This window comes from Ambystoma mexicanum, chromosome 3p, assembly GCF_040938575.1.
Source record: "Ambystoma mexicanum isolate Mex_15411 chromosome 3p, UKY_AmexF1_1, whole genome shotgun sequence".
In the NCBI taxonomy this organism is placed as follows: domain Eukaryota; kingdom Metazoa; phylum Chordata; class Amphibia; order Caudata; family Ambystomatidae; genus Ambystoma; species Ambystoma mexicanum.
In genome coordinates, this window is record NC_090925.1 from 14,628,585 (window position 1) to 14,896,352 (window position 267,768).

General features: G+C 47.0%; 1 protein-coding gene across 2 annotated transcripts; it reads right to left on the reverse strand.

Annotated features, from left to right (window-relative positions):
• Positions 1–64,804: 64,804 nt before the first annotated feature.
• Positions 64,805–226,122, reverse strand: LOC138580075 (zinc finger protein 583-like). 2 transcript variants are annotated; one of them, XM_069650328.1, is made up of 8 exons: positions 225,967–226,122; positions 184,492–184,612; positions 141,971–142,081; positions 86,986–87,099; positions 85,491–85,565; positions 84,866–84,961; positions 67,705–67,785; positions 64,805–65,950 (listed from the first exon to the last, which is right to left on the reverse strand). In XM_069650328.1, exons 1-8 carry the CDS (start codon positions 225,988–225,990, stop codon positions 65,373–65,375), a joined length of 1,200 nt encoding a protein of 399 aa, XP_069506429.1. In that variant the 5' UTR covers positions 225,991–226,122; the 3' UTR covers positions 64,805–65,372. The 2 variants fall into 2 exon arrangements, with proteins under 2 accessions (XP_069506429.1, XP_069506430.1); XM_069650329.1 differs by having other exon boundaries at positions 65,230–65,950; positions 141,971–142,060.
• Between the last annotated feature and the right edge of the window lie 41,646 nt (positions 226,123–267,768).

Sequence of the window (267,768 nt, forward strand, 5' to 3'; positions counted from 1 at the left end):
AGGTAGCCCAAATAAGCTACCTCCTTTCGATTATATTGAAATTTCTTCAAACTAGCTTTATGGCCATGTACCGCTAGGTGTGATAGTAGTAATACAGTGCTTTCTTTACAAATCTCCTCTGTGTCAGCAGCTAACAATAGATTGTCTATGTATTGCAAGAGTACGCAACCCACTGGTAATTCTAGCATGTCTAGCTGCTCTTTCAATGCTCTACTGTAAATACTCAGACTTTCCGTGTAACCTTGCAGAATCCGCGTGAATGTAAATGATGGTCCTCCTAATGTGAACGCGAACAAATATCTGCTGTCCTTGTCCACTGGAATGCTAAAGAACGCATTTTTTTAGATCAACTACACTAAAGTATTCTGCTGAGACAGTGTCATGATCTCTGCTTCCAAAAGGTCAGGGTTTTCCCAACTCCCTTGGAAGCAGATCCATAACCCAGGTTCTGAGTGCCAACCAGTCCCAATTGGGACCTTTTGGACCCAGTCCTGGCGCCAGTGGCACCAGGCTCATAAATATGCCCAGTCCCAGCGCTGGAAGCGCCGGGCTCATAATGCTTGGGTGGACTTACCTTCAGCAGACCATGCTGCTTACTTGCCTGCCAGTTGAGCCTCTGATCCTCTTCTGTTTGGAACTACTTTTCCTGTTGGGTGGGGCTGGAGCCACTCCCTAGATTCAGAACACTGGAACTCTTCTGGAAGGCAGGAACTCTTTTCTTACCAGGAACTCTTTTCTTACTTAGGCGTGGCTGTGGAAGGAGACACCTAAGCACTACAGGAGGCTATTTAAACCACACCCGGTGGATGAATCTTGCTTTGCGTTATTCTGCAACCTCTGCAGCAGAACGCTCATCGTGTCTTCTGCATCCGGTCCTGGGCCTAAGGAAAAAGGCTTACCATCCTGAATCCAGTCTTCAGCAACACCTATAAAGACAAGAAAGAACAGGTTAGCATTCCAGCATCTGAAAGGCAAAGGCTTACCATCCTGAATCCAGTCTTCAGCAACACCTATAAAGACAAGAAAGAACAGGTTAGCATTCCGGCATCTGAAAGGCAAAGGCTTACCTACTCTTCGGCGCTGCATCCCGCATCTGAAAGACAAAACAAGGTGCGTTTAAAGACATTGGGGAACTTTAATACTCACGTGCCATGACTCCTTTCCACATCTAATCCAGTGGGTATTCTGGCACCCTGCAGCCGCTCCGAACTCGTACCTGCAAAATAAAAAGACAGTTAGAGCGCATAGTGAAGCAGGCAACAAGCGCTTACTTACGTGCTTCCAGACGCTTCTATTCATCACACGGGCTCCATCTTCAACTCACTTCAGCCCGTCATCCGCCATTGCCGGCACCCTGCAAAACAAGAGACATCATTACTAAAGACTTTAAAGACATTTGAATGACTCGAAACTTACCGTTCGTGCAGTAAACGACGGACAGCAGTCCTCTGAAGTCAAGAAGCCTGCGCTACCTATCCAGTGAAGAAACTGGTTACAGCACCCTGCCCCGAGGCAGATGGAGAGCTCGGCATTCACTTACCTAAGGTGAGAGCGTTAACCTTTGGGGGTCTACAGGAGAGGAGAAGAGGAAAGAGATAGGGACACCCCAATAACCCCAGTTCATTAACCCCATATTTTCTATCTGCAGACATCTTACTCTACACGTCAGGCATACAGTGCACAGAGGTCCAGCCCAAAGAGCCAACCGGGTGCTACACATCACCTTTGAAGATACGGTAGTCGCCCAGTCAAGACCGGCGCCTCTGCGAGAATCAGGTGAGCGTTACAGACAGGTATCATTGTCAATATTGTCGTGACATCTGGCACTAAAGGAAATTGTGGATCTACTACTTTGTTTAGCGCACGCAAATTAATTATGAAACGGTATGGTACTTCATTGCCTCCCTTTTTATAAACTGAAAGAATCGGGCTGTTGCATGTACTGCCTGTAATTTCTTCAATCACCCCTAATTTCACCAAATCTGTAGCAATACTCTTCAATCCTTTCTCACCTTCAGTCGAAATTCTGTATTAGGGAATTTGCGGTCGTTTAACACCCTCTTTCAAAATGATCTTTACTGTCTCTATTTTCAAGCATCCTACATCATTATCATGCATTGCCCATATACAGGTTGGCACTTTACTTAGTTCTCCGGGTAAAGTTTCAGACATGAATTCTGACACAGGGGCATCTTGTGGCCAAATCGTTATGCAATGTATAACAGAACCTAACTTTTTTAATTCCAACAGGTTCTCCCCACAATTTTTTGTTAAAAGGAAAGGACAATGTTCAGTGAATGGTCCTATCGTAACTGGGACTGGTTGGGACACTGGGTTTATGACTGGTGTACCTGCGAACCCTACGGAAACATTCTTTTGCCATGACAGTGGTATATCCGGAACCAAGTGATGGTCTATTGAACACTTTTGCGCTCCTGTATCTACAAGGAAGCGGTGCTCCTCATTCCCGACTCTCATTTCTACGTAGGGTCCTCTCTGATTCACGGGAATAGACACTGGTTCCGACCCCTGTCCTGGGCTGTCCTATTGGGGAAATAACACATCGTCCGATGTGTAATCATTACTATTACTATAATACTATTACTATTACTGTAATACGTGTTTGGCTGTGTATCGAAAACGTTCCCACTCTTCCCTCTATTTCCCCCACTCTGGTTCCCATACTGTTGGTTTTGCTGTCCCTGACTCTTGTTAGGGGCACTTTGGTTTTGGACTTGGTTTTGATTACCTCTGTTATTGTGGTGCTGCTGCATGCTATTCCTATTTGGTCCTTTCGCTCCTTGGTGTCCTCTATGCGGTCTCCTCTGGCCAGACCCATTTCTATTCTGCAGATGTGGACATTGCGCTCGCCAGTGTCCTTCCTCCTTACAGTACGCACACTGATTTGGTCCCACTGCTCCCCCATGCATATTCGAATTGCTCCTTCCTTGTGCATTCCCTCTCCCTCTATTATGTCCTGCTACTTGCTGCAGTAGCACCCGTGTCTTCAGATTTACCCTATCCTTCTCCTCTTTCTCTTTCTCCGCAGTCACTCTGTTCTCATAATATTGGGCCATGTGTAGTACTTCGCCCAGCGTTTTTGCTTGCCATGCACTCTCTGATGTCATTATTAGGTTCTGGATTGGAAGTTTTAACCCCCTTACATATTTGTCAACAAATAACCTCTTCCCCGCTTCCGAGTTCACATCCTGCCCACTGAAGTCTGTAAAAACTTCTTCAAACCTGTTAAAATAATCTGTAGCTAACTCATCCTTGCCTTGTACACATGCAGTCAATTTGTCCCATTGAATTCTTTTCTCTGGGACAATTTATTTTAATTTCTGTACTATGCGTGCTGGTAATGCTACCAGGTTCGGTCCCGGTGTTCCTCCAACCGCTTTATTCCTGTCTTCTATTACCAAGTCCGCCCATGTGGCGCCAAAGGCAGTTGTGTCATCTACCTTCCTTATTTGTTTCCATATGTCTGCTGGCAGGATCACTGGGAATATCAGGTCTATATCACCCATGGTAAGCACGAATGATTGTAGGCAGGACTCTACTTCCTTGTAAAACCCTGCAGGATTCTTTCTTATATCGGGAATCGTCTGCTTTATGTTGTTCACCTCCTGTCTGGAAAAGGGGACATGTACATATTGGGCGGTATAATGGGCTGGTGTTACCTGTGCCACTACGTTGCCCGTTGCGGAAACCTCTACTTTGGGCACAAAGGTAGGTGGGACCTCTCTCAAAGGAAATGCCCCACTTACTGCCCCCCCCCCTTCTCTCATGTGGAACAATATTCCCAGATCAAGTGATAGGGCTGTTTCTCCTGTCCCTCGCTCTAGTGCTCTCTTATATACTGCCATTATTTCGGGTGGGCTGGCCTTGTCGTTTTTTATATCTTTGTCTAGTAAATGTTCAGCCATCGACTGCAGTGCTTTTCTTTTCATGGGCATGGAATATTCATCAAATATCTCATGTATCTCTATTGTGGGGATACTGGGATCCGACATCCATCTAAACGCTTCTCGTATACATACTTTCAACTTGTCGCCCCTCTGCACTGACGACATTGAATGTCATCGTTGTATATACGGCTCTACAGCTTCCTTCCTATGTCTCCCGATATCCTTACCCCTGTACCCAGGTGCAGTAAACATTTCGGCATAATCAATATCTAATTCATTTTTAAGTTCAAAAAGTCCATATACATGTTCTCTCACTTCTTCATCCCTCTCCCTACAGCGTGCTAATGCATTCAAATCCAACAATCGCTGCAGTGGTAATTTTCCAATTAACTGTTTCCATCTCTCCACCAACTATTCACCCATGCATTCCAACACTACCTGTCTTTCGTTGCTTCTTCGGAAGTCATACATCGAAGCCAATGCTGCCATCCCATCATTCCCGTCTATATACATTTCTGCCTGTTGCTGCAATTCCACCTTCCTTTCTTTGCTGATCGCACTGCGAGTTACCCTCGTGCATCTACTTTGTTCAGTCCCGCCTCTCGCCCCCGTGGTTTCAATTTCACCCCCGGGAGTGACGGACGGTACCCAGTCTGTATCTAAGGCGGGAGGTGCGGATGGGACAACAGAAACGGGGAGTGTCTGCTGTGGGCCTGGTTGGCTAATAGGAAGTGTTACGTGCGCGGTCTGTGGCTGTGGGAGGGCTTGAGCTACAGGAGGGAGAGTTTGAGCTCCGGGCGGGGTTTGGGCACTAGTTACTGACGTGTTTGGCCTCACTTCTGATCTTGGGCCTTGTTTTATATGGATCAATATGTTTTCTATCAATTCATCTGCTATGTGCAATTCTCATTGTGGGTATATTTTTTCTATATTCAACTGGTCACGTCTACCTGACCTCCTTAGACTCTCAGTCCACTCCTCCTCTTCCTTTTCTTCCGCTACTTCACCTTTAGATTTATGCCTGCGCGTATGCTTCGCTCTACTTCTAAATCGGAGCATTGCCTCCCTTCTCCAGTCCTTAACGATATCAAATGCTGCAGGACGCGCTTTCTTTCTTATCAACACCCTTTCCAACATATCTATACTCGCTATCTCAAAACTACCATTAATAGGCCACTGATGGTCTTGTTGCTTTCTGGTTTGCCTATGCCAAGTCTCACAGAATATTATTGCACCCACTCCATACTTCGCATACATCTCATATGCCGGCGTTCCCCCAGGTGGTGCAATTTGGCCGTCTTCCAAAGATTGTCTACCACAGCGAAAAAACCCTGCTAGGGTGGACAATACCCCAGGCATGTTTCAACCTTCTCCCTGGTTAATCAACCTTACCTAGGGTGTTTGATTTTGCAAAGACAACTCTCAACCAATATCAGGATTACTTTGAATCGGGAATGATTCACCTGATAAATCAATTTGTACTTCCGGACACAAGTCATCAGTATACTGACGCAACCAATGACGTCGTGTCTGCGTTTCTTGGCTTCCGCCTCGTTTCGGGACCCTCGCCTCCTTGTTCTCTAGCCGGGTACGTCGATCAGGGATCAGATGTGTGCAGATCTGCAAAGGAATCTCTCATCACTTCTACAGGGCACCCCGAACACCTCTTGATCCCGGCTCGATCGTCCCGTCCTTGCCATTCTCCGCCTTGACTCAATTACAACGTATGCGATGGAACAAGTGGGGGAGGGTCCCTATTCGGGCGCCATCTTGAAAGGGGCCCCTAGGGGTCCCTTACGTCTATGGAAACAAGGCAAGTCACCACACACGATAGATACGCCAGACACGAGGTTGTATTCCCAAAGCTAGGGTTTATTGCAAAGCAAATAGTCTCAGTTGGCCAACTCGGTCTCAAGCCCCGCGACGTGCATCTCTAGACCTCGAGGGACGCAAGAGAGGGAATTACATACATCAGTTACATATATACAAAATGCATATCATACAATCAGCTATGACATGTTTAACACCCCCCTTTATTGGGTTTCTTTGAACTCGGTGTGATGATGGACACTTTCGACAATTATGACACCTTCAAATATCTATTCTAGTAACAATATGCAATTTGCAAGTGCAGAGGCATCTTTTAGTTGTTGAACAGAACACAGTGCTTCTGTTCTTGCAAGCGAGCTACATACGGGGAAGAGTCACATTCCAGACCTTGCTATCTATGAGGTGCTATTCGTGTCCTGGGAGCCGACACGCTCTACAGGGCTCAGTAAAAGGGGGGCTGTAAGAAGAGCATAATTCAAGCTTTTAGCTGCTTTATTCTAGCATATTCTACCATATAACGAGACTGGCTGGCAGCTGTGAAATGATTAAATGCCCTGCAACTCTGCTTCAAGGCTACATTCGGGAGGGAACCGGGCATTCCTTCCTGGCGCTGCCTACGTTGTGTTTCAAAGAACTCTTGTTAGCCTCGCGGCCCTGCGGCCTTGTCCTTTCACGTTCAGACAACAATTTTTAACAGTCGAGCAGTGTAAGCAGAAAATGTGCTGTGAAGCAATAAGAACAGAAAGCAATGAGCAATTGTTAGAAAACAAAATGGCGATCCTTGTTACATCAAAATGTTTGTTCATTGGTAAACTAGGAAACCTATATGTCTATCATATCGTGCATGAGACGGTTGGCCCACGGCCAACAAAAAGGTTTGCCGTCAGATATGAGAGGTATCCATTTTTCTAGATTGACAAACCCTCCTTTGGCCGTATGCCAAACGTCTCATTCATTCATGGTATCCTCCTCTGATGACGAGAAGTCTGAAGTATTTATTTCTGAATTTTGCATGCTATTGTAAGCATCATCATCTTCATTAATATCTATAGCCATTAATTCTTTCACTGTTTTCATCTCATTTGTGTCTCGGTCAGCCCGACAATAAGTTTGTTTTCTTCTTGTCATCATATGCATACATCCCTTCGTACATCCCTCAGTTACCTCAGTGCAAACTAACGTTAGGCAGTGTATGCAACAACAGCACGTTATGAATATTCCAAACACCACTACTAATATAGAGATCAACTTCCATCCCCAAGAACGCAATATTCCCCAAAACCAGGACTCTATTCTCCAGCCTCCTTCTCTAGTAGGGAGTTCGGAGCTTAGGACATGCATTTTCTTTATCGCTTCAAAAATCGTAGGGGAATAGTCATCTACAAATACACAACACACTGATCCCACTATCTTGCAAATTCCCCCACGATCAACCAGGATCACATCGAGAGCCATTCCATTTTGCAGCGTCATTAACCTGATTCCTTTTTCTTCCAACGTCATGTGTCCTCGTGTTTATGGTATTTTTTTGTATTCTGGACAGCTGCCTTATGTTATAGGAGTTCACTATTTGGGACAAAAATGGAATGAATGTTTTTGCTACGTCATTCGCTATCAGAACGCCTTCGCTACTCCTTTTGGCTCTAGATCTGGATAGTCTGGCCATGTCTGCTGTTTCTAGGAGGAACACTCCTGGGAACAGTAGACCTAGGTAACATGTACCTCCCCAGTTTCTGGGCAACCAAGGATATGCTTTCTCTCCACATATAAAATAAACTAGATCTCCCACATATACTGGTTCTATTTCCCATTTTAATACCACTGTATTCATGCATCCAGTAAATGGTCCGACTGAATAGTAGCCTTTCTTTTTTAAACAAAAAGGGACAGTTCTTGGGTTATAATTCACTGTGTAAGAAGGGGGAACTGCATCTTTGTTCCCGTCTGTTCTTACACGAAACGTCATCACAGATGTTTTAACTGGTGGGGACAATCTATCTTGTCTATTTTGTTGTGTTATTTTTCGCATACTTTTCCTCGTAGGCTCTGGGGTCATCACTTGTGCTTTATGGAATATGGAACAACCCAGAGGCTTCATAATTATTTACTCAAACTCATTCATGTTTATTCTGTCTAATTGACCCGTACTACTCTTATTCCATTTCCCATAGAACATTGCACTTAAACATGCACTACATGCAGAACTTAATGGTAATGGCTGTACATACCAACCTATTCCTTTCCCAGCATGCTGCGGTAAATGGGCACATACCCAGCAATTTGTTTTCTTTAGAATTGCATGTGTCATATTCATAATCAATAACAACGTATTGTTCCCATACCCGTCCCTGTGTCTTTCTTCCATTGGGGACAAGGTATAAGTAATCACCTGAACCGGGCTTTCAGTAGTGGATATATTAACTATTGGAAAAAACATTCCCAATGGGTGTATCGATTCCACATACCATAATACTAGGGCTGTCGTTATTGGTGCTACCACACTCATAAAGCACATAATTATTGTCAGTGCCAGCATACAATTCTTTTTACCATGCGTTTTTCTTCAGCTTACAGTCTTTACAATTAACTCATTCTCAGCAGCGGTGCAGGAGGAGGCTGAAACCGGTCCCGACAAGTTTCTCATCATCCTTTTTCTTTCTTATTAGAGTTCGTCGTGGATATCTCTCTTCGTTGCACTTGCTCTGATGTCAATAAGTTCAACTGAATTGTCATAGTTCAGTTCTGCCAGTCCTTTATAGCCTGGATTTGCTTACTTGTTTTTAGGCAAGATCACTTGTCCTTTCTCATACTGCTCAGAGGACTTTTGATCAGTTATCTATTGCCTTAGTACTATGTGCGCCCAGCTTGTCCGCTCTGGTTCAGGACACATGTACTTTTTATGATCGCACCGAGGAGCTGCGAGTCTTGAATTGTCCGACTTGCACAATTCTCACGCTTCTCTCCTCTACACCTCTAGTTCCTTCTCCGTCCATGAGCGGAACCAGAGGTTAACATAAACACCAAAGAACTGTGGATCACTTTGTCTTTCGAGGCCGTAAATCATATCGCCTCACTCCTGGTATTGTGTGATCCGTGAACAGTGCCGGTGCACTTCCAGATCCAGGCTCAAAGTCAGCCTGTGGCGCTATTACAGGTGCTGGTGTGCGCCGCGCCAGTGATGCATATTCGGTCTTTGGCGTGCTGGCAAGTGCTGTTGGGCGCCAAAGGGGTACACGTTTAATGTCTGCCGGTATTTGCAATGCAGATTTTGTGTCAGCCGACAGTGATGTAGATTCTGCTGGGCAACGTTGGGGCACTCTTTGACCTTCCCCCTTTTTGGCCATCTCAGGCTTTGTTTCGAGTTTCACTTCTCGCTCGGGCAGATTTGGTGGCGGCTTACTGGCAACAGTTTCTTTCATTTCTGGGACTGCTGTCTCTTTCCAATCGTCTGGGTCAGGCAAGTCTTTCAGTGAAGTTGGAATCTTTTTAGCATGGGTGGCATGGATCCACGACTTCCGTCCATCCACCCGTATCGCCCTCTTCGTTGCCAAGAGTACTTGATAGGGGCCGCGCCACTTGGGTGCTAACGATGACTTTCTTTCAAAAAATTTTAGCAGCACCTAGTCGCCTGGCTCTAGTGCGTGCCCCGGACCGGTGTATCTCACTGGTAAAGCCTACTGCACCAGCTGATGAATCAAATGCAATTTCTGCATTAAAAGGCCACAATAAGTACTAAGCACAGGATGTTCTACCTATCTAAGTCGTTTTGGCCGGCCTCCCCATTACGATTTCGTATGGGGAGAGCCCAGTTCTAGCCTGTACAGACGTACGCATGCATAATAACGCTATTGGTAATGCATCCACCCAACTCAACTTGCTTCCTGCACATATCTTGCTTATTTTTGACTTGAGGATCCCGTTGTGCCTCTCCACAAGACCGGCCGAACTCGGATGTCTTGAACTATGTAATCTCTTATCAATCTGAAGACCCGCACATATCTGTAACACCACTGCGCCCACAAAATGTGGACCATTATCATAGGACGCGGGGAAGGCCAAAACGGGAAAAGTATTCTTTAAGCATTACTTTTGCCGTGCTCATTGCTGTTCAGTCTTTTAAGGGATATGCCTCCACCCACTTGCTGAATGCACAGATCACCACTAAGACATATTTCAAGTTTTGGCATCTCTCCATCTCTATAAAGTCAAAATGGATTACCTCAAAAGGCATAGAGGGCGGGCCAAAACTGCCTATTGGAGTCAATGTTCCCTTTCCTACATTGTGTTGTAAACACGTGATACAGTTCTGCACCAACCTCTGTGCATTCTTCTTTATGTTTACATTCTGCCATACTGTGGATAGGTGCTGTATTATCTTTTTCGCACAGATGTGAGTAGGGCTGTGGGCCATTGTGACCATTGCAGTCACATAAGAATTTGGCAACATCCAGTTTCTAGTTCCCTTGTCCACCCAACAACCCTGCAGATCTAACTCAGCAGAGCCCTCTGCCCACCCTTGTATTTCATCGGCCGTGGCTTCGGCCTGCATTTCTTTGACAGTGGCAATTCCATTTCCTATTATACAGGGTACTTCCTTAGTCTGGACTGTCATCATTTTAGTATTCAAATCAGTGGCAGTTTGTTTCGCAATTCTGTCTGCAAACGCGTTTCCCTCTCCTACTTTGCATGTTACCTTTTTGTGTGCCTCGCATTTCACTATTGCTAGGCGTTTTGGAAACGTGAGTGCAGACAGCAATCGTACAATCTAAGGGCCATGTGGAATTCTGGCACCATGTGGTGTCAAAAACCCTCTCTCAGCCTAGAGTCGACCAAAGTTATGAAGCACTCCAAAAGCATACTGACTATCAGTATATATATTCACATTCAAATTTTCTGAAATCTCGCAGGCTCTGGTCAATGCTATTATCTCTGCGGCTTGTGCCGAGTTGTAGGGGATTCTTTTGCTTTCTACAACGCTCTCTGGGGTAGTGATAGCGTAGGCGGCAGTTGTCGTGCCATCAGGTAATTTAAAACAAGAGCCGTCACAAAACAACTCTCCATCTGGCTCTTTCTGTGGGGTGTCACTTAAATCAACTCTCCCCTTCGTTTCTTGCTCAGTGACCATTAAGCAATCATGGGGGGGTGATTCGTTGTCACCAATTTCTTTTATGGGTAGTGGCATTAATTCTGCAGGATTCAAAACGCTACACCTCATAATTTGGATATGGGGCGCGAACAAGATAATCTCATATCTTGTCAATCTAGCAGAGGTGAGGTGTTGCGTCTGTGTTCTATTCAGATCAGAATTAAAGTATGCCCCAATACCATTCCTTCCGTTAGGTTTCACTGACGCAGCAGCCGCCGCGACAGATCGCAAACATCGTGGTAGTGCGCGCACTACAGGGTCCTGCGCAGAAGAAAAATAACTGCACGGCCTATTTCTTCCACCTTGTTCCTGTGTCAAAACCGCCAATGCACATCCTTCACTTTCACACATAAACAGTCTAAAAACCTTGTCATAATTTGGTGTGCCCAAAACTGGAGCAGAACATAATGCAGTTTTCAATTGATCAAACGCTCTCTGACATTCCTCATCCCACTGTAGAGGCATAACCGCATTCTTTCTAGTCAAATTCACCATCGGTTTCACAATTAACGCAAAATTACCGATCCATTGTCGGCAATATGAAGCCATGCCTATTATGGCTCGGACTCCTTTCTGTGTCTTTGGAATAGGCATACAAGAAATACTTTCTATGCGTTCTGGCGTTAGTCTTCTCCCCTCTTTCGAAAGTAGGTAGCCCAAATAAGCTACCTCCTTTCAATTATATTGAAATTTCTTCAAACTAGCTTTATGGCCATGTACCGCTAGGTGTGATAGTAGTAATACAGTGCTTTCTTTACAAATCTCCTCTGTGTCAGCAGCTAACAATAGATTGTCTATGTATTGCAAGAGTACGCAACCCACTGGTAATTCTAGCATGTCTAGCTGCTCTTTCAATGCTCTACTGTAAATACTCAGACTTTCCGTGTAACCTTGCAGAATCCGCGTGAATGTAAATGATGGTCCTCCTAATGTGAACGCGAACAAATATCTGCTGTCCTTGTCCACTGGAATGCTAAAGAACGCATTTTTTTAGATCAACTACACTAAAGTATTCTGCTGAGACAGGTATCATTGTCAATATTGTTGTGACATCTGGCACTAAAGGAAATTGTGGATCTACTACTTTGTTTAGCGCACGCAAATTAATTATGAAACGGTATGATACTTCATTGCCTCCCTTTTTATAAACTGAAAGAATCGGGCTGTTGCATGTACTGCCTGTAATTTCTTCAATCACCCCTAATTTCACCAAATCTGTAGCAATACTCTTCAATCCTTTCTCACCTTCAGTCGAAATTCTGTATTGGGGAATTTGTGGTAGTGTTACACCCTCTTTCAAAATGATCTTTACTGTTTCTATTTTCAAGCATCCTACATCATTATCATGCATTGCCCATATACAGGTTGGCACTTTACTTAGTTCTCCGGGTAAAGTTTCAGACATGAATTCTGACACAGGGGCATCTTGTGGCCAAATCGTTATGCAATGTATAACAGAACCTAACTTTTTTAATTCCAACAGGTTCTCCCCACAATTTTTTGTTAAAAGGAAAGGACAATGTTCAGTGAAGGGTCCTATCGTAACTGGGACTGGTTGGGACACTGGGTTTATGACTGGTGTACCTGAGAACCCTACGGAAACATTCTTTTGCCATGACAGTGGTATATCCGGAACCAAGTGATGGTCTATTGAACACTTTGCGCTCCTGTATCTACAAGGAAGCGGTGCTCCTCATTCCCGACTCTCATTTCTACGTAGGATCCTCTCTGATTCACGGGAATAGACACTGGTTCCGACCCCTGTCCTGGGCTGTCCTATTGGGGAAATAACACATCGTCCGATGTGTAATCATTACTATTACTATAATACTATCACTATTACTGTAATACGTGTTTGGCTGTGTATCGAAAACGTTCCCACTCTTCCCTCTATTTCCCCCACTCTGGTTCCCATACTGTTGGTTTTGCTGTCCCTGACTCTTGTTAGGGGCACTTTGGTTTTGATTACCATCATTATTGTGGTGCTGCTGCATACTATTCCTATTTGGTCCATTCGCTCCTTGGTGTCCTCTATGCTGTCTCCTCTGACCAGACCCATTTCTATTCTGCAGATGTGGACATTGCGCTCGCCAGTGTCCTTCCTCCTTATAATACGCACACTGATTTGGTCCCACTGCTCCCCCATGCATATTCGAATTGCTCCTTCCTTGTGCATTCCCTCTCCCTCTATTATGTCCTGCTACTTGCTGCAGTAGCACCCGTGTCTTCAGATTTACCCTATCCTTCTCCTCTTTCTCTTTCTCCGCAGTCACTCTGTTCTCATAATATTGGGCCATGTGTAGTACTTCGCCCAGCGTTTTTGCTTGCCATGCACTCTCTGATGTCATTATTAGGTTCTGGATTGGAAGTTTTAACCCCCTTACATATTTGTCAACAAATAACCTCTTTCCCGCTTCCGAGTTCACATCCTGCCCACTGAAGTCTGTAAAAACTTCTTCAAACCTGTTAAAATAATCTGTAGCTAACTCATCCTTGCCTTGTACACATGCAGTCAATTTGTCCCATTGAATTCTTTTCTCTGGGACAATTTATTTTAATTTCTGTACTATGCGTGCTGGTAATGCTACCAGGTTCGCTCCCGGTGTGCCTCCAACCGCTTTATTCCTGTCCTCTATTATCAAGTCCGCCCATGTGGCGCCAAAGGTCGTTATGTCATCCACCTTTCTTATTTGCTTCCATATGTCTGTTGGCAGGATCACTGGGAATATCAGGTCTATGTCACCCATGGTAAGCACGGATGATTGCAGGCAGGACTCTACTTCCTTGTAGAACCCTGCAGGATTCTTTCTTATATCGGGAATCGTCTGCTTTATGTTTTTCACCTCCTGTCTGGAAAAGGGGACATGTACATATTGGGCGGTATAATGGGCTGGTGTTACCTGTGCCACTACGTTGCCCGTTGCGGGAACCTCTACTTTGGGCACAAAGGTAGGTGGGACCTCTCTCAAAGGAAATGCCCCACTTACTGTCCCCCCCTTCTCTCATGTGGAACAATATTCCCAGATCAAGTGATAGGGCTGTTTCTCCTGTCCCTCGCTCTAGTGCTCTCTTATATACTGCCATTATTTCGGGTGGGCTGGCCTTGTCGTTTTTTATATCTTTGTCTAGTAAATGTTCAGCCATCGACTGCAGTGCTTTTCTTTTCATGGGCATGGAATATTCATCAAATATCTCATGTATCTCCATTGTGGGGATACTGGGATCCGACATCCATCTAAACGCTTCTCGTATACATACTTTCAACTTGTCGCCCCTCTGCACTGACGACATTGAATGTCGTCGTTGTATATACGGCTCTACAGCTTCCTTCCTATGTCTCCCGATATCCTTACCCCTGTACCCAGGTGCAGTAAACATTTCGGCATAATCAATATCTAATTCATTTTTAAGTTCAAAAAGTCCATATACATGTTCTCTCACTTCTTCATCCATCTCCCTATAGCGTGCTAATGCATTCAAATCCAACAATCGCTGCAGTGGTAATTTCCCAATTAACTGTTTCCATCTCTCCACCAAATATTCACCCATGCATTCCAACACTACCTGTCTTTCGTTGCTTCTTCGAAAGTCATACATCGAAGCCAATGCTGCCGTCCCATCATTCCCGTCTATATACATTTCTGCCTGTTGCTGCAATTCCACCTTCCTTTCTTTGCTGATCGCACTGCGAGTTACCCTCGTGCATCTACTTTGTTCAGTCCCGCCTCTCGCCCCCGTGGTTTCAATTTCACCCCCGGGAGTGACGGACGGTACCCAGTCTGTATCTAAGGCGGGAGGTGCGGATGGGACAACAGAAACGGGGAGTGTCTGCTGTGGGCCTGGTTGGCTAATAGGAAGTGTTACGTGCGCGGTTGGTGGCTGTGGGAGGGCTTGAGCTACAGGAGGGAGAGTTTGAGCTCCGGGCGGGGTTTGGGCACTAGTTACTGACGTGTTTGGCCTCACTTCTGATCTTGGGCCTTGTTTTATATGGATCAATATGTTTTCTATCAATTCATCTGCTATGTGCAATTCTCATTGTGGGTATATTTTTTCTATATTCAACTGGTCACGTCTACCTGACCTCCTTAGACTCTCAGTTCACTCCTCCTCTTCCTTTTCTTCCGCTACTTCACCTTTAGATTTATGCCTGCGCGTATGCTTCGCTCTACTTCTAAATCGGAGCATTGCCTCCCTTCTCCAGTCCTTAACGATATCAAATGCTGCAGGATGCGCTTTCTTTCTTATCAACACCCTTTCCAACATATCTATACTCGCTATCTCAAAACTACCATTAATAGGCCACTGATGGTCTTGTTGCTTTCTGGTTTGCCTATGCCAAGTCTCACAGAATATTATTGCACCCACTCCATACTTCGCATACATCTCATATGCCGGCGTTCCCCCAGGTGGTGCAATTTGGCCGTCTTCCAAAGATTGTCTACCACAGCGAAAAAACCCTGCTAGGGTGGACAATACCCCAGGCATGTTTCAACCTTCTCCCTGGTTAATCAACCTTACCTAGGGTGTTTGATTTTGCAAAGACAACTCTCAACCAATATCAGGATTACTTTGAATCGGGAATGATTCACCTGATAAATCAATTTGTCCTTCCGGACACAAGTCATCAGTATACTGACGCAACCAATGACGCCGTGTCTGCGTTTCTTGGCTTCTGCCTCGTTTCGGGACCCTCGCCTCCTTGTTCTCTAGCTGGGTACATCGATCAGGGATCAGATGTGAGCAGATCTGCAAAGGAATCTCTCATCACTTCTACAGGGCACCCCGAACACCTCTTGATCCCGGCTCGATCGTCCTGTCCTTGCCATTCTCCGCCTTGACTCAATTACAACGTATGCGATGGAACAAGTGGGGGAGGGTCCCTATTCGGGCGCCATCTTGAAAGGGGCCCCTAGGGGTCCCTTACGTCTATGGAAACAAGGCAAGTCACCACACACGATAGATACGCCAGACACGAGGTTGTATTCCCAAAGCTAGGGTTTATTGCAAAGCAAATAGTCTCAGTTGGCCAACTCGGTCTCACGTCCCGCGACGTGCATCTCTAGACCTCGAGGGACGCAAGAGAGCGAATTACGTACATCAGTTACATATATACAAAATGCATATGATACAATCAGCTATGACATGTTTAACACCCCCCTTTATTGGGTTTCTTTGAACTCGTTGTGATGATGGACACTTTGGACAATGATGACACCTTCAAATATCTATTCTAGTAACAATATGCAATTTGCAAGTGCGGAGGCATCTTTTAGTTGTTGAACAGAACACAGTGCTTCTGTTCTTGGAAGCGAGCTACATACGGGGGAAGAGTCACATTCCAGACCTTGCTATCTATGAGGTGCTATTCGTGTCCTGGGAGCCGACACGCTCTACAGGGCTCAGTAAAAGGGGGACCGTAAGAAGAGCATAATTCAAGCTTTTAGCTGCTTTATTCTAGCATATTCTACCATATAACGAGACTGGCTGGCAGCTGTGAAATGATTAAATGCCCTGCAGCTCTGCTTCAAGGCTACATTCGTGAGGGAGCCGGGCATTCCTTCCTGGCACTGCATACGTTGTGTTTCAAAGAACTCTTGTTAGCTTTGCGGCCCTGCGGCCTTGCCCTTTCACGTTCAGACAACAATGTTTAACAGTCGAGCAGTGTAAGCAGAACATGTGCTGCGAAGCAATAAGAACAGAAAGCAAGGAGCAATTGTTAGAAATCAAAATGGCGATCCTTGTTACATCAAAATGGTCGTTCATTGGTAAACTCGGAAACCTATATGTCTATCATATCGTGCATGAGACGGTTGGCCCACGGCCACCAAAATACGTTTGCCGTCAGATATGAGAGGTATCCATTTTTCTAGACTGACAGGTCAGCCATTTCTAACTACTAAAATATTCAATATGATTTTAGATTATGATTTGAGCCTCGGTTCGTTTACCGAGATATGGTTCTCCAATGATAGCGAACCTCTGTTTCACAACGGAGTCCCTCCCACTATAATACCAAATGGAGTAATCTGTCTGTCTCCCGAGTGGTGGGATTGCATTAATCTATGAACAGCTGTTCAAGGTTAGCTCATGCCCTTTGGTTCCGAGGGATGATAGATCTGATTGACCTTTTGAAAGTTCTGCTCAGACTGCAGGCTCTGCAGGCCCCTTTTTGGACCGCTTGGTGGCCTTTTTAGAAAGTGATGCTATAAATTCAAGTGATCTTAGCTTTCTCGGCTACATTCACCTTTGGTTAAATTGCCCAGAAAATAGATGCGCTTCTCGGCTGAAGGATACATTTAGCTCTCAGCTTCTTACAACACAGTGACACATCTACCCCTATCAAAGGGCACTGCCTCAACTAGTGTTTTGCAGGAGACCTCAACTTGGGCGAAGTTGACTTTTTTCACATTTATTAGATTATTTAGCCTTATTCACCTTCTAGCAGATGCACCCAACTCTAGCAGGGTTCCTCCCCCTTCACCAGGAACAAGAGGAAACAAGTAGAACTGTCCATAATCTCTAACGATAGTAACACTTTCTCCCTTAAATTCCCGCATTCCTTAATCAATTCACTGAGATACGAGATTATCCAGTTTCGTGATCTATAGTCTGATCACTTTAAAAGAAACGTTGTCCTACTATTTCCCAGGAGGTTACTTTGCCAACCTTTCCATATGGTTATTTTGCTTATATTATAGCTGCCTCTGTTACTGTCTTTGTCAATAAATCTTTAAGGGAAGACAAAGTTTCTGATCCCCTGAAACTCTTGCATCTCCCTCTTAAAGAAGACATCCCTCGCCCCATCTCTATTGAGAAACTATTTCCCTGTCTCCAATCTTCTGTGGTTGTCCTCGAACATGTTGGAACAAGAAGTCACCAGTCGATGGCAACAGTTTCCAAAGCACAATTCTATGCTCCATGAAAATGAATCAGGATTTAACCCCAATCATGGCATGGAGACAGCTTTGCATGGTATGGGATGACATACTTGCTGCCGCTGGTGGAGGTCATCCCACTTTGATGAATTTTGTTGGATGTATCAGTGGTCTTCAATACAGCAAACTTTTTTATTTAAAAATATTTTTTATTTTCAAAATAAAACATTACAAACCAAACTTGCAGTATTATACATTACACACTGTAAACATCAATTAATGCCATGTTACTGCACTTCAAACCCTCCCCTCTCCCCCCAAGAGCTTATCAACCTTACAGTTCTGTGTACACTTGGTGGGGCCGGGTGTCGCCCCTCTCGGAAGCAGCAGGGTCCATCTCCGTGCCAAACAGTCCCGTAATTAACATCCTCCAAGCCGCCAGGTTGCCCACTTCTTCCTCCCCACAATTACCACACGCTTCCTGCCATACCACCGTTTCAGCCTCCGCCCACTTCTGCAGGTCCCGCCACCATATCTCTATTCTTGGCCCATGGCGTTGCTTCCAACTCATAGCTATCCTTCTCTTAGCAAGTACATACGCCAGGTCTCTCAGTTTCCCGAGATGTTTGGTGTTCCGTGGTCTAGGGAACCCTCCCAGGAGGCAGGCCCAGGCCGTGTCAATGCGTAGCAGAACACCCTTATCTGCTAATTTCTGTGCCACTTCCCCCCAAAAGCCTTCAATCACTGGGCAGGACCAGAACATATGTGTCATACCTGCGTCTTCTTCATCGCATTTCGGGCATGCTTGTCTACCTGCGCTCGCAAACTTGGCTATTTTCTTTGGGGTCATATATGCTCTGTGCGTGATGTACAGCTGTATTTGCTGCAATCTAGCATTCCTAGACACTTTCTTATGGTATTCCATGGCCCGTTCCCACATCCCATCATTCATCTGTGCCCCCACTTCCGCTTCCCAATCAAGCCTCAAATCCATCAAGTCCTTCCCCACCCGGGTCATCACCACCTCATATAATCTGGAGATCTCATGCCCGCCCTCTGATATATCATATATCGTTCCGATCAGTGCGTCCGGATCTTCCGCTAGCACCGTCTCCGGCCAAGTCTTGCGGATGATCTGTACCAGCCTTAGATATGTAACATATTGGCCCCCGTGCAGCCCTGTTTCTTCACCCAGGTCTACAAATTCTCTAATGGCCCCATCCTGCCATATGTCTCCCAATGTGGCCAGCCCAACCGTTTCCCAATATGTCCTGATAATTTTCCTGAGCTGGCTGTCCCCCATAGTTAGGGCGGCCAGTGGCACATGCGGGGAACACGGGCACGGGTTCTCAATCAACTGACACATTCTGCGCCAAATTCTCCACCCCAACAGCAACATACATGGGCGTCCTTGCAAGTCCGACCTAGGGACCCAGACGACCTCCTTTAGATAAAACGGGACGCAGTCCCTCCCAACCAGCCTAGACTCAGGAGTTTCCTCATCAGAGAGCCATTTGGTCACGTATTGCAGCTGGCTGGCCACATAATAGGCCTCAAAGTTCGGCAGCTTGATGCCTCCCCTATCGTGGAAATTTTGCAGTTTCCACAAGGCCATCCTGTTACGGATGCCGTGCCACAGGAAGTCCCTACATACACTATCAAGTTTGACAAAGAACTTCCTGGGTATCAAGTATGGTATATTGCTGAAAAAGTGCAAAAGCCTGGGCAGGACCACCATTTTGAGCATCGCCCCCCGGCCCACCATTGCCAGCGGCAGCTTCTCCCAAAACCGCATACTATCACGGATTTTCTTTACCGCCGCCTCGGTATTGTGCAAGTGTTCTTCCTTCACAGCATGATATACATCAATTCCGAGGTAACGGAAAGACTCAGTTGCCCAGGGCACGGGCAACACCGGCAACCGTTCCAGAGGGACCCCAATGAAGCTCCCCAGCGGGAACATGCTCGATTTACTGGGATTAACCGCTATGCCGGACAGCTCCGCATACTTTTCCATGACCTCTAAAATGTACTGGAGGTTTTCCTCCGGATACTTCAGGTACAACAACAGGTCGTCAGCATATAGGGATATCAAATGGTTCTCTCCTCCCACCTCGATGCCAACCAAGTCATATTGTTGTCTGAGGTACACCGCCAGGGGCTCCAGGGCCAATATGTACAGCATCGGGGACCAGGGGCATCCCTGTCTGGTGCCTCTGCTAAGTCGCCACCTTTTGGATATCACAGATCCCGTGCGCACCCTGGCCAGTGGCTCGCTGTACAGTAGTTTCGCCCACCTCACGTAGCCAGGCCCAAACCCGTACCCCTCTAAGGCCGCCAGCAACCACGGCCACCTCACTGAATCAAATGCCTTAACTGCATCTAGGGACACCACCACCATCTCTTCATCACTTCTGTTCCCCTCTTCAATCACCCGGTGAAGTCGCCTGTGATTGTGAGTTATGTTTCTGTTGGGGACATAGCCCGTCTGATCCGGGTGTATCAGTTTACTGATGACCCTTCGTAGCCTGTTGGCCAGGACCGCCGTCAGGATCTTGCTGTCCTGGTTCAACATCGACAGCGGCCTATACGATCCACAGCTTTGTCGGGGTTTATTAGGCTTGGGGAGCGGCACTATCAGCGCTTCTCTGAGCGTTTCCGGTAACCGACCCTTCTCGAAAGATTCATTGAACATTTCTAGCATCGGGGGGAGTATCTCTGCCCCATACACTTTATAAAACTCACTCGGGAGTCCGTCCGTGCCCGGAGTCTTACAAGTGGGCAATCCCTTCACTACCTCCTCCAGTTCCTCTAGTGTAATAGGTGCGTCCAGCTCCTCTCTTTCTTCATCACTAATCTTGGGCAGCTCTATGTCTTCCAATGTAGTTCTGATCTCTGCCTGATATTCTCCCCCTTTGTCCTCATACAGTGCTCTATAATAATCAAGGAAGGCTGCATTAACTCCTTCCTGGGTGTCTACCTCCTCTCCGTCCTCTCTAACTATCATTCTGATCGGGGGCCTAGGGGTTTCTCTCTTATATAGCCATGCCAGTAGGCGGCCAGTTTTGTCTCCACCCGCATGCTGCCTCTCAACATATTTCCTATAGTTAAGGTTACAGAGCCTTTCCCAAAGCTCCGAACACCGCTGCTGCAGCTCAAGTACTAGGTCTGCGTCCCCTCCTGCCTCGCTACATTCGCGCTCCAATTGTCTCTCCGCCTTCTCTAGCTCCATCAGAACCCCACCCTGCAGGCCCTTCGACTTGGAAATAGCGTTACCTCGCAACACAACCTTGAATGCCTCCCAAAGTGTACCAGCCGAATCTACACTGCCCGTGTTAACCTCAAAGTACCGCTGGATCGCCTCCCTGATATCCTCCCTAAAAACCGTGTCCCTAAGCGCCTCCGCACGGAGGCGCCATGTAGGTATCCGTGCACGAGGGCGGCCATACTGCCAGATCAACACTAAGGGCGAGTGGTCCGACAGGACCCTCGCTTTATATTCAATTTGAGTGGTCGCCATCACCACTTCTGACGTGGCAAAGAAGTAATCCAATCTCGTGTGTAGGCGCTGTGGAGCAGAGTAGTGAGAATACTGCGAGGTATCAGGGTATTTCAGTCGCCAGACATCCGCCAGCCCAAAGTCGCCCAGCAACGTCTGTAATACTCTGGCCGCTGGGGTGGGCCGATCAATCCTATCATCGGACCTATCTGCCCTTGGGTCGAGAACACAGTTAAAGTCCCCTCCCCAAATGATCGCTCCCCCCACGCATGTGCCCAGACGGGTGCATAGGGTCCTGAAGTATGCAGCAGCATTTTGATTGGGGGCGTATGTGTTAATAATGCAAACCTCTCTATCCTCAACCAGGGCTCTGAGCATAACCAGCCTGCCCTCCGTGTCCACCTCCTGCCACGTGACTCTGAACGGAACATGCGGTGCTACCCAGATTAGCACTCCCCTGGCATAGGCAGAGTACGGGGAGCCCACCACCATGCCACTCCACTTTTTCTCAACTAGTTCTAACTTGTGCCGGTTCAGGTGTGTTTCTTGCAATAGTGCAATGTCAATCCTCTGCCTTTTGAGGTACAACATAACTTTATTCCTTTTTAAATAACTATTAAGTCCCCTGACATTCCAGGTGACAATCTTAAGGTCTCCCATGGCAAGTACGTTCCTCCCTGCCTCCCATGTAGCGACCCCCAACCGCCCACATGACACAGAAATACAGCAAACTTTGACATACGCTTGTCCAGATTCCTCTGTTTAGTAGGTACTTCAGAAACACAAATAGATGGTTCCTTCCTTCCCAAGATTGATGTTTTGGCTTGTGAAATTGGCCCCTTTTCACTCGGCGATGGCTGTGATTATTTGTGGCACCCTAAACGGCTCACTGCTTTCCCCACCGCGTTTTAATATTTACAACCCTACTATTCAATATCTTTGCAAAATGTGGCCTGAAGTTCCAGTCTTATGTGGATTATACTCAACTGTATCCTAACATTGATTGTCCCAGTTGACATTTTCTATGCTTTCAAGCTGCCTCCATGAGGTGGAACACTGGATGATCGCCAATCATTTGCAGGTGAATCCCAGAAAAATTGAGCTTATTTTCTCCTGGCATCAATAAACAAAATCACCACAGTGATGGCCAAATGTCCTCCTCATCCTCTGTTTCGTCTGCCATCAAATATTGTTGCTAAAATCCAAATGTATATGTTTTCTGGTAACCTAACTAAGTATTAATACCTAGGTTAGTTAGACCATAAAATCTGCTTTTCTGTAAATTGCTGCTCCCAGTGCTCCAGATAGGATTTGGAAGTGGGAGTATTTTACTCCCTGTTTTTTCAAGTTGGGAGTAAAAACGTAGGTCCAATTCCCAAAGAGAGCATTTTATAAGCAAGTAAAAATATGTTTTAACTAAAAACTGAAATGTTTTTGTAATATTTATTTCTTTGCACTTAGTTATTCATGCACATTAAAAGATACATGTTTACTTCTTCCAATCAGGCAGTAATAATAGTAGTGTCTTCCTGTGGCACCACATGCACTGCTGGTCCAAACATATCCATGGAGCTGCGAGGGTGAACCCAGAGGCATAAGATCTTTATCCTATTTTTTGTTGGGAGTATTTTGACTCCCTATTTTTTGGGCGGGGGGTATTTGGCAATTTGTAGGGAGTAAGAGTGGCTGATGCACCCCCTTATCTGTAGGGCTGGCTGCTCCTAATGAAGCTCTTGAACTATATGGACAAGACTCATTGCCCTAGTCTGTTGAGGACCTTCATAAATTGTAAGTTAGATTACCGCAATTCACCATACCTTCGGATTGCTATGTTTCAGCTTGCTAGGTTGCAGAAGATTCAAACTGCCACAGCAACCCAGGGTCCTCCACATTCTTAATGCAATGTTAATGGGGGTACGTGGAAACCCTGAAATGTCGACAGAGGCTGCACAGATCATCTACAATACCAGGAAGAGAGGTCCCAGTGAAACTCCCCATATTTAATTTATCTTACACACAGCTACGATGGTTGAAATGAGTCTCCTTTCCAAAGGCCTCAGTGTTGTCCTGACTAAGGATATTCATCATAACCATAACCTTCGTACATTTTTTCGGACTGTGTGGCTCATAGCCTTTTTTTTTGACCCACAAGAATGTGATGTGGAAGAGGCCTATGCAGACTTTAGACCCAAATCCGCCTTCACCACCAAATGATGGTGAGATTTCCAGCCGGGATTATCACCTTTGAAAGAATTGTGTTAAAATATTTGCCCTCTATCTTTGAATTATGTCTAGAATTAGATCTGTGCACCATCTGCTTTGCCCGTTTAGTTTTACATCTGAGTAACATTGTATTGTTTTTGTTGCCTCTGTTTTCAAAATCGAATGTAGGTGTGTTTATTTCATACATTTCTGTACCACTTATCTGATGTAATTCTATTGCTTCTGGTTTGCACTTATTCATTTCCTACTTCATCTACTAGCCTCCCGTTGAGTAGTTTAGCTAGAACTGTGCTGTGCAGCCACTCCTCCTTCATTCCTTGTCTAAACCTCGGCTAGCCTATGGCTCTCTCCTATATTCTCCCCTACACTATCACCTATCACCCCCCCTCTCAAAGTCTGATTGAAAAAATACAAAATGATATCCTGAGTGCAACCCCTGGACTTCCTATTGCAGACACCTATGTCAGCACTTCCTTCAGAGAGGTTTTCACCAATATCCTTTTCTCTGTCCCCTCTCCAGATTGACCCCATCTCATCTCTACTCTTGCTCCTTCCACATGCTCTTCCATTAACAGTGGCACCAAGTGGGAAGTCTTCTTGGCCAGTTTCTCATCCGCGCGTTGCTTCGTTAATGTCTATCACACTGGCACCATCCTGGTTCTGGGTCCACAACCCAATCTCCTTCTCTTTGACCGGATTCTGCCTTCTCTCATTAACTTCCTTCCTTCTCCTGCATCTCCCCCATTTACACTCTCTCTCCCTCCTCTGACTAGTGTACCACACCCCTGTACTCCACCTAAGAAAACCTTCAAATGCACAGATCTCCTCCACATGGCAACTCTTAACGCCCACTCAGCCAACAAACACTTGGCTGACATCTGGCTCTTTCTTGAAGACCTTGACATTCTCGCTCTTACCAAGACTTGGTTCAATGCCAGCTCAGTCACTGATTTTGACTCCCTCCTCCATGACGGCTTCAAGATCATCTCCAACCCTCCACCTCACCGCACTGGTGGTGGGGGGGTTGCCTCAATCTTCCCAGAGTGGGTCCTGTTTCCATCTTACCTACCTAGTCCTAGTCTTCCTTTGAAAGCCTGGTTTGCAAGTTGGTATCTCTACCATCTCCACCCTGACCATTGCTACCATTTACTGCCTCCAGGCGCCACCACTATGCTCCTCTCTGAATGGGCCGACTTCTGCTCTTCCTTACTTTCATCTACCTCTAACCGCCTCCACCTGGGTGACTTCAACATTCAACGGGACTCCCCTGGCTCTGCATCCATTATTTTCACTGACCTCTGCACCTCACTTTCCCTCTCCATTCTCCCTTCTGGGCCAACCCACTCAGCTGGACACATTCTGGATGCGATCCTACACTCTGTCTGCTCTCTCCCCCCCACCCTCCCACTAGTCAACCCTCTCTCCTAGACAGACCATTCTCTCCTCTCCACCCACCTGGGTCCCTTTGGCCCCCTGACCGCTCCCCCCTAAAGTCCCACCAACCTCGCTCACTAACATCTACCCGATGAAACTAGTGACTGTGGCTGCCTCCACCTTCACCCCACCTCGCCCCCCACCTCTGACTCTACCCTCAGCAACCTCCACCTGCCAATCACCAACACTCTTGACATTCTTGCCCCAGTAATGAGGATCCGCCTGAAACCTGCCTCTAAGCGCGTAACACCTGGTACGACACCAAACTTGCAGCCCTGAAACAAAGGTGGAGGGCGGCAGAACGGAAGTGGCTAACCTCAAGCTCATTCTGTGACAAACCGGCCAGCTGCCTGCTCCAAAGGCAATACAGATTCGCCATCCGTGCAAATAAAAGAGCCCACACACAGGCACAGGTCTCCGGCGCATCTAACATGGCTGAACATTTCAAGATCTGCAGGGAACTAGCCAACCCTTCCACAGTTTCCTCCTTCACTTCTCCTTCCCAGGCCCACTGCAATGCACTGGCCTCACACTTTGCCACCAAAACTCAGGACAACCTGACCATCCTTTTTACTCTTACTCACAACCCATCCCACACCCCCTCTCCTCCATCCCCCTCCACTATCCCTGACTGCCTATCTGCCATCCAGTCCTCGAGCACCTCCAACGATCTCTGCCTCAACACCTGTAAAACTGAGATCCTTCCCATTGGGACCCCTGCTCCCTCCTTCTTCTCTGGCCTTCCTGCTTGCCCCCTTTCTCTTTCTCTCTTTCTCTCCCTTCCTCCCTCCCTCCCCCCTCACTCACACTCAGGACATTGCCAAGAAGTCCCATTTTCAGCTCTTCCTTCTCAAAGGAATTTTACCTTTTCTCATTTTACCTTAGATGCTCAATGTGACCCAAGGCCTGGTTCTCTCTAGGCTCGACTACTGCAATAGCCTCCACCTGAATCTTTCATCTTCCACTCTGAGACCCCCTCCAGCTAATCCAGACTGGGGCAGCGAGATTTATCCTTAGCCTTAAGCCCAGGGACTACATCTCTCCTGCACTAAAATGTCTTCACTCGCTCCCAGTTGCTGCACAGATTAAATTCAAATCCCTCTGCATCATCCACAAGGCCGTCTGGACCCGGGGACCACACCATCTTCAAATTTATCCTACTAAATACTCTACCTCTAGACGACTAAGATTCTGGAAGCTCCTTAAGACTTTCCTATTTTCCTCCTCCTTCCCTTCTTCTCTCCTCTGCTAATCCCAAAGTTGCTGCGATCGGTGTCCTGGGCCCTTATGTATCTTCGGGGCCCGACCTCCCACACCAATTCTGCCCAGCTCCTGTCTATCCACAGCACTTGCAGCTGCACACACTCTGCCCTGCAGATTCGCACATACACCTCCCGCGGCCTCAGTCTGTGTAGCACTCAACATTTCTAGCATTTCATCTGTAGCTCACCAATGAGCTCGTCTCCGCAGCACTTACCCCCTCTTCCCTCTTCCTTGCTGCACTTGCACGTTCTGAATACTCACAAGGCATAGTAGGTTCATACCTCTGCTCTTATATATTGTGTTTCTAATGCATTTCCCACCATTGCGGGCGCTTTGAAACAGTATTTTCTTATTGTATAAGCACCTAACAAGCAAACAATAAATAAACACATGTAATGATCGTGGTCAATTTAACAATCTGGACAATGTGGAATAACGCACATTAAAGGTCTGTGCCGCAAATGCTCAAATTGTGGTAAAACCTGCCAACAAAGGCAGTGGCATTGTGGTAATGGACAAACAGAAATGCATAAGGATGGCCCCATCAGTACTAGAAAACTCAAAACACTGAAAAAAAATCCAGATGGATCCTAGAGACTGCCTAATGAGGTAGCTTCTGGTGTTGTGTACGAGTGCCATTGAAATTGGTTTAATTAATAAGAACAATGTAATTTTGCTTACACCACGGGAAAGTTGGGTGCTTGTAATTTTTGCACTACCCAAGGTGCACAAAGATTGCAATGACCCGCCAGGTTGGCCAATTGCATCACTCTGTGGATCATGCCTTGAATTGAGTGGCCAATACATTAACTAATTTCTGCAGCCATTGGCTTCAGCAACTCACTCATATCAAAGATACAACGGCTGTGATTAATATGGTCAAAGGTTTGCCCAATAATTCTGAGACTAACCTATTGGTGACATTATACATCGCCCTCACTTTACATGAATATCCCTCAAAGGGAGGCAATGGGAAATTTGGAAGTGACCTTCTGTAACCACTTCTTTGAATTCTAAAATTATTTGTTTTTACAGACAAAAAGGGACTGCCATTGGGCCATCCTTTGCCCCTAGTCTGGCTAACATTTATAGGTCACATTTTGAAGATGGTAACATCTATCAAAATAACCCTTAATGCATTAGAATAAATCAGTGGGTCCAGTACATAGATATTTTTTTCATTTGGACAGGGTCCCATGATTGAATTGGTTGAACCTTCGGAATTGCAACCTTAACTTTGCATCTCATGTGGAACAAAAATCAATTCCATTTTTGGATCTGACCATTGCCGAGCGCGAGGGTCACCTCGACATGTATTCAAGACAACATCCCAAAGCGCTCTGAGACAACCTCCAGTACGGTCAATTTCTATGTTTAGGCAGGAACTGTACTTATAAAAAGAACATTTTGAGAGCCAGGTATCCATCTTGGCCGACAGATTGGAGTTGTACCCCGGTAAAATGGTAAAACATGCCGCAAAACGAGCAAGGTTCCCCTATAGGGATGTCCTCCTAACTGAAGGTACACAGGAATCGAATACAGATAGGCTGGTTTGTGGGACCACTTTTGGGAAACACACGAACAAAATAAAGTAACTAGTAAAGAAGTATTGGGGTTTAGTAACAGCAACAGACTGTACCAACTGACCACCACCTTTTGCACTAAGAAAGGGTAAAAACATCAAAGACCGATTGGTCCACTCAAGGCTTAAATCGGAAACAGGTGACACGAGCTCAGAATACGATACAGGCTTCTTGCGACGCAGCACGAGACCCTGTCTGGGGACACCACCCTTGTGGAAAATGCAACAATTGGTGTCTGACCACCAGGACCACAGAATTTTGTCATGGAGAATTCCGAATTTCACCAACTGTAACTCCACAAATGTAATTTACACAATCAAGTGCAACTGCGAGTTGCTCTATATTGGAATGGCGACAAGAAAGGTTTTGGTTAGAAGAAATGAACATCGGAGTAGGATTCAGAACAGTACTCTCTCAGCCCCTCTGGTACAACATTTCCAAATGAGAAACCATGGGCCAGATGACTTTACCTGGATATTTCTGGACCAAGTTAAACCTAATAGTTTTAACTACTCCAGAACTGCACAGCTCTATAAACTGGAGCAAGATTGGATCTTCAGATTGAGAACACACAAAAATGGGTTAAATGAAAATCTGCCTTGGGCAACTGTTATGGGTTGATAGAGGACGACAATTTAACAGTCCTTGGTAATGGTCCACCTGACGGATGTCACTCAATATCATTCTGACTTAACTCCTTCCTAGGCTGCATACCTCCCGGAGAGTGGTCTTACAAATTCCAGCTTGGTCAAATCCATGACTTAGATTCATCAAGTTAGGTATAACACCCAGGAGGGCAGACTTTAATCAGACAAAAAAAAGAAACAAAATGTTTGGAATATTCGTATACACACAGGAGCAACCTGGTGCCCTACGGATGGATAATATAAAGCCCTCTATACATCATAAGTGGCTAAAACTTTAGACAGAGTCATGCAAGCACCTTCGGAAGGCATACACCGATCAATAAGTGAATGTACAAGCAGGCTATGTTTTTTAACCTCAGATCGTATAGCCTATCCTACATATATATAAAAAGATGTTGCTGCAAAGTGACTGCAGTTTTCAGCCCACAGCTACCTAGAAACGTGGGTGGATGTGTCCTTCTGTCCGTCCAGCTGCTATAGCTACACGGGGGAAAAATTTAATTGGGATCACTATGGTTCTAATTTAAATGCATTGGAAAAATGGACCCAATATTCCACTAAACATTAACAAAAGTGGCCACCTCCAATACAAATAATTGGTTCTGTTGACAAGTAAAGCATTTTTCCTCCACATAGAAAAAGTGGAGCAACCATTCAAAGATGGCGCCACCTTTTCCGTAATAATACCAATGAGTCAAATGCATAACGCTGTCCACACTGTAGACGCCGCTGATGACATGGGCTAGAGTACAAAAAAGGACAGTAGCTGCCAGAAAAGGTAGGATGAAGCCAGCGAGTCACGACGTTGGTGTTTCACATGCCATAAACCGGATGAGGCGTGTGTTTCTAAATCAGATAAGCCACCCGCATGCCATCTACGCTGACCATTTCAGGGTGAGCGCTTGACTAGCTGACTCCCATGTGTGCCTCTAACCTACTACACTAAGGTCCTCCATACCATATCGCCCCTCTAAATAGGTACCAGTCTGAGAATCACGCATTATGCGTGACACTTGTACCGACTGTAATAGAAAGAGAAGTGTTTCTTTCACTCAGCATGAACCGCTGAGCGGCGAGTTATCCCAGTCTCATGCACAGTCTATATAGACCAATATTGGTATGCACCCAAGTAGAGTTTTTCTCTTCTTTTGAATTCAGACTTGTTTTAGCCCCCAAATAAATGGAAATTGGATGGTGGACTAGCTTACACTGGAGGGAAGAATAAACGTGCGAGTCCAAAGTGTGAGGTGAGTTTCTCGCCCTCTTTTTGGCCCAAAGGACTGAGAAAAGATATGGATATGACAGCAACAAGTAAGGCCCTCGCTTATATCATCCCTACAGGTTCCTCCTCAACCTTCCACCTGCGTTGGTTGATCCAGTTCTGTGGCACGTCTGTGCGAATTCTGATATGATGATCTTTTGAGTTTTGCTCACAAACATTTGAACAGGTTAGAGACTACCGTGCCAATTTTTCAATCATTGGTACATTTATCTATGAAAGGGTTTTTAATGTTAGCTTCTCTTGGTTGTAGGTTGTGCTCACCACTTGAACCCTGATGCTAAAACTAAAGTTACAATACTTAATTGACTGGAAGGGATATGAACCCGAAGAAAGATCCTGGGTTGCCAAGCGGGATGTTCTTTCTCCACAGTTGATTAAGAAATTTCATACATGTTATCCTATGAAACCAGGCTCTGGGGCAGGGCACTGAGGAGGGGGTTACTGTCAGGTTCCTGAGTACCGAGGCTCAATTTCTGTAGTTTTATGTGGAGTGTAGGTTATTTTCACAATAATTTCCTTGACCTTCATGTTTGCCAGCTGTCGTTCTCCCAGTTCAAGATGGAGAACTTCCTGATCAACAATGATAGGCTAAAGACTATTATGATGCAGTTTGGAACAATTGGAGAGGTTCTAAACTGCCTTTCACTCTAGACCACATTTGGAGCGGTTGCAGTGCTAAGGAGCTCCTTAGAAGACTGAAGTTAACACGTAGAAAATTATTCAAACAAGAAGATAATCTAACTGGAGATGTCAGAGAATGAAATCCAGATAAGTAACCTTTTAAAAGAAATTGTAATTCAATTTGCCTAAAGAAATTTTCATGGAAATCAGTAATGGGAGATCGTTAAATAGAAAATCTGAAGAAGAGAGTCAGTAATTTAATGGACTGTGAAACTAATTTGGAAAAAACAAATTATGACCAAGTTGTAAAAGTTAAGCTTCAAAGTGTGTGGCGTTTGCAGGTGCGCGAGTTGAGAAAGAAAGTTGTCGGCGCACGTGCACGGAAATAATACGCATCGCGATGCTAAAAGCCTAGCATCGTGAATAGACACAGGCACGATAGAAAAAGGAACCTAGCGGCGTGAATCAGAGCGTCGGTAACGTACGGTCGCGCTTTGCAAACGAAACCAGCTGAGTGTCGCAGGAAGAATTACAGTCAGCTGAGGAATACAAACATCAGATGAGCGCAGTTCGTAAACTGAATCAAGTTTCCTTGTCTACGCGGGCGCAGCTTGTCTGGTGCTCGCGAATATGCGTTTGACAAGGATTTCAACAGTTCGTGTCCAGTCTGTGAAAGCAGAAGTCTCAGGTATGTCACTTTCAGGAACTTCGTATAAAATTGAGAAGCAGGATGAAACAGAGTGAGAAGCAGTACACTGCAGAGGCAAGGAAGTTATACAAAACAGTCATGCAGCTATTAAAAGTAAATCAGTAATCCAAGGTGCAAGCAGCAGACAGACTTAAAGACAGAGAACATTTACTAGAACAGCAATGCCAAGATTGAATAGTTATTGTTTTTAAAGTTACAGTAGCTGATCAGAAGAGCTGAGAAGTTATTGCTTAGCAGAGTAAGGAACAAAGCGAGTGAGTCTTCCGCAAGCAAGGCTGAAGCATAGTTTGCAAAGTTTACCAGCCTCAAAATTAGTCTCTCAGCAGGATGCAGAGGCAGACAGGTAAAGGGGCGGTTGGACAAAATAATTGTTGAAAACAGAGCTAGAGAAAGTACAAGGGTAATATTAAATTAATGCAAATGTTTTAAGGATTCCAATGTTCCGAGTCGTTGGAGACAGAAGGGAGCGGGAAGGACCTTGTCCGTTTGTTATTTTCCCCCCTTCCCCTTTTCCCCAGGTCTGGTCAATTCAGCAGTTGTTGGGTGAACCGGTTTGGGGGATCTGGTGGGCTATTCATCTGCTCCTGCAGGATTTCGGCATTGGGACCTCACAGCTCACCACCTAGGTACCGAATTGAATATCGTCCTGAAGACAGCTGGGTTTGCTGTAACCTCTTGAACACCAATGCCAAAACTAGATTATGCCAAAAAAATAAAATGTGAACTGTAAGAAACCTGAGTGTATTCTCCCAACTAGATCCTGGGAATTCCTTATTCAGGTGGACAGGGAAGATCTGGCCCTCCTTATGGGAAGACGAGTGGGGAAGGATCACCTGGGTAGGAGAATCTGGGGTTGTGCTCGGGGGAATGCTCCAGGTGAGACACAGTATTATACCGAAGAAAGGGATGAAGAAGATGAGGTCCTTGAGACTTTGATAGCTTATACCAACTCAACCTAACTTCCACCTAAAGAATCTTTCTTATCCAAATCCCCTTCAAACCCAAACTCCTTTCCACTCGAGAACCACAACTCCCAGAATCCCTGTTTCCCAGTGGTTTTCTACCCGAATATTCCCAGTAATTCTCCTTCCCGTCCCTTTGATTGTTATTTCCCACACTCTCAATCTGCTCAGACAACACACTGCCATTCCCCCAACCCCCCCCTTTCAGGTCACGATAAAAACTCTGGTAATTTTCGTTTGTTTTACGAACCCTACGAATCTCACCCTTCTGAGTTTACCAAAACCCGTAGGATGGAAAATATCATTCCTCATGTCACCCCTACCTTTTCTGACCCGAACCCTTTCTACTGGCACGAAAGACAACAGACTAACACTAAAGCCGTTCACCTGACATGTCCAAACCCCAGGGTCAGGCAAAGTCATGCAATTGATCAAAACTACAAACACCTGACAGCTCTTTCCTTTCCCTACAGGGATAAAATGTGGCACACAAGAGCGCAATACGAGCAAGGCAAGCCGCACGACGTGAGAGCTAACTCGGCACGGCAGTTCAAGAGGAGGAGAAAGACAGCACAAACCGAGAAGGTGACAAGGAGAGAAACAAACTTTCCCTTTCCGTCCGAGGCCCGTGAAACCTGTGCAGAAGGAATCGTAAGACCACAAACAATAGCCAACGTGTGTTGCAGCAGATGTCAACGGTACGCAAGACCCTCCTCTGCTGATAATCAAGCCAGACAGAGACGCTTGTCTCCATGGTACCAACCTTGACTCCAAAGAGAAAGAAAGCTAAGCGGTTCATCATAGCTGGTGAGTCGAGGGGAGAGGTGGTAGCAACCTTGACTCCAAAGAGAAAGAAAGCTAAGCGGTTCATCATAGCTGGTGAGTCGAGGGAAGAGGTTGATAAGAAACTAAACTGCGTTGAACTAAAAGTAGCAAATAGCTAATTGAATTGTGAAAGTTACAAAGAACTGTTATTATCAAAAAGGGGAGGGGGGAAATCAGCAAAAGAAGAGTCCGGCACCACGTGGGTGCTCACTAAGGAAACTCTGGGTGATTACCTGATTGTTGATACTACCGTAACCAGAAGGCCTTGGGAAAGGCGAGAAGGGGTCAAAGGGTTCATAGAGGGGTCTTGTAAAATAGGCTGTACAGTGAAAAGTCTTGACTACAGATGATTCAAAACTAAGAGAAGTGAATCCCACATCGTAAGAGTTGAAAGGAAAAGACGCGATTGACAAGAGTGAACCCGGCAGAGGGAAGTCCACAGTGAACTGTATAAAAAGACATTAAGATTTGTGGAGTCACCAAATAAATTGCAGTGAAAGCCATAGTGAACCCGATCGAGGGAGGCGAACAGTCGAGTCAGATCAAAGCACGGAAGAGTGGGATCCAAGGGTGAGAAGCCAACACCCATCGACCCGTGAATGCAACAAAGCAAAATACCAGCGAGAAAGCCTTTGAATATTTGTTGTACTTTTGTTTTGATATTTTGAACCTGAGAGGCCCTCGAGAGCAATAGAACATAGCCATCGGAGGTCCTGGTATCATTAAGGAACTTCAAGGGATCTATGCACGGAAGAGGGGAATCCAGGGGTGAAAAGCATCATCCAATGTATATGTGAAAGGGAACTCTGTTTGTTGATTGAATACATCAGGACCATGGCAGCAAGAGTCTTTTTGGTAGACAAGAGACTTACACGGAAACCCCGATTGCTTTAACCGGAACTATTAGCTCGTGCTGGGAAAGCTCGAGCATGTGCTGTCTCCAAAGTCCTACCTGATCACGTGCTGAAAACGTGGGCAAGGGAGACCCCAAGTACCGTATCCGGACTTGATTATTTGTGAACACTTCCTTCTTTCTTAAGAACATTATCCCACACTTCTTTTTGCATTTAGCGTAAGGATTGGCAATAGTTTTTTTTTAGTATAGCCCCTTTTAATTGACAACGCCACTAGGACTGCCTTATTATTGTTTGATGGTCAAAGCTTGCTCCCATCTTAGATTTAGGCATAGATTAGGCGTTTATCTCACCCACTTTTGCAGTAAACACCCTTGACCGTGATCACTTGTTTCTGTCTTTACTGTTGCCACCATGAGTTTCTTACAGAAGCCATTATAAGAAGATCTACCATCCATTGAGCCATAGCTGCATAGATTGGTTCTGCGATACTGGCTAATGGAATCATTAGGCACATTGCACGTTTTCATGTCATTAGACTGGAATGTTACAGTAGTTTGTTTACATACATTTGTACTTTATTGCATAGTTTGCCCATACAACTGTTCTTGCAAATGTGTTCTATTTGTGACATGGTATGTATATGAGGTGCTGTCATTAGGCTTTAGGTATGATTGTGAGAGAATGTGTTAAAATCATGTAGAGTTGCGATTGAGATGTATGAAATGTGAAGGAAGTTACATATTGTTGTCACATTATACAATATACTGGTTCACTACATTACTAAAAATAAATATTAATACAATAATTGAATTGTCTTCTGACATTGTAGCAAATCAAAGCTCATTTGGAGCGGAAGATTCAAACTGCGGCAGTCAGACTGATTTTTAATCTTTCTTCTTTGATCATGTTACAGCTCTTCAACACTCTCTTCATTTGTTACTAATACATTGCAAGGTGGTCTACCTGTCTACCTTGTTTTCAAGAATGTAAATGTTGCGGCTCCCATTTATCTAGAACAAGAAATGTATTTATTTTATTTATGTGTATTTGTAGAGCGCACTACAACCCACAGGCATCAAGGCGCTTTGCATGAAAATGTAAGGAAGCTTAATTGTTAAACTATTTCGAAATTTGTAAGGAATACAGCAGGGTATTCATTGGAGGGAATCATTGCCTTGTAAAAACAAACTTTTAGCCCAACAATACTCTATGGATTGGAAGCCCTGGCCACGGCTGACTTATCACGGTTAGACATCTTAGAAGGCAGTTTCTGGAAGCAAATGTTGAGACTCAGGCCATCTGCAACAACTCAGTATATAAGACTCGAATTTGGTTTGACTTCTCTTAAAGGAGAATTGTTGAGAAGACGTGGGCTGTTATCCATCAAAATCCATACAAATCCTCGATGTCAACTGCTCAGTCTCCTGGCTGCCCCGGTACATGGTAGAGACAGTGTTGGTCTGGTGGTCCATGACCTGTTCAAAGACATTGGATGGTTCCCTGATTTTACCAGGGGCACACCCTAGGCTACACTGAAGAGGGTTTTTTCAGAAAAGTTAAGACAGTGGGATTGGGTGGCACATTATAGGCCTGTAGAGTCGCTACAGAGTTACGCATGTATGTCAAATATTGTGCAGTTATCTGCAGCCTCAAGCCTACCTTAGACAATGCCCAAATAGGGGCATGCGGGCATTTAGGCTAAGGCTGAGGATAAATCAGCTACAGATACTAGCAGTAATGGGTCCACAGACGGGCCTTCTTAAAAAAGACAGATACTGTCGTTTGTGTCAAAGTGCACTTAGCCCAGAGACTGCCAAACATATTTTCACTGAATGTAGGACATTGGGCCCAGAATATATGAAGTGGCTGGGACCATTTGTTCACAATTTGGAATACATAAAGGGTGATCATTTTTGGGCTTATTGTCTCAACACGGACAGCCAAAAAGTCCATATCGCTATGTATTATTTGTGGTTAAGTATTAAAAAACGTTTAGATTGTGTAAAGTGCACTAATGGGTTGTCTGAACGAAATGGTTGGTAATTGCTGGTAAATGCTCGGTTTTATTATTGTATGATAGATTGTACTTGTTTTAGTCTTTTACTGTTTTATTGTCATAATGGATTTGATCTGACTTGATTTGATTTACAGTGTTTGTTATACTGTGTTTTTGATATACTGTGTTTTTTATTGTATTGTGATTTTAGTGTAATTTTGTAAAGTTTCTTCGAAAATAAATAATAATAATTGTTCTTACAGTGATACAGTCTTGGTTACAGGCATGTTACAGAGAACAAATGATCACATGGAACATACGATTAACAATTCAGACAAACAGCCTACTTTTGATGGCTTTGCGGAATGGCAAATGGGAGTCAATTATCCTAAGGCGCGCAGGAAGGGCATTCCAGAATGAGGCAGCAATGGAGGGGAAGCTAGTGCCACCTGCCTGTACTTTCCTACTTTTGGGAGTGGGAATCAGGTTGGTATAGGCCACCCTTATAGGCCTTAGAGAGGAGAGTTTCTGAATTTGGATGGCGAGGTAGGGGGGTGCTAGATCATGGAGGCATTTATGAGCAAGTGAGAGAGTTGTATGGGAGGAATTGGTCCGAAAGACCCCCCTCCCCTGCATCCTCTCCCCTGGTGAAGTCCATGGCTCGTCAGGGGTTCCCCCTGCCACCAGAGCCCAGGTGGTGGGTGGGCCACTGGCTGAAGACATCGACCAAACCTGTTGAATTTAGCTAGGCCCTGGAGACCATTTTGTGAAATAAAGATGGTTTGAACCCTGTGCACCGCAGCACGGCCCCCACCCTTGGAGAGTTTCAATTATCCCTGTGGCCGCAGCTCTCTGGCAGATCCGCTGAGAGCCCGTTCCCACGAACAAACGGACATGAGCTAGTGTTAGATACCAACACTGTAACATTTCACCTTCCGCAGTGTATCGCTGTTTCCAGTATGACCCGGCCAGCAGGGCCTGAGTGGAAAAGAACTGTAAAATGATCCCCTGACAAAAGCGGAGTCCCCAAATACTAATGAGCAAACCACATGTGATGAAACTGTTCTCTCCACGACCTCTCAGACTAAAAACCTGTAACCTCCATAAAAATGGCAGAATGTGTGCTTATATGACATTAGGGATGAAGCACCCACATCCCTGTAGCTATGCGCAAACAGTAAAAGTGTCCCAGGTTTTTTTTCATGTTTTGTGGTTTACCAAGAAGCCTGCACCCCAAGGTCCCATGCCATAACTGAACTAATGCTGCTAGAGTGTAAGGGAAGACAAATGCAACCCTATTGGGAGCTCACGTAAGGGGTGCACGACAATGCACCATATGTATGTCCAAGCTCACCATGTGCCACTGCCGTCAGTGTTATTGGTGGGTTGTTCCTGCGCGCTCCACCAACATTACTACTACCTCACTTACCGCGCATGTATAGACATGTAACAACATGTCGGGGTTGTTAAATACTTAGCCTATAAGTAATGTGTTCGAATTGGCCATATGAAAGGCACTAACAATGTCAAAAACGTGAGCTTTGAAAAGACTCAATGAGTATTGTATATTATGTGAATGTTTGTCTCTTCCACCTAAATCTGCAACACACGAGGAAAATACCTTTGTGAGCACATGCAAGGCCATTCCCCCTTCCCCCCAGTGAAGCCTGCCAGATGAAAAAGCAGAGGCCTGTGCTGCCAGGCTCCACCTCCCCCAATTCGGCTGGAGCCGCTTCAAACATTCACATTCCCCCCGCAGCACCCAAGGCCACGGCCTGCCACCTGAATTATTTACAACCCAGCAGTAAACCCCGGCCTAAAAACACAGATCCAAAGGCGCCCTTCCTTAGGCTCCACGACCCACCGGCTCACCTTAGGTTAATAGCCCCTGTAAAATTAGGACACCCAATATTATGGCAACACTACAGGAACACATCCATAATGACTTCTAACAAGACATGATAATGTGGACCGCCTGTCCCATGCCCTGAAACCCAACCTCGCGACCTATGACACCCGGTCAACAGGACGATGGTAACCATGTATTGATGTATCGCCAACAGACCCCACTCTACGTGCATTCCTCCTGTGTTGCATTAACCTGTAGAATAACCTATTGGAAGATTTACCAGGGAAGATAATATTGCAATGTTGAATGACTGCGGTGTGCGTGGCCCTAGGGCAGAAAGTCAGGGAAGACATTCATCACTGACACTGGTCACGGCTGGCACAACAACACCGTCCGGATGAGCCCAGCTGACCTGCCAGGCCCAGCCCAACCCACGAGGGTAACCAGTGACGTCCTCCAGCCACGGCAAACCACATCACAGCAACACCTATAGTTAGTCGTCGCCACCCAATCCCCACAAACTTGTGCCCCCTATAGCATGTAGGTTCTTATGACGCTTTTGATAAATATATACGCCTGTCTTTGCTATTGTCAGACAGAGCACTCTCGGAGTTTGCAGAGTTCTTTGCATGCCCTATTCTGTTTGATAAACTCCCATTTAAGCTCACCCGCACTTTGTCCTGGCCTTATTCCCATCCTGGGAGAGTCCATTATTGTCTCTCATTGTGGGGAGGATCGTGCTATCTGGGGGACGCTCGCCTTCAGTGGTGACCCCGAAAGCGTGATTGTTATTTTTCTTCTAACATATATATCCCTACCGTCCCCTTTGGCACGAAAATCTCTGGTCGAAAAGGGATACGCACAGTGCGCCGGCTCCGGAAGGCTGCCCGCCAACGGCGACCGGTACGCTCAGAAGTGCGCACTCAACAGAGAGAGGGTACGGGATCCCGGTTGAAAAATCCCCTTTGAGTACCGCTCGCCGGAGCCGGGGCTGACCGTTGAGCGTACGGCAACACTGCCTGGCCGTACCCAGTTTCGGAGACTCTCGGTACAAGACGGGCACGTGAGTATTGAGTGCGAGCAACCATAAAGGGAGAAGGGGAGGAAATATAGGACAAGGAACGAGACTGGTTGAAAGGGGACACTTTGGGTCTACTAAGGACCACTCTAAACTTTCTTTGCTTTTTCTTCGCATATGGCCATTAGGACTAAGAGGTGAACAGAGATAAAGAGACGGGAACCTAGCTCCGCGAGGGGTTGGAAGGCGGCGCCGCATAGTGCTATCTTGACTAGTACTGGGAATATATGAAGAAGTGGAAAATGAGATAAAGGTGTCTGGTAAAGGAAGACACGGAGAATACATTAGTGACTGCTATTTTTTCTATTCTTCTCTCTGGGTTTACGAAGAAATAAACGGGGTTAGTACGAACAAAGATATAATCTAAGTAGAAAGACAAGTTTACATCAAAACTAGGAGACGAATACATATCAGAGCAAGACGGAAAGGGACAGCTGGAAAGGGAGGACAAACTGGGCTATGAATAGAGTGTTGCCTATGGGTGTGTAAGCATCGTATGTGTCAGAACATATTTGTTATGATGAGTGTGTAAAGGTGGTCAGAAATGCATAATTATGGTATGGTTATGGTAAGTGTGACCAGAAGAAATATCACAAAGAAGAGTGTAATGTGGTAAAGTGAGTGTTTATTTCCTTGATTTGTTGGGTAAAATTGTTGAAGTTATTGATGGTTTGCTCTTGTATGTGCCCCCTAAAGTGTATAGAATAGAAGCTGTGCACAGCCATTCTCACACTGTACAGGTGGCGGGAAAACACGTAGGTCCCCACGCTCAGTAAGTCATAAATACGTGGACTCATATGGTGATACATCTATATTAAGATATAGACATATATAGAGATACATCAGTATCGAGCCACTACGAAGTATGGGGGCAGAAACACCCTTATCACATATTTGTAAGAGTCTACCTGGGTACGCTGAACGGATTAAGAAATATCATGATCAGTGGATCACAGAGTTGAAGGGAGAAGGATTACCTCAGATATGGGCCGTGGGGGTATCGTTTGACAAGAGTGTCCTAGATATGGTAGCTACATGCATTCGTTTGAAATACAAGGGGAAGCAGCTACATAATAGGAGAGAAATATTAGACCTATGGAGGTTGTTTGAAGAAATACCCCCGCTGAAGTAAAGGGAATTAGATACTGATCTGCCATCTACCACTGACAATCCATTACTGATACCAAAAGATGACAAGGGGTTGCCAGAAGGGGAGCCACTGATAGAGGTAACTAGGTTGTACCCAATACTAAATAAGCCAGTGCCCGCAGAAGTATACAGTGACCCAACATATGTACCCCCAACGACAACCACTACCATTCAAGGGCCAAAAGCACCCCCACCATATGAGAGTCATAGAGAGCGAGACCAGGTAAGTACACCAATGGTGAACATAGAGAAATTAACAGGAGACCTAGAGTCCAGGCTCTCTATAGCCAAAGACGAGCTCTCGAGAATAAAAAGCATATGTGAACGGACTGCAATCAATACTGCTAGATCAGAGCCTGCATCAAGAGCGCAGAGTGAGAATAAAACAATTGAAGAAGGGTGGAAAAAAGGAGAGATATTGTTTAGGATACAAGAAGAACCGACACGAATAATTGAACTAGAGGGAAGAGAAGGGTGCACTGACGATGAGATAAGGACTACAGGAGGTAGAGAGGAGCTACTGTGTGATATAGGAGAAGATTTAGAAGAAAGTGAAAGGCTAAGTATGGCAATGGGGGGGAAGCGAGGGGTTGGATGGCGCATGTTCAGGGAGAACCATGGATGAAGAGTGGACAGGACGACTAAGGAACAGGTTGGGGAAAATGGCACTATTAGGAAAAACAGGAACGAAGGTGAATGCAGATACAACGACAAAGGGGAGGTTACAACTCCCACTAATACACAGGGGAGGAGGGAGGCCGAATTACATACCCTGGGCTCAGATGGAGAAGGCCAATTTGTTAAAGTTATTGCCCCTGCTATCAGGAGGGGCAAGCAAATGCATATATGCCTTCGAGAAACACACAGCCGGGGTACCTCTAGCAATAGGCGATGTGAAGAGTTTGCTAGTATCAGCAGTTGGGGATCAAGGTGACAGAGTATGGGTAAAGGCTGGCTTCCCGGGAGTAACAGACTGCAACCGCCATGATGGCGCCTCTTTCAACAAAGTACCTGCCAGGGTATGGGACGCCTTACGGAAGACGTTTTCAAATACCCCAGATTTGCAGTCAGTAATGCAATGTACAATGAATGACGGGGAAGATGCTATGGATTACATTTTTCGGATCCAAGAGATGTGGAGAGCAGAAACGGGCACGCCCTGGTATCAATCAACATTATTATTCTACTTCATAATAAAGAGGGGGCTCCCAAAAGAGGTGCAAAAAGCACTTGACAAAATAGCAGATATTGAAGCAAAAGGATGGCCCGAAATACAGAGCATAATAGTTCACCACTGTAAACGAATAAAGGAGAGGGAAAAGGAGATAGCGCAGAAAAGATTGGCAGACGAGGCAAAATTAGTACAAACGAAGCTGGTGAAAGTCGCTGCAGCAGTAGCCGCGCTCCCACAAAGCAGGGAGGGAGAAGAGGCGGAGGAGGGGCTGATAGCAATACAGGGGAGGATGGCAACGAGTTGGGCAGGAGCAGGGCAACGGCAGTGGAACGAGCAGGAGCAGAGTGGCGGTCCGCAGTGGCAAGAGTGGGCCCCTCGAGGGGGACGAGGTGGGTACAGGGGTCGAAGGGGGGGTGGACAAGGGTACGGGGGAATGGGAGGAAACGGATGGCAAGGTCCCAGAGGTGAGCAAGGAAGTTGTTGGAACTGCGGGAGGTGGGGGCACTTTTCCAGAGAGTGCAGGAGTAGAACAAACAACGGGTTTCCAGAGGTAGAACACTATGGCCACCCTCACCCGGGGAGCCCATATGGTCTCCCAATGGGGCAACAACAAAGGGAACCAGAGCAGGGGTACCCTGAGCAAAGGCAGGGACACCACTACAGAACACAGAATCACCCACAGAACGACAACACTATGCACTACACTTCAGGCAACCCTTTCGCAACGACAGCAAATGAAGCCCCAGCACCAGCCCCCTATAGCGGTGTATCAGTAGTGTCAGGGAGTGTGTTCAACCGGGGGGGGGGGGGGGCAATGAGACACCCAGCATAGGACAGCCCACAGAGAACACTTGCGTGTCCTGTTCTATCTACAACCTACGATGCAGCAGAGGAACCATTGGGAGGGGCGCAGATAGGAGACAAGCAGTTCATATTCATGGTGGATTCAGGAGCGGAGAAATCATGTATTAGGGAGGGCCGGTTTCCGTTATCTAACCGGAAGTTAGAGACGCAGGGGTTCTCTGGGGCTGTAATTGAAGTTCCTTACACAGAAGCTTTGGATGTGACAGTGGGGGGTAAAATGGTAAAAACTCCCTTACTGTATTATGAACAATCGCCAATAAACTTGCTCGGAAGGGACCTTCTTAGCAAGCTTAACATGACAATATCATTCACAGAAAGAGGAATAGTGTGTTCGACACCAGGAATATGCCCATTACGTGTAATGCTGGTAGTGCAGGCTCAAACAACTGCTCCGGAAATACGTGGCCTGCCAGTGGATGAAAGAATGTTCATTGAAGGTTTAAAAACACTGGCCCAAGTAGTTCCTGAGCTAAAAAAGCTAGAGTGGAGAATACCCGCAGAATTAATCTTCCGCCCAATAGTGCGCCCAGACATAGCACCAGGGTCAGTGGTATCCTTAGACCTGCATGCTGTACAGGTATCAGCAAAAAGGATTACAGTGATTGGGATGGACATAGATGGATGTGAATGGCGCATTGTACTGTGCATCAACGCCAATATTGCCCTACGGGACTTATCTGATGAGGATCTCTTTTCTGATTCAGAAAATGATGGCGAAATAACAATGGAAATAGCAATACCCTGTGACATTTTGATTCAGGCTAGACAAATTCCCGTCCAGTTGATGGCAGTGTTGGGCACGCCACCGTCCTTTTTTGACGATGACATGCGACTGGTGCCAAATAATTTGTGGACAACAGGCCCCCATGATGTGGGGTTGTTGCATGGAGTGACACCAGTGGTGATAAAGCTCAAACAAGGGGCAATTTTGCCCCGAGTGAAACAATATCCATTGCCCCGTGAAGCTGAGGAAGGGATAAAAGAGACAATAAATGCATTATTAGCACAGGGGATAATAGTGCCTTCAAACTCCCCATGTAACACGTGTATCTACCCGATCAAAAAAGCAAAGGGAGGGGCATGGAGGATGATCCAGGATTTACGCCCCCTAAATGACGTCATACAGAAAGAGTTCCCTTTGGTCCCGAACCCTGCTTCAATATTATGCAGTATCCCAAAAACGGCATCACATTTCACAGTGGTCTATTTGAAAAACGCATTCTTCTCCATCCCCTTGGCAGAAGAAAGCAGGTACCTAACAGCATTCACATTAGGGGGAAAGAGATACGAACATTGCAGATTACCACAGGGATACTGTGAAAGCCCAAGCATATTCAACCGCATACTACACGAAGACCTGGGTAATTTATCAGTTGAAAGCACAATCATTCAGTACGTAGACGATTTGCTCGTCTGCGCGCAGAACGAAGAAACATGCAGAAAAGACTCAGTAACACTCCTGATGCTGCTGGCAAATAAAGGGTACAAAGTGGACAAGGAAAAGCTACAATACTGTCAGAAAGAGGTACTGTACCTGGGGCAGCTGATATCAAGAGATGGAAAAAGAATAATCCCTGACAGGGTAGAAGCAATAAGGTCAGTGAGAGAACCCACAACAGTGAAGGAGATGCAGAAATTCTTGGGAATGTGTAACTACTGTAGAGCATGGATATTAGACTATGCAGCCTACACCAGACCATTATTGCAAGCACTCAAGGAGGCCCAACAAGAGAACAGGAAAATAGAATGGTCAGAAGAGATGGCCGACTCATTTAAGTCACTAAAAGAGTTGATTTCGAGTGCTCCAGTACTCTCCAATCCCGATTATGAACGCAAATTTTACCTGTTCTCACACTGTAAGGGAACCCTTATGACAGCTGTACTGACACAAAAGACTTCCCTAGGACACAAACCATTGGCTTACTATAGTGGCACCTTGGATGCGGTGATGCAAGGACATTTCGCGTGCGAGCAATCTCTCGCCGCCGCCGCGTTCGCCATGGAGAAAAGTGCCACAATAGTAATGGGGTGCCCTGTCACGTTGTTCGTGGAACACTCATTATTTGCGATACTTGAAAGGTCAAAAAGTACACTGACCACACAGCGAGCAACTGCCTATGAAATAATATTGTCCAGCGCCAATATGACATGTGGTACGATGCAGGACAGTAAATCCGGCAACATTCATCACAGAACCATGCACACTGGAGGACATGCAGGAACACAATTGTGCGACTTACACAGGGGAGGACACGGTGTGCGAGAATGCCCTGAGCGAGGGGGAGGTGTACTTTGTGGATGGGTCAGCATCGATTGACATGGACACAGGAGACAAACATGTGGGGTTGGCAGTGGTGAGGTTAGAAGGTGAGTATGAGACACTAGTACAGTATCGCCTGCCATCACATTTCTCAGCACAAACAGCAGAACTTATTGCCCTAATAGAAGCATTACATGCAGCTAAAGGTTGTGCAGTAACAATATATACAGATTCAGCTTACATGACGACAACAGTACATGGAGGTCTAGCAAGATGGGGGCGGAGAGGGTTTCGAAGAGAAGATGGGACCCCAGTGCAACATGCAGAACTACTGAAGGAATTGATTGAGGCCCTGAAAGATCCAACAGTTGTAGCAATAGTGAAGTGGCAAGCACATACGTCCAACACAGACGTTGTGTCTTTGGGGAACGCAGCAGCGGACGCTGCTGCCAAGGAAGCCTCGTACTTTGAAAAACATGAAACAGGTGAGTACATGTTACAGCACAAGACAAGCGAAGAGCTCCCAGAAGGATACAATGCCATGCCCATATCACAAATACTAGAGCTGCAGGAAGGAGCAAGTGGTGATGAAAAGATGGTGTGGGAAAAACGAGGGTGCAGCCAATCGGCAACAGACTTACTATGGTGACAAAATAACTCAGGGAAAGTAGTAATGCCGGTCAAACTATTAGAGATAGCATTTCAGCAATTACACTTTCCAGCACACAACACCAAACAACACATTGCAGCAGAGATACAAGAAGACTGGTTCATGCCCTGTCTCCAGGAGCACATATCGAGATTGACCATGGAGTGCACAACATGCCAGATATACAACTCTGGAATGACGTTACGTACACTCAGGGGGAACAATTCCAAAACCGATAGGGCCCTTCAGAGAACTGCACATAGACTACGCGGATATGGGGGAAAGGTGTAATGGGGCACGCTACATGATTGTGGTTGTATGCCCATTTTCGAGGTGGGTGGAAGCAGGCCCATGTGCACGACCTGACGCTAAAAGCGCTGCAAAGTTCCTAGTAAGGGAAGTGTTCCCGCGTTGGGGAATTTGCGACGTAATTTGCTCAGACAACGGCACTCACTTTGTGAACGAGCTCTTCAAAGAAGTGACCACATTATTGGGAATAAAACATAAATTGTGCTCGATTTATCATCCTCAAAGTAATGGCGTGGTAGAAAAGATGAAGGGACTGTTAAAAGGGAGACTGTCCAAATTGTGTTTTTCATTAAAGAAAAACTGGATCTACTGTCTGCCCCTTGCGCTGTTTGAGCTGAGGAATCAGCCGAGCAAGGACCACCATTTGTCCCCGCACGAAATCGTGACAGGGAGACGGATGCACACTGCACATTCCCCACTTCGACAACAATCAGACGCACACAGAAACGCTGCGATATTGGGAGATGAGTTCACAGAATACCTGAAGAAGCTAACTAGGGCAGCGCGGGCAATCTCAAAGCAGCTCTCTCCACCATTCACAAGGGAAGAAGGAAACACAACAGGATCCCATGAAGAACATGAAGTACAGGGACAATTAATGCCATGAGAGTTCATTTATGTCAGGAGCTTTGTGCGCCGGTGGAATGCCCCACGGTTCCACGGACCATATGAAGTGGTATTTTGTACCCCTACTGCTGTAAAAGTTAAGGGGCTCAAATACTGGATACATTTGACGGATGTGCGAAAGGCATATAATAGTGTGCAGGAAGAGGTGGATGAGGAGGCACAGACAACAGCAAACAATACTAATGAAAATGATGAGTGAACGTGAACATATGAGTGGAAGAAGTGTACCTGACAGATAAAATTGTTAACGAGAAACGTTGTATTATAGGTTATCGATAAAGATAAAAGATTGAAAAGGAAAAAAAACGATTTATGTCTAAATATTAATGTGAAGAATATGTATATTGTCTGCTCCCTTCTCGGTACATCCCAATACCCCTCCCCTACCCGAACCCATCTCCCTTCCATGATCTCTTGGCACTGGTAGTGCCAACAAAAATGTTTACATGCATGCACTTAATGCACTTTTATATCTCAAACAGGACCTACCATGGCAACTAACGGGCAGCCTGCAACGGATAGATTTATTAGATATAGAGAATTTTTAGCTGAGAGATGTAGATATTCGTATGAGTGTGGATTGTCTTATGCATCCCATTATTTTTTACAATACTGTTTGGCCTGGTCACGTATTGGTTTATAGCGTTCATCTCTATTGAGATGAAAGAGGGGGGGGGGGTTATAACGGGATTAATGTGACAAATGAAACAGCAATTGTAAATACTAAAGAAGGTGATTTTTTGGTATGCGATGGAACTAAACTGGTATGGGGGTATTACACGACACCATCTAATGTTGCTATCTCGCAAAATGAAGGTTTGCAGGAAAAAATGCAAAACAGCACAGCTTCCCCGCCAAAAGTATCTAATTACAATGCCCGTAGTCTAAATGATCGTAACCACTCTGTTATATCATGGTTATATAACACCCCCACCAGTGTACCCGCTCCCGTAACAGAAAACACACTGCTAGATAGCATGAAGAAAGAGAATGAAAAAATGACAGCGAGATATGAAGTATTATATGATGATTGGGCAAAGGGGGGCGAGAGGGAGAAAGGGGGGCCCACACTGTCCATCGCCCATGAAGCTGGGAAATACCTTAGAAAAAGAAATAACAGACGGAAAAGGGAGGCGGGGAGGAGGAAATATGATGAATATTATGGGTTGGGATTGGACAAAATGGAAGACCCACGACACCCCCACCAGACAAATCAATGGTATGCGGACATGAGTACAACGGCTAAGCAAACCACAAATGAGAGCTGTTATGTCTGCTCCCTCATTCCCCATGCTTCAGGTACACCCAAAGTATTGTTACCCAAAGAGTTGCCTATTGTCGATGCCCAATGTCTCCTTCATCTCACGTTGTGCAGGATTAAGAACACCTTCCAGGCACATGAGGTGACTTTTAAAATGCTGCAGAATGAGAAGCCCTGTTATCCCAAGGCGGTAGGAGTGGTATGTTTGGAGGAGCCATTTTTTATAATACAAGGGACACTTTTTTTAGAAAATAAGTGGAAAGATGAAGAGATAATGTGCAAGGCTAAAGCACTGCGAGGTGTGGCACCAGAGAAACTGCAATGGATAGAAGAGACCTGCACACCAGTATGGAAGGAACACATCTCAAAATTGACTTGGGTAACGGCCATTGAAAAACCCTTCAAGCTGCAGAAATAAATAAATTATGAACTGTGTTTCAAGGGAGACGGGGGAACCATCATGGGGGTAAACAAAAACTGCAACAAGACCCTCACCATCCCAGATATGAGAAAGGGGACAGCGGCCCTAATGGACACTTATTGGGTATGTGGCTGTTAGGGAGAATTCTCTGTTTAGGCTGAATTTCCCTACCTAGTGAGTCCCCCAGCAGCTTTGCTGGATTTCTGGGGTTTCTTTTTTTCTCCTGCCAAGAGTGGGACTCTTTTACCCTCACTCTTGGACATGTTAAAGTGTGTTTTCTTGGTTAAACCTTGTGTTGAATGGGCTATGGGGTCTTTTACTCCATAGGGCCTCATGTACTTTTTGTGATGTGGGTTACACAGCACCCTCTGTGCCGTGACCCAGGGGTGTCCTAGGGACTCCCCAACATAGACTCCATACCCTGGGACTGACTACTGTCTCCCAGGGCATGTAAAGTCACCAAAGACTTTGCTAGTCTTGAATCCTGAACAGAACCAGTACAAACCATCATATTGTGGACGTACTGGCTGGGGTAATTCGATTGCCCCAGGGTCTGTTAGTCGAGGGGGCACGTCTCCGTCCCCCCTGATCGAGTTTTGGCTGGTGGCAGTGGAAACTACTTTTTATATTCGACCGCGAATATTTCCCTATGGGATTTCCCATTGTTTTAGGCTAACACATTTAATTATTTATTTACGGTAGCCTTAAACATACCGCCGGTTTATATATTTATTATTATGACTCCGGTTGGGACCTTTTGCCAAAACTTGATGCTAAAATGGCGTTGGCGTTCGCCTCTGTAACTCTGACCCAAAGTGGAGCCCTTTGTCCCACTTTTGGCGGGCTTCTCCACAGAAGCCCTCCAAAGTGGTGCCACTCTGTCTGGGGTACTTAGGAGGGGTGGAGGGGGATTTAGGCACCCTGGACTGAGTTACCTTGGTAACTCAAGTCGCACTCCGTCCTGATTGGCCCAAGTGGTGAGCCGGCCGGCTCACCACTTAGCAAGTTTGAGTGACAGCTAGGCTGGGTGAATGGGGGTTTGCTGCATAAAAGCAGGGCTTTGGGGACTGGAACTTTAGAAGTCGCCACAGGACCAAGAATCCGACGAGGGAAGAGCTGAGCCGACCTGCTTCGACGACACCACCCGGTGGAGCCCTGCTGAACCGTCTCACCACTTTTCCCGACGACCGAGGAGAACTCTTAACGGAGTGGCTCCTTCCCTTGACTGGTGGGGACAACCAGTTTTCGCCTTCTTTTCGCTTCTCGAGGTATCTCGTGGCCGCCTTGCCAGTGCCAAGCACCCCGGCAACCGGAACCCCACCACTTTTTACCCCAACCACGAAAGTCGGTACAACCCTTTGACCGGAGGACTCCGCGGCTGGTTTCTTCCCGGGCAGTGCAACGACCTCCTTCTTCTGCTCTTCTGCGAGAACTTCTTCTCCCCTGACCGACGTCGAGCCTTGCTGCCACTGCCTGGAACAACTGCCACCGCTGGAGGATCCTTTCCGCTTAAGGTACCGTGTTCCGCCTGGCCTCCCTTGCCACCGACTGTACGGGGTAGATTTAGCCCCCGGCTTTCGAACCTGGGAGTGCCTGGAATACCCTGGCTAAACTTCTAAAGCCACTCTAAACTCTTTCTAACTCTTTGCAAGACTTTGAATCCCTAATAACAGTGTGATCTTGGGCACATTTTCGCTCCGGCTACTCTAAGAGTGGGCCCTGCCTAGTGACTTTTGCTCACCTGTGACTTTGTGCTTCTTTGAGCCTATTGCAAGTGTTCTGAACCTTAGAGTGGTGTGTTTAACCCATTTCTGTTTCTTTTTACCCCTTCCTTAAACCTACTAGAGTGTCATCTAACGTTAAGCGCTCACCTCTGTTTTAATTATGTGGAGTTAACTTAGAGTTGTCTAGATAGGAGTAAGGGTTGAAACTGCTTTCATTATAACTGTGTTTTAAGTGTTTTTACTATACTTTGCTAGAGTGTTTTCAACTTATGTGTTCTTAAAAAAATAAATAACTATATACTTTTGAAACCAAGCTCTGGTCAGTGTTTGCTTGTGCTATTGTGTCTGAGTACATACTGTGTATACTTTGCATACTGCCTAACTCTTCTTGAGGGAAGTCTGACTGCTCAGCCACAGCTACCAGGTAAATCTGGGTGGTGCAGACTGCTACCAAGTGGGTTTACTGCTATACCTGTAGTCTTAAATCTTTTGCAGTGTTCCCCAAGGGAACTGCACAGGTTTCTGCCTAACAGTGGCAACCAGGCATACCTACACCTCCCACAATCCTGGGGTGGCAGCTGCTCATTGGCCACCCTACACTCCGCACTATTGGTAATCCCGGAAAGCCACATTGATGGGAGCAAGAAAACGCGAGAAAGACTTCAGCAGAATGAGGCCCAGCCAACTGCAGAATCACAAGTATATGTCCTGTCTTCCGGGACAAGGAGGAGGTGCTGTCCCGAAACAAACGATCATCGAACTACATATCAAAAGCATCATCAGAACTGCTGGCACAGATCCCGGATAGATATCGATTATTCAGCTCTGCAGAAACTTTCTTTGCCTCACTCATCCCAAGCATCCAGGCGCGAGCAAATGCAAAGTGGCTCCAAATCACACGCTGGGAGCTGATCCAGCTGGCAAACAACACTGAAGAAGGGTTTAATGTCATAAAAGTGGAACTGCGAGCACTGCAGCTAATGACCATGCAAAATAGGTATGTCTTGGACCTGTTGACAGCAATGGACGGAGGTGTTTGCCGAAAAATTGGAAGCGCCTGCTGCACTTTCGTACCTTCCGAAGACGCAGATAACGGTTCCCTGTCCCATGTGATCGAAGCAGTACATAACCTAGGAGAAAGAATGAAAATGGAAGGTGGAGCAGAAGAAAGCACATGGTTAGACAACATCTTCTCTTGGGTCCCATCGTGGCTGGGAATGACTGTTAAATTTTTGATGCCGGCTGTAGTGTTCCTCCTTTTTATTTTTTGCTTGTGCCAAGTGGGTCTTCGATGTTGTGCCAACGCAGTACCGAATGGTGCAATGATGATGGTGACAATGGGCAACGCCCGCAGTACAATACAAACTATGCAGGAAGTACAGGTACAAACAGGAACAGATGACACGTCAAGATTCCAGATGGTTCCCAGGTACCACGACAAGGATATAGTAGATAAATTATGGCACACTACAATTAAAGAGCCCCGTATACTTGAATCGTACGAGGAGGTGTGGGTGGACTTAGAAGGGGAGAGCGGTTGTATATACCTGACCTGCACCCCAGATGAATATGCTAGGAGAGGAGAGAGCCTGCGAGGGGTGTGCAGGGCATGGATGCCCATAAAAGGCACCCCTGCATGGGATGTAGCTATAGTTGACGAGGAAGAGAGCAGGAGATTGGAGGATTTAAAGTATTCGTTACTTAAGTAACGAAAGGGGGGAAATGTATGGGAGGAATTGGTCCGAGAGACCCCCCTCCCCTGCATCCTCTCCCCCAGTGAAGTCCATGGCTCGACAGGGGTTCCCCCTGCCACCAGGGCCCAGGTGGTGGGTGGGCCACTGGCTGAAGACATCGACCAAACCTGTTGAATGTAGCTAGGCCCTGGAAACCATTTTGTGAAATAAAGATGTTTTGAACCCTGTGCACCGCAGCACGGCCCCCACCCTTGGAGAGTTTCAATTATCCCTGTGGCCGCAGCTCTCTGGCAGATCCGCTGAGAGCCCGTTCCCACGAACAGAGGGACATGAGCTAGTGTTAGATACCAACACTGTAACATTTCACCTTCCGCAGTGTATCGCTGTTTCCAGTATGACCCGGCCAGCAGGGCCTGAGTGGAAAAGAACTGTAAAATGATCCCCTGACAAAAGCGGAGTTCCCAAATACTAATGAGCAAACCACATGTGATGAAACTGTTCTCTCCACGACCTCTCTGACTAAAAACCTGTAACCTCCATAAAAATGGCAGAATGTGTGCTTATATGACATTAGGGATGAAGCACCCACATCCCTGTAGCTATGCGCAAACAGTAAAAGTGTCCCAGGTTTTTTTCATGTTTTGTGGTTTACCAAGAAGCCTGCACCCCAAAGTCCCATGCCACAACTGAACTAATGCTGCTAGAGTGTAAGGGAAGACAAATGCAACCCTATTGGGACCTCACGTAAGGGGTGCACGACAATGCACCATATGTATGTCCAAGCTCGCCATGTGCCATTGCCGTCAGTGTTATTGGCGGGTTGTTCCTGCGTGCTCCACCAACCTTACTACTACCTCACTTACCGCACATGTATAGACATGTAACATGTTGGGGTTGTTAAATACTTAGCGTATAAGTAATGTGTTTGAATTGGTCATATGAAAGGCACTAACAATGTCAAAAACGTGAGCTTTGAAAAGACTCAATGAGTATTGTATATTATGTGAATGTTTGTGTCTCTTCCACCTAAATCTGCAACACACGAGGAAAATACCTTTGTGAGCACATGCAAGGCCATTCCCCCGTTCCCCCCAGTGAAGCCTGCCAGACGAAAAAGCAGAGGCCTGTGCTGCCCTGCTCCACCTCCCCCAATTCGGCTGGAGCCGCTTCAAACATTCACATTCCCCCGCAGCACCCAAGGCCACGGCCTGCCACCTGAATTATTTACAACCCAGCAGTAAACCCCGGCCTAAAAACACAGATCCAAAGGCGCCCTTTCTTAGGCTCCACGACCCACCGGCTCACCTTAGGTTAATGGCCCCTGTAAAATTAGGACACACATTATTATGGCAACACTACAGGAACACATCCATAATGACTTCTAACAAGACATGATAATGCGGACCGCCTGTCCCATGCCCTGAAACCCAACCTCGCAACCTATGATACCCGGTCAACAGGACGATGGTAACCATGTATTGATGTATCGCCAACAGACCCCACTCTAGGTGCATTCCTCCTGTGTTGCATTAACCTGTAGAATAACCTATTGGAAGATTTACCAGGGAAGATAATATTGCAATGTTGAATGACTGCGGTGTGCGTGGCCCTAGGGCAGAAAGCCAGGCAAGACATTCATCACTGACACTGGTCACGGCTGGCACAACACCACCGTCCGGATGAGCCCAGCTGACCTGCCAGGCCTATCCCAACCCACGAGGGTAACCAGTAGATCCTCCAGCCACGGCAAACCACATCACAGCAACACTTATAGTTAGTCATCGCCACCCAATCCCCACGAACGTGTGCCCCCTATACATGTAGGTTCTTATGACGCTTTTTGTAAATATATACGCCTGTCTTCGCTATTGTCAGACAGAGCGCTCTCGGAGTTTGCAGAGTTCTTTGCATGCCCTATTCTGATTGATAAACTCCCATTTAAGCTCACCCGCACTTTGTCCTGGCCTTATTCCCATCCTGGGAGAGTCCATTATTGTCTCTCATTGTGGGGAGGATCGTGCTATCTGGGGGACGCTCGCCTTCAGAGTTTTGAAGATTATCCTTCCTTTAACTGGCAGCCAGTGCACCTGCCTCCTTGTTGCGGAGATATGATCCTTCCTGGAAATCCCAGTAGCAGCCCTGAGGGCCATTGCAATAGTCCAATCTTGATCCGATGATTGCCCTGGTAATGGTGAGGCAATTGGGCAAGGAGAGGAAGGGTCTCACTGCATTAAGTAGCTTGGAGAAGTAGGCAGACGAGGAGACAATGGCGCTGATTTGTCTATCCATGGTCAGGTCTGAGTCAAGGTAGACGCAGAGTGTTTTGATCGTTTGGGAGACCGCGATGGGGATGTTATCGACAGCGAAGGAGCAATATTGATTGTCCAGTTTGTCGAGGATGGAGGGGGACCCAATCAACAGAAGTTCAGTTTTTTCACTGTTGTGGCATAACCAGTTTTGTGCCATCCATGACTGGATCTTGGAGTAAATTGAGTGAGGGTGATGCTGTCGGCCTGGTAGTCACCCGACAGGGGGATAAGTACATGGGTGTCATCTGCATAATTAGTATATGTGATGCCCAGGGCGTCCAGTAATTTGAACAGGGGCCTGGTGAACAGGTTGTACAGGGTGGGTGCAATGCAGGACCCCTGTGGGACTCCGCATTTGATATGACTCGGGGGGGCACAGGCTGAGTCGGAGAACACTTTCATGGCCCTTTCTTGTAGGAACGATGTGATCCAGTCACACGCCTTAGGGGAGAATTGGCTGTTTTGGCAAGGTGGTGACAGAGTGTGTTGTGGTCAACCAAGTCAAATGCTGCCGATAGATCAAGGAGAAGGAGGAGTGCTGGTTTGCCTGCGTCTCTAAGGTCGTCCATTTGATTTTTCAAGTCAAGGAGAGCCGTTCCAGTGTCCTGGCGAGGGCGGAATCCAGACTGCCGAAGGTCCAGAAGGCAGTTGTCCTCAAAGTATTTCTGAACTTGCAGATAGGCTGCTTTGTCCAGAATTTTCAGGAGGCAGAGGACCGTGGCGATGGGCCTAGTGTGTCGAGGGATGGTTTCTTAAGGAGCACGCAGACCCAGGCTTCCTTAAGTCCAGTTGGGACATGGCTGGACTGGAAAGAGGTGTTAATGAATGCTGTGAGGAAAGGGGCCAGGGTGGAGGCACAGTCTTTAATGAGCTGTGCTGGACACGCATCACCTTTGCAATTAGAGGGTTTAATGGTTTTGGGGAGGACAGCGACTTCAGTTTCACTAATTTCCTTAAACTCAAAAGGGTTCGGTGACTTGGTTTGCGTGGTGTTGTGTGGGTCGCTATGAAGGTCAGAGAGAAGGTGAGTGAGGGCCTTTTGATGGGCTAGAATTTTGGATTGTAAGGCATTCAGTTTGTCGAGCATGGCCGATAGGATGTTGTTGCACCATTTTTCATCCTTCAAGAAAGTGGGAGGTGGGCAGGACGGCTTTTCCAGCTCTCTAAAGATGGTGAAGATTTCTTTAGTACCCGATTTAGTGTTATCCTTGTATTGAAGGACGCTGTTTTGGCCTTGATGATCCTGGATTTGTATTCTATAGATATGACATTAAAAGCCCTTTTTGAGACCTCATTGGGGTTTGTTTTCCAAACTGAAAGCGCACGTCTCTTCTTGGAACGTAGTTCTAGCAGCTCTTGAGAGAACCAGGTGTTGGAATGTTTAGCTTTCCTCATAGTTAGAGGAGCGCTGGCGTCTACGGCCTGGGTAATTGCTGTGGAGAGGGTGTCAGGGTCCTTGGGGAAGGGGGGCTGCAGGGTAGGCACTTCAAGGAGGGGGGATATCTTTTCTGCAGTTAGTTGACGCGAGCTTCTGGGGAGTGGGGTCACAGGAGTTGGATATAGCGGTATAACCCAGCCCAGCTCAACGGCCATCCCCGTTTTCCCTTACATCTAACTCTTATTTGGGGACCAAAGGTTTGTGGTCACATGCCCTGCCTTTGGAACTCACTTCTTTCATTGCACCAGGAGAATGACTACCTTACGTTTGGCAAAGCTCTGAGAACTTAACTTCTGCTAATCTGTGGTTACTCGTTGGCTTAATTGACTTGATGCAGTTCAGTTTCTCTGCTGTTTTTCAACATTGAACTCTTTTTTTATTTATTGTGTTTGTTGTACGCCCAAACCCAAGGGTATCACGGCGTGGAGGTAAGGCCTGCAAGTAAGCCAGCCACCATCTTGAATTGCTTTCCAGAACATTCTCCCCCCGATGCAGGTGCTGCTCTCTTGGCTCTCGCTGTTGCAGTAAGCACCCCTACCACTTTGGAGTTCATTTTGGCACTTACCTGTGTCCAGCTGGTCCATCTGTGTGCAGGTGCGCAGAGAGTCCAGAAAACAGTTTGCCTTGCATGTGGTCTGGTGTCAGTATGAGGTGAGGGGCTGCAAGGGATACACTCTCCATTGCGCCTGAGCCTTCCCCTTTCCAGGTGTCCCCAAAGGATGGCAGGTAGCTGCATGGATGAGGGATATATGTCCTTCTGTCGTTCTATTAAATGGGCGAGAGTTCTCCAGGACTGTCCACTTTGGGGTATTAAAAGCATCTATAGGGTGCTCAGGTTCTCGCCAGAGTCTTTCTGTCCCAAAATGTGTAAGTGGTTGTACTTAGTATGATCCCCCCTGTAGAAGAGTAAGAATGGGATATAAAGTCATTCACAATGTCTTGGGTCATGTTCTTCAGCGTCCTTCCTGGCCTTATGGACCGGAATAGGGTTTCTCCTTAGCCGTCCTCCTCCTGGATCTGTAGTTGCCTCTATGGATCCGTTTCAGGTTTTCCCTCCGACATTGGGGGGGAAGGGGGGGATTCTGGGAGGTGTAGTCCCTGAATGATCTGTTTCTCAAAATAAGCAGTGTCCTGGCCTGGAAATTGAACTCTCCTAGTCACAGCTGGCTTTGAGGACCTGGGAATGTCATTCTTATGTCAATGTGACGGTTAATGACGAGGACCACGAGGACTTCTTCACATATACCCCTCTCCTTTCCACAAAGTTCCCCCCCCCCCCCGTTTCCTTCTCACCCTGAAGCGATCCCTGCAGGTCTTCTTTTTTGATCTTCAGCAGCCTGATGCTTTCATCATTTGCTTTTTATGAGGGCAAGATCAAGAGGATATACTTCTTAGAAGCGTTGGATGCGGACTTGGAGGCCCAGATAGGCGTGTGAAGTTCCATGCACGCAAGAAATTATCTTTCTCTTGTCCTTAGATCTTCTAAGAGAAAGAGGAACAAGGTTGGCTTGAATGGGGCTCTGATGACACCCAGAATCCATTAGGGATGGTACCTCCCACTGAAAGATGGATCATTTCATGTGTGATTGGAATATTAGTATACAGACATGCTCACTATCTAGTAGTGTCTTGGTCGATATAGAATAGGCGTTTGCTTTACAGTCTGGATTTTGTCTATGCCTTTCTTCTGCGGTTCGACTCAGTAACTCAGCTAATTCTTGGTTGGTTCCACTAGTGAAGATATTAAAAAGAATATTCATATTCTCCAATGGTGTCCTCCAATAGGTGTGTCTGTCTTCCTTGGTGTCTGCATTCTTTAGGGATGTTTATCTCTGGGTTTCCAACAGGTCATGTCGCCATCTCGTCTGCAACCTGTTGGAAATCTTTGGTGATTCCCCTTGGTGGACAGGTTCAAGTTATTGATGTCCAAACAGGAGACCTTGCCCATGGAACCCTCTGCCACTGTTGCATGTAGGTTCTCGATTAGCTCTTATTCTCCGCAGTAGGTAGGGCTTCAATGTGGTTTTTCCCAAAGAGCGGAACCGTCTTGGATTTGTAATGCTTGGTAGGTTTTTGAGAGAACATTCATATCCTACATTGGCATTGCCTCATCTTCTCTACGCTCTAGAGTAGACCTATTGGAACGAATTGAGAAATTCTACAAGACTTTAAATTGCCTCATCTTCTCTACGCTCTAGAGTAGTCCTATTGGAACAAATTGAGAAATGCTACAAGACTTTAAAGCTACATTCTCATACCAACCTCAAACAAAGTTATAAAACATGAACTTGACTGAGTACTGCCACACAGATTTATAGACACATCAGCACCCCTTCAAATGGTCAATTAACAGTAAAACAGGGAGCAGAAAAGTTAGGATTAAAGGACGGAAGCACTGTGATTCAACAGGAAGAACAGCACATTCACAGATGAATGTTTGGTGTAGATTGAAATAGGGACGGACTTGCATAGCCAAAATCATAAACACTGTTTTTATTGAACATTGGTAATTCCTGGGCCATCTTGGAATTTTGCTGATGGAACAAAATAGAACAACTGCTAACACTTCTTTGTTTAAAAAGCAGCACAAGCAAGAGAAGATTGCTTGGCAACAAATGATGGCAGCTTGTCTTCATTGCCGGCATTCCAGGTCTGTAAGTTGCATCCCTTTGATGCTGTAGTATGTGTTCAAGTTTTGATCTTTGGCTCCATTTCCCACCTGAATCCTGTTTCCCCCTGTAGGGTTCTCTTACTCTGTGTACCCACCGTCCACACTCCCTCCAGCCCAGATGCTTCTGTCCCAGCCCCGGTATGTGCCTTCCCATTACTGGCAGTGTTCTCAATTCCACACTCTGCAGTCCTTGCACATCCCAGAGGATGAGCAACCTCAATTATTGTCCTTTCCTATCCTTGACCCCATCATTTGAAAGCCTTCACTTGAAGGACAGGTTTTTCCATCAAGGTCCAGTCTTTGATCAAGTCACCTAACATACTGGCCACTACAAGGTTAAGGGGGGGGCTGATGGGTGTCAGTGGGGCAATACAGCCTCAAACCCTCTCCTGGTAAGTAAATCTGCATGCAGGAACAAGGCAGGAAAGACTGCTGATGTTAATCTTAGTTTTGTTTTACTGTTACTAGAGAGTCCTGTGAAGAATCAGTTCCTCCCCTAACCTTGTTTTCTTTCCCAGTCTTCCACTGGGTAGTGGGACCCTAGGATATTACATTCGACTCTGGGTGGTTGGGCCCAGGGGAAGGACGGGGTTGGCACCTACGACTCTGAGTCTAGGCCTTAAACCTAGCACTTGCAAATTGCTGGATGCACTAACACTGTGTGTTGCCTTTATTATTTAATTTATTGTTATTTATCTGTTTCTCCTCTGCTTTGCACTTTCCACTTCTCCCTCCTTCCATGCACTTTTCCCCTCCCCCTCCCCCATGCACTTGCGCGTTCTCAATGTCACTGGGCCTAGTAAGATCGCTGTTTTGTTCTCCCCTGTTCCCCTCCCTTGCGTTGTCAGGCTCTGAAACACTTGTGTACGAGCGCGATATAAATAAAATGTCAATCAATATGAACACAGTTTCAACGTGACAGATTTCCAAGATCAAAAAAATGAATGCAGACACAATAATACAGAACCGAGCAAGGGATGCTGCTAGATAGAATTGCATTGATAAAAGCAAGATTTCCCAACAGGGCACACAGACGCATCCGTAGTAACATAACCCAACCTACTCTTCAAGCACACCTGGGATTGAAGCCGACTAATCCAGAAACATTTTCAGGACATCCTTGAACAATTTATAGTGGTTTGGGTCAGTGACAGTTACATTTAATAGCAACGCCTCAAACATTTCATTCAGTCTGAGTGTGTACAAAGGTCCTTGGGTCACAAGGCTTACCTCGACCAATTCATGGCAATCTGAACAAAAAGGAGTTATCCAGACTGCACACAAGGAGAGCATTTAACGTTAAAACAGGGGGCCATGGAACTGGTTACCTACATTGCTCAGTTTCAACAATTTCAAACAGCAGCTCAATGGATGAACACTTTGAGCCATGGCATTCGACACAAGGTTAAAGGGAAAATTCAAAGACCATTGATCCTAGACAATCTTTCTACAACAGTCACAGAATTAATTGGTCTAAACTTACAGATTGACCAGCAGGCACAAACAACAAGTATGGAAGGAAACACTGAACAGAGAAGGCCACAGGTTTGGGAGAAAGCCATAGGAAACACCAACATAGCATAAAGATTATGAATCTGTGCAAGGCACTAACTTCTGCAGATAAAGAGACACAGGGAAGAAAGTGTACATCATTACTGCGGAAAACCTGCATGTTACGTTTGAAAATGCCCCAGTTTGGCAGGAAACTTCAGACTCTGGCCATGAGGAACAGTAATAGGTCGATGTTAAAAGCAAGGGCATCATTTAAGGGCACCTTTTTCCTGTTGCGCACGTTCGGCATGAAACTAGCAATGCCTACTTTGTCCAACCTCACTTTCATCTATTTTATACTCTGGTGTTCTTCCTCCGTCTCACCCCTGTTTTTTGTTGCTGCCTGCCCTGCACTGACCCTCTCCTCCGGCTTGGCACACTAACCACCACCCCCCGCCCCCAAACTCTTTCCGGTGCCTGGGTATACATTCACCGTCATTGCTCCTCTCCTTCAATCCCTGTCCACTTCTACTATAGACGCTCTCCTTCAGGTCTGTCCCGCACTCATAACCCATCTAACCTTTCGTTAGGGAGAATTCTCAGAAATGTGCTAATTTCCACCACCTTAGAAACCCCCAGCAACTTTGCTGGATTTTGAGGACTTGATTTTTTTTAACTTGGAGAGACAGACCCTTTTTCCCACTCTCTCATGTATTTTAATGTGATTATGAACTCAGTTTCTTTTGGTTGTGGCGTCTGACAAACCCCTTAGGCATCATCTTTTACATTGTGTCACACAGCATCTTCAGTGCAGTGGCACAGGGAAGGCTTTCAGATTTCCCAAAGGTTTAAATACCTTCTCTTGGATAAACTACTGTTTCCCAGAGCAGTAAAGTGAAATTGACTTTACTTACATTTGTAACTTTCTAGTCCCAGCACACACAATCTTACAATAGGGTGCTGGAGGAGTTTCCTAGTATCCCCTTTGTCTAGCTTCTCATGTAAAACATTTTATGTTACCCTTTTCTCACTAAATGGCTGGTGGCAGTGGTTTCTTTTTAACTACTGTGGTGTGCATTTACCGCGGGCTGCGTTCACAGCTGCAGTAAAGCATCCAAGGGTGCCATTTTTGTCAAAATGGCCCAGTCTTCTTTTTTCACCATTTCTTTATGGAAAGATTCTTCTTGAGATTTACTCTGCGCGCAATATTTTGGTCCCATTTTTCGCTTAGCCTTTGGCAGGATTCACGAGTGAAGCCCGCCTCTGGCTCCAGGGTATCTGGGGTAGGTAGGAAGTGGGGGAGATTCCCATACCTCCCTGTGCTTAGTCTCCTAGGAGACCCAAATGCACTCTGTAGTGATTGGCAGGCTGACTGACAGCTAGGCTGGAATGAATGGGAGAGAACTGAATAAAAGGTAAGGTTTTTGGCTTGGAAGGCAGAATCGACCACTGGACAAAGTAGACTAAGAAGAACTTGAAGAGGACACCTTCTGCAACTCCAGGAACGTTGGTTTGCCTGGTGAAGCCCTGCTGCTGTGCTGAAACTCCAAATTCGTATCGACAGAGAAGCCCCTGCAAGGACAACTTCTCCCCTTGAATTGGTGGGACCAATCGACTCCAAAGTAAACTGCAGTGTTGTTATTTGCGGTAGTGCCGAGGAGCTGAAACACTGAAGTGTCACTTGTTGGAAAGATTGCCGGTTGTGAGCGGTGACCGGCCTATTGCAGAGCGGGAGTCCCCAGAAGTCCTCCCTCTTGTTCCCATGACTGAGGCCCAGGAACAGTGAGATCTGCAGAGCTGCACAGGAACACAAGTCATGTGCTGCACTTTTTCTTTAATACAAAGGTACTGTAAAGTCTGAGAGAACTGACCTCTCATTGTAGAGTTGCCTGCATCTTCTACTGCTCACAAGTCTAATCAGCTTATGGCCCTACATTTGATTCTTCTTTTCTTCAAAGACTCCTAAGACATTGTGCAAAGACTCTTCTACTTACCTACCAGAAGTGCTTCATCCTATATAAGACTTTTACCCATTGACCTTGGCCTAGTCTGTTCTACTGAATGACTCTTCGTAGGGGGTCCAAAAGTATTTGCCTGCTTAAGAATATTGTGGCCTCTTGTTGTTCTAATAACCTTTTCCTTTTACCAACTTCTAAGAGTATTCTAAATACCAACAGTAAGATATTAATGTCCCCAGCTCCCTAGCTATTGAAGTCCCCTGAGTTTGTAGGTTGTGTCTGTGGGCCATCCCAAAAGGGTCTTTACTGATTTAAGAATATTAAGAGTGTACAGTATTGAAGTGTATTTGTGTGTTACTTTTATATTGCTCCCTTCTGAAGAAGGCTTATTCTAACTGACTGATACAAGGTTTCTTGAATAAACAATTATTAATGTAAGAGTTTATTTGAATACTTGCCACTGTGAATCTCTGTGCAACTCCCCTACAGATCACATTGACCCCTCTTGAGATAAGCCTAGCTGCCCAACATGCTACCAAAACTGTGTAGTACAAGCGTATACCAAAGGTTGGGTTTCCTATACCTGTAGTCAGATTTGTTTGTAGTGTTCCCAGAGGGTACTGCATACAAACTTTGCCTAACACCTTTCCTTTCTCCTTGTTTCTGTTTCACATCCACCGGTCTCTATCGGACTGTAAAATGCCCACTTTGTTTGTAATAAATCTCATTCTAGTCACATGTTGCTTGGATTTCATCTTCAGTTCCTCTTTCTTACTTACACCTGGCTCACCCCCATACTAGTACTATTTATTTAATTGTTTTTTTTTTAAAATGCACCCAATACGTACACAAGTTTGGTTTCTAAGCGCAGATCCCAACCTCTGTTGCTCTGTGTGGTCTTGCTTCCAGCGTGTTGCCCCTCTGCTATCCTCCATTCACAACTATGCCGCCTTCTTCTCTTGCTCCTCTACTCATTTCTCTGACACTCTCTGCCTTATTGGAAAAAGCATTGGAGTTGGCATTTGTTGCGCTGTGCTTTCTGCTTTCCTTCTCATACCTGCTTGCATGGTGATGTCATGAGAGTTATGAGTGGCTGGCTCATTGAAAGGGTGTGCGGGTGGAGGTCTCCTTTACCTGTACAGTGGCAGCTTTTCTAATTTTTTTTTAGAAGGATCAGTTGGTCCAGTACAGGTTTTGAAACATTACAAAAATATAGGGCTTCTCAGAACCAAGAAGTATTCCAACCATCATCATACTTGGTGGATGTTATTTTTTGAAGGTTCCAGTTTGTACTATTCGGTTGTCTAGGGTAAAGAAGCCTTCCAGACTGGAGGGCTGGGAGAACAGGATCAGTGATCCAGACCCTACGATACTGTCTGGGGCCAACATTGCAGTACTAGGAGGAGATAAACGATGACTGATGAAATAATCTTGAGAAAAGAAATAGACTGTCAGTACTGAACTCCGGATAGCCCAAGAACTGGACAAGAGGAGAATGAGGGGTGGCGCTTTTGGAGAAACCAAGTTATGTGTTTACCCAGTTTGTCCTCTAGAGGCCTAGCACTCAGATTGTGCTATTAGCAGGGCACCCATCCATCATGCAATATGAAGAAATGGTACGTTTTTTATTCCAGCCACGCAACTTATTTACAGTCATATAGTATATCTGCCAGGGTAAAGACATCAATTTCAGTACCTGTAGGGTTGTTCAGTCCATTAACTAAAACGAGCAAACCATACTTGGACTTCATAATAGAGTTGCCAAAGACTAAAGGGTGTATGACACCGACAGCATTGGTGGTGGTTGAGAATGACCAAGATGGCACATTTTATTGCATTAGAAAAACTGCCAATATTTTTGTGAAAGCAATTGTGAGATTGTATGGGTTACCAAGATCTTCTTTTCTGACAGGAGGCCCCAATTTAGATCTAGGTTTTTGTCTGGTAACAGGTTAATCAGGTAGAGCAATCCTTGAGAAGCTTCATGATGCAATGATAGAATGATTGGGTCTCCCGGGTACCAAGACCAGAATTTGCTCCTAACAATCTGACATTGTTCCATTAACTTTACGCCATCTTTGGTCATGTTTGGGTTTCACCTTTAGATGTTTCCCAACAAGGTTCCATCAATACTGGTCCCACAAGCACATGCACTAGTAAACCTTTACAAGACACAATCATACATGGTCGGAAAGCAAAAGAATAGGAAAGGTGAGGCTGCAGGAAGTATGTTAGCCCCAGACATTTGAAAATCACATGGTCTTTTGCGGAATGTGCACCAAGATTCCGTGGGCCATTTAAAATCATTCAAAAAGTGAACCATGTGTTAGTAATGTTGAGTCTACCGGTCATGTGGCATATTGAACCAGCGTTTCCCATTTGATTGGTGCCATCATACCAAGGGGGAAAGCGGCCTGGACCCATCACTACTCAGGATTATGGAGGTGAAAGTATTTTGGATTCACAGTTATGTAGGGGGTAAATTACAGTATTTAGTTCACCCGAAAGGGAATGGTCGAGAGATAGGGAATGGTCCAGAAATAGGACATGGGAACCAGACAGATTCATTCAAGCACCTCCATTAGAAAGTTTTATAATAGATTGCACATGAAACCCAAAGAAAGGAAGGTGAGAATTCAGAGGAGGTGGTACTGTGAAGCTCCAAGGAAGGGAGGGAGGGTGGAAAGGCACTGAGACAGTGCATGGACATGGGGAAGGACTTACTTAGCCAAAAGAATCAGCAGTTAATTAGGGTTTTTATTAAACATATCACCATTCCAAGGAATGACCAGCTGGAAAAACAGAAATAGGACTACTAACAATTCCAGGTTACAATAGCCTTTTAATAAGGCAGTACAAGCAAGTGAAGATTGCTTGCTAACAAGCTATGGTAGCTTATCTTCATTTTCAGTGTCCCCAGCACGTGAGCTCCACCCTTTCCTTGATGCTGGTGTGTCCTTGACAGAGGACTTAAAGATTGTTGCTGAATCGCATTTACCGGCTGGTCTCTGTCTTGCTCTGTCCTCCATATTCACAGTTTCCCGTCTGCTTCTGACCCAGCCTCTGTAGGCACAGCTCTCGCAACATGCTTTCCCGTACCCAGCATCACTCCGGCTTTCAACCTGCGCATTTCTGATCATCTACCCCCCACCCCCTCCTCACCCCCTCCCCACCCCCCCACAAGCTCACCAACCTAACCCCAAGGATTCTTATGGACATTACTTTTCGAATCAAGTTGCTTTGCACTGAATACCCCGGGGAATACCTAATGGAACTCACTAAGGAACCAACCCTGTCCATTTATTTTCCTGTTAGGTGTGCGAAATACTGAACAGGCGACTCTTTCACTCTGCAAAAGGCAGACAGGTGTTCTTTTAGGGTTCCCAAGAACGTCAAAGAAGCTCTGAAGGACAATACCCAACCATTTCAGATAGCATTTAAGACCCATTTGTTTAAATGCTTCTTTTCCCTGGAGATTAGTATAGTGCTTGGAAACCCTTGTAGAGGTTTTAGTGCTGGAAAGGAAACAGAAATAGTGGGGCTCTGGGGCAAAGTTTGCAGATCCTTCTCCCTCGGTGCTCCCTTCGTGTTCTGGCGACAATGGTTCACTGCTTTCTACACACTGCTGAATCTGCAACCAGAACTTGGCAAAAATAAATCTGGTTCAGCATCATTTGGCATTTTTAAAGAGGACTTCACTAGTTCATTTATCATTAGCCATAACACACTAATGTAATGCACTTTTGTATTAAATGTTAAAGGTTGATTTACTTATCAACCATATACAAATAATAAAAAAAAAGAAAACGAAAATGGTCAAACACACCAGAAGTGACTGTTCTACCGAGCTGACATCAATGGAATTCTAGGTTTTGGGGCTGATGTGAGGGGGGCCTTCAGAGAGGGATCTGCAACCTGCTGCCCCCCTCCACCCTCCGGTGTTTTGGACTGTGACTTGTATGGTCAATCAACTATGCAGGTTAAGGTTGATGGAGCGTGATTGGTTGCAGACCCTGACTTAAGTGTACGACGTTCATCCATCACTAGTTTTTCCTGGCACTTTTTGCCGAAAATATTTTGCTGAAAATAAATATCGAAAAATAAGGAAGGGGGGAGGGGGGTGGGTTAACGACATATAAGGGGTGGGGTAGTGGGGTATAAGGAATAAATATTAAGGGAGGTGGGGTTTCGGGGAACACCCCCAAATAAAAAAAATTAAAATGGGATGCATTTTATTTTGGCAAAAAAAGAAAAAACGGGATGAATGGACATAGAACTGACTTAAGATGCCTCCCCGGTCTCATGTCCTTAAGGGCGCAGGAATAATCTCAGTGCATATCGGCCTTGATTTGCATTCATTGGCCCTCATTATGAGTCTGCCGCTAACCCGCTGGGTTACGGGCAGACTCGCATTACTGTCTCCGCCACCTGTTATCCCGGTAATACCTTGTCCGGAAAAGGTGCTAGTAACCGTTGTTACTGGCACATTTTTCCAGACCGGCAAATTTGTAATGAGAGCCCTTGTCTCTAAACGTAGCGTCAAGTCTTCCTTTCAGTGTCCGGTGCCTTCTTCGGAACAACCATGTCAACTTTTCAAATGCTTCCAGTTAGGTAACATTTCTTCTTATGTGAACAAAAGGTAATTAATCGCTTTCTTGAGGCAGGGCTTCTTGCTTTGTCTCCCAGTGTGAAGTAAAACATATTGAAATCATGTTTGCATCAAGTACAGCGACAAGGCAGGTTTGTTAGTTTGTGTCCAAGCTGCGCGCACCCAACGGAGAGCGCCTCAATGTTTGTTCGCTTCATACGTCACCATGTGAGTTCTCAAGTGCATATTGAGATTGCCTTTTAGAGTGAACCTTTTCTTGCATTCAGTGCATTGATATGGTTTCTCCCCCGTATGAGTCCTCTGGTGCTGGATAAGGTGATGTCTTAGCCTAAAGCTGCTTCCACAGATGGTACACTGATAAGGCCTCTCTCCTGTATGACTCTTCTGGTGTCCAGCAAGTTCCTGCTTCGTTTTGAATAAAGCGTTGCATTCAGTACATGCAAAGGGCCGTATATTGATCTGTGCATTTGGTGGATGTGCAACGAGATTTGCATGCCATGCATTCCTCTCCAAGTCTTTGTACTTCTCAGACGACTGCACCTGGGCGGGTCCTTTCTTCAATGTCAACTGATCGAGTCGTGTGCAGTCACTTTTAAATTGAGCCACTGTCTCTCCCCGCACTTCTTGGCCACTCCCGGTCCACAAGTGATTTCTAGAATGTGTTCCCTTTTCAGTTGTTTTCAGCTCCTCTACGTTCGCTTTCCCCGGCAAACCTTTGCATTCGGGTGTTTTCTGGATGCCTCCCACAGAATGACCTGTTGGATTAAAACATGAAAGGCATTAGGTTTGTAGATTCAGAGGAGAGCACAGAGAGCAGTGCAGGAGAGAGGAGCGAAGGAGGCTACATAGGCAGTGGCAGAAAAAGGGCATTTTGTTCTTGCGTTAGCATTCACAGGCCAAGCACAGAGAGCAGTGCAGGAGAGAGGAGCGAAGGAGGCTACATAGGCAGTGGCAGAAAAAGGGCATTTTGTTCTTGCGTTAGCATTCACAGGCCAAGCACAGAGAGCAGTGCAGGAGAGAGGAGCGAAGGAGGCTACATAGGCAGTGGCAGAAAAAGGGCATTTTGTTCTTGCGTTAGCATTCACAGGCCAAGCACAGAGAGCAGTGCAGGAGAGAGGAGCGAAGGAGGCTACATAGGCAGTGGCAGAAAAAGGGCATTTTGTTCTTGCGTTAGCATTCACAGGCCAAGCACAGAGAGCAGTGCAGGAGAGAGGAGCGAAGGAGGCTACATAGGCAGTGGCAGAAAAAGGGCATTTTGTTCTTGCGTTAGCATTCACAGGCCAAGCACAGAGAGCAGTGCAGGAGAGAGGAGCGAAGGAGGCTACATAGGCAGTGGCAGAAAAAGGGCATTTTGTTCTTGCGTTAGCATTCACAGGCCAAGCACAGAGAGCAGTGCAGGGGAGAGGAGCGAAGGAGGCTACATAGGCAGTGGCAGAAAAAGGGCATTTTGTTCTTGCGTTAGCATTCACAGGCCAAGCACAGAGAGCAGTGCAGGAGAGAGGAGCGAAGGAGGCTACATAGGCAGTGGCAGAAAAAGGGCATTTTGTTCTTGCGTTAGCATTCACAGGCCAAGCACAGAGAGCAGTGCAGGAGAGAGGAGCGAAGGAGGCTACATAGGCAGTGGCAGAAAAAGGGCATTTTGTTCTTGCGTTAGCATTCACAGGCCAAGCACAGAGAGCAGTGCAGGAGAGAGGAGCGAAGGAGGCTACATAGGCAGTGGCAGAAAAAGGGCATTTTGTTCTTGCGTTAGCATTCACAGGCCAAGCACAGAGAGCAGTGCAGGAGAGAGGAGCGAAGGAGGCTACATAGGCAGTGGCAGAAAAAGGGCATTTTGTTCTTGCGTTAGCATTCACAGGCCAAGCACAGAGAGCAGTGCAGGAGAGAGGAGCGAAGGAGGCTACATAGGCAGTGGCAGAAAAAGGGCATTTTGTTCTTGCGTTAGCATTCACAGGTCAAGGTGCGCATTAAAGCTGGCACTTGTTTGATGGAATAGTTCTGTACTTTTAGGCGGACGCTATGTAACATTAACAGAGCCTCTCCCTTCTGTAAAAAAAAGCAGATATCAAAACATAGCTGTCTCTGATATCAAATCCATTCGGCATGATTTAGTAGGGCTTAAGCTTGTGAGGGGAATGGACACTGCCCCTTTATTTATGCAACCACTGCATGGAGATTCATGTCCTTCCCAATCCCTTGCATCATCCCAATGAAGCGAGAATGGAGATTAGCAGACGTCCTGCCTCTGCTGCCAAACAGGAGGTGCAGAAACTCATGCTCAGGGAAGTGGAGAGAAGGATAAATAACTAAATGAAAGACCAAATGTGTAACATGTTATTTCAACTAATCCCTCCCATGATGTTAAAGTCTACCTAGGATAGCAGCAACACATTCTTGGCGGAACATTCCAAATGTGCCACTCTAGCCTTTCATTCGCAGAGTCGCTCTATGCTTGGGGCCCTTCACTGCCTGCATTCCCTCCATTATGCAATAACCCATGACTTTCACTTACCTACTGTGATTTGCTCCGACTCAATCGCTTTAGGGAAATGAGTTTCAGCTTCAAGCTTGACAGACTTAACGAGAGGATCCCCTGAACCAAAGAGAAAACCCAAGTTATGCTTTGAAAACGAATCTGCTACTAGAACATGTCCACAACACAGACTCTAGTTAATATATTCAATTTCCGCACTTCAGTGGGGGGCGAATCACACGAGTATGTTTAAATCTGCCGACACCTGGACTTGTGGCGTCCATGAAAGGGACACTCGAGTATGAAGCGTGTTTGCATGAGCTGCGTCATTCAATGATGTTGTACAGTGGTCGGTCACTCGTTCAAAGGTATACTGCCCACTGCACTCTGTAAAGGTGTACTAGATGATTTATAGCAGAAGGTGTGTGGGGGGGGGGGACATTAAGCTGTACTTCAAGACAAAACAAAGGGCCACCTCACGAGTTGGGCGGTAGCCCTTAAATGCAGCAGTAATGCTATTACCGCTGCATTTCGGGTCCCCCAAACATGAGTCTAGCAGCATTTACCCCCAGCTCCAAGCGTCAAAAAACTGTTTCCTAATGTATATTGCTATCCGCTCCAGGCCCAATATATAGAGCATGCGTGACAGCGGACAGCCTTGTCTAGTCCCTCTCTGGATATCCCACGGGGCCGAAACTGTTCTCCCCGTTTTTACCCTGGCCACTGGCACTGCATAGAGCAGCTCCACCCATCTGATGAAATGTTTGCCCAGCCCAAACTCTCAACACCGCAATTAACCACTCCCAGTATATAGAGTCAAATGCCTTAATGGCGTCCAGTGAGACTACTGCAAGGTGTTCCCGCCTACTAGATGTTTTTTCCACAATGTGTTATAGGCGCCGCAGATTTACTGCCGTGTTGCGACTTGGGACGAATCCGCTCTGGGCCTCATGTATTACGGTACTTATCACCCTGGAAAGGTGATTGGCCAGTATAGTTGTCAGGATTTTTACATCATAATTTAGCATTGCCGAGGGCCTATAAGAGTCGCATTCGTCTGTGGGTTTTAATTTTGAGCTGTTAAGCAGTCATTCCACTCTGACAGCTAAAGTCTTTGAAGGCCAAACTTGTATATATGCTTGATATTTACAAAAGCTGTATTGTTAGGGGGGGACTTTTTTTTTTAATCAAAAATGAGCTATTGCCCTGAAACCAGGAGCGAAGACAGCAGAAGGGCAGGAATACCGGGACAGCCACATTCATATAGTAGCTGTCGGAAGGCATAAGCAGACTGAATATCGGATGGCTGCTGGACCGGATTGCTGAGTTATCTAAGAAATATCAACGGCCCGAGCAGTGAGGAGGAGGATCTAACATGGCGGCTGCACAGCAGTAAAGGAGAAGGAGGAGTGGTGTGGCGATGCAAAGACCGGCCTGGGTCCAACCGCCTGAAGAGGTGAGCGGACCCCCGGGGGTGACACGAGAACAGTGCCAGTGACAGAGGAGGAGGGAAGAGGAGGCAGTCACAGACCCGCCCCGGGCCGGGACCGGAGGAGTGCAGAGGAGGCAATCACAGACCCGCCCCGGCCCGTTTCGGAACCGGAGCGGTAAGAAAGAGGGAGAATGGCAAAAAACAAAATAAAGAACATAGAATTCCTGAACCACATGAGCGAGGAAGGGAGGGCAGCGGCACCATAGCATTATCTCGAAGGCTGACTGTGTGGAGGAGGATCCGGAACGTCGGGTGCGCTTCGGTGAAGAGGCAAGAGAAGCAGTGTGGCAGGACAGGGAGGACCAGGGTACAACAGTGAGCGGACCCCCAGGGAAACAAATAATGATAGGGAGGAGGGACAACAACAATCCTATCCCAGCATTCCAACGGGGCTGGTGAGCAGTGGAGAGGGTAGACTGGCTCCCTCCCCACCCCCAGGGGGTCGGGGGGGGAGGGGGACACAGGAAATAGGAAAAGAAAATTGGAAGAAAAGAACAAAACCTTCGCAAATACACGAGCGTGGAAGGGAGGGCAGTAGCACCACAGCCCCCAACCTGGAAGCTGGCAGCGAGCCACAGTGGAATCCACCCAGTAACTGACTTGACATAACATGGAAAATGCCAGCACAGTTAGAAGCAGCAAAACTTGGAGTGAAAGAGGAAGGAAGCCTGCGAGTGGTAGGACAAAAATACAGAGGCAAAGTCATGGAGCCATAACACAGAGACACTAAGGAAAAGCGGACAGGGGCGAGCTCGCCCTGGAGGCACAGAGAGCACGAACAGGCAGAATCTGAGAAGCGAGAAGCGAGAAGCGAGAAGCGAGAAGCGAGAAGCGAGAAGCGAGAAGCGAGAAGCGAGAAGCGAGAGAGAGAGAGAGAGAGAGAGAGAGAGAGAGAGAGAGAGAGAGAGAGAGAGAGAGAGAGAGAGAGAGAGAGAGAGAGAGAGAGAGAGAGAGAGAGAGAGAGAGAGAGAGAGAGAGAGAGAGAGAGAGAGAGAGAGAGAGAGAGAGAGAGAGAGAGAGAGAGAGAGAGAGAGAGAGAGAGAGAGAGAGAGAGAGAGAGAGAGAGAGAGAGAGAGAGAGAGAGAGAGAGAGAGAGAGAGAGAGAGAGAGAGAGAGAGAGAGAGAGGGAGAGAGGGAGAGAGGGAGAGAGGGAGAGAGAGAGGGAGAGAGAGAGAGGGGAGAGGGAGAGAGAGAGAGACAAATCCAAGCGAACAGGACACCAGCCGAAGATGAATGTGTATACAACGGGAGGAACCGCCGGACACCCAGACCCGGAGAATGAAACAAGTAATAAAGAAGGTACTATGACAACAACACAAGAAATCCTACTGGCAATCAAAGAATCAAAAATGCAGTTGGAACGGACAATGGACTCAGTGGGGTTGGACGTTGGACTTCTAAAACAGGACCTAAAAACATGTCCACCAGAATCCAGGAAGCCAAAGTTCGAATATCAGAAATGGAGGACGCCTTAACACCGCAACGGCAAGACACCCAGCTGCTGCTCAAGAGAACGGAGGTGCTAGAGAGCAGGACGGAGGAAGCGGAGGGGCGCTCATGCTGGAACAATATAAGACTGAGTGGACTACCGGAAAAGGCAGAGGGCCCCTCCATGGAATTGTTCCTCAAACAGCTACTGCAAGAATGGATGGGCCCCTAAGGATTGTCCAACTTCTTCTCGATGGAGCGCCCACAGGGTGCCCAGGAGAGAACCACCACCCGGAAGCCCGCAAAGGCAAGTGATCACCAGGCTATTAAACTATAGTGGCAGGGATGCAGTCCTCCAAACGGCAAGGAGAAAGGGGTCTCCAACACACAACGGAAAAATTATAGCAATTTACCTGGACTTTACCACAGTTGTACAGAATGCCAGATAAACATTTGAAGCCACCAAAACAAACCCAACGAAGTATGTGAACTGGCCGTAAGGCAGCCGAGCCAAGCAACGGACAGGCCACAACTCCAGACTCCAGCCAAAAGCGGACAAGGTCCAACTGGGCAGCCATTGGGCTAAAGAGACTCTGAAGGGAAACAACGGGAAGATGTGCGCAGAGACACAGATATCGGTGGGATAAGGCAGGTAGGGAGAGGATCCCCTAAATGTCCGCAACTGAACTCGGATTTAACAAACTGAATAGACTAGAAGTGGTCAAACGATGGGAGTAATGGCAGAGCAACCATTTCGCAGGGCCGGTTAGAAGGGTGGTTTAGTCGTTACGGACTGACAGATTCTTCCAAGTTGGGAGAAGTATGGGGTGGGACTGGGGAAGGGGCAGTTAGAGGGGGTGAAGGGAGTTGGGCCGGGGAGTTATGGTTGGGAATGTACAATGGGGGTAGGGGGGCATCTAGCAGTGGACATATGGGAAAGAACAATGGAACCCAGACATCAGGGGAACAAATAATCAAGAGTAAGAGGGAATGGGACGTAAAACTGAAATGCCTTACATGGAATGTAAACGGCATGTTGGGGAGGAAAAAAAAAAAAACCCTTTTTTTAAAAAAGGGGGTTGTCATGTGACATCTTAAGGAGAACAAAGCAAAGATAATCGTCTTGCAGGAGACCCACCTCCTGGGCTCGGTCTGCTGTTTCCTGGGGAGAGGGCAATACATGCGGGCTACCATCGGGGATTAAGAGGAGTGGCAACATGACTACATAAATCATTACCCCTTGAGGTTGCAAAGGTTACAAGGGACGAGAGGGGGAGATATCGGGGGGGGGGGGGGAATTTGCTGGGGAACTGTGGGGGAATGAACCTGTTAGCCAGCATATATGCACCTCCACCTTACAGGCAGAACTTTTAGCGGACTTACAAACCTTGCTAGCAACACAGGGACCCCAAACTATGATAGTGGTACTGGAGAGGAAAAGGAGGGCTAATATGAGGAGGAAGTAGAAGAAGCGGAGAAGCTTCACGCCCAGGTCCCGACAGATGACAACAGGAGAGCACTGGCTAGGGTGATCCAGGACCTGAAACAAATCGTGAAAGATGAAGCCTGAGCAGCACATCTGGCGAAAAGGGCAAGGATCTATGACCTGGGAGACAAAGGAGGGAGGATGTTAGCATGGCTACAAAGGAGGGAGGGAGGGAGGGAGGAAGGAAGGAAGGAAGGAAGGGAGGAAGGAAGGAAGGAAGGAAGGAGATGGGTGCAGGCAGTGATAGATGGGACAGGGGAAGAACTAAGAGGGGAAGGTCATAGCCTGAGCCTTTGCTAAATACTACCAGGCCTTGTATGTTAAAGCCCCAGGTGCAACCCTGAGAGAAATCAAACAATACCTGAATGGCATTTCCCTACCACAGATCAGGGAAAGGGAACACCTGGATCTAGAGGTCAAAATTACAAGGGAAGAATTATCAACGGCCATACAAGAGTTACAGACCGGGAAGACACCCGGACCAAGCGGTTTTCCGGTGGAATACTGTAAAGCTATGTGGAAGGAGGTAGGAGAACACTTGCTGGGGATGCTGCAAGAAAGCCGCACCAGGAAGGAACTCGCAGTAGTCCTAAGAACAGCTAATATAGTAGACCTACACAACAATTATTTTTTTTACTAGCAATAGAACCACTAGCACAAGTAGTCCGCACAGACCCTACTATTAGAGGGTTAAAGTGGCCAGGAGGGAGGGAAGACAGAATATCCCTATAGGCAGGCAATGTCTTCGTATACTTGGGGGAACCGGATGGGTTCAGGCCCAAGAGTTCTCCAATTACTAAAAGAACATCTGAACTACTGCATGCTCAAGATTAACTGGGAGAAGTGAAACGGGGAGAGGGGGCAGTAGCAGCGGGATGTCCACTCGAGTAGAAATGGAGAGGTTCAAGTACTTGGGGATCAAAGTGCAAAGGGACGCAAGGTCTTTCACTGCAAAGAACTTAGACCCGATCATAGCCAGACTAAGAGACAACGCAAAACACTGGGCCACCCTACCGGTGATTCTGCTGGGGCAGGTCAATCTACTAACAATGTTGGCGCTCCCTAGATTATTATATAAACACCACAAAATGCCCCGGTGCGCATCACAAATAAGAAATTCAAGCAAATAAATGCCCTTATGAGAGGTGATATGGGGGGGGGGGGGTATGGGCCCCCATGCATTGTTCTAACAGTATTGAGTAGGTCGGTATGGGAAGGGGTTCTGGGTCTCCTTGACGTAAGTAAGTACTATTGGGCGGCACATCTAGTGGTAGCCAATGAGTGGGTATATGGAGGAAGGGATCTTCCCCATACAGGACTGGAGCTAGAGGTCACAGGAAACAGACCCACTTCAGGTGTTCTACAGATGAGGGATGGAGGTCGCTTCCACCGGCAGGGCGGGAACTAGTCCTGATAAGGGAAGAAACCAACCGTAGGATGGGGTGGGGAGGGAAATTTATATGAGCGCAGCCGTTATGGAACACAACACAACTGGGGTAAATCCATAAACTAGGCAAGCAGACTAGGTCGACAAGGGTGGGGATTACGAGGGTGGGCGAGGTGATGGGGGGGTGGGGGCTGATACCCTTCCCCGACCCATGGAATAAATACGGACTTGGCAAAGGGGAAGAATATACAGACCAGCGCTTGCAACATGCGCCGTCAGCCCCGTTTAAGGAAACTTGACTTGCCAGAACATAGTCCACTAGAAGTTAACCACCTGTTTACGGAACGCCTCCCAAAGAAAGGAATATCGACCCTGTATCAGGTAATAAATAACTTTTCAAAATGCCCCCCACCCCCAAACTCCCACCACCCCAGTAGAACTGCTTAAAAGGAAGTGGGAAAGAGATCTCCGGAATTTGGAAAGCGAAGAGTGGGAGGAGGCGATGGCGGCAGCAAGAGAGGTTAACCTGTCCTCCAGAATGAGGCTGATCCAATATAAAATACTGCACAGAATATACCTATCAAGGGACAGGGTTTACAAAATGGAGAGGACTTGTGCCTCAAGTGTGGGGGGAGGTGGGTACCTGCTATGGGAACGCGTGTTGGTGGCGGGGCTGTGGGACTGAGTCCTGGGGACAATGAGGGGGTTGCTGGGTATTCCAATCCCTAAAGACCCGAAAGTGCTGTTATTACATACTAACAGGGAAATGGAAGGAACAAGATACGACAGCCGGCTCCTGAATATTGCGACAATTGTGGTCAAGAGTAGGGGTGTACCGAACATCGGCTTCGAGTAAGTATTCAGCCGAATTCCGGCTGAAAAAAAGCAATTCGGCTCTTGCCGAATACTTTGACATTCTCAATCAAATACAATGCAACATGAACTCAGAAAGGCAAATATAGAATTCAGTTTGCAAAACTGAATAGAATTAGACCAGACAAATTGCTATCACACAGCTGAAAAATATCTTATGTTGGAATCTGCTGTTTAGGGCATGCTTTGTTACAGATTCTTAGACAAAAAAGGTGCTCATCTTTTATACTTATCCTGCAACAATACAGGAACATCTTTTCTTTTGGCAAATGTTTATATGCAATGTGCACTTTTTTCAGTAGGAAAAAACTAAGAAATGTGCATAGATACTTTCAGTTCCTGTCATGTCACTTCCCATTGCGTACATCATAGTCCCCCCCCCTTTCTTTTTTTAAGGACTTAAGTCCTGAGTTTAACATTATCTGATATTTTATCAGGAATTTTAATTTGCATATGTTTGTGTATTGGCGAGACAGAGTGGCTATGATAAGTGAAAAGTGAGCAGCATTTGTTTGGGTGCGGTGAATAGTTGTGAGATGGAGTTCACGCCATTTCAGATTTCCTCTTGACTTGTGTCCTGCATGAGCCGACATGAACCATTTTATACATGTCTATGTGAGCTTCAAAGTTTCAAAACTTGACCGCATCGACTGTGCAACTGGATAAAGAATGCAATTCATCTAATTCAGAAAGGCAGTCCTTTTGCATTTGTGAAGCCTACTACTTTAACTGGCATTGAATATACACCAATCTTCTGTACATTTTGCCCCTTCATTTTGGTTAAATCTGCTTTATTTCTGGATTTTTTATACTTTAAATAAAGATGCTACATTAATTACAATGAAGAGAAATAAAAGTATAGAATGCATTTAAAAATGGTACTTGTTTTGTTTTTTAATACATGTGTTTATTGAAGTTTGGAACATGATTTATTAAATAAAGCAACTATTCGGCTTCGGCCAAATATTAAATATACTATTCGGTACAGCCCTAGTCAAGAGGGACTTGGCAACTAAATGGGGCTCCAAAGACATGTCGACACTGAGGAATTGGGAGACGGACATGGATCACTACCGCAGCATGGAGAAAATCGTTTATCGAACTAGCAGGATGTTGGGGAAAGATCACAAAATCTGGGGGAAATGGGGAGGGTGATGAATGAGGGGAGGAGTAGATGGAAAGGGGTGGTGATCACATAGTGCAGAGTTCAATGTTGTGCAAGTTTTACAATGTAAAAATAAAGTTTTTTAAAAAAAGAAAAAAACAAAGTGTACCAAAACCAGTGTGCTTTCGGGATTTAGTTATTCCGTCATACAACTCTCACAGACATATGACGGATATAAAGCTTTTTGGTCATTCTCATCTTCCCAAAATTCTCTTTAATATGCAAAACAGCCAACACCCCATTGGCTTTATTGGTGCCACTTCACATTGCTTTCTGATCAATACACATACATTGTATTAAGCAGTCATGTTTATATTGAAATGCACAACATGCATTTTTTAAATGTTGCAAAAATAAGGGTTTTCCCTTCAGAAAATATTTTTTTTAAATGGTGCATCATTTTACAATAGTAAATGCATGCCTATGCTTAAGTCAAGCACAGAGTTCCCACAGGTGGCACTAAAACGATGTTCAGAAGCAAGCACTCATTTCCTTCCCCACCCCACATTTCAGAGGTCTGTGGCTGCCCAAAAGGTGCAAGCATGAACTAGATCAAAGGGAAGTTAAAATGGTGAAGAATGAATCTAAATGCGCAAGTGCATCAAGAAACCTGTGAAAGGAAACCCAAAACCACAGAAGGGCGAGAACACAAACTGTGTGCCAAATGTACACACTGTTTCACAGCTGTAAAGGTGTCCGTAAAGATATCCCTTCAGCCATCTTTACAGAAGCTAATCAGTGCTGAGCAGGAAAATGGCATTCCTGCTGGGTTTATCATGGATCTTTCAAGACATTCTGCTGCACGTTCAGTACTACCAGGAGAACCAACTAGAAAGTATGCCACACAATGCATAACTGTGATATTTACAAGTAATCTTTACATTCATTATATTTTAAATCCAAGGTAGGACTTTTACTGTGAAACTACTTCAGACGACAGCAGGTCAACTATATCTATACCCACAAATCTCAATGTACCTATGTATTGTACAGTCCAACCAACTCTACGGAGTTAACACACATTTTAACTTACCTAAAACGCAAGCTGGCAAGACCGGTAGCCTAAACCACACCCACAAAAGTAAAATTGTGTTCCAACGCCTATTCCATTGCTCAATTTTACTCTTGGAGTGTTGGTTATTTTGAGCAATTGCACAAACAGCAGTGATGTAAACAGTATGTACCATTTCATTTGTTATAAAAGGTGCCGGCATTGTGCAGCTACGAGGAATGCTGTTGCTTCCCACACATGAATGTCAGGGTCGCCCTTATCCATTACTCCACCGTGAGAATGCACAGCAAAAGATTCCAAGAACCTTCCTCAACAGTCTTTACTCTACTGATGTGTTTATGCCCAGGCAGAGTTTACAAACTTCACTTGTGATTTTGCCATATTTTAATGGCGTTCCAGCCCAAGCGATTGGAGGTACATCGGCTGCAGCAGGTAACTTGTCTTATTTCTATTTTCCCCCCTGTTAACACCAGAGCTGTAACCATGAGAAACTATGAGAAGGGGGTAGAGTTTTTTTATTCGACATTTGTATAAGATGTGCCTGTATCACTTGTATAGATTTCATATGTTAACTTTACCATTTGACAAGACGGATGTAGAAGAACAAGTTACTTACCCCTGGTAACCTTCTTCCGGCTTGATGTTCCTCCCACGTATTCCTGATCTTATGATATTTCCAATATCCAGATTAGCTGCTTTGGATTTCTTTTCCAGCAGGGCGCGCTGCGCGTCGACTTGATGTCCCCGCGGGTGGCTTCAGTTCCGTTTTTGTGCCTGTTGGCTTTAGATCAGTTCTTACGAATGAAGGATTTATGCCATACTGACAGTTACTCCTCCTGAGAGAGCGCAGACTGCAATAGCAAAGGAAATTCGGCTGCAGTGTAGGTTGGGTGGGGCGATGAGGAATATGTGGGAGGAACATACAGTTGAAAGAACGTTACCAGGGGGTAAGTAACTTGTTCTTCGAATGGATTGTGTCCTCCCACATATTCCTCATCTTATGATGGACTCCCAAAGCAGTTTCTAGAATCTCTGGAGGAAGGGGTTCGAATTTGTATGACGATTTAGTAGTTCTCATGGGTCTGTGTGCACAGAATGCAACACTGCTCTACCAAATAAGTTTTCCCGGCCTGAAGAAGAGTCAAAACTGTAATGTTTGGTGAAAGTATGTACAGATGACCATGTGGTAGCCGCAGAATTTATTTTATTGGTACTCCCATCTGTAATGCAGAGGATGTTGCCATGCCTCTGGCCGAATGAGCCCGAAGGCCTTCTGGAGGATCTTTTCCCGCCCATCTGTAGCATTCAGATATTGCCAGTATTATCCATCTGGATAATGTCGGTTTGGTGATACCCATACCCAATTTGTGGCCCGAGTAGCCAACAAACAGTTGGTCATCTTGTCTTAGTCTTGCCATTCTGGTGATATAGACACTTAGGGCACGCTTAGGATCAAGCCTGTGTAGCCTCCCCTATTCCTTCCCAGGGAGCGCAGGAGAGTAAAATGATGGTAATGTTATTTTCTGGGTCAGATGGAATTCAAATACAATCTTGGGTAAAAAGGTCGGCTTCACCTTAAGGAGCAAAATAGTGTATGGAGGCTTACAGGATAAAGCCTGAAGCTCACTCACCCTTCGGGTAGATTTAATGGCTACTAAGAAGGTGGTTTTTAGGGTTAGCAGCCTCAAAGGACACAAGTGTATAGGCTCGAAAGGAGCACACATCAACATCAAGTTGAGATCCCAAACTGGGACTTGAAAAGGGATTGGAGGGAAAACATTTGTCAATCCTTTTAGGAACTGTATTATTAGAGGGATTTTGAAGTAAGAAATTTACTCTGAAGTGCACTTAAATATAAAAAGCGCCACAAGATATCCTTTAATAGTACCAATATGGAGCCCAAGATTAGCTAGGTGTAACAAAAAGGATAACTCCATAGGTGTGTTACATGTAAATGGATCAACATTCTTATCCCTGCACCAGCTGCAGAATTTGTTCCAACGGCAGCGGTACAAAAATTTAGTTGCTGGCCTTCTGACCAAAAGCAAAATCTCCATTGCATCATCCGGGAGGTCCCAATCCTTGCATCTCAGTCTCTCAAACCATGAGTGAAAGCTGAGCTTCTTGATCTCTGGATGGAGACCCCAGCCCGCTTCTCGCGAGAGAAGGTTGTCTCTTTGTGGAAGACGTATTGGAAGGCAGATGGACATGTCCATATGGTCCGGGTACCATGTCCTCCTGGCCCAATCCGGAGCAATTAGGATCATGGATTTCCCGAACTTCCTCAACCTCCTGATCACATGAGAAATGACGGGGACTGGACGTGTACAGGAGTGGAAATTCCCAGTACACCACAAACACGTATCTTAGAGCTCCTCTTGGGGGAAAATCCCTGGAGCAGAACAGTTTGCACTTCCGGTTGACACTGGTTGTGAACAAATCCACTTGAGGGGTTCCCCAAAGGGCAAAGATCTCCTGAAGGACTTCCTGAGCTTGTTCCCACTAGTGGGAGACTGCGCTCTGCCTGCTCAGAGCGTCTGCCGCCGAGTTCTCCTCTCCAGGTAGGTGAACTGCTGATAGGGAGATCCCTTCTTGGATTGGCCAGAACCAGAGCTGCATTGCCTCTCTGCACAGTGGTAGTGACCCTACATCCCTTCTTTTTTTGAGGTAGTACATGGCAACTGTATTGTCTGTCATTATTAGGACATTCTTTCCCCATACAGAGGGCAGAAAGGTCTTCAGCATTAATCTGATTGCCCTCAGCTCCAAGAGGTTGATGTGTAGTTTGGACTCCGATGGAGCCCAACGACTGCCGATTGTCAGATTGTTGGCGTGAGCTCCCCACCTGAGGATGAGGCATCCGTCACTACTGTTATCTCTGGCCATGGTTGCCAAAAAAGGTTCTCCTTTCAGAATGATCTCCTGGCAGGCCCACCACCAAAGGTCCTGTGAGACTGCTCGGAATCTGTAGGAGGTCGGACATCCTTCCTGATAATTGGGACCGAGTCCTGAGAGCCCATTGGAGAGATCCAATTGTCAGGTGAGCTTCTGGCACCAGGAAAATGCAGGACGCAATGAGGCCGAGCAACCCATAGAAAGTCAAAGCCTTGGTCACCAAATTCCAGAGTGCCCAGCATCTCCATCTGCAGATGTCTTGAACCCTCACCTCTGGTAGCAAGGCTTTTCCCAGGGATGCATCCAGTACTGCTCCAATGAATTGGTGTCTTTGAGCTGGTACCATGTGAGACTTCTTGAAGTTGAGGGAGTTAAGCCCAGTCTGTGAAGGGAGTGACCAGTGGAGCTGAGATGTTCCAGGGCCTGCTCGGGGGAACGGGCCTTGATCAGTCAATTGTCCAGATAGGGGTAAACGTGAATCCCCTCTCTCCTGAGACTCGCTGCCACCGCCACCATTAACTTGCTGAAAACCCTTGGGGCGGAGGTCAGTTCAAATGGCAGAACTCAAAACTGATAATGAGAACCACCAACAGCGATCCTCAAGTACATTCCGTGCTTGGGATGGATTGGCACATGAAAGTAAGCATCCTGAAGGTCAATGATACCATCCAGTCCTGAAGCTGGAGGGCCTGAAGGATATGAGAAAGAGTCACCATCTTGAACCTGTCCTTCCCGAGTAATTTGTTCAAGTATCTTAAGTCCAAGATGGGTCTCAATCCCCAGTCCTTTTTTAGAATTAGAAAGTACGTGCAGTACCAACCCTTGTTCCTCTCCGCTACAGGTACTGGTTCTATAGCACCTTTCTCTAGCAGGGTTAACATTGCCTGCATAAGGAGCGGATCTGGAACATTGAAACAGCTGTTCTCTGGTGGATGAGACTGAGGCTTTTTTAGAAAGGGAAGGCAGTAACCCTGGGCAACTGTTTTGTATACATCTGAAGTAATAGCCTGCCATTCCTTCAGATGATGTGAGAGTCTTCCTCCCACCCAGTGGCTGATGGCAAAGTAGCCACTGCTGAAGCAGTCTTAGTACCACTTCCCCGCCCACCACGGGAGAATCTTCTTTGGTCTCTTTGAACTGACTGTCCTCTGCCTCTTCCCAATGTGGAGTATTTACGAAAGAACCTACCCCCCTGTTCGGGAGAATTCTCAGAAATTTGCTAATTCCTCTCCACCTTAGAGACCCCCAGCAACCTTTCTGGATTTTGAGGACTTGATTTTTCTACCTGGAGAGAGTGAGGCCATTTTTCCCCACACACTCATGTGTTTTAATGTGATTTTGAACTCTTGTTTCTTTTGGTTGTGGAGTCTGACAAACTCCATAGGCATCATTTTTTACATTGTGTCACACAGCACCTTCAGTGCAGTGGCACAGGGAAGTCTTCCAGATTTCCCAAAGATTTAAATACCTTCTCTTGGATAAACTACTGTTCCCAAGAGCAGTAAAGTGAAATTGACTTTATTTACATTTGTAACTTTCTAGACCCAGCACAGACTATCTTACATAGGGTGTTGGAGGGGTTACTTGGTATCCATTTTGTCTAGCTTGTCATGTAACAATTTTATGTTACCTTTTCCTTGATGAATGGTTGGTGGCAGTGGTTTACTTTTAACTACCGTGGTGTGCTTTTACCGCGGGCTGCCATTGCAGCAGCAGCAAAGCACCCAAAGGTGCCATTTTTGTCTTTTCTTTTTTTCGCCACTCCTTCTTAGAAAGGTCCTTCTTCAGATTTACTCTGCGCGCCAAACCAGGTTTGGTCCCTTTGTTCGCTTTGCCTTTGGCAGGATTCACGAGTGAAGCCCGCCTCTGTCTCCAGGGTGACTGGCGGGGGCAAGAAGCCAGGGAGGAGCCCGAAACTCCCTGTGCTTAGTCTCCTAGGAGACAAGAATGCACTTGTAGGTAATTGGCCGGCTGGATGTCCAGCAAGGACAGCCACCCTGATGGGTGACGGACAGCTAGGCTGGAATGATTGGGAGAACCTGCATAAAAGGCGATGATTTTTTTGCTTGGCAGGCAGAGTCGTCCACTGGACGAAGGAACCGAAGAAGAACTTGAAGAGGACACCTGCTGCAACTCCTGGACCGTTGGTTTGCCCGGTGAAGCCCTGCTGCTGTGCTGAAACTCAAAATTCATATCGACAGAGAAGCCCCTTCAAGGACGACTTCTCCCTTGACTTGGTGGGACCAATCAACTCCAAAGTAAGGCACCTGGACATCCTCTCGGAGCTGGTTGAATTTCCACTGCAGTTGCTGCTGGAACCGAATAGCCAGGGAGAGGAACACCAGATCATGTCCATTGCTTTTAAGCTGGCCACGAGCTCCAGGTAGATCCTCCGAACTCCCAGGAAGCAGGACTGGCCGAGCCTGAGACACCTCAGAGTGCTGGACCCCAGATGCAAGGAAAGTCCATCCCGACAGCCAGGAACTGCGGTGGTGCGGTTTGCAGTGAGGAGCTGAAACACTGAAGTGCCACTTGTTTGAAGTTTGCCGGTTGCTGTCGGTAACCGTCCCATTACAGTACAGCAGTCCCCATATGTCCTCCCTCTTGTCCCCACGACTGGGGCCCAGGAACCCCAGTATCTGCAGAGCTGCACACGAACAGAAGTCACCTGCTGCACTTTTCTTCCACCTAAAGGTACTGTACAGTGTAAGAGAATTTACCTCTTGTCGTGTAACTGCACTTTTTCTATGTTGATGAGATTTGTTGTGGTTACTCTGTAGAGTAATATTTAGAAATATTAAGAGTGTGTGTATTTATGGAGTGTATTTGTGTGTTACTATTATATTGCCCCTTTTGAAGAAGGCTTACTCTGACTGATAAATTAATAATTGTTTAATCAAGAAACCTTGTGTGTAAGAGTTTATTTGAATACTTGACTGTGAATCTCTGTGCAACTCCCATACAGCTCACATTGACCCCTCTTGAGATACGCCCGGCTGCTCAACACACTACCAACCTGTGTAGTACAGACTTATACCAAAGGTTGGGTTCCCATTGCCAGGAGGTCAGGGTTGTTGTAGTGCACCCAAAGGATACTGCATACAATATTGTCTAACACCCTCCAAGGAGTACCAGTGGGGCGAATTGGAGGTTGTCTAATCGCAGCAGCAAGGGATTTGGCTGCTGCCTTTGAAGTTTGCAGTTTCTCCAGACTCATCAGCTTTGCTACCAAACAAATGTGTGCCGTCAAAGGGCATGTTAAGCAGTCTGGATTGTACATCTTGAGAAAATCCCAACTTCCTTAACCAGGCAAACCTGTGCATAACTGTACTAGTCCCCATTGCTCTGCTGATACTGTCAGCGGAGTCGAGACCACTCTGGAGGGATTCACACATTGATATTGATATTTTATTTATAATCGCGCTCGTACACAAGTGGTTCATAGCGTCCTTTCCATCCTTGACTATTTTCAAAAACCGGTCTTGTTCATCCCCCTTCGGCGATATGGTCAGCCGCCATGGATATACACTCCCAAAGGTGGCATGAGTGAACCTAGCCAACGTGCACGTGGCATTTGCTGACTTCAAGGCCCTACTTGCAGCTGAAAAAGCCTTCTTGGATAGAGGGTCATAACACTTATCATCCCTATCAAGAGGGATGATTGGGTAGGCATTTTGTCTTGTGATTGAGGTGGCAGCTTGTACCATCAGACTATCCAGAATCGGGTGCTTTGACAAATAAGGATCACCGCTTGACACCCTGTATTTAGGCATGTCAGTTTCTTGCTGACCGCCAGATTAAATTCAGGAGCCTCCCAATTGGTAGTTACGTGCTTTTGTAAAGCTGCATGAAAAGGCACAATTGGGTCTTCCAGAGGTCCCCTGTCCAGAATATCGGTCAGGTCATCCTATTTGAAAACTGGGCATGGTCTAGTGCATCCCATATACTCAACTACCCTCAACATCAACTGCATACATGTTACTTCTGCATGATCAGATGGATCTGATCTGCCAAACTCTTACCTCTGGTGAGGTGTCGAAATCACTGGCATCATGTAGGCACTCTTGAAGATCCTTAGTTCTGCATTCTTCAGAAATTAGAGACTCAGGGAATGATGGCGTACCATACTGGAGGCCAAAAGGTTATGATTCTTCTGATGTTGGCTCTGCCTCCTCATAAATCGAGGAAATAGACTTGAAAGTCAGCCCTATGTAAAGGGGTATATATAATTTTTTGTGATACCCGACGGTGTCATGATATTCGGCAACAAAGGTGCTGAAATTGTTGATGACGTCGAGGGCTTCAATGACTTCAACGCCTGTAGCATCGAGGAGCTCAAAGCCCGATGTGTTGATGACTTTTGATGGGCTGTTGGCACCAATGACGTTGATGACTCAGTCCTCGAAGTGAATTTTTCTTGACTCGAGGGATCCTTCGAGCGCTCGTATGGAGTTTTGCCTGCTGGGCGCAAAGGCGCACAGGTTTTATGCTTATCTGGTCTTTCGACCTCAGCATGGCTTCTAATAGTACTCAAAAGGGTGGGGGGGAGGGAGGGGCAGGGGGGGGGGGGTCAAAGCCGCATTCTCAAATACTTTCATCATTTTGAGTCTAAACTATTCCCACTCTGCTGGGGGGCTGTTTTTGTTGGACAAAGATGGCGACCTATGGCATTGTTTCTTCGAGTGTCTGGACGATGACGAATGGTGGGAAGCACTTCGCGATGGCGATGGTTTACTTTTTTACGGCGAGGAGAAATAGTTCGACTCATCCGATGTTTGTCTTTTCGACGGAGTCGATTGGGAACTTACGGGTCCTACCTGCCACAAGCTTTCCTCTGCGCTCCCTCTGGTTTTTCGACGTCATGGACAGGCAGTCCTCACACTTGGATGAAGGATGAGCGGAGCCAGATACCCCAGGCATATTCTGTGGGGGGTCCGTAACGGACATCGTCGACCCGCAGTCTGAGTAGAAGACGCCGATGACAAAGCCATTTTCGAAGATATCTCTCGAAGATTTATTCACAAAGGAACGAAGCATACCATATCTGAAGCGTTAGCGCAGAAAAATGGAACTGAAGCCAAAGAACGCTGCACGTGCTATATATGCCTTCGGTGATGTCGACATCGAAATGGAGGCCTCCGAGGGACATTGTGTCGACAGGCATCGACATGCAGTGTCCTCTGCTTTAAAAAACAATTCCGAAGCAGCTAAGCTTGATATTGGAAATATCATTAGATAACGAATACATGGGAGGACACAATCCATTCGAATCACAGATTCCTAGCATATGGTCTCAAGCTTGGTGAGGCCATCCAGTGCCTTGTGCTTCAGGAAATAAACATGGATTTAAATGCATAGAAAATGATGCTGGTGGATGACATGAGGGTGTAGCTGGAAGAGAGGAAGAACATTCACTTGAAGTGCCCATCCTCTGGTTTATGCAGCAGCTGCCACTTACTCACCTTTAGGGAAACTGGGGATTTCGATTCGCTTGTCCTTATGGTCAATCCGATAGGGCTCTTCCTCGTCTTTTATGTGGCATGCAGTATTCCCATTTCCTGTTATAGAAGCAAACACATCTAATAAGAATTTTAGCATACAGACATACACTTTACTGCCATGGAGGATTTGGCGAAAGTAGCGTGTGTGATGGGGGAAGAGTGCCACAGATTACATTAGTGCTTAGAATTAACTAACACAGACCGAAGAGAGATCTGTAAACATATACAATTTTAGGACATATTTGCAGCTCTACGTGGAGTTGGTATCCCCTTTGCATGTCTATCACCAGGGCCCTTCGTGGGTTGGTCGAAGGCTGTACAGGGAGAGGTTTGCTTTCCAAGTGCAAACAAATGTTGTCAGTTTAACTCGAGCAGATGTGTAACCTCTCTGAGCTGAAGAAAGAGCACCGACTACCAACCCCCTAGAAATGAAACAGCTTTGGAACCTCCAACAGGCGCAGAAGATATCGCACACAATGTCCTGCCAAACATTGAGGGATTCAGGAGCAGATGACACTCCCAAAGAGCAGGAACCTTGTCATCCAACATCAAAATTCAAAAAGCTTGTTAGGAATTTTAAACTTGCCTGAGTTGGGAACGATGCTGCTTATCCCGACTTCCTTGCCAAGGTGATCAATGAAAATTACTGAAGGGTCGTCTTCTTCGTTAACCAAAGAAATGTCAGCATTGTGAAAAGTAAAACCAAAAACAACCGGTTACAACACTTGTGTTTCAGTAAATATACAAGCTGAGGTTTAACCAACAGAAATTCCATTTTAAAGAAATATGATTTTTCCCAAATATCAATCCACCAGCAATGTGGCTGGAGGACTATTCACGCAGCCTCTGGATGAGTGGATCCAGTGATGATTTATTAAGAACCATATACCTTTTAATACAAGCTCTACAAGCGTACCCTTTTTTCTACAAAGACATCTTCACCTCAAGAAGAGCCCCGTTTGCCCACCCTAAATATGTTCAGTGCCCTCCAAAAATGAGAAGAAAAATAACCTGCCCAATGAAAATCCTCAGCAGATCACTGAACCAAATATTAGAATATGTTGCGCTGAGCGATGCCCGATTGATGGTAACTGAGACGGTTGCCGGTTTAATCTGAATATATAACCAACACAGTACAGAACTTTAGCCACAATTCAGAATCTCAACTGATTGCTGACGTGCTGTTTTTATGGCTATGAGGTGCTCCACTGCAACCACACATCTGTCTCTGGTATATTTAGGGTCTTATCGCACAGCCAACAGTGTGTAGTATGCTTGGATAACAATCAAGATGGGTGCTCCTTTCTGTGAAATCAGTTATCTGCCAATTCCAAGATGATTGGTGACCACTGCTTCAGTAACTTGACTCCAGAATTCCTTCAAACAAGTGTTACACACGTTTTTGCTAGCTTGGGATGGTGGTATGTACTTTATTAACCTTTCGAGAAGGACGTGTGCATACTTTCTTGTTGTTTAAAGGATGACACTGTTGCTGTACAAGCTCTTAACTGCACTGTACTCTACATGTGCTCACAGGCTTGGAGGATATATTATTATGTGGTGCTTTCTCTGACATATTAACAGAGATTGCTGCCCTGGGGCACTGAGTGCTGGCACATGGATTGGTGCTGGATGCAGCCACTTATGCTGGAGCAGAAAACAGACACCTTCTGCCCAAGTGACACAGCACACGCCACACAGGTGAAGGAACTGGTAACTGAGCAGCTAAAATAGTGGCTAATGTTATCCATGAAAAGGGATCCTCCCCCACCCCATGCCTTCACCCAAGGAAATGTGTGCCATGTACTAATACAATCCAAACTAATGTAATTGTTTCCTGTAATGTACAATTATTTGACCTTTTGACATTTGTCTGTTTTCTAAACCACAGTTCATCATGCCTTCTAGAGGACCAATATCGAAAATACAAACGTGAGCACGAGGTTAGAGCACAACCATCTCGGAGGACAACACAACAAATAGATTCTTTGTGAAATGGTATGATTTGTCCCAGGTTACTCTTGTTGGCTAGTGGTACAAGGCTTGTTCCCATCCCAGATATCGCAACCCTTGTTACTCACCTGTGCTACGACACTGTTTTCTTGCTCTTTCCTCCCTTTCCCACGGATCGTTTGGAGGTTGGTTTTGCGCTCTCTTTTTGCTGAGTGCCTCATTAGGAGTGGCAATCGCGTCACCTGTTGAGTAAATCGTATAGAAGTGACTTTTATTGCAACAATAACACTTTCCCACTGATGCGCAGGACACTTACACTCTAGGCATTGACATTCCTTACACATGGATATCACTGGATGGACCCATGAATGTTGGAGGATGATCTACGCAACTGTACCAGCAACCTACTGCTCTCCACATTGGATATTACTTTCCCTGCAACTCTAATCAGAGATTCTGTACAAACCTTAACTCAAAGGTTTACTCGTCGTGCAGCACCCAGGGTGACGGCACAGAACCCAGCCATTAGGGGACCAAGGTCCCACCCAGCTACACACACAGTCTGACCCCCAGACTTATTTCCTGCCCTATCACTACCTGACCTACTGGACTGCTACTTCCAGACACACAGGCCTATGCCTATGTTTACCGGGTGTGTAATCACACATTCACGGTTATTGTGGCACTTTTGCACAGGTCTCTGAAGTGGCTAGAAAGTGGTATGCTAGGGCTTTATAAACCACCATAAATTAATAGATCTAACGGATCGTGTGATTCCCTGCCACTCTACAGAGCTCTGAAAATAATGCGCTTTTTTTTAGCCCGTCTCCACTTTACTCTGCTTCATATCATTTACTGCATTTAGATTTATTGTGAAGGCATCATGGAGACAGACACAGAAAACAGGTTTAAGTTTGTTCACAAAGGTTTTATTAACTTAAAAGGCAGGACTGAGTAAGGCCTAATTTGCCCTATGCTAAGGTGGGATTTCCCTACCTGAACAAAACTAAGGATAGTCTGCGTCAGAAAGTCCAAATATAATGTCGGTCTGTGCCCAAAACCTAAACGTGCCCTCATAACCAACTGTATACAATGTGTAGGGATGTCGGCATCAAAATGATTAGTGTTCATGATACAATTCAGAGCTTAAAGCTCTTGGCTTGCATTCAGCTTCCCGACCCCAAGTTTAAAACAGTTCCAAGAGTTCAAATCTTCCAGCTTTTCAAAAGAAAGGTAGTAATTAAAAAAACACCACCATTTCTTGGGACACTTCCAGGGTCTTTGGAAATTGGCACTTTTTACTACTTCACATAAACAGTTCTGTTTCTTGACTTCAAAATCACAGAAGAGGTTGTTGTAAAACACAAGCTTCGTTGCAGATACTTTCAGTGACTTTCCATACAGAAGTCAGTCAGTCAGTCTAGGCGCAGTTGTTGGACCACACGGTCCACCCATTACAGGTCACGCAACCAATACCCCTTCTTGGCAGCTTCCCCATCAACAACATTCCACTGCTTCATTTGACAGTGATGCTTGGTTGATTCACCAGTGTCACACTCTTCTGACACTATACCCTGGTTTGATTGGCCACCAAGCACCCAAGCAGTTGCAACACTTTTGTATTCGTCTGGCTCTTCCCAATGCAGGTTTCCTCATAACATGCAGTTCCTTGAACTCTTTTGGCTGTTGCCAATGCTCTGTTGTTCATAGAGTGCAATACCTTGAATACTACTGGTTTTGTATTGCATTGTTTATTTATATAGCGCCTATACACAGGAAAGTGTTTCAAAGCGCCCAAGGAGGGTGGGAACATGGGGAAAACACAACAGTCGCTCAGAGCCCTTGAAATTCTGAGCCGATAATAGTTTGCACAGGCAGAGTAAGTGCGTAAAATACATTTAACAGTTAAGACACAGCAAATAGGCCGACAGCGATTCTGCAGTGTTACCAGTGTGATTAAGGGGAGGAGACAAGGGAGAACAGACAGATGATCTTCAGGCGCGGTGTGTACGGATCGTGCAAGTGCATAGACGGTCACAGGGAGGGGGAAGTCCAAGTGCACCAAGTTGGCGGAGACTGGGGGAGGTCCAGAGAGAGCCACTCTCGGCTTATTTCTAAGTGCAGTGAAGGTGGGTGGGTGGGTGGGTGTAGGGCCCTCAGGCAAGTGCGAAAGAAGACTGGCGTGGGTGCCCGGGAACCAGTGAGACTATGAGGTACACCAGGCGACCAGTCAGCAAGCTGTAAGGAAGAGGATGGAGAAAGCAGAGCGCTAGGTTAGCAGGGTAGAGGGTGAGCGAAGGAAGAGGAGAAGAGGAAGGTCTTGAGGAGTTTCTGCTGAGGATAAGGATCTCCAAATCTCAGCTTGGGGAACCGACTCACTCGCAGAAGGTTGGAGGTAGATGAGCCGAGGGCTTGTGAGGAACAGTATTTAGGTTTGCAGCATTAAAGGTAGGTGGGTCCCAGGCCCCAGAAAGCCTTGTGGACAATTCAGAGGGTCTTGAACTTGATCCTTGCATCACAGGGAGCCAGTGGAGGGATTTCAGCGCTGGAGAGATACGATCCCTGGGCTTGAGGCCAAGGATAAGTCCTGCGGTTCTGTTCTGGGTGAGTTGCAGAGGGCGCGGGGCAGAAGCAGGGAGGTTGAGGAAGAGGCTGTTGCAATAGTCCACCCTAGAGAGAACCAAGGCTCTGGAGACGGTAAGCCGCTGGGGGAAAGTAAGAAAAGGTAGAGTACCTCTGAGGAGGTGTAGCTGATAGTTAGACTTTTTAGAGCAGTCAGAGATGTGAGGAGAAGCAGAGAGTGGAGTCGAAGATGACCCAGAGATTTTTTTGCCTTGCAGGTGGGTGCGGGTTCAGGGCCAAGGGAGGCCCGGCCAGAGTGAAAGTGGGAAAGCGGGAGCAGGGGGTCCCAATGCGAACAATGTCAGTTTTACTGGCGTTGAGGCAGAGGTCGTTTGCAGCACAACATGACTGAATAGCAGACAGTCAGATATGAGCGAGGAGGAGGCGGCTGAGGGTAGCATGAAAGATAGTTGCGTGTCATCAACATAACACTGGCAGTTAGAGGTGAAAGTGACAATCACATATGCCAAGACAGCCATATAGATGTTGAAGAACCAGGGGGAGAGGTTAGACCAGGTACTGGGGGAACGCCACGGCGCTCCAGCAGTACGGAGCACAAAGCCAATAGAAGGTCTTGCAGCAGTGCGCTTGTGGTCGCTGTGCCAGGTGGCCCCAGCGAGTGTGACTCGGAGCTGCATCGGGGCGGCACGCAGATAATGAATATAAGGGAGCCCAACCTGCCTTTGGGAACAGGCGAACGTATCTCAGCTGGCGAGGATGGCAGAGCTGCATTGAGCGCGGGGGAGCGGGGCACGGTGAACTGAAGGTCCCGTGAACCCACAGAGACTATATGCCTGGAAGATTGTTGTGGAGCCACGTATAGCTGGAAGGCGCTTCCCTGCGCAAAGGCGGCGAACGATTGAATTTATTACGGCGGGCACCTCAGGAAATTCGGAACAGAATTAACAGAGGACGTTTGCGATACAAATAACTTTCCCGCAAGCTGATACAGATTGAAGGTGTATATGATAGCCACAGCCTCAGAAAGAATGCAATTGAGGTGGAAGGTCATCATTGCTGCACCGTGAGACACAGATGCTTGCTTACACTACAATACAAGTAAGGAACTTGCTGTATAGAAAGTAAAGTGAGGACTGCCTGCTACAGAAGGGCCCTCGCTTAAAAGGAAGGAGCACAATTGTGGGCGAGCGAGGTGCCGCTGATGGGTGCATAGTTCCACTCAGACCCAAAATGGCGGTGTAAATGTAACAATAGCCAGGGTGGTTGCAGAAACAATGGAGCTGGGCGCTACTCTGAGCGAGGTGGGCGACTGCAGTGACCTGGCAAAAAACCTGCATATGATCCAGACACAAGACAGGAGCGCCCCTCTGAACAAGAAGCACACAGATCAAGCACCAACAGACATGCAGCTGCACATTAAGAAGAGGGCTGAAGTAAGGGGCAGGCATGGAGAAACATTGGATAAAGCACGGATATTAACATAAGAGAAGATAAGGCCAGCCAAAAGACAAGAGACCGCTGCGGCGACCAAAAGGTAGCCTGATTGAACGCAAAGTTCAAGGTTCCACGAGGGTGAACATATACTCGCATGGCTGATTGAAATACTTGTGGGGCAAAACACTGGAGCACGTAACCTGAAACTGCGACACTGCAGGAGACTTACGCATGATTCGTTCACCCTCAACCAGCATACAAAGACCCCAAAGGGGAATAAGGAACCGAGACAGAGGCAGGCACCCACGTGGGTGCGGTAGAACACACTGTTAACTGCCAGTCTGCGCAGGGCAGATATATCAACCACAAAGAAGCTCCTGGACAATCAACGGACGAGATCCTGAAACGCATGGGAATAACATAGCACTGTGAGGGCCAGCGGTACGACGAGAGAGATGACGTCCAAAAACAATAAGGTTAAGGGGAAGCAACCTACGATGGACATTTTCACCAAACCACCACAATCACCAGATGTGCCCGCACATGCAAAGGGAGACACACGAGGGACAACCACCCCACTGCGTGATGATCACCAGATCCTAAAGGCCATAGCAGAGCTGAAATCCTCATGGGGGAGCAAGCTTGATGCGGCTATGGCGGAAATAAAATCTGCACTGGAATTCAAAATTGATGCGGTCAGTGTGGACGTCAACCTCTTAAGACAGAATGTAAGAACACTGGCAGAGTGCACAAGTGGCCTGGAAAGTAAAGCGAAAACCAACACAGACGTCAGCATGGCCTAATGCCAAGTCGGTTCATATATTGCAGCAACAGGTGTGCAATCTGGAAAGCCGAGCAGAGGATGCAGAAGGGCGAGCACGACGTAACAACATACGGGTGGTGGGGCTGCCAGAGGGAAAGGAAGGCACGGACCCGAAAAATTACATGGAAAACATGCTGATACAAGAGATTGGAGCAGGCGTGCTCACCCAAGGGTTCACAGTCGAGAGGGCGCACAGAGCTCTACTTAGGAGGCCCCAACCGGGAACCCATCCCCGAGCGATCATTGTTAAGATACTGAACTATAAGGCTAGAGAAAAATCCTAGAATATTTCCGCAAGGGTGGAACAATAAGCAGAGCGTCAGCGACTGTTACAGCGTACCCGGACTACAGCATGCTGGTACAAAGACAACGTCTACACTATGTGGCTGTAAAAAGACGGCTACGGAAATCTGGTTTTTAAATACATGCTTCTGTATCCTGCGAAACTGAAAGTCTTGCACAAGGGCAAGGTGTTCTCTTTTGAGACACCAGAGGAAGCGGCGAGCTGGTTGGACGCACAAGGTAGCCCGGCTGATGCAGATGGCCATGACCGGAGTGGACAGGAGAAGTGAACCAGCTTCCTACTGTTGATTGACTAGGCTGATGTTAGTTTAGCGGCTCCAATATTGACACTGTCACGGGGTAGTTCTGACATCCAAAAGGGCAAAAGGTGTCATGATGCCTACCTCCAAGGAGCCAGGCCCAGCCAAGCAACCCCAGAGGCAGACATCATTTTCCCCAAGGACGTCTCAGCGGGCCCAAGTTGGGGCCTTTTGGACGCAGTCCTGGCGCCTTTGGCGCCAGGCTCATTCTGGACCCCAGTCCTGGAGCCTTAGGCGCCAGGCTCATAAAGCAAGACATGTGTGTAAGTGTTTTAATGTGCACTTACCTGAAGCAGACCGTGCTGCTACATCCAGGCCCTCTTGAGGACTGAATGGGACTACTTTATCTTTTGGACTACTTTATCACTCGGGTGTGGTCTGAGGAAGAATACATACCTGACTGGAAGGATACATACCTGGAACTACTTTACAGGCTATTTAAACCACATCCGAAGAGCAGCACATGCTTCGCGTTGTTCTGCATCTAGCAGCTGGACGCTTACCGTGTTTGCTCCTGTATTCGGACTTCTGCCACGCCTGCCAGCATCCTGATCACCTACAAAGGAAGAGAAAGAGAGAATAGGAGAAGGAAAAGACTTTACCTGCAAGATCCGCATTCCGGAGTCAGCTCGCCGACAATCCTGCAAAGGAAGACACTTAATTTAAAAGCACATTGCATCGACCGCCGCAGCGCCGCATTCCACTCACCTTCACAGGGCGCCTCCATGTTCAGCAGCGATCACCCGGATTCGCAGCTACGCTTTCACGCCTAGAGAGAAAAAGACAAGAGCAAAGGTGAGAGAGAAGGGAATGAGGAAACCTAAACCTCCATGTTAAGACTTACCTGTTGGGTCATTCCCTCTTCATTTCGGGTCCGCGCTGCATCCAGGCGTTTCCGGACCCCGGCCCCTAAGGGGAAAAAGAGACATTAGCGTTAATGAGCGAATGAAAAGACATTACAAAAAAACGCTCATCAAGACTTACCTGATTTCTACAGGGATTGCACCTCGCATCTCGGGTCGGTGCCTTTTCCCCGGCATTCCGTACCCCGACCGCTATGGTGAAAAAGACATTGACATTAGCATATTGATGCAAGGACAAAAGGGGAACCTTTCAAGGAACTTACCTGGAAGCCAAGCAAGTTTGGTTCTCATAAAACCAAGAATCCAGTGAAGTAACTGGATACCAACGCGCCCCTGCATCAGAAGCAGGAAGGAGAGCTCGCCCTTCAAGACCCTAAGGTGAGACGCCACGGGAAGCACAGAAGGGTTACGAGGAGGGTGAGAGGGGAAAGGGGGAGGCTGGTAGCATTCCCCGCAGACAGTTAATCCCTTATTCTCGCCTACAGAAGGATACTTTTGCAAGCCGGACAAGCAGGAGTTGGGAGTCCGGTCCAGTCCATCTTCTGAGCCCCGCGCAACACCTTAGAAGAGGTCACAGCAGCACGATCCTGGCCAGCGCCTCCGTGGGAGTCAGGTGAGCGTAACAAAAGGGCTCACTCAACACATGAGGGGGAATGTGGATATTGACTGATGTGTGCACTCAGTAGGTGGACCCCTGGACTTGAATATAATATATCATAAATGCAATGCATGAGTGGGTGCGAGACACAAGCGTGCTTAGTAGACTGCGGCATTAGTGCGGGATATGCAGAGGAAGCGCGTTCTTACCACCAGTAGTTAGTTTAGTTGAGATACAAGTAGGATGGTATCCGCCCCCCGCTGTGTTCCAAAGGACTAGATGCGGAGTAGCCTGAGATCCAGGGATGGAGTTGGGCATCAGTTGGGGATAGGTAGGGTGGGGTGTGGTGTGGGGAGGGAGTTGAGGGGTTTGAAGTGGTGTTAAATGTTTGGGAGCGAGCTTACACCTACACACCACTGCGCATGGGACGGAAGAGAAGGGAGGACAGGGGCGGAACAGGGCATGGATAAGATGGGGGACCTCAAAATAGCGACCTGGAATGTCAGGGGGCTCAATCATTATTTGAAGAGGAAGAAGGTCATGATGTATTTGAGGAGCCAGAGAATTGACATCGCTTTATTACAGGAAACTCACCTGACAAAAGAAAAACAGGAAGCGGTGGGGAGGAACCACCATAGGAGCGACATATTCGGCGTACGCCAGAGGGGTTATTACGTGGATAGCACTGCATGTCCCCTTTAAGCTGTTCCAGTCTACTATAGAGCTGGATAGAAGGATGGTGCTAATAGGAGGATTAGTGGAAAATAGAGAGCTGAGTATTATCAACATGTATGCCCCGAACCAAGATGCTACAGGCTATTGCAGAACTTTATACAACAAGATCAGTCCATATATTGGGGGGGAGCAGTCATATGGGGAGAGGACTTTAATTGCACGTTAAATCCCAGGGTTGATAGATCAGATGGGAAGGTAGAGAAGCCTACCCCAGTAAGTAGCTAAAGCCCTGAGGACTCCGCCGAGTGACTTTCGTCTAGCGGACGTATGGCAGATGCACCACCCACAGGACAGGCAATATTCTCACTACTCGGCCCTACAAAACTTACACACGCGGTTAGACTACATATTTGCTGCACCAGAGATGAGGGGGACCTAGTGCAGTCGGAATACAAAGCGAGAGTCCTCTCAGACCACTCGCCATCGATTGTGCCATGGCAGTACCCGCCGCCCAGGGCATGGATCCCGACATGGAGACTTAGGGGCGAAGCTTTGAAAGATACAGTGTTCAGGGAAGACCTGAAGAAAGAAATAGTGGAATACTTTGAACATACCACCGGGAGCGTAGAATCGGCTGGCACATTATGGGAGGCATTTAAGGTGGTGGTGAGGGGAGCAGCAATATCTAAATCCAAGGGCCTACAAGGTGGAATAAAGGTGGGCATTCCCCTGAGGAGGCTGGAACCATACAACAATTAGAACAGGACTGCAGGGAGTACTGGGAGAGATTATGCAACCTGAACTATAAAAAAATACGTGGAAAGGCTGCACGTAGGGAGAGATAAGCCGGGCAGGCTGTTAGCCTGGTTGTACAAGAGTGAGACACCCAGACAAACAATTAGAGCAGTACGGGGGATGAACAGACAAATATTAGATACCCAAGAAGGAGTCAACAAAGCCTTTTTAAGAGTTTTATCAGCGATTTTATATGGATGTTGACAAGGGAGAAGAGATTGATTTGATGGAAACATTGAAGGATATCGGCCTTCCCAAACTAGGGGCAGTGGAAATGGTGAACTTAGAGGTCCCAATCACGTTAGAGGAATTAGAAGCAGTGATTAAGCTTTTACCTACTAGTAAAGCTCCAGGAGCAGAAGGACTCCCTAGCGAGTTCTACAAAACATACAAGGCGGAGTTGCTCCCCCCGCTACTAGCAATGTTAAACGAGGCGTTGGACAGGGGGCGCTGTGGGAATCTGAGGGAGGCAATTATCACGCTTCTTAAGCCTAATAAACCATGCATGGACTGCGGGCCATATAGACCGCTATCCATGCTCAATCAAGACAGCAAGATAGTCACGGCAATTCTGGCGAATAGGCTGAGACCAGTCATTAATAAACTTCTACATCCTGATCAGACTGGGTATGTTCCGTACAGAAGCATATCCGACAATCTTAGAAGGCTCCATCGTTTTATAGAACAAAGGGAAAACAAAACCAGGAGGTTGCAATAATTTCATTAGATGCAGTGATGGCCTTCGACTCTGTCAAATGGCCTTCGTTGATGGCGGCCTTGAAGGAATATGGGGTTGGGCCCACGTACTTGAGATGGGTCCAACTGCTGTACAGTACACCACTTGCTCGAGTTTGGACAGATCTCAGATCGATGGCAACTCAGTAGGGGCACTAGGCAGGGATGCCCGTGGTTCCTGATGCGGTTTATTTTAGCATTGGAACCCCCGGCGATACATTTGAGGCAGCAAAATGGAGAGGTAGGGATCAGCACGAAGGGAGGGTAACACCTGATATCAATGTATGCTGTTGATATGCTGTTGTACTTGAGCTATCCTGAGGAGAACCTACAATATATTCTGGAGGTAATGGGGCGATACGCGGTGCTGTCTGGCAGAACGGTGAACCCTAAGAAATCATGTATATTACCCCTGGGGAGATATAAAGGGATACCACAAGAGGAACTGCCGGTATTACAAATACAATGGGAGACCGAGACCTATAGATACCTGGGGATTGATGTATACCACTCTGTTGAGGTCAAATACAAACAAAACACAGAGAAGGTGGTGGCTAACATTGAAAACAGCATGAGGTTCTGGGCCAAGCTCCCTCTGACCATGATAGGGAGAGTAGCATAGTTAAAGATGGTGGTGCTACCTAGGCTGTTGCACTACTTTGCGAATATACCATACATGATACCAAGCGATTTTTTGTTAAACTACAGGGTATATGTAGTGGGTTTATATGACAATACTAGGAACAGGATAGCACTATGGAAATTGCAAAACACGTATGACCAGGGAGGCATTAAATTGCCCAATTTTGAGATTTACTATCTGGCCAGCCAACTGCAGTATGTGGCGAGGTGGTTATCAGAGGACTCCACAACATAGTCCAGATTGTTGAGGGCTGCCTGTGTCCCGTTCTTCCTAGAAGAATGGATATGGTTGCCGAAACCAAACCAAAAGGGGGGTCACGAAAGTTAGATTTGGCGAAGGGCCTGACGGGTCATGGAGAACCCGATACAGTGGTCCCCACAGATGCCGCTTGTGGCACTGAATGGAGTGGATGAGCAATTGAGGAAGATAGTCCGGAAGCATTGGGAACTGATTGGCATAGCAACGCTGGGGGATGTGTGGCAAGATGGGAAGGCAGTGGAGTTTGACACACTAGTGGAGGACAGTGTATGGACGAAAACTCAGGTAAGGCCCATAGGAAAGTTTTCTAAAATCGAGGCACTTGGGCTTAAAAAACATGGCCGACCCGTAGGGACAATAAAAGATTTTACTAGACCATGCCTTTAAGAACCACTTTGTCCTTGTAAAAAGTAGTATATGGAGATTTACATGAGAGCCTGTAGTTCACTAACCCTGTGGGCTGATGTTAATGCCACAAGAAGGACAGTTTTTAGTCTTAAAAGCCTCAATGGACAGGAATGCAGAGGCTCAAATGATATTCAAGTTAGAAATTTAAGAACCAAGTTTAAATCCCAAGTTGGGACATGCAACAGTACTGGTGGATATACATTGTAAGTCCTTTCAGGAACTGAATGATTAATGGAATTTTGAAGTAAAAAAACTCTTCCGAGGAGCGCTTGAAAATGGACAGCGCAGCAATATATCCTTTAATTGTTCCGATCTGGAGCCCCAGATTGGCTAGAAGCAATAGGAAAGAAAGCACTATTGGGGTGCCACATTGAAAAGGGTCCACATCCTTATCTTTGCACCAGTTACTGAACTTGTTCCAACGACACCGGTACAAAGATTTTGTTGCTGGCCTTCTGGCCGAAAGCAAAATCTCCATTACGTCATCCGGAAAAATCCAACCTCAACCTCTCAGAAACCATGCGTGATGGTTGAGTCTCTTGACCTCTGGATGGAGAACCCGACCTTCCTCTTGCGAGAGAAGATCCTCTCTTAGTGGAAGACGTATTGGAGGGCAGATGGACATGTCCAGAAGGTCCAGGTACCACGTCCTCCTGGTATAACAGATTTACGCTATTCTTTAACCACGTTTCCTCTTTTTCTTTGGAGAAACACCAAAACAACCTTGCAGGCCACAATAAGGAACTCCCTACCTTGTCTTCGGTTTGTAGGAGTGCGTGTAAGCTTACCAGAAACTCCCTTGCAACACCTTCCAACACAGGTGCCGAAAGGAGGCCTCCGGGAAACCCTCTTGCGGGAAGAAAACCTGGTGTCGAGAGTTGAAGGGGTGACTGGCCTCGTTGATCCTTAGCGATGGAGTACGAAAGTCTTGCAGGGGAGTGTCGGGATAAGTCTTCTTGAATGGTTATTCTTTCCATCCCTCCAGAAAGGGCTGTTCGATTAGTGTTACCCCAATAGTCTTTACAAATAACCACTCTAGGGTAAATAGTGAGACTGCAGGGAAGGTACCTGAGAGAAATTCTCAAGGGCTATTGTGAAGAGACTCTGGTCGCTATGAACAGGATCCAGTCTGTGCAAGTTTAAAGAAAAGAAAAGGAAGGGTTTCTGTAGAATGTATTAAAGCGGAGATGTCAGGAAAGGAGATAAAACTGCCAGAGGGTCCTACTTGGGAGAATGCTGGTGGAGGTACTTTGAGGATGGGACCTCGGGGGAGTTGTGACTGCACCGAAACGTGACTTGTATGTGCTGGATACTGACAGGGGAGACAGCAGATATTAATAGAAGGAAAGTACAGACTGTTGGTGTATGCTAAGCCAGAGAAAGGGATTGCTTACAATGGCCCGACGCAGGTTTAATCCACGTATTCGAGCCGGTAGTGTGTGCGAGGCTGGGACAAGCGAAACAAAGGCGGAGTGTCCCTGAAGAAAAATGTAAGCAGAGGTGAGTACGAAATCACAAGTAGAAGCAAAAAGTAACGTAGTGTGATGCGTATCGCAGAGACGATAACTCACGGAGCGTAGCTGTTGTAAACAGTAGCAACGTGCCATACTCCTGCCACTTCAGATCCATATAGTGTTTCCGGAGAGGGGGGGGGGGGCCTCGCTCTCGTCCTGAAAAGCTATACCGCTCCTTCTCGGTTCGAGCTCCATGTTGGAGGTACAGACCCTCATTCTTGGCTGTAACCTCCAACGATGCCAGAGCGAGGTCTTCCGAAGACCCGCCGTAACAGTATGCCCCCTCCCAAGAGAGACAAAACCCGGCTTGCCCGGATGGAAATGATGAAAAGAACGAATCAGACGGGAGGCATGTATGGCAGAGGCAGGCTCCCATGATCGTTCAGAAGGGGAGTACCCCTTCCAGTCCACCAGATACTGAAGGACTCCACGATGATACCGTGAGTCACATATTCCTGAGATTTCATATTCAGGGCCAGCGTCTGTCATCACCGGAGGGGGGGAAGCTACTGCGGTTCTATGGGATTGGTTCAGAACATCGGGCTTCAATTGTGAAACATGAAATGTTGGGTGAATAGGACTCCCATGACCTGGGGAGCCGCAAGGTATAGGCCACTGGTCCCTGTCTGGCTGTAATAGGAAATGGGCCAAAATATTTGGGGGAGAGTTTAGATGGGACAAGCCTTCTAGGAAGGAACCTGCTAGCCAACCAGACTTGCTCCCAATCTGAAACTGAGGGGCTGGAGTGCGAGGTTTATCCGCCTGGGTCTTCTGAGTCTGGGCATCCCGGAGAGCCGAGCTAGCTGTGCAATGGCCTGGTTGAATGAGGTCTACCATCCTCTCCAATTCTGGAAATTTTGTGTTAGGAGAAGGAACAACAGGGAACACAATTGGGTGAAACCCATAGATACAGAAAAAAGGACTTGCTTTAATTGCGGAGTGTGCAGCATTATTGTAGGAATATTCGAGCCATCAGGGCAGCTGTAGGAACAGCAGGTAATGGTATAAAATGAGCCATTTTTGTCAATGTATCGATCGTGACAATGATGGTAGTACAGCCTTCGGATTTAGGTAAGTCTACAATGAAGTCTGTAGAGATTATTTGCCATGGCCTGGTGGGAATCTGAGTCGTGATCAGTTCACCCAATGGTGGTATCCTAGGGGATTTGGTCTGAAGACAAACTGTACATGATGCGATATATTCGCGTACGTCTGTTCGGACTGATGGCCACCAAAAGTGTCTTTGAATCAGTTCGAGGGTGTTCATAACTCCCCGATGCCCGGCTGCTTTTGAGTCATGACACAGCCTCAACACTTCCTTCTGAAGATCCACGTCTGGTACGTATACCTGCACGCCCTTGAACAGGAGACCCAGACTGCTTGTTAATCCCTGTGTGAGACACAGTTCTGGTTTTAGGGTTAACAGGTCTTGGGTTTTATCTTCCAGAGTTTGTAAGAAGTGATGTACCACTGGAACGAAGACTGCCTTTAGGAACATAGGTTCGGCGCGGAAAGGGACTTTCTCTTGAAGTTCTTTTCAAGATAAGGCGTCAGCCCTGAGGTTAGTGCTCCCAGGAATAAAGGTAAACTTTATTCGATATGGGGAAAAAAAATGTGCCCATCTTGCTTGCCTGCTGTTGCATGTTTGTGCATATTGTAGAGAGCGGAGGTTGTGATCCGTTCTGACCTCAATAGGAGAACACGCACCCAGGAGGAGATGACGCCACTCTTCAAACGCCCGTTTGATGGCGAGTAATTCCTTCGAGTACCGTATAATTGATTTCAGCTGGCGAAAGAGTCTTTGACAGAAAGGCCACTGGTCTTTCAATATTATGGATAGCCGGCTGGAGCAAAACAGCTCCCAATGCATACTTCGAGGCATCCGATTCCACAATGAATGGACGTTGTTGATCCAGTACTTTCAGGATCGGAGCCTGAATGAACAGGGCTTTCAAAATGGTCAAATGCTTTCTGTGAATCAATAGTCCATAGGAATGGGGTACCTTTCTTCAAGAGTAGAGCTAAGGGTTTGGTAAGTAAGGAGAAATTTGGAATGAAACGCCTATAAAAGTTGGCGAACCCCAAAAACCTTTGGATGTCTTTAACGGATCGTGGAGAAGGCCATTCTGTAATAGCCGAGATTTTCGCAGGATCCATAGCGATTCCCTCTTGGGAGAGGATGTATCCTAGATAAGAGATGGTGGTTTTGTGAAATTCACATTTCTCTAGCTTGCAATATAGATGGTTAGAATTGAGTCGTTTCAGCACCTCTTTCACATGGAACTGATGTTCTTCCAAGGAACGGGAGAAGACTAAAATGTCATCTAAATAAACAATAGTATAATGAAGACTAATATCTGTGAAAATGTGATCCATAAATCTTTGGAAGACGGTGGGGGCGTTCATAAGTCCGAAGGCCATGACCCTGTATTGGAAGTGCCCAAAGGGGGTTCGGAATGCCGTTTTCCACTCATCACCAGCTTTAATGCGACTCAGGTGATATGCCCCCCTCAGATCTAATTTGGTGTACACTCTGGCCCCCTGCACTGCCTCAAGTATGTCCAGGATGAGTGGCATTGGGTATTTGTCCGGGATGGTGAACTTGTTCAACCCACGGAAGTCAATGCACGGGCGGAGTTCGGACGTATCTTTTTTTTTGGAATGAAAAACAGAGATGCTGCTGCCGGGGAAGTAGATTCTGTGATCAAACCATTTTTCAGATGGGTGAGTAGATATTCCTTTAGGACTTCTTTCTCCCTTGCAGAGAAAATGCACATCCTGCCAAAGGGAAGAGGTGTATCTGGGAGCAGGTCTATAGCACAATCGTCCCTTCTATGAGGGGGTAGTTCTGAATACTCTGAATGAGAAAAGATCGACCGAAACTGGTCATACTCTATAGCAGGGGTGCACAACTGATTTTGACAGAGGGCCGAAAGTACCTTACATGAGGGCTATAGTGGGCCGAAAAGTAAATGTGGGCGGGGCGGTAGGCGGGGCGTGGCAGGAGGCTTTTTAAACCCCCAATTTGTACTACACACATGGAAAAGGAATGTTTGAGGGGTAACGATTTTTATTTGCATTTCAAACTTACATTTTGTACTACACATTTTCCATTGTTATAATTTATTTCTATTTAGTTATTGTATCTCGCCTGTTTAATTAACATATATATTTTATTGACCCTAGATACACTATGCCTCATGGCACCCTCACCCCCAACCAAACACTATGCCCCAGGGCCCCATTACCCCCAACCAAACACTATGCCCCATGTCCCCCTCACCCCCCAACTAAACACTATGCCCCATGGACCCCTCACCCCCAACCAAACACTATGCCCCATGGCCCCCTCACCCCCAGCCAAACACTATGCCCCATGCCCCCCTCAACCCCAACCAAACACTATGCCCCATGGCCCCCTCACCCCCAACCAAACACTATGCCCCATGTCCCCCTCACCCCCAACCAAACCCCCCGATACCATGTCCCCCTCACCCCCAACCAAACCCCCGACCCCATGGCCCCCTCACCCCCAACCAAACCCCCCAACTCAGCACACACACACAAACATGCACCAATACAGACCCAAACCCCCCACCCCCCAACTCAGCACACACACAAACATGCACCCATACAGACCCAAACCCCCCACCCCCCAAATCAGCACACACACAAAACATGCACCCACAAAGACCCGAACCCCCCAATCCCTCCGACTCCAAACCCCCCACCCCCAACTCAGCTACCACACACACTCAAGCATGCACCCATACATACCCGAACCCCCCACCCCCCCAAATCAGCACACAAAAAACATTCAAATCAAAACATGCATACACATCCGACACCCCCCACCCCCGCATCTCAACATACACGCAAAATACATTCAAATACAAACATTCATACACATCTGACACACCTCCCCCACCCCTGCATCTCAACATACATGCAAAATACATTCAAATACAAACATTCATACACATCCGACACCCCCCACCCCCGCATCTCAACATACACACAATACATTCAAATACAAACATTCATACACATCCGACACCCCCCCACCCCCGCATCTTAACATACACACAATACATTCAAATACAAACATTCATACACATCCGACACCCCCCCACCCCCAACATACACACACAAACATAAAGCAAAACAAACCCGACACACAAACACAAACAGACCACTTACCGGAGACGTGCTGGAAGGCAGGCAGGTAAGCGGCAGGTAAGCTGGAACGCTGGAATCGTACTAAGGCTGGCGTGGTCCAAGGCTGAAATGCCTTCCGGCATCAAGCCTTATGGACCACGCCAGCCGTAGTGCTGGCCCTCCATTGGTGCAGCACACACGCATTACGTGGCTCGTAGAAGCGACGTGGTGCGTGTGTGTGCTGAGCCAATGAGGGCCAGTGTTTTCACCGGCCCGGAAGACAACAAAGACTTTCCTAATGGAGGGTGGCCGCGGGCCGCCCTCCATTAGGAAAGTCTTTGTGCCTCGCGGGCCGGTCAAAAGGGCATGGCGGGCCGCAACTGGCCCGCGGGCCGTATGTTGTGCACCCATGCTCTATAGGCAAGGAGGAAATCTTGTTGACCATAGTACTGCAAACGTCCGTCCCTGAATTCGGGTCTAGTGAAGGGGCTTTAACAGTTTGATGATGTTGTATACATTGTTCTGACCCTAAGAAAAGTGTACCGGCTGTCCAATTGATATAGGGATTATGGTGTCGTAGCCAGGACAACCCTAAAATAACTGGATAGTGGGCTGTCCTAATTATGTCTAGCTCAAGACTTTCTTGATGAGAAGCCATGGTCATTTTCAAGGGTTTGGTCTGATCTTTAATGGGTCCTGAAGTGAGAGGACTTCCATCCACACGCTCTACAGGTATGGCCATAGTTTTGGTGACCCGAGGTAGGTTATGGGTTTGTGCCCAGGCATCGTCGATAAAATTGCCTGCGGCCCCACAGTCTATCAGGGCTGGAACACTGATTAAGGAAATGCTGTCCCATGACAGAGTGACTCCTAAACTAATCATAATACTTCTTGATGACTGGGCTGAAAGTCCTCGTGAAGTGTGAGGGAAGGGACTAATAGCTGCTGAAAAACCTGAAACCGTCGTCCCCTTTACGGTCAGGTGATGGCGTTTCCCGGCCCCGGTTTTCGGGGAGGAATCAGAGTACATTCCTTGATTGTGTGACTGTTAGACCCACAGTACATGCATAATCCATGGGATCTCCTTCGGGCTCGCTCCACGGGCGATAATGGACCTCTAGCTATCCCTAATTGCATAGGTTCTTCTGTGGGACTTGGTTTAGGAGAGGAAAACACCTCTGTATGGGATCGGGGGCTTTTTCCCTTTTCGTTTTTCTCGGTTTCTCTCCTGGAGAATTGCATGACCAATGCAATATATTCAGTGAGGTTAGTGGGTCGGGGAACTCGGGATACTTTATCCTTTAGATCTTCCGAGAGACTGCGCCTAAATAGGGTCATCAAAGCATCATCGGCCCAGGAAGTATCCGCGGCCATTCTTTTGAATGCAGTAATATAAGCCAGTATATCTTGATTCCCCTGTTTTAGGTCTAGAAGTCTCTCTTGTGAAGCTACTACCACTTCCTGTCGGCTAAACATGCTGCGTATACTATTACAGTATGCAGGATAAGAATCAAGAATAGGGTTATTGGTGACGGAGTAGCCCAGGCTAAGGCAGCCACTCATCTGGGCAATCATGTGCCCCACCTTATCCCTATCGGTGGTGAAAAAGGACGCCTTGAATGCAAATTGGACGGTACATGATTCTAAAAACTCTTTGTCGGCATGTGGGTTACCATCAAAGCGCCCTCCTGGTAGTGGCCCTGGCGGAACTTCTGAACTCTGCGCAGAACGCCCTGCTTGTTGTCTTAGCGTGGCATTCTCTTGTTTCAATTGTTGAACCTCTGCAGATAAATTCTGCATTGCGGCTACCAATTGCTGTATTTGTTGTTCCATTGTTGAGCCTGTAATGCCTTTTTCTAGCGGTCTTCAAAGGAATAATTTCTTTGGGCATTGATATCTGTAACAGATTTTCGCTATTCTTTAACCATGTTTCCTCTTTTTCGTTGGAGAAACACCAAAACAACCTTGCAGGCCACAATAAGAAACTTCCTACCTTGTCTTCGGTTTGTAGGAGTGCGCGTAAGCTTACCGGAAACTTCCTTGCAACACCTTCCAACACAGGTGCCGAAAGGAGGCCTCCGGGAAACCCTCTTGCAGGAAGAAAACCCGGTGTCGAGAGTTGAAGGGGTGACTGGCCTCGTTGATCCTTAGCGATGGAGTACGAAAGTCTTGCAGGGGAGTGTCGGGATAAGTCTTCTTGAATGGTTAATCAAACAGCCCTTTCTGGAGGGATGGAAAGAATAGTGTTACCCCAATAGTCTTTAGAAATAACCACTCTAGGGTAAATAGTGAGACTGCAGGGAAGGTACCCGAGAGGAATTCTCGAGGGCTATTGTGAAGAGACTCCGGTCGCTAGGAACAGGATCCAGTCTGTGCAAGTTTAAAGAAAAGAAAAGGGTTTCTGTAGAATGTATTAAAGCGGAGATGTCAGGAAAGGATATAAAACTGCCAGAGGGTCCTACCTCGGAGAATGCTGGTGGAGGTACTTTGAGGATGGGACCTCGGGGGAGTTGTGACTGCACCGAAACGTGACTTGTATGTGCTGGATACGGACAGGGGAGACAGCAAATGTTAATAGAAAGAAAGTACAGACTGCTGGTGTATGCTAAGCCAGAGAAAGGGATTGCTTACAATGGCCTGACGCGGGTTTAAACCACGTATTCGAGCCGGTAGTGTGTGCGAGGCTGGGACAAGCGAATCAGAAAGGCAGAGTGTCCCTGAAGAGAAATGTAAGCAGAGGCGAGTACGAAATCACAAGTAGAAGCAAAAAACAATGTAGTGTGAGACGCGTATCGCAGAGACGATAACTCACGGAGCGTAGCTGTTGTAAACAGTAGCAACGCGCTGTTCTCCTGCCTTTTTCAGATCCATATAGTGATTCCAGTGGGGGGTGGGGGGTCGGAGGAGCCTCGCTCTCGTCCTGAAAAGCTATACATGCTCCTTCTCGGTTCGGGCTCCATGTTGGAGGTACAGACCCTCGTTCTTGGCTGTAACCTCCAACGATGCCAGAGCGAGGTCTTCCGAAGACCCGTCGTAACACCTGGCCCAATCCAGGGCAATTAGGATCATGGTTTTCCTGAACTTTCTCAACCTCCTGATTACTGGAGGAATCACGGGGACTGGAGGAAACGCGTACAGAAGTGGAAACTTCCAGTCCACCATGAACACGTCTCCTAGAGCTACTCTTGGAGGAAATTCCCTTGAGCGGTACTGTTCGCACTTCCGGTTTACCGTGGTCGCGAACAGATCCACTTGAGGGGTTCCCCAAAGGACAAAGATCTCCAGAAGGACTTCCCTAGCTAGCTCCCACTCGTGGGAGACTGCTCTGCCTGCTCAGAGCGTCTGCCGCTGTGTTCTGCTTGCCGGCTAGGTGAACTGCCGACAGAGAGATTCCTTCTCGTATTGCCCAGAACCAGAGCTGCATTGCCTCTCTGCACAGTGGTAGTGATCCTACGCCTCCTCTCTTGTTGAGGTAGTTCATGGCCACCGTGTTGTCCGTCATTATCAGGACATTATTTTTATTTTATTTTTTACATTTGTATAGCGCTCATACAGCCCAAAGGCATTATGGCACCGTTACTTGTGGCAGACTTAGTTACGCAAGGTTACATGTCAGATGACGGTATATGCTGAAATGGTTGTACATTGAGAATTTGTTGCACAGTATTTGTTACACAATCATTCAAAATGATTTTATGTTTAGGGCACATTGAAGCGTAACAGTGAAGGCGGGGTGCAGGCTAGATTTACAAACGTCAGCTGAAGAGCATGGCTTTCATAGATTTTCGGAATGCTAGGTGAGAGACTTCTGCTCGCAGGGGTGGTGGTAGGGCATTCCAGTGTAGTGCAGCTAGGTATGGGAAGCTGGCCCCACCTGCTCTGGCTCTTTTGACTCTAGGGGTCGTGAGCATGTTTGTGTATGGGGTTCTGGTAGGCCTGGATGATCTGGTGAGGTGCATCCTGTCTGAGAGATAGGGTGGAGCAGTGAGATGGATGCATTAGTGGGTGATGGCAAGTGCTTTGAATACCACTCTTCCTCTTACTGAGAGCCAGTGTGTCTGTTTTCTCGCCTCTGTGATGTGCTCTTTTTTGGGTATTCCAGTGGCTGTTCTGACAGCGTTGTTTTGTATCGTTTGAAGTTTAGCTAAGTTCTTGGAAGAAGTGCCCAAGAAGAGAGCATTACAATAGTCAAGTCTTGACCCTGTTATGGCTCTGGCGATTGTGATGCAGTTATCCTTTGATAGAAAGGCTCTGGCTGCTATGAGCAGTTTGGCATGATAGGCTGCTGTTGTGGTGATGGCGTTCACTTGTCTGGTCATTGTTAGATTTGAGTCCAGATAGACACCTAGTGTCTTCACTGCGTTGGCCACTGGGATTTTTATGCTGTCAATTGTAAAGTGGGTGAACTGTGAGTCAAGGTTCTTGAGTGTCTCTTTGGAGCCCACTATGAGAAGTTCAGTTTTGTCTGAGTTGAGGCATAAGCCGTTGGCTTCATCCATGCTTGAATTGTGTTGTAGATGTTGTTAAGCGTTTTAGAGTCGGTATCAGTCTCCTGTTAGGGTGAGGAGGATCTGGGTATCGTCAGCGTAGTTAGTGTGCGAGATACCGAGGGAGTCAAGGATGAGGAATAGGGGTTGAGTGAAGATGTTGTAGAGGGTAGGCGAGATGCAAGAGCCTTGCGGAACACCGCATAGGATAACAGTGGGTGAGGCTGAGGCAAGGTCTGAGAAGACTTGCATGGTCCTCCCTTGTAGGAAGGAGGCGATTCATGCTGTGGCATTAGGAGAGAGGTTAGCTGTAGTGGATAGGTGGTGTCATAGGACTTGGTGGTTAACGAGGTCGAAGGCCGTCGATAGATCTAGAAGGAAGAGGAGAGCGGGCTTCCCTTTATCTCTTGCGTCGTCCATTTGGTTTTTTAGGTCAAGTAATGCTGACTCAGTCCCGTGACCTGGGCGGAAGCCTGATTGGCGCAGCCCGAGAAGTTTGTTTTCCTCAATGAATTGTTGCACCTGTACGTATGCGCCTTGTCCAAGATTTTGAGAAGGAAGGGGACCGTGGTAATAGGTCGGTAGTTGTTGGATTTGCAAGGGTCGAGGGAGGGTTTCTTTATGAGAGGGCGGACCCAGGCTTCCTTCAGGCAAGAGGGGACTTTGCTTGTGGCAAATGAGTCATTAACAAAGGCTATGAGGAAGGGGGCAAGATGGCTGGTGCAGTCTTTGATGAGTGTGGCTGGGCATATGTCTCCTTTGCAATTAGATGGCTTGATGGTTTTCATAATGCTGATTAGATCAGATTCTGTGATGTCCTTAAAGGAGAAGGAATTTGATGCCGTAGGTGGGGGTGGTGGTGTGCTGTTGGTGGTCGGGATGTTGAGTGTTTGCCTGGTTCTTTGAATTTTGGTTTAGAGGGTATTGAGCTTATTGTTCATAGCTGATTGGATGTCATCGCACCAAGTTTTATCTTTGGTGAAGTTCTGAGGTGTAGGTGTGGGGGTTTCTAGATCTCAGAAAATCAAGAAGATTCCTTTTGTGTTGGATTGTGCCTCTAGGATTTTGGCTTTGAAGGAAATGGCTTTGGCCCCAATTATAGCTTTTTTATACTCTTTTGTTTTGGTTTTGAAGTTGAGTTTTGCTTCATCCGTGCGTGTGGTTTACCAGAGGGTCAGTGCTGCCCGTTTCTCAGAGCGGAGTACAAGGAGGTCTGGGGTAAACCAAGCGTTGGTGTGGCTTTTAGGCTTGGCCTTGCGTGGTTTGAGTGGTGCAATGGCTTCGATAGCTGCTTTAATGGCTGTGTTGTAGGATCTTGCTAGGACGTCAGGATCAGCTGAAAAAGGGGGTCTGAATGCCGGCCTGGCTACGAATGGAATAAGGTTGTCTTTGGTGAGCTTCCTGGAGCTTCTGGTGAGTGCTTTGGGCATGGGTAGCTCAGGAGTTTTGTTATTCCTGGTGGTGGGGATGTTGAATCGAATAGCATGGTGGTCTGACCATGGGATGGGGATGTTAGCAGTGATGGAGATAGGACAGTTATTCTGAGCTATCCAGTCAAGGGATCGACCTTGTATGTGCATGGGAGTGGTGATGGTGTTCGTAAACACGAGGGTTTCGAGTGCTGTGTTGAGTGTTTTGGCTGCTTGATCGCCGTCATCATTGAGGCCCAGATTGAGGTCGCCTAGTAGTATGGCTTTTGTGTGGAGTTTCAAGTTGTTGGAGCGGAGGTCATTCAGGGTAGTTTGGAAGTCGCCTATGGGACCAGGTGGATGGTAGACTAGGTGCAGTGGTCTGATAGTTTGATTTTAGTGAGTAGGTAGTCACGGTTTTCGATGTTGCCTTTGTTTTCCTAATTTCAAGGGCGTTTTTGTCTATAAAGGTTACTCCACCGCCTAGGGTGGTGCAGTCTTGTCTGATGATGGTGTATCCTGGCGGAAGGGCTAGAGTTGGTGCAGGGCCTGAGGCTTCATGAAGCCATCTTAATCTGCCCGCCTCTACTCTCCGCCCTTTGCAACTCATCCAGAACAGGACTGCAAGACTTGTCCTTGGCCTCAAGCCCAGGGACCGTATCTCTCCAGGACTGAAATCACTACACTGGCTCCCAGTGACTGCGAGGATCAAGTTCAAAACCCTCTGCATTGTCCACAAGGCCGTCTGGGGCCTTGGCCAAAATACCTTCAACTCTCTCTTCCTAAATATCTTCCTTCTCGAGCTCTTCGCTCATCCGCCTCCAACTCCCTCAGGGCCAGCCGCTTCTCCAAACAACGAGTTGGGGCAGATCTCTTTCCACTGCAGGGGCCTCCCTCTGGAACAGCCTTCCTACCTCCCTGAAACTTGAGGAGAACCACCTCCGGTTCCGGAAGCACCTCAAAACCTTCCTCTTTGCCTCCGCTTTCTCTCCCCCTCTCCCCTGCTAATACTACTGAAACTGCACTGAATCTGCAACTGGGCCATTCACCGTTCTCGGCCCAGCCACTCTCCCCTGCACTGCCTCCATGACAACCCCTGCACTACGGGACTGTGTCTGCATCCATACAGCCCCCCTTCCCAGCACTTGTCTGCACTTACCTCGCACTTGCCACCAGCTGGCCCTTGTTATTTATCCTGTATGCTGTATGCTTATAACCCTGTACTGCACTTTCCCCTCTCCCTTTCCCCCATGCACTTTTCCCTTCCCCTCTACCCTTGCACTTGTGCGATCTGAATGACACCTGGCCTAGTAAGATCGTTGTCTGTCTCCCCTTGTTTCCCCCCCCCCCTGCCTTGTCGCGCCTTGAAACACTTGTGTATAGGCGCGTTACAAATGCCTTATCATATCATATCATATCATGATTCGGTTATCATGAGGATATCCAGGTCTTGTGTTGATATGGGGTTGTGGATGTCTAGTGCATGGCATTAATGGAGCGTGCGTTAATCAGTGTGCATTTAAGGTGTGTGCTATTGGGTGAATTGTTGGTATTGGAAATGTCGGAAGAGTATTGTTAAAGTTATGGCGTTTGCTGGCTGCAGTGTAAGCCTTATGAGAGAGTTGCTGTAAGGTGTGTGTGGGACGATGAGTGTGGTCAGAAAGAGCAAGGTTCATAGTATCTAGTGGTTGACTAGGTTTGCTGGCAGGGGTACAAATATCTACATTGTGGCAAGATGGGGTAGTATCAGCGCTCGCACAAATTTCAGCATTAGCAAATGGTACAGGTATCAGCATTGTGGCAGGATGGGGCAGTATCAGCGCTCGCACAAATTTCAGCATTAGCAAATGGTACAGGTATCAGCATTGTGGCAGGATGGGGCAGTATCAGCGCTCGCACAAATTTCAGCATTAGCAAATGGTACAGGTATCAGCATTGTGGCAGGATGGGGCAGTATCAGCGCTCGCACAAATTTCAGCATTAGCAAATGGTACAGGTATCAGCATTGTGGCAGGATGGGGCAGTATCAGCGGTCACACAAATTTCAGCATTAGCAATGGTACAGGTATCAGCATTGTGGCAGGGTGGGGCAGTATCAGCGGTCGCACAAATTTCAGCATTAGCAATGGTACAGGTATCAGCATTGTGGCAGGGTGAGGCAGTATCAGCGGTCACACAAATTTCAGCATTAGCAATGGTACAGGTATCAGCATTGTGGCAGGGTGGGGCAGTATCAGCGGTCGCACAAATTTCAGCATTAGCAAATGGTACAGGTATCAGCATTGTGGCAGGATGGGGCAGTATCAGCGGTCGCACAAATTTCAGCATTAGCAAATGGTACAGGTATCAGCATTGTGGCAGGATGGGGCAGTATCAGCGGTCGCACAAATTTCAGCATTAGCAAATGGTACAGGTATCAGCATTGTGGCAGGATGGGGCAGTATCAGCGGTCACACAAATTTCAGCATTAGCAATGGTACAGGTATCAGCATTGTGGCAGGGTGGGGCAGTATCAGCGGTCGCACAAATTTCAGCATTAGCAATGGTACAGGTATCAGCATTGTGGCAGGGTGGGGCAGTATCAGCGGTCGCACAAATTTCAGCATTAGCAAATGGTACAGGTATCAGCATTGTGGCAGGATGGGGCAGTATCAGCGGTCGCACAAATTTCAGCATTAGCAATGGTACAGGTATCAGCATTGTGGCAGGGTGGGGCAGTATCAGCGGTCGCACAAATTTCAGCATTAGCAATGGTACAGGTATCCGCATTGTGGCAGGATGGGGCAGTAACAGCAGTGCATACCAAAATATTGGGTGGCATTACAGAATGTGCAGTCACAGATTGAACACAGGATTGACTTACTTTCATAGGGGTGACTTGTGAAGTAGTGCTCAGCTGAACTGCGGCTCTAGTGGCCGCAAGACCGTTGTTGGTAACGGGGGGGAAAGGTGGGAGAGCGTGCATGGTGTGACTCCTTGTGAGTCTTGGGCTGCTGGGTCATGCAGGGTCTTTTGTTGGGAAGGTACGAGGTCCTGGTCCCTATATGTCCATTGCGGTGTAGTAAGGAGGCAGGGATGCTGGAATTCAATCTGGAATAACAGCGCGATAGTAGGCGCCTGAGCCTCGTGTCTAGTGAAGGCTGATAGACACGTACGCGCTCACCTGGGAGTAGACGTTCAGGAACACCTCCGAGTAGTAGGATGGGGCAAGCCATTTCACTTGGAGCATGCATTGAAGTCGCATACCGGAGCGAACAGGGGCAAACAGGGGGCGATGGCCTTTATCCTGGCCTTATTCCGCCACCGGCTTCCACCTGCCGGTGGGGCGGGATCAAAGATGTGTAGATGGGTTGCTTAGCAACCGAGAGCCTCGCTCTCATACCACGTTGCGCCGGCCATTTTGTAGGGTCAGGCAGGCCGCAGCGTGGTGTGGGGTCGGGTGCCTCGGGCCATTTGTGCACAAAGAAGCGTGCTGATCTGCAGGGTCAGATGGTGGCCACGGGCTGCTGGGGCTATAGTTCGATTTAATCCAAGTGGATCTCTGTTGCTGCAGTCGTCGTCGTGGCTGCAGTCGTCGCCGTGGCTGCAGTCTGGATGGGTCCACTATGCACACGAGGGAGATGGGCTCCTGCCCCCTCACCTGTGTAGCTGCCTGGAAGTGGGGGGAGCTCATTCTTTCTGGGGGAGTTCATTCTTTCCCTGTACAGAGGGCAGAAAGGCCTTCAGCGCTAGTCTGATTTCCCTCAACTCCAATAGGTTGATGTGTAGTTTGTACTCCGGTGGAGACTGACAACCGCTGATTGTCAGATCGTTGGTATGGGCCCCCCACCCCGTGAGTGAGGCATCCGTTACTACTGTTATCTCCGGCCATGGTTGCCAAAACGATTCTCCGTTGAGGATGTTGTCGTTGCAAGCCCACCATAGTAGATCCTGAGCAACTGCGCTCGGGACTTGCAGAAGATACGACATATTCCCTGATAATTGGGACCACTGAGTTCTGAGGGTCCACTGAAGGGATTTCATTCTCAATCTGGCCTCTGGCACCAGAAAAATGCAGGATGTCATGAGGCCGAGCAAGCTCAGAAAATCGAAGGCCGGCAGATGCTGGGCATTCTGGAACTTTGTTACCATCTGCAGAATGTGGAGAGCTCTCACCTCGGGAGGCAAGGCTTTGCCCGAGGAAGTATCCAAAACTGCTCCGATAAACTGGAGCCTTTGGGGTGGTATCATGTGCGACTCCTTGAAATTGAGGGAGAAGCTCAGTTTGTGAAGGAAGTGACAGGTGATCGACAGATGTTCCTAAGCTTGTTCGGGAGAACGCGCTCTGACCAACCAATTGTCCAGGTAGGGGTAGACGTGAATTCCCCCCTCTCCTGAGACTCGCTGCCACAACCACCATCAGTTTGGTGAAAACCCTCGGGCGCAGGTCAGCCCAAATGGCAAAACTTGAAACTGATAGTGAGAACCGCCAACCGCGAACCTCAGGTACTCTCTGTGCTTGTTAGAGAGAATTCTCATATATGGCTAATTTCCCTTACCTAGCGAGTCCCTCAGCAGCTTTGCTGGATTTCTAGGATTTAGTTTTTTCACCTGGTAAGAGCGTGAGCCTTTCTTCCCACTCTTACATGTGTTTTGCTGTGTGTGTTTAACATTTTTGTGTTCATAGACTGTGGAGCCTCACCTACTCCACAGGCATCATCTCTTTACTGTGTGTTACACAGCACCTTCAGTGCAGTGACACAGGGTTGTCTTTTTAGAGTTCCCAACTCTGACTCCATTTTCTGGGGCTGACTACTGTCCCCCAGAACATGTAAAGTTGCCATTAACTTTACTAGTCTCTTCTAAAACCACAGACCCAGTACAAACCATCTTAAATGGAGTACTGGAAAGGGTTACTACTTATCCCTTTTTGTCCGTTTCTCTTGGAGCATTGTCTTGCTCCCTTTCCATTAAGACTTGGCTGGTGGCAATGGTAACTACCCTATTTTTTCTACCGCGGTTATCTTAAATAACCATGGTATTGTTTTACGCTATGTTGGTAACCTCGAACTTAAATCCGCTTGACCATATTGTTTTTAATTTTGCTCCAGCTGGGTTTAGTCACCATTTCTTTTTGGAAAAGTCTTTGTGTTCGCGTCTATGCGCCAAACCAGGTTTGGTTCCTTTGTTCACAGTCTTTTCACAGGCTTCTGCACAGAAGCCCTCCTTTAGGCGCCTGAAAGTCTGGGTAGGCAGGATGTGAGGGAGGGGTTTTAGGACCCCTGGCATGGGTTCCCTTAGTAACCCAAGTCGCACTCCTGTTTGATTGGCTGGGTGACTGTCCGCCAGGACAGCCACCCTGCTGTGCGATTCACAGCCAGGCTGTGTGAATGGTGGAAAACTGCATAAAAAGCAGGTCTCTGGGTCTGGAAGAGCAGAGTTGCCAGTGGAACGAGAGAACCGAAGAGGAGCTGACAGAAGAGGACCCCTACAACGACTGAAATGCCCGGTGAAGCCCTGCTGCAGGTCTGAATCTTCAGACTCCAACAACAGAGGATCTTCCAAGAATCTTCTCCCCTTGAGCTGGTGGGATCAACCAGTTCACCCAAACCTCAAGCCAGGACCCCCTCTTCTGGTCATATTCGCTGTACAGAGCTACAGTGGGCCGGATAGCCAGGAAGGTCAGACCCTGCTTGGGTTTTAAGGAGCACACCTTTTATTCATTGCTTTGCTCTGCTGCTGGTTTCTTCCCTGGGTAGTGCAGGACCCTTCAGTCTTCCTACTTTGTGTTAGTCCGACAGTTGCTTCAGGAACCGTGAGCCTGCTGGAACTACCAGGAACGTCCGCCGCAGCCACCGCTTCTTCTCCATTTAAGGTACTGTTCAACATCCGGTTGTTCGTTTCATCCAGCCACGGTGGAAGGGTGCAAAACCTTTCGCCAATCCGAGGGCTTGTCCTTCTCTTCTCTTTAAGCTAACTTTTCTGCTGACCAACTTCGTTCTGAACTCTTGGCAAAGACTTAACCGTGAACTACCCTGAACTGTGTGATCTTGAGCAAAAGACTTTTGTCCTATTGACTTTGGCCCTAAGCCTGTTTGACCTGATTCCATCACTATAGTTCCTCTTTCTAGATTGCCCTGCTTACTCACCTGTTGGTACTGCTTGCTTTCTGCCTAATTTTGTCTTTCACTCAATTTTTAATTATTTGAGTGCCATTTTGCTCTCACTTCATTTTGTGAGCTTAACTTGTCTGGAAAGTATTGGGAGTGGTGTGGTGTATTAAGAGTGATTTTTGAACTGCTTCACTTTGGTGAAATGTTATACAACTGAAGAGTAAATAAATGTATATTCTTTTACTTGGAAACCTTGAGTCAGTGTTTGCCTGAATCATAGTAACTGCTGTCCTTTGTGTAACTATTGGTACTGCTAACTTACTCTTGAGATAAGTCTGGCTGCTCAGCCATTGCTACCACTTTACTGTGTAGTACAGGCTTGTACCAAAGGTGAATTTGTGCTGCCACTTGTAGTCCTAATTGTGTGTAGTGTTCCCAGAGGGTACTGCAGATAATTCTGCCTAACAGTGCTTGTGATGGATTGGCACATGAAAGTAAGCACCCTGGAGATCCAATGATACCATCCAATCCTGAAGCTGGAGGGCCTGAAGGATCTGAGAACGGGTCACCATCTTGAACTTGTCCTTCTTGAGGAACTTGTTCAAGTTTCTTAAGTCCAAGATGGGTCTCAATCCTCCGTCCTTTTTTGGGATGAGAGAGTATCGGGAGTACCAACCCTTGCTTCTTTGTGCACAGGAGCGGATCTGGAATTTTGACAGAGTTGGTTCCCGGTGGATGGTCCTGAGGCATTTTTAGGAAGGGAAGGCAGTAACCCTGAGCTACTGTCTCCAGTGCCCAAGCATCTGAAGTAATGCCCCGCCATTCTTTCAGATGCTGAGAGATCCTGGCTCCCACTGGGGTTTTGTGTGATAAGGCCTCAGAGTGATTTGGAGGCGGCTGCAGGAGCGGCTGAGGGCAAGGACGCTGTTCCCGAGGATGGTTTTTCACTTTTTCCTCGTCCACCACGAGCAACATTTCTCTTGCCTCTTTGAATGGCCTGTCCTCTTCCTGTACCAAAAGAGGAGTAGCACCGAAAAGAACGACCTCTCCAGAAGAAGAGCCCGAATAAGGTTTCTGAGGCTGTCGCATGGAGGCGCTAAGAGATTTAGCTGGCGCTTTTGAGGTCTGCAGTTTTTCTAAGCTTTCATCAGCTTTACTACCAAACAGCCTTAAGCCATCAAAAGGCATGTTGAGAAGTCTGGCCTGCACATCTGGTGCAAACCCAGACTTCCTCAACCACACAAATCTGCCTAGCACTGTGCATGCAGCCATGGATCTGCTGATACTATCAGCAGTATCAGTCCAGACTGGAGGCATTCCCCCATTGCCTCCTTTCCGTCTTTGACAATATTCAGGAAGCCTTCCCTTTCTTCGCCTTCCGGAATATGTTCAGCCGCCGCCGAAATGCAGTCCCACAGGGTATGGGTGAACCTGGCCAGGGTACAGGTGACATTAGTTGACTTGAGAGCCATGCTACCCGAGGTAAAGACCTTACGGGCCCAAGCATCCACCTTCTTATCTTTATTTATTTACATTTATAAAGCGCTCACACAGCCCGCAGGCATCGAGGCGCTGTTACAGGAATTGTTTGTTTTTCTTAGTTTCGTAATTGTGTTTTTTATCTTAGTTACGTATTTATAACGCGCTTAAACACACGGAGGTTTCTAAGCGCGGACCCGGGGATCTCCGGGGGGATAGATGGATATGCTGTCTGTCTTGAGGAAGTTGCAGCCTGAATAACCAGACTTTCTAGAGTGGGATGTCTGCTTAACTAATCAGGATCAGAACTAAAAGTTCTATACTTCTTAGGAATATGACTGTTGACCGCAGCAATAGTATCAGGAACTTCCCAGTTTTTTTCTACCGTTCTTTGGAAGGGAAGAACTGGATCTTTCTGGGGGCCCTGATCAAGTATGTCAGTCATATCATCCTGATCAAAAGTGGGTGAGGTTCTACCCCACCCCATGTATTCCACCACTCTATTCATTAAACTCCTGTGCCCTGAATCTGCATGTTCTGCAGGGTCAGGTTCTGAAACTCCAGCTCAGGTGACGTATCAATGCCACTAGCAGAGTGAAGGGTGTCACACGTCTCATTTTCGATTCTGGATGGATTAATTCGTGAGGAACCTCTCTAGTACTCTAAAAGGAGAGACTTCCTCTTCTTCAGAGCCACTTTCTTCAAAAATAGAAGTCAGACTTAAAGAAGTCTGATTTAGGTAAAGGAGTAAATCTCCTTTCCTGTTCATGAGTTTGGCTCAAAGGAATCGAAGGAACCTTCGATGGTATCGAAGGAATCTTCGAGGACACTGATGATGTCTTCGACAAAGGCGTCAAAGACGCTTTTGGCTTCGATGTCGAAGCAGTCGGCGCTGATGGGTCGACAAAGTCGTCAAGGATCTGCCGAGAATTATTTTTCCAAAGCAGCGAAGCTGGCAGGATACAAATATCATAAGATGAGGAATACGTGGGAGGGTACAATCCATTCAAAATAGTCTTTATGTTGCTGGTATCACAACTTGGATTCACATGCTTTGCATAGGCCGACATCTAGTGGTTGGAGCAGAGTATTACATTATATTTTGTTTTTGAAGTCGAAAAGGGCATTGACAGGGGTGTTCCAGTAATACTATCCCTACTGTTACATGCACAGTACCCATGTTCCTTCACAAGTCATATTCAGGGAAAACACTGGTTGCAGGGACATTAAAGGTGAACATTTAACTCAACAAAACCCCTGGCATTCGGCAGACTATTCAGGGAAAGCCACTGGTGATGAATCTAGCGATGTCATCACTGTCTCCCTGGGAAGAGTCTCTCCCCATGTGGCCAGGGAAGGGCAGTCGCTACCTGATCCCAACCCTGGGGGTGGCTGCCTGCAAGAGGAACACATTGGGTGAGGCGACCCCTTGCATAGCATGGCCTCAACGCACTTTGTGGTTGGAAAGCCCTCGGGGGAGATTCTAAGAGTTAGCTTTAAGATGCATGTGTGCATTTTTACAGGTTGGGCTTAGGAGGGCTGGCTAGGCTCCAGTAAGCAACCCATAGGTCAGGCACGTGGGCGGGTGCGGTTGATTGTTTAGGATAGGGTGCTAGTGCAGAAGACTCGATGTGTGCCCAGCTAGAATGACATTTTTCGTAGGCTGTCACTCTATACTAATGGCAGAGGTGTTGAGGTAAGTCAAGGGTTTCAGTGGCGATGGCTATGCGGGCTGCTAGAACGGATTTGCATAGCCATAGCTGCATTCTATAATGCACGTGGTGCAGGTTATATATACGCACATTAAACTTAGATGGATATATGGATTTCATGTGCAATGTCGCTTTTCTGGTCTCTCCAGCTAGATCGAGAACCTGAGCAGTGGGAGGAGGCTCTGGCTGGCGGGACAGTGGAGTGCTGTACGATATTCTGGTTTGTGAGTGCAGGGGGGGGGGGGGAATTGGGTGAGTTTATTGCGGGTTGCCACTGCAAGCGCTGACAGCATCCGTAGGAATGAGGGGGGCAATAGGTGTGTGGTAGAGCATTGGGCCAATGCTTCGGTGGATAGGTCAGTCATACCATAGAGTGCAGGAATGCTTCAAGAGGAGGAAGGAACGAGTCAGGTTTTGAGGGCTTTTCTGAATGCCAGGTGATTGTCAATGTTACGGATATGGAGGGGCAGAGCATTACAGATGGACGGAGAAGGCGGATCCACACAGTCTCGTGCAGTTGTAATGGGGGACAATTAGGAGGGATGCTGTGCCGGATCCAAGTGTCCTGCATGGGTGGGTGGTAGCAAGCAAGATTGTCTTGGAGGAATTCCGGCCCGGTGTTGTGGATGGCACGGTGAGTGATGCACATGGCTTTGAAGGTGGATCGTCAACTAATAGGGAGCCAGTGGAGGACTTTTAGTGTAGGGCTGATATGTTCTCTGGGAGGGAGGTTAATGAGCAGGCGGGCTGCAGCGTTTTGGATTCTTTGCAGTTTCCTTAGCTGGAATGCCAGCGCTCGTAGATAAAGAGAGTCTGCGTAGTCTACTCGGCAGAGGATAATGGATATGATGGCAGAGAATATTTGAGGATAGGTGAGGTATGGGAAGCCACGCCCGAGGATGCGTAGGTGGAGGAAACAGGTTCTGGATCTAGAGTTGATGTGTTGGGAGAGGGCTAAAACAGTGTCAAGCGTGCATCCGAGGTTTTTCACTGTCGTGGAAGTGGGTAGGGGGCTTGGAGAGTGAGGCGAGGGTATTGGTTGGGGAAGGAGCGCAATTTTCCCACAGACTAGGATTTCTGTTTTCCCTTGGTTGAGAATGAGGTGGTTGGTCGTGATCCAGTGGTAAATGTTGCTGGACTGCATGATGACAGATCTGGGCAGGTGGAGCCCAGTGATTTGGGGATTTTAAGGATGATCTGGGTATCGTCTGCGTAGTTGTAGCAGGTGAGATTGTGGGAATCGATGTGGTGATAGCGAGGATCCTTGTGGTACTCCACAGGTGGAGTCCTGCGGTGCAGATTTGAATGGCTTTATCCATACTGTTTCTGTTCTTTCAGTCAAGAAACATTTAATCCAGAGCAGCAAGACCAGAAGTAAAAAAGCTTGGGAAAATATATACAAGCAAAAAACAATAGAAAGACACTGGGGAAACTTAACAGCCCCGAGATTCGTCCCCAATTAATAGCTTGCGACAGCTTCTCAATTTAGGAATCTCGTTGCCTCCATGCTGAAAACCCTTAAGGAGAACAAGAACCCATTCTCTTATACATCTACGAGAAATGGAACAATATCACCATGCAGACTGAATCAATAAATTACAAAACTTTATTATATCATTATATAAAAACAGATTCGAAACAATTTAAAAAGACAAAGTGCAGAATATCTTCCGCCATAAAAAGAGATTCCTTATTTTTATCTCACAAAGTGCAAAAGTGACCCCATTTGAAATGAAACACATCTGTCGGATACAAAAACTGGAGAACTCCCAACTTGCAGGTTGCTCTCCTAATACATATAATAATCCTATTAGGCAAATCCTTGTGTATACGACCACAAAGGTTTAATTAAATCAATAATTCATTGGAAAGCGCTGTCATATTATACACCGCCAAAACACCCAACATGTTTCATTCTTATTCCAACAGTATAGAAAAATATAAGAACTTCTTCAGGGGAAACTCGACAATCATGTCTTCACACTTTTGCACACTCAATAGTGTTCTTCTCGAACCGTGACAGTATTTGTTGTTTGCAACTTCAACGGACAAGTAGGCACGTCTTCAAAGTAGACTGCAATCCTCAAATTGGGGTTATCCTTTGTACCCTTTTAAACTGTTGTGGTCAGTCAACCTTCATTTGGCATCACCAAAACCCTCGACTGCCGGAAGGCGTTCTTACTGCCAATGCATGCTCAGAGCAGGACCGCTTAATTCCATGAAGTACTGAAACAGCGTTGTAGTCCTTTCATCGCTTCTGCCTACGTCGTGGTCATGTGCCACGAGTCACTTGACAATACCGAAATTGTTGTCTAAAAAGCAGAGAAGCTAGATATCTTATCATTAACTGCCGACTGCCCCATTCTGGCTGTAGTGCCATTATGGAAATGTCAAACGCTGAGAGAGCAGATTTTGCAATGTTGAAGCAAACTCTAATCTTAATGTTGCCCAATACTTAAAAAGATTCAGAGAGTACAAAAAGAAAGACGGTGGTACTTGGGTATCTTATGTAATTGAATCCTTAAAAAACTTGACTGGCTGGGTTGATGGTTATAAGGTCTCTAACTTTGAAGGTATGATATGTCTTGTCATGCTTGACATATTTTTGCATCATCTTCCCCATGAGCTTAAGCAGCACTTGGCAGATTCAAAGGAGACAGATCCTAAGAAGCTTGCCATAGCAGCAGATTTGTGGGTGTCACAGTGTCCCATAAGGACAAGACTCATCCTGGTAAGCAGGAGGAGGGGGAAAAAGTCAAAAGATAAGGAGGGTGGGGAATCTGATAAAATTTCCTCCCAGAAGGGCCATGTCACACTATTGTTTTAAAACATGAATGAGACTCAGAGCCAATACGTAGGTTGTGGATTACAACGTTAATCCTTTCTTTTATTTTTTTTTTTTTAACGTTTTCTTTCTTTTATAGATTGAAAAGGATACGTCTTTTCCTGAACTGGATGCACTTCAGCAGGAACAAGTGGCCACTTTAGATTCAGGTAAGAGTCTGTGGATGTATGTTTCCAACTTCTTTTCCTTTGAACTCTTTAAGACTATGACTTAATGTCTCTTTTCTTTCAGTTCTCTTTCTTCTTGTTTCCTAATGCCTTCTCTCAGTGAGCTGCCTATATCTCTTCCTCCGTTCTCTTTCTTAACTCCCTTGTGGTTTCAGAACTCTAGTAAGCATAGGTCTCTTAGTTGCTGCCAGTGATAAGTATTTTGTATTGTCACGTTACATGTACTCTTTTGCTGGAATCTTCCTGTATTAGCCCATGAAGCTGAACAGTTTGGGAGTAGCTCTTTCATTACTTTCACTGCCAAAGCTTGGTCTTCAGGTATGGGTGCTATTGCCTCTTACAACGCTCCACATTTCCTCTCTCTATCTCTCTTCCTTATCAGTAACTCTCTCGACCTTTACTTTGCCCTGCTTGACTTCGCCTTCTCTCCGTAATGTTGATTAAGACTTGTGCAACCTTTTCTTTCAGTCAGTATCCCCCTTCTCTGTCGCACTGTCTCTTTATCCTTTTTTTTTTTTTTAAATTAATGCTGGCGCAACGGCGCTTATTTCTTAACTTCAATCTGCCCTGGAGATCTCACTCGACATCCGTGAGATCTTCACTAAATGCGCAACGGCGCTAACTTTAACAGTCATCCTGAAACAACAGTCGCTCGAATCCTCTCCTTCCTTCACGTTTAACACGCAGCATTCTCTCTCTCCCTTCTTCTCTCTCACTCACCTCCGGCAGCTTTGTATCTTGGAAATTGGGAATCTAAGACCCGGCAGCCTGCAGCTACTTTATCTCGGCTCGTCGTGAATCACTTCGTCAATTTCACCATTCCTTGTCAGCCAACTTTGAAAGTCGCGAAGCCTCGTCTCTGCAGCCCGCGGAGAATCGCCTCGTCAATTTCACCTTCCGTTGTCAGCCGGCTTTTAATGCCTCGAAGCAACGTCTGTGCCGCTCGCGGAGAATCGCCTCGTCAGTTTCATTTGCACTTTTGCTCTCTTCTCTCCCCTTCATTTCGTCGGCGACCTCTCAACCGTCGTCCTCCTCCTCCTCAGTAAGCCCACGTCAACACCTCGTCCTCCGCATTCCCCTCCTCACGAGGCGTCTCCTAGGCAACCCAAACAGAGTATATACATTAGAGGAAAGTCCATATATCTGTGGCTTCCTGGTCTTCATGAATGCCTAATGTCTATGTATATTACTACTCATTTATTCTGTAGAGTCTCACTCCGTCACACCCCCTCTACTAAGCCCTTACGCTCGGGAAGGGTTTCTGCTCTGGACAAGAAATCAGCCCGTGAAAGCATCTTCCCCGGTTGGTGAACAGTTGTAAATGAGAAGGGCTGAAGGGAAAGGAACCACCTCAACACTCTTTGGTTCGAGTCTTTGTTTCGGGATAACCAAACTAACGGTGCATGGTCAGTTATCAGTGTAAACTCTCGACCAAGTAGGTAATACCTAAGTGTTTCAATGGCCCACTTGACTGCCAGACATTCCTTCTCGATGGTTGGGTAGCTTAGTTCATGAGGTAGTAACTTTCTGCTTATGAATAGGACAGGCCTTTCTCTTCCCCCTTCATTTTGGTAAAGTACGGCCCCCAATCCTGTACCTGAAGCATCCGTTTGTAGAACAAATGGTGTACTAAAATCAGGACAGTGTAAAACCGCCTGATTAGTTAGAGCTTCTTTTAAGCCATTGAAGGCCCTCATGGTTTCATCCGTTTTCCAAGCTTTTCTATTCCCAGTGGGTTTTTTTAATAGGTCCGTTAAAGGAGAAGCCAACGTGGAAAAATGCGGAATAAACCTTCTGTAGTACCCCACAAACCCCAGAAAGGCCCTTACTTGCTTCGGTGTTTCAGGGAATTTTAATTGCTTTATGGCCTTCACTTTCTCCTCTTGTGGCTTTATCATCCCTTGACCCACATAATACCCCAGATATTACGTATGAAAGGTTGCCACATGAGTCTTTTTGGGGTTTATGTGCAATCCGGCCCCCCTCAGAGTCTCAAACATCTTCCGTAGATGGGTTAGATGTTCCTCCCAGCTCTGACTGTAAATGATGATGTCATCCAGATATGCTCCGACATAATTTTCATGTCCTTTTACTAGATGGTCCATCAGCCTCTGAAATGTTGCCGGAGCCCCATGTAAGCCAAAGGGTAGTACCGTGAATTGATATAATCCGGTAGGTGTTGCAAATGCCGTCTTTTCTTTGTCCGATGGTAACAAAGGAATCTGCCAATAACCTTTGGTTAGGTCAATGGTAGTGAGAAACTTGGCCTTTCCCAGGTTATTCAAGAGGTCCTCTATTCGTGGCATGGGGTAGGCATCAAATTTAGAAACTTAGTTTACCTTCCGGAAATCCATACAAAATCTTACGGTGCCGTCCGACTTTGGTACTAAGACCACCGGAGAGCTCCAGTCACTGTATGATGGTTCAATGATCCCTAAATCTAACATTTCTTTCACTTCTTGGTTGATAGCCTGTATCTTTGCCTCAGGAATTCGGTAGGGTCTGAGACGAACTACAGAGCCGGGTTTGGTGGTTATGTGATGACACGTTAGATTAGTTCTCCCTGGAAGAGAAGAAAAGATTTCTGCAAATTCTTGCAAGAGATGGGACAGCTCCGTCTTTTCGGTAGGTTTCAGTTCAGGATTGATATTCAAACTTTCAACTCCTATTCTTTCTTTAAGCTGGGGAAAATGTTCTTCCGATGCGGGTTCACTAGAAATCATAGCTATAGGTTGAATCGGTGGTATCCATTTTTTTAGTAAATTGACATGATATGTTTGACACGACAGTCTAGTGCCAGGTTGTTTCACTTTGTAGGTTAATGGCCCTAACACTTCTTGAATCTCAAAAGGCCCCTTCCAGGTAGCCAACATCTTATTGTCTGAAGTGGGTAGTAGTACCAAGACCTGATCTCCTGTTTTAAAGGTACGTAGCTGGGCCTTTTGATTGTAATACCGTTCTTGGTTTATCTGAGCTTGGAGCAGGTTATTGCTAGCTATAGCCTGTAGTTTCTCTATTCTCTCCCGTAATTGGGAGGCATATTCAGTCAACGATACCTCATTATCCGACTGCTCATCCCAGTTTTCCTTCAACACATCTAATAGAGTCCTTACCGGTCTCCCGAACAACAGTTCGAAGGGTGAAAAGCCTGTTGACGACTGGGGAGTGTTCCTCAGGGACATCAATATCCAGGGTAGCATCCTGTCCCAGTCTTTGCTCTCGGGCGAAGTTGTCTTCCGTAACATTTGTTTGATTGTTTGGTTATAGCGTTCCACCAAACCATCGGTCTGTGGGTGATATACCGCTGTCTTTAAATGATCAATTTTTAGGGTTTCACAGACTTGCTTCAGAAAGTTGGACATGAAGTTGGTTCCACGGTCCGTGACAATTTCTCTAGGAATTCCCATTCGTCCAATGAAGGGAACTAGGACATCACATATTTGTTGCGTATTTGTTGCCTTTAGGGGAAAAGCTTCCGGATACCTTGTAGCATACTCTACAATAACAAGTATGTATTTATGACCTCTTCGGGTCGGCTCCATGGGTCCGACAACATCAATTCCTATCCGGCTGAAGGGTTCAAGTACCAACGGCATTGGTTGCAAAGGTGCTTTCTTGATGTTCGCTCTATTTTTCTTTTGACACTCCTCGCATGCCTGACAAAATCTAGCCACCTGCTGGTATATCCCTGGCCAGTAGAATCTATCTAAAATCTTCTTAGAGGTCTTTTCAGTTCCTAGATGTCCCTCCCCGACCTGTAAATAAGCGACTTCTAGAACCGTGGTATAATATTTGCTGGGTACCAACAACTGCTTCAGCACATCTCCACTCCTAGATTGACTCACTCTATACAGTAGCCCCTTTTCCTTGATGAAATGAGGACCTTCTCCATGTGAAACCTCTTTAGCCCGCTCTCATGCATATTGGAGTAATGGATCTAGGTCCTGAGCGGTTCTGAAACTATCGCCCTCCTCATCCAACCTCCAATCTACGGATACTGGGCACACATTCCTAGTTCTCCACTCCTCCATCTTCCTCTTTAGTTTCCGACTCTTCTGAGGTTTGGGGTACGGGGAGGTTATTTCCTCTCCATGAAAAGGGGCCATTTCCCACCAGCTCTTCTCAATCTCATGAATTAGTTTAGAGAATTTCGGTAGATCGGAGCCAATCAGTAAGGGTTTCGGTAGACTGGGTAGTACTGCTGCTTTCACTCCGACTGTTTCTCCACCCACCCTGATTTGTATCTTTCTTGCAGGGTAAGCTTTTATATCCCCATGCACACATCTAATAGGAATTTCCCCTGCTGAATGAGGACTATCACCTACCAGATCTGATGTCACTGCTGTCTGCAGACTTCCTGAATCAACTAGAGCTGTGGTAGGCTTCCCGTCGACCTCCGCCTCACAGGTATACAAGTATTGAGACTGTCTTCCGTGTAAAGTTTCCGGGTAGTCTCTCTCTTTCATAGTTTCAGGTACACTCACATCCATTGGTTCTGGTTTTGGTTTCTTTGGACAGAATCTGGCGAGGTGTCCCCATTCTCCACAATCAAAGCATTGTGGGCCTCGAAGAGACGTTGTCGTGGTACGATAATTTGAGGGTCCCTCACTGCTCGGTCTGATCCGGAGGTTCTCCCCTTCGGGTTTTCTCAACATGGAATGAGGCCATCTTGACTGGGGTGTGGGTTTATTCATCATGACGTGTGGTTTAGAACTTGCTGTGTAGGTCAACACCCGGCCCTGTCCCGCCTTTTGGTATGCTGCCGCTACTTCCACTGCCTCCAACAACGTTAATCTATGGTGTTGTTTGACCCATCGTTGTATTGGGCCGGGTAGCCCTTCTACGAATTGTTCCATTATGACCTTTTCCAATATCTCAGTCGGTGAGGACACAGTGGGTTGCAACCACTTCTCGGCCAGTTCCTTCACTCGGTAGAACAACTGTCTTGGGGTCTCCTCCCCCCCCAGTTTGACCTCTCTGAACTTGATACGATAGGTCTCCTCATCGTGTCCCATCCGTTCTAGGACCACCTTCTTCATGTCTCCATATGTGGTATCCCCCGTGGGATTTGCGGTCTGATAAGCTGACTGCATCTCACCGGTCATCAATGGCGCGATGTAGTGGCACCATCTCTCGGTAGGCCATTGGGCATTTCGAGCGACCCTCTCGAAGTTTACGAAGAAATGGGCTGGGTCTTCTCCTACTGAGTATTTTTGTAATACTGAAGTAGGGACTTGTGGATTATTCCTGATATTGGTGACTTCCAACAACTGCGCTTGCTGCATTTGTAATGCCTGTTGAAACGCTAATCTATCTGCTTGTGCTTGCTGATTCTGCATCTGTATGGCCTGTTGTAGCATCTGTTGTCCCTCGGAAAGGGTCTTAATAAGGTCCTCCATGACGTTCTCAGAATCCCACTTCTGACGCCACTTGTCACACTATTGTTTTAAAACATGAATGAGACTCAGAGCCAATACGTAGGTTGTGGATTACAACGTTAATCCTTTCTTTATTTTTTTTTTTTTTTAACGTTTTCTTTCTTTTATAGATTGAAAAGGATACGTCTTTTCCTGAACTGGATGCACTTCAGCAGGAACAAGTGGCCACTTTAGATTCAGGTAAGAGTCTGTGGATGTATGTTTCCAACTTCTTTTCCTTTGAGCTCTTTAAGACTATGACTTAATGTCTCTATTCTTTCAGTTCTCTTTCTTCTTGTTTCCTAATGCCTTCTCTCAGTGAGCTGCCTATATCTCTTCCTCCGTTCTCTTTCTTAACTCCCTTGTGGTTTCAGAACTCTAGTTAGCATAGGTCTCTTAGTTGCTGCCAGTGATAAGTATTTTGTATTGTCACGTTACATGTACTCTTTTGCTGGAATCTTCCTGTATTAGCCCATGAAGCTGAACAGTTTGGGAGTAGCCCTTTCATTACTTTCACTGCCAAAGCTTGGTCTTCAGGTATGGGTGCTATTGCCTCTTACAGCGCTCCACATTTCCTCTCTCTATCTCTCTTCCTTATCAGTAACTCTCTCGACCTTTACTTTGCCCTGCTTGACTTCGCCTTCTCTCCGTAATGTTGAGACTTGTGCAACCTTTTCTTTCAGTCAGTATCCCCCTTCTCTGTCGCACTGTCTCTTTATCCTTTTTTTTTTTTTTAAATTAATGCTGGCGCAACGGCGCTTATTTCTTAACTTCAATCTGCCCTGGAGATCTCACTCGACATCCGTGAGATCTTCACTAAATGCGCAACGGCGCTAACTTTAACAGTCATCCTGAAACAACAGTCGCTCGAATCCTCTCCTTCCTTCACGTTTAACACGCAGCATTCTCTCTCTCCCTTCTTCTCTCTCACTCACCTCCCGCAGCTTTGTATCTTGGAAATTGGGAATCTACAGCTACTTTATCTCGGCTCGTCGTGAATCACTTCGTCAATTTCACCATTCCTTGTCAGCCAACTTTGAAAGTCGCGAAGCCTCGTCTCTGCAGCCCGCGGAGAATCGCCTCGTCAATTTCACCTTCCGTTGTCAGCCGGCTTTTAATGCCTCGAAGCAACGTCTGTGCCGCTCGCGGAGAATCGCCTTGTCAGTTTCATTTGCACTTTTCTTTTCTCCATCTCTTCTCTCCCCTTCATTTCGTCAGCGACCTCTCAACCGTCGTCCTTCTCCTCCTCAGTAAGCCCACGTCAACACCTCGTCCTCCGCATTCCCCTCCTCACGAGGCGTCTCCTAGGCAACCCAAACAGAGTATATACATTAGAGGAAAGTCCATATATCTGTGGCTTCCTGGTCTTCCTGAATGCCTAATGTCTATGTATATTACTATTCATTTATTCTGTAGAGTCTCACTCCGTCACAGGCCACAAAAGGAAAAATAAGGGTACGACACAAGAGAACTCACAGGGTAGAGGGGGTCAGCCTCCAAAACAGAACTCTGGTTATAGTAAGCCTCCCTATGTGGATCTTGTTTTGCTTGTGGAACAACTAACCATGTGAAGGAGGATCCCAGATGTAAGGTCAAAACCTTACTAATATGACTCTGCTAATATGGCCTTCTCCTCCTATGAGGAAGAAGAGATTACAGGGGCATCCTTCTCCGCCGACTCCTTCCCCAGTGGTATAGAAGCTGAGGCAGTTTTAGTTTCCCTGGGTTCCTGGGAGCCTAAAGTCTCTGAGGCTTATGTTAAGATTCCAGATAATACCAAACACTACTTCAAAGATAGTGTGCTGATCAATGGAGTAGATACTCCAGCTCTTAGGGATAATGGGTGTAGTCGAACTGTAGTGGATTCTACCTTGGTAGATCCAGAGGAAGTTGCCAGAGCTCCTCTGGTACCCACTAAGTTGGCCGATGGCCCACCTCTCATGTTCCCAGTTATACCTGTAAATCTTACTATAAATGGTACAGAAGTCGGGATTCTAGAGGAATGTCCCAGGAAAGGTCTTGCTGGGAAATGATCTCAGAGCTTTAGGGCTTGTGGGAGATAAAGCTGAAAGACCCTGCACACGGTCTCAAAGGGCAGCACTGGCCAAGACCACTGCAGTGCCCCAGCCAAAGAGGAAACCCAAGGCTAAAGAAGAAAGAAAACCCAAAAGAGAGAAAGAATGTTCCCCCTAACTCACCTACCACTGAGGTGGAGGTAGTTGGTCAATCACCAGGACCTGACGAGGAGGAGGTGATACCTGAAGTCTTTGACACAAAGGACCATCCTGAACTAAAAGATGTGTTAGTAGAAGGCGGTCCTGACAGGGAAGAATTTAGTAAGGGCCAACGTGAGTTCTCATCTCTGGAAGACCTAAGGAGACAGGCATGCTCCCAGCTTCAGGGTGAACCTCCTGAGAAGCACATGATTTATTGGGAAGGTGGGCTCCTATATAGTGAGCCTACAGAGTCTACAGAAGGAGACCATAGGAAGTTGGTGGTTCCCCTTGCTGCAAGACCTTTCCTCCTGCAGCTGGGGCATGAAGTGCCCCTTGCTGGTCACATTAGTATTAAGAGAACCAAGCAAAGGTTATCTATGCACTTCTACTGGCCCAAGATGGGGGTGCAAGTAGAAAGTCACTGCAGGAGTTGTGCTTCCTGCCAGTTATCTGGTAAGAGTGGCTCAACAATCCAAGCTCCATTGGTACCACTCCCAGTTGTGGGGGTACCATTTGACAGGTTAGGGATCAACATTGTTGGTCCCCATGACCCCTAAACATCTTCAGGCAATAGGTTTATCCTGATGCTGGTCGACCATGCCACCAGGTATCCTGAGGCCATCCCATTAAAAACTGACTGCCAAGTCACATGCAAAAGCTTTGCTTGGCACATTTATTAGGGTTGGCTTCCCTAAAGAAGTTGTGTCCGACAGAGGCAGCAACTTTATGTCAAAGTATATGCAGGCCATGTGGAAGGAATGTGGTGTCACCTATACGTTTTCATTTGCATACCAATGGTCTGGTTGAAGGGTTTAACAGGACCTTCAAAAGCATGATTGGGGCTCTGGAAGAACCTCAAAGAAGAAAATGGGATCTTCTGTTACCATGTTTGCCTACAAAGAAGTACCACAAGAGGGTGTTAGCTTCAGCCCCTTTGAACTTCTGTATGGTCACCCTGTAAGGGGACCCTTAGCCAGTCAAGGAGGGATGGGAGATGCCCACTCCCCCCATTACAACCAACGTAGTGGACTGTGCTAGGGCTCAGAAAAAGGACGGCGCTACTGATGGGTCTGGCTAGTGACAAGTTGAAGGCAGGGCAAGCTCTGGTGAAACATTGGTATGACCAGAACACTTCCCTCATCAATTTCACACCTGGTCAGCAAGTCCTGATCATGAATCCTATAAGGCCTAGAGCTTTATAGGAATAATTTTCAGGCCCTTACACAATGGTGGAATCACTGGGTGAGGTCAACTATTTAGTGGACCTTGGAAAGGCTGGTCCATGTAAATAGACTGAAGGCTTTCATCCCAAGAGTTGAAATCGCTGCACTGCTGTTGGCTTCAGATGTTGAGGAAGAGGAGTCAGAACTTCTCACTGACCTGTTCCAAAGCATTCCTTCAGGCAGCTCCATTGAGGGTGTCCAAGTGGCCCCTCACCTGACTTCTGATCAACAGGCTGAGGTGAAAAGTTTGCTAAGGCAATTTTCACCCTTGTTTTCACAGTCCTCTGGTTTGACACATTGGTGCAAACATAGCATTGACACAGGAGACATTGTACCTACCAAAGGTAGGGGATACAGAATGTCGGGCAAAGTAAGGTCTTACATTAAGACAGAGGTCAACAAAAAGTTGGATCTTGGGGCGATCGAACCCTCCAGTGGTCCTTGGTCCAGCCCAGTGGCTTTGGTTCCAAAGGCAGGTACTTCTGAATTGAGGTTCCGTGTGGATTACAGGGCTCTGAATGCTGTCACCAAGTCAGATGCACACCCCTTGCCTAGAACAGATGAGCTGGTGGATACTAAGGGTACCTCCAAGTACCTCAGCACGTTTGACCTCACTGCAGGCTATTGGCAAATAGCCCTTGCAGAACATGCAAAGGAGAAGACAGCTTTCTCAACACCAGAGGGTCTTTACCAGTTCGAGGTAATGCCTTTTGGGTTGAAGAATGCCCCTGCCACTTTCCAGAGGCTTGTGAATCATGTGTTGAATGGGTTGGATGAATTCTGTCTTGCATATCTGGATGATATAGCAGTTTCCAGTGCCACCTGGGAAGATCACGTGAAACACCTTGGGATTGTGTTACAGGCTCTTCAGAAGGCCCACTTGACCATAAAGGCCAGTAAGTGCCAGACTGGACAAGGATCAGTGGTCTACCTTGGACATGAAGTAGGTGGAGGGAGGATACAGCCGCTACCCAGTAAGGTGCAAGCAGTACAAGACTGGCCTACCACCACTACACAGACCCAAGTGAGAGCCTTTTTGGGACTCACTGGGTAGGACAGAAATTTCATGGCAGACTATGGTACCATAGCTGCCCCTCTGACTGCTCTCCCCGCTACAAAGAAACCCAAGAAAGTAAACTTGGTCTGAAGAGTGTGGGAAGGCCTTCAATGGCTTAAAAGACTACTTGTGCCACGCCCCTGTTCTCAGGGCCCCTGATAACCAACAACCTTTTATTGTGCAGACAGATGCCTCCGACACTCGGATAGGAGCTGTACTATCACAAGTAGATGAGAAGGGCAAGGAACACCCTATTGGCCTTATTAGTCTCCAGCTTAAGGACAGAGAGCTCAGATGGTCCACAGTAGAGAAAGAATGGTTCTCTGTTGTGTGGGCCCCAAAGAAGCTGAGGCCCTATCCCTATGGGACCCACTTCACTGTGCAAACTGACCATAAGCCCTTAAAGTGGCTACTGAACATGAAGGGAGAGAATCCAAAGTTGCTTAGGTGGTCCATAAGTCTGCAAGGCTTTGACTTCACTATTGAGCATAGTCCAGGTGTCCAACATAGCAATGCTGATGGGTTGTCCAGAATGTTTAACCGACCTGAGCAAGAAACTCATCCAGGGGTGGATTAGTTCCCCCAGTCCTTAGTCTGGGAGGGGCGAGTGTTACGAAAGATTTCATAACTGTATGTAATTTTCCCTCCATGTGTCAACCCCCAAGCTTTTTGCTGCTGTTTAGACACCATTGACTGACTTTGCCAGAGAAGCACAGCCTTCAGCTGCACTCCTCTGGGCTTTCGCTCACTTTTTATGGGGAAACCGACATGCCCTTAAGACAGTCAGTACTGGGAGACTGTGTCCCTTAGTCCTTCCCTCATGTTGCAACTTTTGTGCAACATGTAGCAAGTGTGCAATGTATTTTACCATACAGCACACTTGGGTCTATAGTCATTTCCAAAGGCCCTAGATACTCTCGTTGGAATTTGTATGAACTGTGCAGATGTGTCATGGACAGGACTGGTGGCAGCTATCTTTTCCCATTATTTTTAATCCTTTCCTGCCATGTTAACCGCATTAAACGCGTTTGGCACGAATGGGTTGGCCCGGCTCCAAAATGGCCATGCCATGAGGTTCTTCGTCCTGTCCTTTGGCCATCTTGCCCCTTCACCTTCCCCAGGTTGAGTCGACCCGGCTCAGTCCTTATTTGGACATGCACGTTCCCGCGAATCCCAATGCTTTCGCGGGCTTCTGCATGCCTTCTGTGTGTGCCTCCAGGATGTGGGCTGGAACATCTAGTTCCAATACACATCCTGTGTGCCAGAGAGTCTGGAGTGCCATGAATGCCTGGGACCACTGTGGTCCGTGATTGGTCCACGCATGGAGTGTGTGTTTGTGAGCAGATCTCCCATTGGGTCCTCTCCGTTTTGGCGTGAAGGGAACTTTGGATAAGAGGAGGCTGAAATCACCACTACCATGTCGATCTCCTGAGTTCTCACTGAACAAAGGATAGGATCCAAGTATCCTGCAACTACAAAGCTGAGTCGAGGAACCGCTGGTGACCCGCTGGAAGGTTTGGCACCTTGAGCCCGCTGTCGCCCCGTGGGACGCCTCTACAGCTGGTTGTCCTAGAAGGTCTACGAAGACGCTTCAACCCATTGGAATAGTGGGACCATCTATTCTCGGCACCTTCATCAAACCCTGCAAGTAAGCTTTCTCGGAAGTGTCCCTGGGCCAACCAGTGGACTGACCAGCTTACCCAGTTGCTTTGCTCTGTCACCACTGCCGTTTCGTGGAGGCCTTCGAAACTTGGTATACTGCTAGCTATGTGTCCCCGACACTCTCACACCGAATTTCGTACACTTGGCATTCCCAGGTCTGAAGTGAGATGAGTGTGCCAGGACCGGAGTAAACACGGTTACCGTGTTGCCCTGCCACGGCAACGTCCTTTGCAAGTCCACTGCATTTTTGACCCTCTTGCCCCTGAAGCCTGCTGCAGTGAAACTGGGTCGATTCATCCACCTGGAGTGGAGAAATCACCACTGTCCCATTTGGGAATCATTGCTGTATCTCAGGAACTAAAAGGTGCCGAGACATCCTTTTTGCCTCATTCAAACCTGCAAGCGAAGTGGACTGACCTAACGAAGTTTGGGTCCGCTTGCGTCGGGGACCGGTGAGTACTAAATACCCCAACCGGTGGCCCCTAGTGCAAGGGCCCATTTTTACACACAAGTGGCCCCTGGGGGCCCCTCTCCTTTCCACTGCTATTGCGAAATAGCGACTCCATCCTGAACTCTCGAACTGCCTCTGCCTTCAAGTGGAGGTCCTTCTTGAATAGTGGGAACTTGTTCTGTATCGCCTCATCCACCTCCCCGAGCTGCTAGAGACCCCTGAAGAGACCCTGTTCTGCCCATTGGAACAACCGCCTGAGTTTGCATTGCATGTACTATTGAGCATAAGGCTCCTCTCTTCTTAGGGCTTGGACTGCCTCTTAGTTAGGTGTGTTGTCGATGTCGAGAGGGGCCTAAAGACCATCTGCACTGCCGGTTTCCTTCCCATCTAGGTTATAGACATATTTCATGCGTTTAACCCTTTAGACCCCAATGGTCTTGTATATAAATTGTATTGATAGTATTGTGTTGGTTTACTTTGTGTTACTGTGATTCTTTTGCTATGGTCCAAGTTACAAAGGCCTTGGAATAAATGTGTCTATATTTTTGATACAACACCTGTCTGAGTAATTTGTAAGTGTCCTTGCTCTGTGTGCTCATTGAGGCCCTTCAGTCACCCTCACCCCTCCTGAGACTTAGGGCCTCATCACGAGTTGGGCTGTAGCCCTAAAATGCGGTGGTAACGGTATTACAGCCGCATTTAAGGGCTGGCCCTATCACGAGTTGGGCGCTAAATCAACTGTTTTACCTCCAGCTTTTTTCTGGAGGTAAAAATCCATGTTTTCGGCTGTATTACAGCCGGCTGTATTAGCCTGCATAATTAGCGCCGAAAATTCCCCATTGGATCCAATGGACCCAATCAGGAATGGGGATTTACCGTTAAGGCCCAACTCGTGATCTGGTGGTAATACCACCGGACTGGTCGGTGTTAGGGCTATTACAGTCGGCGGTATTACAGCCGGGAATACAGCCCAACTCGTGATGAGGCCCTTAGTCTTGACCGCCTGCCATAGCTACCCTGATTGGTCTGGCTTGTCCAGAGGTTACCCTGTTCCAAGAAACTAGGCTGGCCTTCTGAACCTTTGCTCCTCCAGGTAAGAGTTCAGAAATCCATCTTAGCATCTGCAATCCAAGAAAGGTGCACCGCCAATGATCTCTGCCTGAATACCATTAAGACGGAAATCCTCCTCATCGGTGCGCCTACACCTCTCTTTCCTGCACTCTGGCCGGCCTTCCTTGGTCCTCTTCCTGCTCCCACCTGTGAGGCGAAGAACCTCAGGGTTATCTTCGACTCCACTCTCTCCTTCTATCCTTACATCTGACGTCTTTAAGAAGTCAAAGTACCAACTTCACCTCCTCAGAGGTATTCTTCCCTTCCTCTCCTTCCCCCAGAAGCTCACTGTCTCTAGAGCTCAGGTCCTCTCTATGCTGGACTACCATAGCCTCTTTTTAAATCTGCTTGCCTTCACTCTGTCCTCTCAAACTCATCCAGAAAAGGGCTGCAAGACTTGTCCTTGGCCTCTAGCCCAGGGATCGTATCTCTCCAGCACTGAAATCTCTTCATTGGCTCCCAGTGACTGCAAGGATCCAATTTAAGACCCTTTGCAGTGTCCACAAGGCCACTGGCGCCTGGGACCAAAATATCTCCAGCTTTCTCTTCTGAAGTATCTCCCTACACAAGCTTTTTGCTCTTCCACCACCAACTCCTTGAGGGTCAATCGCTTTTCCAAGCAAAGAGCTGGAGGCAGATCTCGCTCTTCGGCTGGTGCCTCCCTCTGGCACAGCCTCCCTGCCTATCTGAAACTTGAGCAGAACCATCTCAGGTTCTGGAAGCTGCTCAAGACTTTCCTCTTTGCTTCTGCTTTCCCTCTTCCTCTTCCTTGCTGAACTCCTGTCACTGCACTGGTTACCTGGCTACCCTCAGAACCTCGGGCCTAGGTCCCTGCTCCCCAGTTGCACGGCCGTACTGCCGCCTGGCAACACTGCACTTTGGGGCTGTATCAGTTACCCTATAGTCCTCTTACCTACACTTTCCAATTACCTGCTGCCTGCACTTAACCCTTGCACTGCCACTTGCTGGCCGCACTTCCTTTTTATTTTAATTTTGTATTGCTTTGTTTGTGTTTTGTCGTTCATATGTCCCCACACTTATCCCTCTCCCCTTCCCCTGGCACTTCTCCCTTTTTCTCCTCCCTGCACTTGCGATCTCAAGGTCACTGGGCCTAGTAAGATCGTGGTCTTGTTCCCCCTTGTTCCCTTCCCATGCTTCGTTGTGCCTTGAAACACGTGTGTATAGGCGCTCTATAAATAAAACCTATCCTACAGCACTGTATGACTGCACTAGGTCGCTCAGGGCCACGTAGGAACCGCCAGATACAGCACTGAATGGCTGTACTAGGTCGCTCAGGGCCACGTAGGAATCGCCAGATACAGCACCATATAGCTGTACTAGCCCGATATAAGGCCAATGTACAAAGTTACCACACAACAAAACAAAAACACATTATTTATCTGAAATAGTAGATAAAGCACATACCTTGCCAAATGGAAAATACATAAAAATTAATTAAAAAAAGACTACCGAAAAATATAAATCTCATCAATACAAAATGTAGTTACTGACTCGGACGAGTTGCATTGATTGAAAAACAGAAGAAGTTTAAGTTCATGACGGAAAATAAGCAAAAATTAAGCCAGCCCCGAAGGTACAGGAAGTAATGGCTGGAAAACCATGTCTCTGGGTTTCCTTCTTGTGGCGATTTCAAACAGAGAGGCTCAGAACCTGCTTTTACTGTGGGAGGCTCGACCCTCACCACAAAATGCAGCTTGGGTGGCACTCTGTAAACAAGGCAGCCCAACTGGAATAAAAGCCAGCCTCCATAGGCAACGGATAGAGGTGAAACCAGAACATGGCCAGAATGAACCGCGGATTCCAAGGGCACTAAACAGTACTTAGGCACCCGAACCAACACATACTATGTGATAGAAAACCAAGACCTGGCGAGAAAAGCAAAATGTGTCAGACAGTTGTAATGAGGGTTTAGTGGCAAGAGGAAACCAGAGATTGGGAGAGCCTCCTAAGAGGGTGCAATACCAAACAGAGGTCAAATGTATATCCAGAATGTGATCCTGCCGTGGACGCAAACATTCAGTGCAGAGCATGGCCGTGCAGGCCTCCTTCACCGATTGGCAACTCCCCAGGCGGATTCATGAAGGTCCCCCCAGTGGCTCCACAGCCCTTATGTCACCATGCATGCCACAGGTGCCAGCTAGCCATCTGTGGCATTATTCATGTACGCTACTCTACTGGCAGTAGGGGTGGGTGACTTCTGGACAGACAGATATCAGCTTGATTAGGATTTGATGGTCCGCTTTGAAGTTGTATGAAGTCTGTAGCACTTCCAAAGAGTCTCCCAGGAATCCTGATGGCACTACTTATTTCTGTCGCATTACTTTTAATAAATAATTAAAACCCATTCCTCATATTTCTGAAGCTCACTTTTTACTCCAGCATGTGTTCCCTGGACATTTTATCTTTCTTCTTGGGATGCCTGCCAGACTCTTCCCCTCCTACTCCCCCGCCCAGGAGTCTCATTTTAGGCCTATAGGTGATAACATATGGGCTTGCTTTTGTCCGAGTGTGTGTTGCCTGTACGTGGACTTGCAGGCTTGCCATAGGGCACGGGTGTAGAAGCCCTGGCTTTTTTTGTTTTTAACGGATAAAAATGATGCAGTAAATTCCGTTTTGCAAAGGGTGGCCTGCTAACCAGCCCCCTATCAGTAAACTATGCCAAAAGCATTGCACAATGTGATGAATCAAGTGTCAGACTCGGACACTGTGGCATCATCAGTGTTTATCAAAGACTGTTTATTTTAGCGCAGACCTAGCTCGAGTGCAGTGGAGTGCTGTACAGAGTGTGAGCAGCCACCATGTGGGCTGGCATCTTTTTACAGTAGCGCAGCACTGTGAGGTCTGTGCATCCATTGGAATTAGTCATTGGTCAGGTGTTGTTGAAAGAGCCATGTTTTGAGAGATTTGCGAGATTGGAGAATTGTGGGGGAAGTCCGAGCCGACACCAGGATCGTGTTCCAGAGGGTGGGTGCATGATAAGAGAAGGTTTGTGTCTGGGTCCTCTCTTTCCAGACAAGTTGTGATTGAAGCCGGTTAGACAGTTTTATGCGCGAGGAACATGTGCCACAAGATATGTGGAGCTTAGCCGCCAGCTATGCTGGTTTGCTACCCATGACTACTTTGTAGATGCTACATGCAGTCTTAAACAGTATCCTGGCTTGGAGTGGAAGTCAATTTAGTTTGCGCAGGTTTGGGGTAATTCGGTCAAATTTCCATGCTGCCATAATCAGACGTGCATTGACTGCTTTTAGGGGAGCTAAGTGAGCAGCTGGCATCCCCGTCAGTAGAGCAAGAGGGGATTTGGGGAAATCGTAGCTATCCCTGACTCCAAGAGGGGTTTTCCTGCCTCAAAACTACGGAAAGTCGGTTTCAGGATGTTTAAAGTAAAAGGAGTTATCTGTCCTGTGTCCAAAATCCTAACCTGACCCTCAAGTCTCTAAGGTGCAGAAAAGAAAAAAGAACTAATACAGTTCCACTGGAGAAGGGCCTTCCCGTGCCCTCAAGTCTTTCTGCTTTTTCAGAATGTCACTGCACATATATTACCTTGAGTTTCCTCCAATTACACAACACTTTACAGTTCTTTCTCTGGACCCCTGATCACTTTCTCAGAAAGGGGTATGGTTTTTCCCTTTTGGTCCACGATTCAAAAGTGGGTTTCTTCCCCTGTTTTGTCAGCACTTCCTGGGGTTCTCTTTGAATATACAACAGCGGTAAGAAATCCATGGGACGGAAACCACCCTCTGGAATAAGGAACTCCATCCTTCTGGATTGGAACTTGTGTTGGAGGTACGCATTTTCCGGTTTAACATTTATAAAGCACTCATTACCCATTTCACCTTCATTTATTTAGTGCCAGAATAGTACTTTGGACACAGGACAGTTTTGCTTTCGACGTTCGGACATCGACAGACCCTTCGTTTTGGTTTTAGGGGCAGGAAACCCCCCCCCCCTTAGAGCAGGGACAGAGAGGCATTTCTCCACCCACTTTTATATCATGACTCCCTTGTGTCAGAGTCTCATTCCTGGCTCCTCACAGGTCCTTTCGGGACATTAAAACTAGATCCATTGGCCAACTGGTCACCTGGCTGTAATATTTCCACTCGGGTACTGGCTAGGTCAAAGCCAATGGACTTTAGTGGCTCGATGACTAGGTTTTACAAATTCAAGGGTCCCCCAGTTTGTGTCAGCTAATCTGGATCCCACTTTTTACACCACATGTGAAGAATCAAGAGTAAGACTCGTACGCAATAGCATTCTCTGTGTTTATCAAAGATTATTATCAAAGGAAAGAGGGGTTGGGGAAATCCTATATATCCCAGACTATAAAAGGGGTTTCTCTTCCTCAACAAAACTAAGGAACGTCTGTGCTAGGATGTCGAAACCAAAAGAGTTCTCTGTCCTGTGTCCAAAATCCTACGCTGACCCTGTCAGGCCCCAGGCCTGTCACTGGCGCGGCCCGCTTCCTCTTACCTGGAGGATGTATCCTCGTTGGCAGCTGCAGTATGAGGGGCCCGGTCATCAGCGTGGGCGGGCTGGAGACATGGGACAGCATCCCAGAGACAATAGTCATTCCGGCGTGACCATAATGGGCTGCACCATATGTTATCTTGTTTGCACAGTCACCCGTTCGGGTTCGAGAGGTCAGCTGCACTTGAACAGCATTCCCTGTTGCCATGGGGAGGACGCCCACTGTGATGAACGCTATGCAGGAGCAGCAGATTATTTAAAGCCTGCTTAATCGCCACACTGATGCATCGCAATATGCTCTGTGTGGGGTTCTGTTCCTACGTCACCCAGTGCCTTGTTCTTGGAAGGTTCCTTAGTTCTTGGTCCTACCTGCTCTGCCCTGCCTTTTCCTTCCTTATCTTTGGCCAGTCCTTCCACCCTGTATTAATTCTCCCTCTTGCTGGTGCCTGCCTATTTTGCGTTGCCTCTTCCTAGTTGCTACTGCTACCTCCTCCTTGCCTTCCTGCCGCTCACCATCACCATCATAATCTCCATAGGCTGGTGTACCTCGACTTCGCTGAAAATACAACATCAAGCTTTCCCGGCCAGCGCTTGCGCGGTCTCCACATCATATTAATCTGGGAAAGCTGCATCGTGGCCTGGGGTGCTGGTCTACGGGTCCTCTCCCTTTCAGTCACTGTGGGATAAGGGGACAGGGGTTGATCCCTGCACCATACTAGCAACCCAACGCAGTCTGGATCATCATTTCCAAAATTGTATTGTATTTCCAAGATTGTATTTCCAAGTTTGTCTGTAAGTACGCTGCGATACCTCCGGGTCTGGGCGTATAACAAATGTAATAAATAAATGGAAGTATGGAAAGCAAGCAGCAGGGCCACAAAGTCACCAGCAACAGGACCAGGTACTTGACAGACCCTCACACACTAAACTGAATAGAACAAGAAATGGGGACTGTCTCTTGGCTGAACATCTGCAGCTTCCTTCCAAAAGTCCAAATACAAAGTCTCGAAGGTACAGGAAAGAAATAAAATGAATAAAGTTCCACTACAGAAGGGCCTTCCCTTCCCCTAGAGTCTTTCTGCTTATTAAAAATGTCACTTCTCATATTCCACAGTCCTAAAGGAGATGGGCTCTTCCCTTGAGTTTTCTTCATTTACACAACACTTTACAGTTCTTTATCTGGACCCCTGATGTAATCGGGTTACTGCAATCCCTGGTTTACTCTCCTGCCAGAGCTTTGAGTCCTCTCAATATTTGTGTGCACATCCCAGGTTCACACTCTTCATTAGCATTCCCTCGCTTCTGTACCCAGCTCCCTTGTGTGGGTGTTTACTCTTTACTAACGACACGCAGCATCTGCCCTGAAGCACCCCGGTATCACAATCTCCTTCTATGGGCTCACCAGTCTTCTCTGGCAGCTTTGGCGTCCCCTGCGTTTTACTGTTTCCTCCGCTGTCCGTCTGCTGCCTGGGAGCACGTCTCGGCGGCTTCTTGCTTCCCGCCTGGCCGCCTTCGCTCAGAAGCTCCTGCTGCTCGGGATGGCAGTGCGGTGAACACTGTTCCGCCTGACTTTCTTGGACGTCGTCCTCGCCAGCTTCTTCGCTCCGGTCTGCAGCTCACTTTCCTCCAGGGTCCCAACCAGCGTCGGGAAGGCCGATTCTCTTCTCTTGTTCAGGTGTTCCATATTTGTCCCGGCACCTGTTAACATCTTCCAACGACTTGAACACAGTGTTGCCTTGCTGCTCCTAGTGATCTTCATCAATGCATCCCTCTTCCTCGTCTCAGTTTTCTAAAAGGGGGAAATGTATGCAAGTCCCAGTACTTGTCCTTTCAGTGTCATTAAAGGGGGGTGGGATGTATAGAAGGTCAGTGTTCAGTAAATAGTGAGATTATTTATCCACAACCAGTTCTTGTGGCGATCAAGAATGGAGAAAAAGTTCATGGGTGTTACCAAGGAGACGACCTGTTTTGACCCAGCTGGTACACTTTGCCTCCCCGAGCGTTGTCCTCTCCCATGTGGTCCTCCCACAGATAGCCACCCCCAGGGTCAGAGTCAGGCAGCTTTGGCCTCCGTTGTGAGGTCAGGTAGCAACTCTCATGAGAGACAGCCCCGCAGCAGGACTGAGGACTTGCGCCCATTCTACAGTGGATTCACTTATGGACTTCAAGGCATAAGGAAGAATTCATTTGGACCGATTTTGAGAGCAGAACTTTTAAAAGCCCTCAGCCACTGAGGCCAAGAACGAGCACGCCAAGGCAGAGGGACACTCTGCTCTCTACACATTCCCAGGACACATTGAGGGTGACTCTTGCTGGGTCATAAAGTGCGTCATCCTGGCACTGGGTATCTGCTTTTCTCTGGTGAGGCTATGAAGAGGCCAGTCTGCTGATATGATGATTGAGCAGAACAGAAAGTCAACCCTGTAGTGAACTCTGGTAACTGCTGGATAAACTACCTGCGCCATGAGATGGCACTTCCCCGATTCATGCGACAGGAGGACAATACAAGCACTAGCAGGGAAGGCTGGTATTGGAATGCTGTGAAGGTGGGGATGAGCTTGCAGGAGTATTATAGCAAGCAGGTTGGAGGATATATTCAGGACATACTGCGGCCCAATAGTGAGGACCAGAAGTACAGTGGCACTTGGAAGATGACAAAGGAGAAACAAAGAGGAACAGCTCAGAAGGGAACATACTGCAGAGGCAAGTACGTAGATAGAGAGGCAGGGAAGTGTGGCGGGCCAGAAGAAGGACACCGACTCTAGTGATTCATTTCACAGACTTTATTGATTAAAGTAAAAGGTAAAGGCCTATCTTTCTCTATAAGGCGTTCCTACCGAACAAAACTAGCTAAGGTGCTTGTCAGTCATTAATGAAAGTCTCCAAAAGGAATCTTTCCACCGTCCAAGCTAACCCGATCTGACTCTACCACTAACCTAATAACTAACGACAGGAGAATGATTCCCTTCTCCTGATGTATTTGCTTCTTGCAAACTTTCAGTTCAACAGGTTATCTTTATGTAGGTGTCTGGTGACTGCTTGGATCAGTTGATACAGTTAACACTTTCTTGGGGGTTTATCCCTTTCCCCTTTGTTTAGAGATATACTTCGTCCGAGTCATTCTTCTGGCTCGCCACACACTACATTTCGTCACAGTGGATCATACCATACATCGCGTTCAGGTGATAGTTAAGGCATGTTTCACTTACTTGTGGGAGCAAGAGTGCCATGTCTCCTCTGGGATGGCCGGGTTCCCACAGGGAAAAGTGTCTTGCTTTCTTTGGCGCTTAGTGAAAAGACTGCATTAACAATAAGTGGACCTGTTAATACAAGAAACACTAGGTTTATGCACCTCCTTAATTAACAACAAGAATTACCTGAAGTTTTGTTGAATAATAGACATGAGTTCTTCTCTACACCTTTGATAAATGATCGTAAACATAATCAGTATATCAATGTGATTAACCGGTTATAGAATCTGTATGTGCACATGGAGGGAAGAAAGAATGCAAAGTGTGTTGCAGGTATAGACCCTGGGGAAGAAGTGTATGGAGGCAAATATAGTTCGATTTGGGAGAAATCAGGGCATAAATGGTATCCAGATGGCCATACCCAAGTCCACAGAAAGGCTCATGAATTGGAAAGCCGAGAAAAACATGCATCAGGACATACAAAAACCACAAGAAAGTCATGTAGGCAATAGTATCCAGAGAAATGGGGAAGACAGTGGCTAATAGAGTAAACAGTGAGAAGTTAATGAAGCAACATTACAACATAGACCTAGATAAGGCATCACAGGACAGAAAACAGATTATAATCCCCTCTTCAAGCTCCCCCTTCTTAATCCTCATTAAATAAGGGTGTCCCACCTACTAGATAGGCACCCAAGCGGCCCAATATTTCTTTTCACAAACCATGCCCACCTACACTTACTGCCCGGGCCAATTCCCTCCTCCGACTGGTTTTCCTGCCTCAAAAACCACCATGTAAGCTGTACTGTTAAAATCTACAGACCCTGCCTTTTTAAAATATAGCAGGTGTGTCGTGGGGGAACAGCAAGTACAAGTACTGCAATACTGAGCTGCTCCAGTGCATGCCCAATAGTCTGAGGCGCAGTTGGGAGGCCGGGGTGTTGGGGGGGATGGGGGATAGAGGTGGGGGCGGGAGGGTAAAAAGTTAAGGCCTCTGATCATTTTATTTCCGTTTTCCTCTGAAGATATGTGGTTTGCTATAGCAGTAGTGCCCAACAATTCTCAAGTAGTGAAGGACCATGTGCAATTCAACCAGACTATCATGGCAGTGCTGTTTGTTAAGTCAAACATAACAATGTCAGGCTACAGAATGGCTCCTTGCACTCATTGGTTGATCCATAGGAGGCAAAGTGAAGGGTTTAAAAGGCTTGTGGAAGGAGATTTTCCACGTGTAACAAACTTCTATTGGTCCCAGAGGAAAATATTCCACTATAAGACATACTGTGTCCACATCGGGGAGGGGGAATTAGCAAACCACCACCCCCCACAGAGGAGGATCTTTTCCGCAAATCTGAAACCCTTCTATGAGATTCCCTACCTCTTCAAAGGGCTGTACGTAACCCAATAATGAGAGAGGAAAGAACGACATGTTCCAAAGATCTGAAACCCTTCTACGGGATTCCCTTCCTCTTCATAGGGCTCTGCGTAACCCAATAATGAGAGAGGCAAGAGAACGACCCGTTCCACAGATATGAAACCCTTCTACAAGATTCCCCATCTCTTCATAGGGCTCTGCGTAACCCAATAATGAGAGAGGAAAGAGAACAACCTGTTCCAAAGATCTCAAACCCTTCTACAAGATTCCCTACCTCTTCATAGGGCTCTGCGTAACCCAATAATGAGAAAGGAAAGAGGACAACCCGTTCCACAGACATGAAACCCTTCTACGAGATTCCCCATCTCTTCATAGGGCTCTGCGTAACCCATTAATGAGAGAGGAAAGAGGTAGCTAAAGCTACGTTTACCCAATAATCGGTGATCTACTATTGCTTTTGGTGGATACAATGCTGACTTTCCAGTTTCCGTCAAGATGGATTCATCCATGGCCACATGTTAATGTTAAAGGACATTTGTAGCGTGCACCATCACCGCCGGAGTGGTCCCCTGGCGCTCTGGCGGCTCTGAAAGAGGAAGGTAGGGCGAGTTAGTGGGAGGAAACTGGAAAAGTGCAAGAAAGCAGTGATGTGCTGTTGGCGGCCTCAGCTCGGTGGGTCAGTTGGCTGGGCCTGGGGTGTTTGCGGTCGGTAGTCGTTGTGTACTGTTGTGCATGTCTATGTGTGTTTTTTGTTTTGTTGTTGCAATGTAGTGAAGTTTGTGCGGTTTGTTGTGCTGTAGGTTTGCTGTTCTGTTTGGAGTTTGAGAGGTGTATGCAGAGGGGAAAATTGTTAGTGGAATTGGTTAGTTGGCATCTCTATCCTGAATTGACGTGTTGGGCTTGCATAATCTCCCCTGATGAGGTGTGGGGGCACACCTGCGCCTCTGTCCCGATCTGGGCCCATCCGGCATTCAAGATCCCTTTCACATCTCGCCCCCACCTCCACCAGCCTTCCTCACAACCCCACCCGCCCTCCCTTCCCACTCATACGGCCAGTGCACCTGCCAATGTCCACAACTCATCTAGTGTGGTGATTGCCAATATCCCGACAATTCCACAACATTGTGGTGCCTTATAGCAACTAAGGGGCGAGTGAAGATGTTGGATGGGATTGGCTGGGGTTGTTGACTCCGTCTCCATGGGTGTCGTGTGTGTTCCACTCTACCCCGGCGTCACCCGACCAGGTGCCATGGGAGCTATTCATTCATTTCTGGGAGCCGTCAGTGTCCTCTCCAGTTTAGTCATCCTTTTTTCTTTGTTGTTTCGGGTTACAGTTTGAGTCGGTGGTGTTGAAGAGCCAGGTTTTTAGTAATTTCCTGAATTTTAGGTGATCTTTGGTGTTTTATTTCTTTTGGGATGTTGTTCCAGGTTTTTGCGGCTAAGTGCTAGAAGGAGGTGCCTCCAAGTTTTTTCTTAAGGTATGGTTTTAGTTCCGGGTGGATTTCGTTGCTTGACCTGAGGAGTCTCGTTGGCTTGTAGATTGTTATTTTCTTTTGTAGGAATTCTGCTCCTTGTCCACCGATTGCCCTGTGCGTTATGCACATTGTTTTGAAGGTGATGTGATGTTTTACTGGGAGCCACTGTAGTGATTTAAGGGCAGGAGTGATGTGGTCTCTTCTGGATAGTTTGAAGAGTAGTCTGGCTGCTGAATTTTGGATCTGTTGTAGTTTCTTCAGGAGGTATTCCGAGGTAGAGGCTGTTTGCATAGTCTATTCTTGACATGAGGGCAACGATAGTGAGTGTTTTGTGCATGAACGAGATGAAAGGTAGGATTCTTCTTGCCGTGTGGAGGAGGAAAAAACATTTGACTGTTGCATTTGTGGTTCTAAGGTTAGGGTGTTGTCCATCAAGACACAGATTTTTTGCTACCTTAGATGGGGTTGGTGCAGTTCCCATTTCCGTTGGCCATGGGATGGCGGTTTCGTTCTCTTGGTCTTTGGATATGATCATGATTTATGTCTTTCCTGGGTTGATTTTCAGGTAGTTGGCATTCATCTGGTTGAAGACTTTTTTTAGACAGTCGAAAAGGGTTAAATTATCGGCTTGGGTGTCTTTTATTTTGTAGATGATTAGAGTATCATCTGCATAGTTGTAGCATGTAATGTTGTATTTTTTGAGGGTTCTGATAACTGGAGTCTGGTAGATGTTGAAGTACAGTGGTGATAGTGAGGATCCTTGTGGCACCCCAAAGTCGTTAACTTGTCGAGTGGATTTGAAGGGTTTAATCCATACGGTTAATGTGTTCAGTATTGCATCCTTCCAGGTTATGTGAGCAGTTACCTATAGATTGTGGTGTGGTGGAGTAAGGAGTCGGACAAAGGGGTGGCATTTTTCAACAAAGTTTTATTTAAGAAATAAAGAAAATAATCTACCTCTCCTGAGCACCACACACCGTGGGTAATAATAAGCAGCGCTCAGATACCTAAGGGTTCGTAGCGCTATATAAATGCCTAATTATTATTATTATTATTATTATTATTATTATCTCTAAGGGTTTATCCCTACCTAAGCAAATATCAACTTGGGTGCTCGTCGTCAGGATGTTATTCAAATAAAAAGTGTCCATCCTCTTTCCAAAAACCTACTCTAACCCTACCACTAATCTACAAAAGGGTTCAGCAGCCAAATGAAAATAGTACCAGGAGAATGACTCCCTCCTTCTGGTGAACGGGCTCAGTCTTTATCTCTGTTCCAACAATCCTTTGCCTGAATTTCTGATTGAACAAAGAGTATAGTGAGGAGAAGGACTCCCTTCGCCTGACCCACCTTGAGCGCTTTCTTGGGAAAGTCCATTTCAATAGTCCTCAAAAGTCACTTCACTTCTTCCCCAGGGCTCCTGAAAACCTGCTTTACAGCTCCAGCAATTCTTCTTAAGACACTATGAAGATTACTTCCAGACAGCTCTTGTTGTCCAATATCCTCTTGACCCTTACTTGGAATACCACTGTGATGAGGGAGATTCCTCCCGATGCCCTCGTGACTCTTAGATCTTTGGATCCCACTACTGAGACAAGGGAAAATACTCCCGAGACACTCTTGATTCTCGTTTCTCTAGGTATCCCTACTGTGATGAGGAAGATTACTCCCGAGGCTCTCTTGATTCTCTGGGTGTCGCTGCTGTAATGAGGGAGATCACCCCAGAGGCTCTATTGTCTCTTAAGCTGCCCCAAGCCCATACCAGGTCTCTCGCTACTCCTGTTAACCGTTACGTGTCGGGACAGCCTCACTGGTACTTCCTGTGGTGTTGGGTTGACTGGCGCTGCTTCAGTGCTTCTTGCTTTCTTCACTTCGCCCTGCTTCATCCTTGTGGCTCTGTAGATACTTGGGACACACGGCTCCAGCATAGTTGTAGGATCACGCGGCCCACCTCCCTGAGGTCACGCAACCACTGGCTTCTTTCGCTTTCTTCTACGGGTCAGGACCTTGGTCTCCTCCGCAGCACACAGATGACCACTCTTGCATGTCCCCGCCAGAGGGGATCAGCGTTCTTGCAGCTTTGTGGTCCCCGGTTCGAACTTCCCGGGCTGGGCTGGGCTGGCTTCACGCTGGTCGCTCTCCATTTCCTAGTCCTTTCTCGCTCTTTATTCCCCGTCGCTGGATCCTCCCAGCTTAAAATCAAAGTCCTTCTTTACGGTTTTACGGTTGTTGAGATATCCTTTATGCCTCCCTGGGGCCAACTCTTCTCAGTACTATGGTAAGGCAACCTGTTATTACTCTGCAGGCTACTTTGGCTCTTCTTCTTCGTCCAGGTCATATTAATTTGTGAATCAAAGAGGGAACAGAAATTACCATAACAGACAGTAGTGTTATCAGGAATTTCTGAGAAGGACTTGGTCCCAAGGGAAAAGGGGTTAGGAAGCTCCATCACGGAACAGGAGTCATTATCCCCCATGGGGGGGGGGAGGGGGGGCGAGTCAACCCTGTGAGGGCCTGCTTTCCAGCACCCCTATGGGGACTATAGGGTAGCAGCCTCACCTCCCTAGCCTCACAGGGAAGGACTCCCACTGGGGAGACATGGCGAGATCCCGTGAATCATCACAAGATCCATTGGTCAGAAAAATAGTTTCTGCCTTTAATAGAAACTATCTAGAGGAAGTCACCAATGTAGCAATTGACTCTGGCGAAGAGCGTACAGAGATTTTGGCAGCAATGACACTTCTGACTGGTTTTCTGCCAGATGTGAACTTTGATAGTCTCCAAGTTTCAGTAGTGGTCACTGGTTAAGCCAATGCTGGATGCCGGATCTTGATGTCGTGCCAATGGAATTACGTAAAAGAAAAGAGCTGGAGCTTGGTTAAACAAGCATATGCACCAAGAAGGTGCATCGGTCTGAATTTTTATCTTTGATATTTTTTTCTTATTTTTTAAAAATGTACGTGTTAGTTTGTATTACAAACTTTTACATCATGATGTTCATCTACATGCGTTTTTCCAATTTCTTAAAAATAGAGAGTTCCTCTAATTGCTTTCATTTGACGTGATGAATGTCCAGAATTGGATGATCATGATAATTAATTTTCAATTCTTGCCGGGGATTATTTGGTACCATGTTTCTTCGTCTCCATGACTTGTTGTCTGGATTCATCATACTGGTGTATTGGTTCCGTCGTTCAGTTAGCGAGGCGCACTTCAAATATGGTGAATTGTCTCTGCTTGAGCAATGTCTTTGCAGAATGCGCAGAAATTGTCTTCTTTTGTTATTTATTTAGTTGCTGCTAGGTATTCTTTTGTGGGTAAGGCATTGAGGTGAAGTCTGAGATACAGGTCTCATTGTTTTAGAAGGAAAATTATATTTTTGTATGATTTTGTAGAGAATTACTATGTTAGCCCATACATTGCTATTCAATTTAAGCAACTATAAAATAGTAAGTAGATCAGAACCTAATGCATAACAAATGTACTAAGCTGATATTTTAAACCAATCCTCACTTATTAGCAGAAGCCAGAGGGGGGGGGGGGGGGGTTGGACCCATGACTTTCTGTTCTACTGAATTGAAGACTTGATTTGGAATATAGTTTTTATTAACAGCCCCGATTTGAAAAAGACACTGGTGTGTCGAAACACGTGTTATCCAAAAGGGCATTATAATCAATAAATTTCAGTTTCCACAAATATACGTTGTGGCACAGTTCTTCGAGTGTGGAGCATTTTTTCTTCAACTCACTTATTAGCAGACTGCTTGACTTTATGAAAAGGTAACAAATGTATTCCATGCTAATTAATCAAGCAGGGTTGAAATACAAAGGAATTATATAGGCAATCTAACCCATATCTTGAAAGAACAAATATTCATACAATGCAAAATATTTTCTTAGCGATTTTTCAAAAAGAGGAAATAAGAAAGCACATTGATCCACAATGTATACATATTTGTTGATGCACAATGGTTAGATCAATCTAGACCTCTTCAGATTTGTTAACAACAATCGGTGTGAATAAGGTCAATGATTTTTGTAAATAAATGGGATGAACCGGTTGGGGTATATGGGTGGTCATGCCTATCCACAGTATAAGCCTTTGATCTGGACAAAAAGAGGGAGTCCTATCTAGTAGTCTAGTAGACAGGCACCCCAGTAGTCCATTTCAATCAATCATGTTGATTGTTGACATTACGTCCATAAAGAAAATGCAAACACATACGCAGCAATTTATCCGTGTCACCTTACACAATAGACTGATACAATAATTACAATAAGCTAACAAAGTTCCAAAGTGCCTAGTGCTCATCTATCATGAGAATCTTAATTTTGCACTGCATGATCCTAAAATTCTTTCACAATAGATGCGTCGTTGTCACTACTCCGATCTCTCAGGTCTGATGCTACAACAATTATTCCTTCATAGTGCCTATATTAACTTCTCAAATGAATGCGAACACATACACAAACAGATTATAAACGTCACATTATGTAATATAGCTACAACGATTGTTACAATAAACAGAAATTCGATGCTTGTGAATCCCAACGTGCATAGTGCTCATCTATTATATGGCATCTATTATATGGCAATAATCTGCGGGTTCTTTATTATAGACAACTGTGCCCTTAATGCAATTCTAAACGCTTAGATCTAGTACTAAAGCAATCATTTCTTCACAGTGCCTAGATTTGGCTCTCAAGTCAGTGCAGACATAGTTAACACTGAAATTCCATTGCATTTGATATTAGGATTTTTCGGGCATAAACACAACAGAGTCTTATGTGGGGCCTAATAATTTGTGCCAGATCATCTTCTACCCAACCTCAAATTCATGATATGCCCATTTCATTCATGGTGGGGATGTGGCTTGTCACTTATCAGTGCTGCCCTGCTATACCATACACTCATCATGCATGTACGTACATGGTAATAACATAATCTGTGCTTCTTCTGTTGCACAAATATAACCATAGGTCTGAGTTCACTCAGTGTTAATGCAAATGTGGGACGCCCAAAGCGACGCAATATTAATGCACAACTGCAAAGATATATTCTTTAATTCAATCATAACAAATATAAAATAGATAAAATTCACTTCACCCCTAACAAGTGTGTGACCCATCCAGCAAGTGACCGTCTAAGATATACAAAATTCTTTCGAACTAAATTTCATAAATGGATTTAGTGACCCCTTGGCTCGGGATTTTATATCAATATAAGGCTAAGAACTCATTCATGCCACTAGGCTCAACAGGTTTCTGTTCTTGTACCTCCACAATGCCAGACTCTCGTCACGCTCTGAATGCATGAATATGTTATCTTCGAGTTCTCACTCAGCCATAGTCAATGACTACCACATTTTAATTGTAGCCTATTAAGTGTTCTTGAAGCAGTCCCATCTGCAAAAACCAAGAGAACACATCTAGTGTTGCGCTTAATGAACTCGGTTTTAGGAATCACCTTTGTTCAGTTTACATAGCTTTTATCCAATTGAGATCTTTAGGCACGAGATAGAAGATTCAACAGCGCAGTACTAAACAATAATACATCCATTTGACCAAGTATATATACAGGCTGGAACGAAAATGGACAAATACAAATCATAAAAGTACACATCATTTAATACAATACAAGCACCAGCACAACATGCGCAAGCTGTTGCCAAACATTTTAAGGGAGTCAAATAAAATTCCTGTTGCTAGCAATAGCCCTAGCCATGCCCGATGGACGTATTCAGCCACCTAATCGACCACTTCTAAATTAGCGGTTTTACAGAGTTTAAAGCAACGACGGTATTACGGATGGCCCAGTGGTTAAATATAGGTTTCACGTAGGCTCTTCAAGACCCACAGTTCATTACAGATCAGGGGAAATTGCGTCACGGATTCCTCATTGATACGATAGAGTGGGCATAGACTATTATTTTCCTCATCCCAAGATTTGGTGTAGGAGGAGACGTTAAGCGTACCCAATTTGTCTTTACTGGAGCAAGGTTTTCAGGCCTCAGGTGGGGAGGTTCCTCCAAAAGTCATTTCAAGATATGAAGAAAGCAGCCTCTTATTAAAACAAAAAAACAAAAGGCCTAAAGTTTCTCTGCAAGATTCCAAGTCTGGTGCATCCTGCTAGAGGATCCTTTCTCGAAAGACGTGTAAAAAAAAAAAAAAAAAAAGGAGTGCCTATAATATTGCACCCACATCTACAAGCACAAGGTCCCATCAGAATAAGAGCTGGCCAGTCTGAGGTATGAGGGTGCGTTTTAGATGCCTGGATAAGACAAGCCTCCACCATAGAAATTACCTCCATCCTGCCACTTTCCGGTCCATGGAGAATGGGCATGCAGAAGGGTGTAAAAACCTAGCATGTCTTATCCACTGGAATTCAAAAACTGCACAAGAGCTTGCCCAGGTATGAGGCCATTCTGCTTCTGGTCAGTAAGGCCTCTGGGGGTGTTTGGAGCAAGTATGAGCCCTTCTGGATGGAGAGTTTACACGTCATGTCGACCTCAATATTTGAACAAATGTACTTTTACTTCCCAATTCTTCCAGCAATCAGTGATCCATTGATCATTTCCAGTGTGCAGTACTACCTTTCAGTTTAGCGTCAGACCCTCAATCCTTTACGAATATTCGGTCTCCCCAGCTGGGGTTCATACAGGACCAAGAATTTTAGGTCGGCCTTACCAGGACGACAGGCTGAAGTATGTTATTCCACAACAGACTGCACATCAGACACACATGGTGTACCAAAACCTATAGAGCTGCAGTTGGTAGATCAATGTCAACAAACCCATCGTACACCAACACGACAGCTGGAATTACATGGTGTGCAATAATGTATGGACCGGGGGAGGTGTATCCCTCCAGCGACAGCAATGAAGTGCGGTCCAGGTAATAGTGATTCTCTCAGAATTAAGGGGCTTTGTCCAGTGAATGGCCACAGGTAGAGGGGAGCGTATAAGCATCTACGGCATAGATCAAGGCACATCTCAACCCCTTAGTACATACTTCAAAATGTGCACTCGCCACTGGAGAGTGCTATTTTACTTTTAGTCAGTAAACAATGGTGTGCTATGTGCATGTGAAGCACAGAGGGCAAGTGACTTTAATGAATGGCTAGGGGCTTTCAACTTGAAATTTGTAGCCGTCTCGCCACTCGAGACATGTCAGTTACAGTGACCACTATTAGTCCAAACACCTGTGGCCCAGATTACAGAAATATTGCACCGGTGCAAGGTTTCTGTAATTTAGGCCCTGGGCTGCTGGTTGGGCCAGTCACCCCTCTCAAAAGGTGCAGAAGGGAATGTGATCTTTTGCACAAACAATCAAGTAGCAAAGACCCATGTCCAACAGGAGTCAACACCCTGTCTCTGGGCCATGTCTCTGGGCCATGGTGGATGGGACTCTGGTTGGAGGAACAGCTCCTGCAGATGTTGACCTCTCAGGCAGACCACCCTGGTCACTAACTTTAGAGCATGGTGAGTCAGATGGGTCGACCATGGCTAGACCCATTGGCCACATATGAAAACGCACTGCTGGTGGATGTTTGCTGGCGGGTCCAGAGAAAGGAAGGCTGTTGACTACACACACTCTTTGATGGTCAGAGGTATTTTATTAACTTTTACAGCCATTCCTTCGATCGGCGGGATGCTGCCGAAGATTTAACAAGAGAAGTCTAGAGTGCTTCCATTATTTACAGAGGATGATGTGCCACCCCCTACTGCTCAGTGTGTTCATCGACAACGCTGAGTCGCACACTAACAAGGAAATGTTCAAGTTGTGAATATTATATACAAAACCTCCTGATGAACACTGGAATTCACAGTGGAGAAACACATGCCGAGGTCAAAATCTTTATTTGATGCCCTGACGAATGAGACAAAAGATTTGGGCAAAAAATGTGGATGAAAGCACCAACATCACCCTTTTTGACTCCCATTTAATTAAGATTATAAAGCTGGCGCAAACCAAATGACCCCTTTTTTTAGCAATATATTCTCCTGCCAGGTATCTTGCCCAAACGTTAAGGTTCTTTACACAACTTTGGTATACTCTCCTGCCAGGCATTCTTCTCTGGGGGTTTTACAGATCCCCTGGTGTACTCCCCTGCCAGGACTCCTTCTCTGGGGTTTTACAGATCCCCTGGTGTACTCCCCTGCCAGGAATCCTTCTCTAGGGTTTTACAGATTCCCTGGGTGTACTCGCCTGCCAGGACTCCTTCTCTGGGGTTTTACAGATCCCCTGGTGTACTCCCCTGCCAGGACTCCTTCTCTGGGGTTTTACAGATCCCCTGGTGTACTCGACATGCAAGGAATCCTTCTCTGGCGTTTTACAGATCCCCTGGTGTACTCCCCTGCCAGGAATCTTTCTCTGGGGTTTTACAGATCCCCTGGTGTACTCCCCTGCCAGGAATCCTTCTCTGGGGTTTTACAGATCCCCTGGTGTATTCCCCTGCCAGGAATCCTTCTCTAGGGTTTTACAGATTCCCTGGGTGTACTCGCCTGCCAGGACTCCTTCTCTGGGGTTTTACAGATCCCCTGGTGTACTCCCCTGCCAGGACTCCTTCTCTGGGGTTTTACAGATCCCCTGGTGTACTCGACATGCAAGGAATCCTTCTCTGGCGTTTTACAGATCCCCTGGTGTACTCCCCTGCCAGGAATCTTTCTCTGGGGTTTTACAGATCCCCTGGTGTACTCCCCTGCCAGGAATCCTTCTCTGGGGTTTTACAGATCCCCTGGTGTACTCCCCTGCCAGGAATCCTTCTCTGGGGTTTTACAGATCCCCTGGTGTACTCGACATGCAAGGAATCCTTCTCTAGCGTTTTACAGATCATCTGGTGTACTCCCCTGCCAGGTATCTTTCCTCAAATGTCAACAGTTCACATCAGTACCTACTTTGTTCTTTCAAATGTATTTACGCAGGTTAACACTTCGATCAGCTCTCTTCCACCTTGACATCTCTTGTATAGACAATTGTTTAGGTTTTGTTGTTGCACTTTTTCTTGACGGTATTCAAATCGTCTTTCTTATTATGTTTTTTTCTATGTTTAAATCACTTTTGAGCATTGTCCATAATATCATTCATTCACTTGAGTTTGCAGCGTCTCCGACTTATGGCAGGCCTCTGTGGTGAAGCTTCCTCCTTGGATGTATTTGTATTTATTTATAGTGCGCCGGAGCCTGCAGGCATCAGGGCGCAACAATCACACAATGAGACAAAACATAAATAACACACCGGACATTCAGACTCCTATCAGATCAAGACCTGCTGAGACCTATCATTACTCAAAAAGGAAGGTATTCAGATCTCTGTGAAATGCCAGACTATTTTCTTCCAATCCGCTAGCCAGCGGGAGAGAGTTCCACAGCGTTGCCGCTCTTACTGGGAATGATCTGTCCAATCCGTTAGATCGTCTGAAGTTAAGGCAGTTAATATGTCCCTGGTTTGCCGAGCGCAATCATCTACTTGGTAAATGGCGAGAGAAAAGACTTGAGGTGGGTCGGAGCTGTTCCAAAAAGACATCGACGTACAATGGTCTTTGTTTTGAAAACAATGCGATCCTTCACCGCCAGCCAATGTAGGAATCTCCTGTCAGATAAAAAATGCTAATCTCTTGTTTTCTTTCTTAATAATGCGCACCGCATTGTTCTTTATGTCTGACAGCTTACCAGACAAACTATTAGCCCGAATTAACATTGCGTTACCATTATCGAGCCTCGAGAGAATGGTTGCTCGGGCAATCGTGGCATAGTTCTTTTCGTTAACAAACGGTCGTATGTAGCGAAGCAGACATAGATGGTACTGACAATTCCTGCTGATTTGATTCACATAGGCTTCTGCACTCAGTGAGGATTCCAATGTAATGCTGAGGGTTTTCACCTTGCCCTGAACAAGGATCATGCAGCTCTTGAGATTAAAACTTTTGGAATCTGAGCTCAGCTTGGAACCGGCCTACCAGGGACCGAAAATGAGAAGTTCTGTTTTTGCTGCCATTTAGACACATCCAGTTCCTGGTCATCCAGGACTCGATTCAGTAGTAGGCACCTAAGAGATTGATGGAATCCCATGCACGACCGCTGCTTACCTCTAGTACCGAGTATCATCAGCGTAATTTGTAATTAGTAAATACGCCAGAGTCCTCAAGAAGCGAGCAGAGAGGTATTGGTACAAGTTATAGAGTACAGGTGGTCAAGTTAGCGCCCTGCAGCACTCCACACTTGATGGGCGCTAGAGGCGAGGAAAGCATCGGCCCATTGGATTTTAGACATTCGATTAGATAGGAACGATTGGATTAATTTAAACGCCCACATTGAACAGTTACCTGCGTGTTCAAGTCACCAGAGAAGCTGGTCATGCAGGTCGAAAGCTGCAGATAAAGCTAGTAAAACCAGCACCCCAGCGCCTCCCCCCACCCCAATCCATGATTTTCAACATACTAATAGTGAATGGTGGGTAAAGGCTTATGAATGCGCTATGCACACTAAAATTAATTGGTACAATTGAGCTGCTTTGTGTAAGTCAACGCCAGGTCCCCACTCTGTGCCTGGAAAATTGGATATTCCTACTTTTGATAATCTGGCATCCGTGCCACACTAAGTATATACGCATATGGGTAAGACAACATCATGATTAACAAGCGATATCTGATTAGGAATACTTATTCCGACTCAGCAATATTCAGCATTTATATCTGTCATGTATGTTCTCACTACTTTTGGCAGATACTACCATCAAGAATCCAATCTTATTTAATTGAACATATTTGCATCTAAGCTCTTTAACTTCTGCAATATCAATCCAACAGGTGAGAACTCCAATTTCCACTTTGGTATTTATAATCGCAATCTTACATTTAACTACTGGTTTAAATAATTTTGGTTCAGACAACTCTCACCTCACGAGATAGTGCATGCTATAAAAGAGCACCCAATTTAGCGCGGTTTCATCAACACGCATTTCACCCTCATCTATACAACTCCAGTTTAACCGTGAATTGGCACTGATCATAAGACACGTCACTCTACTTTTCTGCATCCGCACGCCCAATGCTGATAGTTGCAAATTATACATATGCTACACAAAATGTGCCACACATTATGTTGAATATAGTTTACTATAAGAAGTTTTTCTTTTTTGTTTTGTTCTATTTGCTTCTGACCTGCCCCCTGTCTACAACCAACTCTGCCAATATTTGGGTATGTGATCACCACATGTTTATAATTTGATGTTGACTCTTGGTTTACGTAATGTTCCAACAAAACCCTTTTTTGATGTTTCTTTTTGTTTTCCTTGTAACTATTCTATCAGCCTTGAAAATGACATGTAGTCGAAACACGTGTCGACTGATTGCTTGTGGCCCTCATCATTAAATCATTTTCTTTGTTAGAATCATGGACATCATGTACTACTTTATATGATTGGAATCATGGACACTATGTACCATTTTATAGGACTAGAATTTTGGGAAGCGCGCGTATTTGTGGGTCATATCCTATAGAACATGATTTTCAACATGTGGGTCTGTAGGTCGATAAATGCTGTCCCAGTGCTGTGTACTTGCCTAAATCCAGATTCTTGTTTGTGTAGGATATTCTTGGGTTTTGTAAGGCACCATAAATAGTAGTGGTACCAGACAATAATATATTGATTTGTTGTATTCACCCTAGTAGCATGAATTGGGGTAGAACATTACTTAGACTAGACTAAGATTAGTTTTCCTGGAACAACTCCTGATTAAAGGATTCCAAGATGCTACTCACCATTGCTTTGTTTTGCAAATTGTTTGGGATGTTGTCTGTCACAAATTGTATTTGTTAGATTTGTAAAGGCAGTGAAGTTTTTGTGGGGTGTTAAGGGTACATCTATACAGTGTTTTAACACTTTTTGTACTATTGGTTTTTAGAAATGTGCAAACGATTTTACACATTTATCTTTTATGTATGTTTATGATATGAAAGTAAATTGGATAATATTTGTTCATCATCTTTTGACTCAGTACCTATTTGGTCCACGGACCGAGCGGTGTAGTTAATAAGAAAGGTGACACAGGAGAGCGACCGCTGGATTCCATAGTTGTATATTGTCTATAATGTTTCAGTTGGAGTAGAATCCAGACGTCGGTAAGCCACTCCACTTATCTTTTATTGTCAGATGTTGGGATATTCTTGGACTCCGCAAACTTTGGAGTTGCACACTTGTCAAGAATTATTAACAGAAAATTGCAATTGGTAATTGGCCTAAGGTTACTTGGATCTTTGGATTTTTTTTTTTAGCAGACGGGTTACCGTAAAAGCCTTGATAGATTCGAATGAGATGGTCTCTAAAAGAAAAGTTAACCACACGAGTAACGAAAGGAACGAAAAGATCTTGGTGTTCCAGCACTACTCTGGGGGGGAAGGATGCCTTCAGTGCAAGATGTGGGTTGCATAGTAGACAGCATGGTCCTCATGTCAACGGTAGTGATCGGTGCAAAGGTGAAATTGGCAAAGTCACGCGACATATTTTGGCCGGTCAGGGGTTCTGAAATCAAGGAGGATTGGGCTAGTGTTTCTTTGATTTTGGCGCTAGCCTTAAGAATTTTGCCCTCAAAGGAGCCTTGTACTTCTACGCAGTCTGCTGATGTAGGCTCGACTGTGAGGATCTAAGGATCTCGAAGAGTTTGCCTGAGGAATTGTTAATTTGGTCATTATAGACATTTTTCTTGGATTCCAAGATGACATGCATTACTTACCGTAAAAGCATTTATGATGATTGTATCTGCTTAGATTCACATGCTGTGCATATAGTCCGACATTCAGTGGTAACCGCAGAGTATGGCATCTCGTCTTTCGAGGATCGAAAGGGGGTGTTGACATGGCCGTGCCTGTAACACTATCCCTAACGTGACGTGTAGTGTACCCCAAGATCCCACACGCATCGAGGTCCCTCCAATTGTATTTTCTCTGCCATGAGGGAGCCTAATGGACTATTGTGAGCGAGTACATAAAAGAGAGAAAGTAGTAAGATGTCTCTGTTCCTTCCAGCCGAGCGGGGAGGAAGGGTGGGTGCATGTGACTCTAAGCAGATACAATCATCAGAAATGCTATTACGGTAAGTAATGGCGGTATGGGCCTTCAACCATACCGCCACTGAACATCCACCTGAGCAAATGATCTACTCACGGGACACATTCATGGCCTTTGCACCGCCCCACACAATCTTGCCTGATGCCTTCCCATGGGTTGTTGGACATTCCTCCCTCTGGTAATGTACCGACGAAGGTCATGGACTTGCCACCTGCGCTTAGTGCGCTGCTGATCAATGCTCGGTCTGCAGCTGCACATTGCGACGACCTAAATTATATTTTAGATAATCATGCCCCTGGGGTCCTCTGCATTACCGAAACTTGATTTAATGAATCCTCTGGTCCCGATATTGTTCAGTTACTTCCTGGCAACTACGAAATTTTACAGCAAGATCGCCCCTCCCCCAAGTCCGGCGGAGGTATCATACTCATAGTTGAAAAATACTATAATTGTCAAGCAGTACCTTTTTAACACACTCTCTCATGTGAACTGTTTCTTACTAAATTACAGATTTCCACAGAATGCACGGTTTCTTTCCTTGTGATTTACCGCCCCCCCCCGGGCTATGTATCTAATCAATTCATAATTGACTTTGCGCAAACTATTGCTGACCTCAAGGTGACCCATTTCAACTTAACAGTACTTGGCGATTTTAACCTAAATCTATATTCGCCTTTGGACCCTCAATCACATAATTGAGGGACAGCTCTGACTGACTCCGGGCTTCTACTTCACAATCATGGACCTACTCACATTGGGGGTAATCAGTTGGACTTAATTTTCTCTAATATTTCGGATCTGTTGGTTTTTAAGCCATTGCCTATGTTATGGTCTGACCACTTTCTGGTCCCGTTTTCTCTGCCTTACCTTCACCACAGAATTAAGTAACATCCCCTTCTGAGACTAAAACACTGTTGGTCTCAGGTGCCCATCAATAAGCTCTCTCGTGCTCCCTCTGACTACATCTCCCAGTACAGAACCAATGGTCTGAATATCTGGAATGCTCTGGTTGCAGCGTTTACAGACTCTGCAGATACTTTAGCCCCACTTCAGCTTCGCCCCTCGTGTAGCGTTCCCTCAGCGGCCTGGTACACTTTAGCACTGCAGCAACTGAAGCAAAAATGCTGTCGCCTTGAGCGGGAATGGCAATAACTTCCAATCCAAATCGGCCTACGTATCTGCTAGAAACTACTATCAAAAAGTGGTTAAATCTCAACACGATGCCGACCAAATTCTGAATGCTCGCTGCTCTTCTAAAGAGCTATCTTTAGTGGCCAAAGAGCTTACTATCCCTGTCCAACCGCCTGTTGCAGCTTCTCGCTCTCAAGGTCGATGCAATCTAATAGCTTCTTTCTTTCAAAATAAAATTGCCACAATTAGAGATAACATTTGGGCCAAGAGCAGCAACATGCATAAAACAGCTGACCTATCTTATCCCGCGGGCCCTAAATGTTCCAACCTCTTCCAGCGGGCCCCCATCTCAGAGTGCGTGGTGGCTGGAGCGCTTCTGAAACTTAAATCAGCTTCTCCCATGGATCGCCTTCCTCTGCACATCTTACAGGACCAGGCGCTGAATTTGATTCTGCCTATTACTGCAGCACTTCAATTCGCATGTAGCACCGGATTCATCGCCCCTTCTATGAGGCATGCAGTCGTTTGTCCGCTACTTAAGAAACCTCATTTAGACCCAGAGATTGCTGGAAATTACTGTCCCAATGGCCAATGACATCCTTCATCCCCTCCAGGCAGGTTTCCGTCCTGGGATGGGGACTGAATCAGTTATGGTGGCTCTCCATGATGACATTGCTCTGGTATCAGAGCGCGGGGGAGACGAGTGCTCTTATTCTACTTGATCTCTCTGCGGCCTTCGATACTGTTGACCATCCATGACTGCTGCAATGTCTCCTGGAGGCCGGTGTCTCAGAAGTCCCTTTGAAGTGGTTCTCCTCGGTTTTATTAGGTCGTACCCAGGTGGGGTCTCTCCCTCCTTTTACCTCCTCTCCCACAGTGGTGGACTGTGGAGTTCCCCAGGGCTCGGCACCATCTCCCCTGCTTTTTAATTTATACATGGCAGCCCTGACTCGATTGATTGCAAGTTTAGGTGTCCACTTCTACATGTATGCAGACGATACACAAATCTTTTTCTGTCTCAATGCTTCAACCGACAGCCCCCCCCCCCCCCCCCCCCAACTCCTCTGAAAGCCTGCTTTTCTGCCGTTAGTCATTGGATGACTGGCAACTGGCTAAAACTTAATGGCGGCAAGTCAGAAATACTTGCCAGCGGAAAGACTACTATAGGCTGGACCCCTGAATACTGGCCTACTTGTCTTAGACTTTTTCCCCAACCGGCCAATGTAGTGAAAAGCCTGGGCATCAAAATTCTGCCGTCAGGCTCCAGAGAGGCAAAGATCTCTTCGGTATGCTGCAGTGGCTCTGCTAAACTTAGGGTAATTGGGAAGGTGCTCCCATTAATGCCAGGAGTAAAATTGTCACTGCCATCATCATGGGTGCCATTGACTATTGCAATGGCATCCATTTGGGGCAACCGCTGGCGTTACTTCAGCAACTTCAAATCCTAAAAAATGAAGCAGCCAGGCTACCTCTGAACGCTCCTAGACTTGCACACTCTCGAGACATTATGCTTCGCCTTCACTGGCTTCCAGTTAAGTCTCGGATAGAGTTTAAAATGCTGTGTATGGTCTATCGGACCATCCATTCCACAGGGGCTTTGTTTGTTCAGTCAAGGCTGGCCCTTTATCAACTCAAGAGAAATCTCCGATCGACTGACCAGCTCTTGCTGACTGTCCCCCGCTCTCGGCGCTCCCGGTTGGGTGGCAGATTCTTTTTCAGTGCTGGCTCCCACGCTGTGGAATGCGCTCCTGTCGCATGTAAGGAGCATTCAGACTATCCGCCTTTCGCATGCAGTTGAAAACACTTCTGTTTTAGCTTGCTCTCCCTGCCTCCCTCTCTAGCAGCCAGCTGCCTAGCGCCTTGATGCCTTCGGGTCTATGCCGCGCTTTATAAATCTAGCATACAATACATACAATACAATACATGTCTTCTGATGCTTGTTAATATGCTTAGAATCACATGCTGTGCATAGACTAGCGAGCAGTACCCGGGGCTGGAGGTGGGTTGTGAGAAGGAACAGTAGTGAAAAGATGTCTTAGTACTGCCTGTCACACCTGAGAATCAGACCTAGAATGAGTGTCTAGGCAATAGTGTTTTGTAAAGGTGTGTACAGAACTTCAGGTTGCCGCTTTGCAGATGGACTCTAGGGGAACATTTGAATGCTATGGAAGCCCAGTGCCTCGAGTAGAGTATTCTCTAGGCTTGAAGGGCAGTTCTCTCTTAGCAAGAGTGTAGCAGGGTATGATGCATTTGACAATCCACCTTGAGATGGCCGATTTAGAGACAGGATACCCTTCTCTACAAGCTGCCACTGAAACGAAAAACTGGTTTGTCTTTCTTAGTGGTCTAGTTCTTTCCAGGTAAAACATGACTGCCCTGCGCACATCTAAGATAAACACTTCAAAATAAAATAGCGATGCACAGAAACTTTTTAACACCCACTACCGAGCCAACCATGTTAGTCAACTCACACCACAACTAGCATCCCAGAGTTCCATTTCCTGCCAGTGAACACAGACCAGGTGCTCAAAACCATAGCCTCTCTCAAACCTAATTGTAAGGGTGATAGTCTCCCCGCCAAACTAGTCAAGGAATGTGCCCCCATACATGCACCCCTCATCACCAATTTCGTCAATGCCTCATTTAACACTAGCACCATACCAGCCAACATCAAAGAAGCCTGGGTCACCCCACTCCTTAAGAAACCATCATTAGACCCCACTAATTATAGGCCCATCACCACAGTCCCCTTTCTACTCAAAATCATAGATAAAATTGCATATAGACAAGTCCAATCTCATCTCAAAAATAACCAGCTGCTAGGGGAAAGAATCAAGCTTCCGACTGAGAAACAGTACCGCTCTACTGGATCTAGAAAACCAAATGGACGCTCTTAGGGACTCAGGGAAACATTGTATTCTACTTTTACTTGATTTATCCGCAGCCTTCAACTTAGTAGACCATAATAAACTCTTTCTGACGTTAACAAATAACTTCCAATTCTCAAAGGACACTTCCGCCTGGATGAAATCATTTCTTACAGACCTCACATCCAGGGTAGCGTTAGGTGATGTAGCAGCAGACCCAATATCAGTCCCACTGGGAGTCCCCCAAGGATCCTGTCTGTCCGAGACACACGAACGCGTACACAAAATTACTATTTGCAGCACTAGATGTAATATACACTAACTTCGCTGACGATACACAAATACCCATTCCCATCTCAGGCAACCTCGAGCAAGATACCATTGTTGTCAACAAAATGTACTCCATCATCCAGAACTGGATGGCGACCAGCAGTCTCTGCCTCAACGGAGAAAAAACAGATTTTGATAGTAGGATCCCCAGAAAGACTAAGTAAACTTCACCCGCAATATTCTGCCATAGTCATTGATGGCACCCCAATCAACATATCCAACTAAGTCAAAACACTAGGGGTTTACTTGGATTCCAGCCTCACCATGTGCAAACACATTAGCGCACTCTCCTCGTCTACAGCATACACAGCCAAACTCATAGCCTTAAGTAGACCCGACCTCACGCCCCAACATCACGACTGCCAGAGCCCTCATCCTGGCTAAGATCGACTACTGTAACATTCTCCTTCTGGGGTCCTCAAAAACTTTTTTTTTTTTTTAGATGCAACTACCCCAGAACAATGCACTCCGAGCAGCGCTGGGCATAAAAAAGAGAGCATCTCTCACAATATAGGAGAGAGGCCCACTGGCTGCCCATCCAAGCTAAGATACTACATAAAGCCCTCACCATAGCACATACATGTGTATCTGGCTCTGCGCCCAACTCCCTCAATCAATGTCTAACACACAAAACCACAACGAGAACACTGAGATCTAACTCAGATACGCACCTATGCATCCCTCGTTTCAAGAATGCAAGAACAGGTAACTCCAGTTTCCCAGTAGCAGCCCCCAGAATTTGGAACTCACTACCAGCCAATATCTGTAATGACCCCCCCCCCTCCCCAAATTTAAGAAAATCCTCAAAACCTGGTTCTTTTAGACTTGCAATTCGAAATCCTGCATCACCTTGTAACCGTACATAACACTGTATGTATGCCAAGCTGAGACTATGTAAATACTAAGTTTCTAAGTAATCTTGTAAACTACGTTGTGATACCCTAGGGTTTGGGCGTAAAACTAAATGTAATAAATAAAATAAAAAAAATAAAATCTAATGGGTGTAGGCTTCTTTCGGCCACGCTAGTGGGATTCAGGAAGAAAGTAGGCAGTTCTATTGATTGTTTCACATGGAACTTGGAGATAACTGTAGGCGCAAGTCAAGGGTTAGTGCACAGAACCACCTTATCTCTGAACTTTAACGAAAGGGACTAGAACTGAAAGGGCCTGTAGTTCACTGACTCTCCTTATAGAAGTGATAGCCACTAGGAAGGCTGTCTTATAGGTAAGAGCTATGAGACTTGCCTTATGCATAGGCTCAAAGGGAGACCCCATAATTCTAGTTAATACCACAGTTGGGTCCCATCCGCAAACCAGGTTAGAAATGGGGGGGCCGAATCCTTTTAACCCTTTCCATGAAAGCCTTAATAATTGGTATTTGCCACCACAACACCTTCTGTTGTGACGTAGTGTAGGCTGATGTAGGCTGAGAGAGCAGCAAAGTGAACCTTCAGGGAATTAAAAACCAGGCCTGAGTCTAGTAAGTGAGTCAGGTACAATACAATGCGAGTAGGAGAGCAGTCAATAGGATTGATGCCCTTGGTATTGCACCTGATAACAAGCGCTTCCATTTACTGGAGTAGTAATATCAGGTTTTAGGTTTCCTCGCCTCCCCAAGTATGTCCATGCATCTCTGAGGAAGTTGTAGGTGCCCGAAACTCTATGACCTCAGGAGCCGGGCTGCTAAGTTCAGGGTTTGCGGGCATAGGTGAAGCATCTCCCCCTTCTCCTGAGATAACATGTTGTATGGGCAAGGCGTTTCATTGGAGGAGATAGGGAAATCTCCATCGGATGAGCAAACCAGGGTTGGCGGGCCCACATGGGGGCCACCGATATCATGGTGACTGGTTCCTGGTGCATCTTGTGCACAATCGTGTTGAGAAGGGGAGTCAACGTGTTGGGACAAAAGGAACATCCTGTGTTTGAGAGCTCATTTCCAAATGTTCTGGAACAGCTTCGATAGCGTGTGTGCCCTTTTGCTTGTTCAGGTAGTACATGGCCGTGGTGCTGTCTGTGAGGATCAGTGCTGTCTGTGAGGATCAGGACTGTCTTCCCTGTAGTAGTATCTGAACGGCTTTCAGTGCTTTACATACGGCTAACAGCTCCAACAGATTTATGTAGTTGGATGCTACTTCTGGGGACCACACACGTGCACCGTCTGCTGAAGCAGGTCAGCTGCCCACCCTGTGAGATATGCGTCCGTTGTGAGATATGGTCCGTTGTGAGAGTGGCTTCTACTGCCGAGGTGGTGATGGCCTTTCCCTTCAAGAGGTTTTCCCTCCACCACCACTGCAGAGTGAGAACGAGGGCTGGCGAGACAACCACTAGATCATGCCATTATCCACTGGCTGTTGAGCCACTCTTGCATGGGACGCATGCGCAGACGCGCGTGAGGAAGTAATTAAATGCAGGACGCCATCAGTCGCATGGCTTTGCGTACAGTCACCTCCTGGCCAGCTACATACTGAGGGGTCTGAAACAGCATATTTTGAACCCTCTTGTTGGAGGGGGAAGACAAGGCCGTCTTCTGTCCAAGTCAGAGCCCATAGAAACTGTTTGACTTAACTGGGGTCTAGGCTGGATTTCTTCTTGTTGAAGGAGAATCCCAGGCTGAATAAGAGATTTATTGTCTTTCGAGTGTTCGACTGGCATGTTCCGTAGGAATCGCCTGTTATGAGCCAGTCGTCGAGGGGAGGGTAAACCTGAACGGATTCTCTGGGCTTGTGCGCTGCTGCCACTGCCAGTACCTTCGTAAACACCCTGGGTGCTGAGGCAATGCCGAAGGGGAGTACCTTGAACTCATAGTGCTGGTCCTCTAACATGAACCTTAGGTATTTTCTGTGCGCTGGCAACATTGAAATATGAAAGAATGCATCTTTCATATCCAATGTTGCCATGTAATCTCCATGCGTCAGCAGAGTGATTACCTCCTGCAAAGTGACCATACAAAACTTTTGAGGTTTGACAAATGTGTGTGCAAGTCTAGCACAGGGCGCTTGGCGAGATCCTTTTTGGGTACAAGGAGGTACACTGAATAAATACCCTTGTTTACCTGTAGAAGAGGGACGACTTCTATGGCGCCCTTTTCCTGCAGGATCTCGGCCTCTTGCAGCAGGATGCATAGGTGTTCCGGCATCAGCAGTCTTGATTTCAGCGGTCTGCATTGAGGTGGTCAGCAAAACTCTATGCAGTATGCGTGGGTGATGGTATTTAGTACCCACTGGTCTGTTATCCCCTCCCATGCATGAAGGAATGATGTTAGGTGTCCCCCAGCCGGGGAGGCATGGGAGGGGACCCAGCTCTGAGGGTCATTTTTGAGCTGAGGCCAGGGAGCCTCTGTGGGTGGAATTCCGGCCCCTATCTTTCCCGCATCGTTGTCCTCTATGAGGATACATAGTGGTGGTGTTAGATCCTTGTCCAGAGGACCAGTTGTTTCCTGAACCATACTGGTTGTGAGGGGAGCGAGATTGCCCACAAAAGGAATGAGAGCCGCTCCCTCTCTGTTGGGGTCTTTGGATAATCTGGTTCAAGGTCTTAAGAGTCTCGTGTTCCTTTTTTGCTGTCTCAAGTGCTTCATCAACGGCCTTGCCGAACAAGTGGGTCTCCTCAATTGGCTTGTTTATTAAAGACGCCTAGGTTTCAGGCTTAAACCTGGAGTTCCTCAACCAGGTGTGCCGTTTTAGTAGGGTGCCCTGGGCTAATGTCCTGCCCGCTGTTTCAGAAGCGTCCAAAGTATTTTTAAGAATATTTTGGTTCACCTGCTTGCACTCATACGATCGCAAGCAGACGAGCCCGCACAGATTCAGGGACTTCTTGAAGGCCGTCTTACAGCATGTTCTATTGGACGTCCAAATAGCCAGCCAACAGTTTGGCGTTGATGGATATGCGTGTGGAGAATGGTGCAGCAGTCGTAACCCTCTTTCCCAGTGCGTACGACTTTTTGCCTGCTTTATCAGGTGGTGGCTCACCTGTGGACAGGGGGACACCCGCCCTCTTCCTCGTTGTCCTAACTACCAGGGAATCCGGAGTGGCATGCCCCTTAATGTAAAGGGGGTCGGTAGGAGAAGGCCATAACAACTGCTCTACTCTGGGATTAATTGCCCTGGTCGGAGCTGGTGTAACAATGAAGGAGCCAGACGTATCTTAATAGAGTTCAGTAATGGAATGGCCCGATTGGCAGGAGGCTTTTCCTTTAGTAGGTCTTCGACAAAATCTGAATCTGGCACAGCCTCCTGTGTGGCGATTTGGAAATGTTCTGCTGTCTTCTTTAAGATAGCATTAAATGCCATTTGATCATCAACAGGTGAGGCCTGACAGACTGATGTGGTAGGAGGGGAATCCATACACAAGGTGTCAGGGTCCGGGGTAGTGGTAGGGGACGCCAAATGTTGATCATCAACGGGACGGTTGTCCTCCCAACCCTCCATGGGATCAGTAGGGTCCCCAAAAGGATCATCATCCTGTAGATATGTTTCCACAGGAACCTCATCATCAGTGAGGTCAAATATTCTCTTCATGAGGAGCATCAAAAGTCCTCTGAAACTTGGCCATAGGCGTATAAGGGAACTCCTCACGAGGCCTCTTTGGAGTAAACCTTTCTGAGAATCCAACAAACTTCTCCAGTCTGTTCATGCACCCCTCAAACTTCTATCTGGTCCATGATGATGAACCAGAGGCATCCAGGGGAGGAAAGGGGTCTTCCTGATGATTTTCCTCTATAGAACGTCGAGTTCTTTCCCCTAAAGTCTCTCAGAGTACGCCTTTCGAGTTTCTGGCCGTTGCCACGTCTTTAGACACGCCTTTCCTTCTGTTTCGACATATCTTTCGAGTGTTCCCTTTGTTTGACCGCCGTGGCGATCCTGGCGATACTATCGCTGATGCTCGGGGTTATAGGGAGGTGAGTAGGTTGAACAGGTGGCCGCGCGGCGGATTTTGGCACAACCGGGGCTTTAAGCGGTGTCGGAGCCTTCTTCTGCGTGTGTTTTGGTGCTAGTGCCCTTACTCTTGGACTACCCGGAAGCATGCCGCGGTTGCGGGAGGGCTGATGATCATAAAGATCAGCGGGCACTGCCAAAGAATACGACGTGCCTGTTGGTGCTTTGGAGCGCTTCAATTGGACCGCCGAAGCAGAACCGTGGGTTGTGTGCTTTGTGTGGAAATCGGGTGCGTCCAGGTCGCCGGGATGTGCAGTCCCCATAGCAGGACTCTCGTCGTGCCTATCTGGGCCCGGGACGGACGCTGCGGAGCAACAACTCTCCGCCGTAAGGTCAATGGCCTCCGAAGTGGAGCGATAGTCATCGCTAACCTCTTAGTCACACCCAGCGGCTGTGGCGGCGGGGGAATTACTCTCAGCCTTCGACATACTGTAGGCCGCCCACCGCTTCAAACGGCGCTCCTTAACAGTTTTGGGATGCAGGAACTTGCACGCCACACAGAACGCCTTGTGATCGAGGGGAAGACACCTATTGCACCGACGGTGCTGGTCTTTCCAGGGAAATTTTGCATTACAGGAAGGACAAATACAGGAAGGACAAAATGTAAATGGTGTCCTGTCCATAGCGCAGGATTGTGATAGCGACGATAAACCCAAGGGAACAAAGAGAGGGGAAAAGGAAAGGCATTCTTGAAAAGAATATGACCACCCAGACTCCACTCTCCCTACTGTACAGGTCGGCCAAAAGGCCCGGCCACGTGGTCGGCAGCGCCGACCGGATCAATGGCCGTTGAGGTTCCGTAGTCAGCAGTCTTTAGCGGTGGCACAGGAATCAAACGTTTGAGAGGAGTGACAATAACAATAAACGACCAAAGGTCAAGAGATATAACAAAAAAAACGCAATGTTTAATGAAGAGCTCAACACTAAGGCGCCCAGATAGCTGGGTGGAAAAAAACTATATGAGGGACGTCGCTGCGTGAGGGATTTTGGGTACACTACACGTCACATTAGGGATAGCGTTACAGGCACGCCCATGTCGACGTCCCCTTTCGGCCCTCGAAAGGGGAGATGCAGTACTCCGTGGATGTCTGACTATATGCACAGCATGCGATTCTAAGCAGATTAACAAGCATGAAAAGTTTTCTTCAGCTTTCCAATTTGTCTTATTTTCGGCTGAAGGACACTTCACTGCTGGTTTTCAAGCTTCCTTTTTTCTTTCTTTTGAGCTCCGAGTTGGAGGAAAACCAGTTTAATGCCCGGGATTGGCTTCCTTCACGATGCAGACGTCTCCCCAGCCCTTCCTGCGCATTCACTCGCCGTCTTCCTTCTATGGACTGGACCGGAGAACATAGTTTCCAGACCTGACCGTTGCTCCAGGAACTTTGCTGTGCTTCCCGGTGCTCCCGCGGTCTTCCAGATATGCCTGCTTAGCACACCACGCCAGTAGATGTGACTCGCGCTCGCGAGCCGGCACATGGATGTATCTGTCTTCTCCTTCGCGGTTCTCCCATGAGATTAAACACCATTTATGTATTTGTAAAGCGCAGCCAAGCCGGAGGCAACTGGCTGCTTATCTTACAAGTTACATAAATATACACGGGACATTTCATATGGATATATAGACACAGAACATCTTGTGCGGACATGGAATTGCAAATCCCAGGGGTCCCTGAGGGGCATCGAGTCACTTTTACAAGGTAAGTATACATGAATCAATATACATGAATGGGCAATCAATACAGTGTGATAATCATAGCAAGTAAGCAGATATACTGACAGTGTTCATGAGGAGTAACTCTAAGAGATGGAGTTTTACAAGGTAAGTGTACATGACTAAATATCCATGAATGGGCAATTAATATGGTGTAATAATCATTGCACATAAGCGGGTATACTGACAATGTTCATGAGGATTAACTCCAAGAGATGGAGGCAAATATATACAATGCTAGTAGGATGAGAAGGAGGTGAGGTAGTTAGTTTGGCTGATCAGTCTGGTTGTTGTCTTGTACATGGAACCAGTTTTTTACTTTTAAGTGAAATTGTGCGAATGAGGGTTCTTCTCCAATGTGGATTGGGAGGTTATTCCATTTCTTAGCCGCGAGGACAGAGTAGCTGTCTCCGCCTGCCCGTTGTTGGTTGAAGCGTGGGATGGTGACAGTATGTGCTTGGACAGATCTGGTAGGTCGCATGGGGTTGTGGCGTGAAAAAGGGTCCACGAGGTAGGTTGGTGCCCGATTGTGAAGGCACTTGTGTCTCAGTGAAAGTGACTTAAGATCTATCCTTTGCTTGATATTAAGCCACTTTATAGCTTGTCGAGTAGATGTGATGTGCTGCTTTCTTGGGATGTTACAAGCCGCCCTGACAGCATTATTTTGCATGATTTCCATTATGCTGAGATGTGCCCAAATATAATGCATTAGAGTAGTCAGGCTTTGATAAGAGCAGTGCTCTTGCTACTGATGTGCAGTTTGTCGGTGTCAAGTAGGGTCGGCAGGCTGTGATGAGCTTGCAAGTCAGTGCCGTCGAGGAGTCTAGGGCATTGATTTGTCTGGTAAATGTAAGGGCAGAGTCAATATAAATTCCTAATGTTTAAAAGGTTTCCATCAATATTGAAAGATGAGAACAAAGGCCCTAGTTTGTTTAGTTTAGTGGGAGAGCCAAGGAGGAGTAGCTCAGTCTTTTTGTCATTTAAACAGAGACCGTGCTTCGCCATCCATATTTGGATGGTACTATAGATGTCATTAAGTGTCTTACTGTCTGCAATGTGGTCACCAGTGATAGGTAGGAGTATCTGGGTATCATCCACACAATTAGTGTAGATAACACCCAGATGGTCAAGAATATCAAAAAGAGGCTTGGTGAACACATTGTAGAGGGTTGGGGACACGCATGATCCCTGTGGTACCCCACAGGTCACAGGGGAGGTTGGGGAAGAAGCAGTGGGAGAGAAGACTCATGGACCTGTTACTAAGGAAGGATTCAATCCACGCATTAGCTTGGTCCGAGAAGTGTGCAGCAGATGACAGGTGTTTACATAGGATTTTATGGTTCACCAAATTAAAAGCTGCAGAGAGGTCAAGTAGCAGAAGTAAGGCTGATTTGCCTTTGTGTTTTAAGATCTGTGTTTGGGATTTCAAATCAATGAGTGCTGTCTCTGCCCGTGTCCAGATCTGAAGCCTGACTGTCTTAGTCCTAGCAGATTGTTAGATTCCAGGTGCTGTTGTATCTGGAGGTATGCTGCGCGATCCAGAATTTTCAACATGAAAGAAACTGTTGTGATGGGTCTGTAATTAGATGGGTTATTAGGGTCAATGGAGGTTTGTTTTTTTAGTAATGGGAGTACCCAGGCGTCTAAGATTATTAGAGACAGTGTTTGTGTTAAAGGAGGCGTTGATGAATGAGGTAATGAATGGTGCAAGTTCCACGGCTGCCTCTTTGATGTGCGGGGCAGGGCATGCGTCACTCTGGCAGTTTGATGGTTTGAGTTTGAGTATAATTGATTCAACTTCTTTGATCGAGAGAGGTTTGAAAGTCAATTGCGGCATGTTCAATACAGGGTGAGGCGGTGTGTCTTGATGGGAAGCAGTGTCTAGATGGCTTTTTTTTTTTAATTGGATTTTGTCTAAGAGCAGGCTAATTTTGTCTTGGAGCGCCTTTTGAATATTCGTGAACCAAGAGGTATCTTTGGTGCAGATGTCTGGTTCAAGGGCTGGAGTTTCTAGTTCTTTCAATATATTGAATAATTCCATAGTACTGATGTGGCTTTAGCTATACGATCATTAAAGTTATCTTTTTTGGCCTGGATGATAGCTGTCTTGTAGGTAATTGATGCGGCTGTGAAGTCGGCCTTGTTAGATAGAGATGGGGAATTCCTCCAAGTGGATTCTGCTGCTATTTTTACTTTCCTTAAAGTCTTAAATTGAGGGGTGTACCATTTATTAATATGCGCTTGGGATTTGGATTTTTGGAGTTTAAGATGAGCTAAGACATTGATGGCATTGAGTATGGTGTCATTATAAATGTTCACAAGAATAGTAGGGTATGTGTGTTGGCTGTCAAGGGGGTAATAGGTTTAAGTAGAGGCAGTAGGTTCTTAAATGCGAGGTTCCATTTGCTTGTCGCCAACATGGCCGGCGCTTGTGTTTGTAGGGAAGAAGGTGCTGACTCATCAATGGTAAAAGTGATCAAGTGATGATCGGTCCATGCACAAGGTGCATTAGTGAGTATGCTAATGTTACAGTTATGGTCAGCTACCCAATTTAATATTCTTCCCTTGTCGTGCGTGGGGTCATTTAGTGTAAAAATCCTAGCTCAGATATAGTGTGCTTAAGTGAGCTTTGGCATCTTTCATGTCATGAAGGCCTAAATTGAAGTCTCCTAGGATGATGAATTGGGAGAGGTTTTTGGTGTTAGTAGATAATAGATGTGATATGCCATTTTCAAATGTAGAGGTTGGTCCTGGGGGTCAGCAGATCAGGTGTAAGGTAATCGTTGATGCTGTAGATCTAGCTAGTTTCACAGATAGTAATTCCGCAGATGGTAGGTGGCTTTTATTAATAATTCTTAGATCAAGTGCAGTTTTATGAATGATAGCAACTCCTCCTCCTTTTGAGGTGGTGCCCTCTCTGTCTGAACGCAGAATGGAATAATTCTCTGGGATGGCTAGTGATAAGGTAGGGCATGAAGCTGTATTGAGCCATGTTTATGTGATGGCGATAAAGTCTAAGTCATGCCGTGTTATGATCAGATGATGCTAGAGAGCTGACCAAGATGGCGGCTCCCCAGTGAGCTCCCATGAGGCTCCAACTAAATCCTGATCAATCGTCGCTTCTCCGGTTTACAAATGGCCCGTTCTCCCGCCAGAAAGAAGCAGTAAGAGACATCGCCTACAACAAGCCCAGAATTGATGACACCAGCACTTCCCAGACTCAATGGCCTGTGGTAACGCAGAACTAGGAGACAACCAGGCCGCGGCCCAAACATCGCAGTCCGTGAATTAAACCAAGGCACAGAGGGCGTGAACCACTGCAAAAGCTAATCGCACCATCCGTCAGGGTAGAGAGGCGGTGCCGCCCTCGCCTCCAAGAGTCACTCGACAGCGACCAGCAATCAGTATAGTTAAGAGATGTGAGGCCGGACGCTGCTGAGGACCACCCACCAAAAGGACATCTGAAGGGAGAGGGACCGTTGACTGAACCAGTGGAGATGACGCTGCGGCAAGCCCCGGGACTGTGGCCCCCGGACATCAAGCCTGCCGTAAGAGGGGCGGCGCAACCACCACAAGGAGGGTCAGTGGCGGCGGGAGAGGAGGTCGAACCAGGCAGTAAGGGCTATTTAGCGAGAGCGCTACGTACCACACCCCCATGCTGCCCCCGAGCAGAGCCAGCCAGAGAGGAACCGCCATCCCCAATCCCCCAGGGACGGCTGCTGGAGCTCCATGCAAAAAAAGGGGGGCGGGGTGGCTCCTCTCCTCGGCAGGCCAAGCCCGCAAATATAAACATAGAACCAGACTGCCAAGACTGATCGCCATAGCACCGAACCGGGAAAACCTGTGCCCCCAGCTCTCCAGCGCACTACCAAAAAACATTGGTGCAGTCCGCATAGGGAACAAATTAACCACCCGCCACCAGCTCACTGCAGGGCACTACTCCTCGCAGCTACGCTAATCCCTAAAGAACAGATCCCACCATGGGAAAATCAGACAATTCCCAGTGCAAACTGAATTTCCAGTCTGGGACCTCAGCCAGGTCGTCTAAGCCCAGCAGCAGGCCAGAGTCACCCGCACAGGACGCAACCCAAGAGGTCGAAACCCCCCAAACCCATGACATCAGAGATCCTCCTAGACCTGAAGGCCGGGATCGGAAATCTAGACAGTAAGATGGACACGCTCTCCTCTTAGGTGGACCAATTACAACACTGTCTCGATAAACATGCAGACGGACTGGATACGGTGGAAAAAAGTGTCCGATCTGGGTGACAGCACAGCAACACGGATGGCTAGAGTGTCAACCCTAGAGGGTCAAATGAAGACAGCAATTGCAAAAATGAAGACTTAGAGGGACGCTTCTGAATAAATAATATAAGGCTGGTTGGGGTCAGGGAGCAACTGCTACCAATGAAAATGGAAGACTATGTTGACAAAATGTGTATTGACCTCTTCGGAGCTGAGGAACTGTCACGGCTGTTCATCGTAGAGAGAGCTCATCCCAACCACAAAACCAATTGCAGGGGCATCCCAACGCCCGATCATTGCAAAACTGCTCAACTACAAAGACCGGGATGCAATATTGAGATTAGCCAGAGAGAAAGGAGAACTACAGTTCGATGGAGACAATATCCATTTCTACCCAGACTTTTCCCCGGCCGCCCAGGCGCAAAGAAGATCCTTCATGGGAGTCAAACACTGTCTGCAAGAAAACCAAATACTCTACTCAATGCTCTTTCCCGCGAAGTTACGAGTTCAGCACGATGGCAAGGCCCAGTTCTTTGCCTCATTTGAGGAGGCCAACTCCTTTCTGGACAGGGTCGGCTGCAGACCTCCCAATAACAATCCGAGACTACCACAGCGAGACAAGGCGAGGAGAAATTCACTGTGAAATTATAGCATGGAGCAGAACCCAATACACACAGGGACGTCGATACTACCGGAGAACCACAACTCCTTAAAACAAATGGAGCCTCTCACCTTGGGAGGCCACTAGCGCCCCTTGTGCAGCACTGTTAATGTTTCCACACAGCGGGAGGGAGATTAAATCGGGCCAGTTGGTGGTTGCCCGTGCAGGGGAGGGAACACATGGACGGTTATTGGAATGCGCCCACGAAACCCTAGCCTCCCCACTGCCCCGCCACTTAAGCTTCACAAACCTCACCTCCTCACAGCATCAGATAAGAAGAATAAAATCCATCTGGTACGCCTTCCCGGCAACATCGACATACGCAGCGGACGTCTCTAGACGCCATCCTCATCCCATTGCCCACGTAGCGAATTCATGGTAGCAACATGGAATATCAGGGGAGGTTACCACCTGTCGAAAAACTGAAAGAATCCTACAGTACCTCAAGCGGCATAAAGTTGACGTAGCTATGGTGCAGGAAACACACCTCCTCCCTGAGTCAGAACACTGATGGGCCCGCGATTAGGGCTGCCATAGGTACTTTCTGTCTTACTCATCGTATGCCAGAGGCGTGGCTATCCTGATAGATAAGAAAGCTAACTTCAGCTTGCTAAAATCAGAGAAGGACGCTGAAGGCAGAGCACTCCTGGTGAAGGGGAAAAGTGATTTTCGTGAACTCCTATGCCCCCAACGTCGATGGGTCGAATAACTTTAAGTGGGTATTATCACAGCTCGAGGGGTCCGGCTCTGCAACAATTATCTGGGGTGGGGACCTGAATACACTGGTAGATCCCCTAAAAGACAAGTCGCAGATAATACACCTTTCACTCTGCTGTTCACAACACCAGTTTGCGGATCGATTATCTCATGGCATCATTCCACAGCCTGTTCCAATGGGGGACGTGCCAAATCCTTCCCAGAACCTTCTCCGATCACTCGTTGGTGACACTAGAATGCCGCACCCCCCCCCACCCCAACGCAAAGCCGAAAACACCCCATTGGAGATTTAAACCTGGCTGTCATTTACGGTGTTCGTCGCAGAGCTACGCGATGAAATTGTGACATTTCTAGATATTAATCAAGACTCTATCGCCTCAGCAGGCACGCTCTGGGAGACCCTAAAATGCTATGTTAGAGGGGCGTGCCTGGCGAAGGAGAACGGAATCCTGAAACTAATCAGACGGGAGCTGATGGCAAGTGAGGACCAACTACGGCAACTCGAACTCAAGCGCTCTCGCTCAAGTAACCCACAACCTCAAGCAGAACCTCAAAGATGAACTACTGAAGTTCAGAACCTTAGAGGAGCGCGAGTTAAAATTTCTAAGCCGAGGGCATCAAATCCGCCAATATGGTGAAGGTCAGAATCCAGGAGTCCTCCTAGCTCGCCTAATTGCTGCAGATAGGAAACCCACCAGAGTAGAAAGAATATGCACTGCACAGGGCACACTAGTACACACAGAAGAGTACATTGTTCACACATTCTGTTCCTTCTACCAGGAGCTCTACAGCTCCAAACACACCACAGACCCCGAAATCTTACAAGGCTACCTAAACGACATTGAACTCTACCGGGTAGAGAGGGACCTACGAGAACCACTGAACCCGCACATTTCGACAGAAGAAATAATACAAGCCATAAAAACCCTACCCAACACCAAAGCCCCGAGTCCCGACGGCCTGACGGGAGAATTCTACAATTGCAGTCACAGTGGCCCCACTCCTCCAACGAGTCTATGAAGAGGCACTCGAACGTGGGACCCTGCCACCAACCCTCCGTGAAGCCAATGTGATCCTTCTTCATAAAGTAGGCAAACCCCCCAAAGAATGTGCTTCATATAGACCAATCTCGTTGATTAACCTTGATAACAAGATCCTGGCTAAGATCCGTACTGCCAGACTACTTCCTTTCATGCCCGGGCTGGTTCGAGGTGACCAGGCCGGATTTGTAACCGGGCGTGGCAAAACATTCGGCACCAGAAGAATGTTTGGAGTGATAGATGCACTTGATCCCACGCAGAAAGCAATCGCAGTCCTACTTGACGCAGAGAAGGTGTTCGACTCTGTCGAATGGCCTTATCTCTCTGCGGTACTCAAACAGATGGGCCTAGGTAACTACTTTATCAAACTGGTCTCCCTTTTATGCAACGGCCCTCAATCCTCCATGATCCTAGGAAATACGAAATCTACAAATATAGACTTACGAGGGACTAGACAAGGTTGCCCACTCGCGGCATTGATATTCGCCTTAATAATGGAACCATCAGGGCTACGGTCCCGGCAGCTACAGAGAGGCCTCACCCTGGGACCCCACAAATTGGTAATTTCTCTTTATGCCGATGACGTGGTCCTCTTTATCCACGACCCAAGCAAAAACTTGAATCCCATCATGCACAAAGTCATTAAATTTGGTGCCATGTCTGGCCTGAAGATTAATTGCACTAAATCAGTAGACCCCCCCCCCCCGGGCACCATAAAATCCGTAGACGATCACGGGTTTAAATGGGAAGTCGCCCACATCAGGTACTTGGTGATCTCATTGTCCCGTAGCCACCATGATGTGTTCAAAGATAACTACGAGAAAGCACTGGGGTCACTACACGAGCGAGCACACAGGTGTTGCGCGCTCCCACTAACACTGTGGGGTAGAGCTTCGATGGTTAAAATGGTGGTGCCCCCTAAACTCCTTTATCCGTTTGCCAATATACCCCTACTACTGCCTCAAACCTTTTTTAAAAAGAAGTCTGATCCTTGAACTACTGTGGGCAGGCAAACCAGCAAGAGTAGCTTATGGAACGCTCATACTACCAACATCCCAGGGAGGCCTGGCACTCCCCGATCTAGAGAGGTACTATTGGGCAGCCCAAGCACAGTTTCTCAGTTACTGGTACGCCACACACTTCATCAGACCGTACGTCCAAATAGAAAGGGCCCTTGCGTCTCCCAATTTACTAAGAGCCATCATTATTGGTCATCTCCCAGTGCCGCAAGCTACGATGAACATAGTCCTATCAACATACTCAATCTGGAAAAAGATGGCACAGAAATGTAATATACAAACTAGATTTTCGCCTCTACTGCCTGTTACGTTTATACCAGGGGTCCCCCTAACCAGGGAAACAGTCTTTCACCAATGGGCGGACAAATTACACCTTCAGACCCCTAGGAGACTTGTTCACCGAAGGCATATTTATAACGCCCCAGCAGGGTAGAGAGAAAAGGGAGCAACAGATCCCTTGACACATTTGTGTACTTTAGACTTCGCTATGCTCACCAAAAACTTTTTTCGTCGTTCCCGCACCAGCCACCCACGTGGTGTCTCCTGCACAGTGTGATTCAGGCACAGGGCAAGGGCAGACTAGTCTCAACGATATACAGGTCCCTCCTAGAGGAAACCATACACACAAATACTCACATGAAAGAAAGGTGGGAAAAATCTATACAAGCCACAAACAATATCCTACGAAGATTGGGCGTACATCCTTCGACAAACCCAAAAAGTGGCGATAAACACAAGTTTTAAACAAATCCACTTGAACTACCTTCATCAAACGTACTTTACCCCAGCCAAAAAAATGTGCACAACGACCGGAATCAGCAGCCTCTTGTGAGAGGTGTGGCGCCACAGCAGCGGACTTCTTACATCCTGCTTTGGACTGCCCCGAGGTGGCACGGTTCTGGGCTCAGGTTCTTCAGAACAGCCGCAATAATCAGAGAGGACCCATCACCCATTCCTACTATAGCTTTACTCCAGCTGACGAGGCATCTCCCACCTGCGGCGAGGAAACTAACAGCTCTCCTGCTGGTGTTGGCACACAGGAGAGTGGCCATGACGTGGGGACGAGGACTGGCCCCTACCTTGGCCAACTGGCTAAAAGATGTACTGTATTGTGAAGACGTCGAAACAGAGTACATCCGGACATTACCCTTACATGCACATCCCCCCCGACATCTGGGGCCCTTAAATAGCTTATCTACTTTTCACATCGGACAGCTCCGCTTCACCAACTCAAACCCAACGAGAAATCTAGGGCGGCTGGGCGGTCGGCCCACCTGCGAAGAGACTCGAATCAAAGCGATATCACGAGGAGACAATGGGCCTCATCACAAGTTGGGCTATTAGCGCCGGATCATGGGTTTGGCGGAACAGTTAGTGCCCATTCCCCATTGGGCCCATTCGCGCTATTACCGCCGGCGGATTTCACGTGGTTGTAGTTTCCTGGTCCCAAGGGCCTCACAAGTTTCCCCAACAAAAACAACAAACTAACACAAAGTTCTGTTCTACATATTTCTCATGTGTTGGATTCCCTCCTGGGTCCCCATCTTCCGGGTGCAGACCCCTCTTCGCTTTCAGCCTCCCTCCACTGGGTTCACTATGGCTTTTCCAGCATTCGCTACTCGTAATGTCTTTTTAAACAATACCTGTGGACATCCCTCAGCCGGTTTCACTTTTGTCTACACAATGTGTCTTGGGACTTTAGACTTACCCCCTTCTCGTCAGCATCCCTCTTCCAGGTTCACTCTTGCCAACTTCACATTCACTTTTAACGTTAACGGGATTCACTTCCCTTGCTTTCATAAAAATTCGTAGGTCAAAGGCTTTCGAGTGTACAGGGATTTTGCTTGACCTTCTGTATGACCACTTTGACCTATCTTGGCGGCTCTCCAACTGGTTTCTGTAGTTTTACTCAGATGGGGATCGACCAGAGTTTCTTAGAGCAGTACCCACGTGGTGCGGGTCCCCTTCTGCAGCTGGTCTCCCCTTTACAAATTTACTTTTAACTTTTCTCACTTTGTGACTTTCATTCACCACAGCCCAGTTCTTATTGGTTCTCCCTTCAACTCACCAACTGTGATGAACTTCTTGGCTTTCCCTGTAGCTGGAGTCAATGCTGGAACCACGGTAGCAGGAGTCTCCCTCGCTCCAGCTTATGAGCTTCGATGCGCTGTGTGCACCACTGACATCTGCTGCAACACACTTGAGCTATTGTCCTCTATCTTACGATTCCTTCTGCAGAGGTTTCGCAGGGTTTTGTCACAAAGGGCAAGGTCGTGTCCTTCCTCGTCAGCCTCTCGATGTTTGCTGCCTTTCACCCCCTTTTTAAATGCCGGGTCTGGATAGCCGTTTGGTCGTGCGGGCTGCCTTGCTCGTACTGTGCTCCCTTGCTCCACCTTTTATCCCTGTGGGGAAGGGAACAGCCCGTCAGGTGTGTGTGTGTGTGGTTCTGATCAATTGCCGGACCCTTGTATTGGGACATGTCAGGTAAACGGCTCTGGTGTTAGTCCTTTCTCTTGTGGGCTGTGCGAAAGTGCTTGTGTCGGAAAATGCTTGTGTCGGAAAAAGGGTTGTGGGGCAGTGTTTTTTTAATGTCCTGCGTGGTAGGATGGGGAAAAGGTGTTGAAAGAAGGGGGATACCGTGTCTCACCCGTCGTGTCCCACTCCCCGAGGACCCCCCCCCATCCAGGTGATCCTCCCTCACTAGTCCACCCCCAGAAACTGGATCCAATATCGATGGTTGTGACCTGGCCACCTGGAAGACAGATACCAGTGGTTTAGCCAGAGAGACACCTTCAGGTTTCTCACACTGATTATACCAACAATAAGAGGGCTATGGTAACTCACAATCCCTCATATAGTAAGAAGATATTTCAATCCAGGTTATTGAGTTTAAATACTCAGTGCTTCCGATATATACAAGATACACGAATTAGTGGCTCACCGTAACTTAGGTGAGACTGACCTCCGTGCGTTCCAGTGGCCAGTCTCCAATCACCAAACACACTGCTTTGCGCTCCACGCGGTGCTTTTATGCTCAATCCGACAGTAGCAGTAAAAAGACGACGGACCACAGAAGACGGAAAGCGGGCTGAATGAAAGGGTCCGGTCTCCTCGATACCTTGAAACACACTGCCTTGCACACCGTAAGGTAGGTAGAAGAGACAATTCTCTTCCATCTCCCAAAACTCCCTTCCAACCACCTCTTTGGCGTTTCTTCCAACCCTCTTCTCAATATGCTCTCTTACTTACACCCATTTGCTTCCTCCAGTCTTCTCTCTCCATGATCCTTCCACATCCTCTCTCTGGTTCACCATAACCACCCCTCTTTGCTCCACCAAAACAAACACTCTCCATCTCTCCTGCTCCATGCTTCATGTCCGGCAGCCGTGTCTTTTTTGCCAAGTACTAACCCTAGGACCTATGTTTCGATTCTGTTCCATCCACCTCTCTGGCTGTACTGCCTCAAAGTAACTTCACTTGTGTGGGGCGATTGTGATTGATTTACAAAGTCTTCGCATCACGCTATGCCTCAGAAGAATGCAGTCCTGATCTCTCCTCCAGTAAGTACTCGGTTCGCTGGGTTGCTTTAAAGTAGAACATGACCAATCTTGGCAATGTTTCTACCATTCCTTGCTCCACCGACCCATCCCAGCTCCTCTACCACTCCTGGCCCCACCTATGTGTGTGTCCCATGTACAGGAATTCTTTAGTTTCCAGGTAGGTTTGTGCTTTAAAAATCCCATACAGATATACAATGTAATTCATAACTTGGCTCTTCCCATAAAGGGAGAGGCATAACCTGGGCACACTAAGACAATCCCCTGCTTCCCCCCATATATTACCTCCAGGTCCAGCATCTGTAAGGAAGGCATGGTATCGGAAGAACTACAGACAGAAGGAATATAGTTCAAGGGTTTTTATTGAACTTTACTACATGGGTTGAAAAACGCCTATTGCAAACCTAATTGCTAACGATGGGAGCAAGCTACGGCCATCAAAATAAAGCAAACAATGTCCTAGTCAGGTCGTGTCAAAACAAAGATGGCCTATACTAAAACACATTTTTTCTATATAACAAAAGGGTGTGGGATGACGACGTGTGTAACAAAAACAGTGTATAGCAAAATTAAAAGGTTCAAGGGGTTCGGTAGTTCTGGACTGCTGAACTTTAGCTTCCCCTTCCCCATGTTTCAGCACAGGACAAGGCGGAACAGGAGTCGCACTTGGGGTACACTCGAAGCTTGTGGCGCATGGAAGCAGTCCTTTACGTAAGGCAGAGTCTTCCTAAGCAAAATCTCTCGTTCAGTATCGATCAAGAGTCTCTCCACTGGGAAATCGCCTGCTGTACAGTTCACATGCTTTAACTTTACAAACTTAAAATACTTCAGACTCCCCTCCGTCGGGCTCAGACCTTTCTCTTTTCCTTTTGACGTGGACTTCCCTCAGCTAGGCTCAAGTCCATGTACTTTCTCACAAATGTCATACAAGTAAAGGCTCCCCTCGATCAGGCGCAAGCCTCTACACCTTAATGATCAACCACAAATTCAAAGCCTTTCGATTGTGCAAAGGTGTTTTGCTGTGACCTTTGCATGACCATTTCGAATTCAGTTCTGCACTTTCACTCAAAGATGCCCCGTCAATGACCCCCCATGACCACCCCACCAACACTCCTAGAGACAAGCAGGGGACTTCATCCAACTATGTACCAAGGATAACAATTTTTTACCAAGTGTAGTCATGCATAGCTAAAATGCTTACATGAAAGGTGTTTTAGTAGAACAAACAAGCATGTGTTAAAATCGCTGCCTCAGATAAGCAAGAAGATACGTGTATTGTAGCTAGCACATTTGACACTACATTGAAAATTGTGACCACTGATTTTAGTACACATAGAATCGGTTCCAACTGGAGCACTATTGGGGAGTTGTGATTCAAGTTATCGAAGTAGACACATTTGTTCAAAGACAATGAAGGATCAGTCAAGAGTTAATAGCGCAGTCCAGTAACGGACCCAACACCTATCTCTACAAAACCCTTCCTTTGGAAACTCCTGGAGAAGTTGCTCATCCCCCAACTGACAAAACACTGAGCTCATTGGTTAGTTATATGACCAGCAATCTGGACACCTGCGAAGAATTGCTTGCAAATCTTGACTCTTACTCTCCTGCTGGTCTCATTCTTCTTGACCGCTCTTCCACCTTTGACAAGGTCAACCATTCTATCCACACAAAGCTGCATCAAGATACACTTGGTATCTCAGACCGGATACTGGATTGGTTGACCTCCTTCCTTAAGGGACTGCCCTTCCCAGGTGCTCCTGGGCTCCTTCTCCACCACGCTCTCAACTTGTGGTGTTTCCCAGGGCTCTATCCTCTTGCCTTGGCTTTTCACTATCCATCACCTCTTGCTCATCTGATCTCTGCCTTCACTCCTCATTTCCAGTTTTACACCGATGACACACAACTGTTCCTCAAGCTCCCATCTTACTCCTCTATCATCCCAGACTGCTCATCTGCTATTCAGTCTTGGTGCACCTCCAATGATCTCGGTCTTCATGCCAGTAAGACCGAAATCCTGCCTATCGAAACACCTGCTCACAGTTTCTCCCATGCACTCTTGGCCACCCCCCTCTATGGGCTTACCTCCCTCTCCTTTCACTGAGGCCAGAAACCTCTGTGTAATCTACACCTCCTCTCTCTCTCTCTCCTTTACTCCTCACATCTTGGACCTTGCCAAGAAGGCCCACTTTCAACTTCACCTCCTTCGAGACATTCTTCCCTTCCTCAACTTCCCCCCCCAGCTCTAGAGCTCAATGTCTCTAGAGCTCTAGATTACTGTAACAGTGTCTTCCTTGACATGCCGTTCTTCGCTCTGTCCTCTTCAACTAATCCAGAATGGCCTCAAGCACTGGAACTATATCTCTCCAGCTCTAAAATCTCTCCACTGGCTGCCGGTTGTTGCAAGGATCAAATTCAAGAGTCTCTGCATCATCCACAAGCTTGTCTGGGGCCTGGGTCCACGCTACCTGCAACTCTCCTTCCAGATCCTTTCAATCTTCTGGCTCCAACTCTCTGCTGATTAACCACTTCTCCAAGCAGAGAGCTGGGGGCAGATCTCTCTGCTCAGCTGGCTCCCTCCTACAGAACAGTCTCCCTCTTTCTCTTTGCCTTGAACCAGACAACCTCAAGACATTTTTCTTTTCCTCCTTCTTCCCCCTCCCCCTTCCATGCTAACCATCCCCTCTGTTGCTGAGATTGGCGACCTAGTCCCTCAAGAGTCTAATAGGGTCCTGGCCTTCTGCCCAATCGCCCCCAGCACTGCCCAAAGGCCCACAACCGCCTTTTGGGTGTTTTTTGCCTCTGCCCTTCACTTACCTGTTGGGCGGTAGACCTCCCTCTTTCCCTGGGAGGTCCGCACCCATGCACTTACCTATTGCCTCCTCAATGGGCACCTCTGGCACTTCCTCCCCTAGGGCACCCTAACAGCACTTACTCTCATTCCACCCCCCTATTTTCTTTGTACTGCACTTGCACGCTCAGAATATCACAAGGCTTAGTAGGACTGCTGTCTCTTTCTATTTATTCATCCATTGTTTATTTGCGCCCTCGTTACCTTCCCTTGTGCCTTCTGGCACTTTGAAACACACTGGGCCTCATCAGGAGTTGGGCTGTAGCCCTTAAATGCGGTGATAACGGTATTACCACTGCATTTAAGGGCTGGCCCTATCACGAGTTGGGCACTAAATCGGCTGTTTTACCTCCAGCTTTTCTGGAGGTGAAAATCCCCGTTTTCGGCGGTATTACAGCCGGCTGTATTACAGCCGGCTGTATTAGCACCGAAAATTGCCCATTGGATCCAATGGACCCAATCAGGAATGGGGATTTACCGTTAAGGCCCAACCTGTGATCCGGTGGTAATACCACCAGACCGGTCGGTACTAGGGCTATTACAGTCGGCAGTATTACAGCCGGGAATACAGCCAAACTCGTGATGAGGCTCACTGTCTTGTTGTATAAGTGCCTCATAAATGTGCAATAAATAAAGTAATGGTTTTAGATGGATAATTTTTTCAATATGAAATAATTCTCAAAATTAGTGGTGTTTATGTACATACATATTCTGAGTACAATAATTACAACTAAGTTGTGCTTCCTAATTTTAATGTGCAAGAAATTGTTCCCAGGCCAGATATTAATGCCAGACAAATTGTTTTTCATATCGCATAGGCATTGTTTATGGAACAAAACGACGCAAGAGCTATATAGTACCTCTAAGAGAAAATATAAGATGCATGCCTAGCAACACTAGAGCAACCGTTCCGATTACGGACATGACTTCATTTGTGGAATATAAGGTTAATCCTAGCCCCAGACCCCTGTAGGCCAGGCTGTTGCCGTTTGGCTAGGCTTGCATTGTGGTGGATGGTCAATAGGTTATTGCTTTCTACATACTTGTGTAAACGGGACAAGGAAGCTATAGGAGGAAGTAAAGTCTAGGTTACTAATGGAAATCTCCATCACACCTAGTCAAAGCCTCCCGTGCCCAGTCCTCACAACACTCACGTTCATTGGGCTGAGGTGATTGATAATTTATCCTGCTAAAAATAACGCAAGCAGGGCAAGGAAGTGGACACAGATTCTTTGGGTGGAGAAGCAGTTTATGAAAAGAAATAGTAGACTAGTGAAGTGCCCTTCTCCCGAGTCCAGATTGTTTAAACACCTCTTGTGCCCATTGTTAGCACCAAAGCCTGCCTGTAGACTCACTGTCTCATAACCAAGTCATTAACTACGGGATGACCGACACACTCGATGACAGACCAAAGACAGAGCAGCAAACGCCATTGACAGTTCTGAAATTAGACCGGCTTGTCATCAAAGAGACACATTACACACAATGAAGGAATGTAGCTTTACCACCCAATGACAATGTAACTTTGCCTAGCCTATGAAAGACAATGTAACTTTACCCAGTGAGATCAAAGCTTGGTGAATTTCCTTCATCACATTCCGGTAAAGTTCTTTTTGCCATTCCTGTAAATGTTTCCACTCCTCTTCAGGGAAATAGGCGTAGGTATCGTGGAATGTGACCTGTGATGGGAACAGAAGATGTCACAGCATTTACCGGCCGACTGCATTGAGCAAACCATAGATGATGAGCATACATCATTTTTTTAAAACAGAACTTCCCTTCCCTTAAATAACACTCAGCCCTCAACAATCCCCAGTTGTTCTCTTCTGTAGTCCAGAAGATGGACAAATAGCATGGTTGAGGACACCTACCTCCCACTACTGAAGCCAAGGGGATACAGGGCCATTTACTTAATTTCCCTACAACGAGGCAATGAATAGGAAATAAGCTGTTCCAACAACCTAAGCAGGAACACTTGAGGACGAACAAGGCTCATGTTATGTGTGAAAGTCTACAATCACGTCGTAGCCCCCAGTTCTAGAGGAGAAACATTACTATTTGCATATCGGTGAAGTCCGGACCACAAGGACAGAATATTGCTCCGACTCCATCCTGCATGCGTGCTGTTCCCAAACATGTACATCTATCACCAAAGAAATATCCGGAGTTGACAAACTGTTAAAAATACATTTCATTTTCCTGTGAAGAATGGATCTGATCTGGAATGCCTCTTTTACGGTGCGATCAAGACTTATTTAAAAATGGCATGTCCCCTTCTGGTAAGGCAAAAGCTAAAAAATGACGAATGAAACCTTTTCATCCATTTTCGGTTGTTTCAGTGAGATGCCCTATTTGGCCGGTTAAGCCCAGGTGTGAGCCTCGAACATGCTGTGCTGAGAGTCCAAAGCCACATGTCACTGTTGATGCAAAAGGTTGATGGCTCAAAGTTGTCCTGTGCAGAAGGAGTGCAATCCAGCAGTTTAGGCTGGACTTCCCTGCACGGCTGGCCTTCTGCTAAGGGGACGTCCAGCCCAGGAGGGCAAGGCGGGCCTGGGAGGGCCCAGGCGGGCATCAGACAACTAGTTGGAAACTGGCTACTCCTCCCTTTACACTTGCCACCTTCGTGTGGGCACACCAAAAACGTGTATTTGGCTGTATTACTCAGTCAATATCAGCAAAGATTGACAATTCAATATATTGAATACTATTTATTGTAAGTAATTATGTAGAAACACAAATACAAAACAACAGTCATCAGATAAACTATACATTGCACAAAATGCTCAGCAATTTGGTTGTGGGTTAGTATTAAGTGACTTAGTCCTCGTTTTTACAACATTTGGCTGATATGATCAACGAAGATCAGAGTTGGAAGTGTATACTGATCAAGACCAAACTGTCTCTCCACTTGCGAAAGTTCTTGGATATGGGAGCACCAAAGACTTCCAGTGATAGTCAACACGTGTTTCGGCCCTTTAGGCGCAATGCGCCATCTCCCCTGCGCTCACGTCACTTGATTGTAGGGCCTCATCAGGATGTAGACTTAATTTGCCATAAAAAATCCCAATTGAATGTTTTAGGACAACAGAGAAAATATCTATCAAAAATAAGAAAAAATGTCCACTATCATCTTCTAAGCTTCTGTGAGGAGGGGTAAAAAGTGTGCTGACCGGAATTGTTAATCCAGGGCGTGCAGGGATGTACTTATTCAGAAAAAGAAAAAAAAACATTTTCATTTGCTGTAGAGGATTCCTTCAAAAGCTTCACTCACTTAGGGCAACACAAATACAGTATGGAATTTACTGTTGGTCTGCTTTTGCTCCTCAGAGATATTCAAATACGATATTTGTACATGTTAGGAACAGTTTAAAATTGCCATACCCTGCCCACAATGTATATGCATGTATCTCTGAAGATAAAGAGTAGTGGGGGTGCTTCACTACTGTTTAGCGTTGTCTGCAACTGTGAAAAGAGCATACCGAAAAAAGATCAGTAGCTCCATCAGGCAAAGCAGCATTACACATCATCAGCGCATAACTTGCAGAAACAATTGCAACATACTGGTCAAGAAGAGGTCCGCACTGCCCAGCATGTCAGCGCCCTAACAGATGCACTGGTGTATCCACTTACTCTCCCCAGGGTGAAAAAATGGGAACACACCTAATTGGCCAAGAGGTCATCTCGCAAGTGGTAACCTAGCACATAAATTAATGTGCCCAGCGAGGGACGCCGTCTTGTGCCTCCCTCAGTTTGGACTTCTTTTATTCACAGAACGAAACTAGCCCTACTTCCGTGTGTGAGCCTCGATTTCAAAACGAGGCTTGGAAGACATCTCTGCCAGAACCAAGACTCACAACTTGGGTCCTTCCTTTCATCTATCTTCCTCTCTACCTGTGGTGTTCCCCAGGGGTCTAAACTATTGCCCTGGCTTTTCAACCAATACCTGGCAACTCTTGCCCACTGCATTGCCACTTTCTGCTCAAATTTCCAGTGCTACGCTGACAACACTCAACTCATTTTCAGGCTGCCCTCTGCCACCTCCTCTCCCCCTCTCTCATCTCCGATTGCCTAACTGCCATTCAAGATTGGTGTGCCGCCAATGATCTTTGTCTGAATGCCAGCAAGACGGAGATCCTCCTCATTGGCACACTTTCACCATCCTTTCCCCTCACTCTCTAGCTGGCCTCCCTTGGCCCTACTCCTACCCCCACCTGCGAGGCTAAGAACCTTGGGGTCATCTTTGACTCCACCCTTTCCTTCTCCGCCCACATCTCTGAAGTCTCTAAAAAGTCAAATTTCCGACTGCACCTCCTCAGAGGTACTCTGCCTTTCCTCTCCTTCCCCCAGAAGCTCATGGGATCCCAAGCTCTGGTTCTCTCTAGCTTGGACCATTGTAACAGCCTCTTTCTAAATCTACCTGCCTCTACTCTCCGCCCTCTGCAACTAATCCAGAACAGGACTGCAAGACTTGTCCTTGGCCTCAAGCCCTGGGATCGTATCTCTCCAGCTCTGAAATCTCTCCATTGGCTCCCAGTGGATGCAAGGATTAAATTCAAAACCCTCTGCATTGTCCACAAGGCTTTCTGGGGCCTGGGTCCAAAATACCTTCAGCTATCCCTCTGCAAATACCTCCCCTCTCGAGCTCTTCGCTCCTCTACCTCCAACTCCCTCAGGGTCAGTTGTTTTTCAAAGAAACAAGCTGGGGGTAGATCTCTGTCTTCGGCTCGGGCCTCCCTCTGGAACAGCCTCCCTGCCACTCTAAAACTTGAGGAGAACCATCTCCGGTTCCGGAAGCACCCCAAGACCTTCCTCTTTTCTTCTGCCTTCGCTCCCCCTCTCCCCTGCTGATCTGTTCTCTATTGCCACTGTGCGCCTGGCCACCCTCTGTCCTCCGGGCCCAGGTACCTGCTCACCCTGCCACCCTTCCACACTGCCTTCGGCCACCCCTTGCACTGGGGTCTGTATCTGTCCCCATACAGCCCCCACCCTTTTTCTTCCTGCACTTATCAGACCTACCCTGTCTGCTACCTTAAACCTAGCACTTGCAAATTGTTGGCTGCACTAAAACTGTTTGTTGCCTTTATTACTTATTTACTGTTATTTATCTGTTTCTCCTCTGCTTCGCACTTTCCCCTCCCCCTCTCCCATGCACTTGCGTGTTCTCACTGTCACCAGGCCTAGTAAGATCGCTGTTTTGTTCTCCCCTTTTCCCCTCCCTTGCCTTGTTGCGCTCTGAAACACTTGTGTACGAGTGCGATAGAAATAAAATATCAATAGTCACGGCATAGAAAGGGCTCATTACCTCTATGTCCACTCTTCCTCGTCCCAGCACTTATCAATGAGGTGTCCCACCTTCATACAGGAACCCTTTTCCTACTTCTAATTTCCTCAGGCCACACCCCCTCCACCTCCCGCTTCCAGGCATACCAGCACGCCTTCCCCAAGACCCAACAGTTCGTTTAGGGCAGGGACTCGGTTTGCTTCTGTCCCCCCTTACCTCCCTCTGCATAAGTACATCACATTGTATGGTACCCGGCTGCTATCTAATTGTATGCAAGATTCTGTCGCTCTATGATAGAGTTAGGAAACGATCAGGACATTGTCCTGTTTCTATGACCATTAATTTGGTATCTTGTTTGCGCTGCAATAAGGGCGCGGCTGCCAGAGTGAGGAGAGACAGTGATAAACACATGCAGGTAAGTACGCGGTACACAATCGGAATTTACTATATGTCTGAAATAGATGGGGACACAGGGCAGCGGAGCCTTGGCAACACTACGCAGTAGCTGTCTCGCCTCCTAGTAATGAATGGATATACTATTGGGAGGGAGCATGAGACTGTGACACAAACACATGCAGAACTAAGTGGTAGTGCAGCACACATCACTGTGCTTCGCGTGCAGTAACAAATGGGTACACCGTGAGAATTCGTATGGGCACAATGGAATGCACATTTTGGGCGTGTGTTGGGATATCATGATCCCGGGGAGCCGAATAAATGACCATTTGAAATGGTGCTGGTGATCTATACATCCATGGGGGGATTGAGATTCTCCATTGTAATCTGTGGATTCATCTATATTTGGCCCTAGGTCCTAACGTGCAGTAAAGAAGGAAGCACGAGACAGTGCACTGGGGATACATATCGGAGTACAATTCATCTCAGCACGGAGAGCCCCACGGGCAAGCATGACATTGGGCCTCATTACATGGACGGCGGTAAGGGTTAACGGTCACCGTTAATGGTACCGGTGACCGTTAACCCTTACCGCCTTACTACGAGGTCCCTTTGCGGGTTGGAGACTTTAACGCCTGCTTTTTGCAGGCGTTAAAAACCAACCCGCAAAGGGACCAGGGAGCTAATTACGGTACCGCAATTTGCGGTGCCGTAATTAGCACCTTCCCCATTTCCCGTTATGCCCTATGGGGCAAAAATGGGAATGGGGAAGGGCAATGGGGGAATTACCGCCCCACCAACCTTGGAATAGGGCGGTAATTCCCCTTTCCTCCAAGGCGGTGCCGGTATTTTACCGGCATGGACCAAGGTGCTAATAGCACCTTGGCCCACCGCCGTCCGTGTAATGAGGCCCATTGAGCGGTTTCTCCCCCCCCTGCCCTCCCCTCCCCTCCACCTCATAGTGTCTGGTACGACCAGGAGCAGGGAAGTTTGTTGTTGACATAGTGCCTCTATATGTCTAGTGCAGGGATTGGTGGTGAACTGGAAGCTGTAGTGACCATTTGGCAACTGATTGATGCTTCTGAGAAATAGTAGAGTAAGTGATAATCTTCTTCCTTCAAACAGTCTCTCGTGACTCCTTTGATCAGTTCATATAGGTCCTTCAAGACTGTATTGCCATCCTGTCCTCTCATATGCAGGTTTCTTGGCTCTTCAATAGCTACTTGGCTCATATAGGATAGTAATACCCAGTCTCTGTGATTATCTCTTTATATCCCCTTCTCTTCTCATTAAGATCGAATATTCTTCCACTTTAGCACCTCTGTCTTTGGACAGGCGATTGTCCCTCTTTTCAGACGTGGTTCTCTCACTCATTATGGGTATTCAAATTTCTATTGCATTCGTATTTCTCTCCATAAATTTGTATTTGTATTTAAACACTATGGTTTTCTCCTCTGGTGTTTATTTCTTAAATGTAGTGTCTTTTTCAAGGTTTTTGTAATAATGCTTCTCTTGTCAGAATTGTTCAATTTTTATACTTGGTCGTATAGATCACTGGGACACGTATGATTGGTCTTATAACGATTCCCCTTAGGCATTCAGGGTCTACCGTTTCCCCATTACCTGCGATAACGTAACTGGGGCATTCGTAAACTCGGGTGTGTTGCTTTCTTTGCCCTCCCACAGTGTTGCTTCACTCTGGCATCCTGAGCTCTGTATTCTCTCTCGGTACGGATCGTCAGCCCACCACAGGATCTCCGTGGTCACGCCACCACTATTACCTTCCCTCTTCTTGGTTCTCGCTGGACGCTCTGCATCTCATGTGCTGCTATCTTCCCAGTAGTTTTCAAACTTGTGGTCTTCGCCGTCAGTAGAGTCTCCTCCCCTCTCAGGTGTTGCGTCCACCTGGGGCTTCCCTGGCCGATGCACGTGTGTCTCTGCTTACGCTTGCTGTGGCATCTCTCTCCACTTCAGCTTCTTCATCCCGGTCAAATAGCAATTTCTACTTAGAGACATTCATTTTCTGGATAATAAAACATAACATCTTCTTCCCAGTCCCCCCCCCTCCTCAATGAGGTGCAGCTTGGTTCCATATGGCACTTTTTTTTGGCACTTTACTTTTCTGGTTGTAGTTTGTCTCACTGTGTGAGAAGGTATGTCCAGACGTGGGTCCCTTGCTCACTGTGCCATAGGGAACCAAGCTGCACCTCACTGAGGAAGACCAACCATGTCCGGGGTTGCTTGTGTTTCTGTGCAGAGGGGATCTGATCTAGCAGTTCGGGCTGAGCTGCTACCATTGGTGGCAGTACCTAACTGATATGGCTGGACCTCTTTTGCAATGTCTGCTTGCTTTGAGGGGCACAGATCGGGTGAAATGAAGGTACTTTCCTTATCAGAGTATGTAAGGAGAACAGCCATGGTAATGGTGGTATTCTCACTATGGTCTATTCTCCATTCCTTTTGCAAGTTTATATGATAGACTTGTGTTTTTTGTTGTCTATCAGGTTGTGAAACAAAATAGATTACTGGACCCTTTCTTTCTAGGATTTTATAGGGTCCATACTACCTCAACACAATTTTGTTTTCCAAAAGAGGTACGAGAACCTAAATGGATTGTCCAATGGAGAAGGTATGGGGTACAGCCGGTTTGTTATAGACAGCCTTTTGGTGTGCTTGGGCTTGTCCAAGGCGTTTTCGTACTGTCTCTCTTACCACTGCCAAATGTGATTTGAGCTTCTGGGCGGTTTGAGAGATTGGTAGAATGGCCTCTTCCCGCTCTTCCCATGTTTCCTTTAACATAGCTAACACGTCTCTTGGTTCCCTACCATAGAGAAGTTCAAATGGAGAGTAGCCCAGGGAAGCCTGTGGAGGTATACAGCCTGTGGAGTTTAATGACTGCGAACAATACCCATGGTATCATCACATCCCAGTTTTTTCCGTCGGCCTGTACCAACTTTGAGAAGTATTCACTTTACCGTTTGATTAAAATGTCCACTAAGCCGTCGGTTTGGAGATAATACACAGAGGTTCAGGGTTTTAATGCAGATTATTTCTTTTAACTCCTGCATCAAATCTCTGTTTGGAAAAACAGCTCACCCGCAGAGAGTTGGAGGAGGCAAAGCGGAGGGCCCTGGAGGGAGGGTATTTAGGAAGAGAGCGTAGGTAGTAGGGCCCTGGCTCCAGAAAGCCCTGCGGACTATGCAGAGGAACTTGAACTTGATCCTTGAAGCCATAGGGAGCAAGAGGGATTTGAGCGCTGCAGAGATGCAGTCCATGGGCTTGAGGCCAAGGAGAAGTCTTGTGGTTCTGTTCTGGATAAGTGGAAGAGGTCAGAGAGTAGAAGTAAGAAGATTGAGAAAGAGACTGTTACAGTAATCCAGTCTGGAGAGAACCAGGGCTCTGGAGACAGTGAGCCTCTGGGGGAAGGTGAGAAAAGGTAGAATACCTCTGAGGAGGTGCAGCTGCAAGTGGGACTTTCGGGACATGTCCGAGATGTGAGAAGAGAAGGAAAGAGTAGAGTTGAAGATGACCCCCAGATTTTTTGCTTCACTAGTGGGGGAGGGTGCAGGTCCAAGGGTAGTCGGCCAGAGTGAAAGTGGGAAAACGGGAGCAGGGGACCAAATACTGGCATTAAAGCAGAGCTCATTAGCAGCACACCAGGACTATATTGCGGACAGACAGTCCGGGATGAGTGAGGACAAGGAAGAGGCTGAAGGTAGCCTGAAGAAGAGCTGTGTGTCATCCGCATAACACTGAAAGCTGGAGGTGAAGGCAGAGATCATGTGGGCCACAGGGGCCATGTAGATATTGAAAATCCAGGGGGATAGATATATCCCTGGGGGACACCAGTAGAGTGTGTGATAGCGGACAGAAAGGAACCGAGTTACACTTGAGAAAGGATGCATACCACGGCAGGGCCTGATCAGTGATGCCCAGGATCTCACGGAGACGGGAGATCAGGATGTTGTGGTTTACTGTATCAAAAGCAGAGGAGAGGTCGAGAAGTATAAGGACAGAGGAAGAGTTAGAATCAAGGTTTGAGAGCAGGTCTTCACAGGTGTTCAGAAGAGCAATTTCCGTGCCTCTGGATGCTCTAAAGCCCGAATGATGGTCATGGAGACAACCAACAGATTCAGTGTGGAGGGTAAGAAGAGAGATAGCCAACTTCTCCAGGAGTTTGCCCAGGAAAGGAGTGATGATATTATAGGATATTTTATTTATACCGCACACCCATACACAAGCGTTTCAGATGGATATCAGTAGGGTCGGCAGAGGTCTTTTTGAGCCGAGGGCGCACAAGAGAATGCTTGAGAGAAGTGGGGAAGACTCCAGTGGCTAAGGAGAGGTTGCAGAGGTCTGCCAAGGCTGGATCTAGTGAGTTAATGTTGTCCTTGATGGTTTTAGAGGGACAGGGGCCCACCTGTTTGGCAGAAGCTTTCAAAGACCTGACTTGTCTAGAGACCTCCTCCTCAGGTGTGACAGGGGAGAGGGAGGAGAGAAGAAGGGGAGTGGTGGACGCGGCTGAGGGGAGCACAGTAGATTATGGTGCACGAGTGGGTGCGGAGGAGAGAGAAGACATGATGTCCTGTGTTTTGGTGGTGAAGTGTGCAGCCGGAGCCAAGCAAAGGGCCTAGGTGGTGGCGGTAGAGGAAGAGGCTATCTCGGTGCAGTCACCTCACAGATCTCCTGCCCAGCCCTTGGACCGACAGGATGGATGCTGCCTCTTGCGTTCGCGTCCCCCTTTACCAGCCTCCCGTTACCATTTGGAAGCCGGTTTTTATTTATTTGTACATTTATAAAGCAGCGCACCAAGTCCATGGGCATCTAGGCGCTGGTTGCAGAACAGAGAGGGGGGGTAGCCTAGGTATCCGGTAGAAGTTACACAGGTAAGGAGTGTCAGTTTGCAGGAAAGTTTTGAGGTTCTTCCTGAAGTAGTTGTACAATGGTTCTCGTCGCAGGTGGGGGAGGGGGGCATTCCAGAGGGTGGATGCTCACACTGGGAAAATGGTGCCCCCCGCTTTTTACCAGTAGAATCTTGGGAGTAGTTAGGCGATAGGCATGGGCAAATCTAATAGGCATAGTCGCTGAGTGCTTCTTGATTTTCCGGGACAGTTAGGGTGGGGGGTGAGGGGTGGTGGGAGAAGGGTCATTAGTGAGGCATTGATGGGTGATGGACAACATCTTGAATTGAATTCTGTCCTTAACCGGGAGCCAGTGGGGGGATTTTCTAGCTTGCGAAATATGCTCCTGTCTGGCAATGCCAAGGCCAGCCCAGAAGGCATTATTTTGTAGCACTTGCAGTTTGTGAATGTTTTTTTTTCTGTGGTGCCACAAAAGGAGCAAGTTGCAGTAGTCTAGTTTGGATCCTATTAGGGCATGTGCTACTTTCAGCTGGTTCTTGGGTGAAAGGAAGGGTTTTCTGGCATTAATGAGCTTAGTGGCGCAACTTGATGATGCTGCAATGTGGTTTACTTGGCGGGTCATGATAGCGCAGAGTCCAGGTAAACACTCAGAGTCATGTGAGAAACCAGAGGGTGTCTCATCCACTAGTCCCCGGGATATATATTTCAGAGATCTCTCTCTTTCCCCCCCTCTCTTCTCCTCTCTGCCCCCTCCCCAGGCCCTGGGGGTGGACCTGGGTAAGGGGTCTTCAAGGAGTGGGGGTGAAATATCCAATGGGGAGATGCAGTATTTCTCCCCCATCCTATTTTTTAGGATTTTCCAACGTCCCACCTACTCCCTTTTTTACAAAAACACGGGGCAGAGGAAGAGGGTGGCAGAGTAACCAGACTAACTCTTTCATATCGTACTGGACATGTCCCGTTAATCGTGTCAGGCAAAGTCAGGCACTTCACACCAAGTGCAAACACCTGATACCAGTTGGCTCTCATCACACGAATAAAAGACAACACCTAAAAACACGCTCTGAGACGAAGGCACACCTACTGATGCAGAGCAACAAAGCAAGGGACAAGAGCAGCTGGTCGAAAACCCCAAGGGTTCCCGACTGGAGGTCATTGCCTCCGACAGGCTGCGAAAGACAAGTGGAGAAGGCTGTATCCCACAAGTGAAGATTGCATTGTGTTTCAAGGACGCCAGCGACCTTCCCGTGTGAAAGGCAGAATTGGGGAGGCAAGACCAAGCCTGTGGTACTAACCTTGACTTGTGAATTGAATTAGCAAAATAAGAAAGAAGCACACACACAGCCGGTGAGTTGGCAAGCGCCCTGAGAGACTGGTGTGTGTTAAATCGAAAGAAGCAGCAACATTATATCACAAGTGAAGGATGTACGTGTGTGGATGTGACGCGAAGAAAGGCAGACCTGTGAATGAACTTTGAAGTAAAAGGCAGCTGTGAGATCAGCGATACTGAGTAATGGAGTGGTCCGTCGAAAGGAAATATCCCATTCGAAGTCTATAATCGAACAAACAACAAAAGTGAACTAAGCGAGAGTAAACGTGGCCCCCAACCCTGGCAAGTTTGTGTGCTGTAAGGTCTGAGCCTGGCAGAAGGGGGACCTTTGTGAACGGAGGATAGCACTGGGGCAATGCGCTGGTCTTGGAAGCAAGACCACGCAGAGCAACAGGGATGCGAATCCCGTATCCGCACTTAGAAACCGGACTCAGGTACGGTATTAAGTGCGTAATAAAAAAAAACAACTAAATAAACTTTACATTGGAATTCAAAAGTCAAGAAAGAGTCTTTAATGTGGACGGCCAAGCGGGCCTCAGTGTTAGAAACCAAGCCAGAGTGCGTGTTAGGCAAGAATTGATGTAGTAACCCTGTGGGAGACTACACAACACTTGTCCTCTTGGCATTAGGTAATCCACCTTCTGGTATAGGCCTGTACTACACATGCTGGTAGTGTGACTGAGAACCCAGGCTCATCTCGAGAGGGGTAAATGTGAGCTGTCGCAATGAAATTCACACATACAAGTAGCCAAATGACACTACACTCAAGGTTTTAGTTATAAATAGTTATTTATTTAACATCAGTTTTTAAATAAGCATTCTTTAAAAAGGGCAATATATGTAACAATCAAATATACTTTAAAAATAAGTTTCCAGAATCAGCACAAGGCTAGTAGATCCTCTTTAGAGATGTTTTTTTACACACTTCCTACACCCGGAGGTGACTTCATTCACAAGGACAGTTATGGCATTGATATATCACTAGTACAATTCACAGACTCTGAGGTTTGCAGAAAGGAAAGGTAAAAAGGAAGGGAAAAGGTTAAACAGGTTCTCAGGGCATGTGAGTATACTTATATCTTCCAATATAGTTTAGACAAAACCTTTCCCAGCAATAATAGTTTAAATATCACCTCTGAGGGACAGAAAATATCAAAGTCAATGGATTAGAAGAGTCTGCAGGGATCCAGGACAGGATCCCTGCAGACTAGAGCGTCTATGGAGCGTAGGCACTTTGTAGTTAATAGAAGTCTTGAACAAAGTTAGAATGTATATAGAAAATCGATGTAGGATCACAAGCTTTTACACGTGGAGGGTAGAGCAGACATCAACTCTAGCAAAAGAATAGCTACTGCAAGTCTCAACTGAAAAGAGCAAAGCTAAAGACACCGAGGTAAGTACCTCAAGTCTAAACAGTACCTCTGGTTAGAAGAGTGGTCCAGCTGGCTTCTGTCGTGTTTCAACGATGCAGATCCTGGGTTCCCGAGCCTCAGTCGTGAGGACAAGGACGACGCCTAGAGGACTCCAGCGGCAGCAATTTAGAGGTCGGCGGCATCTACAGGCTCTTTTCGGATCAGCGATACTTAAACAGCACAACTGTGGATCTTGGATACCGGTTGGGCTTCCTTTACTACTTGAGGCCTGCACTCTGGTCGTCCTGCTTCTGGAGTGTCCTTCGGAGACTCCTGGAGCTTCTGGCCAGCTCACAGACGTTGCACTCAACTACATATTTCTCGACCCCTAGCACTCGGTGCCTGCAGCAGTGAAGAAGTACAGCCAGTCGGGGAAGGTGATCCAGTGGAGTTTGTCTCGGGGTTAGTTGGTCCCACTAAGCCAAGGGAAGAAGTCGTCCCTTCCGAGAGCTTCTCTTGTCAATCAGAAAAAGAAGTTTCAGCACAACAGCAGGGCTTCACCGGGCAATTCAAAGGCCCAGAAGGATGTAGCAAGCTTTGTTCACAGTTTCTTCGTCGGGTGTTCTTCCCGGTGGTCGCCTCTAGTCCCAAAACTATCGCCTTTTAAGCAGGTTTTTCCCCATTCATGCACAGCCTAGGCTGTCACTCAAACAGAAGGGTGGCTTCCCTTAAAGGACATCCAGGCAGCCAGCCAATCAGGACTGGGTGCATTCAGGCATTCCTAAAGGCAAAGGCCAGGGGAGTTTCGGGAACCTCCCTCACTTCCTGCCCTTCCAGACACACTGGAGTCAGAGGCGGGTTTCAGTATTTAAGCCTGCCAAAGGCAATTTGAGCAAGCAGAGTAAAACTAAAGAAAGACCTCGCAAACAGCAAATGGCTTAAAAAGACGACTGGGGGCAATTTTGACAGAATGGTCAAACATGAGTGTTGTACTGCAGATGAGGATGCAGCCTGCGGTAGAAAGGCACAATGGTACGAAAATAAAACCACTGCCACCAGCCATTTAAAGTAGTGAAGGTAACATAAAAAATGTTATGAGTAGGTAGGAAAAGGGGTTACTAGGTAGCCCCCTAGCACTCCACATAAGAGATGCTGTGTGCTGGACCTACAAAGAGAAAAGGTAAGTAAAGTCCATGTCACCTTACTACTCTTGGGAACTGTAGTCCACACAAGAAAGGGTATTTAAACCTTATGAGAAATCTAAAGGATTTCTCTGCAACACTGCACTGAAGGTGCTGTGTGTCACCATACAAAACGTAGATGCCTATGGAGTTTGTCAGACTCCAAAAATAAAGGAAACGCATAATCCAATTAAGGTCAAAACACAGAGTGAGAAAAAGGGCTCACTTACTCCAGGGTAAAAATTAAAAAAAGTCCTAAAGTCCAGCAAGAGAGCTGGGGGTCTCCAAGGATGAAGGGAATTAGCAAAGAAATGAGAATTCTCCCTAACAGTGTGTGATTCTGCCTACAAGGACAAACTTACTCTGAGTTTTAACGTGAGGAGGAGAGCTGGATCAACTACCTTTAATTCTTTTGAACACTGATTTTTCCTTTGCATTCATTTCTCATTATGCCATTTTGATTTGACCGACTCTCCACTAGAACTGTTTTATTTATCATTTGATGGCCGAGATTACTCCCATCTTAGTTATAGGGCAAAATAAGAGTTTCTGCGACTCAAACATTTTCAATAAAGGTTTTACAAATTGTACCCATTTTGTCAATGTCATACTTGTGATACCATGCCTTCCTTACAGTCTTGACAGCGGCGGCTACCGGGACGGTGTGGCAATCAATGGTAAAGGCTTTGTAGGTTTGGTCCAGTTTTGAGAGGCAGGCCAATGAGTAGAAGTTCAGTTTTCTCGTCAATGAGACACAGGCTGTGTGCAGCCACCCAGGCTTGAATAGTTGCATAAATAGATGGTATTCTGAGCGAGTCAGAGGGGTGATCGCCCGTCAGAGCAATAAGGATTTGTGGGTCGTTGGCATAGTTTGTATATGTTATGTCGAGGGAGTCCAGGTGGTTGAAAAGTAGCCTGGTGTATATGTTGTAACGTATGGGGTGGGAGACACACGAGCCTTGGGGGACTGCGCACGGAGTGGGTGTGGAAGCGGCGTATCCAGCAAAAGTACACATGTTTCTGTTAGCCAGGAAGGAGGCAATCCTTTTGGCCGCTTCCGCTAAAAAGTGGGTTGAGGAGGTGAGGGTCTGACACAGGATCTTGTGGTCAACGAGGTCAAATAGCACTGAGCGGACAAGCAGTAGTAGGGAAAGCTTGTTGTTGGCTTCGTACAGCTGATTCTTGAGGTCTAGGAGGGCTGTTTTGGTACCATGCTTATGGCGAAAGCTGGATTGCTGTGAGCATGGTATGTGGTGAAGCTCCAGGAATGCCTGGATTTGCAGGTAGGCAACTATCCATAATCTTCAGGAGGAGAATTACAGCTGTTATGGGTCATTAGTTGGGACAGCCAGGTCAAGTGTGTGCTTCTTTAGAAGGGGAGAGATCCAGGATGCTATCAAGGCGGAGGGGACACTACATTTGGCAAAGGATGCGTTGATGATAGCAACAATGAGGGGGAGTAGTGGTTCTACAAGCTTCTTCACAAGTGAGGCCAAGCAGATATCTCCTTTGCAGCGTGAGGCTTTGAGGCCAGCAATATTCTTCGCGGTGGCGGGTGTGCACGCAGGTTGAAAATGGAGAGGGGCATAGGTTTGGGCGTTGGGTGGAATGGCCTTGTGTGGTGTATCTGATGTTCCAATACGCTTGGCTTTTATCTTAGATTGGATCTGTAAAATTTTCCCTGTGAAGTTATCTTGGATAGAGTCACACCAGGCGTTGTAATTTGTGATGGTGGAAGGCAGAGTGACTGGTGTTTCCAGTTTACAGAGAATCGAGAACAGCTTGTGTGAGCTTGAAGCAGCTTTCGAGATGCTCTCGCTATAGACAGCTACTTTGGAGTTTTGGATGGCAAGTTTGTAGTGCTGTGAGATTTCAGAGAGGCGGGCCTTGTTACCTTCAGAAGGATCTTTGTGCCAGGCAGCTTCAGCGGCTCTTTTGGAGGCACAGGTGGTAGAGAGGTCTGGGGAGAAACAAGAATTAAGATGTGATGGTTGCTTGCTTTTCTTAGTTTTAAGGGTGGGGGGGGGGCAAGGAGATTGACAGGGTGTTGTGGTGCTCAACCAAAAGGGTGGTGTCCTGGGTGGAAGGGAAGGCGGTGCTAAGGAAGGGGATGACCTTGTCGCTGGTCAAATTTTGAGTGTTGCAGGCCACGGTGGTGGTCGGGCTGGTTGCAAGTTTGGCTGGTGCAATAGGGCAAGGGATGGAGAAAGTGATGGTATAGTGATCGGACCAGCGACATGGTGTGTTTGAGGTGATGTAGATGTTATTGTTGTGGTCAACTATCCAGTTAATGGCGCTGCCGAGCAAGTGTGTGGGTGAGGTGATGTGTTGGGTATATCCAAGGGTTGTCAGAAATATGGGTAGGTTGGTGGCATCAGAATCCGTAGGGTCATTGAATCCAAGATTAAGGTCATCCAGGAGAAGGAGTCGGGTGGTGGGCTTAATGTTAGTGGACAATAGGTGGATGAGATCGGTTTTGAATGTGTTGATGTAGCCTGGAAGTTGGTAGACTAAGTGGATCGAGAAGGTGGCATTATCAGATAGTTTGAGCTTAGCTGATATTAGCTCGCAATTAGGGAGAGGGGTAGTGTTGGAGGGGTGCAAAGCAAGGGAGTCCTTGTAAATAAGGGCAACACTGCCTCCTTCTCGGAGTGTTCTGTTGCAGCGCAACATGGCATAGCCCAACTGGATGGCTAGGGAGAAGGCTGGGTTGGCTGTCTAATTTAGCCATGTTTCGGTAAGGGCAAGGATGTTAAGTTTATTCAACATGATGAGGTCCAAGATATTGTGGGCATGGGCTGTCAGCGACTTGGTGTTGGGGACAGGGCAGTGAATTGTGTGCATAGTTGCTTTGTGGAGGGCAAGTCTGTTAAGGCTTGCAGGGCAGTGGCTCGGGTGGCTGCTTGTGGGCTTGTTGTTGATTGAAGGGGTGAGTGGCATGGCGTAGTGTGGTATTATGGTTTTGTAGGAGCGCATTGCAAACTTCTGTGGTGGGGGGAGTGGAGCTAGATGCCAGATGAGTGTTGCGTTCATGGAGTTGTTACGGTGTGGAGTAGGTTGTGTGTTGCGTTGGGATAGGCTGGCACGTGAGTGTAGGCAAGATGGAGGATATGTTTGTGATAAGTGCATAAGAGTAGCTTGGCATGGGCCGAAAGCACATTGGAAGGCGTGGTGAGATCACCCTGTTTAGGGGGTGGTGATATGGCCAATGCAGCTAACGGCACACATGTTTCGAGATACGGTAGCATGGATTTACCACGCAGCTCTAGAAGCGAGAGGAACGGTAAGCATCTGGCCCATACATGAGGCATGAGGGAACCAAAAGGTACAAGGATGCAAGGTAGGAACAGGGGGTAACATGGGACAAATTCAGTGGTGCGGGGGAGCCGCAAAGCTTTGGGAGTCCAAATGGAAGCGCAGTGGAGGGGGTGAGGGATGCGGGGCAGCGGGTGCGCAGTCCTCATTAGGAGGCTGGCGGGTGAATCGCAGTTAACGGCTCAGAGGTAGGGGGCAGATTGGTCGAGGCAATCGGGTCTGTAAGGAACTCATGATGGCAACAGTAAAGACAGACACAAGTGAACCCAGTTCAAGGGCGTTTATTAAACTGTATAAGTAGGTTGGAAAAAATGCCTATTCTAAACCCAAATCTAAGATGGGAACAAGCTTATCAAATGATAAGGCAGTCCTGGAGGTGCCGTAAAAAAAAAAATAAAAAACTATTGCCAATCCTCACGCTAAATACAGAAAAAGAAGTGTGGGATAATGTTCTTAAGAAATAATAAGTCAGGGTGCAGTACTTGAGGTCTCCCTTCCCCATGTTTTCAGCACAGGACAAGCTAGGACTTGTGGAGCACAGCACACGCTCGAGCTTTCCCAGCACAAGCCAACAGTAATGCTTTCAGCATTCAGGGCTTTCGGTGGTTAAGTCTCTTTTCTACCAAAATGTCTGTTGCCGCTGTGGGCCTGATGTATTCAAATAACAAAGTGTTCCTTTTCACATATACATTGGGTGATTCTTTTCACCCCGGATTCTTTTCGCCCTCTTCCGTGCTCTGGCCCTTCTCAATTGTTAGCTTCCCTCTGCCTGGTTCACTATGGCTTAGCACACATTCAAACATTTTTCCTCTGATATTTTGCCTTGTTGCATTCACGGGTCGGTGGGTGTTGGCTTCTCACCCTTGGACCCCCCTCTTCCGGGCTCAGATCTGACTCGAGTGTTCACCTCCCTCGAACGGGTTCCCTATGGCTTTCAATGCAATCTTCTATTTGGCGACTTTCCCAAATCTCACACTGTGAACATCCCTTGTTTGGGTTCACTCTTGCCAATCTGGTCAATGGTGTCTTTTCCATTCAAATCTTATGGAGAGATTCACTTCCCTCAGTTTCACAATCGTCTGTCGGTCAAAGACTTTTGACTGTACAAAGGATTTTACAATACCCCTGGATGACCACTTTGACCCTCTTCTTGGTTTTCCCAAGGCCTTCTGGTTATGGTAGTTTCAACAATCTGGTAATCTCCTAGAGTTTCCAGAGTGAGCACCCACATGGTGCCGGACTCCTCGGTTGCTGGTTTTCCCCCTGTTCGATATTAACAGTTCTTTGTAAATTTCACAGTTCAATTAGCCGTTTGCTACTTTTCGTTCAACACAGTTCGGTTTCTTATCACCCTCTCCCCTCGACTCACCGGCTGTGATGAACCGCTTGGCTTGCTTTTCTTTTGGAGTCAAGGTTGGTACCACTGAGACACGCATCTCTCGCCCACTTGGCTATCAGTGGAGGAGGGTCTTGTGTACCATTGACATCTGCTGCAACACACGCTGGCTAATGTTTGCAGTCTTACGATTCCTTCTGGGGAGGTTTCACTGGCCTTGGTCGGAAAGGGCAAGGTCACTTCTCTCCTAATCACCCTCTCGGTTTTCTCCATCTTTCTCCTCCTCTTGAACTGCAGTGCTGAGTTAGCTCTCTCGTTGTGCGGTCTGCCTTGCTCGTATTGCGCTCCTGTGCTCCACCTTTTATCCCTGTGGGGAAGGGCAAGGGGAGTCAGGTGTGTGCGGCTCTAGTCAATTGCCCAATTTTGCCTAATCCTGGTGGTGGGACAAGTCAGGTAAATGGCTCAAGTGTTAGTCCGTCGCCCTTTGTAATAGGTGAATGTGTTCCCGTCGGAAAAAGGGGGGGGGGGATATTGCATCTCATCTGTCGGTGTCCCACTTCCACTCCCTAAGGACCCCTACATCCAGGTGATCCTCCCCCACTGTTCCACCCCCAGGAACTGGATCCAATAGCGATGGCCGTGTCCTGGCCGCCTGGATGACAGATCACATATGCCTATATGAAACCTAAAGGTGTCTCCCTGACTAGTCCCCGGGGAAGGTGTGGCACTGGTGTTGGCAAGCGGTTCAGCAGGGGGGAGATGCCTCTGCATTCTAGGTTGGAACACTGGACGCGAGGGGCCGAGCATGTGGAAGGGATACAGTAAGTAAAGCGGTTGGAGGAATCTAGTGGTTAGTGGCAAGCAGGCACAGGCAAGGCTAGAACTCGTACTGGCAAGATACATAGACGGGTAAGTCTTAATGCACGCAGGATATAGCGCAAAAGGCTTACCTCATGGGTTGCGAGTGGACGGGAGGCATTGGGCTGGAGCAGGATAGCGGGCATCAGGTTGTGCTTCGACGCTTTGCCGGCTGAGACTATCGGAGACCACAGAAAATGGCCTTAGTTGCGGACCTTGTTTGCAGGCCAGCTTCACCTCCTGGCTAGGCACTGCCTCGATAGGGCTACACAACAGCCAATCGGTTGGAGGCAGGCTGTGATCACATCAGTGTTCCACGCACGGCGGCGGACATCTTCAGGTGGTCCAAGCTGCACTGGACTTCGTTGTTGTGGGGGTAATCTTGGCCTGGCTCCTTGGTGGAAAGGGGGCCTGGTGCCGTTGGGCAAAGGAGTCTGAGCTAACCGCTCTCGGCTCGGTCTGGCCTTCTCTGCATCTCCTTCGTGCTTCCCGGTATCTCCTCCTAGTTGGCTGGGTCTCCCCGATAGGCAGTCCTTTGATGCTTATGGCATCAGCCGAACAACACCATGGCGGAAGTCTATACCGCTGCAGTTTCTTTTTGGTATTGCTCTTCATTGTTCCTGTGTCCCACCTAGTCCCAGTATTTGGATTACTATGTTCCTGATGTTCTTCTCAGTACTTTCCTGGACCTTGAGGTAGTCTACTTTACAACAGTACATAAGTCTACTGTCTACTAAGAGGTTAGGCGAAGGAGAGGCTAGAGTGTGTGGGGGTGTTCTGTTCTTATTAGGGCAATACTCTAGCTGGTCATCCTTCTCCCTGGAGTTTGGGGGAGTGAGAGACCCTCCCCATGAGATCCTCTTGCATTATACCATGCCCAGGGGGACTATCGGGTAGCAGCCTCACTTCCCTGGCCTCATGGGAAAGGGCTCCCCCTTGGAGAAGTGGCGACATCCAGTGATTCATCACACAAGATGGGAATGGACCACAGCCTTGGATTGAAAGTTGCTTCTTCCAGCTGATTTCATTTTTACTATCTGGCACAAGACAGTTCCATGTCATAATCTCGACGGTTGAAGACAGCACTGAAAAAAGGCCAGTTTTAGGCCTATTTTGTGCAGCCTTCCACGGTTGGTATTATGACAGTTTTAGAGGGGTTCACCAGCCGAACCCACAGGGAGCCACTACTACACCCAAACATTTTTCAATTGTGGGTTTCACCACCAAAACCCCCTTCTCTTCCCCGCCTCAAACATTTCACCCAAGCCGCCCCCATATATGGACATGGACACCCCCCCCACCCCAGGACAATTCCCTTGTCTGGCCCGTCAGCCTCTGTGTGCACTGATAAGCGGCGAAGGGAGAAGCTTCATGGCCTGGCAGGCTTGCGGGAATGGGTATCCAGTCTCTTGGCCGCAATCAATAAATCACAGGCAAAAGTCCCAATACTGTGCCTGTATGACGGCCCTGTTGTATAATCACGCATTGTGGGTCTGCTGCTTTCAGAACCAGAATCTCAATTCCTGAAGATTATGCAGTGCGGTAGCAGGACCCGGTAGGGTTGGCGGCCGCAGTGGCCCAGATAAGATTTTGAGGTGGGAGTATTTTACTCCCCCTTTTTAAACTTTGAGAGTAAATGTGGTTTCAAGAGAGTAAAAATGACTTTTCTCCTTTGCAAGAGAGTAAAATGTGTGCGACATCCAGCCGGCATGTGCAAAAACTGTATGGAAATCATTACTATGCGGCAGCTTTCTGCATTGTGACAGAATACACCTTTCATTATTTCTTTAAGGTATGGCCATTGGATCTCTCCTGTATACATTTAAATATTGAAAACACAAAAACCTACCCAATTACATAGTAAAGCAAGTAGGAATTGTATTGTGTGTTTTGAGGTTCGATAGCAGAATTGTCTTTTGATGTTTAATGAAAGTCCTCATTTCCTGGAGCTATTACTACCTAATGGTATGACAATGTTATGATACAACAGTGCAGAGAGGCAAGGACTCCATGCTAAATTCTATAGGCCTCATTACACGGTAGGCAGAGAACCATGGCGCTATTAGCGCCATGGTTCATGCCGGTAAAATACCGGCACCGCCTTGGTGGAAAGGGGAATTACCGCCCCATTCCAAGGTTGGCGGGGCTGTAATTCCCCCTTCCACCATTGCCCTTCCCCATTCCCATTTTTGCCCCATAGGGCATAATGGGAATGGGGAAGGCGCTAATTACGGCACCGCAAATTGCGGTACCGTAATTAGCTCCCTGGGTCCCTTTGCGGGTTGGTTTTTAACGCCTGCAAAAAGCAGGCGTTAAATTCCCCAACCCGCAAAGGGACCTCGTAGTAAGGCGGTAAGGATTTAACGGTACCGGTAAACCCTTACCGCCTACCGTGTAATGAGGCCCTATATCTTTTTTTTCTCTTTTTTTTAAATTATTGTTGAAATTTAATCAAATAATTGATTTTTACAACATCTTCAGTTTTCTTTTATGTCCAATTTTGTCACTCTAATAGGAGTTTATCACTTTGGAAAATATGTAGTGTTGCTGGCGGTTAAAGAAAAGCAGTGGAAGAAAAGTCTTAGTTAATTTAATTTTGTTCAAGCTCCAGTTTTTCCATTACCTGTTGCAGGATCTTGAAGGTGGCTGATTGCCACGATGTTCTAGCTCCACTGATCATCCTTGCCCACCATATATCTTCGTCGAACATTGATTGTCGGAGAAGATATTTCATGTAAGGAAGCCGTATCTCTGTCATACCTGGGCAAGACAGTATTAGGTGGCGAATAGTCTCCTTGTCCTTATCACAGAATCTACAGGTGTTAGTCAGCGACAAACCTCTAATGTGACGTATTTCATTAGAGTCAAGAAGATTCAGTCTTGCTCGCATTATAAGGTTTTGTGCCGCTCGACTAGGGAACTTTTTGATGTAGTTCTGAAGCACATTTAATTTCTTCCATGTCGGAGGCAAATGAGATGTAATTTTATTACTAGTTGCTGCAGTTAGGATGCGGATCCAGTCCATCTCTTATTTTTTTAGTTGTCCTTGTTGGATTGCAGATCAGGTCGCCTTCTGTGCACTCTATAGTTTTTAGCAGTGCTAGATTTTCGTTTTTCCATAGGTTGAGCATTTTGCAGTTTGATGCTTGGATTTCTTTAAGCACCATACCGTGAAGGAAGGAACAATTTGGAAGAACACATTTCCGGTAGAGCATAAGTGCGTTGCAGTCAACAGTGCCCTGGAGAGAGAGCAATCTTTGTTCTCGTCGAATCAGTGCGACTGGTTTGGCAATCGAAAAATAGGCCTCCAATTTGGGCCAAAGTGCTTTGGGTAAGCAGGGCATGGCCTCCGAATCATAGGTCACAGTAGGAACCACCTTTAATTTGTAGAAATTTAAGAGTGATATGGTAGACAATTTGCCAAATTTTCTATTTATGGCTTTCCCTTTTGTTGCCAGACTGCGGATTTTTGTTAAAAGAGCTTCTTGCATGGCCAGCCCTTTTGTTGAGCTGTCTAAGACCACGCCCAGGTATTTAAACTTCTTGACTTTCTCAATTGAGGTCTTGTCTAGTGACCAGTTGAATTTTTCCGGCTTCTTGGTCGGGAGTTCCATAACCATTATTTTTGTCTTTTCAATGTTAATTTCTAGGTTGTTTTCAGTGGAGAATTTGCATAAGTTGGCAAATTGACGCTGTAGACCTATGGGGGTCAGATCAAGTAGGATAAGATCGTCTGCGTATAATAATCTGTTATAATAAAATGTTAGTTTGCGCAAGTTTAGGTGGAAATGATCCAATACGTTCTACTGGTATATTGATAGTCCCCCATATAAGCAAGCAAAAGGGCCGGGGCCAACGGGCACCCCTGTTTAACACCTCTTTTTGTCCCGATTTGGGCAGATAGGGATCCTTGTTGGTTTAAACTAACTTTGATGTTGGTGTCTGTGTGTAGAGTTTTAATCGGGTTGAGGATGTTGTTAGGACAGTCCCAGGCTACCAGTTTCTCCCAGAGTCTGGTACGATCGACTCTGTTGAAGGCCTGGGAAAAGTCTATAAATGCAGTGAATAGTCTAGGTTTGCCCTCCTTCACTTTGCTTTTTAACATGGTTAGCAGGAAGATGTTAATCGCAGTTCATAATGTTTTTTTTAAAGCCCGTTTGGAAGTTATCATTACATGGCGCTTGAGAGGCCCAGCTTTGGAATTTTTTCAGCAAAAGTGATCCGAAGACTTTTCCTATTGGGTCTAATAAGGCAATTGGACGATAGTTTGTAGGATCTTGTTTATCTCCTTTCTAGTATATGGAAACCACTATTGCAGAAAGCCATGAAGTAGGGACAGATCAGGAATCCGCACATCTAGTAAACACAGATCTTATGAATGTTGCCCATTCATCTGGGAACGTTTTTAAATCAAAATTGGTGATGCCGCCAGGGCCCGGGGCTCAAGACTTTTTAAGTTTTCGAAGGATGTCTCGTATGTCGTCAAGATCGTCCAGTTTCGTCCATCGTTGGGTCCGGTTTGGGCCTTTAAGGTCGCCCCGGGTTTTCTGTGAAGAGGTACACTCAAATGGGTTGGCAGTAGGCAGTTGAAAGAGCGAGCTAAAGTGTTCTGCCCAAGTGGCTTCGCTAATGCCATTCGTGATTTCCAGTGCATTTGGTGAAGATGATTTGTTCAGCAGCGACCAAAATTCCCTAGAGTTGTTGGAGCAGATTGTTTTCAAAATGGCTTCTGCATCTTGTTGATGTAGCTTCCATCTGTGCGATCTCACCCACGCTTTTTATTTTCTAGTAGAGTCTTGGGTAGCTAGCTTTCCTTCTGCCATAGGAAGGCTTGCTGCACTTCTTTTAGTTTTCCTGAAATCGTGTCGTTTCTGGACCAAAGGTTTGTCATACGAGTGGATGGTCGTTGGGGAGCTGTCGTTTTGTTTTCTCCTAAGCATTCTTAGGAGAATATATAATCGACGGGGTTTATGGTGGATACGTGTCCTGGTTTTTTGTAGAGGTTCGTAAGGTCTCTGATGCTAGGTGCTGTAAGACACAGTCTGGTTCCCTGAGGGTTTTGCTCCAACCCGACCTTCATCCGGTCATGATTTGAATGGGATGACTTCCAGGTGGTCAGCAAGATGTTGTGGTCGCTGGATACTGTACGGAGGACATCAAAGGAGGTAGTTAAAGACAGGATGGGCTCAGAGACAAAGATGTAATCAATAGTTGACATAGATTTTCCATTTGTCCAAGTTGGTAGGCGGTTGTTGTTTTTGTCAAGGTTGTATAACTTTCTTGAGTTCATCAAGTTAAGCCACTTTTCACTACGTTGTTCACTGGGCGATGCTTTAAGAGTTTTTCTGATTACAGAGGGCGTTCAGGTCCCCACATATTAAGATGTGGTACGTATTGTGGATGGACCGTACTTCGTCGATCGTATTCTCGATTAGTTCCAGGAATTTCTTTTGGTCAATTGCTACAGGGTTCCAATATACATTAAGGATTGCTATGAGATAGGTTGTTGATGAACGCCTTCTGGGAGAAGTTGCGACCAAGTTAGCAAAAGTGCTAATAGAGAATAGTTGGCAACGAGAATAGCAGATACTGTGAGACCTTTGTCCATTCAACAAGCGGTGAGCAAACTCGAGGAGGGTCGACCTACAGGACCTTTAGAAGCCGGGGCCAGGAAGAGTTTGTATCCATCGAGCGAAGGGTTTTTAGTCAGCCAGGTTTCTTGGAGGCATAGCAAGTCGAAGGAGCCCAAGTTAACATCACTGAGCGAGGTTAGGTGCAAATAGCCCCTGTGTTAATATTGTTAGGGCACTGTATAATTATGAGTAATATAAGCTGTTGTAGTACTAATTTAAGTAATAACTCACAACCAGCTCACCATGGCAATCGATGAATCCAACTGGGAGAATTAAAGCAGCTGTGAAGATTTCCCAGCGACAGCCCTGGCCACTCAGCCCAGGGTAATGTGACCCAGGAGAGCGGGCAGGACTCCCAGGGAAACCCTCAATGGGAAGAAAACCCTGGACGAAATCCCAGCTCGTACAGATCAGGCTAATGGTGGAAGGTTGGACGTCTCCGACAGGAACCCCCGGGACTCACACAAGACACCTTGTCTGCAGGAATGAGAAGTGAAGAAATAGGGAGCAGGTTAGAGGAGGGCCCAAAGAAGGGAAAGGAAAGGAGAGATCAATGGAAATCCTCTCACCCGAAAAGGACTGAGGGAAAGTTCGGATCTGGAACCTGGCTGAGTAGGAAAGCTTCGGGCGAGTCGGGAGAGTCTGGAAGGATAACAGGAGAGGAGGACCAGGTAAAAATACTCAAGGGAATCCTAGAGAAAGGGAACTTACTCAGATGGGGAACTGGCCGGAATGGGAGACAAATAAGATTGATTTGCGAAGCCGATTGAGAACGAAACCAGCGAAAGCTGAGGGAAAGATCTGAAGAGAGAAAGTAACACAGGGTAAAGTAGGCACCGCAAACACAGAGGGAAATGAGAGCATGGAGAGAGAGGATTCAGAAGAGAACTCACGGAGCGTCAAAGGCAGAAGCGACGCAAAGCACTGGCCGCTTCGTTTCCGGATAAAGGATCACGTGATCGGTCATCCGCACGTCAAGGGAGCGTGCAACTACTAGACCGCTGCCAGCCGGTCGGGGAGAATCACCAGCTTCCATCATTGAAATGTTAGAAATCAGAGCGCCGCACAAGCGGGTCCGTGCCCATAAAGACCACTTGCGGCGATGTGTAACAGTATGCCCCTCCTCTGGGAGGGCGCCCCTGGTTTACCCGGATGAAGCAGGAAAAAACGCCGCACAAGACGGGGTGCGTGAAACCCAGAAGCTGGCTCCCAAGTTCTTTCAGCAGGAGAATAACCCTTCCAGTCAATCAGAAACTGCAATCGACCACGATGGAATCGTGAGTCACAGATAGCAGCTACCTCAAATTCGGACCACTGTCAGTGAGAATCGGAGGAGGTAGAGAATCTCCATCGCGATGAAAACTATCCCGCACCACTTGCTTAATCTGAGACAGGTGGAAAACCGGGTGAATCCAAGACCAGGAAGCAGGTAAGGCAAGTCGGACAGCGGCCGTCCCAATCTTGGAGAGGACTAGAAAGGGACCAAAGTACCTGGGAGATAGCTTAGATGAGACCAAATGACGAGGAAGAAATCTGGAAGCCAACCTGACCGAATCCCCGATGGTCAGTTCCTTAAAGTCTCGACGATGAAGATCAGCGTACTTCTTCGCTCGATCCTGAGCTTTCTGTAACGACTGCTTAGCCAGTCTCTGTCCCTCATGGATATCTGCAATCAGAGAATCCACACCCAGACAGCCAGAATCGGAGGGAGACACATTCGGAGCAAAGGAAGGGTGATAACCATAGGTACAAAAGAAGGGAGTGGACTGGAGAGCAGAATGTAAAGAATTGTTGTACGCAAACTCTGCAAGTGGGAGCAGTTCCACCCAATTGTCCTGAGCCGCAGAAATAAAGCGCTGTAAGTATCCCTCGAGGGTTTGGTTCAATCGCTCAGTTTGACCGTTTGTCTGGGGATGGTATCCAGAAGAGAGGGCACGTTTAATACCCAGAATGCGACAAACCTGTTGCCAAAAGAGAGAGGTGTACTGGGGACCTCTGTCCGACACAATAGTGTCTGGTAGACCATGGCGAGAAAACACCTCAGAGAAAAATGTTGGCCATGGAAGGAGCATTTGGTAATCTTCGCAAAGGAGTAAAGTGTGCTAACTTGGTGAAGTAATCGATTGCTACCATGATAGTAGTCATATTCGCTGATGGCGGTAGGTCAGATATGAAATCAGTGGAAATGATCTGCCAAGGACGGTCTGGTATGGGCATTCCTGCTAATAACCCTAACGGTGGTGAGCGAGGAGACTTCGCAAGAGCGCAGATCTTACAGGCGGCAACATAGTCCCGGACATCAGATCTCATGGAAGGCCACCAGAAATGTTGTTGGATGAGTTCCAATGTGGGAAGTACACCCCTATGTCCTGCAGCTCGTGAGTCATGGCAGATTTGTAACACCTCCAGTTGTAAAGAAGGAACGGGAATCAAAACTTGAGTACCATGAAAGAAGTATTCTGTTTCCTTGGAGAGATGAGAAGTAGATGCCAGGTCTTCACAGAAAGTTTTATTAAGAGTGGTGGCTGTTCGTACCTCTTGCAGGAAATCAGTAAGTACTGCAATGAACCGAGCATTGTGAAACATCTTTTCTGGGCAAAAAGAAGAAATTGGAGAATCCTTACGGGATAAAGCATCTGCTCTTAAAGTCTGTCTCCCAGGCCAGTAAATACATTCTATCCGAAAAGGTAAGAAGTGAGCCCAACGTGCTTGTCTGCTGTTTGTGGTGTAAGCATTTTGAAGAACCTTGAGATTTTGGTGATCTGTACGCACCAAGACAGGAAAGGGTGAACCCAAAAGCAAATGTCTCCATTCCTCGAAGGCGCGTTTGATAGCCATCAGTTCCTTTCTCAAGTACTGAATAATTTATTTCAGCAGAATTAAATGTCTTGGATAAGTATGCCACCGGTCTTTCTTCACCTCGTTCTGATGACTGTAACAACACAGCTCCTAATGCATTCTGAGAAGCATCTGTCTCGACAATGAATTGTTTGGATTGGTCAGGGTTGATCAAAATGGTTGAGGAAGTAAACATTTCCTTCAAAATATCGAATGCCTTCTTAGCTGATTCATTCCAAACAAATGATACCCCTTTCTTGAGAAGTCGAGTCAAGGGAAGTATGATTTCTGAGAAGGAAGGAATAAATTTACGATAAAAATTTGCGAACCCCAAAAACCTCTGTATGTCCTTTATCCCTGTTGGAATAGGCCAATCCACAACTGTGGATATCTTCTTGGGGTCCATGGAAATACCCTGGGAAGATAGGACAAATCCTAGATAGGTAACTTGTCTCTGATGGAATTCACACTTGGATGCTTTGCAGTAGAGATGGTTGGATTGCAGGCGTTCTAGCACGGTGTTAACATGATGAATATGTTCCTCTTGGTTGTTGGAGTAAACAAGGATATCGTCGAGATAGATGATTACGAACCGGAACAATATGTCGGCAAATAGATGGTCCATGAATCTCTGAAATATCGCAGGAGCATTCACTAAGCCAAATGGCATTACGTGATATTCATAATGTCCAAAAGGGAGTCCGGAATGCGGTCTTCCATTCGTCTCCGGGTGCAATACGAATAAGATGGTATGAACCACGAAGGTCCACCTTGGTATACCAAGAAGCCCCTCGAACAGCTTCAACAATGTCCGTGATGAGAGGCATGGGATATTTGTCAGTAGTGGTTATTTTGTTGAGACCACGATAATCAATTCAGGGACGGAGCTCATCTGAGTCCTTTTTGGGGATAAAGAATAATGATGCCCCTGCAGGAGACACCGACTCAGAAATGAGACCATTCCGTAAATGGGTTTGAAGGTATTCTTTTAATGCCGACTTTTCTCTTTGAGAAAGAACGTACATGCGGCCAAAGGGAATGGGCTGATCGGGAAGCAGGTCTATGTGACAATCATCTCTTCGATGAGGAGGGAGATTAGGAAATTCAGGGTTTTCAAACACTGATCGGTAAGGCTCATGACAGTCAGGAATCTCAAGTTGACTGATGGAAGATACAGCTGGTTTGAGAGTCTCATCTGAAGGTATGCGGATCCCCACTGATTCTTGAGAAAGACAATGATGGACACAATATTCTGATCCTAGAAAAAGGGTTCCAGCAGCCCAGTTTATGAATGGGTTATGTTGTCTCAGCCAAGGGAGTCCTAGAATAATTGGGTAATGGGCAGTTCTGATACATCAAAAACCAGGGTCTCTTTATGACTCGATATCTTACAAGTGAGCGGAATGGTTTGCTCTTTAATGGGACCCGAACTCAGAGGGGTACCATCTACTCCCTGAATATGAGTAACCAGAGTCTTTGGTACCTGAGAGATACCGTGTAATTTTGCCCACTCCCCATCCACACAATTACCAGCTGCTCCACAGTCTATTAAGGCCGGAATACCTGGGATGACATTTTCTGGTAGCAGGATGGAAAGAGAAACTACCACCATGGACTGATTGCTGAGAGAGTTATCAAGTGACATACTGGTCTGATACGGGGAAGAATGTTGCTGGGCACTTACCGGTCTTCCCCTAACGGTAAGGCTTTGAAGTTTCCCGATTTAGGAATAGGAGAGCGACGAGGAGGAACTAAGTGACAGTCTTTCAAAACATGAGTAGAGGACCCACAGTACATACATAGTTTTAAAGATCTTCTCTCCCTTTCAGTAGCTGATATCGGTCCTCGAACGGTCCCAACTTGCATGGGGTCTTCAGTAGGAGACAGAGATTTCTGAATGACCAATGAATTGAGGAATAATCCAACTGTGGTCGTGTTCCTTTCCCCTTTTTCTTTTCGCATGTCCTTTCATGCATTCGGTAATCAATTTGCATGGTTAACGTGATCATTAGATTAGCGGGAAGAGGGACTTTAGAGACCTTGTCTTTTAGTTCATCTGTGAGACCTCTCCGAAAAAGAGTGAGGAGACCATCATCTGGCCAGCCTAGTTCAGAGGATAGTTGTTTAAACTGAGTGATATACCAAAGTAATGCTTTGTTTCCTTGTTTTAAATCGAGAAGTCTCTCTTGTGTGGCAACCGAAATCTCCTTTCTTCCAAACATGGTTTTGAGGCTGTTAGCGAAGGCGGTGTAAGAATCAAGAATAACATTGTTGGAGGTAACTAAAGGGGTCGCCCAAGCTAACGCTGGACCAAAAAGGTGTGAAATAACATAGCCTATCTTATCTTTATCGGTAGGGAAAAAGCGGGGTTTGAATGTGAATTGGATGGTACAACTGTCAAGGAATTCTTTTATTCTGTAGGGGTCACCGTCGTACATAACGGAATGTAAGGACGACAGGGGAGTGTCTGAAAAGGCTCTAGCTACTTGATGTCGTAGTTGAGCATTATCCTGTTTCAAGGATTGTACCTCTAATGACATGGCCTGCATGGCCGCCATTAGCTGCTGCATTTGTTGTTCCATTTGGAATTCCGATTGCCAATATTCCATCGGGCGTCGCTTACTGTTAATATTGTTAGGGCACTGTATAATTATGAGTAATATAAGCTGTTGTAGTACTAATTTAAGTAATAACTCACAAACAGCTCACCTTGGCAATCGAATCCAACTGGGAGAATTAAAGCAGCTGTGAAGATTTCCCAGTGACAGCCCTGGCCACTCAGCCCAGGGTAATATGACCCAGGAGAGCGGGCAGGACTCCCAGGGAAACCCTCAATGGGAAGAAAACCCTGGACGAAATCCCAGCTCGTGCAGATCAGGCTAATGGTGGAAGGTTGGACGTCTCCGACAGGAACCCCCGGGACTCACACAAGACACCTTGTCTGCAGGAATGAGAAGTGAAGAAATAGGGAGCAGGTTAGAGGAGGGCCCAAAGAAGGGAAAGGAAAGGAGAGATCAATGGAAATCCTCTCACCCGAAGAGGACTGAGGGAAAGTTCGGATCTGGAACCTGGCTGAGTAGGAAAGCTTCTGGCGAGTTGGGAGAGTCTGGAAGGATAACAGGAGATGAGGACCAGGTAAAAATACTCAAGGGAATCCTAGAGAAAGGGAACTTACTAAGACGGGGAACTGGCCGGAATGGGAGACAAATAAGATTGATTTGCGAAGCCGATTGAGAACGAAACCAGCGAAAGCTGAGGGAAGGATCTGAAGAGAGAAAGTAACACAGGGTAAGTAGGAACCGCAAACACAGAGGGAAATGAGAGCATGGAGAGAGAGGATTCAGACGCGAACTCATGGAGCGTCAAAAGGTAGAAGCGACGCGAAGCACTGATCGGTCGTCCGCACGCCAAGGGAGCGTGCAACTACTAGACCGCTGCCAGCCAGTCGGGGAGAATCACCAGCTTCCATCACTGAAATGTTAGGTATCAGAGCGCTGCACGAGCGGGTCCATGCCCATAAAGACCACTTGCGGCGATGTGTAACACCGTGGTATTCCAGGAACCTAACCTGAGCTTGAGAGGAGCGCTCTTTCGTGCAGCCGTGGAGTCTACAAGAGGGCTCCTGTTCCTGGGCTGCTATTTTGAGTGCTGCATTGCAAGTGCTTTTGGGAGCCATGCCCAAAAGCTAGAAGAGGTGCGCTTATTGGTAAGGGGTGCTAAGGGGCCACCTTTCTCAGATTGAATAGTTTTAGTAAACTTCCTGTTACTTTCTTCTTGTTCTTTACAAAAGTTGATTTTGGCTTCGGATACCTCTTTGAATCTACGATTTCTGCCCTAGATGGTATTGGGATGTCCTGAAATAGGAGTTGGTCCTTCGTCGAAAAAATCACTTTTGGATTATAGCAGAGATTCGTTGAAGATGGTCGGTAGGAGTTTCTATGTTTGTGAGGAGTTGTGTCGGGGGCACGTTGGGTTCGTGGTCGATGATTGTTTTCACTGTTTATTCGTACCTTGTTTCGTGTAGGTTCGAAACTTTTAAAGTTTTCATGCTCAGCGGCCTCACTCTGTAGGGATAGGTGGTATCCTAAACTTAGGAAATCTCTCTCTCTCGGTCAATCAGTATGTTTTTGACTCTTCTTGAGAGAATGTGAAGATGACAAATTGCCCTTCCATGACAGTGTCTTGGTTCAACTATCCACAAGTCGTCTGAGTTAATTTGAGTAGGCTTAGGTATGAGATGAATCAGAACCAAGGTACCTCCTCTGTTTAGAATGACTTTGGGCCTCATTCCGAGTATGGCGGTAAGGGATAGCGGCCACCGGTAACGAGACCGGTGTCGGTAATCCCTTACCGCCATACTCCGAGTTCCCTTTGCGCCCTCGCCCTTAACGCCTGCTTTGAGTAGGTGTTAAAGTCGAGGGCGCAAAGGGGCCTCCAAGCCAATAACGGTGACCGTAATGAACGGTCACCGTTATTTGCATCTTCCCCATTCCCATTGAGCCCTATGGGGGCTCATTTGGGAATGGGGAAGAGCCTTGGTGAATGGGGAATTACCGCCCCGCCAACCTTGGAATGGGGCGGTAATTCCGCCATCCACCAAGGCGCTGCCGGTCTGGGTACGGCGTCAACGAAGGCGTTAATAGCGCTATTGGTTAGCGCCGTACTCGGAATGAGGCCATTTGTCTCGGTTTTCTTTAGTTTGTTCCAGTTTGAGGATCCATTTCCTAGATGTTTCTCAAACTTTGTTGGTTTTTGGTATATATTCGCCTTTGATCTGTAGTGCCGGGCTGCGTGGGTTTTATTTTGTCTGGGACTGTCCTCCCGTTGATAGTTTCCCGATGTTGTCGATTGGGGAGGGTATCTGGGAGTGGCAGGTAGGCCCGAAACGTCAGGGCGATCTGACGATTGAAGTATACACCCTTCCTGCCCTGATTTAAGTTTGTTGGGCCCATCCTTACAGCTCTGTTTTATTGGGTGGTCATTGGTGGTTTTAGGCGCCGTTTTTGCTCTGGCTGGTGCTTCAATTTTCTTTCGGCGATCCTCTAAGGTCATGATGGCCGATTGGTTTCCTTCGTCCTCTAGCCTGTAGGGGAGATCTGATTGAATCGTCAGAGAGCCGAGTCAATGAACCCATGGGGGCTACCACATCTGAGTGTTCTGTGAGGTTCATCAGGTCTGTATTAGACAAGAAATCCTCTGTTATTGGAGAGTTCTTAGTTTTTTGGTTCGTAGGTGTGTCATGGGGGTTCAAGAAGTCACAATCCTTTTTTGGGGTAGTTGGATTTGAGAAGTGTGGTGTGACGGGGTTGCCAAAACAGGCTTGTATACAGCCGATTGTTTTTTTTAAAAGTACTTTTGGGCCGGGAATTTCCAAAATCGGTAAAGGGTGAGTATGTTTAGGCTTTGCAGATTCGAAAATTGAGTAGGATTGGTCCGTCACTTCTAATGACGCTTTATTTTGATTTTCTTATTGGTCTACTACTAGAACAATGTTGGTGGCAGACCCATCAACAATTTGTGTAGGCGGCAGGTGAACTTTTTTGGAAGCCAGTTTGGTTCTCACCGGGGAGATGGATTTGTGCAAACGGTTAGAGGTCAGATCGATAGAACGATGGCTGGAATTACTTGCACGTTTGAGGAATCGCATTTAATCTAAATGATTCAAGGAAGTTTCTATTGCCTGGAGGCGTGAACAAATGGCGACCATATTTGCACATGGCGTATTTTTTCCTTTTCCTCTTGGGCCATGGTATGGCCTTCTAAAGAAATGAGCTTTGTATGAATCATGGCCTGTAGAGTTGTATGGTCCTTTAATGTGTCATAGAGTGATTCGTATAGTTTAGTGAAGGGGGCCAGAGCAATTTTGAGTGTGGACATGTATGAAAGTAGGTATGGCTTCTTTGAGGGTGTTTCTTTGGCGAATGTTGAGGATTTTCGGTTTGGGCCATGCGTAGGAGTAGAAGGGATCGAAAAGCCCGATCTGTCAGAGCGGAAGTCATGGTCTTGATACGATTTCCTCCCGTCTCTGGGATCCGGAGAGAATGAATTTTGGTGGGCATTTTGCTAAGGTTGAGATTGTTGGTCAAGCTCAGTTTGATGTGCTCTCATCTTTTTGTTACAAGGGGCTGAAGTTGGCCCCGTTTTATCCTGCGACTCATAGATGGATGGTGGTGAAGGCGGAGTAGAGACTGATGCGGCCACTTGCTGCCACCTATGATCAGACCCCGAGCGGGCGTCAGGCTCTATGATTTGTGTCTGCTCTTTGGATGATATGGGTGGAGAAGTACTTGGTAGAGATGGTGAAGAGTTCGAGATTAGAGGCAGACATGAATTTTGGCCAAAAACAAAGTCAATGGGTATCAAGTTTGAGTTTGCTTGACCAAATGCAGTTTGTTTATTCAGGATGTTTGAGGGAAAATTGCATTTTCTGTGGAAGGAGAGCTAAATTCAGCGGAGGCAGACGTGATCTTTAGTGCCTCATCAGTTCTTCTTTGCTTGTTTAGTGGTTGTAAATCAAGAACTGCATCAAGCAATTCAGCGTCCGTAAGTTCGCTCAGTGAGCCACTGCACCTGGACCCTTGTTGCTTTTTTTAAAGAAATTTGCCAAAGTTGACAGAGGAGAAAGTGCAGACCCTGGAGTCTTGGCGTATACGGGTCTTCCTTTGTTTAAAGGCTGTTTTGATCTTGCTAACTTTTGTTTGTCTGCTTTAAGTCTGGAGCCTCTTTTTCCCCTTTTCTTGGTTTGTATCCAGCGCTGGACGAGGGTGTTTCCTTGGGTTTGGTGTTCCTTTGTTGACCAATGGTTGAAGCTGCTGAGCGCCAGGGGGGCATGGCTCAGACTCCACAGATGGGCTGCGAGACCCCAGCTCTGATGACGCTTCGGGAAACGCGCCATCCATGTGGGTTCCTGTCGGGCAGAGCGGCAGTTCACCCAGATCGTCCCGCTCCTGGAGTGAAGCCTGAGACTGGGAGCCCCCGTCCTCCGTGTGGACAAGGACCCGCAGAGATCCGAGGAAGCGGCATGGTCCAGAGCCTCCCGTGGTCCCAGGCACACCCCCGGCGTCAATCCCCTCCACTCTCCCGCCGAGCTCCGACACGCCTCGCCGAGAGGGAGGAGAAGGAGCCGGGAGGACCATGAGCCCGACGTTGCTCCTCATCCTTCTCCGTGCCGCACTCTCCGAGGAGCGGCTCAGACCCGGCCCCGGACCCATCGGAGCACACCTGCTCTACTGCAGACTCAGCCCCCTACGGGGAAAGCCGGTAAGCGGGAGGAGGACCGGAGAGCAGGACTGTAAGGCTCCGTGTGGCGTGGCCCTCAACGTTTGGTTGTTGTGAAGGCTGTTTAGAGGCCTGTGATGAGTTTGCCAATGTTCCTGGTGTTTTCGGAGCACCATTTGGTATTGGGCACAGTCTTGATCCAAGAGAATGTGTGGGCAGCTTGGGATCTTTCTTTCCTGCTTCCCCCCCACCCCCCAACAGGTTTGAGGGGTTTTGCAACACTTGACGGCAGCTCAGCTGGGTCGAGGGTTTCAGTTTAGAAAAGTTTATCTAAATGCGGGCGGGAGCGCAGACTTCGAAGGCGACTGTTTTCATCTTCAAGTGGAGACAGGGGGGAGGCAGTCATCCCAGTCACGACAGCCATGACTGCACGACTGCCACTCTCTGCAGTCTGCTAGGGATGTAGATGCTTCAGTAACTCCTCCTCCAGTAAGGAATGGACAGGGTGGACAGACTCAGCAGGGTAGGTTCTCTGCACGACTGCCACTCTCCGACACTCACTCTAATCTCATGGTCAAATAGTTATTTATATAGTGCGTTGGGCAAAAATCGCTGTACATAGAACATATTTATCACATTTATCACCAAACCTAAGTCGGTTCTCCATTATGGACCCCAAAACCATAAAAGACTGAGTTGGCCTTGCCGGGATTCGAACCTGCAACCTACAGATCACGCACAGATTGCAGAAACAAGCTCTCAACCGGCTGAGCTATCTAAGTGACTAACATCCTTCAGAGGTTGGTAAACTATCGACTGAAGTATAATAATCACAGTGCCTAGATGTTGGACGAATCATGTATGAAACCCTATATAAAGTAAGTTAAATACCTACCTGGATTATCACAGGACAGGTTTTGCTGAGTTTCTGGAGCACTTTCTGGAGAGTCAGGTTTCAGATGTTTTTATTGTAGTCTTTAAGATTTGAGAGGCAGAATACCTGTGATTGGGGTAATGACAATCACTCACCCTTGAGCAAAGACTCTGCTGCCACTGACCATTAATAGTAATGCACTCCATTGACTGCAAGGTTAAATGGATGTACTCATAATTTCACACACTGTTTTTATAATTAGAGTGTAAATTAAATTATAAGTGTAAAAATGATCTGCATCCGCATGAATATGCACACAGTACAGAAACTCAAGTACCGTTTACCACATTCACTTCAAGTTGAGGTTTAATGGACGTTTAAATTGGACATTACATACTAATCCGTGCCTCAGATAAGGTGTTAGTGTGGGGAGCATTTTACACACTTTTTTAAAACAAAATTAAATTGCAAGAGTAAAAACAATTTGCCTCAGCAACAGTGTAAATAGTATGCGACAAATTACCACAACCCTGCCATTGACTGGTCATCACAACTGATCCAATTCCCCTCCGCAATATCCAGCGTACAATGTATGCCGTTGCATGGCATTTCCCAGGGCAGACCCGCCAAAGCTCTTTTGGTTACTTCCTCGCATATTGGGGCTCTATCATGTAATTCCACTTCTTCCATCCCTTCAGGTTACGTCGACTATCTGGATGTATTCGATAAAGGAATGGCGGAGACGTTGCCTCCACATAGAATCTTTTATTGCCCAATCGACTTGGTGCCCGGGGCAAAAATCCCTGCGGGAAGATTATATTCCCCAACTCTGAAAGAAGACAGTACTAAAAGAGTACATTGATAAGGCTCTTGCTATGGGTTTCATCCGCACTTAAAGTCTCCAGTGGTGTCTCCCCTCTTTTTCGGCCAAAGAAAGAGGGTGATGTACGTCCCTGTATTGACTAGCAGGCTCTGAACGCAGTAACCGTAAAGAACCAGTACCCGCTCCCCTTGATATTGGTCCTTCGCAATCAATTAGGGTCGTCACAAGTATTCACTAAACTCGACCTCATAGGTGCATACAATTTGGTACGCATATGAGAAGGCGACGAGTGGAAGACTGCGTTCAAGGCACGTTACAGTCTATATGAATACTTAGTTATGCCCTTTGGGCTCTGTAATGCCCCGGCTACTTTCCAGGCCTTTATGAATAACCTGTTCCATGACATCTTAGACCAATACGCTGTGGTCTACTTAGACAACATACCAATCTATTCACGTACGCTCCTGGATGACATTCAGCATTCCAGAACAATACCCCAGTGGTTGCCTGAAAACAAACTGTTAAGCCCGAGAAGTGCATCTTTCATACGCCTGAGGTGGAGTTATTGGGTTACGATTTGACGAATCACTGCATTCGCATGAGCTCTGCTAAAGCAAAAGCCGCTCTGGAGTGGTCGGTACCTAAGGCGATTAAAGCACTCCAATCGTTTTCAGGATTCGCCAATTTCTACAGGCGCTTCATTCATGGTTTCTCTGCAATCTCTGCACCTCTCAAAATTGACGAGTGCTAAAGTTCCGTATCAATGGACCCCTGAGGTACAAACTGCTTTCGATCTATTAAAATCTGTGTTCACTTCTGTACCTGTTCTAAAGCACCCGGATACCGATCTACCCTTCTTTGTGGAAGCCGACGCCTCAGAGTTCGTTATAGGTGCTGTCTTGTCACAGGAGTCTGGCGATATACATCCAATAACCTTCTTTTCCCGCAAGTTGACTGTCTATGAAAAAAACTATACCAGGTGTATTTTCATACCGCCTGGTCAGGCCCGTACTATAGCTCTCCAATGGGCCCATGACTCTGTTGTCGCAGCACACCCTGGTCACTTACGGCGTTGGGCTTGCTGGTCTAACATGTCACGGGACGTAAAGGATTATATTGCATCCTGTGCGTTATGTGCCCAGTGTAAATCATCCAAGTCCAAGCCGGTGGGTCTGTTACCGGCCCGTTACAAGCCATGGCAGATGGTGTCAATGGTCTTTATTGTTGAGTTACGGAGACCCAGGGTTTAATAACGTGTTACTGCCAAAGTCGTGATCAGGCCCCTATGTCTCCAATTCCAAAAAACCCGGTTTACAGCCTTGCCACAAGCTGTATTTGCTTACAATAACTCACTACATACGTCCACTGGCGTTTCACAGCTTTTTGCATTGTACGGCTTTCATCCCCGGTCGTTGCCACTTCACCCTACCTTACCTGGGACAAATCCGGCTGCCCTGGCTTGCGAGACTTGGATCAGGTACACTGTGACGTACGATGTCATCTACTCCGGGCGCAGGAGCATGCCAAGAAATATGCTGACATTCATTGATTGCCTGCACCGACATATCGGGTTGGCATGAAGTTATGTTATCTTCGTATAACCTGAAAATCGTGGGCAAGAAGATGCTACTGCCACGTTTCGTGGGTCCTCACGTCATCTCTTCTGTTAGAAACACTGTTGCCATCAGGTTGGCTCTTCCAAATTCTTGGCGAGTCCATGCGGCGTTCCATGTGTTTCTTGTGAAGCCTGTTGTTCCGTCCACACATTTGCCGTCCCGTCCTCACTCTGTCTTGGTGGATGGTGAGGAGGAGTACGAGGTGTCTCGCATCCTGGATTGTAGGGTATTCCGGTGGAACTGTTCTTTACTTGGTTGGCTGGAAGGGTTTCGGCCCTGAGGACCGCACCTGGGAGCCCTTGGCTAAACTGCATTGGCTCGCTTTGTTGAGGGCTTTCCATTCCACCAGGGGGTTTCCGGTGTCTTTGGGGGGGGGATGCTGTTACGCATTGACATCAGGGTTCTTCATTTACATTGATGTGTCCCCCTTCTTCCCACTGGAATCGGAGTGTCACAGCTTCAGTATGGCAGAGGGACAGGTTGCCATGGAGGCTGTTTACATACAGTGTGCATCCATGCCAGGGGGCGCGTTACGTGCGCGCCAACAACTCACGTACGCGGTAGCCATTCCCCTTGAGGCTTAAATCCGGCGTTAAAAGCGCGTTTGGTGCTGCTAATTGTAGCGTTATTCTACACACTTGTCTTTCAACCTTTTCGGCTTATTCTACTGAGGATTCCTTTGCATGGTGTACCGACTCTGCTTGCTTTCTTGGACTGCCCACTTGCCTTCAGCTTGTCCATGACCTGATTACCGAACGTGAAACGTCCCTGGAATGCCTCCGTCTCCCACCTGCTTTAAACTGAATTTCTGTTGCTGAACACAAACCGACCTTGGACTGACTCCATTCGCTTACTGTTGCATGTGAGTGCTTCTGTTATTCTCCCTACCATCCGTACTGTATTCCGCTACGTACCTCAAAATAGGAAGTCGCAAAAAAGAGCCCCTCTTTGAGGAAGCCTGAATCCTTGTATTCAGGGGTACTTGATAATTGGAGACTGATTGTCATTCTACTCATACCACTCTTTCTTCTGGGTTGCTCAACATAGGACGCAAGCTGTTTTGGTGTGGTGAGTAACAATAACATGATTTGGCCCATTTGATGTCTGCGTCCTGCGAGAGCATCGGAAATTTCCTGAGAACCTGTATAACGTGTCTTAAAATCTTTGCGTTTTTGAACGAGTTCAAAGTCAAAAGGTGTGTTGGTGTTCCAACTTTTGGCTGGCATTCATCTAATTCCTCTGGCTGCGATTGTCAGCAATTACAATAATCCACCCCAGTTTTGTCTGTGCCAGTGTTATGGTTTTCGATACCTTTAATCAGTGATTGTGTCACTTGATTGATTCTGTGTTCATTCTCAGTCGGTTTCCTGTACCAATCACTGCTAATGGGGCCTTTTTCAATTGATGAGGGACCGTAGAGGGTATTCCGCTTCCACCCTGCATGGCTGCCAAAATTACTATATTTTGTACAGGGTCAGACAAGCTCAGCACAAACAGAAAGTGGGGTATGATGAACAGAATGCTGTAAAGGCACCAAACATAAAAGATGGCGACACGTCAAAACCAAAGTGCAATAGAAGGACTAAAATTCATTACAAATATGAAACTCTCCATGAGAGTTCCCCACCCAGAACAATACTTGGAAACCACAGAAGATGGAAAGCATGTGGGACGCAGCAAAGATACACTTATTTAGTTATGTATTTAGCACAGACCGGTCTGTGGAGTAGCAGAACGCTGAACATCAGAGATTAATAGGATTACATGTTAGGGAGGCCAAGTTACAACCAAGTTGTTGCATTTCAGTTAAGCAACTGGGGCAGTAATTAGCAGTTAGGTGGGTTGACGGAGGGTGAAATCAGGGCCGTTATGAAGCCTGTGGGTGATATGATAGGTTATGTATAACGCGCTTAATACCCAGAGATTTCTAAGCGTGGACCTGCGGATCGAACCTGTGTTGTTCCGTGTTGTCTTGCTTCCCAGCCAAGCACGTTGCCCCTTGAACTATCCTCCAGAGGGTGCAGAGTTATGAAGTTTAATATTTTTTTCTTTTTTGTAGCTATAATCTATTCAAGTCCTGGCTTCTTGTGGAGTGTTGGCCACCAGAAATGGAAGAGAATAGGAGGGAGTGAGCAAGATGACAGCTTTGTAAATGGCTCAGCGTGTCTTGAAGGCGATGTGTGGCTGTATGCGCAACCAATGAAGTTTGTGTGTGGGCATAATGTCACATTTCCAGAGGCCTTGGATGAAGTGCCTGCGATGTGGAGGATGCTTTTCATTGGTGGCAGGGTGGAGGTGGGTAGGTTTGTGAGCAGGGTGTTCCCACTGTCCAGATAAGAAAAGACATGGTGCTGCTCTTGTGCGGTAGGAAAGAATTTTCAGAAAGACAGCCATTTTTGTAGCATGCTGTCTTTGCTACCTGTTTTTGAAGAATAAATAGCTTTCAAAGTGGAATCCCAGAGATTTGGCACTTGGTGTCAGCTGTGTGGTGAAGCCTTCTGGGTTCATGGTGGACAGACAGGTCTGGATCTTGCTGTGGTGTTAGTGGAGAGGAGGAACTCAGTTTGAGATATACATTGCGTATCCAGGCATGTATCAGCGCAAAGCAGGCCTGGAGCTGGTGAATGCCATTGATGGCAAATATTTTGAGGTCGAGTTTGAATGCATAAGGATAGAACATGTCTAGCAAGATCCAGAGAAATTTGCTGACTCCCCAGGTGCACCATGTATCACATCCAGTGTATGCCCTAAGAAGATCAGAAGCACGTATTAAGACTTTGGGCCTTATAAATTGGGTGGTGCTGTAAAAATGTGCCAGTAATACTGTAACCATGCCACATTATCGCACCGCCCAACTACGAGTTTGGCAGTGAGGTGGAAAACCTCCATGAAGATGGAGGTTATTCTGCCACCTTACCGCCAACATTGGCTCATGTTGGCAGTACCTCCAGCATTAATACAAAACAGTAATTCCATTTAGTGGTATCTCTGCAGATTTAGCACCGAGATCCCACCAAAGCTGTGATGAGGACTTTCGAAGTCTACTGATTTAGCTTTTTGTATTTAGGGGGCCATGTTGCCTGCTAGTTGCACAAGCATGGGAACAATCTGGCGTGTGCAGATTGTGGCATACTTGCCAACCAGTAGGCTACTGCCTTTTTAAACATTCTTACTGCCTACAGATTTGGGTGACAGATCCTACTGCTTTTTACAGTGGCAGGTAATTTATTTGACTGTAAGGCAATTAATCTGTCTGTGCGGTGGGCGGGTAAGTGTTACTTTTGAGTGATGGGCTCAGATCAATCCCCCGATCTGACAGCTACATGACCCTGCCCTGGACTATTGCCAGGACAGACCTAAGGTGAACCACCAGTGAAGGCAAGTGGCAGAGCGTACCACCATCACACAGCATCTGCCTATCAGACTGAGGAGGGTATCAGTCTCCATGCTCAGTGTTCAACCTGCACTGCAGGAATAAATATGTACTGCATGGACTGCTGCTACAGAGCAGTGGCACACGTTGCCTACCAGATCTGTGTGATTATTTTCTGTGAAGTTAGGTAATTGAATTTGGTGTTAACTTACCATTCACACCTATACATTGAAACATTTTAGCATCTGTCCATGTTGTGCTGTTTGATGGGTTGTTCATTTTATAATGATCCAGTGATGCCATCAATGCATGTTTTGTAATTTCCTGTGATGTCATTGTTTTGCTAAGTATTATTTTTGAAGCTTGAAAAATCCTACATCTTTTTTGGCCACAGAATGTTGGCAAGTATGCTGTGGGTGTACGTTGGACAGAAGGAAGAGGCTAGTCTCCAGGTTCCTCCCGCACGCCACCATGTTGCGAACTTTGAACTATTGATCTGTACTTTGTGAAACTTGAACCAGCACAGAGGACCCTCCCTCCCTCCCTCCCTCGAATCCTTTAGTTTTGACGCCAGCTCTAGCCGGGGGGCGGGGGGGGGGCAGGGTGCGGTGGCACGGGGTAGGTGATGATCAAGTGTTGAGGGTGTAGAATGGGGGTGCCTGGCATGGCCTCGGGGGCGTCGGGTCACGCGGCAGTGTGCTCGAGGAAGCACAAAAGACCCAGCACCCATTAGAACGCCCCCCTCACCTCATGGGAATCCTGCTGGAGCATGTCTCTGGGGTGGCCTTCGCCGGTCTTCTCGTCGCTTCTCAGCTGGGTGTAAGGGCAGTCTCTGGCCGCAAAGAACCCGAAAACAAGCGTCTTCCTCTAGTAAACAAACTGCCGCCGTGTGCCCAGCCAGCATTCTACTGCGCATGCCCAGAACACGAGACGCTAACGGCTGCTGGACGCACAGGTGATGACGTAGGACGCCGGAAGTGCTTTACTGTGGGCGCCCTCCACAGACAATGCGTGGGGGGGTCCACCCACTGCGCACGCTCACAACACGAGACACTAAAGGGCTGCAGCACGCACAGGTGATGACGTACGGGCGCCGGCAGAGTAGGTAATGTCGGGTCCTCACACTGCGCATGACCAAAACACGAGACACCATGGCCGCTGAGACGCACAGGTGATGACGTGAGGCAGGCGAGCGACTCTGCTCTTGGGCGCCGCCAGTAGTTAATGTCGGGTCCTCACACTGCGCATGACCAAAACACGAGACACCATGGCCGCTGAGACGCACAGGTGATGACGTGAGCCAGGCGAGCGACTCTGCTCTTGGGCGCCGCCAGTAGTTAATGTCGGGTCCTCACACTGCGCATGCTCCCGTCCCGAGACGCTTCACTTTATGAACTCGGCATTACATTCCCTGAATGCGGCGGGGGGTGCTCCGGCTTTACAAACGTTGCTTTCCCTGCTTTCCAGGAGCGGGCTCCCACTCTAGGTCTTTACGCTTATCTTAAATTGTAATAGTTTAAAAATCAGCAACCGTATACATATTGCTGGACTCGGGTAGATACAGTGGTGGAAATGGAGAAAAACAAGCAATGCCAATAGTTTTGGCTTTTACTGCTGTTTTTTGCATTTGTAGGCACCGGGGTGCAAAGAGGAGTGTGCAAAGTTTAAAGGAGGATGTGATAAGGGGAGCAGAGAGAGGGGAGGTAGGTGTTATACCTGACAATATTGCCCATGGGACTCCCAAGTGAAGGCCTTGCCACCCCCCCCCCCCCATCTGAAATAAGCACACAATGTCATGCTGCGCCCAGGGAGACTGGCAATGGTGGAAGTACCAGCATAGAGTGATTCAGTTGCTCCATCAACCAGAGGTTGCGGTCTAGTCCTCATCCAACATGGCCGCTGCAAGTATAACAGCGCGCTGTGCTGTAGGAATGGTGAGTTGTATTCGTGTGTCTTACAGTTCCCCCTTTGCTTCGTTAGGCTAATTGCATACTGCTCCGGTTCTCGGTCGGTTGTATCCATTTCCTATCTCCCTGTTCGTTGCTTTCGTCTTTCTGTGCCTTTTCCATTCCACACCTTGCAGATTTATTCCCCGGCGACTGTGCTTGCCGGCTTTCATATCTGCTTCTTCGTGGGTGTGCTATCTTGTTTCCGACTCTTCACCGCTTAACTTACCCTATTTCCAAGTTCGCTTTCAGTCAGTCCTTTCAACTGATATTCTGACTATCCTTCGTTTACTGCTCTTTCTCTCTCTCTTGCGTACTTGTTCAGCGTTTCCTAGCCCTCACTCTGCCTGTCCGTGTTTCCTTTACCTTGCCTTCCTCTCGCTCTCAAGGCTTTCCTTCTTTCTCTTACCCGCTCTGGGTCTCTTTCCTGAAATCAGTCGATTCTCATCTCTGACTGGAATATGCCGAAGCACTTTGTTTACCTACGTTATTGTGCTTCTGCCAAAGTAGTTCCTCAGTGTTCACACTACCTTTCCTCTCTGGTGTGGAGTCAGCTCATCTGGCGGTACTAGTCTGGACCTGAAAGAAACATTACCTCCTCTAACAGGAACTAGGGACGGTGGCTCTGTTGCAGGGGAGAGGAGACTCTCAGAGAAGGCGGACCCAGGCAGGGCGGAGTAGTGACTGGGTGGAGGGTGCTGGGTTCGAGAGGAGTGGTCTCTGGAGACGGATGCAAGGAGTGAGACTGCTCAGAGGAGGTGGTAAGAATGGGTAAGGGGAAAGGGAAGGTTGGAAAGAAAGGGGGGTGGAAGAGGAGGAGGCAAAGAGGGGGAAGACATCATCTGTGAAATCTACACCTGTGGAGGGGGGGGAATGGGGAAATGAGGGATCGCAGCACATCCCCACAGAGGTATGATGAAGGGGGGCTGGTCCGGGACATCTCAGGGTCGGGGACTCCAGAAAAGTGTGCTTTGAAGGGGCTGGAAGCCTCAGTGAGCGGTATGTCTGAGGAGAAGATGTAGTCTGATTGTGTGTGGAAGGTAGTGTTGAAACCTGAAAATCGTGACAAGACGTTTCTGGGGGTGAATCCGACGGAGATTGCTAGATGGTTGAAGGCAGCAGTGGGAGATGTTTCCCGGGTACAAGTGGTGGCTGGGGGCCGGTTGTTGGTGGAGGGGTCGGATGCTGATAGCAAAGCAAAGATTCTGGAGGTGCTTTGTCTGGGTAGACATGCGGTAAGAGTGTTTGATCAAAGTGGAGTGTCTTGTAAGGGGGTGCTGTATGGAGTGCCGGTGGTTATGAGTATGTCTGAGGTGGAGGAGCAACTGGCGGGAGTGGGGGTGGTGGAGGTTGGGGAGGAGGGATGCACATGGGGATGTGGTGTCTACAACTGTGGCAGTGAGATTTGAGAGAACGGAGTGTCCGGAGGTGGTGGAGATGGCTTATCAGAGGTATCGTGTGAAAGTATATGTGGCAATGCCATTAAGGTGTTATAAGTGTCAACGATTTGGACATGTGGCGAGAGCATGCAGGAATGAGAGACACTGTGGGAGGTGTGGTGGAGATCATGATATAAAGGAATGCAAGGTGGGGACCCCGGAGAAATGTGTGAATTGTGGGGGGGAGCATTCTTCTGCGTTTAGGGGGTGTGAGAGTTACAGGGTGGCGAGAGAAGTGGTACAGGTGAGGGCGGCGGAAGGTTTGTCTTATGCGCAGGCTGTTGCAAAGGTGAAACCAGTACGGGTAGTGAGTGAGGTGAGTGAGAAAAAGTTGGTGGTGGATGAGGTTGTGGGAAGGAAGAAAGTGGTGGGTGAAGTGAAAGGTGTAGAAATGGTGGTTGTCCCGAAAACTGAGTTTTTGTGCTTTATAGTGAATGTGCTCGATCTGGTTCAGGGGAATGTGTCTATCAGTCCATCAGATCTTACGAAAGGAGTGGTGGAAGCTGGGAGGAGGTTTTTGAAGGTTGTAGATGTATCAGAAGAAGATGTGTTTAAGAAGGTTGCTAAAGTGCGGAAGCTGAGTGGGGTGCCGGCATGAGGATTTTGCAGTGGAACGCGAGGAGTTTGTTGAGGAATGGACAGGAGTTGAAAGCGGTGTTGTGTGAGGAATTGAATGTTGACGTGGTTTGTATTCAGGAGACGTGGTTGAGGGGTGATTTGAGATTTGTGATACCAGGTTTTTCGTAAGGATAGGTTGGAGGGGAGAGGGGGGGTGTGGCTTTAGCAGTTCGAAAGGGGTTGATTGCAAGGGAGATTGTGGTGGATGGAGCAGTAGAGGCGATTGGGGCGGGGATTCGGGTAGGAGGATCGGAAGTATTGGTGCTGAATTATTATAATCCGTGTGAGGTGGTGGAAGTGGGTGTGTTGACTGGAGTGATAAGAGGACATGTGGGACCGTGTGTTTTGTGTGGCGATTTTAACAGTGCCAACACATTGTGGGGTAGTGATAGGACAGATACGAATGGGGAACTGTTGGAAGACATGGCGGATGAATTGAGTCTGGTATTGCTGAATGATGGGTCAGGTACGAGTTTGGATGTGAGGACTGGGAAGCTGTCGTGCTTGGATTTGACCTGGGTGACTGCTGCAATTGTGGGTGAATGTGATTGGGAGGTGCATGAGGATGGGGATATGGGGAGCGATCATTCTGCTATTTTGGTGACTGTGAGGGGTGAGGTAGGGACCAGGTCGCGTATGACTGGGAGTCGGTTGAATTTTAGGAAGGCTGATTGGGAGGTGTACAAAGGAGTTGTAACAGTTCACCTCCCGCAGTGTACCACCACTATCAGCATGACCCGGCCAGCAGGCCTGAATAATGAAACGAACAGCAAAATGGTCCTCTGATGGCAGACAGTCTTCACATATATATGTATATATGAATGTCAAGTCCTCTTGCATTATTTCTTTCTTCCACAAAATATACACGCCTGTAGAATGTATTAAAATGAGAGAGTATGCTCCCATGATATAAGCTATGGCGAGCCCGCACCATTGCAGGTGGATGCTAATGCTAAAGGGACGCTCCAGGGATCTGTTCGTTGCATGTATCACTGGGCAGCCTACCTCACATGGTTTCGCGCCATAACTAAAACTAATGCTGCTAGAGTACACGAGAAAGCGAATGCAACTATACTATGAACTCATTAAAGAATGCGCGAGAGTGCACGTATCATGTGTGAATGTCTGAGCCCCTCATATGCCACCACCGTCACGAACGGTGGCGGGTCGTTTTCTATGTACTCCACTGATCTAACCACTACCTCATTTACTGCGAATGTATATGCATGTAACTGAAACACTGTAGCTGCTAGAGTGTAATGTACAAAAATGGTGCTCGGACTGGGTATAATCGAAACGCACCCAGCAAAGGTTAAATGCATGTTTTGACGTGATTTTAAATAAGTATTATAGAAAGTATTCAAATGTTTGCGATGTCTTTACCTATATTCGGCAACACACGAGGGAGATACCTTTGTGAAAGCGTACAAGGTCTCGATGTATCCCCCTCCCTCCCTCAGAAGGCTGCCAAGACATGAGAACAGAGCCCCGCTCTGCGCTATCACGCCTCCCCCGACCTGACTGGAGCCGCTTCAAAGACTTGTAGCCCCACTGCAGCACCCAAGGCCGCGGCCAGCCACCTGCATTATTTACAGCACAGCAGTAAACCTTAGGTTAAACTCAAGAACCTCCTCGTAAACCCCACAACCCACCGGACTGTCTCAGACTTATGGCCCTGTGCAATCAGGACACCCAACACTTTGACGACACACAGCGAAACGTCCATAACCACTTCTAACAAGACAAGAAAGACCTGTACCACCCGCCCCAGTCCCCGAAGCTTAGCCCCTCGACCTACGGTCCCGGTCAGCAGATCACAAGTAACCAGGCCTCGATATATTATCTCCAGACCCCTCACAAGGTGCATTCCTCCTGTGTTGCATTAACCTATTGAAAGAATATACTAAAGAGAATAGAACTGTAAATGACTGAATGACTGTGGGGTGCATGGCAGAGGGCAAGTAAGTCAGGAAAGGCATTCCTCTCTGCCACAGGCCGCCTCGGCACACCAACACCGCCCGGATGAACTCAAGCCGACCTGCCAGGCCCAGCCCAACTCACGAGGGTGACCAGTGACGTCCTCCAGCCAAGACCAACCACACCGCAGCAGCACCTATAGTTAGTCGTCGCCACCCAATCCCAATGAACTTGTGCCCCCTATAGTATGTAGGTTTTGATGACGTTTTTTGTAAATATATACGCCTGTCTTTGCTATTGTCAGACAGAGCGCTCTCGGAGTTTGCAGAGTTCTTTGCATGCCCAATTCTGATTGATAAACTCCCACTTACGCTCACCCGCACTCTGTCTTGGCCTTATTCCCATTTTGGGAGAGTCCTTCATTGTCTCTCATTGCGGGGAGGATCGTGCTGTTTGGGGACGCTTGCTTTCAGTGGTGACCCCGATGTGATTTTTATTTCTTCCTAAACTCCTTCTAACCGTCCCCGTTTGGCACGAGAATCTCCGGTCGCAAAGGGATACGCACGGTGAGCCGGCTCCAGGAGGCTGCCCGCCAACGGCGACCGGTACACTAAGAAGTGCGCACTCAATAGAGAGGGGGTACGGGATCCCGGTTGAAAAATCCCCTTTGAGTACCGCTCGCCGGAGCCGGGGCTGACTGTAGAGCTGACGGCGACACTGCCTGGACGGACCCAGTTTCGGAGAGTATCGGTTCAAGACGGGCACGAGAGTACTGAGTGCGAGCGATCTTAAGGGGAGCGGGGAGTGAAGTGTAGGACAGGAAACAAAGAGGGGGTACGCAGATCTACTAAAGATCACCTTGAATTTTCCTTGCTTTTTCTTTGCATATGGCCATTAGGATTAAGAGGTGAATAAGAGATAAAAGTGACGGGAACCTAGCTCCGAAAGGGGGTGGAAGGCGGCGCCGCATAGTGCTATCTTGACTAGTACTGGGAATATATGAAGAAGTGGAGTATAAAATAAAAGTGTTCAGCAAAAGGGGACACTGAGAGTACATTAGTGACCGCTATTACTTTTTTCCTTTTCTTAAGGGTAGGGGGGGGAGAATAAAGAACTGTGATTAGCACAGACTTGGGGGGGGACAGTAAGAGAAAAAGAGTCCTATTAGAAGGGGGGGGAAACAGGTTAATATCTATATATATATATGCGCATCTAGATATTCAAATAAGGCGATTAGGGACAGCCGGCTAGGGAGGAAAGGGAGGGCAGCTTGAATGGTGAATGGTGCCAAGAGGTGTGTGCACCTCGTATGTGCTAGAAGAGATTTTGACGTTGTGAATGTGTGAACGATTATAAGTGCATAATAGTTAAATGGTCATGATAAGTGTGGTCGGATAAAAGTTTTTTTCTCTCTTCAGACAACGTCAATATAGTGGAGTGAGTGAGTACCTTTTTGATTCCCAGTTTGACATAGTGAAACCACAGGATGGGTTGCTCTTGTATGTGCCCCTCACAAAGAACATAATAGACATTGTGTACGGCCAGTTTTGTATTGTGCAAACAGGGAGGGGGAGAGCCCAAAGGGACCCAACATTGAATGTGAAGTAAAATATAAAGAATAATATTGATACAACATCTACATTGTAGTTGCAAACACACGAGGCACGTTAGCACTAGGAGGGCACAGAGATGGGGGCTGAAACACCCTTATCGCATATTTGTAAGAATCTCCCGGGATACGTGGAGCGGATTAAAAAATACCACGACCAATGGGTGACCGAGCTAAAGGGGGAGGGGTTACCACAGATTTGGCCCGAGGGAGGGTCGTTTGATAAAAGTGTCCTGGATACAGTGGCCACATGCATTTATCTAAAATACAAAGGAAAGCAGCTGCAAAATAGGAGGGAAATATTAGATCTTTGGAGGTTATTTGAAGAGATACCACCGCCTAAGACACCAACACTAAATACTGATCTCCCGTCCACCACAGACAATCCACTGTTAATCCAAAGAGATGTCAAAGAAGGCTCAAGTGTAGCATCACCTGTAGAGGTAATAAGTTTGTACCCGATAATAAAGAAGCCTGTGCCCGCAGAGGGGTACAGTGATCCTACTTACATACCTCCCCCGAGAGATACTACACCCCTCCGGCCCACGGCACCCCCGCCATACGAGAGCACGAGGGAGCGAGCCCAGGCAGGTGCACAAAGGGTAGATATAGAGAAGCTCACAGATGATTTAGAATCAAGACTGACGATAGCAAAGGATGAGCTCTCGAGGATAAAAGACATATGCGAGCGAACAGCACTAGATGCAACTAGATCGGGACGTACGTCCAGAGCGCTAGGTGAAAATAGAAAGCCCGAAGAGGGGAGGAAAAAGGGCGAGATTTTGTTCAGAATTGAGGAAGAACCAACGCGAATAATAGAAGTAGGGCCCGGAGAGGGAGATGCTGCAAGCGAGGAAAGGAGGGGGGGAATTAGAGAGGAGTTGCTGTGTGATATAAGGGACGAGGTAGAAGAAAGCGACAGGTTGAGTATGGCGATAGGAGGGGGAAGCGAGGGGGAGGAAGGTACGTGTTCGCTGAGAACCCTTGATGATGAGTGGACGGGCCGACTAAGGAACAGAGTGGGAAAAATGGCATCACTGGGGACATCAACAGCTCAAACGGGCCCGGACGGAACAACAAAAGGAAGGCTACAGCTCCCGTTGATACACAGGGGGGGAGGGAGGCCTAACTATATCCCATGGGCACAGATGGATAAAGCCAATTTATTAAAGCTATTGCCCCCGTTGTCAGGAGGGGCAAGTAATTGGATATATGCCTTTGAGAAACACACTGCCGGGGTACCCCTAGCCATAGGAGATGTAAAAAGTCTACTCGTATCAGCAGTAGGTGATCAGGCTGAAAGGGTATGGGTTAAGGCCGGTTTCCCGGGAGTAACGTTAGACTGTGACCGCCACGATGGGGCGTCATTTAACACGGTGCGTGCCAGGGTGTGGGATGCCTTACGCGAAACATTCCCAGACACACCGGACTTGCAGTCAGTGATGCAGTGTACAATGAATGACGGGGAAGAGGCTATGGATTATATTTTCCGGGTCCAAGAGATGTGGAGAGCCGAAACGGGCACGCCCTGGTACCAATCGACATCTTTATTTTATTTCATTATAAAGAGAGGGCTCCCAAAGGAAGTGCAGAAGGCGCTTGACAAGATAGCAGGTATTGAAGCAAAGGGATGGCCAGAAATTCAAAGCATAATAGTACACCATTGTAAAAGAATCAAGGAGAGGGAGAAGGAGGTGGCGCAGAAAAGATTGGCAGACGAGGCGAAGTTAGTACAGTCAAAGTTAGTGAAGGTTGCAGCAGCAGTAGCCGCACTCCCACACAGTAGAGCGGGAGATGAGGAGGAGGAGGGGCAGATAGCACTCCAAGGAAGGGTGGCAACTACTTGGGCAGGACCAGCACAGCGGCAGTGGACTGAGCAGGAGCAAGGTGGAAGCCCGCAGTGGCAAGAGTGGACCCCTCGAGGGGGACGAGGTGGGTACAGGGGCCGGAGAGGAGGCGGACAGGGGTATGGGGGCATGGGAGGAAATGGATGGCAGGGTCCCAGGGGCCCCCAAGGGAGTTGCTGGAACTGTGGAAGATGGGGACATTACTCCAGGGAGTGCAGAAGTAGACAAAACAATGGGTTCCAGGAGGGGGAGGCTTATGGTCATCCACACCCGGGAAGCCCATACGGTCTCCCAATGGGACAACAGCAGCTAAGAAACCCCGGCCAGGGTACCACGGGCCAGCAACAAGGACACCAGTATAGGACACAGAACCACCCCCAAAACAATGACAGTATGCAATACACGCCAGGTAACCCTTTCGCGACAACGGCAAACGGGGCCCCCGCGCCAGCACCTTACAGCGGCATGTCGATAGTTTCCGGAAATGCCTTTAATGAGGGAGGGGCGACGAGATACCCCGCATAGGACAGCCCACAGAGAACACTTGCGTGTCCAGTTCTATCCACCACCTACAATGCAGCAGAGGAACCATTGGTAGGGGCGCAGATAGGAGACAAGCAATTTATATTCATGGTTGATTCGGGAGCGGAGAAATCATGTATCAGGGAGGGCCGATTCCCGTTATCTAACAGGAAGTTAGAGACGCAGGGGTTCTCTGGGGCTGTAGTTGAAGTTCCTTACACAGAAGCTTTGGATGTAACAGTGGGGGGTAAGACTGTGAAGGCACCCTTATTGTATTACGAACATTCCCCAATTAACTTGCTAGGGAGGGATCTCCTGAGTAAACTCAACATGACCATATCATTTACCGAGAGAGGGATAGTGTGTTCCACGCCCGGGATATGCCCCTTGCGTGCAATGTTGGTAGTGCAAGCCTACACAACCACGCAGGAAATACGAGGACTGCCACAAAATGAGGAAATGTTTATCAGAGGGCTGAAGACTCTGGCCCTCATTATTCCCGAGCTGAGAAGCATGGACTGGAGGATCCCGACGGAGTTCCTCTTCCGCCCCATAGTATGCCCCAACACAGCACCAGGATCAGTGGTATCGTTAGATTTGCACGCTGTGCAAGTGTCAGCAAAAAGAATAGCTGTGATCGGAGTGGACGAGGAAGGGTGTGAGTGGCGCACAGTGCTATGCACAAACGCCAACATCGCCCTGCGAGAGGTAACAGATGAGGATCTCTTTTCAGACTCAGAAGGGGATGGTGAAATAGTGATGGAAATAGCGATGCCCTGTGATATTTTAATACAAGCAAGGGAGACTGCCGTCCAATTGATGACAGTGGTAGGAGCACCACCGTCGTTTTTTGATGACAACATGAGGCTCGTACCAAACAACTTATGGACAACAGGCCCCCATGATGTGGGACTGTTGCATGGAGTACAGCCTGTGGTAATAAAGCTAAAACAAGGAGCAATTTTACCACGAGTTAAACAGTATCCTCTGTCTCGTGAAGCTGAAGAGGGCATAAAAGAAACAATAAACGCCCTACTAGCACAAGGGATAATAGTGCCTTCAAATTCCCCATGTAACACTTGTATTTATCCGATCAAGAAAACAAAAGGGGGGTCTTGGAGGATGATACAGGACTTACGCCCCCTCAATGATGTAATTCAGAAGGAGTTCCCTTTAGTCCCGAACCCCGCATCAATACTATGCAGCATCCCGAAAGAGGCATCACATTTCACAGTAGTGGATTTGAAGAACGCATTTTTCTCTATACCCCTGGCTGAAGAGAGTAGATACCTTACCGCCTTCACACTGGGGGGTAAAAGGTACGAGCATTGCAGATTACCACAGGGTTACTGCGAGAGCCCGAGCATCTTCAATCGCGTATTACATGAAGACCTAGGAAACCTATCAGTTGAGAGCACCATTATTCAGTACGTAGACGATTTACTAGTCTGCGCACGAAACGAAGAGACATGCAGAAAAGATTCCATAACATTATTGACTTTGCTGGCCAACAAGTGGTACAAAGTGGACAAGGGAAAGCTACAATACTGTCTGACAGAGGTCCTGTACCTAGGACAGCTGATTTCAAGAGATGGGAAAAGAATAATACCAGACAGGGTAGAAGCCATAAGATCAGTACAAGAACCCACAACAGTAAAAGACATGCAGAAATTTTTGGGAATGTGCAATTATTGCCGAGCATGGATATTAGATTATGCGGCATACACCAGGCCCTTATTACAAGCATTAAAGGTGGCCCAACAGGAGAACAGGAAGATGGAATGGACAGAAGAGATGAGTTCCTCCTTCCAAACACTAAAAGAGTTGATTTCAAGCGCCCCAGTACTGGCAAACCCCGATTATGGACGCGAGTTTTACCTATTCTCACACTGCAAGGAAACACTGATGACAGCAGTCCTGACACAAAAAACATCCTTAGGACACAAGCCATTGGCTTACTATAGTGGCACTTTAGATGCTGTGATGCAGGGCCATTTCGCGTGCGAGCAATCACTCGCTGCAGCCGCGTTCGCGATTGAGAAAAGTGCCACAATAGTAATGGGTTGCCCTGTGACATTGTTTGTGGAACATTCATTATTTGCAATACTAGAGAGATCAAAAAGCACACTGACCACACAGCGGGCGACCGCCTACGAGGTTATACTGTCCAGTGCCAACATCCATATAGTAAGATGCAAGACAGTGAACCCCGCCACATTCATTACAGAAGCATGCACGCTCGAAGACATGCAGAACCACGATTGCGCAACCTACACAGGAGGAAGCGGGGAGGAGACAGTGGTGTGTGAGAATGCTCTAAGCGAAGGGGAAGTGTACTTTGTGGATGGGTCCGCATCAATTGACGCGGACACGGGAGAAAAACACGTTGGCATGGCAGTGGTGAGGTTAGAAGACGGTGAGTATGAAACACTGGTACAATATCGTCTCCCATCACATTACTCCGCGCAGGCAGCAGAACTGATTGCACTCATAGAAGCACTACATGCAGCAAAGGGTTGTGCAGTGACGATATACACAGACTCAGCTTACATGACAACGACAGTACATGGGGGCCTAGCAAGGTGGGGGCGGAGGGGCTTTAGGAGGGCAGACGGAACACCTGTACAGCATGCGGAATTGTTGAAAGAGTTAATTGAGGCCCTGCAAAACCCCACTGCAGTAGCAATAGTGAAGTGCCAAGCACATACATCCAACACAGATGTTGTGTCTTTAGGGAACGCGGCAGCGGACGCTGCCGCCAAGGAGGCTTCCTATTTTCAGAAAAATGACACAGGTGAGTACATGCTTAAGGACAAAACAAACGAAGAGCCCCCAGAGGGATATAATATCATGCCCATACCACAAATAATAGAATTACAGGAAGGAGCCAGTGCAGAGGAAAAACTATTGTGGACAAAGCGAGGGTGTAGCAAGTCAGGAACAGACCTGCTGTGGAGGCAAAATAACTCGGGGAAGGTGGTAATGCCATTTCAGCTACTAGAGATTGCATTTCAACAGCTACACTTCCCTGCACATAACACCAAACAACACATCACAGCAGAAATACAGGAAGAATGGTTCGTGCCCTGTCTTCAGGAGCATGTGTCTCGATTGGCAATGGAATGTACAACATGCCAAATATACAATTCAGGGATGACATTACGCACTCTCCGGGGAACAATCCCTAAACCCATTGGCCCATTCAAGGAACTGCACATAGATTACGCAGACATGGGGGAGAGGTGTAATGGTGCACGGTACATGATTGTGGTCGTGTGCCCATTTTCAAGGTGGGTGGAAGCAGGACCCTGCGCGCGGCCCGATGCCAAAAGCGCCGCCAAGTTCCTAGTAAGGGAAGTATTCCCGCGCTGGGGAATTTGTGACGTGATCCGCTCAGACAATGGCACTCATTTTGTGAATGAGCTTTTTAAGGAAGTGACTACATTGCTGGGAATAAAACATAAATTATGTTCAATTTATCATCCTAATGGCGTAGTGGAAAAGATAAACGGACTGTTGAAGGGCAGGTTATCAAAACTATGCTTCTCATTAAAAAAGAATTGGATTTACTGCCTACCGCTTGCGCTATTTGAGTTACGAAACCAGCCAAGCAAAGACCACCATTTGTCCCCGCACGAGATCGTGACTGGGAGACGGATGAACACCGCACATTCACCACTGCGCGAACACTCAGACGCTCACAGAAGCGCCGCGATATTGGGAGATGAGTTCACAGACTATTTAAAGAAACTGACAAGGGCAGCGCGCGTGATAGCAAAGCAATTGTCCCCACCCTTCACTAGAGAAGAGGGAAATGTAACAGGCGCTGTCACGGAGCCAGGGCAACAACTACAGCTAATGCCAGGCGACTGGATATATGTCAGAAGTTTTGTGCGTCGGTGGAATGCACCACGATTCCATGGCCCATATGAAGTAATATTTTGCACGCCTACGGCGGTAAAGGTCAAAGGGTTGAGGTACTGGGTGCACTTGAACGATGTACGAAAGGCATATAGCAACGTACAAGAGGAGGTAGATGGGGAGCACAGACAACAGCAAACGCCGCAACTGAGCAGAATGACTGAATACGAAATTGCGTGTATGTGCTGGTACTGAATTTGAAGAAATGCACAACTGATAAAGATGAAGAAAAAAAAAAAAAGGGGAAAATTTTGTTTTAACTTTGATCTTGTTGAGTATGAATATATCATATACATATGTTAAATGGAATGTCAAACTATGAGCTTGTATACACCCTTGTCTGTGAATACCCCTCCCCGTATCCCCACCCGTTTCCATTCCCCGTCACATGTATATTGGCACTGATGGTGCCAACAAAATGTTTACATGTATGCACTCAATGCACTTTTATATCTTAAAACAGGAGCTTCCATGGCATCTAACGGGCGGCCTGCAACGGATAAATTTACTAGAATTAGAGAATGGTTAACTGTGAAATGTATATATTCGTATGAATGTGGACTATCTGCGTGCATTATATTGTTTTTTACATTATTATTTGGTCTGGTTACATACTGGTTCATAGCGTTCATCTCTATCGAGATGAACGAGGGGGGAGGGAGCAACACAACCATTGGGACCAATACAACTGCAAGTGTCAACGCAACTACAAGGGAAGGTGATTTTTTGATATGGGATGGAACTAAACTTGTGTGGGGCTACTATACTTCGTCACCCAATGTTGTCATCTCACACGATGGAGGGCCAAAAGGTGAAAGACAAAACAACACACTGTCCCCACCTGAGATGTCTAATTACAATGCTCACAGTTTAAACGACCGAGACCCCTCTGCCATATCCTGGTTGTATAATACCCCCACCAGCCAACCTGCCCCCACGGCCATACAGAATAAACGAATGAGAGAAACACATGAAATATTATATGATGACTGGGTGAAGGGGGGCGGGAATGAGAAAGGGGGGTCTATTTTGTCTCTTGCCCAGGGGATGGGGAAGAATATGAGGAATAAGAACAATAGACGGAAGAGGGAAGCTGGGAGGAGGAAGTATGATGAGTATTATGGGCTAGGCCTAGATAAGATGGAAGACCCACGACAGCCCCACCAAACAAATAAGTGGTATGCAGATATGAGTGCCACAGCTAAACAAACAACAAACGAGAGCTGTTACGTTTGCTCCCTCATCCCTCACGCATCAGGTACACCCAAAGTACTGCTACCCAAAGAGTTGCCGATTATAGATGCCCAATGTCTCCTTCATCTCACGTTGTGCAGAATTAAGAACACCTTCCAGGCACATGAAGTGACTTTTCAAATGCTGCAGAACGAGAAAACGTGCTACCCAAAACCGTCAGGGGTTGTATGTCTAAAGGAACCATTTTTTGCAATCGAAGGGACACTTTTTTCTGATAACAAGTGGAAGAATGAAGAAGTAATGTGTAAAGCTGAAGCACTGAGGGGTGTGGCACCGGAGAAATTGCAATGGATAGAAGAAACATGCACACCAGTATGGAGAGAACACATTTCAAAACTAACCTGGGTTACGCCCATCGAAAAGCCTTTCAAGTTGCAGAATGAAATAGACTATGAACTATGTTTCAAAGGAGAGGGGAGAACGTCCATGGGGACGAACAAGAAGTGCAACAAAACCCTCACTATCCCAGACCTAAGAAAAGGAACTGCGGCCCTTATGGACACATATTGGGTATGTGGAAACCAGGCATACCTACACCTCCCCCCGTCGTGGAGTGGCAGCTGCTCAATGGCCACTCTGCACTCAGCTCTAATGGTGATACCAGAAAGCCACATCGATGGAAGCAAAGGGACACAGGACCGCACACAACAGAGTGTGGGCCAACCAACTGCAGAACCACAAATGTATGTCCTGTCTTCTGGAAGCAAGGAAGAGGTGCTGACCCGCAACAGACGAGCATCAAATTATATATCGAAGGCATCATCAGAACTATTGGCCCAGATCCCAGACAAATATCGATTATTCAGCTCAGCAGAAACATTTTTTGCCTCGCTCGTATCAAGTGTCCAAGCAAGGGCTAACGCAAAATGGCTCCAGATAACACGCTGGGAATTAATTCAGCTGGCGAACGACACTGAAGAAGGTTTTAACATAATAAAGGTCGAACTAAGAGCCTTGCGACTGATGACCATGCAAAACAGGTATGTCCTGGACCTGTTGACGGCGATGGACGGCGGTGTTTGCCGAAATATAGGAAGTGCCTGCTGCACTTTCGTACCTTCTGAAGACGCAGAAAACGGCTCCCTGTCCCATGTGATCGAAGCAGTCCACAACCTAGGAGAAAAAATGAAGATGGAAGGCGGAGCAGAAGATAGTACATGGTTCGATAACCTCTTCTCCTGGGTCCCCTCATGGCTTGTAACAACGATGAAATTTTTGATGCCAGCTGTGGTGTTCCTCCTTTTGATTTTCTGCCTATGCCAGGTGGGTCTTCGAGTCTGTGCTAACGCAGTACCAAATGGTGCAATGATGATGGTGACAATGGGCAACTCACACGGTACAATAAAAACGATGCAAGAAGCACAAGTACAAACAGGGGTAGACAACACACCCAGGTACCAACTGGTGCCCATGTACCACGACAAGGATATTGTAGACAAGCTTTGGCACACCACCATCAAAGAGCCCCGCATACTAGAATGGTACGAGGAAGTATGGGTAGATTTGGAAGGAGATGGTGGGTGCATATATCTTACGTGTACTCCAGATTAATACGCCAGGAGAGGTGAGAGTTTAAGGGGGGTGTGCAGAGCATGGATGCCTATCAAAGGAACTCCTGCATGGGATGAGGCGGTGATGGACGAAGCAGAATGTAGGAGGATAGAGGAGTTAAAGAATTCGTTACTTAAGTAACGAAAGGGGGGAAATGTAGGGGAGGACTGGTCCAGGAGACCCCTCTCGCCTGCGTTTCTTCCCCAGGTGAGGGCTATGGCCCATTGGGCGTTCCCTCATGCCACCCGGGCCCAGGTGGTGGAGGGCTCACCCACTGGAGACATTGCCCACACGTATCGAATGCCCACATGTATTGATTACAACACAAATTTAGCTAGGCCCAAAAACCATTCTTTGCCCAGTAAAGATGGTGTGAGCTCAGCGCGCTGTAGCGCGGCCCCCACCCTTGGAGAACATCCCTGTTGCCGCAGCACCCTGGCAGATCCGCTGCGAGCACGTTCCCACGAACAAGACGGACATGAGCTAGCGCAATACGCTAACATTGTAACAGTTCACCTCCCGCAGTGTACCACCACTATCAGCATGACCCGGCCAGCAGGCCTGAATAATGAAACGAACAGCAAAATGGTCCTCTGATGGCAGACAGTCTTCACATATATATGTATATATGAATGTCAAGTCCTCTTGCATTATTTCTTTCTTCCACAAAATATACACGCCTGTAGAATGTATTAAAATGAGAGAGTATGCTCCCATGATATAAGCTATGGCGAGCCCGCACCATTGCAGGTGGATGCTAATGCTAAAGGGACGCTCCAGGGATCTGTTCGTTGCATGTATCACTGGGCAGCCTACCTCACATGGTTTCGCGCCATAACTAAAACTACTGTAGCTGCTAGAGTGTAATGTACAAAAATGGTGCTCTGACTGGGTATAATCGAAACGCACCCAGCAAAGGTTAAATGCATGTTTTGACGTGATTTTAAATAAGTATTATAGAAAGTATTCAAATGTTTGCGATGTCTTTACCTATATTCGGCAACACACGAGGGAGATACCTTTGTGAAAGCGTACAAGGTCTCGATGTATCCCCCTCCCTCCCTCAGAAGGCTGCCAAGACATGAGAACAGAGCCCCGCTCTGCGCTATCACGCCTCCCCCGACCTGACTGGAGCCGCTTCAAAGACTTGTAGCCCCACTGCAGCACCCAAGGCCGCGGCCAGCCACCTGCATTATTTACAGCACAGCAGTAAACCTTAGGTTAAACTCAAGAACCCCCTCGTAAACCCCACAACCCACCGGACTGTCTCAGACTTATGGCCCTGTGCAATCAGGACACCCAACACTTTGACGACACACAGCGAAACGTCCATAACCACTTCTAACAAGACAAGAAAGACCTGTACCACCCGCCCCAGTCCCCGAAGCTTAGCCCCTCGACCTACGGTCCCGGTCAGCAGATCACAAGTAACCAGGCCTCGATATATTATCTCCAGACCCCTCACAAGGTGCATTCCTCCTGTGTTGCATTAACCTATTGAAAGATTTACTAAAGAGAATAGAACTGTAAATGACTGAATTACTGCGGGGTGCATGGCAGAGGGCAAGTAAGTCAGGAAAGGCATTCATCTCTGCCACAGGCCGCCTCGGCACACCAACACCGCCCGGATGAACTCAAGCCGACCTGCCAGGCCCAGCCCAACCCACGAGGGTGACCAGTGACGTCCTCCAGCCAAGACCAACCACACCGCAGCAGCACCTATAGTTAGTCGTCGCCACCCAATCCCAATGAACTTGTGCCCCCTATAGTATGTAGGTTTTGATGACATTTTTTGTAAATATATACGCCTGTCTTTGCTATTGTCAGACAGAGCGCTCTCGGAGTTTGCAGAGTTCTTTGCATGCCCAATTCTGATTGATAAACTCCCACTTACGCTCACCCGCACTCTGTCTTGGCCTTATTCCCATTTTGGGAGAGTCCTTCATTGTCTCTCATTGCGGGGAGGATCGTGCTGTTTGGGGACGCTTGCTTTCACAAGGCAGCCGCATCTCAGATCTCCTTGGGGGCCATCTCGGCCTCGATAGGCCAGCATTTTGTGGGCGCCCTATTGTGCAAGTGTCTTCCTCTTTCAGCGAGCAGATCGCAGCGTCCATTTTAGTTGCAAGGCTTAGCGCCACTTCATATGACCTTCTTATTTCTAAAATACGGGCCAACGACAACCCAGGCTCACATAAAACCTGTCGGCGCAGCTTCCCTGAAGCGCACCCCTGTCTCACTTGTTTTCTCACCATACCGTCCTCGTTCTCCCATGCATACGTACTTGCCGGGTGACCGAGCCTGCTATAAAACTGGTCCAGGGATTCTGCCACCTTCTGTTTCTCGCTGCACATAACAAACCTTTCATAGGATTGATTGGCTAGTGGCAAGAAGTGTTCTTTGAGGCTGTCCTTGGCAGCTTGGTAGGATTGTCGATGGGAGTGAGGGACTTGAAAATTCTGTGAACCTCTGACCCAGCAGAGTATATGAAGGTTGCAATTTTGGCTTCATCATCCGTTTTGCCAGTCGCCTTAAAATACATGTCCAACTTCTGGATCCAGAGTGGCCATTTCGGGCCCAGCTTCGAGGGATTGCCTGAAGTGTTGAATTATGGCATCAGGGCCAGTGTTCCTTGTTGGCATGATGTCCTTCTCGCCTGCGGGGCCCTTGCCGCATCTCAACCGGCTCCCTAGGGGTCCATTGCATCACTCATGGCAACAAACTGCACAGGCACCTTCTTTGTGAAAGAAGGCCGCAATTTGCATCCGCTGGCGCACCATAATGGTAGCAAACAGCAGAGGCACCCTCTTTTTGATAGAAGTCTGCAGTTTGCACCTGTTGGCGCACTTCTTGGACTCCTGGCGTGTTCACCTCCTAGCACGTCAGCCCTCCCAGATGGCACTTCAGTATGGCTGAAACATTTATTTTTGTTGAAAGATCCCTTGTGGCCCTTGTGATCTCCAAAAATTGCCCTCACAGTGAACAAGCACTCCACGTGTGGAGCCGCTACCGTTGGGACCCAAAATGGCAGTGATTGCTTTCCCGCAAGGGTTAATGCCTCTGACAGGCGTCGGATCAGGCCGCCAAAGCTGTGGCTAGCATCAGAGCACCTTCTCCCTGCCCAGCTGCATCATCATCGCCAATTTTATACTTGACATTGCCCCTGGGACCCCAGAGTGAGGGCCTCCCCCCCCCCGTACCTAAACTAAGCACACAGACACAGAACTTCTCATCTCGGGCTCCCGTTCAACACTGCTGTGTCGTGGGACCGCCCCTTTTATTCATAGGCATGCGTGATGGCAGAACGTTGCCATCACACCGCGTGACTTTATCACAGTAGGCTGGGTGGTAGCAGAGAGAGGGGAGGTAGGATGGGTGGGTGGGGTCAGAGAGGTGAGGTATGGTGGGAGTAGAGGTGGTAGGGTGAGTGGGTGGGGGTAGGGAAAGAGGGGGAATGGTGGGTGGGGATAGAGAGAGAGGGGGTCGGTGGGTGGATTTGGAGAGAGGGGTTGGAGTAGAGGGGGTAGGGCGGGAGAGGGGAGGTAGGGCGGGGTGTGTAGAGAGTGGGGTAAGGTGGGTGGTGGTAGTGCAGGTGGGGGTAGACAGTCATGTACCCCAAACATTACCCCCAGTAACCCTATAAATATGGAAATACCCCAGCCATTCCTCTAGCCACCCTACAAATATGCAAATGCCACGACCATCACCTCCAAGCAGCCCTCGATCACCTACAAACCAAAAGGTTAAAAGAAAATCGCTGTAAAGTTGAAGAAACATGAAGAACTGTAGTAGCATATAGACCCATACTCGCACAGAGTGCAGCCCACCCCACCCTACTGTTCAGAGACTGCGACGCACGAAGTGCAGTAAACAACTGGGACAAAATAAAAGAAATACGCTTTCATCCAAGCATCTCCCCAAAAGGATTGACTGCAACAGCCCGTTCCAGGTTTCCACACACAGCTGCTATGTTTCTTTGAGGTGACTAACCTGCCTGCCTTTCTACTAACCAGGTGGCAATGGGGGTGGCGAAACACTTTAAGACATGAAATATATAAAAAAAAAACTCAGAAAGTGGGAACAAGCCTGCCATCCTTTCATAGAGCAACTCGTTTACAGCAATTTAGTTGCACGCTTTTGGTAGAAAGCAATCTTAACATACTGTGCCTCTGGTGGTCCCTGCTCGCCCTCTGTCTCCTGGCACCTCCAGACTCAGCATAAAATGCCTGCATCCCGTCTCATTAACATGTCGTGCAGGGGGTGTGGCACAATAGAATGGTTTAGAGAAATAGGTAAGCCAGGCACAAGCTTAAGAGCTGACCTGGTCTATAGAGGTGTACCTGCGCTGTTCTGACATTCGAGATGTAAACGAACACCCTGGCATTGATAATAATATAGAGTTTAATATAGCCCTTTCTATATTAAACAGCCACTCAAAGCCATGGCGCTTTAAATGAAATAACGCTTCAGGAAGTACACCACTGCACTTACATATGAACATGTGGCCACATAGTGTGTGTTTCTGGCAAAGTAAAACCAGCTGTCACGTTTCTTTACTTACACAGCGGTTTACACACTCTCCAGTAATCGTCGCGTGCAACTCCACGATTTGCTTCCAACACTAGATGGAGTACAATCGTGCTGTCTCTTCTGGACTTTGGGAAGGGGCTGTGGTCCACGAAGTGAACAAAAGAAGGTGTGCGTGGAGGGTGAGCTAAAATATAGTTGGGCCACCGTGACAGTGGAGCAACTCGGGAGCAGTCACTGAGAACCTACATTAGCGGGTGGAGCGATCAGCCCTCCCAGTCATACCAATCCCCGTGACATACTCAGTCTCTCGCCACCGAGCTACCAATTGGAGTGCCAGTGCTATGTAATATTTGATATACCGGAAAGGTATGGGATACCAAATACTACATAGACCCCAACTGGCCCAATGCCACAAACCTCCGCCCATGGCACGCTTTGGCTTATGTCGTCCCTTTTCCCATGACTGTCCACTTGGAAATGGCTGAGCGCGTCCTCCAACTAAGCCCTGCCCCTCCCTCTACCATACTTGCCAACATTCTGTGACCAAAAAGGGGTAGGATTTTTCAAGTTTCAAAAATAGAAATGAGCAAAATTGTATCATCGCAGGACATGACATCACACGAAATGTGCCCGTGATCAGATGACGAGAAATGTCTAACTGGGATCTTCAGATTTCTTGAGAAATCACAGAACCAATGAGTCACCTGTGAGAATTGTGGTACGCCTTTTTAGTTTTGGCTATTTAGGGTGTTGTGAGCGCTTCATATAAGTCAACCATTGGCAAGGAAAGTGAGAAAACTAGGAGAGACACTGGAGAAGGAAACACAGCCTGTGGGGGGTGTCTGACTTTTTACTAACCCATTGACCATGCTCGTCCCGATGCCCATTCCCACCCATTGCATGCCCCTCCCTTTGCAAAACACACATCAATGGGATTTATATGAGCAAGCTTTGTGCTTTCAAGGTTTCCAAAATGATTAATAAGCAGTCTATTAAAAGACAATGGCTTAATTGCGGCTGTAAACCAGCTCCTAGTGTGAGAAACATGTCTTGTCCTTGCGTCTGTTCCTTGCACTTTATTACTGGATACCCAGGTGCCGGAAAATTCATTACTCCAGCTGCAGTCATGCCAGGATTAACTGGCACGGCTACCACCAATGTGATAATGAGGCCCCATGTCATGTGAAGTGTCACAGACTGCACCAGTTTAAAAATTGCAGTAGGATACCATAGTAAAATCCGTAGGCAGTAGGTCTGCCTGAAAAGCAGTAGCCTACCACCTAAATCCGTAGGGTTTGCAAATATGCTCTACGACTGTAGCAATTTTTACCCATGGTTTGCGCAGCAGAAAATGGGTCTCATTATGACATTAGCAGTAACTGTGCCGGTAAATACCGGCACGGCTACCGCCGGAGTCATGATTTTTCCGTCCCCCGGGAATGGGCAATTACCTGGGCATTACAGCCCCGGTGGACCCGGTAATTGCCCATTCTTGGGCGCCAGAAAAATATTAGTCCCCATTCCCATTTGAGTGCCATTGGACTCAATGGGAATTGGGAGGCCGGCTGCACCGGCACCATTCACGAATGGTGCCGGTGCATCTGTTGAGGTCTGCTCGCGGGTGGTCAGACCTGGCGGGTGGTAAGGCACCTGCGAGCAGAACTCGTAGTTTGCCGGTCCGGTAACAACGGTACCGGCAAGCTTACAGGTACTGTTGGCACTGGACCAGCAACCTTATAATGCGGCCCAATGCCTGCTTAATTTTGGACCTACAAGTAGGGTAGACGAGAATCCAGAATTATCAATAAACAAATAACTTGGGCAACGCCGCAGGGTCACAAGCCAATATCTCACCCTCAGTGATATTCGATCTAAGCTCTTGAATCTCCGTACGGTGTGAGTTGATGGAGTGTGTTTAACTAACTGTGAAAACTGGGCAATTAAAGGACTGAGTAGCCCCTGCATGTAGCTAAAGTAATATTGTGTCAGCAGCCAATCCGCTGGGTACTGCAATGGGAGGGAACACAAATCGCTCAACCAATTGAATGAATGAATGTCGTGCGAGCACCCAATCAGCTGACCACTCTTCTAATAGGCGGGCACAAAAGGCAATCAGCCAATGAAATTAATGCGTCTCGTGCGGGTAGCCAATCAGCTAGCCGCACCTTCAAAAAAGCCGACAACAAGCTTGACCCTATGTGCATTCAGGGATAAACACTATTTCTCGGACAAGCGCCTCTCTTTTTTTTATAGTAGCACTTTTAAATGCACGACATCAGTGGAAAGAGGGTTGAGATATTGAGACAACGCGTGTCCGCACCTCGTGGCATCCGTTGTTTCAACCCCCGTCAGCCTCCTCGTCCACAGTGTGGCCTAAACCGAGGTCTAGGCAAAGCACACCAGAGATCCCTCCGCTGCAGACTTTAAACATAGTCCAACAGGAGTTCATCTGTCAAAATGCATTCATGCATACAAATGAAATGAAATGATATTTTATTTATATTGCGCTCGTACACAAGTGTTTCAGAGCGCGACCAGGTAAAAAGGGAGGGGAACAAGGGAGAACAAACAACAACCAAAAAAAGAGAAACACAGCCATCTTACTAGGCCCAGTGACATATAAGAAAGCGCAAGTGCATGGAACAGGGAAAAGGGGGAAAGTGCATGGGGGTTGGGGCAGTGGAAAGTGCACAGGAGAGAAAACAGAATAAATATTAAATTAATTAAATAAATAAGGGCTATAAACCATGGAAGTGCAGCCAGCAAGTGGCAGGTGAAAGTTAATCAGATATGGTATATCTGATAAGTTCAGAAGAAAAGTTGGAGGGGCACTGTATGGGTACAGATAAAAAGCCCTAGTGCAGGGGGTGGCCTAAAGGCAGTGCATGGGTGTGTCTGGTTGAGCAGGTACCTGGGCCCGAATGACAGAGGGTGGCTAGGTGCACAATGCCAAGAGAAGAAACAGGTCAACAGGGGAGAAGGGGGTGCAAAAGGGGGTGCAAAGCCGAATGTCTTGAGGTGCTTTCGGAACCAGAGATGGTTTTCCTCAAGTTTCAAGGGGGCCGGGAGGCTGTACCAAAGGGTGACACCAGCTGAAGACAGTTCTACCCCCAGCTCGTTTCTTTGCAAAACGACTGACCCTGAGGGAATTAGAAGTAGAGGAGTGATGGGCTCAAGAGGGGAGATATTTACGGAGGGATAGGTGAAGGTATTTTGGACCCAGGCCAAATGAAAATCTAACTGACATCTAGTTAAGTGCAGACATTTTGCTCCCTGGCAACAGTAACAGGCCAGCAGAAGTCAGCAAGAGGGTGAAGACCCGGCTGGAGCTTCGACCATTTCATAGGCAAGCATCAGCAAGTTGCCATGACAACGTCATACACTGCTCCCAAACTCCCCTTTCGCCTTTTTTTTACATTTACAGTACCAATGTTTTAGCAATTAGGTGGCTAATGTCACCAAAGCGCCAAAACCAAAAATTTACTCTGGCAACCCTCTCCTACTGGGGGCAGGACCGTGAGGAGTGGGCATGGCTGAGGTTCATGGCTCCAGGGCAGGTCCTGCTAGGATAGTTTAATATGGGGCCGGGGGGTCACAGTGGGACCAATAATATGAGCCTCCTCTGGATTGTTTTCTAATTAAGAGCCTGGGTCTCTAAGCCTCCTAATGCAGTGATAGTGATTTTTTTCAAACAGAATTCAAAATTATCCGAATTCACTGTCATTGTCTACTCATACTTAAATTATTTTAACACAAAGAATTTCAGATGCTAATTCATTGATCTGATCACTGCTGTAATGGTCCATTTAATGATCCATTCAAAACAATTAATGTGAAATGACTGTCCACTGTCTGTGTATCAAATGGTGGACCACTTTCTTGTTCATTCCTGATATCAACATTTTGGCACTGGCACATAGTGGCTGTTGGTATCAGGCATGCCTTCAGGGACTGGGGTAGCCGTCACAACTTGCAAGTCTAGGTTGTGAGGATTGTAAAGACCAACAGTAGACACAGACGGAATAGATGCACGGTTTATTTTGTAGTTCTCTGGGGTTGGTGAAATTCCTAACTGGCCCTAACTCTAAAATGGGAGTAATCTCGACCATAATATGAACAACAAATGAGTCCAGGTCGGTCTAGTCAAAATAAAAGGCCTATACTAAGAAAACATAACCTTGCCCGCCTTCTTAAATGATAAATGTGTAAAGGCAACACAAAAAGAAAAACCAGTGTCATTAAAGAAATGTCAGAATGGCTTAGGTAACAACTCCCTTCCCCCCGTTCAGAAGCACAGGGTCCTGAGAGTTTCTTTAAAAAGGATAGGTGGATGGCACAGTTCTATCAGTCTTGCCCACTCTGGCTCCCGGGTACAATTCAACTGTTAGGCTTGGGCTTCAAGCTTTTGACAATTAATTAGGTGTTGTCCGCCATGCCACAAATATACAGTACTTCTCTTGGCTTTCGCTTTGCCACTATTCAACACAGGCTTCCCTCCACCGGGCTCCAGCCTGCCTCTCTTTTCACATTCAACTCCTCTTTTCACATTCAACTCTTTTCATCACAGTTCAGCACAGGCTTCCCTCTGCCGGAATCGAGCCTGTCTTTCTCTTTGTGGGGGTTCCCTTCCCTACGCCCTGTCCTTCAAGCTTATCTTTAACCCTACCACAGTTCAGCACAGGCTTCCCTCCGCCAGACTCGAGCCTGTCTTTCTCTTGGCATCTTTCAAAACTCACGTCCTCTTTACTTTTGAGCTCTTGGCCATTTTCAAAGTTTGCATAAATGGCTTTTCAGTCAATCGACTCTTGTTCGGATCGTGGTTACTTTCTTGCCTTTATTCCCGCTTTCCATTGCTCAGAACATTTCACAGAGACTTTCGAATGTGCGATTCTGCTTCGCAGGACCACTCAGTTACTTTGTTTGCTTTTCTCAGCGTTCAATCATTGTCCTCTTCATTATGCGTTTTATCAATAGATATGCAACCTTCAGCTTGTGTTATATGCCTCTTTCGCTCTTAACACAAACCAGGCTTTTGTTTACCTTTTGATAACTCACTGTAACCGGTCATATTAATTGGGCTTCTATCTTCAATGCTTTTCCCGTAGCAGTCAATGCCTGTCAGAAGTCCTCTTCACAATATTGACCCATAGTGTAGAAGAAGAATTCTTCCCACCAATGTACCCCTCTGTATGTAAGAAATACACAGTGCAAAGGAATCAATTAGTTGAAAGAATGGATATCCCACCGAGACCACGTGGCTGTAGGAGGAAATAACACAATTAGTACCAAAAGACTGAGGCTTGAAAATCACAATTAATCACAAACTCAATACACTAACCTGAGTGAACTGAAAAGTAGGTAAGTACTACCACGGTCAGGTTAAGAAAAGCCCAGAAAAGTTCTGTAAACAAACAATATTCTCTATAAGTAACGCTATGTGCCTGAGAGAATTAGGATATGGAACTACGTGAACTTTAACACCAGAATTTCCTTACCAGGGAATATCCATGAGGGAATCCGTAGAATGAATGGATGACACGAAGCACCTTCAGCAATCCGCGATAATAAACTCTCACGATGCGGGGAACAGTTCTTCCAAGGGTTCAAATTCCCACGTTGCAGTAGAGGCTGTCCCGCGTTGCAGTAGAGGCTGTCCCACGGTGCAGCGGAGGCTGTCCCACGGAGCAGCAGAGGCTGTCCCACGGAGCAGCAGAGGCTGTCGCAGATATTAGAGCACACGAGACGTGAATTCAGAATCCAAAAGAGTAATCATTAAACCGGTCTGAGTCCAAAATACCTAGCGGTCGCCAAACACAGTCAAGGAGAGAGCAAGACAAAATCAGGTCACAGAAGCCAGAGATCCAGGAACCATGAAAAACTATGAGGAAAAGTCGCCAAAACAGTAGGGTAATCCAAAGCCAAAACAAGTACGAATCCGGGTCAAAACACGAGGAATGATCGTAGAACTATGAGACTAGAAAGCAGAACGCCAAAAAAAATGCTCAATCAGAAGCGCTGAGCAACTAAGGAGGAGGGACTAAATACCCAAGATCACCTGATCAACGTCGTGATAGTGCACGAACGTTACCCCTCCTTAGCAACGTGTCATTAAGCTTCCATGGCAACCTTCAGGCTCTGCCGCGGATCGCGTTTCTGGCAACCCAATGCCGCTGTCCCAGCGCTTTCTTTTGTTTACTTTGTCCAGCTGCTGAAGGCGCACGAAAACCCGTACGCAAATTCCCATGCCGGACAGTACCCTCCCCTAAAGATAGACTCCGTCTCCTTGAGGCCCAGAACTCAGAGATCAAGCGAGGAGCATGAAAGTGCTGTACTGGTTCCCAGGTGCTTTCCTCCGGTCCATAACCCTTCCAGTCCACATAATACATCCTGGTACCTCTAGAAACCTTAGTATCCAGAATTTTATGAACCTCATACTCCTCCTCCCCCTGCACTGTGATGGAAGGAGGGCGTGCAGGAAGAGTGGTTCCGGGAAGAAAAGGTTTGATTAGAGATACATGAAAAACGGGATGTATCCTCCATTTAGCTGGAAGTGACAGCCGAACCACAACGGGGTTGATTATTGCAGTGATATCATATGGTCCTATGTAACGCGGAAGGAGAGCTCTCCTGCCAGGAATATGCAGATTTTTTGTAGATAGCCAAACCTTATTTCCCACAGTATTCTGAGGAGCCGGGGACCGGTGGGCATCAGCAAAGCGCTTGGCGTTTTCTTGTGCAACAACAGGGTGTTTCTTCACCTGATCATGGATTGTGCACAGATTCTTAATGCAAGAAGAAGCCGCCGGCTGTCGTGTGGGCAGAACAGGGCCAACAGGCAAAGACCGAGGATGACGCCCGAACATGGCAAAAAACGGGGAAGAACGCGTAGAAGAATGTAAAGAATTGTTATACGCAAATTCAGCCATAGGAAGCAGTGAAAGCCAGGAATCCTGATATTGATGAATAAGGCACCTTAGATATTGTTCCATGGTGGAATTGAGGCGTTCAGTTTGTCCATCCGTTTGGGGATGATAAGAACTGGAATATCTTTCATCAATTCCAAAAGAGGCATTAATTGACTTCCAGAAATGTGAAGTAAAGTGCAAACCCCTATCCGAGATGATGACGCAGGGAAGACCGAAGAGGCGAAAAACGTTTTTCAGAAACAAATCCGCCAGGCTCGGGGGCAGATGGTAGGCCTTGACAAGGCACAAACAATGCCAATTTGGTGAAGTAATCAATGATTACCCAGACAGTGTCAAAACCTGATACCGGAGGCAAATCAACCACAAAGTACATCGAGATCATATACCAAGGATACTCGGGAACGGGCATGGATTGCAAGAGTCCAACCGGTTTAACATTAGGAGTTTTACATTGAGCACAGACGTAGCAATGGGAAATGTATTCAACAACGTCCTTAGACATCGACGGCCACCAACACCAGCGCTGCAAGAGGTCAAGAGTCTTCCTACTGCCGGGATGTGCTGCTAAACGTGAATCATGGCACCATTGAATAGCCTTCTTCCGAGTACTACTATCCGGAAGAAACAATAACCCCTTGATATGTGGCAAACCCCGAATGATTTCAAGATTGAGTTTTTCCGGTTCTGCAGGATTGTCTCTCACCCAATCCTGTAGATCGCTTCTTAGTGTTGGTTGAATGGTACAACCACAAATCACTTGATGCGGTAACAAAAGAGGACCTTTTGATCTGCGAGGGAGAGATTCTCCATGGATACGTGAAAGAGCATCCGCCTTAGTGTGCAGAGCACCAGGGCGATAAGTAATCGTGAAATCGAACATAGAAAAGAATTCATGCCATCTGGCATGCCTGGCTGTGGAGCACTTAACAGACTGTAGGGCTACCAAATTCTTGTGGTCAGTGTATACCTGAACAGGAAAAACCGAACCAAATAAATGGTGTCGCCAAACCATGAATGAATCACGAACAGCTAACAACTCTCTCTCCGTGATAGTGTAATTCCTTTCGTAAGAGGTACGTTTTCTAGAGTGAAAGGCCACCGGGTGTAACCCATTAGTTTCCAGACATTCCTGAGACAAAATCGCCCCTAAAGCTATGTTTGAAGCATCCGCCTCTACGGCAAACGGTAGCTTCGGATTAGGGTGTTGAAGGACAGGTGCGCTGGTGAAAGCGTGTTTAAGATGTTAAAAGGCTTTGTTACAGTCATCATTCCAAGAAAAAGGCGTCTTATTGCTAGTTAAAGCGGTCAAGGGGGCGACCAGAGAAGAGAAGTCTTTAATGAACCTTCTGTAGAAATTAGAGAACCCCAAAAATGATTGTAAAGCTTTCAAGGAGGTAGGAATTGGCCAGTCCAGAACTGCTTGAACCTTAGACTGACTCATTTGTACTCCGTTACAAGTAATCTCATAGCCCAGAAATTCTACCTCAGATGCATGAAAAATGCACTTCTCTACGCATATAAATGATTGTCACAAAGCCTCTGTAGAACCCTAGTAACATGTTGTACATGTAATTCGTAAGATGCAGAATATATTAATATGTCATCCAAATACACCACAAGAAACTGGTCCATCATATCATGGAAAACGTCGTTAATGAAGTACTGGAAAGTAGCGGGCGCGTTGCAGAGTCCAAATGGCATGACTCTATAGTCGAATAACCCATATTTGGTCTTAAAGGCCGTTTTCCACTCGTCTACGCTACGGATCGTTACCAAATTATAAGCCCCTCGAAGGTCCAATTTGGTAAATATCACGGATGACCCTAGTTGGTCCAAGAGTACAGAAATCAATGGTATGGGGTACTGATTACGTATAGTAATGGAATTGAGGGCACGATAATCAATACATGGACGGAGCTCACCTTCTTTCTTAGGTACAAAAAACAAAGGGGAGGCTGCCGGAGAACGGGATGGAACTATGAAACCTGATTTTAGAGATTGATCAATGTATTCCTTCAGAATGACATCCTCCTTGTGGGTTAAAGAGTAAATTCTTCCTGAAGGAATTTTGGCCCCAGGAACCAAATCTATGGGACAGTCGTACTGTCTGTGGGTAGGTAACACTGTACCCCCACCTTCATCAAATACATCTCTGAAATCAGAATACTCAGTCGGTAATTCGACGGCCATGACCGCCCCCAATTGTGTCTGCAGTATCCAATAATAGACGACATGGATTGCAAGTTGAAACCTTCCCCTCCAAACACCTGGATTCACCGTACTCAGATAGGAATTCAATGCTGCCAGTGTGCCAGTCAATCGAAGGATTGTGCAGCTTGAGCCACGGAATACCTAATATAAGCTTGAACTGGGGCGCAGAGATCAAATCGAAATAAATGCACTCTGAATGACCATGAAGTGTCTCCATCACCAAATCCTCCGTCTGTTGTACCACCAGACCAGATATCAAAGTGGAACCATCAACAACATTAACTACAAACGGGTTTGTCTTTTCAATAGTTGATACACCTAATGTTTAGGAATCCAGAATAGCACTGGCCTGGACGACCTGGTCTTGAGACAACCTAAATCTCACCTGTAAGGAAATAGGTCGGTGGAGATTGGAGTCCATAAAAACATTGGTACTCGACAATCGGACTCCTCTTATTGTCGAGCTTTCAAGTTTCCCTGCTTCCTATTGGGTTTCTTGGTACATTCTTTTAACAAATGTTCAGAAGAACCACAATAAAAACACAAATTGTTCTTCTTACGATGATCTCTCGCCTCTTGAGAAAGAGGACCCCGTGTAGCGGCTCCGATTTGCATGGGTTCAGGGGAACCTGTGACGGGGGTAGGATTTACCTGGATTATGGGTGGAACACCACGTTTTTCCCCTTTCCTGGCAGCCTTACGGGCATCGATCTGAAGAACTAATTCCAATAACTCTGGAAAAGTAACCGGAACTACCGGTACTAAAGCAAAAGTATCCTTCAACGAGTCTGATACTCCTTTATAGAATAATGACGCTTTCTTATCATCAGGCCATCCAGTTTCTGCAGCCAATTGATTAAATTTGGCTAAATATGCCAGAAGAGTCAAATCCCCTTGCTGTAGATTTAACAATTCCAGTTCCATAACTTGAGACTTGTAGCGGGTATCAAACACTTTACCCATTGCTTCAATTAACGCATCACAATCAAACAATAATGGGCTACCCTCTTCCAAAAGAGGGTTAGCCCAAGCTGCGGCAGTACCTCCAAGATGCGACAGCAAAAAGGCCGCTTTGGTAGCGGAATCAGGAAAAGAACCTGGTCGACATAGAAAATGTAAACGACATTGATTCAAAAATGTCCTGTACTGCTTGGGATCCCCATGGAAGCTTTCCGGGGGAGCCAACGGGAACTGTGAGGTAATGTATACCGGGCCAGCTTCTGCCTGTGGAGGTTCAACAACAGGTACATTGGGCATCGCCGGAGCCACTGGTGGCGATGGCTGAATGGCGGTTTGTAATTCGAGGATTTGTTGTTGTGTAGTAGCGTGAGCATGGGCCATATCAGATCTTAAATCAGCCACTAACTGAAGCAAAGTAGCCAGGGTCTCGTTGGGGTCCATGTTAAAGAGGGCTTCTGATTCTGTCAGAATTCCTCTTCACAATATTGACCCGTAGTGTAGAAGAAGAATTCTTCCCACCAATGTACCCCTTTGTATGTAAGAAATACACAGTGCAAAGGAATCAATTAGTTGAAAGAATGGATATCCCACCGAGACCACGTGGCTGTAGGAGGAAATAACACAATTAGTACCAAAAGACTGAGGCTTGAAAATCACAATTAATCTCAAACTCAATACACTAACCTGGGTGAACTGAAAAGTAGGTAAGTACTACCACGGTGAGGTTAAGAAAAGCCCAGAAAAGTTCTGTAAACAAACAATATTCTCTATAAGTAACGCTATGTGCCTGAGAGAATTAGGATATGGAACTACGTGAACTTTAACACCAGAATTTCCTTACCAGGGAATATCCATGAGGGAATCCGTAGAATGAATGGATGACACGAAGCACCTTCAGCAATCCGCGATAATAAACAAACTCTCATGGTGCGGGGAATAGTTCTTCCAAGGGTTCAAATTCCCGCGTTGCAGTGGAGGCTGTCCCACGGTGCAGCGGAGGCTGTCCCACGGTGCAGCAGAGGCTGTCCCACGGAGCAGCGGTGGCTGTCCCACGGAGCAGCGGTGGCTGTCCCACGGAGCAGCGGTGGCTGTCCCACGGAGCAGCGGAGGCTGTCCCACAGAGCAACAGAGGCTGTCGCAGATATTAGAGCACACGAGACGTGAATTCAGAATCCAAAAGAGTAATCCTTAAACCGGTCTGAGTCCAAAATACCTAGTGGTCGCCAAACACAATCAAGGAGAGAGCAAGACAAAATCAGGTCACAGAAGCCAGAGATCCAGGAACCATGAAAAACTATGAGGAAAAGTCACCAAAACAGTAGGGTAATCCAAAGCCAAAACAAGTACGAATCCGGGTCAAAACACGAGGAATGATCGTAGAACTATTAGACTAGAAAACAGAACGCCAATAAAAATGCTCAATCAGAAGCGCTGAGCAACTAAGGAGGAGGGACTAAATACCCAAGATCACCTGATCAACGTCGTGATAGTGCACGAACGTTACCCCTCCTTAGCAACGTGTCACTAAGCTTCCATGGAAACCTCCAGGCTCTGCCGTGGATCGCGTTTCCTGCAACCCAATGCCGCTGTCCCAGCGCTTTCTTTTGTTTACTTTGTCCAGCTGCTGAAGGCGCACGAAAACCTGTACGCAAATTCCCATGCCTGACAATGCCATTAACAACGCCTCCTCTGCTCCTCCCCAACTCCGCCGTTCACCCAGGAGGGTAGCAGGCCACCTGGAAGCACTCTGAAGGTTTCCATTTTTTCGCTCACTTGTGTTCGGTCACGGAATTCTTGCGGCTTCTTGAAAGGATGGAATTCTCGCCTGGCTCTCTCTCGTTCCCTGCAGCAGCCGATCAGCCCCTTGGCCTTTCAACTTCCACAGCCTGGTTCGCATCAGCCCCCAAAGAGCTGTTCCTTCCTGCACCCAGCCTCCCTCAGAGTGTGATTGTGCGGGCCACCTTTTATCCTGACAGGGAGTGTTAACAAGTGACAGGTGTATGTCATTCATATTATGTGCCTGACTCTGCGTGATCTCATTTGCGGGACGGAGCCATTGCAAGTCAGTAGAGGTAATCCTCCTGGCCTCATTCCTCATCTTCCTCGGCTCAGTAGTGTTGTCAGTGTGAGGCGGGGAGGAATTATGGGGGTTGAAGTTTCCCATAAAATAAGCAGGCAGAGGGGTTAGATGGGTTAAGGAAAAAGGGGGATACCATGTCTCACGATCGGGTGCTTCACCGAGGACCCCCTACTAAGTTCATCCTCCCTCACTTGTCCACCCCCAGGGTCGGGATCCAAAAGCGATGGCCTTTCCCTGGCCACATGAGTACAGAATCGCTGGGCACTAGGCTGTGAAACACCCTCTGGTTTTTCACAGGATCTATGACATTTCCTCAAATCCCATTTCCCTGATTTTCTTTGCCTCAATGAGGAGCTCCTGAAACTCATTCCTTCTAAAAACAAAACATCTTAAAGGCATAATTTGTGTTATGGTGTTGGTGAAAATATCAGGTAAAAAGTGAAGTCCTACCCTCATAATGTCTATGCCTGTCGTCCATCGTGTCCAGAGGAACAAAGAAGTAGTGTCTCAGCTTGTCCAACTTCCCTTAAAGCCACTGAACACCTTGGAGTGGAGATGTGTGGGTGGCGAGTTCCTTGCCACCGAGCTGGGCCTTGCCAAGTGAAATGTGTTATGTTATTTTCATTTATACAACGCACCACTGCCATTCTAATGGTCTCCAGGCCCCTAAGCAGATCTGAAAAGGAAGGGGGTTGGGATGGGTTAGTTAGTGGGACTGAGAGGGAAAAGGGCAAGATAGCTTTGGTGTGCTGTTGGTGGCTTCGGAGGGGTCCGAAATGCGAGACAGACATGAAGGTTTCCTTTTCTCAATGTTTGCCATTTATTACAATGAAAAGAGATGAGATAAATGCCTCTTTACCTGTCATAATGAGGACTATATTTATTGGATATTTGTAATGCCCCTATACAACAAATGGTGTTTCGAGGATGCCACTACCTAGCAAACTGAACTAAAGCAGGATGACCCAGTGTCCCAAAGGTCTCTGACCCTCACACTAATGCATACAGCAAAAGTATACAGGGAATATTTGGCTGTTTTCAATTAAAAAAACTGTGTAAACTTTAAAACTCATAGATTTTAGAAAGTATTCCTTGTGACCAGGGTTGGGCTCCCTTGCCCGGATCAATTCAGAAATATCCTTGGAAAAGTTCTGATTCACCAAAGTTCTGTTCAGTTCAACACAAAATATATGTTCCCTCCAATGCCATCTTCCACTTGGTGAAGTAAAAGTCTCTTTCACACACACTTGTTCAAAACTCAAAACAATTGTTGTACTCCACAGTATCCTTCTTGGTAAGGCAAATGTCTCTCTCTCAGAACACAAGTTCATAAACCAAGGCATTTGTTTTACACAGGATTGTGGATAATCCGATGGTCGATGGAAGCTGCTCTGGGACCCTTCTCATGTGGCCAGGGGAAGACAGGCGCGCTCTAATTCCGACCATGGGGGTGGTGTACTGTGGGGGGGAAAATCACATGGGAGGGGAATCAGACCAGGAAGACTGGAAGGAACCCCTTTTTAACTTCCCCGTAACCCCGCCTTTCTGATTGCCTTTTGCCAACCACGAAAGGTAAAAAAACCTAATTTTCTTAAAAAGGGACTACATGCCCCAGAATCCCTCAGGGACTGTGATGAAGAAGAGGCATGCAGACATAAAGGACAGGTCAGGCAATTAACACTCAGGGCCTGTACCTGAACCTAATTGCCCCTCCTGAGAGGCATCTCATCATCCAGGCATGGATGGCCACTCACGGTCTATGCCCGAATGATCACAAAACTGAAATCATCATACTAGGCACACCCCCCACCCTCAAAAAACTGGGCCCCAATTACTCCTCTTTTAATATTGATAACAACCAAATTACAACCGCCCACGCGGTAAAAACTCTGGGTTTCTATCTGGACTCCACCCTCTCTTTCAACAAGCAGGTCAATACGATGGCTTCTGCAACCGCCTACACCTGTAAATTGATAAGCGCAGGCAAACCCTTTCTATCAAACGATAGCTGCATCACACTCGCGAGAGCGCTCGTGTTATCAAAGCCGGACTACTGCAATTCGCTCTATATTGGGGCTAATAAGGAAGTCATTAAAAGAATTCAAATTTTGCAGAACAACGCGCTTAGAGCAGCACTGAGCATCCCCAGGTGAGCCCACATCACCGAATTCAGACGAGCTAATAACTGGCTCTCTACTCAGGAGAAAATCCAACTTAAAGTCGCCTCTTTGGTCCACAAATGCCTTAACAACGCCGCACTGCAGTACCTATATGCGAGATTCACGAGATTAAAACCTACAACACTCACCAGATCCGCTAACTCCAACAACATATCTATACCTAGAGTTAAATTGACTAAAGTCGGTGGCTGCAGCTTTCAGGTGAAAGCAGCTCAACTCTGGAACTCCCTACCATCCTCCCTGAAGACGGATCAACCCTTCCTCACTTTCCGACACAACCTCATAACGTGGATCAAAAATGCAGACATACAATAGATCATCCACTGCCTGGACTTATTCATTCCCTAGGAGTTTCTGATTAGGACTGTAAATACATGCTCCCTCATTTTCGCCTGTTGTATATTCCTGTATATTTTGTTGTATATTATTACTTTATATGTCTCTTGTTGCTGTATTTGCCATGTGATCTTGTAACTAAGCTTTAAGTTGTCTTATAAAATGCGCCCGGTTACCCCTGGGTCTGGTGCGCAATATAATTAATAAAAACAAACAATAAAAGGCTGCAGAAGGAAGGAGCTGTATAAAGTAGCTGGAGCAGGAGCTGGAAGGTCAGCAGCAGAAGAAGAAGAAGCAAAGCACAAGGCTGGCAGTTCACTTGGAAGTGTGACCACAGACGTGATGCCCGAGCAAAGGAAAAGCAGATTTCACCTGCCGGCTCTGAGTTGGCCCTGTGCTCTGTGAGAAACCTGAGGGTATTATCACACCTACTCCCACTGGATCGTCTTCTCAGGTGGCCAGGGAAAGGCCATTGCTATTGTACCCTGACCCTGGGGGTGGAGAAGCGAGGGAGGATCACCTGGGTGGAGGTTCCTTGGATTGGGAAGAGAATAACCTCGGGCGAACTATACAAAAATACACATGGTTCTGCATTCAAATTGACGTCCATACATTCTTGATGCGTGTTGGAGTGATTTATTTTTGTGCAGTATCACATGCAGTGTGTGGCTTGTTCTGGTGCTTTGTGCTCAGAAGTAATTCTGGATTAGTTCCTGGTGGGTTGCACACTGGTCCCTGTCATCCCTGCAATGGTTCATTTTGCATGTCTGCATCTGCTCCATTACACTGTCGTCATTCTTGTCCGCGGGAGGCATGTCCATGTCTGGGAGCAAGGGAATGTTCCGCCTGATGCACATTTTGTGCAACATGGCACAGGCCATGACTATCTTGCCCACTTTCATGGGGCTGTACATCAGTGTGAGGAATTCGACCATCCGCACTGGGAGTGTGCGCACGCCTGGGCTTTTTGATTTTTTGAAAATTTAAATCAATGATTTTCCATGCTCACCGCACGAAACACATAGTCACGTGTACTCCGGGAAAAGGCAGCCTACAGGTGCCATCCTCCCCTATCATGTTAGGTGGAATGTGACATCTCAAGAAGGGGGAAGGTACACCTTCCTCCGGCCATGAACAGCCTAATTAAAATATCAAAGGCCCCATGGATCTGCCTCCCTATTGTCTAGTTCGGCTGGTGGCAGTGCATACTAATGAGAAATGATTAAGGCATGCCTGCAAAGGGGCTTGGTTGCAGGACAGACAACAGTAAGGCAGGGCTAACACCTCTTTGATATGCAATGTGTCAACTTGAAGCTAATTCCCACCCCTCTTTATGAATGACAGTGAATGGCAAGTCTGGGTCCACTAGTACCACAGGCAACCCCTGCAGAGCGGGCCCATTTCCAAGGGAGAAGTATGTGATTTAAGGGTGACAGGAAGTCTCCTCTCATCACCATAGAGTCCAGTATCACTCTTCCTCGTCTCAGTATTTTTATGTTACTTTGACTCCTCAACTCTACATAGATAGATGGATGGATGTATGGGGGACCACAGAGGGCTGAGTGGGGTGAAAGGAAGGAGGTGGGGAATCATGTGCTCTCCTAATTTGATCCTCACTGTTCCCATGGGGGCATTCCTCCCTATGAGAGCCACCTGCTGCATTGGGTCACTACCTTCTGAACACGGTTCGGGAACCCTGTAAAAATTGGGGTTTTCTTCTCCATTACGAGGCCAGGGCACCGAGAGCTCGCCTTCATTCGTCCATCTCGGTCCATGCCCCCTGGTGGTCTCCTGAGCTGGTACCTTTTAATACTAGCGCAGCACTGTGAGTTGTAGTTTGTGCGTCGATTGTGATTAGTCCCTAGTCAGGTGCTTTTGGAAAAGAGATTTGCAAAATTGGAGAACTTTAGGGGAATTCTGAGTCAAAACTGAGATTGCGTTCCAGAGGGTGGGTGCATGACATGAGAGGATTGTTTGGGGGGGTCCTCTCTTTGCGGACTAGTTGTTTTTCTAGCCGTTTAGTCAATTTTGTGCGAAAGGAGTGTGTGCCAACAGATATGTGGAGCTTAGCTGCCAGGTATGCTGGTGTGCTACTTGTTCCTGCTTTGTAGATGATACATGCAGTCTTGACAGTATCAACAGGGATCCACTATATACTACCACTTGGCGTTGCATTATGGGGCAGGTAACACTTCCTGGCCCCCAAAACCTATAGATCCCCAGCCATGGCTGATAAACAGGTGGCCTCCTCCCCTTCCAATTGGACCCTTCTAAAGGTTTGCATTCTCCACCTTTAAGAGTTTTGTGCTTAGGGTTGTATCATTGCTACACCAGATATATAAGTGTTGGAGGGAACCTGTTTCCCCCATAGAAGGAGAGCAATTGATGGCTTGGGAGGACCTGTCTTGGGAGGATAGCTCAGCGGCAACATGCTCACCTTGCAAGCAAGACGACACGGAGCACCACAGGTTCGATCCCCGGGTCTGCGCTTAGAAACCTCTGGGTATTAAGCGTGTTATAAATAACCTATCATATCATATCATTATCTCCGAACAACTCCTGATTCTCCTATGTGTATCCATTCCCTTGAGTGTCTATGGGGGCTCACGTTTTTGGGAGGAGACCGAGGCTACGTTTTTACTATGGGATGCTTTCATCCGATTGGGGAACACTGTAAGGTCGGTACTGAGCACTACCTCGTTGGGAATTTTTGGCATAACTTCCTCCTTGAAAGGTATGAAAATTCCTTCTGTTCTGGGGCTCGGGTGACTTTTGGGTAGAATTCCTGAGTGCCATGTACACAACCGATCCAGACTTGTTTGTTTTGGATGATTTCATTGGGAAATAAATTGGTCCTTATGGCCATTTATTTAGTTCCTGAATACAATAATCCTTCGATGGTGGTGCTACTGCTTTGTTTAGTGTTGATGTACTCTCCTCCCACTTGTACCTGGAGCTGCATTTCTTAAAGGGGTTCCTCATCCCGCGCATCCTCCTCCAGGTATTCCTGCCTGAACGTGTTCTGCTTTGGGTCTTGGCTGGACCACATGCAACTGTAACTTGTGTCCATGAGTTTCTTAGCTTGAAGATTCGGACAAGCGTGCATGATATGCCCAGTCTTCCTGGAGGAGTAACACTTAGGCACACACATTCAGGGAAAATGGGAGGAGGTTGACTGAATCTCACTTTCCCTGCTCCCGGTGGTCATAGTGGCAGAAACATTCTAGGCTCAGATGGTCCTTGAGGCCGGGGTCCACTAATTGAATTAGCTATGAAGTTTCTATTCCCCACACTCCATGGAGGGCTTCAGTTAAAGTGCAGTTATATAATTGTTTGACTGCTCAGTTGAGGTAGGGTAGGAACTGGTGGGAAGGGAATGGCCCCAACCCACCCCCCTAGGTGCTTTAGAGTGAGGTGAATCCCATTGGAAGACTTGTGACATGCTAGGGGGCATCCCAAGGATCCCCATACCATCATGATGTTATATGCAATTTAGACATAGGGCGCGCATATAAGGAGACACAGGCCGCAAGCCCACGCTGCTGCTAACTTTCACAGAAACCCCCCTTTGTTCTCAAAGTGCTGACAATATGTTGCTCCAAGAAAGAATGTGACCCGCAAGACCACAAGACAGTGCTGGGCGCCTTGGCGTACGTGTTATCACAAACAGGCCATTGCAGGCCTCTGACACCCACCCAGCCAACCACGAGTTATGGGCTCTGCTCATGCCCCAATCCAAAGACCTATGAATTCCAAGATACTAGTCGACCCCAGACCTCCAACCATAAACCAATCAACGATAAAAGATCTAAGAATATGGTTGTCCCACCTTTATTCTACAATGGCATGATTTGTAATGCCAGGTACAGGGAGGGATATATTATAAGTCAAAAGCGAGGGTGGAAGACTTAGGAGCCGAGAGACGCGATCGGGATGAATGAAATGTGTGTTTAAGGAATAGCGTGACCTAGAAACTCTCCTTGTGCTAGTCTCCGAGCATGCCAGGTACACTGTTTAGTGATAAAGTAGAACTACTCTTCAAATGTGTCTAATTGCCGTTTTGACCTTGGTTCCCTGGAGATGATGAGCCCAGCTGACCCCGCGTGATGGAGACGGACGGGGCAGGGGCCAATGGCATGGCATCCCTTATGGAGCAGGCTGACCATGGATTTGGTTGCACCAACCAGTTGCGCAGGTTTTTACTGTATCTAGATGATGATGTGTCCCCTTTTAAGTTCCTGCTTGCACTCTTTTTCCTCAGAACATTCCTGGGAAGCAGAGTTCTTTGTTGGCACACCTATTTTTTTGTAAGATTAAAACTTGTTATCCTTGCAAGAATCTGTTGGCCTTTTTTCACTAGCAGGTTGTATTTTTTCTGGTGTGAGGATTTACAGGCGTGCCTTCAGAACTTACTAAAGAATTATAACACATGTATTTGCTTAATTTCCTCCCCATGCATTTATTGATGACATCTGTGATGAAAAGAGGGAATTTTTCCCTTTTCCTCAAGGGGGAGCCTCATCCTGTGAGGCTGGGGAGATGAGCCCACTCTGCTATACACTCCCTAGGGGTAGAGGCAAGTAGGACCTCCCTTGAGGAACTCCCTAAAACTCTAAACATGATGGCCTACTTGGGATGCTCCCAAATATCATCTTGAGTTGAAAAACCTTTTCAAATCAAGACTGGGACGAAGAAACTCTGCTTGAGATGTGATCATCTTACAGAAAAATAATGTGTCATTTTAAATGACAACCATTCTACTGACACAAGTACATTGATTACAGTAACCTCGATGAGCCAGAGAGAGAGAGAGGGGAGAGACAGAGAGGGAGAGGAACGCAGACGTTGGGCATGGAAGGCCCCAAACCGCATAGCACCTGCAGGAAGCAGGAATGAGAAAGCCTGCAAGTTTCGAACTTGCTCAACAGTAGAGAGAGGATCACCAGCGCTGCAGAGAACCTGAAGCATGAGAATCCAGCAGAGCCAAGGCCTGAGAACAGATGGTGGCGAGACCTTGGAGCAGGACCCGTGGTGGACCGTTGGTCCAAGCAACTTCACTGATATCACAGTGCGAGTGATGCCACAGGGTGTCCGGTCCCACTACCGAGTACCGCAGCACTGAGAAGAGACGAGAGACCAGAGAGAAGGGACAGTGAGAAAGCAAGCGCCAATGAAAGAAAGACACAGGCAGCCCAGACCAAACGAGAGGGATTCCTAGGGATCAGACTCCAGAAGACCTTCCCCGGCAAAGACGAGAGTCGCGGGTGGCCTCAAGGAGGGAATCATTATACTGTACAGCTGTACAGCACACTCATCCTAGTGTTGGTTACAAAACAAACTAAGTTAATCTTGAAACAAGACAATTTGTGATAATATCCAATAGCAGATTATTGAAAAGCTAAATAAAGAGAAGAATCAGTGATCCCAATACCATGCGACAAGGGAAAAGAGGTTAAGTTCCTCTTAAACATGATGAACTTAAAATGTGATAACACGAAAGAGCTGAGAAGCTGAATATAGAGAGAGAAGAACCAGTGATAACAGTACCATGGGTAAAGGCAGAAGTAATACAGCGGAAACAAGATGAAGAAGACCACAATAAACTGAGCTATAATAAACCAAGGTATGATATGTCATTTATAACGCAAGTGTTTCTGGGCGTGACAAGACAAGGGAGGGAAGACCGAGGGAGGTCAAGACAAACGATCTTACTCAGCCTTGTGTCATTCAGATTGCGCAAGTGCGACAAAGCAAAGTGCACGGGGAGGGGAGGGGGGAGTGCCTGGGAGAGGGTAGAGGGAAGTGCAATCAATGCAGCATTGCTCTGAGTAAGTGCAGCTAGGGCAGCATGGCTCTGGGTAAGTGCAAGGAGGCAGGGGACTGTAGAGGTTACAGTTACAGTCCCTAATGAGGGATTTGGCCCAGAGGCAGTGCAGGGTAGACTGGACATGGAGGAGCCTTGTACCCAGTGACTCTCAGGGTAGCCAAGCAACCCGTCAGTGAAGCAGACAGGTAGGTCAGCAGGCGAGGGGGAGAGAGAGAAAGCAGAGGAGAAGAGGAAGGTCTTGAGCTGCTTCCGGAACTTCAGGTGGTCCCACTCAAGTTTGGATTTGGCTCAAACCCTTTACTTACCAGCTTCAGAAGGCACGTTAGGAGCATGGCCTACTTGCTTCGAGGGTGCTGGATCTCGAAAAATGTTGAGCATTTCCTGCTTGAATGATTCCCATTCAGTTGGAGTAGAGGCCTTAGTGGGGAAAGAGATAGTCCTCTCTGGGGAGGAGTCAGTTGAGGATATTGAAGTAGACAATTTGTGATGCCTTTTCTTCGATTTCCCTGATGGCGACAAGGAGTGGTGGGAGCCACTCCGTGACCTGGAACTTTTAGTATTTCTCCGTCGAGGAGAGCCCTCTCTCACTTCGTCGGAAGAAATTCTTTTCAATGGGGTAGTCAAAGTTTTTTTTGGGGGGACTCTACCTACCGCCAATTTCCCTTTATGCTCCTTCAGAGCTTTTCCAGTCATAGACTGACACTGTTGACAGGCCAAGGTCATGTGCTCCACACCGAGACACTACAAGCACTCTGTGCAGGTCTGTCAGCGACATCTTGGCGTTGCAGTGTCGGCAATTTTTAAACCCGGTCTTTGGGGTTGTTGGAGCCGAAGAGAAAGACATTTTCTGATAATTCTCAAAGAAATATCTGAAGCAC

Excerpts from the sequence above, each read along its gene's own strand:
- LOC138580075 (XM_069650328.1), bottom strand. The coding sequence starts at position 225,990 with ATGCTCCAGCAGGATTCCCATGAG. Across the intron at positions 84,962-85,490 it reads CAGCATCGTTCCCAACTCAG|GAAATGGGAATACTGCATGC; the intron begins GCAAGTTTAAAA and ends CTTCTATAACAG. Across the intron at positions 67,786-84,865 it reads AATCCCCAGTTTCCCTAAAG|GGGATCCTCTCGTTAAGTCT; the intron begins GTGAGTAAGTGG and ends TCTTTGGTTCAG.